The sequence below is a fragment of the Pagrus major genome, chromosome 5 (genome assembly GCF_040436345.1).
Source record: "Pagrus major chromosome 5, Pma_NU_1.0".
Classification (NCBI taxonomy): domain Eukaryota; kingdom Metazoa; phylum Chordata; class Actinopteri; order Spariformes; family Sparidae; genus Pagrus; species Pagrus major.
This window is the reverse complement of record NC_133219.1, coordinates 2,440,837-2,729,194: the sequence shown is the minus strand read 5'-3', so window position 1 is coordinate 2,729,194 and position 288,358 is coordinate 2,440,837. Positions and strand designations below refer to the sequence as shown.

The following is a 288,358-nucleotide window of genomic DNA, read 5'->3' as shown; positions in this document are numbered from 1 at the left end:
GAACATGGCAGCACAGGTCCTCCGGGGGTGAGAGGTCAACTTGGGCCCCAAGGAAAAAAGGTACTGATCCATATATCATCAGTAATCTCCTTTGCTTTAGTATAAAACAACACCTCAACACTGCACTGGCAGTAACTGATGTTTATAAACCTTTGCAACTACATAAATAAATAGCTTATAAAGTATTTTATTGCTCATTAACAATCAAATAACTGTTGACTAAATTTTAACTAACTATAAATGTACCAGTTATTAATGATGGTTATTTTTGAAGTGTCATCAACTAAACTAGCTCTGTCACTTTATTTTTGATTGTGGTTATAATAAGAACACTTATAAGATTTCAACATTGTTGCATTGTATGCATTTGTATATTTATGTTGTGGTTGTATGAGCATGTTCTGTGATAATTCTGTGTTCTGTCTAATTCTAATGAGTTTATGTGTTATGTCTCCTCAGGGTGAAGATGGAGAAGCAGGTCTCCAGGGTGCGGTTGGGAAACAGGGTCCAAAGGTTAGAGGCTTTATTGCTGCTTGGTCAAGGGAAGTTAATAAACCAGAGCCATATGTGTCACAGCTTATTGTCCACATTTATTACGTTGTATTGCACTCAGCAGACTGACAAAGCTTTTGAAAAAGTGTCAGCAGCATGGCTGTACCAGCCTGTCTGCTTCTGTGTCTAAAGTGCTAAAGTCTTACTGTTTGAACACACTGTATTCACTGATTTCACCATTTACACTCAATTTATGAAAGAAGAAACATTTTATTGACCCTAAACATGTCAAATTTTACAAATACACTGAACAGTAATTAATATAGACCTCTTCTTTGACACCTGTTGAGAAAGTCACCAGACTCCCTTAAAACCCTCGTATTGTCTTCCCATTATCTTGTTTGACTGTTTTATAAAGCATAAAGTATAAAATGATAACACAATTCTGTGTTACACCTTTTAGTCAACTTGTTTCCAATACATTACCACACATTTTACATACATTTTTGTAATGTATGGTATAATATACCTAATTTCCATGGAATTATACCTAATTTTTGAGTAAAAAAGCAGGAATTATGAATTATTTTGACTCTAGTTAGGATCAGAGGCACATATGTTGATGCACAGACTGGTTTAAGACAAAGTTTAGTCAGGACATTGTTTTGAAACCATTTAAATTTTTTTTATGACAGCAAATAGTCACACCTGTTGTCCTCCTCTCTCTGTAGGTAGATCAGAAGCTGTGACGAAATTAGGTTTACACATCTGTAGCTTTGAAGCTGTGTGTGTGTGTGTGTGTGTGTGAGTGTGTGTGTGTGTGAGTGTTAGAGGTCATTGTGTGTGTGTGTGAGTGAGTGTTAGAGGTCATTGTGTGCGTGCGTGCGTGTGTGCGTGAGTGTTAGAGGTCATTGTGTGTGTGCATGTGTGTGTGTGTATGTTCATTGTGCTGCAGAGTAAAATGTGAAATGCCCCAAGGATGCTGTAAACTCAGTGTTTTGTTTATTGTTATCTTGTCCCCAATTGGAGGAAGGCATATCAAAGCCCAATGCAATGCCCAGTGTGTGTGTGTGTGTGTGTGTGTGTGCGCGCGCACTTGAGTGTGTGTGCGCATGTGTGCGTGTGTGAGCGTGTGTGTGTAGCCCCATGTAGTTAGATCAGAAGTTGTGATGAAATTAGGTTTACACATCTGTAGCTTTGAAATTGTGTGTGTGTGTGTGTGTGTGTGAGAGAGAGAGAGAGAGAGAGAGAGAGAGTGAGTGTTAGAGGTCATTGTGTGTGTGTGTGTGTGTGTGTGTGTGTGTGTGTGTGTGTGTGTGTGTGTGTGTGTGTGTGTGCATGCATGAGTGTGTGTGTAGCCCCATGTAGGTAGATCAGAAGTTGTGATGACATTAGGTTTACACATCTGTAGCTTTGAAGTTGTGTGTGTGCGTGTGTGTTGTGTGAGTGAATGTTAGAGGTCATTGTGTGTGTGTGTGTGTGTAGCCCCATGTAGGTAGATCAGAAGTTGTGATGAAAGGTTTACACATCTGTAGCTTTGAAGTTGTGTGTGTCTGTGTGTGTGTTTGTGTGTGTGTGAGAGAGAGTGAGAGTGAGTGTTAGAGGTCATTGTGTGTGTGTGTGTGTGTGTGTGTGTGTGTGTGTGTGTGTGTGTGTGTGTGTGTGTGTGTGTGTGTGTTCATTTTGCTGGAAAGCGCAATAGTGTGACCCGAAGACAACAGGAGGGTTAAAGAATGTCTCAATTTAGTGAGTTGTTGAGTTAGAAGAAACTTTATAAACTTTGTGAAACGCTGTCTCTGACTAATTCTTCACTATTTGGGCCTTCTTGTAAATTTGGCTTCTGTTAAACATGAAATTATTTGCTTCTTTGTGTAAAAAACGTTGTGTCCGTCCCACTGATGTGCATGTTTATTTGCATATAGAGTTGGGAAATAAGAGCCAATCACAGGTGGTCACTTTTATATCAGTTTTATTCTAAAGATGAATGTTTTTATTCATATTTAAGGGCAGCAGAGGCCCCCCTGGACAAAATGGGAATTTAGGACTCAAAGGACCAAGGGTAACTATTATCTGCATAGTAAAAACTCTCAATTGCTATTCAATATCAGTTTCTTGCAGATAAATTATGTATTGTTTTCAAAAGTTGTTTTTTTGGTGTTTTTTTTAATTGTCTGTCTGTCTGTCTGTCTGTCTTTCTATCTATGTCTGTATTTCCAGGGTCGGACAGGACTCCCTGGCCTGTTCGGTCTACCTGGCATGCTGGTGAGAACAAACCCAATGAGCTAAAAGCCGGCTCATCAGGTCTGATAGTTACCTGCAGACACTAAACTGTATTTGTGTATTTTTTGTGTGGATTGCTGTAGGGTTTCAAAGGCAGAGCTGGGATTGAGGGACCAGAAGGAAAGCCTGGTACACAGGTTCCCATTTTATAACTTTTCATCTCATATGATTCTGTTTTTGCTACATTCTTTACTTTGAACCAGCTCCATCAAGCCATGTCAACATTTTACCTCTAACATGTGGATACATTTTTAATGTCATCTGTCTTACATGCAGGGTGTCCCTGGTTCTGTTGGCTCTCCTGGCCCTAACGGAGACAGAGTGAGTTGTTTGTTTTTTTTTAATCGAGTGTGGCACAACCAGTAAGGATACAGACACACGGCGTTAAATAGTCTGGCTACAAGAGGATGCTAGTTCACTGACATGTTTGTGATGTCTTCATGACATTTTGCCTGTGAGCATTGGTGGTCTGTATTGTAACACTTGTTACTTTATAAAAGTCTATAAACAGGAAGTCAAGCTGACAGGGCACCAAACCTGGAGGCTGCCTGTCAGCAGTTTTCAATACATTACACTGTTAGTCTGATAAAACCAGCTGATGATTGTGTCCAAATAAGTGTTTTCACCTTGCCTTCATGGACTTCATAGTAATATTGATGCTGTGATGCAACAGTAACCTTTTGTTTGAGCAACATTATGTAGTCACTCGTGTTTTGTCCAATTTGGGACCCCCCATCGTAAATTCAGATACCATTTCTGGTATCAGAAATTTTCTGTAACAATTTGTCAGATGTAAAGAAGCGTTATGTGCTAACTACAAAAACACAACTCAGCATGTCACATCTCAACAATGTTATTTCTTCAAAACTTATGTCAAACTAAACTAGTGCTATTGAAGCTAAACAAGCACGCTCAGGTATTTTAGCGATGTGGCAGTCAAAGTTTGCCCAAGCGTTGTCCACAACTCAGAACAGTAACAGCACACCTACCTGAGCCGGAGACAAGAACACCTGGCTGTAACCTCTCACCGTCTAAACCTCTGTCTAAATGGGCTGACTTGGCTTATGATCAGAAGCTAACAACAAAAATACCAGACTGAGGCTCTTGTTTTCTTGTCTCTCGCTTGTTCATTGTCTCATTTTGTCTTCTTAGTTTTCCTCTGTCAACGTGCTCTTCAGTCTGTTCACCTCTGTCATGATGTCTGTAGACATCTGTCTGACCCCAAACTTGAAAACCTCCTACCTCCTAACCTATCCTATTACAAGTCATGATACCATTCAAATGATTTTGAAGCTGTTTAGGTAAAAAATAATGTTACATAATGGGAACTAATATTCTGTTGTGAGGAGGCTGTGAGAACTGACCACGTGACTTTGTTCAGCACTTTGTATTCAAGCAGGTTTTAGTGTGTACAAGTACAAAACTTTGTTTGGCACTTTGCTAATATTTCTGCATTTTGAAACTGAACATTGAAATGGAGCCAAATCATTCATATTTACAGCAAATTCTCTGATGGCAAAACATATAAGGCTTTTCAAATTTGTATATGATAACATTAAAGTCGCACAACCTTTATAAATCAATTGTTTAAAATAGCTCTATGGTCTCTGAAGGGTTTTGCAGGTGTGGCTGGTGATCCAGGGAAGGCAGGTTCTCCAGGAGCTCTGGTAGGCCAACACTTCTCCCTTTAATCACCATATACATTTCCAAACAACTGAGCAAATTTGAAATTTGTAACATACTGAACGGAGTCATTTCTGACTTCTACAGGGTCCTCTTGGAAGTCCAGGTCAAAATGGGGTCCCTGGACCAGCTGGGGAGAGGGTGAGCAGATCACACTTTATAATTTCATTATATGACATGTTTCTGGTTGTGTGTGAGGAATATTGCTTTCTGGCATTGAGGCCCAGTATGGGCTGTTGTATTTTGAAAAAGATCAAATCTACACAATTAACATATAAGTGATTTTATTGTATTGTCTCTCTTTAGGGCTTCACAGGGACAAAGGGGTTGATGGGCCCTCAGGGGCCAGTGGGCACGTATGTGAGTAACTGTTATGAAGTGTGTACATGACCGTCAAGCTGACTAAATCAAAGTTGAGATGATACTTTTTCCTCTTTGATTTGAACTGTATTTCCTTTTCAAACTTTCCTGTGAAAAACCTTTATCTTTTGGGGATTTACTGAAGTAATTCTTTACTCAGTATCTTTATGTCTCTTTAAAGTTCCAGTGTGTAGGATTAAGTGGCACCTAGATGCAATGTTGCTGATTGCAAAAAACTGAACACCCTGCACCTCACTCTCCCCTTTGTTGGCTGTTAAAACAAGAAAAATGCCCTAAACTTAGCTGTAACTTCTACCAAAAAATGACCAGGACATCACGTTAGAAACCTTTTGTGTTTTACTGAATAACTGAGCATCATTACATTGACAAACACACGCCATTGCACTGTTTTTTACATCTCTATTATGTTAGCAAAACAGTTCTCACTAGATTTACTTCCTGCATTTTTTACGGCACTTCCTTGTGGCACTTGTAACACACACTGGTAAACTCAAAACATTACTGCCACCCAGTGGTCGGTGTTAGTTACTGTTCACAAATTATAATTCTTCATATAACAAATAAAATGATTCCACATTTATAATGTGTAACCTTTATAACTGGAAAGTTTTAACTATTTGAATTACTGTATCAGTGAACTAAAGATACAACATCCTCCCCCCATGAAGACTATTCATGCCATTAAGTCTCTAGAGGACATAGTAGCTGAACTGGTCTTTGTCTGATGTGCACACAGCACAGGATCTCACAAGTACATCTCTTCCAGAGAACAGTTCCTTGATCATCCCAGTTTTACAAATCTGCCGTGGTGTCCTGTCATCTCCAATGAGTACCAGATCGCCCTCCTTTAGTGATGTAGAGTGTGGGGTCTAACCCTAAACCTAACCCTCTGGTGTGGGCAGAAAACAGCTCCAATAAATACTCCCTTTTCCAGCAAGTCCAGAACTCGTTGAGAAGGCACTGGCGATATTTTCATCTCCGGGTCAGCTCCTCTCGGCTGGAGTTGGAGGTTTGGCTGGCAGCTTGAAAGGGCTTTGGCAGCAAAGAGGAAAGTCACTTTCCAATCAGAAAGTGAGCTGGTGTCAGAGGCTGAGGTTCTTCCAGTTCATTGTAGACAAAAGTCAGTAGTCTTGAATTGATTGTTGCCTCCGCCTCTGCCAATAGACATGATCACTCCTCAAATCTCAGTAAAGCTCTTCCAATCACCTTTTTCAAACATGTCTTCACTGACCAGACCAATCTCTCTCCCCACCCTCCTTGATCCAAGCTGCGACTCTGAATACAGTCTTCAGTTTACTTTAGTTCTCCAGTGTTAATAATGGATCTGGCAATTTTGTTTCACCAGAGCACCTCTTCTTTCAGGTTTGAGGCTGTCTGACCTCTTGTGGTGAGATCAGCTGGGTTAAGCTTTCCACTGCAATGTGACCAGGTTTCTGGTGCGGTCAGTGACTGTGTCTCCATCACTCTGTAAGCTACAAACTGTTTCCATCTCTGTGCTTAGCTGCAAATCCACTGGATGACTGTCATGGAGTTTGACCACATGCAGATTTGGTTCTGCTACATGTTCATTGCCTTCAGCAGGTTGTTTCCCAGTCTAGCCACAACCAGAGCCCCCATTAACTCAAGACGTGGCAAGGTGAGTTTCTTAATGGGTGCTACTCTTGATTTGGACATGACTAGTCTGGTCACAGTTTTTCCCTCAGTTGTCTGTCCTTGGAGATACACTAGGCTTTCTCACTTGCATCGCTGAACACATGAAGAATGTGGCCTTGTCCATTTTGCACCTTGTCTGTTCCATACTACCTGGGAATGACTATCTGATGCAGCTGAAGTTACTCCGTGCACCATTGCTGCTACTTTTGAGGGAGATCGTCTGACAGTTTCTCATCCCAGCTGATGCCTCTTTGCCACATATCCTGAAAGAGACATTTCACTCTTATTGTGCATGGTTTCAGAAATCTCATGGGGTCAAATATTTTAGCTGATGACCACAGGACACTCCTCTTTGTGTTCTCCTTTGCTCTAAAAATGTCCAATAGATATTTGCGTTTGAAAACAAAGTCGTCTGTCTCTGGCCTCCATACTAGACCGAGCACCTTTAACACATAGCCATGTGCTTCAGGTTCCAGAGTGAAGTCAAAATCCCCTTGAAGCTGCTTGGCCTTCAATTCAGAGGAATTTGTGGTCCACTTACAGAGGTTCATGCTAGCAGTGGACAAGATCTCCCTCACACTTGTGGTTAGTGCATAAGAATCTTTAACATCACTTGAGCTGACAATAAAGATATCAACATACAGAGAGTCTTTCATAGCGTTAACGACCTGTGGATGATTTGTTTGGTATTTTTCCATGAGATTCCTGATTGTAGCTGCAAGCAGGAATGGACTTGAAGACACCACGCACGCCATTCTCTGTGTGCATGAGTTGGTGTCCTCAGCATCAGGGGATCCTGGGAGCCACATGAACCTCAAGGCATCCCTGTCCTTATCAGCAATAGATATCTGTAGGAAAGCCTTTGTGATGTCTGCCATGAATGCAATTGGATGCAGCCTGAATTTCACTAACATGTTAAGGAAGTCTGGGTTTAGGTTCGGTCTGGTGATTAGACAGTCGTTGAGAGAAGACAGCTGTCCTCGTGTGAGGAAGACAAAGACTGGCAACTTGGTTGTTGCCTTGTCCTCCCTAATCACAGCATGATGAGCAGGTACTACTTGACATTACTGTTCTCAGTTTCTACTGTGTGCTTAGCCTCTGGGATATCTTCAAATATCCCTTGCTGAAGATAGTCCTCCATCACATCATTGTATCTCTTGGACAGTGTCACATCAGTTCTTAGTTTTCTTTTCAGCACCTTGAATCTTATCTGGGCAAATCTCAGATTGTTTGGGAGTTCTGATGCATCCTGTTTCCACGGTAACTCCACTTCATATCGCCCTCTCTATTTCCCAGAATGGACATAACTGGTCTGAAACCTGTGTGGCTTCCTCATTGCCAATCTACATGCATGAAGCTTCACTCATGCTTGACATGGATAGTGGTCCCTGCACTGTCCAGCCGAAAATGGTTTCTATGGCAACCAGGGACTCTGATAGTCTTTCTACTTTCTACATACCAAAATCATGTTTAAACCTTTTACCTTTTACTTTTACTTCCTTGTGACACTTGTAACTCACTCAAAACATTACTGCCACCTTGTGGTTGGTGTTAAATTATAATTCTTCATACAACAAATTAAATGATTCCACATATATACTATGTTACCTTTATAACTGTATGTTTTAACTATATGAATTATTGTATCAATGAACTAAAGATACAACATCCTCTCAAGAGCCAGAGTTTGGTTTGTCTGTTCTGGGCTACTGGAGAAACATAACAGTGCAACATGGTGGACTCTGCTCCAAGGACATTTTATTACTGGACACAGCCTTGGAGGCAGAGCCCCGTTCATTCCTATGAAAGCTGCTCGACTTCCCGAATATGAAAATACCTGAATCTTCCATGTTGTGCAGCCCATAGAGCGTGTGCACTAGAGACTTCTGCAGAACGAGCCGGCTAACTTGAATGGGGATAAAATAATTTAATCATCGCTTTGTAGTTAAAACGTGGGGTATGTACGTATTATGTCAAATACATTTTATTATTTTATGTCCACAGGGTTACCCTGGAGCAGTAGGTCTGAGTGGGAGACCAGGTCACATGGGGCTGAGGGTAAGGCTAATTCATGCCACAATGTTATAGAACAAACTAATGTAATAATGTAGTAATGACTTCTGATTATTCATGGGCCGGAATGTAACATGTACATTCACTTAGTACTCAGTCACTATATTGTTTCCCCTCAATAAAATGCACTGAAAACTAGTTTTTGCACATTTCTGCCAATGTTCTTAGAAAAAACAAGTGCTATCTCTTGCTAAAAAAATAATGTTTACATCTGTGCATTACTTATAGCAATACGAATAATAATCATCAACCTCTTCCTTGGTAAAGAAAGAAATTATGACAGGTGTATTGTAATAAAAAAAAATGATTGGTGTCCACTGATAAAATGCAATCTTATCTTAAGAGGGATGACCCAGATATTCATAAAGTTTGTGATGAAGGTTGTTTCTTCATGCAAAATACACCTTTGGTTTAAAATTCAATCAGGCTGCTTCATTTTAGGGGTTTAAGGTGGGCCATTTTTGACCCATAGGACAAGGGGAGTAAACAGAATACAAAGACTTCATGAGGGTTAAATACTGGACAACCAATGATGTAACATACTTGTAAGGCCTGTGGTGTATAAACTATAATCTCATCAAAATCGCATATACAGTATAAATAACTTAGACCAGCAGCAAACCCCAAACTAAATTGAATTAGATATTTTTCCTGACAGCTACTGAATATTTGCTGCTGTATGAGTTCGGTTTGGTCAAGCTATCAGCCGTGCAGTGATTAAGTTCATGTGTAAAGTCATTTGTTGAGTTGTGATTTTTAGTGTTTCTGTGACTGTTGTGCAGGGAGATGCTGGTGTCAGAGGGCCTCTTGGCTTCCCAGGAAAGACTGGACCTCCAGTGAGTATTTGGTCAAATTGAATGCATAGAATGCCCATTGTTCACTTTCAACTGAATACGCTGTGGAGGTGGTCAGAAATGACTACGTATTGATTAACGTTTGCATTGAAACATGGTCTTCTCAGGGTCTGCAGGGCCCTCCTGGTGAGAGGGGGCCTGTGGGACCACAGGTGAGAACATTAGTTTTCTGGACCCTAAAAAACTTACTGATCAGCATCACCATCCAGGATAATATAAGTTTATAACCTGACATTATTGCTGTTTGCTTAATCTTTCCTTCAGGGTCGGCAAGGAGAGGTGGGACCCAAAGGCATTCTGGGACTGCCAGTAAGTAGGTCTTTCACATAAGGTTCTTTCAGGCTCAGTATAACCATCCTATCAGTACAGTAGCATGCTGAGTCCATTTATTTTCTCTCTGTTTGAATCCAACATTTATTTTTCTCTCCCAGTGCATCTGTCTTTTTCCACTATTCCACAGTTGACACAGTAGCACTTCCAGTAAATCTGAATGAAAGTATGAATACAGATATTTTTAGTGAAATAAGGAGATATAGACACAGACACAGATGGTAGTTAGTGTTACAGTCCTGGTTAATTCCTCTCCTTTGGGAGGAGATCATGAACTAAGGTAGAATAAGATGGCTTCTATTAGAAATTGAGGTTTAGGGAGTTTGATTAAGTTTTGGTTTGGGTGCACTAAAAAAGTAAAACCCAACACTTAACACAACAATGAAACCTGAAACGCATTAAACATCATATCGTGAGTTATGTACAGTAAAGTGCATTCTGAGATTTTTACACTATTTATTAATTTTTTTGTTTTGTTTTAAATGGCTTCAGGGCCCTCTAGGCCAGCCAGGACCAGCGGGTGGCATGGGGATCCCTGGTCCTTCAGGGAGCAAGGGGCCTCTGGGAACATCAGGGTCAGACGGACCTAGAGGGTTTCCAGTAAGTGGGTACTTCTCACCCTCCTCTCCATTGTGATGCTGCCCTCAGTAAAGAATGTACTGTATGCTGATCATGAAATGTATCTTTGGCGTGAAATCACTTTTTTTTCTGATCAGGGAACAGCAGGAATTATTGGACTAGCAGGTCAGGCTGGAGAGAAAGGAGAGCAGGTAACTGGTTTTGGCATGGTCTTCAAGCTTGAAGACATTGAATATTGGAATAAAATACTGTCTAACAAGAACTTCACTTGCAGAAATACTCTTTTATCAGCCTTCAAAAACTGAAATGAGTCCAGGCATAGAGCAGTTAAAGTAATGTTAATGTCTTCAGGGAGCAGTGGGTCCTGTTGGTGATACTGGTCCTCCAGGTCTGAATGGGCAGCAGGTCAGTTATCTTACTGATGACATTTCACCAATCAGAGGACCATATAATGCATTCAGGCAGATATTAAATGTCATATACTCATACTAAAATATTGCAAACTATTTTCACCTCATTATCTTCCATATTTAAGAAATGCAATTCATAGTATATAATACTAAAGGACCTTGCTATAAAGTCCACTAATTTATTGATAAGTATGACTGTGCTTGTCATGTCAGGGTCCTCCAGGGCCAGCTGGTGAAGAAGGATCTCCTGGATCAAAAGGTGACCAGGTCTGTGACATCATTACTGAATTGTATTTAAAACAAACAAACACATAAAAGAACCCAAGCATAACATACTAATGTTTTATCAAAGAGTACATGAATGAAAGGCTGAAATGTAGTGTTTCACTGCCCTCTTTAATTGAAAGTTTCTCCTGGACATTGGTCTGTATTTTCAGTTCCATTATATTTGTGTTGGAGGCTCACCTGCAGACTCAGCACTAGCAGCCACAGCTCAACCATCACTGTCAGAAACACAACTGAAATGGCATACATATGTATGCACAAGCATATGAGTAGAAGAGATGCAACAGAGAGAACAGCGTTTGTTTATATGGGGTCACATTTTGGCCAATAAAGTAATTGTCATGAGAAGCAGAGAACAATCAGGAAGCCCAAACCTGGACTGCAGCCAGCATCACTGACAGGTGTGGTCTGAAGTGTGCTCTGCTGCAACTTTAACTACACCCAACGGTGATGTCATGGTGATGTCATGGTGTACTTACACACCAGAGTCTCATACATCACTGCAGACAGGTTAAGTTATCCCTCTGCAGGTCATTGGTTAGTGTCAACTGTTGTTCAGCTACTCCGTCGATGTGTGATGAAGCTATTGGCCTAAGGCCACGTTCAGACCAGCAAAAACCTTGAACCAGGCTCAACATTTTCTGTAACACAAGACATCATCAGATGATATAGTTGCCTCCATGATAACTTTCCTGAGTTGTAAAATCCTGTCTACGACTATTACAAATTGTCGTGTCGTGTTTTTGTCAGATAAGCCTTTAAATGCATTAATGTGTTTTCATCAGTACCTTAAACAACTAACTGTACCAACACAGCCCCCTGCTTTGTTTTATTGCAGGGCTGTGTTCAGTCTAAGGGCATGGAAGTCTTTTCTGGCTGAAAGAGAATAAACTAGAGACAGTCTGGTGATGGCCATGACCCTCATTAACATATTGACGTTCCATCCCATGAGTACTTCGTCATTACTGTATTATTTCATGAGAACTCATGGGTCAGTCCACACCCATCTTCAAACTCACCCTTGATTTTGATCTCAACTAAATACCTGTGAAGAATGTCCAGCAGATCATGTAACTCAGACAAAGTTGCAGACAATGTCAGACAACTGTCAAACACTGTGTTATCCTGAAACAGGGAGCGCTGGGCCCCCAGGGACAATCAGGGCACAAGGGACCAAAGGGAGAGCCAGGACCTCAGGGCTCCCACGGGCTGCAGGGTGAGCCTGGGCTGAAGGGCAAAGAGGTTAGATGTATTGTCATTCTATGCAACGAATTGATCTAGGGCTGCAACTTATGATTATTTTTGTTATCGATTAATCTGCCTGTTATTTTCTGATTATTCATTTGGATCTATAATTAGGGCTGGGCGATATGGCCAAAACTGTTATCACGATATGTTTTTTAATATTGATCGATGTCGATAATTATACGAGTATATTTAACAATAATAATGTTGAATTGACAGTTTTAAGAGTATTCTCCTTAGGACAGAACCCCAAACAAACCAGAAGGTTAATTATGGTTTATAAAATACAATTATTTATTGTCAGAATGAATAGGTGACAAACATTCAACAGAACCAACCAACCAAATGGCTTTATGTTAAACACTGGATAAATAAAATGATAAATATGTTCAACAAATTGCTTGTTTCAAACGTGTCTCAAACATTTTAGAGGTAGTATATTGAACTGAACATTGATTAAAGAAAATAAAATCAAAAGGTAAATGTTGAGGATGATTATGCTGCTGTATTCTTTGAATATTGCACATTGTTGAGCTTGCAGGTAGTTGTTCAGTTCAGCTTTAATGCCTCCTGTTCTGTAAGACCTGATGTGGCTCGGCCGTGTGACCAGACCACATATCAGCGGTGACATCTCTGAGCTGCTCCTCCAACTTTACCCTACACTCTGCGTAGAGTGCGTTTTCGCCCAGGCAGCGTGTACTTAGCACCCATGACAGTCATTAGCTTCTTGAAGCCCTGTTTTTCAACTGTGCTTATAGGCATTATATCTTTAGTGATACAGTACGGAATTGCGCTGGTTATGTCTTTGTGTCACTTCGGTTTCTTTTCATATGGGGTAATAGCGAACTGAAGTTTGACTAGTAGAAGCAGTGGGGCTGGGCTGTTCGCTACTTGAGGGGAGGTGGACGCTAGCATGATAGCGCTAACTCATACTTTCGGAGTACTCTTTGGGACGGTACCTTTTGAGATGATGGAAGAAGTTGGTGGTGTTCAGTTCTGCTGAGGACTGGTCGCTGACACATTTTGCACCTAATGGTGGTCTGTGCTTTGTCAGACTTCAGGTAGACGAACTATTTCCAAATAACCAAAGTGTAGACCTTTCTTCAGTACAATTTCTTCGTTTTTGTCAGTTTCCTCGCACTCGGTTTCGCTAGTCGGACCGCTCATTTTCTTGTGTCGGCTACACACACAGGTGGTCACCATCATTCTGAGTTGTTGTGAGTGGGAGGGGCCGGAAACATGCATCAACTACATGCATTTGTTTCTCTGCTGTGCGATTGGCTGTTGATGTAGTGTTTTCTAGGTAGAGGAAAACGGACTCAAAAAATAACTGTATCAAAAATGAATGTATCACCGTTATTGTGGAAAAATGTTATCATGAAAATGATCAAGATCGTTTTATCGCCCAGCCCTATCTATAATGCATTTGAAAACTGTGAAAAATGCCAATAACAACAATGTCTGGCTCCATGAAATGTCATGTTTTGTCCAACCAACCACAAATATATTAAATCTACTATTATGTAAGAAGAAAAGCAGCAAATCCTGGAACTATTACATTTTTGGCATTTTTGCATGAAAATGACTTAAATGTTTAATCAATTATCAAATTCTTTGCTAATTCATTTTCTATCAATCCACTAATTGATTAATCGTTGTAGCTCAAATTTTATTCAGCCACTGGTTGTTGTGCTGCTGGTTCTTCCTTCATTTTCTTTCTTTTGCAGGGTGATGATGGAGAGCCTGGTGTTCCTGGGGATCCCGGTGCTAAAGGAACAAAGGTCATCTCAATTTTGTATTGTTAGCTGATGTAGCATTTTAGAATCAGATGCTCCACCTACAACTCTTTGTCATTTCAACCAGTGAAAGCGAAAGTCAGTGCTAAAGTAGTCACTAAAATGACATGTTTTCACAGGGAGATATGGGTAATCGTGGCCTATTGGGGTCAGATGGGCCTCCAGGAGTCCCAGGCACACAAGGACCAAGAGTGTCAAAAGGAGAAAAAGGTTATGCAGGTTTAATGGTAAATGAGCCTTAATACCTTTTTATCCATTAGTCTATCTGCCTGTATCATCATCTGTTTATCTACTGTACAATACTTGTCTGCCTCACTATGTATTTGTATTTTCAGGGTCAAGGAGGTCTGATGGGGAAGGTTGGACCATTAGGCTTATTGGGACTACAGGTAAGTAATGCAATTATTTTATTAAGCTTGACCCTGTAATTTTCATTGAGTGGTGTCAATTTTCATACTGGCATTTATCTCATTTTAAAATTAAAGTCCAACTGAAATTAAATCATTTTTTTTGTCTACTACAAAGTTCCTGTAAATGACTTATTATGTGTTCTGTCAGAAAAAAAACACAAACAAAAGAAGAGAAATGTATAAGTATTTGTGTCATGATGCACCCTACATGCAAATGTCACATGGGAACCGCTAGATGCTGGTGTAGTCCTTACTCTAAATAGGAGAATAATAATGAAAATGTTGCAGTGGGGTTTTGTCTAGACCCAAAATGCAGAGACCAGAGGCTGGAAATCAGGTGAAAGGTATTTATTTCAGGACAGAGTTCTTGTGGGAGTAGCGGACGAGGAGGGCAGGCAGGCAGGCTAGGTTGTCTGGTGGCAGGGAAAAACACAAAACAAAACAAAAAACAACTGCCACAGCAGCACTGTGACATAAAAAAGTATTAATGCATTTAAAAACATTATTTTTGACTATAAAAAGGGAAGAGTAAATAACATTTCAGTTGAACTAAAAATCATTTATTGTGGTAGCTGCTGTTAAATGGTGACCGCTCTGACTGTGCATCTTTTTTCAGGGTTTTCCAGGTATTTTTGGGACTCCAGGACCTGATGGGCTACAAGGACAGAAGGTTCACAGTCTCACACTTTCAAGTTCAAGTTCAACTATATTTGTCCCCAAAGTGCAATTGCTTTTGCAGCAAAGAGTACGACATAAAAAGAAACAAAAAACATGACATTAGAAATGCTTAACAGGACTACATCAATACAAGCATAATCATCAGGACAGCAATAAAAAGGAACACAATGATGACTATCCTGCCATCCCTCTCAGTCAGGTTTGACCAGCATAACACTTAATTAACAGTACATCGACATAATCAGCTCAATCTTCAAGCGACAGCAAAGCTCTATTGTTCAAAAAGCACGCTCAAGATCAATTTGGATTTTTTCAAGTCTATCTTGTTTACAGTTGAGAGAGTTTATGCATAAACACCACCTTATACACTATCATTATGTAACAGAGATATATTAATTGCTCATTTACCTGAAACAAACACTGATGATATTCATATTCCCCCTCAGATGAGATTTGCATTCAAACATGTGCAGGTATGAAGTTTTCGGTTAGAAGTGATTATTGTGGTAATATGCATGGGCGAACCTGAAAATGAGCATAATATGTCACCTCTAAACCCAAGGGAAATGTGCACTCTCACAGTATGCAGTGAATCCAATAAAGTTCACAGTTTTAAAGAAACCAAATCACTCTCAGTAGAGTAGTAAAATGGATTAATGAGATGTATGTGGTGAATGGTATTTATTATACATTTTGATAAACTGGAATTGTCCTCTCTACAGGGAGACAGAGGTCCTGCTGGTTTGACTGGTGAGCCAGGGGCTCCAGGTTCTAAGGTACAGAGCACTTCTGACAAATAATCATAGCTGTAATGTAAAGCAGCAGTCCACTTACTGCAAGTATTGGCTTCATTACTTTCACTCTGTACACTGTCTAACTGCAGGGCATGGCAGGAAGCCAAGGTGTGAAAGGTGACCTAGGAAAGCTTGGACCAGTGGTAAGTGAAGTACAGTATAGTATGACAAAGCCAATTGCCCAATGTCCCTTTGTGTTTTTATGTAAGCACAAATAAACAGAAACTAAAAAAAGAATTGCTTACATAAATATGCTACATAATTTTACCTAAACTCCACTAGCATGTCCTCACCCCACCAAGAGAAGCAATACCTCAGATCCTGGCAAATACAAAGCCCTCCCCCATCCCTACTTTGGTCAATCAGACCAGATTTCTCCAACTTATTCCCAGCTGATTAAAAGGGAAAACCCATCAGTGTGGACAGATGAAGCCACAGCACCTCTACAGTACGATTTTGAGTGCACAGACTGGCATGTTAGAGATGACACCACCCAGCAATGTACAAAAACAAGGGGGGAAAAAAAGCCGCTGAAAAGGACAAAGAAACTGCAAACTGATAGCATAACTATGGCCGAGATTAGCATGCTACTTGAGGACCACAGAGCGGCTCTGGCGGCTAATTTTCAAGTCATCATTTGAGTCGCTGACATCCACACTGGATAGCATACACTCGACTGTTAAAGACCACGAACAGCGTATCAGTTCTCTGGAGGGTAATGCCACTGACAGTGCCGGCCCAAGCCTTTTGGGGGCCCTAAGCAGAATTTGATTTGGGGCCCCCCTCCCACCACCACGGAGTCACCTGTGCTTGACAATTATTGACACAAATGTCACACTATAATGTTACATTATATATTGTATTAATACAGTGACGGATTATGAACTACTGTCCTCCTGGGCACAGATGCATAAGGACCCCCCCCTACCTTATTTGTATGAAAGTGGGTGCAAATGGGGAAGGGGGGTCTGGGGGCCCTCCCCCAGAAAATTCTGAATTTGGTAGATGTGATTTCCTGTGTTCTGGTACATTTTTGGGATGGCCAGCTGGAGAAGGGCAATACCTAAATTCTTTCAGGTTCATAGCCTTTTGCTTTTTGACTTATTGAGGTAGTGACTTCACGCAACGACTTGGGCTTCAGGGCCCCTTGACCTCTTGGGCCCAGTAGGCTCATTCAGTAATCCATCCTTGCTCACATGCCACAAATGTTTTGGGGCTCCTGACCCCTCTAGACCTCTGGCCCCCTGGGCTTGGTAGACCCCTGTATTAATATAGTTGTCATTTACACCAAATCAGTCACCTTTTAACCTTAGAGGGTACTAAAATCACAAATGAAAAAGTGTGGTTTACTGAACTTGAATTGAAAAATAACAAAATACAACAGCAGAGATTGCATTTGTTGTAAATAAGTGTGGTCAGGTCATAAATGAGGAGACCGGACACAGTAGAATAATTATTGTGGGTCTTTTATTCTCCGACTGCAATTTATAAAAGAAACAGCATTAACACTGCAATTTTGAGGATTTGAGTTAATCAGTGTCAAACAAACAAAATATTTTTCCTCACTGTACAATGAACAAAATACATTTTCAAGTAAACATTCTTGCATGAGCTTAAAACACATTTTGTGAATAGTCTTAAACTCACTGGCACTCCTGTGTGCAGCTCATGCGCCAAATCACACACCTTGACCTCAATGCGCTCTATCTCCCCTCTAAATTCATCAAACACATAAAGATGGACACAGTTTATGCAAACAGTTATTCTTGTGCTTTATCTATGGGGATATTTTTCACACGCAACATCAAAATACACTCCTCAGCAGTCCGTCTTTCACTCCCACTACTGCTACTTCCGTGTAACTAACTCTGCACGGGAACGCCGTGATTTCCCATGATCTCCCGCGATCTCGCGCAACCTACTGCTGCGCCGCTCTTAAAGTGACAGTGTCACCTAAACAAAAAGAAACTGCTAACACAGTAATAATTCCCTACAGAATAATAAAACACTGTCTTAACAGTCTGAAAACAGTCTTGGTCTCTTGTTCACCTGGCTACACAAGCAAAAAAAATAAATAAATAAATAAATGTTTTCTTGATTGGGGGCCCCCTGGTGGCCAGGGGGCCCCAAGCAGCCGCTTAGTTCGCTTATGCCTTGGGCCAGCTCTGGCCACTGAGGTTGAGAGACTCCTTCAACAACTTGAAAATGCTTACTCCACTCTACAGGGAGACAACAAGTCACTCAGAGTCAAAGTGGTGGACCTGGAGGGGTCTTTTTCAAGAGTTTTTTCAAAAACTTCTTTTTCTCTCTCTCTGACTTACATTCCTGCCAGCTTATCCTCTTAACCCCATAGTAATTTCAGACCATGCAACGGTCAAAGTTGACAGCCTTCCTGGTAGATCCTTGTCGCGGTCCCCCTGCCGCTTTAATTCGCTATTACTGCGTGAACCCGATTTTGTTAACACTATCAGCAGTCGTATAGACCTCTTCATTTCCACTAATGTCGACCCAGCTGTGTCTGTGGCAACAGTTTGGGAGACATGCAAACCCTATCTGTTAAATATGTTCAATGAATTATTACAATCTGGTCTTCTCCCCACCACATTACACCAGCCCACTATTTCTCTTATATTAAAAAAGGACAAAGATCCCCTTTACTGTAGCAATTTTCACCCCAACCTCTTTGCTTTGCACAAATTTTCAGAAAAGTGAGCTCATGCCCATTAACACTGCAGCTACAGTCTACCCCCTCTTGAACTAACCATTTAAAACATCTCTGAGTAATTTTAAATATTTAGGCATCTGTATAACCAGGAACTTTTCAGATTTGTTCAAGTGTAATTTCTCCTCTCTGTTTGCTCAACTGACTGAAGATCTCCACCCCTAGGGGGCGCGCCCCCCAGTTTGAAAACCACTGCTCTACAGAAACCCAAAGAAATGGGTGGGCTATCACTACCAAACTTTTTATGTTATTACTGGGCTGCCAATGTTTGGTCCAGTTTGCACTGGTGTCACATGTAAAAACTGACTCAGATGCCTGAAGATGTCGTTACAGTTTTTGGCTTCGGTTGCAAGCACCTGAATTGTCTTCACTTCAGGGTTACCAATGAGTAATTCTGTTGGAGCGCTGGGTGTTAGATGTTATTCACGCTCCCAGAGAAACTTCGGTCCTCGCAGCCAGTTTGTTGAATGAATGTCTGAAGCACGTAGACCTTGGGATGTGTGATCGGCGGGTTTTCTGCGGTATCCACAGTGCCACTGGCTGGGATCACTGTTATCCCTTATCAACTGAACACGGTTTGCAACAAATATGTGGAACTTACGGGCATCATTGTTCATGTACCCAAGCACAACTTGTGAATCTGTCCAGAAAACCTCTTCATCAATCTTCAATCTTTGTCAAGTTCACCTTTTAACATGACACTGACTTTTGTAGAAACCACAGCTGCCGCAAGTTCTAGTCTTGGGATACTTGTGACCTTTGAGGGTGCAACCCTTGCTTTCGCCAATACGAGACTGCAATGGACCTCATCCTTGTCATTTTTGTACCTGAGGTAAGAACATGAACCGTATCCCACTCAGCTGGCATCCGAAAAATGGTGCAACTCTACTCTGACAATGTTATGGAAGTCATATGGGTGGTAACATCTCAGAATTGAAACCTCTTTCAACTTGTGAAGACCATTTATCCACTCCTCCCACCATGGCCGCATATCTTCTGGAAGTGGATCATCCCATCCGATGCCTCTGTGACACAGCTCTTGAAGGATACGCTTTCCAGTTAGGCTGAATGGAGCGATGAATCCAAGTGGGTCATAAAGAGAGGCAATGACAGACAAGCAACCACGCCGGGTTGAAGGCTGATCTTTCAAGCTGATGTTAAAGCTGAAAGTGTCAATTTTAATCGACCATTGAATGGCGAGTGCATGCTCTGATCGGGTTGGATCCAGTCCCAGAGGTTCGATGGTTGCTGTTTTTTCTGAGGGATCTAAGCAGGTGAGGGCTGCTTCCTCATTCAAGTTGAATTTATGAAGGCGTAGGCCTCCTCTTTTGCACAACTCCTGTGACTCAGTGATCAGTTTCTTGGCTTCCTCGACCGATGGGACGCTGACTAGCCCGTCATCAGCATAAAAGTTTTTCTCCACAAATGTTGATGCCAGTGGATAGGTAGCTTTGTGTTGCCGTGCCAGATGTTTCAAGCCAAAATTGTCACATCCTGGAGACGAGGCGGCTCCGAAGAGATGAACCGCCACCCTGTACTCCTGTGGTTCCTTCTCCAAATCTCCACCTTTCCACCAGAGGAATGTCAGATAATTCCGGGAATCAGGAGTGACGGAGAAATGATAAAACATTCTTTCGATATCACAGATAATCGCTACGGCCTCCTTCCTGAAGCGGCAAAAAACTCCTACCAGAGGATTGATTAGGTCAGGCCCAGTTAGTAGAGTGTCATTTAGAGAAACACCATGGAATTTGGCCGAGCAGTCGAATACAACTCTCAGTTTGTCCGGTTTTCTGGGGTGATAGATGCCGTGATGCGGAAGGTACCACTCCGTCTCTCCCTCAGATGTTGTAGGGGCAGGCTCTGCATCACCCTTGTTAATTGTTTCTTCCATGAATGTTTTGTATTGATCATAATATTTTTTATTGGTCTTTAATTTCTTCTTAAGACACTGCAGGCGAACTGTGGCTAGCCTCTTGTTGTTTGGTAGGTTGGGTGGACTGTTGCCCTTGAAAGGCAGGGGCATCTCATAATGTCCGTCTTTCTTCTGCGTGATGTGGTCACTGAGGAACTGTATGAAATGAACATCATCCTGGGACACATATTTATCTTCATAAGTTCTCTCGATGAAGTCTGATTCTAGGGCTTTTAGAACATCTGTCACCGATGGAATTGGCAGTTCTTTTACTGTGAGCCGATGCACAAAGCTCAGACTTCCTTGTGTGTCTAGGTGGGGGTTTGATGAGCCTACGATACTCCATCCTAGTTCTGATCTCTGTGCAAACGGTTGATTTTTGTCACCAATGATAACCTCAAGAGGAGCTAGTGCTGATGGACAGTCATATCCAATTAGGAGCTCTACATCACAGTCTTGAAGGGGTGGTAGCTTTTCTGCCAAGTGTCTGAGATGAGGCCACAGTAATGCTGTTTCCTTCGTTGGGACGTAAGACTTGTCCACTGGGACAAAGTCACAGCTGTAGGCCTGCTGTAGTTGGATGTGGTTTTTAGAGTGCAGTCCTCGAACTTGTAGACCATGGATGTTCTTGCTAGATATGATTGTGTCAATAGCCGTCATAGTACTAAGTTTCAGTTTTACTGGTTGGGCATCAACATTCAGTTTGTCAAGTACATCTTCTAAGACAAACGTTGAGTCACTCTGTGTATCCAGTATTGCATATGTAAGTACTTCTCTGTGTGGCTCTTGTACTGAAGACACAAGGACTGGGACGATACTTGAGGTAGCAGAAGCACGTTGTGTTGATGTATGGGATACGACCTTGTGCATTTCCTGGCTTGCATGTTCTTCTGTGGAAGTGGAGCTATTCATTGTTGCTTCCACAGGTCTTTGTTCCCTGTCTTCGTGCAAGCAGGTTGGGTGACGACGGCTGCATATGTTGCATGTGTGACGCCTTTTACAATCTTTGGTCATGTGACCCTTTCTCAGGCACCCAAAGCAAAGCCAATTTTCATGGATGAATGCCTTTTTGTCTTCACCACTCTTCGCTGCGAAGGTGGGACACTTGGTGATGCTATGAGCTTCACTTTTAAAGACGGAGCAAGGTGATTTTGGTTTACTGCTGTCTGTTTCTTGTAGGCTTGTACGGTATACCGGTACTAAATTGGTACCGCGGGTACCGACGCATTTAAAAAGGTACTATACTGCGCTTGGATGAGACCGGTATTTTTTTCATTTCATTTTATATAGCGCCGCGCTGCCGCGTAACGGCGCCGCGTGACGTCACCGCATTGTAATTTGAGCCGAGGCGAGGAAGTCAGAGCAAGCGAGGGAGCGAGCGAGTTACTGGAGCAACAGACGGAGCAGGAGGAAAGCTTGGACACAGGGAGAGATATAGGAGAGAAAGAGAGAGAGGGACAGGAGCAGGGAGAGAATGGCAGCTGCTGCAACCGTCACCACTCCGCAACTTACGGACAAATCAGGTGCGCGAAGTGCATGGCGAAGTCATAAACACCGAAGCACCACTGTGCAAACGGTGTTATAAAACATGTCTGGCAAAGGGTGGAAACACATCCAACCTGGCCAAACATTTGAAGGACAAGCACCCAGACCTGCACAAGGAGTTCAGAGAACGACAGGTAATAACTTAGATACCCTACCCATGAAAAAAAAAAGCCACATTCAGTGTTAAAAGCAAGCAACGCCAGCCCCCTTCACTCTCCACAAAAGTAGCTCTGGAAAAAAATTAAAGCTGCTTTTCAATTACCACTTTCTCTGGTTTAAATAGCCTATTTATATTATTATATATTATATCATTATATTATATTATATTTATATTCTCAGTCAGTGATTTTTAAACTTTTTAGACATGCTGATTTATAATAAATGAATGGTGGTCCCTTCATTTTTTTTCCAGAGCTGTAAATGCACACATGCATGGTCTTTATGAAGTAATAAACTTTTACATACACATTTAGCCATTTAATATGTTATAAAGAGTACAGCATAGTAATGTAACGTATCATTTAAAGACATTGGTCCTACATAAGACAGGCTATATTTAATGAAAATATTTTTTAGGTTATGTATCTCAACGTAATTAAGGCCTCAGCTTGTATGACAAATGTATCACCTTCATTTTATCTTTTCACTACAGAGTCTTTATGGTATTTTATTTTATTTACTGATGTATAGTTCTAAGATTTTAAAGATTTTCTATGAAAATAAAGCCATTAATGACATTTTTTGTGTTCTCTTTTTATTTGGAAAAGTATCGAAAAGTATCGAAAAGTATCGAAATACATGTTGGTACCGGTATCGATACCAAAATGTTGGTATCGTGACAACACTAGTTTCTTGTTTCTCCTGAGCGAAACTCTTTGTGTATTTGTGTTGAGAGCTTTGGCTCTCTTTGGTGATCTTTCATCTGTGGCTTTGAAATTTATCAACAATGGAGAAGCAATAGGGTTACAAGCTATCTGTGTCTCTTCTATTCCTCTAATCTGTAAACCTTAAAGGGTCACCACTGAACGTAGTTGGTTCAGGGACCGGCAAGCAGTTCATGCTTAATGACCTGGCGATTGCTTGAGCTAGACTGACAGACTCCTGGGTCATTGTCACTTCAGGAGCTGCTTGGTGAGGTTGGAATGATGCAGCATCTGGATTCAATCGAGGTTTAGTTTCCATTCTGTAGCAAGCAGAGTTAGTTTTGTCATTAATCTCCTCATCATGGTTTTCGAAACCTTCAAAATCGTCATATGCTCTCACATGAGCTGCTGCTGTAGCAACGTCTTTTGCTGCTTGTAACTGCTGCAATTTTGCTCTCTCTTGTTCCAACTGTTGTTGCATTTCCACCTCTTTTTGTTTCATTTCTGACAACAGAAGTTGGTCATTATAATCTTGATTAATAGTCTCTGGACGGTTACTTATGAGGTCACGAATTTCCTTTGTTAGCGTAACACAGGCGTCCATTTTTTTGACAATCTCTGGCGTGGTGTTACTGTTACATAGGATAGGTTCATACTGCTGGCCTACGTCATCATGCTTTGCTTGAATGTCTTGCTGTAATTTATTAAGGTCTTCTACTGAGCAGAGGGTTTTTAGTTTTGTCCTAGTCTCTCTTGCTACCAGCTTCCAAGAGTCATAGGTCTTGTTAAATGCTTTCTCACGTTTTTTGGTGTCTTGGTCATGCATCTCTTGGCCTTTCTCTGTTAGCTTTCTTTCGCGTGAGCTGGACCTGAATGGTGTGTCTTTAGGATTGTCTGTCTTCTCTGTCGGGAGTGACATCTTGTTTGTTTGTGCCGCTGCTTTAAGTCGAGTGTAGCCTTTGATTGTCCTATGCCTGAATTTACACTTGTAAGCTGTAGTTATCTTTTACCACAGAGTAATATTTATGTCAAGCATTAACAGATTATGGACATCCAAAAGGATTTTTAGCATAAAACAGTAACAACAAAATGTCATAAATAAGCGCTGCAAGCATTAATAGCTAAAGCACTTCACCCTTCAAACCTTTTCATAAATAGACATGTTATCAATTATTATTCCACAAGCACATGGGCCAGTTTTCTTGAAATATTCACCGATTTTATAAGTGTTAGGAACTGGGAATTAGCTTGCAAGTTATTTTGACCTCACAATACCATGTTATTATTTGACTCACTTCAGTTATGCTGTAAGCTTAAAAAAAAAAAAAAAAAAAATTGTCCTTTTTCAGCCTTTTGGCTCCTTGGCATCCAGTGTCTGTTTTTGCATCTGTAGTTGTACCTTAAGCATGCTGTCCATTTTAAGTCTTGCCTGGGTGCAGGAGTTGGATGCAAGCAAAGTAAACTGGCTGGTATCAGGTTGGTAGTTTGACCTCGGATGTGATGGCGTCAGCTTCTCACCAGGGATGGCAGGGCTGGTGCAGCGATGAGTTTTCACTGTAGTGGCTCCTCGGATTTATTGATCAAGACGCAGAGAGTTTTAAACGGGTGTCGATTTATTTCTTCCTCTCAACAAGCACCATGCACCATAGGCATCGTGAAAACTACAGAAGAAAACAGAAGAAATACAAAATGCTTCTCTGTAGTTTCACAGATAATTCACACATAAATCATGTTCACACATTAATCATGTTTACACCCAATACAAATCATTTTAACCAACTAATAACGATGAAATATGAATTGAAATATGTTTTTTAAGCTATTATGATAAGTGTATCACATGCTTCTTTTAAATGAAATACAATATATTGTAATTGTTCACAGAAAGAATATATTGCTTTTATCCTGATGACGTGCAATTAACTCATAAACAAATGAAGTAATGACATTCTCTTTTTTCTTAAACAGAATAGCATCTGATAATAATACACACTCCACATTTTTCATACCTCATTCCGCTCTCCAAGGGCGCTAATTAAATTGTTTCCGCCATCAGCTAGCATGCTTTCTAGCTCGACACACACCTCACAGTTCGGAGCTCGTTCCTCCGACGATGCGTGAGCACAACATTGTGCCATTGACATTTACATCACATTAGCAATCAACCTCCACCGTGGCTGCATATTGAGGATGCCTCATGTGGCTCTTCCTCTCTGTTTTCCCTTTTGTGCCTCCCCCTGACATTATCACCATTACCAGATATGGACTCAATTGAAAGGCCATTTTGGGCTCCAGACGATTCCTCTTTCATCCCCTGTGTACTCTAACCCTGGGATCAAGTCTGTCAGGCATCTTTATATAGAGGGAATATTTGCATCTTTTGATCAGTTGGTTGGTGTATTGAAATTACAGAGAACCTAAACTTTATTCGCGGTTGCTTCCTGGTTTCCCTGCTATTCCTCCTTCTACCTTGATTGACGCCATTTTATTTTCAACATTAGGTGAAATTATCCTCCATAAATGGCACTGACCCTGAAAGACCAACTTAGCTGACTTCTTCCTTGTTAATACTGATTTTGCGCTCATGCTACAGAATCATGACTCAAGACAACTGGTGATATTTTTGTGCATCAGGGGTCTGCAGGAGTCAGAGGGCTAGCAGGTAATCCTGGTCCAAAGGGTTTTTCTGGACCTGAGGGCCTGAGAGGAGAGTCTGGACAGAAAGGGGAGCCTGGAGAGGAGGTGAGAATCCTGACTATTCCAACTGCTTCGTCTGAAAGGGACTCCCATTAATAAGAACCTGAGATTGTAGCTCCATGCACAGAAGCACGATGATGTCTTATGAATGACTGATGGTAAATGTCTACGTGTTTGTTTGCAGGGTCCTGATGGCCTGCCAGGAAATAGAGGACCTCCAGGACTACCGGGACCAGAGGTAAGACCAGGACCCACTGCTGAAGGGGCACAGATTTGGAGCTTCCAGAGGACGTCGCACTAATATAGCATGTATATTTAGGGACTAAAGGGATGATTTACAATTGATAATGTAAAAAATGAGCAGCTGTGTGATGCCAGTGTCATCCAAAGATACACTTGGTGGATAAACCTTTATTAACAGAATGCTTGATGTGGTCGATCTGGTCCATGATATTTTTCCATTCCATGGTGAATATTTAGTTAACTCTTAAGAAGGTTTTGTGAAACACTTACAGCTACATGCATTTTGATATGGAACTCAGAATGTAGAGTGAATCTGTTTAATGATATGGTTCGCCTTTTTTTCTCTGTACAGTACTTTACACAGGGATGCTAAAAGGGACTAACATTTAATACCGATGCAAAAAATACTCAATTTCTGGCAGTAATCAAATGCACTCTTTGGACGTTTTGGCAGCTGAATATGAAACAGTGTACCCTGAAATTTCTGTAAAATCATCAAGATTGCACTATTACTACCAATACTACAAGTACAACATTGATTACAAGCTGCTTTCATGCAGACTGCTGTTTCTCTATCAATTCTTGGTGCTGCATCTGAGTCTGTTTTGGAGTGGGTGTTTGCGGAAGTAATACCACAAATACCCACTCTAAAGCAGAGCTGATAAAATGTTGATATCTTTTATTCATATGAGAATTCACATGTGAAGGGATCTTGCTCAAGTGTCTATGAGAGGCTTGTAAATAATATGAATACATGGATCTACCACAACATTAAAAGGACTAACAGACAGGTAAATAACATTGATTATCTCATTACAATGCAATATTCTTCTGGGAAACCTTGGGTCCTGACATTCATGTGGATGCCACTTGACACACACTACCCACCCAAACACTGCCGCAGACTAAGGCTGTGTTCAGACTGGCAGCCCAAATTTATTTTTGTCATATCCAGATTGTATCCAGATAGATTTTAGGAAGTGTGGACCGCAAAAAAACACATGAAACAATGTCAAATCCAGAGAGATGGAAGTGCATCAGAGCTGCTGAGCAGAATCCATACTGCACCAGCAGAGGTGTATGAAGACAACACGGTCTGTCAACAACAGTCTGCAGGCAGTTGCATTCCTCAAATTAACAGCATACATCGTTACCACAGTAACACATGCAGATGGGTTGGTCATGTAGGAGATACACTACTTATAAACTTAATTTATTAATCACTTGAGATTAATAAAGCACTCATAAATAGGGGCACCACCTCCGTTCTTTTATCTCTTTGACTAATCCGGAGGAAATTAATCAAATTTGACAAGGTTAACTTGAATCAATATCAATCAATTCTAATCAGTTTCAGATCAATTTAGTCAGTCTCATAACTGAAGTAATTTCTTCTACACACAGTTACCATTGGTTCTCCACATTAAAACAAACCCCTACAGACAATGGCATACAGTTAAATATATTTATTTAACTGTATGCCATTAAATATATTTATTTGGCTAAATAGCTCAGAGTAAATAAATGAAAAGGCAAATTAAACAAATGACAAGATTAACAGGTAACAGAAGGATGCTGAGTCTGTAATGACTAATGTAATGAGTTTATGAATGAAATATCTGCGGATGGTGAAATTGCAGGTTGGGTGAAAGCATTTAAATATTAAGAGAATAATTTAATGCTAACAGAGCCCTTAACCAAATTTCTCTGAAGCTCAAAAAATCTAATTCAGAGCCAAAGGGACACCAACTCATATTTCATAAGTGGGAATCCTGTAGGATGAAGGAATGGATACTTGTCTGAGCGTCGTTTGGAGAGTCAGCAAGCTGTGGTTGGTCGTCCTCCAGCGGCCTTGGCTGTCCTTTAACTGCAGGGTGGCAGTCTCGATCCAATACCAGCAGGTGGCACTGCTCAGGTTCATTGGGGGTAAAAGCAGAGCCGGTTCGGCCTGGCAAAAGAGTCTTTCTTTCGTTGGAAACCTCTCACACAGTTTCTTAAACAGCCGGTCGCTGTAACGTCTTTGTTAATGATGATGGTCTTGATGAAGAGAATGACGGTGATGATGATCTTCTTCAGTCACCTTGAGTGGTGGTTCTTAGGCTCCGACTGATAAACTAATTTAACTTCTTCGCTAAAATAACTGAAGGATGCTTTGTCGGCCGATCCAGTTATCCTTAGTTAACTTAGTTTGAGAGGATTTCAAATTAAAGTTAACTTTTCTTAAGTCAGGTCACGATACTTAACTTGATAAAACAAATTAAAACAGATTAAACCTTCATTCTGGAAGAAACTTGAAGGTAAATTATTTCAGTCAATTTTCATCAAAAAGAAATGAAATTAATATAAATTTTTTGAACTTTGTTTCCTGATTAATATGTTAATTTCCAGAAGATTAGGTTCTGGCCTAATAGTTATTCTTACTTTGTTAAAATATGGAAGGGAGTAGAAGACTCTACCCCAGGAATGTAAAAGGAGAGTCGGGTCATAAATCACCATGCTGTGTGTTTTCTTATCAGGCGAGGATGAGAGGATTTTAACGGGGAGAATTTCACTCGGTATGTGTGTGTGTGTTAGCTAAACAGGAGAGATGAGGGAGTAAAAGGAAGAATTAAATGATATCAGTTTTTAGTCTCATTTACAGATACAAAAGACATTCAATTATAACATATAATTTTCAAAAGAAAGTTCTTCAGTCTCTGATGTTTTGCATCCGTGGATTCAATTGTGATCAATTGAACCTAGCTTGACCCTTAAAGGAAAGGGTGCGAGTGTCTCCGACACCTTTAGATGGGTGTGATAGAGGAAATAGCAGGTCTGTGAAGTGTCCAAAGTGAAGTCTTTATTCTTAAGAAAATAAAGTGTGTTTACCTCCCAGAGAAACAAGGCCTCAGTTCATAGTTCATAGAAGGGGCATGAACACGTCATGTGTTCCTACAGTGTTGTCTGGACACAAAATTCAGTCTGATAATTTACATTTATAGAGTGCACATACTCCTTTCAGATCTGATTTGAGGAAGAGATCAGATTAGCCTGCACCTGAACATACACTGTAGTACACTCTGTCATGGTACCAGCACTCTCAGATGGCTGTGGTCCCCCAGCAGGATAATGTGCCCTGCCCCACTGCAAAAAAAACTGTTCAGGAATTGCCAGAGGAACATGACAAAGAGCTGAAGGCACCAACCTGGCCTCAAATTTTGTCAGATTCCAATCTGATCGAAGAACTGTATGTGGTGGTGATTACCTTCATCAGGTTATCAAGATAACTCCTCATCAGGTTATTAAGATACCTGATGAAGATCTGAGTACTGAAAAGTTGTTATTAAAATTTATTGCAATTCTAATTATTAAAACACTATATTTTACAGCGTATACAGTTTACTATGAAATCCCTATAACAATGACACAAAGGTCATGAAGCTCGACAGCCTCCAGCAAACCCCACACTGTATTTGACACTGTGCTCCACTGGGTTGGATTCGGCACAAAACCAGTCCTTCACTGAATATGCCAGTAACTCACTGGCACTAGCACAAACATGCTAACATAACTTTAATACCAGTGTTGTGCAGCCCGAACAAACACCCTGCTGTGTTTCTGTTCTCCAGGGTCTCATGGGTGAGATGGGACTTCAGGGTCCTGGTGGCCCTCCGGGACCTCAGGTCAGCACTGCCTCTTACTCCACACACACACACACACACACACACACACACACACACACACACACACACACACACACACACACACACATACACACACACACACGTCACACAAGCATGTTTAGTATTACAATAAGATTCAACATTTTCATCTCTTTTGCCTTCAGGGACCAAAAGGTAGACCTGGGCTGGAGGGAAGAAAAGGACAAAAAGGTCAAAAGGTCAGCTCACACATCTCTGTCTATACATATACCTATATTGATTGACTCAACATCATACAGCTTGCTTCTTGAACATAAATCATTGCATCTTAAACAAAAAAACATCTTCAGTAAATCAAGAATAATATAACATCAAAGATAACATAATACGATGAAATGACATTGGTGATATTCTATACTACTCTTCTTGTCTATATTATTCTTATCATCAAGGGGGGGTGGGCTGCGTGTCTTCGTTCCCCCGCACCTTGGCACAAACACTGTGTAAGGCTGTGTGCTTTTGGTGTCCACTTTAATGTTGGACCACTTCTTTTTTATTCACCATGTCTGTCAGTTGCTACTCAATGCCTCTTTTTGCATTTGTAATGCCCACACTGTATCCATCAAACATTATTTTTGTATCAATAACTTGTCAAGTTAGTTTTTTTAGCCTTTATCTGATCATGATCATCTTTATGCAGTCAGTATGAATGAATATTAAGTAGGGGAGTTCACTCACTCTTTAGAGGCAGCTATGGGTGTTACATGAAGCTTGCAAAAGCTGTTTCACATTTCAAGTTTGTGTTATGATTAAAAACATTTTTGTCTAACATGTCTGTGTTTCGTCTGAACATGAATCCAACGCACGCTATTTTTATTTATAAGAAAAGGCAGGCAGAGGGCAGGGTCTTAGTGATTATCGAGATAATTATTTTTCTAAATGCATTGTTTTTTTTAGAAAAATGCTGCATAGTGTACCTTTAAGTGACATGTTGCTTACGCTTAAAATATTTCTAGAATCTGACATTAAATGAATCTCCATTGATTGAATTTCAGGGAGACAATGGCAAAAGTGGACATCCAGGGAAGGATGGACGCACTGGGATGCGGGTAGGATGACACACCTGTCATCTATCATGAATATGAAATTTAATACTGCATTTTAAATGTCATGTTATTCCTACCTTTCCTTTGAAGGGGAAAAGAGGGAAAGCTGGAAATAGAGGCGTAAGAGGAAGGCGAGGAGAAAAGGTCAGTTGTGGCTGTTTATTCTGACAATCTGTGTCAGCTGTGCTACAAATCTTAACTTTAATTAATGCTTTTTTTTTCAACTCTAAAAATGACTCAAGGTTAATCAGAGTACTGAATTGAATCTAATCTTGATGTTCTCTGGTCCTACAGGGGAAGATGGGAGATTTGGGTGCATTTGGTCCTCCAGGGAGACGCGGGACATATGTAAGTTTTTAGCATCATTAGATTACTTTGAACTAGTGTGCTGTTAATCTGATATTTAATTTGATCATAAGTGTTGCTTGCAATCTCTTCTTCACACATTCTGGTTGGACAGCCTCAGTGTGAATGTTGTCACCTTGTATTTTTCATCCTGCTTCTTCCTTTTATTAAAATGAACTGCTGAATACAACCATAATGAATAACATTCATCTCTACTCTTACAATCTTTTCTTGCAAAAGGGTGAAGCTGGTTCACGTGGAGAACAAGGTGGAATAGGTAGACCAGGCTTTAAGGTAGGCCTTTAGACTTCATTTTTTTTTTTATCACCACTTAAAGTTTGCTGGAAGAGGTAGAAAATATGTATTTTTTACTTAAGAATGTGGTCTCGTTGGATGGATCTGATCGCAGTGTGAAAATGACCACCTCACATGATTGCCTTCTGATCACAATGCACTCTGTGTGCATTTACACATGGAAAAGGGAATTCCAGTATTTTCAAACATGGGTGATGTCCAAAGTGCTTGTTTTTGCCAGAGTCAGAGAGAGGAGTTTGGATTTTACCTCGAGGAACTACCAGCAAGAATTTATTTCCATTCATTTAACCGATTTTGAGCTAGACTACAACTGTAACTGTATTTTTAAACTCAGCATTAAGAATACCAGAATTTGCCTTTAACATGCATTTCCTTATCCAGACCTTGACATATAAATGTAAATGTGTATATCTTCTTCGTCTTTTCTTATTGTAACCTGGTATGGTAACCTGAATAGAAATACTTGATGATGAATATTTAAAGTGGAGTTGGAAAGACGAAACAGAAATTGATCAGTTGTCCCAGCTGAGGAGTTTCAATTTGTTTGTTTGTTTGTTTGTTTTATTGTGACCACAATGGAATTGTTTTGGTTACTGTATGTTTATGTAAAGTTTGAAATGGTCAGACAGGATATGAAATATGTGATTATCCAAGCATTGATATATAACGTAGCTGTTTCAGTGGTGATTAAGTTCCTGATGAAGGCAAAATTAGGCAAATCATTATTATTATTTTCTTGTCTGGGGATCATACTATACATTGCACTCACTGCACATTACAGAACTTACAGTTCAGCTGAGTGCACAATTAATTCCCACAATTCAGTAGTCATATGGCGTTCTGCATTAGAAAATCAAAAGGCTGCCAGCTGTTCGTGCAACCATGGTCATAAAACAGTATATCATCAGCATACAGCTGGATGTCTACATCAGGACAGAAGGCTGATCGTTACTGCAAAGACTGAATAAAAGTGGACTGATTGTAGTCTCCACCTGTGTGGGCTGTTGTACACATTATGATTTTAAGAAAGTACACCGTGCATCTCTCCCTATGCAGGGAGAACCTGGGGCCATGGGACCACCTGGCCCTCCTGGTGGAGAAGGCTTAAAGGTGAGCTCTGGTATCAGTATAGTGTGTGGATTGCCGCTGCTTTATCTTGCAGTGCACATATATGCAGTTTATCTGTAGCAAGGTACAACAATGCATTAGCTTTCTGTGGAGACTAAGGTTATTTGGAAAGAACAAACAGATCCTGTTAACGTCTTCGGTCTATAATACTGACGGCGTTCTGCAGTATGGAATCATTGCATGGTACAGTTGTCTCTCTATTCAGCTAAAAGCTTGATTATCTTGACTGTAATAGATTGTGGGTCAAATGCCTGAGTAAAATTTTTACCCAGCATATACTGAAGACATTTTGTCTATGGCAGGTACCATAACATCGAGCCTTCTCATATTTTATGCGAAGAATATCAGCTTTTTTGCCATCAAACAGAAGATTTTGGGGTCCCACAGGCTCAACTGTTCCTCCGTCTATCAATGTGGTTAATCAGAGCTTCTCAGTAGGCCTCAGTGTTCCTGTTTAGCCTAAGCACTGACTTTTAAAGGAAGTGATTACATTGACTGTGTGATGTACTATATGCAAGTATTTGTTTTGTTGTTTGGTTTAACGTAAAATAAAATAAAATATTGATGTTTCAGGGAATGCAAGGCTCTATTGGAGAGGCAGGGCGAGCTGGTCAAAAAGGAGAGCAGGTAGAGTAACCTAACATTATGCTCACATCATATACATCACATCAAACACAACCCTATTAGACCTCTTCACTGTGCTCACATCAGAATACACAATCCACTGTAAGAAATGACATTTTAATGTATTCATTAGATCATTGCATTTATAATCATACTGCAGTATTGGCTGTTTCCTAGGGGGATATAGGTCCACAAGGTAGACAAGGTGCTCCTGGCCTGCCTGGGCTGCCTGTAAGTCATCTCTGATAACTGAAATAATGACTGCTGTGATGTTGGAAAGAATTAACTTCATTCTTAACATTTGCCTGTCTGCTTATCTGTTTTCTAGGGTTTGTTTGGACACAAGGTGGGTAAATCCGAAAGATTTGGTTGTTTCCTGAGAAATATGAAGAAAAACACGACAAGAGAAACAAACACATAACATTTGTAATCAGATGCTATTGGTGATCAACAGGGCATGAAAGGATTTACTGGAATACCAGGGTCTATTGGAGGGAGAGGCTTACCTGTGAGTATATGTACAAACAATGGACAAGGGAATAATGCAGTTTAGTGTAATTTAATATGTTTCTAGTACAGATTGATCCAAGTTTTATGTCACTGAATAACAGAAATGTGTTACACCTCACAGGTCATCTATATTTACAGTTCACATTCTGTTTGATAGGGTCCACCTGGCCCACCTGGACCCCCAGGAACCTCCCTGAATGTCACAGTGACTCAACTGAAAGTAAGAGTGACTGGTAACTGCATGTCTCAGAGACATTGTCCATTTGTGTGCACATGATTGCTGTCTCGCCTATTCTGCAGATTGTTGGTTGTGCAGGTCCTCAGATTATCCCTACATGACGCAAAATGCAATTAAGCTGGTGAGCAGTGGGGGCAGTAAATTAAGGATGTGAAGAAAGTGAGCAGCAGACTTAAAAAAGACCCATCAAGAAAAAAAAACTTCTCAAGAGAAACTATTAGAACTTGTCCACAATTCATTGCACTAGTGCGGTGCCCTTTCAAAACATGCTGTTCAGCACAGATTATCCGTCTGATGTTTACACCCAACCAATGAGAGAGGCATCCCGAAGCAGCTACCAAACAACAATAAACATTCTAGCCCTTGAGGTTAATGTTAACAAGCATGCTACTGTTGACAGAAACGTAAAATGTCACCTCCAGTTCTTGCCGAACAGAAAACCTGTGTTGACCTTGTGGGATTACGTGTGAGCCCAGCTTCATTGTGCTGAAGCCAGAGCACTGAAGCCACTTTCCCACTGCTGCACAGAGCAGTGTTTGCTGTTTATTCAAGATTAATTGATATTGAATGTGTCAAGTGTCCAAATTGTACCAAATTCAATACTGCTCTTCCTTAAGTGTGAAGTCGATCGGATGGAGGAGTGCTCACTCAAAACGTGCATGTTCATTAGGAGTTGAGTGCTTGGACTCCTTTATTGATGCTTGCAGCTTTCTCAATAGAACCAATTACAATGTTTGTTTACAATGACGTCCGGGTAGAAAACCCTGAATCACACACTACCTTACATACAATTGCATTTTCTTCTTCAGCTCCATGTTGCTTGATTTCCAGTGCATATCAACTTTAGTTGTTTCTGGTGCTGGTTTGTTCATTGTATTTATTTTAATATCTTTAACCTGTTTCTGGATTGATTAGCAGGTCTTAAAGGTGTACTCCAACAATTTAGAATTGCACTTTCATAAAGCTGGGGGACAGAGACAATATAAAACAAATTCTATACATAACACTCTGAGTAGTATTCCAAGTAACAAATCAACACATCTTGATCTATAAAATGTGCTCCTTGTAGTTTCTCAATTCATGTGACCTTATTCATGCATATTCTATATCCCTCTTTATTTTGCAATTAATATTTCAGGAGCTCATATACATGTCAGACAAGCCCAACTTCATCCTGGTCCGGACTCTGTTGGACTCCCTTCAGAGAGATCTGCACTGGTTCATAAACCCACCAGATGGCAGCAAACAACACCCAGCTACTACATGTCTGGAGCTGTGGCTCGCTCACCCCAGCTCCACTAATGGTGAGACTGCTCTGAAGAATTACAAGGATAAGGTCTCTCAAGGGAAAAAAATATAAACTGCTGCTGTCTTATGGAAATAGCCATACATGTTATATCATCAGAGTGTACCATGATCTGTAGGTATGAAATTCCTTCAGCAGGTCATGCTAATGTATTGTGAATATGCACAGGAGTACAGTATGTTGACAGCATGTTTTTAAGTTGCATCTTCTTTTAGGGATGTATTACATTGATCCTAACCAGGGTAGCCCAGCTGATGCTTTTCAAGTGTACTGTGACTTCACAGCAGAGCCAAAGACGTGTCTGTCTCCACTGCAGCCTCAGGTATCAACTATACAACTCTACAACCGATACACATTCATTCATTCATTCATTCATTCATTCAAGTGTAACTTATAGCATTAAAAGCAAAGTATCATTTAGATTTTTACTAATTGTTACACTCACTTCTAAGAAAATCTGCTGCTTACCTGTTATCTGTCACTTCCACTTTGCCAGTTCCTCAGAAATACTCTATTTTGGGAAATACACTTGTTTGCTGTCTTCCCAGGAGTTTAGCAGGAAGATAGAGAAATAAATACTGATTAAATGCGTGTGGATGGATTATGTATGTTATATGCATGTACACATGTCTATATACATTATATACAGACATCATATACGTAACACTTCATAATAACCATTATGAATAAATGGTGAATGTATAGTTAATTAAACTTAAGTCAATGGTTATTTCACTGTTAACAAACAATGAAATGCTTTATAAACCATTTATTAAGACATTGTTTATTGTTGAGGTGCAACTTATTTTTAGAAAACTTTTACAATTGCTTAATAAATAAAGCATTTTATTGTTAACAGTCAAATAACTGTTACCTAAAATTTGCTAGGACTATAAATTCAACATTTATTAATGATGGTTATAATAAAGTATTGTCCAGTAAATGACTACCTTAAAACTATAAAAACCTGTTCACACATATTTCCAAAATAATTTTTCGTCTTCCGATTTTAAAAATGGTTCTCAGAGATCTTTGAACCAAAGATATAATTTATTTTGTGTTCTCAGTTTAGAAATGTGTGCACACAGATTTATAAAACAATACGAGCCCTAGCTGGATCCATACCAACACATCTAGTAATCAATTTTTTTGCCAAAAACTTAAGGTACACAATATAACATTTAAAAGTCCTGTGCGTAGGATTTAGGAGGATTTAAGGGAAGAAATTGAATATATGTTCGTAATTATGTTTTCAGTTTCAGTTTTTAGTGTATAATCACCTGAAACTAAGAATTGTTGTGTTTCGTTACCTTAGAATGTCTGTCATGAACCTGCCATGTTGCACTGTCATGTTACTACAGTAGCCAAGAACGGCCAAAACAAACACTGACTCTAGAGAGAGCCTTTTCGTGTTTTTAAGTGGCTCCCAGAGGAGAGGGTGAGACAAGGGGTGTTCAGTTGGCCGTAATCTGCGACACATCTTGATCTGCAACCATGCCACTAAATCCTACACACTGGCCCTTTAATAATATCTATTATGAAGTGTAGGGACTACCAGTCTTCACTGCAGTGGCATTGTTTGTTAAGTCTGTGTCACACAGTAGTGTGAGGTTCTTTATAATACCAGCAAAATAACTTCACTGTTAAGAAAGAGGCACCGAGAAAGTTTAAATAATTTATTAAAACTATTAAAACACCAATTAAAATGTAAAAAAAAAAAAAACAACACTTAAAATGATGCATAAAATGAAGGTCCTATAGTCCAATATTCAAGGGCAGTGTTCAGTTCAACAAGAAAAATGGGGATTGGAGGTACTCAAGTCTTAAGGGGGAAGGGGAGGATGTAGAGACTCCAAACAAAAAACACAACACACATGCAAAAAGATAAAAACATCAAATGAGTATAAAAAAAACATGCAACATAAAAAAAGGACCAAGTGATCAAAGCTTACAATAAAAGATCTCACTCTGACATATGCTCAAAATCAAGGCCATGTTTGGTGATAATAGTTCAAACTGCTGATAACAGTTTGTAACTTAAGCTGAATGCACCTTCATTATTTGCAATTACACATCATATTAATGTGATACCACAGGTTCCAGTGAAAGCTTGGCTGAAGGATTCTGGCACAGACATGTCATTTCACTGGTTGAGCACAGTTGAAGACGGCTTCCAGGTGAGTGTCTGATCCAGATATTACTTTATTAGTCTGAAATGGACTGCAGTTATTTCTTTTTCTTTCTCTAAATCACATCTCCTGTGCAAACCCCATACCTCCAGTTTGAGTATCCAGGAGCAGATGTGGTGCAGTGGAGGTTTCTGCGACTGAACAGCAGATTCTCCACTCAGAACATCACTTACTTCTGTCAGCCAGGAAACACACAGATCCGCACAGAGAGGGAAGTCAAGTTCCTGGCTGACACTCGGAGGCAGAGTTACCTGGGGTCACTGCAAGACTGTGTGGTAAGTGATGATGATGGAGGTTTTATTTAAACAGCCCAAAATCACAATCACATCACCTTGGTGGGCTTTAAAGTCTGTACAGTGAATGACAACCTCTGTCCTCAGACCCTCGATTTGAGTGAGGAAAAACTTGGCATATTGAGAAAAAATAAAGGTGGTAGAAACCTCCGGAACAGCCACAGAGCAGGGATCCCTCTCCCAGGACGTGCAATACATGTTGCCAGTACAGAACAGAACCAAAAAATCACAGTTTACAAATTTCATATGATATAAGGAAATTATATAAAATACATGTAAAGTGTGTGGATCCAGGAGGACGACTGAGGCATCGCCAAGTGGCGCCCGAGCCACACGACCTCCTCTCCACCGTGGTGACCTGGAAGAGGACAGGCCATACAAAAAAATTAGCAGTAAAAAGAAAACATCAGAATGAAGAGGCATCAAATTTGACAGAAGTACAGATATGAGGAGATAATAAAACAGAGGAGAGCAATGATCCAGCGGAGCCCAGGGTATGATGATCCAGATCTGTCAATATGTGAGGCAGCAGGAGCCAGAAGAGAGGGATGTTCCCAGGGGCCCATGGTCCATCAGAAGGGGAGGAGATGGAGGAGGAGGAGGAGAAGGAGAAGGCTATAGAGAGAGGACAGTGAGAAAGCGACACAGCTTGCAGCTTGAGGGAACAATTACAGTCCTTTAAATGGCACCTAAAGCTGCTCAGCAGTGTGGTGGTCCTGCAGTGGATACTTCTGTATCTTTTGCCAGATGTTTCCTACTCACTGTATGTGCACTGGAGGCTTCAAGTTTTTACACCACACTTGTGTATGCTGAATATTGGATCAAGATTGGCTTCCAAACTGTTTGTGATGTCACAAATCATACTCATAGGCCCATCTCTTCGAAACAGTTCACCCAAAAGTTAAAAACCCAGTCATTATCTCGTCCTCCCATGCTGATGGAAAGTCAGGTAAAGTTTCGTAGTCCACAAAACATTTCTGGAGCTTCACAGCAAAACAGCGTTGCAGGATTCTCCTAAACAACTGGGGTAGCTGGAGACTTGAAGGGAAAAAAACAAAAACAAACTCCACAAAGCTCATCCAGCCAAATTTAAGTCTCCGGAACCCCTGAAATCCCAAATTGATTTGAAAAGACGTTACCTACAGCCTTTTTTTAAGCCAAAATCATATTTTAGCTGCTAAGCTAAAAGAGTGAAGCATGCACAAGATCGACTACCTGTCAAGGGTGTAAATGAAGTCTTTTTAAATCAATTTTGCTTGGAAAAGACTTTATATCATGTGTTTTTTAGGTATTACTCAAATACTATAGTATTGGACCAATTAAGATGTTGATATGATGATGACAGATGAAAAGTTAAAGGATCAGCAAAGTTATTACAATTTGATATGATGGGGGTCATGAATGTGTGTTTCCTGATATTTCACTAAAAACTACCCTCTAGTGGCATTAGAGAACAGATCAGTGATCACCAAAGTCAGTAGGACCATGAAGGTCTGTGCAAAATGATATCCTAATCCAGTCAATAGACTGACATAGCCATCTGTAGAGCCTCACTGCTAGAGTGGCTAAAACAAACACAAAGACCAAGAAGCAGGAATGATATTCACTTGTTATCTGAGTACTTTCAAATCCTCTCTCTTTTCCACAGCTGGAGTCAGGAGCCCACGAGTCAATATTTCAGTTTGAAAGTGAAGATCTCCTACTGCTGCCTCTCAGGGACCTGGCAGTATTTGGAAACAAAGAAGTAACCCAGAAGTTTGGCTTCACCATCGGACCAGCGTGCTTCAGCTAGGGACGCCGCCTGTCTCTGAGCATGATTGCATCTCTGGACAGGGACATCATGTATTTCTGGCACTTATGGACTGTCTTTATAGCGTGACATAATTTTTGAGTTGCCATTGCTTTCTAGTTCACTGTTGTCCAACTTTTTTGCCAGCGTGCTGGCCAGCCAATCTATTGTGGATGTCTTTCAGCAATTTTGCTGCTCACAGTGGGAATTCTTGGTCAAAACTGACCAATCACAACCATTTTTCAAAACGACAAAACAATGAAGACAGAAGACACAAAGTAAAGTGACGATCCAGCAGGAGAAAGAGTTTCTCTCCCGTTATCACAGACTGTTGGCTTGCCCACATTTTAGACCAGGGATATTATAAACCTGACATTCTTGACATTAACCATATTTTGTACATTTTGTTTGTGTGTTTTGGGAACTTTCCTATTTATGTACATGCTTAACATTAACTTAGTCATTTTAATTTTGATTCAGGTACATTTTGGCTTGATCATTGTGCTCAAGTGACAACATAGGTGGTGCTGGAAGCTGGGTGATGTAGTGACAACTCAGTGGTCATGTAACAAAGCAAATATGATTGTTTCCTCTCCTGACTCTCCAGTTCTCTCTGTTACTATATAGGTGAGCAATGTTGAGCTGGTTTCCACTTGGTCAAATTCACATGTCAGAGTTTGCCAAAGTTAAACTCTATGTATAAAGACCACATAATTTAACTTGTGGTGTTTGTTTTTTAATCATTTAACTGCATTTGGAAGAGAGCCTATTAAATAGATCAGCTGGGCCAATGCATCTGCCAATGTTAGCAGTTTACATCCAAAATTAACAGCTGGGCACTGCAGCTTTTAGCAACACCTGAAAAACCAGAAGGAGCACATTGCAATGATTTCAGAATCTTTGATACACACTTGTAACACCACACCTCACTGCTACAGCAGAGCTGCTGACAACTGTTGTTGCAAAACTCCTGCAACATATCTCAGAAAACAGCTGCCTTGTATTTACATTTGTTTTGTTCAGTAGGAATTTTTTGTCAATCCTGAGGTTAACTGTACAATATACACCACATTACCTCATATTGAGATATTTCCAATACAGAGGAGATTGACAGAAAATATTTCAATCTTTCATTCAGTTTATATTTATTTTCTGTCCCTGTCACTCTTTTTATTGAATAAAGTGACTACAGCGGTCTGACTTTGTACGCAATTCATTAATGATGTTTTGGTCGCTGGACCATCAGGTACACTTTTTTTTGTCAAACTGTAGCTTCCATTTTATAAATGTGTCATCAGGAAGAGTCTACCAATCAGACTGTGGACTCTTCCCATGTGACGATGTGCTCGATTCTTTGGCTTCTTTTCTGTCAAGAGATTTGGATCCTCAGTATCTCAATCAAAGTCAATGAGACTTACTGGGGTGTAAGACCTGTGTCCAAAATGTCACCTATTCGAACCTACACGTTCAATGTAACTATTGTAAATACACTGTGTGGCTGTTGTAGATATTTTTTAACCTAGTTTATTTGTCATTGCCTGTATTATTACTTCTGTCTTGTAATAATTCTGTTGGTTTACCAGTGTTAACAACATGTATTTATTCATTGTTGATATAAAAAATATCAGTTAGTGCAACTTTAACCAATAAATGAAGGGATTTTGCTGTTTAGTTGTATATGTACCTGTATGGCTCTCTAGGTACCCTCTAAGGTTGAAGGGTGTATTCTGCCTGAGCTGTCCATGCTAAAACTCTGTTACTACAAGTTACCTTTGATACTTTATGGTGCTTAACCATAAATTAAACTGATTGAAATGGATTTTGTTGCATATTGTTTCACCCACACAGTGTGAAGAAAAAACAGTGTTGATATTCTGTCAAATCCGATTATGTGCTGTGAGATGTCTTCGGAAGTTAACATGCTAACTAGCTAGCCCCAGCCTGTCCTCTCTTGTAATACCATTTTGTACTGGCAAGAGGCGATCTGGCTTCTTTAGCCTGGTGTCCTTACTAAACAGAAAACACAACCGTACACATTCTGAATTCAAGTTCTTCTCTTTTACTCAACTAAGATGAGCTTAATTGCCTCGTTAACTCAAGCACTTTATTTAAACTGGACATAAACTAAACAAAAGCCTCCAACACAGTCTTGGTTTATCTTTCCAAAATCACCTCTGGTTTGGTCCAACTTAATCCTCAATTCACAAAGTAAGATGTGAAAATATTCCGGCTCTACATGCAGTTTTCATCCGCTGCTGATGTCCGACTCTCTCTCTCTCCTCTGCCGCTTCATGTCTCTCCTGTCCCTGCCTGCTGTGTCTTATCGTCCCCGGAGTCATATTCCTGGTCAGAGCTGCTGTAAATCACCTCTGTACTGTATCCCCTGTCTTCAAACTGATCTCTGTCGATCTTTGAGACTGTGTTCAATCTCCAGACATGTTCACTCTCAGACAGACACATCCAGTTGAGGTGAGCCCCGTTGCCTGCAGTGCCTGCAACTGACTGAGCCATAAGCTAATTATCTAACGGTAACTAGCTAGAGCCAAGGATAGCTAGCAAAAAGCAGCAGTTGTCGGTTACTTTGGTGATATGCTGCACCCTATGTTTTTGGAGCTACCTTTTAATCCTGGACAAATTTCACAAATTTCTGACCACATACATCCTTTGCTCTGCACTTGGCTAGAGTCATAACCTCATCCTCAGCATGCTAATAAGTTGCACACATAGTTAAAAACGGATATCATGCCACTTGCGGAGACAGTGACAGCACTTTGTCACAGTCTTGTTCTAGTTCACAGTACAACTAACATCACTGCTGTATGAGAGCTGTTTTTTATGACCTGTTTATTATTTTCCTCACTGGGGGCTTCTGTGACTTCAATCACTGTGCAAGTATGGTAGTTGAACTCCCAGCAAGCTACTGAGCAGGTGAACAATTTCTCAGTTCCTGGGAAACAACATCACAAAGAACAATAGATAGCAATAGGCACCATCCTGAATGGAGTCTTCACCAATTGGCCTATAATGTCCCACAACAGGAGGGCTCATTAACAGGTGATTAAAACTGCCCAGAACATGACTGGTACCCGTCTACAGAGCATCAGTGAGGTCAGGTAAAGCGAGGTGCCTGTGCAAGGCCCAGAGTCAAGTTATCAGATTTGTTCAACTCAAGCACAAGTTGAAAATGGCTTGGTACTGAAATCCTCAAAGGATGGAAAAAGAAAAAAAAAAAAATTATATGCACTTGTATGTTCTTACCCTTAGCACTTACATCATAGCACTTTTGTAATTTATGGTATCCTTGATAAATACCAGCTACTTTGCTCAGATGAGGGCTTGAAAATTGTTTCTATCTTTTCTTTTCTACTTTATCGACGGTGATATGTTGTGGTTTCTTTCTTGTGACAAATGTACTTATTGTAAGTTGCTTTGGACAAAAGCGTCTGCTAAATTCCCTAAATGTAAATGTCTAAATGTAGGATGTACAGGACATCTCATTCCAACCTTCGTCATTCCAACATTTTATTTTTCTCAGCAGTTGGTTGGTTGATCATCAGGTTGAAAACCTTCAAAAGAGCAAAGGACAAATTATACAAAGTATGATTTTCAAACCAACAAACTCTTTAAACATTTCCACTGTTATATGTTTAACACATTTTATAGTGTACTCTTAATCAAAAGTGAATGAAGAATTTGTAAACTTCTATCAGCAGCATTTGTGCTTAATTAACACACATCAATGATCAAATCATTTTTTCAATTTAACATTCAGTCTCCTCCAAAACTCTTGGAACAGTGAGGCCAATTCCTTTATTTTGGCTGTACACTGAAAACATTTGGGTTTGACACCAAAAGATGAATATGAGACAAGAGATCAGCATTTCAGCTTTCATTCCCAGGAATTTACATCTAGATCTGTTACAAAACTTAGAAGATAGCATCATTTGTAATGGAACACCAAATTTGTAGGTGAGCAAAAGTATAGGAACAGGTAGACTTAAAATAGATTAGAGTGAATAATACTTATCTTACTACTAAGATTACTACTTATTACTAATCTTTGCTAGCAATAACTGCATCAAGCCTGCAACCCACTGACTTCACCAAACCTTTGCATTCTTCTTTTGTGATGCTTTTCCAGGCTTTCACCGCAGCCTTTTTCAGTTGTTGTTTTTTTCCAGGGGGAGTTTCTCCCTTCAGTCTCCTCTTTAGCAGGTAAAATGCATGCTCAATAGGGTTTAAGTCGGAGATTGACTCGGCCAGTCTGAAACCTCCCACTTCTTTCCCCTGATGACCTCCGTGGTTGTTTTGGTAGTGTGTTTTGGGTCGTTGTCTTGCTGCATGATGAAGGATATCCCGATCAGTTTGGTTCCATCTCTCTTTAAATTGGCAGACAAAATGTTTCTGTAGACTTCTGAGCTCATTTTGCTGCTGCCATCATGTGTAACATCATCAATGAAGATCAATGAGCCCTTCCCAGAAAAAGCCATGTAAGCTCAAGCCATGATATTACCTCCACCGTGTTTCACAGATGAGCTTGTGTGTTTGGGATCATGAGCAGATCTTTCTTTCTCCACACATTAGCCTTTCCATCCCCTTTGTAAAGGTTAATCTTAATGTCTCATCAGTCAGAGTGGTTTGCATCTTCTGGTGTAGCCTCTGTACTTCTTGTCTTCTGCAAACGGTGGATTGTGATACCTTCACTCTTGCCCTCTGGAGGTTGTTGGTGATTGTCTACCAGTTCGACATCTGTTGCTGAGTACACCAGTGGTGTCTTTCTTCTTCAGGACATTCAAAATGGTTGTACTGGCTATGGCCAATGGTTGTGTAATAGCTCTGATTGATTTTCCATCTTCTCTCAGCTTCAAAATGGCTTGCTTTTCTCCCATAGACAGCTCTCTGGTCTTCATGCTGGTTACACCTTGTTAACTTTGCAAAGGCAAAACCCAAAGCTGAAACTGAGAGTAGACATTCAGCGCTATTTATTGTTTGAATAATAAATATGATAAAAAATACCAATAATTTTGCTCTCTTGAAAAATGGGTGGGTTCAAACAAAAGGTGCTATCTTCTAAGTGTTTTAACTGCTCTAGATGTAAATACCTGGAAATGGATGCCGACATACAGAGCTCTAGTCTCATATTCATCTTTTGGTGTCAAACCCAAATGTTTTCAGTGTACAGCAAAAATAATGAAATTGGCCTTGCTGTTCCAATAGTTTTGGAGCTAATAGAGCTGTAGCTGCAAATTACACACATGACAGAACCCAAACTGATATGCTGCTTGAGATCATCAATTACACTTTACTATAAATGACTACCAGCAGCACAATCCAGCTTAAATGTCAAGATTAAAAGTCTTTGTCACCAGTGGTGTCTTTGAGCAGAACCAAGAGCTGAACCCCTCTCCTCTGTCTCCCTGCTGAGATGAATGCAGTGCTGAGTTTTCTCTCGCATTGCTTTTCCTCCAGGTGCTCCCATTTCAGTGGTAATGAGCAGCCTGCTTATCATGGGAACTGTAGTTTTGTTTTCGGTTTCCACTGTTTTTTCACCTCAACACCCAGAATATGAAAGGAAAACCCCAACCCCAGCCACATTCTGTTCACCCAGCTGCCCTCGGCCCAAAAATAGAAGTAGGCCTATCTGCTGTCATACCTTGGTCACTGACCCCTCTGTCACAATATGGAACTGAATAATTTGGTATTCTACAATAATTTAACATAATGTAATACAAATGATGGAGAAATAAATGACAGTTTCAAAATGACTCCAATATACGGAAGCCCTAAAGGGCCATGCATTCATACATTTTATATCCTCAGTTTTCCCGTGATAACGAGTTATTTCATGTGTTTTCTCGAGATCTCGAGTTATTATCTCGAAATAATAACTGCTGTTTCAATAACAACTTTTCTCGAGATCCGTTTTCCCGAGATAATGGGATAATTTTCTCGAGATAACGAAACTTTGTTTTCCCGAGATAACAATATAATTAATTCGAGATCTCGAGATAATGACTGTGACATGATAGGCCTGAGATTATGGAGACGCCCAGGACCTCGTAGCTGGTCAGCTATGTAGTTAAGGATGACATCAGGCTCACTTAGATTGCGCCGCCGATATAGCTGAAGCCTTGCTAACCGTCTTTTTAGATTATGCACACTAATGTGTATATTATCTGTAATAGCAAGGCATAATACTATTTCAGCCTGTGTCAGGCCTTGGGCCTTGATTGAAAAGATATGTGAGGCAGTGATCGATATGCTCCTGCTCCTGTGACATTGCTACACTGAATGATGTTTCCTGCAATGATTTAATATACTACACTATCATTTTGTTTTCTCAAGATCTCGAATTAATTATATCATTATCCTGGGAAAACAAAGTTTCTTATCTCAAGATCTCGAGAAAATTATCCCGTTATCTCGGAAAACGGATCTCGAGAAAAGTTGTTATTTCGAGATAATATCTCGAGATTTCGAGAAAAGAATTTAATAAACTCGTTATCACGGGAAAACGGAGGAAATAAAATGTATGAATGCATGGCCCTTTAGGGCTTCCGTACCAATAGAAGCATTTAAAATGTCATTTAATTTGAAGCATCATTCAGAAAACCGTATACTAGCTGTGCTTGATATTTACGATAATTCGAGGAAGTCACTGAAGGCAGCATAGGTGCATCTGAGTCACAGTTGCTGTTGACAGTGAGCATCATGATACCCTGAGCTACAAGTGGATGACATTTTGTAGTTTTTATCGTCTCTGTGATAGTTCTAAGATAAGAACTACCGGCTCCGCGGCTTTCGGTACTGATGAAGTGTTTTTAAACATGAAGAGACCCCCGAGGCGGTCTCATTGACGCTGAGCTCACCACTCTGGAAACACTGCACACCGCACGTCAACGTCAACGTTGGATACGTAAAGGTAAAGTCAGTTACATATTTCAATTTTCTGGGCGCCAATTAAATCCTCATTTGAACAACTTTTGTCGTTTTACAAGGATTTGTTTGGCTGTACGTTACTTATACTAAGCTCGAATGTTTACCCATGGTGTCTTAGGCCCCGTGCCATGCCTCGGTCCACAGTTGAGCTGTGAATCCGCCATAACGTCACATCGAGGCAAGGACACGGAGGCGAAGTCACTGTAGCATTCACAGCCGGGTTTACCTCTTGTGTGAAGGGTAAGTTAACGGTAGTCTGTAATAACTGTACATTATAATGTATGTCATACCTAGTGTTATATAAAGCTATTGGGACTGGATAAGTTAACGTTATGTATATTGATATTTCGTACACATCTAACGCTAGTCAACAATATTAATGACATTAGCCTGTTGATTAACTCTTGGCGGTGCATGGTGGCGTATGCAGATGTGATGTCAGCTGTATAGCTAGCTGTGCTGTGATATGCTGTGCTGCTAACCAGCAACATTTCTGCTAACACTGCCCCTGAAATGAAACAACACAAGGATTAGTTATGTTGGATTTATCTTCCTTGATATTGGGTGTGCTATGCATTTAGGTGACAGCAAGTTACATCGGCGTGAGAACTAAGAAGTAAGGTTTCTCCTGCAAAGCCAAATGTGTGTTAAGTGGAGCTGAACTCTCGTCTACATATCTGATATCTGTTCATTTATAATCACACTCCATCCACATGCAGCCAGCCTCACATGCTCAGTGTATCTTGTCCCTCTAGCTTCCTTGGAGCTGGGTTAATATCACCACACATGCCACCCACATCCAGCTCTCCTCTTGCTCACAACACTGTTCAATGTGTCTCTTCCTCCAGGGCTGTGTTACAGACATGCATCCACCATCTCGACAGGACTATGTATCTATAAGCTTTGCTGGACAAGGAAGTGGAGGATACAATAACAGTAAGCAATGGAGAAGGCAGTCCTGCTGGAGGGTAAGTAACTGAGTTGCTTGTAAAGGTTTTTTCCTTTCTCCTGTGCTCTGGATTATCTCCTTGTGCTGACTTTAGCTGCTGATACTTGCCAACATAACTGTGGAAAAATGTATTGCGGAGAGGTATACATGGTCCTCTTCTTTCCTTTGCGGTAATGTAGAGCCGGATGTTGGACCCATGATGACATTTTGCAAGGTGCACTGTGTAACTTTGGACAAGAAATGTTAATTAGAGGAAGAAGACCTTCATTGACTGATTTTTTTTTTGTTTTAAATAAACAAACTGACCCTAAAGGACAATACAATTTCATACTGTTTTACTTTGTCTATCTGTGGTGGACCCTGCCACCTTTCTAGCTTCAGACAGTGTTCTGTGACCTTATTTTCCTCTGAGAACAGCTTGTTTATTCATTTATGGAGAAAATACATATATTGTGAGTTTGTATTATAACCTCATTAATATTGTAAAAATTATAATTCCAAGTTTTAATTCCTTCTCCAAAACTACATAGTGCCCCTTTAAGAGTTAACTATCAACATAAGGGCTGTGTCAGACCGGAAAAGGAGTGACATTACATACTGCTCACCAAATATCATTGTTAAGCGTTCAAGCTAATATTAATTTGTCATACCATCTATTAAACAAATAGGTGGAATGAGATATTTCATACTTGAGAAATTCCCTTTTTTATTCTTTGACCTAAAGTTGTAGAGTGGCATAGCATAGCTGTCTTTGAACTTCTGTTGGTTTGGTGTTGGCGGTGCCGCTCCAGATTCCTCTGTTAAACAGTGCTATACATACATATACATACCCGTCTTTCACCATTGTTAGAAGAAATTCCTCTACCCATTTTGAATGACAATTGTATGTTTTTGCCTTCTCCTGTGGAGCCTCTGCCATGCTAGCTACCTTGCAGACTGTCACCATGCAGTGCCATATATTGACAATGTCAATATGTCAATTTAATGTTTGCGACAGCCAACATACTCTTCTCTTAACTCATTGGTCACTTTAATGCAGCACTTGCTATGCTGAAAAAATACATCTGAAACGAGAGAGAGAGGCTCTTGCAAAACTGAACATAAATCAGGCATTATTCATTTGTGTATTTATGTTTCCATTATTTATGTGAGCTACTGTGGCTTTGATTTAAAAAAACATTTTAAAAAAATTAAAGAAGCTGCTGCCTTCATTGGAGGTGATCTGGTACTTTATTTCATTAATGTTACCAGCACTGCTTTTCAGACAGAAAGTGGGCATGAGTAGCAATGCGATGTATAATAACCTAGTCCTAGTACACAGTGTGGTATCAGCAGAACATAGCTGTCACTGGTTTCAAGTAGAAGAGGTCTCTGTTAGAAACTAGACCTCACCTGATCAGTGCACCACAGCAGCACTAAATATACTGCTCCTCTGCTTTGTAGCAGCACTAGACTTGAGTGATGAGACTGGCCAGTTGCTTGTTGATCCAGATAAAGCCCTGCACAGTTGGAACCATAGAAATTATTCAGGAACTCGATGGAAGCTGATGTAATTTTCAATCTCTCTCCCCTGTGCCTACAGAAATGGAAACAGCTGTCCAGGCTGCAGCGAAGCCTCATCCTCTTCATCCTCGTCCTCCTGTTTATTTGTGGAATTGCTTCTTATCCTTCTATTACTGAACACCTCAGCGGTAAAGCTCTTACACATTAAACATCTACTATGATATCCCATCAGTCTGAGCCACTAGCATGCTATAAGAACCTCTTCGGAGCCGGAGTTGTTTCAGTTTGTAATTTTGTTAAAGATGCAGTAAAACTTGTAACAATATTAATAATTAAGTAACCCTAGCCTACCACCCTTGAGCTGTGTTATTACATTAATTTATACTTTCATACAAAATCTGTTCGTATGTGCCTTCAGGCCTTACAGAAGGAGAGCAAGATACAGAGAGTAACAGCGACCTGAGGCCCGTCATCCCACATGTGCTGCCTGAGCCTGTGAAACAGGTCCAACCACCACTGCCCGAACAAACCTCACAGGTTCTTATATCTCTGCTTCTGTCCTTTGAGGGGTAGCTCAGGGTTTCCAAAGAGACTGGAGTGATTACATTTTAATGCTTCTGTCCCGGCGACAGCGGTGGATGGAGGCATTATGTTGTTGGGTTGTCTGTCTGTCCGTCCCATTCTTGCGAACACCACATCACAGAAACACCCTGAGGGAACTTCTTCAAATTTGCTACAAATGTTCACTACGACTAAAGCATGAACTGATTAGAATCTGGTGGCCAGAGGACAGTAGTCAAGGTTGCTGTTACCCCACAAAAAATGTAACTTAATTATAACTCAAGAATTCACATGATGCGGTTATTCTAGTTTGTCAGTTAGTGTTTTTACATTCAGTGTCAATGTTTATCAGGTGACTTATAGTGATAGTTTGTGTCTTTTGATGTGGGGTTGTGTGAGGTACTTATCCCTGGTAAGTGTGTTACCTGCAGTAGACAACCTTCATCTCGCCATCGGTGTGGAGAAGCAGTGTGCAGATGCAGCTTCCAACTGTGCGTAGGAATACGGACGCTGTATGGTTGAGGGAATATAGTGGCAAAGGAAAAGGCTTTTAACAGCAAAGTAAACGGCAAAAATGTTGAAAAGAAAAAAAATATCTGTATTTTATGTCAGACTTATTTTAGGTGGCTAAAATATGTCTTGTTACAGTTTCAGCTGTACAAAGCCCTCCTTGCCTACCGGCGTTGCACATTGCAGGTCACTAAAAATACAAAAAAAAGTGCAAAATTTCAGGTGATTATTAAAGTATTGAGAAAACTATTTTGCACATATTAGAGTTGTTCAAATGGGTCCAGAATTGGAGTTACGCCATAGGATAACAATGCTGACCATAACCCTTTTGGCATCAAGATAGTTGGGTATCAACACTGGACTATGGAAATAAAGTGTCTTGCTGAGCTGACTTCACCTTCACTGAAGACTACACACTCTGGTATTTCTCATATCCTGATGGCAAATTCCTCAAGCACTCTAACAATAAAATATATTAACACTATAGTAGTTCAATAAACATCAAATACTAGTATATTAATTTTACATGATTCAAAATTTCTCCAACTCTCTACAACCTGAGCAAAGATGAATACTGCAAAGATGAAGACAGCCTAATCGCCACTAAAGATGGATTGCTAACAAAAGAAAGATGCAGTGCACACAGGTGTGAGCAAGATTTGTGATCTAAAATTGTGCTTGTTCCTCTTTTGAAGTAATACATCTGCAGCAAGCTGAACAGCTCAGTATTGTCAGCACTGGCAGGTAGTTGAGGCCCAGTGAATGTTGGAAGATAAACTGAGATTCTCACAGTATTGTCATATATGCAGGCCAGTTCATCCACTTAAAAGCACATAATCTCATTCACTTCCAGTGGCAACTCCCCATACAGGGGATAGGTTTGGTTTCATGTGTCCATGTTTTGAGATATTTGCCTCTTCGATTCGTTTTTGAAACAGTGAAGGTGAATAGAGTTATGTTTGTGGTTTTCATGGCTTTGAAAAAATACTTCACAGGTTAGACGGTTCTGGTAAAATATACAGCATTAGTTCTTTCAGAATTCCAAGCAAAATTGGTGTTGTAGCTGAAGTCTCCTGAGCCAAATTGATATTGAATCAGGTCATCAGCAAGTTAAGAATGTGTGTATTACATCTATATATAATATGGATCTGCATTTCCCTCCTAATGGCATGCTTACATGAACTGAGGATTTTGATGGTTAAGTGTCTTGTTTATGCCACCATTTGCCATAGAGGAAGTTATCCATTAAGAGAGGACCGCCTTTCCTTCAGAATCGTCTTCAGAAGAAAGAAAACGTTTCAAATACGGTGGTTGAGGACAAAGCCGCTGACAATAAGAAAGAAGGGGAGGAGGAGGGGGTCATCAGGTGAGACTTGGAGTGTGATCAAAGTGAAAGTATATTTTTGGTTGTATGAATATTTTTGTATTATTTATTAATTGTCTGGTGACTTTCAGCTGGCGAGGGGCGGTGATCGACACTGACCAGGCCACGGAAGGCACGAAGGATGAGGAAAACAATGAGGATTTACTTGCCAACCAAAAAGCCAAACCATCGAAAGAGTCTGGTATCTGCTGTTTTATTTTCCGGTTCATGTGTGGATTATGAGTTATAATAATAGTAATAGATCTCATTCAACACTTTTGACAAAATAAAAACAACTGTAAGTGTGACCATTAAAGCTCTACTTGAGAGTCTATTTGTAAATTGAATAAGTGGAACATTTCAGTCTCTTGTTTCTGAATCACTTTGAAGACTTAGATGGGATAATTAACTGCCATCTTGTGTGTATTGTGTGTTCCAGCAATTAACTGGCTGGAGGCGGTGCGGGAAGCTTTCAGACATGCATGGAAGGGTTATAAAGACTTTGCTTGGGGCCATGATGAGCTCAGGCCCCTCTCCAAGTCCTACAGCGAGTGGTTTGGCCTAGGTTTGACGCTTATCGATGCCCTGGATACAATGTGGATCATGGGGCTTAAAGAAGGTAGATTGACCTGTGTGCCTTCTAACTTTGAACTTCAACCTCTTAACTAAGTCTTTGATTAAAAAGATTAAAAAGTAGTTAGCTTGCAGCGGATGAAAGCTGTAGTCAGATCTAGTGTTGCAGCAAAAAAAAATTGTCAAAATCCTCAAAAAAAAAAAAAAGCCTCTCAAACCACTCCTAAAACATAAATCACCTCTCCACCATGGATCAGTACGTTTTAGGATGTTCCAAGCACTCATATGCCATTTTTCCACCAGCACTTTTGGCTGCACCGAGTCAAACCAAGCCACGCTGATTTGCTCACCAGAGTAGGGCCAAGTCGCGGTCACCCCGCCTCCAAGCGGGCAGTGGTGACGACTCACGACTGTGACCAACCCATAACAAGCACCCATCTCCCCCTAAAACCAATATTCAACTCATGTCTGTGCAGGAATTCTGAGAGAAAGATATTTTTAAAAGTCAGTGTGTTCAGCTCTGAGTACTTTTGTAGCTTCTAACTGAACTTCTTTAGTTTCTGTCAGCAGAGTGACTTTGTTAGCAGTGATTCTTCGATAGTACTGTGGGGATTGGGACAAGCGTGTCATTGGTTTAAGACACGCCTTCAAGCAGGTAGCCCAGTTGTCATGGAAATGCAAAACTCCAGTCGCGCCGGGCCGCCGTGCCGAGTCAAACCGAGTAGAGCCAGGCCGGCAGATGTAATGGAAAAATGGCAATAGTTTCTCCATAACATTACTAAATAACTCCTGTGTTACACTCTACCATTCACATTGCTCCAGAGTTTGATCAGAAATAGGCTTGCCGAGGTATATCTACCCCATGCAGCAGCGGGGCCAGCAGCAGAGTCGCAGCACAGAACAACACAAGTCCCATTTCAAGTTCAAGCAGCTCCTTATTGTTCCATTACTTCCACAGACTGTATAAAACTACACCCCGTCATATTTAAAATTGATCCACTGTCAGAAAATGCTGAAAATGGTTAGAAAATTACCATTGTTTTGCTCTGCAGACGCATTTTTGATGAAGGGGGTGCAAACTGAATACATTGTATTTCCTGTGACTAGCCTACTTCAAAATAAAAGTCAACTCGTGTTTCACTATTTAAATGCTTCTAATGTCAAGCTGCAGCAGTAAGAAATGTTCTGTTTTCATTAGCAGTAAATTAACACAGCGCTCTACAGATAGTGAGCGACTTTTCTTGTAAAAAGACAGTGTACCTGGGATTACCGATTCACAAGCTTATTAGTCAGTGGGAAAATGTCGCCACTGCAGCAGCCCTAATCAAAAGTAACGTGAAATGAGGATTGGGACAACAGTGAACACAAAAGAGATGGAAAAAACATTTCATCACAATTAGCTCAGTTTACATTTGATCTTATTTTTAACCAGTTACATTTATGAAATCATTTCAGATTATATTGGTTCATTCTTAAATGATCCTATATTTATTCTCAAAAATATTGCGTTGCAGAATTTGAAGAAGCTAAGGCGTGGGTGGCCACAGAACTCACATTCAACAAGAATGTAGATGTCAACCTGTTTGAAAGCACCATCCGCATCCTAGGAGGCCTGCTGAGTACCTACCATCTGACTGGAGACACCCTGTTTCTAGACAAAGCTGTGAGTCAACATACATGGACCCATTTCTTTGCTGTTTGTAAAAACACTATTAGAAGTTGACACCTACTTCCCTCAACCTCAACATGGGAGATTTTGTGTGATTTGAGCTGAATCAACTTCACGTTTCATCCTGTCTGCTGTCTGTGCGTGTAGTTCAGCCATTTACCTGCCAGCTACAGGGGGCGGCTGCATGGGGCAGCTGTAGCTTAGGAGGTGGAGTTCGAATCCCTGGCTCCCCCAGCTGCATGTCGAAGTGTCCTTGAGCAAGATACTGAACCCCAAATTGCTCCTGATGAGCAGTTGGCACCTTGCATGGCAGCCTCTGCCATCAGTGTATGAATGTGTGTGTGAATGGGTGAATGTGACAAGAGTTGTAAAGCACTTTGAGTGGTCCAGTAGACTGGAAAAGCACTATAGAAATGCAAGTCCATTTACCATTTACCATTTACAGACCTGTAGCTCTCAGTAACAGAGGAGAGGCACATTAGGCGGGCCAGGAGTTTTTGTATTTGTAGTAAAGTCATCATACAGAATCTTACATCATGTCACGTTGTTGTGTGCAAGCTTCTGATGCCCACACCCACATTGCTGTGTTACCATGGCCCTAGCCTGACTTACCGGATGTAGACTGCTGGTATAAAGCCTGTCATTGGGCGCCCATTTCCCTCCTTCCTTCCACTATCTGGCTGTTTTCATGACCCCTATCGCTATATGAAACAACAACCACCTGCATGCTAGCAACCTACATGCTGTAAATGGCAAGTTAATGTAACACTAATCTGCTCGCTAATGGCATGAATATCAACAAGCTAGTACCTTTTACCTTCACTTGTCCTGGGATTTAGCCATTTTAATGCCAGGCCCACCTCCCCACGTGCAAATCAAGTTCCTCCCCCCGACACTATTTTAAAGGGGCACCATCGCTACATCCTGGGTTTAGTGCTGCTCAAAATTATTGTGATTGGTTTGAAGACATGCAAACAAGCCAGAATATTTGTGCAAGACTACTACGGCCCCTCTACGCTGCATTTCTTCAGCCGTATGCTCGGATAAATATGGCTGAATATCCAAGTCAGCCAAAACATTGTAAAATGTTTCCTTGTTCGTAACATCCTCTGCCCGCAGGCTACTCTGGCTACCAAGGGGGCGTGCTAGGAATCCAAGTTCAAATAGTCTGTAGTTCTTCCTTTTATTGAATGAAAAGCCCAAGGTGATGTCTTAGAAATTCTTTCAGAATGTTATCCTCTGTTAAATGATTAATAGATTAATCAGTTGTTTCAGCTTTAGAGCTGCTACATACAGTACATTTGCAATAACACCCCAGCAATGTCAAAGCAATATCAGTTCAGTCAGACTGAAAATCTGAAAACAGCAAAAAAAAAAAAAACTCAAGTGGCTGAGTACACAAGGCAAAGCTTTGTACCACCCATGATAATTTAAAAATCAAATTGAAGTCCGTCATGGTTTATGCGGTCACTTGTAGTTTTCATGCCTTTCAGCTGCAGATTCCTGCATGTAATCTGTATTCTTCCTCTGCAGAAAGACATCGGCTCTAGGCTGATGCCAGCCTTCAATACCCCATCCAAGATCCCCTACTCTGATGTGAACATCGGGAAAGGCACAGCTCACCCCCCTCGCTGGACCTCAGACAGCACTGTGGCAGAGGTTACAAGCATCCAGCTGGAATTCAGAGAGCTCACCCGCCTCACCCAGGAACCACAGTACCAGGTAACTGACCAAACGATACAACCTCTCTGATGTCACTAAGGCTCGGCTTTCCTTTTGTAACAGTGCTAACACAGCTTGACGTCATAAGTTTTTTCTAAAATAACATTATGGCACTTCTAAACAGCACTGACGGATACCACTTCCGATCTGCAGGGGCTGTTTTAAAACTGGTATGCAGAATGAGCTTGGCAGTTCCTAAAGATTGGTATTACTCAATTTACTCAAGTAATTATTTCAGTCCTAAGTTTAGTTGAAAGCAAAACCTAGGCTGCTTAAATAACACTGAAACTGACAAAGTACCAATGAGCAAAGTGTGGCTGAACTGAACAAGATAAGTCTTTAGAAAGTTAATACTTTTAATGCAATAAGCTTTCCTCTGGCTACCCTCTAGCTTATGATTGTTTGCTCCCTTTATGGTAAGACTCAAGGAGTAGCTTAATTGTCTCGCCATTGTTTTATCCATCTATTGGTTTTGTTTGAAGTTTCGGTGTGGCAGTAGCATTAAAAACAACCACACTGGGCTGCTTGTCTGGCTATAGATGGTAAAAAAATGGTAGACCTTCTTGTGTAGACAGTGTATGCTAGCTTTTTCTAGTGTGATCCTGAATGCATTGATACTTACTGGATTTGTTATCAGCTGCTGCTTTCGTTGCCTTGCAGTAGCCATTGTCAACTCTTCCATCGGACTGTGGCTAGCTGTCAACTAAAGGATTATAAATTCGTGGGTCACAAGAGATGGGCCACATTCGAAGCCCCAAGAAGTCTTGTTAACATGGTATGTGACTTAGTCCACAGAGCTGGGGCATTATCCTTACAATCAAGTTTAGAAGACCAAAGAGACCAAAAAAAAAAAAAAGATTCTGTTAGCATGAGAATGTATTTGAGATGCTGTATGCCCAGTCTTGGTCTCTAGAACAGTCAAAACCCAATCTTAAATCAGCAGCACCTAGTCATGTTTGGTCTAATAATTGGCTGCAGGAACAGTACTTTTTAAAAAAAACAACAATTTTTTAGAGTAAATTGTAGCATTATTTAAAAATTGCAAGTCAGGGGGAAATTATGAATATCAAAAGAATTCACTGATAAGCATATTATGATTACATAATCATAGTATGTAATTGTAAATAAAGCTGCAGTTGGTAAGATAATTGAAACCAGCAAGATAGATTTGAAAGTATCCAACCGAAAAAAAAAAAATGCAACCTCCTGCCTACGGGCCTCCCTTGAAAACCACTCCCGAAACACATGAACCCAGACTGCCCTGAAGCTGGCAGTTCATGAGAGCTGTCCCCCATAATAGCCTACATCATTGTAAACATATGATTTAACTTAACAATATGCATTGAAAACACTAACTATAGAAAATATTGCGTCTTTGAATTTATAAAGATCTGTTCCCCTCTTCAAATAACTCGCAGTGGTTTGGTCCGATGCCTATCAAACCTGCACCTCAGCATGCATTAGTACTTAGTTTGAGTGTCTGTTGAGCAGTCTCTGGGATAGTGTTGTTGGTGGAGGCTCTAGTAAAGAACTACTTTGCTAAAGTTAACTTAAATCAAAAGATGTGTCTGACATTTGTATTTGCTTCTACCACAGAAAAGAACAAAACGCATTTACAGATTTAGGAAGGCTGCATTTTGTTTTCCATTACCTCACTGTTCTGGCCACAGTATTCTTAGCAGCTGCGTCTTTTAACATGCTGGTACAACCCTGAAGTTATTTACCTTTCAAATATCCAGTATAGTTTAATAGTAGTCTTCAGCATTTTCTCTATATACATTTAATACAATAGTATTTTTGAATTTCAGTGTCCACTCAGGAATTGCTCTTGCTATGATAACTTGTTCTTTGGCTCAGGGGCTGTTTACTGTGAGTGCAACACATGGTTATCAGTGTCAAACATCAAAGCATAATTTGAGACCTTAATGTGAGCAGTGGTTGTATAAAAAACAGAAACTCAGTATAGGCCTAGTTCACATCCATTCCTTAGCTGCTTCTTGTCACCTTTTAGCTAGAAGCTTCTCTACACTGGTTTAATACACACAGGATTGCACCCCCAATTGTAAACCCCGATGTTACACCCCTATCCATGCAGGCACATTAATCGCTAGGAGATGTTGGTGAAACAAGGAGACAATCTCTCACTGGCTTCACAAACACTGTTAATTTTTTGGTTGGGTTATACATCCTGTTGGTGTTGCTGCCAGGATTTGTTTTTGCTTGCTAATTTGACTTTTCCAGAAAAGTCTTCTGCATGTGTGGCCAGAAACATGAGAAATCTTTCCCAAGACCTAGCAAAGGTGCATCACTTGTGTATAGGTGGAGAAATGGCCAGACGGATATTTTCAGTCATTATTAGAAGTAAAATTGTATTTATTTTTTCACTCTGTTTTTTGTTTTGAAGCTGGTCCGGCCTGTCTGTGTGTGTGTGTGTGTGTGTGTGTGTGTGTGTGTGTGTGTGTGTGTGTGTGTGTGTGTGTGTGTGTGTGTGTGTGTGTGTGTGTGTGTGTGTGTGTGTGTGTGTGTGTGTGTGTGTGTGTGCCAATTTTGGGGACAAACACCAGAGTCAAGACTGCATTTGCATAAAAAAGGTTGGATCCACTGGTCTAGAGTGTAGAGAATACTGTATGCGGAATGTAAGAGCAGTATTAAGAGGACAGTGTGATGATGAATGAACAATTTAATTACCCTGTATGCACAATAAGTAGTTCAAATTCAGGGACAAGAGTTGCTCCTCAGACTGGCTGTTTTTGCTGGCTAATACTATTGTTGTTCTGGAAGATGCACAATACTTGGTATTGATCTTTTTGAACAAACTATATGCACTAAGGTAGAAACATATTTCTGTTCTCCATTAACTATCACAAAATTGATTCAAGCATGTTTCCTGATGGTAGGGTCATACTATAGCTTTCTTGACTTTTCATAAGCTTCCTAAACTAAGGTTTCCCTTGAGAAAAAGTGTTTTATGTATATTATTTTGTGTTGATTGTTGACCGAATTGTGTTTCAGTGCAAATTGGTTCCAAACCAATTTGTTAATTGTCAGGTACATGTTCTAACAATATTTAGATATTTAAATACTTAGAACACAAGAAATTATTTTTCTATTTCTTGGTGTTGTATGACTGAATGAATTAAGGTGTAGTGAGATGATTTGCGTTGGAATTCTTGATTTGATATTGAAAGTTGAATATATATTGGCAGGGTATTTTTTTTATTTTTTTTATTACATTTTTTAATACAAAAATATATATTTTTTTTTTGTTATGGTCATATCCTTTGAGTCAGTAACTAAATGTCATGAAATTCCCCACAGCTTAAGTCATCTGATCTCTCACCTTTGTGTTCCAGGCTGCGGTGGCTGAGGTTGTGAAACAGGTCCACAAACTGGACGGGAAGCTGGATGGTCTTGTGCCCATGTTCATCAACACAAACAATGGACAATTCACCCATCAAGGCATCTACACACTGGGAGCCAGAGCAGACAGCTACTATGAATACCTGCTGAAGCAGTGGATCCAGGGAGGCAAGAAGGAGAACCAGTAAGTCACACTAAAGCTAACCAGCATTCACTTTGACATGACCTTAAAGCACATATAGAGAATATAATTTCTTCCAAACTTAGATAGGCATCAAGCCAATTATCAGAGACAGGGTCAACAATCAGGGCTTCAAGTTGTGTCAGATGAAGATTTACGACCCTATTTAGACAGTCTATGGAGAATGGTTTAAAGGGCAAGGGCACTCGTATGTTTAGTGCACAAGTCCATTTTGCTAGTTAAACGTTGGATAATCTGGGTGCAAAGTGCAGCGCATGGCGCAAAGAGGTTGTATTTAGGCTGAATTAGTCATGGGTGTGTTTTGGCCAGAGCATAAATCAAACCCATCTCCCATTCCCTATATGAGCCAGGTGCACCAGGACCTGGAGCGTATTAAACCGTGGCACTTGTCTTCGTTGAGGGAAAGGGATGTGATCCTCGTTGCTGGACCCTCTGCCCTGCCGTTCACAATCATCTGTCCCATTAACAACTCTGTTTGACTGCATATGAAAAAATACACTGATATTTAACTGAGGAGGAGCGCTGCTGCGTCCCTCTGTGTGTCCACGGATCTCAGTCCGTGGATCAACTGGCACGGGTCTTAAAAAATATCATCCTGATCAATAATGGGTGGGGTGAGAGGGGTGAAATGCGTCCTTAATGAGGAAAATGGGTGGAAATGAAAACTGGACTGTTCATAACTTTTAAAATTCCAGCTTAAAGCAACATTATGTAGAAATTGGCATTTTGTGTGACTTGGCGCCCCCCACAGTTTCTGAGTGCAACACCAGTGTGGTAAATACTCATGACGTCAGAACAATGTGATGTGGTGAAAACTGGTATGTTTCAGTGAACATGTATGTAACGCTGTGATCCTACCCTCTCACTGAAGTTACATAGAGCAGAAACAAGAGGCAGAGACACCATTCACCCTGTTACAAGACACTGTACTAGGACTGGGCAAAATATACAATATATATATCGTCATTATATCCACATTACTGATGATTATTTATTAGAGGTGTTCCGATACCATTTTTTCCTTTTCGATTCCGATACCTGGACTTTGGGTATCAGCTGATACCAAGTATCCAAAGTGAGCAACACACCGAGCTGCCCAACTACGCGTGGCGGTGCGGCTACTATAGCTAGCAAACTTGCTAAGATGGTGGCAGCGAGCTCTGACGCTAACAACACACCTGGTCTCGTCAATGAATCCCCGGACACTCTATCAAGGAGCCAGCTGGTTTCGGAACTGGAGAATCAACGAGCCTCGCTTTGGAAAGACATGTCTGCATTAATCCAGGAGGTGGTTAAACCATTACAGACCTCGGTGGACGCACTCCACGAAACTGTGAATAACTTTAACGGCCGCCTCGCTGCTGCAGAGTCCCTGGCTGGGGAAAACTTTGAACGCCTAACAAGCACCGAGAAAACAGTGAAGTTGCTGCAGGCCCAGAACAACTCCCTCTAAGACTGCCTCGAAGACCTTGAAAACAGGTCCCGTAGAGTCAACCTCCAGATAATAAACATCCCAGAGGGCAGTGAAAAAGGCCAGGACCCGATCTGGTTCATATGTGGTCTGCTGATGGAAAACCTTGGGCCCGGCATCCTCTCCAAATCCCCGGAGCTTGAGAGAGCACATCGTTCCTTGCCCCGAAACTTGGACCAGGAGGTAACCCCAGGCCTTTTGTGTGTGTTTTCACCGTTTTCAAGAGAGGTAGAAGGTGCTCCGTTGGGCCAGGCAACATGAGCTTAAATACCGCGGAGCATTGATCTGAGTGTACCCGGACGTCAGCGCAGGCACTGCAAAGAAATGAGCCGCTTTCAACAAAATCAAGCAAGCCCGCTACCAGAAAGGTGTCAAGTTTAGGCTTCTGTTTCCTGCACGCCTGCAAGTTTCATATGGAGATGAAACTTTCACTTTTGAGACACCAGTGTGATGAACAAAGAGTAAGGCGCAGTATGGTGTTCCCGGCTGCCACCCAAGCCTGGGGTTTTCTTCCCCGTTTAATCAGATGAGGCCGTCTGCTCCTGCTACTGTACGCTACCCTATGGTCTTATTGTTCTGCGGACATCTTTAATGAGTGTTACGGTAACCATGGAAACGGGTAAGCGCATGATCTGTGTTTACTCTTATCATGCTTCAGGAGAAATGTACATGGACTTTTTGTGTTTTGCTTTGTTACTTTGGGGACTTGTTTACCCCAAACTGTACAGTGCTGATGCCATAAGTTATGTTATTAACATCTTTTCTGTTTGGATTATGACGGGACACATGTTAAGTTGGTATCAATGAGACTGTGGTTTGACTGATATACCTCTGGTGCACTCATATCTATCTCATATCAGGCGTTGCTTTATTAGGCACAAAAATTGAGGCAAACTTATTGACGGCCTGTATACCTTAGTTAAATGTGAAAACTGATATTGCTTTTCTGTAATCAGATGTCGTTTTTGAAGGAGTGTTGTATGTTTTCATATTGTTGAACTGAATGACCTCTTGAACAAGAGAAGGTAATGGAAGCAGAAAGTGTTATCCTGTTGGGATTGAAGATGTGGATGTGTCGATTTGTAATTATTTCTGGTAGACTACGTGGCATGCCTGTGGTATTGGCCTGTGTTTATGCACCTACATGGGATGACGATAAATTCATTTCAAGCTTTTTCTCCTCTCTTACTAAAGTTGACGACCACTACTTAATTATTGGCAGCGTTTTCAATTTAATTCAAAACCCCTCCCTAGACAGGTCTTCATCTAATCCTCAGGCGTTATCCAAGTCAACTAAAGTCCTCGATGCATATAAAATCAGTTTAGGTCTATTTGATCCGTGGAGAGTTAAATCCCATTCAGACAAAGCTTTTTCCTTTTTTTCACACGTCCACCACTCATACTCTTGGATAGATTTTTTTCTCCTGGATAATTATTTTTTATCAGGGGTTTACTCATGCGAGTACCATAGCATTGTTATCTCGGACCACGGCCCTGTATCTGTTGATATAAATTTTCCTAGTTGTATCCCACCCTCCAGACAATGGAGACTTAACTCCTCTTTGCTAGCCCAACCTTCTTTTAAAGAATTCCTTCATGCGCAGATCTCTTTGTTCTTTGATACTAATGATTCTCCAGAGACCTCTAGACGCACTCTATGGGAAGCTTTTAAGGCATTTATGCGCGGGCAAATGATATCATACGTCTCAACCTTAAGGAAGGCAGAAAAGGCAGAGTCGGAGGCAATCACTAAGGAGATACTTAGAGTTGACAATTTGTACGCTTTAACCCCTACCTCTTTATAAAGAATACCTTCAGCCTCAGTCCAAATTTGATTTTCTATCCACAAGTAAAACACAGAAGCAGTTATTGCTGGCTAAACAACGTTTTTTTGAGACTGGGGATAAGGCGGCAAGGCTACTAGCACATCAGGCGCGTGCAGCTACACTATCCAGAATGATCCCCAGGATCAAATCCGCAACCGGGGAGGTTACCTCAGATCTTACAGAGATTAATAAGATATTTTGTACTTTTTACTCTGACCTCTACTCCTCACAATGCCCCTCAGATGTTTGGGATGGAGATAACCCTCTCGATAGGATTGTTTTCCCTAAAATAAATGAGGATTTGTGTAGAGAGCTGGGCAGTCCAATCGCTATCAAGGAGGTACAGGAGGCAATTATGTCACTTCAGAATGGTAAAACTCCAGGCCCTGATGGGTTCACTGTTGAGTTTTTTAAGCTATTTTCTGCCACCACTGCGCCAGCCCCTCAAAGAATGTACAATGAGTCCTTTGCTGAGGGTCGCCTGCCCCCCACCCTGTCGGAGGCCTCGATTTCTCTTCTGCTTAAGAGTGATAAAGACCCTCTTCTTTGTGGCAGCTATAGGCCCATTTCCCTGTTAAATGTTGACCTAAAGATCCTAGCCCAGTGTCTACAACGGGTCCTATCAAGTATAATATCAACTGATCAAACGGGATTCATGCTTGGAAGGCACTCATTTCATAACACGAGGAGGCTCTTAAATATATCATTAACTCTCCTAGTTCAAGCTCTCCTGAGGTGATTATCTCACTAGATGCGGATGAGGCCTTCGACAGGGTGGAGTGGAGCTATCTTTTTTTTGTTTTGCAGAAATTTGGTTTCAATTCAGAATTTATATATAATTTATATTATGTTAGCCCAGTCGCCTCATTCCCCCCAAATGGACTCCAGTCTGCCCCATTTCCCCTTTTATCGAGGAACTAGACAGGGCTGCGCCAGGAGGCTGGGTTTGAGGGCATCACCCGAGCAGGGAAAGTTCATAAATTATCGTTGTATGCTGACGACCTCCTTTTATACATGTCCAACCTGGCTGCCTCTCTCCCTGTGGTTCTCAGCATTTTAGACATATTTAGATTCTATTCAGGCTATAAACTGAACCTCCACAAGAGCGAACTTCTTCCCATCAGCACTCCGGCCAAAAATATACCCCAGACCTTTTTCCCTTTCAAATATGCTACAGACGGTTTTAAATATTTGGGGGTGTTTATTACTAATTCAATTAATCGACTTTTCTCCAAAAAATTCTCTCTTCTCTTTGAGAGGTGTAAACTAGACTTTGATAGGTGGGGTAGTCTCCCATTATCCCTAGTAGGTCGAGTTAGCTTGGTTAAAATGGTTGTTTTACCCAAGTTTTTATATCTCTTTTCGCATATCCCCATCCTCATTAAGAAGTCATTTTTTAGATCACTTGATCAATTAATAAGTTCTTTCCTCTGGGGCAACAAAAATCCACACATCAGGAGATCAGTGCTACAGCTCAAAGCTCTCGGTGGCTTAGCATTGCCCAATTTCTTACACTATCACTGGTCCTGTAATATTCATAAACTCTTATACTGGATTAACAACACAGCAGACGACATGCGCCTCGCATGGGTGGATATGGAACTTGCATCCTCTAAACTCTCTCTTCATTCCCTGGTTTGTTCTCAACTCCCTTTGACTGCCTCTAACTTTACCTAAAACCCAGTGGTAATTAACTCTGTTAGAATCTGGATTCAAATTAGGAAAAGTCTAGGCCTTCATAGGGCCTCGGACCTCTCCCCCACTGTAAACAATCACCTGTTTCCGCCCTCTTGCTCTGATTCAACCTTTCGGACCTGGTTTTAAAAAGGGATAACTAAATTTAAGGATCTTTACAACCAAGGGATTTTTATGTCCTTTTCTGAGCTCTCAAAGAAATTCAACTTACCTAATTCCCACCTATTTGGTTTTTTTCAGATAAGGCATTTTATTCGGAATCAGAACCCCAAATTCCCTAGTCGTCCCCCAGAAACTCTGGTAGACTCTATACTGGCTCTTGATCCTGAACAAAGGCGGCTAATTTCTAGCAAGGGAAGGAAGGAATAGGAAAAGGTGGGATAGTGAGGGAGCGAAAGAGAGATAGGGGGAAAAACTGTTGATTTTGCTAATACAGTATGTGATAAAGCTTGAATAAAAGAAATATGGTAAAATAGCTCACGATAATACCAATAGCACAATTTATACCTTGACCTGTACCATAGCAAAACCCAATATTATTTTTATTCTCTGACCTCCTGGCCCACTAAGCTTTTAATCTGTTGCCTTGTTTATGCAATAACTATAAAACTTGTCCCTTGTTGTTTAAGTGTTGTTATTGGTATGTTTCTCGTTGTGTTTTTACTTTTTAATTTATATTTTATTGTTCTTTTGTATAGCACTTTGGTCAGCTTATGCTGTATTTAAATGTACTCTAGTGCAACTTCTCACTGAGGTAACCAGTACCATCCATTTTATCATCAGGTTTGAATCCGAAATAGCACTAAATAGACTTGCTTTTCACTTTGACAACAAATCCTCTGCCATTATCTTATCAGTCAACTCTCCTTACTCATTTCACATGACAAGTAAAATCTGATCAGGCTTTAAAAAGAATGTTGAGCAATGTTAAACAATGTAAGGGACAGTTTTTCTTGGAAAATACTAAAACTAAACTTATAATTAAATATAAATAATAAATCCTTTATTATTTATAGCAAATTTATTTTATGTCATTTTATTGATCTAGTGAGTGTTACAGCTGTAGTTTTATCCCTACCACATACTGTATATTGATTTAAAATGGACCAGTATTGACTTTATATTAAAACATTTTAATTTCAGCTGATGTCAAATGTAGAGATGGAAGTGATTATGCTGTTCTGTCAGCACTGGCAGCATTCTGTTGCTTTGGCTGTGTCAGTGGGACTGATTAAAGATTAATAAAGTGGAACAATCCCCTCCAGACACTCAGCACCGCTTGAGTGCATAGGCTTAGATTAAGCAGCTTTTAGTGTCTGAATTATTTGTTGGAAGTGTGTTTTTGTGTCACTTTAGGGTTTTGGCCTACATTAGCTGGCATGTACATTAGGTTCAAAGGGGAATATATTTGATGTCTTAGCTTCAGGCTCTGAATTAATTGCAGAAATCATCTGCTGCATGTCTGCTCTGAAAAAAGTCGTAGTCTATATATTACATAGGAGAGTGTCATCCTCATTGATGGCATGCAAGTCTCCAAAGACTTATTTCTTCACTCTACCAGCTATACTCACTATGGACTACCATATTTCCTCTAATACCGACTGGGTATCTATATTACGCTTGGCGCAAGGTGGCACACAGTGCAGCACAAGTGTCATTGCTAGTTTCAGACCGACACAGTTGTCATTTTCACGCCCAGTGCCCATGTTGTGTAAATAGCAAATGTACTTGTGCCATGCTGTGCTCCCCTGAGCGTGTTGGTCTTAAAATGAGGTGTGGTCAGGTGCACTTATGGTGGATTGCTATCTTGAGGCAGCAGAAAGCGACGGCGACATGGACCAACCACAAGCTAGTCTGAAGTCAAAGTCAAAGTCGCAGTCTGTTTCCTTCAAGCAAAGCAGTTTATCATCTGTTCCTCGTGTGCAAATGTGATGTTAATGTAGTGATACCCATATTGTTCCTGCTGCTGGAGGATCTCTGCAGGTAATGTCATTCATATTTTCCTCATTGAGGATGTATTTCTCCCTTCTCATCCCACCCGTTATTGATCAGGATGATATTTTTTATGACCCATCCTGGTTGATCCACGGACTGAGATCCATGCACACACAGGGGGACGCAGCAGCACTCCTCCTCCTCAGTTAAATATCAATGTATTTTTTCATATGCAGTCAAACAGAGTTGTTGATGGGACAGATGATTGTGAAACGGCAGGGCAGAGGGTCCAGCAGCTGAGGAGTATATCCCTTCCCTAAGCGAAGACGAGTGCTACTGTTTAATATGCTCCAGGTCCTGGCACACCTGGCTCTTAAAGGGAATGGGAGACAACACTCGGATTGGTTTGATTTATGTTCCGGCCAGAACACACCCATGACCAATTCAGAGTCTAAATACTACCACTTTGCACTGTGGGCCACACTTGGCGCCCAGATTATCCACCGTTTAAATAGCAAAATGGACTGGCACATGCCCTAAACACACTAGCACCTTGCGCTTTACACTAAGCGCCATAGGCCGTTTATATAGGGCCCAATATCTCTTAACAGGGCTTTAATTGTTCAATATCTGCAGGCATATCGTATGCAACAACAGCCGGATGGGATTAAAGAACGACAAAGCAAAGTGGATCAGAATGAATGAATCAAATGTCACCATTGTGTCAGTTTGAATCCAGTAGAATATACCGGGTACATTTATTTGTATGTAGTATGACGCAACATAAAAACAAAACACAATCTGCTAAATCCAAAATAAAAAAATAGGTCATGCCTAAATATTAACATTATGGCCACTACCTTGATAAATGATGAAGATGATAATGAGGTCATCTTTGCTCCCGTCAGTTTTCACAGATAGTCCCAGGGGTGAAAGTAAGCCGGTACGGTCCGGTACTGCGTACCACTAAAAGATTCAGTGGCGGTACGCAGTACCAGGAAGAGGGGGGAGAGCGGCTGCCTGCTGAAGCCCTCATTCAGAACCAGTCACGGCCACACTTTGGGTCAGAAAATAGATCCGCTAGCAATATGCAGTCTTGAACACTACTATGTCTGTTTATAAATTGCTTTTAACTCATTCCGAATTGTTTCTGAACTATCCGTGCTGAGTTTTGGTCCATGCTGGACGGAGCCTTGGCCGGACATCTCCCTCTCTTCCTCACGGCTCTTGCCCTGCTTCTCTCCCCCTCCCCTCGGAGAGAGCCCGGTGCCTTCGAAACGTGCACAACGTTTAATGTCTTTCCGTTCGTTGTAAAATGTCCCAATTAAAATCAGTAGGAGAGTAAACAGTTGTGTTTCATGTTATTATATTCAATTTCAACGACACAGAACAACTCGAAAAAAAATTGCTTATGAGCGAACGACCAGATTTCGCTCAGCAGTACGTGAATGCTACTTCCGAAACAGAGCGGTTGCTATGGGGATGGCCTCTGTGGAAAATCTTTTAGGTGATGTATTTTGATGAGGGGTAGATCCACTTTGAGTTTTTGCTCATGACCATCTGTTCTTAATCATTTATGTGATACTTAGTATGTCAGAAAGTCCAAAGACAGAGACTTGTTAACTGTTCAGGTATGAAATGAGGATGTTGAAAATGTTTCAAGTTATGAAATTTTCACATAAGCCTGTTAAAAGAGACACTTTAAAATGTTCCAATTTTTATGTTTATTGAATATCAGTCGTGTTCACGGCAGAAAGTATTCTGGATGTTTATCAATGTTTCATACATGCCAGCACCTTAATAATTAAAATAAATATTTTATCATATTGTCAAGTGTTTCTAATGTCTGCCTACTCCACACAGGTAGCCTACAGTAAAATATTGAAATGTTTTTATTTGTTTGGGTTTTGACTTTGCTGTTTTTAAAATGCATGAAGCGAGAGAGAGAACAATATGAGGCAATGAAGGTTTTGGTAATAGTACCGGCAAGAATTTAAATCTACTTTCACCCCTGGATAGTCCACAAACTCTGAAAGACTCTCTGATGTTCAGTTCCAGTTTGTCCCAGGCAGCAATAAACTAGCGTCTTTTCCATCGCAATAATGTCCTTGTCTAATGTCTAGATAGGATCAGAATCCTTATAGAGCTGACAGCCTTGCCACCATAATAAACTAATGAAACAACTTTGTAGATCTGGGTCTTTCTGGGCCATTGTGGTTTGACGTTGAAGTGAGAGTTTTTCTGGCCAAGCCCTGCTAGCCACAATCGTCTTGTCTCTGTCACTCACTAGATAGTAGATCTCCAGTGCTTTATTTTTTTTAGAATTTTTCTTGATATTAAGTTATGTTTGTTCCACACTGAGTACCGAATAATCCACTCTGGAAGCCTTGTCTCTGCGTCTAAGATAACTTTCTTCACCACCCCTGTAAGCCCTACTTCACTCTTCAGCTAACAGCAAGTCACTCTTCTCTCAGGATAGAAAGCTGCACATCACATTGACCTGGGGTTTCCTCTATAACTATACTTCAAAACTCTGTCTTTGAATTTGAAATCAAATCTCCGTCTGAGTGCCATGCTCAAGTTTATTCTCCTCTTTGTCGGTCAAATGCAGCTACTGCTATCTATTGGCACTATTATGTTATGTATGTTAATAACTACAGTTGAGACAAACACACACATAGACCTGTGGTGACTGAAACAGGACGATAATATTTTAGATGTAGTCCAGCACAACAAAGTGTTGAAAATAGCATGATTATATGTTGAATTTATTATACATATATTATATCATTATAATATGTACATTATACTTAATTGACATATGCATTTTATGAAATGCACCAGGAGTTTATCCACCCTTGTTTTTTTCACAGCCTGTATTTGGGGGCTAGCCTTTATTTGTTCAAGTCAATCGCACCCTTGACCATTATCGGAGGCCCAGCTTTTTATTGACTACTGGTTTTTATTTGAGGTAATATGGTATGTCAGTGTGTGTTTGATTCATTTCCCCATTGATTGTTAAATATATCTCTCTTTCTCTGTGATTTTAGGCTTTTGGAGGACTATCTGCAGGCAATAGAGGGTGTAAAGAAGAACCTGTTGCAGAAGTCTTCACCTAATGGCCTCACCTTTGTTGGAGAGATCTCACATGGACAGTTTAGCCCTAAAATGGTCAGTAAAGCTGTGTTTCCACAGCAGTACTTGGGTTAACTCCTCTAATTTGGACTGGTCTTAACTCTTCACATTACTGCCTGACTGACAACATAAACTAACTGCTAACTTTTTTCCGCTGCTCCGCTTGCATTCACTGTCACTCCTTACACTCGCCACTCTCTCTCTTTTGCTCGACCACACATTCTCCACAGACAGCACACATTTGTTGTTGTTTATATATTACAACAAGGAAATGAGCTTCACTTGAGAAAATGAAGACTGGGTCAGTTGCTGTTGACACTCAGCAAATTATTAATGTCTGTGGTGCTTAGTTTAGTGTTTGTCTATTGTTTTTTTCCAACCTACTGCAAAATATGACAACTACAGTAACTTAGAAATGCTAAATCACTAAAAACTGCAATGGACCTTGATGAGCACTTTAAATTTAAAGCAAAGACAAAAGGCAAACATTTCTGAAAACTAGTTTGAAGTTCTTGGCTTTTGTGCTTATATGGATAACAAACTATAATCCATTTAAAGATACATTACTCAAAATCAGTTAGGGATATTGGGATATTTTAGTGTGTCACTTGATTGTTTATTCTGTGATAAATCTGAATTTTTTTGTGTTTTGTGAATATTTTTGGTAGCTTAAAATAATGCAACATATTTAATTTGACTTTCATTGCATATCCATGCACATGCATATAAACACCCAGTTAAAACAACAAAATATTGACAAACCTCCTGAGCTGAGTGTAATTTGGTGAAAGTGATGATTGATAATATAGATTTTGGCATTCATCAAAGATGTTAAGATAACTGAAGCTGCAGAGATGAAACTATATTCAAACCAATTCATCATTAATTCATAAACTAATAACTGAGGTCAGTTTGGGGCACCAGAATGTATTTGTTAACATGGCTGGTTGTTTAATGTCTGGTCTTGTGGGCTTTTTAGGACCATCTAGTGTGTTTCCTGCCGGGCACTCTGGCTCTCGGTGCTCACAATGGCCTGCCTGCTGATCACATGGATCTGGCCAAACAGCTGATGGAGACCTGCTACCAGATGTACGTCCAGATGGAGACTGGCCTCAGTCCAGAGATCGTCCACTTTAACATGCATCAAGGAAGCACCAGAGACATCGATGTAAAGGTAGGTAGAGACAGTGCTATAAAAGGGTGAACAGAGAGTGTCCCTACCTAATTATGCAGTCTTGTCTTTTACCATCTTCAACTCTGATACAGTAGCTACAAAGTACTTTTGTGTCATTCTTGATAAGGGCATTACCTACATTTCTGGGGGGGGGAGTACATGTGACCCAAACATCCCACTGATCACATACTTAATTGTCTGAGGCTGTTATGGAAAATGTTCTATATTAGAAATGCAGGAAACCAGCAAATGTTACAGAAAACCATCCTGTAAATGTTTAGGAAGAGAGTGTGACTTAGGCAGATTTTTTTAACAATCAGATTTGGCTCATTATTTACTGTTTATGTCTCCGTTGTATTCTCTGTGATAGCTTGCTGACCGACACAACCTCCTGCGACCAGAGATGGTGGAGAGTCTCTTCTACCTGTACAGGTTCACCAAGGAGCACAAATACCAGGAGTGGGGCTATGAGATTCTCCAAAACTTTAACAAGTACACTAAGGTCAGTAAAATGGAGGCCGTTATGTATTCCTGTTTGTAATTTTACTATGTGGATTTAAGCTGCCTTTCCCCAACAAGTTTCATAACAAACAGTAAATGTGTTTCACCTGAGGCTTGGAAAAGAGACAGCTTGCCAATCTATAGTAAAGTGCTAGCTTGACTATTGTAGGTATAATAAAACAGTTTGACATTTGACTAAAGGCAGTTTATTCAAAACACTTCAGCTGTGACTGTGCTCATTTACATCGTCAGTGTTAGGAAATATTACATTTTTGCACCCCTATTGTTAATTAGGGTTAGGTTTACTAAATGACCCCTTTTTTTGTTCTAAATTCTAGTGAAAGGATTGTGTGACGTTGGACAAATTCTGTGTGTTTCCTTCAGGTTTCCTCTGGTGGCTACACCTCCATCAATAATGTGCGTGACCCGGACTACCCGAGCCCGCGAGACAAGATGGAGAGCTTCTTCCTGGGAGAGACCCTGAAGTATTTGTACCTGCTCTTCTCAAATGACTCCAACCTCATCAGCCTGGACCAGTATGTCTTCAACACAGAAGCTCATCCCCTGCCTATATGGCCTTCCACTGCGTGACACACACACACACACGCATGCGCACGCGCGCGCACACACACACACACATACACACAAATACACATAGGAATTCATATGGCAGATAGAATTGCATGTATAAACACAACAAACATCTCAGGGTTGGTCTAATACCAAGATAATTCCTTCATCTCGTGTTTCAGTGAGTGAATGTTGTCCAAACAACAATCCTGAACACAGACCACTGATGGAAAAAGCCTACTTTTTACTGTTGGAATCAATTGTTTGCTATGTGCTGATAGCCATGGGAAAATGACAGGAGCTTAGTTCAGTTTGTGGCTGAGCTTTGTTTATTTATTTGACTGGTCATTTGAAAGAGTTAATGCTGGAGAAGCAGAGGAAGGTTTCTGTCCTCATCACCACCCAGCATTAAGGAAAAACCTGATTGTGACTTGAATCAAAGATGTCTTAATAACGCATTATGTGGATGAAGAGGAGTGTCTGGTTGGACTGATACAAGTGTTTGAAAGCTGATACTGATATTTTCAGTTAAAAGCTGCTCATAGCATATATTTGGTTACAGTTCTGCACATTCTATTTCTAACATAAAATACCATTTTTATGTCAAAAACAAAAATCCCTCCAAAACTTTGAAGACTTACTTTTTCACCCCTGCATTGTATTTTTATTACAGTGGAAAGGTTTGTGACACAGTATTTAGCCCATTATGAAACAAAGCCTGTGTCTGCTCTGGACGTCTGACCTTACTGCTGGGAGTGACAGCAGGCTGGTTGCCTTTGTAGCAAAACGTTCCCTGACAGCAGCCAACAGCTGTCTGAGCTGATACCAACTCCTGCCTACTGCACCTACAACCTGACTGCTGTGCTGACACATCTGAACATGGGTGTGACTCTTGCAGGGATATAAGATAAAGCTAATTCCTCATCACACTGTGTAATATATTCATTATGTACTCTAGCTAGAGCTATTCTCAGATGCCCTCCCTTTTGTGACTGTAAACAGGAAATAAAGCTGAGGCTTCCTGACAGGGCATGTTCGTGCCCTCAGTTCATGTATTTGCTGTCTCATGCTGCGTTCATGTCACACAGGAAATGTGACTTCACTACATGAAAACCCCACGTCAGGTCAGGATGAAACACGGCTTGGAGTGTTCACACTGGAACATCATTAATGAATGAAACTGAGCAGTCGTGCAGTGCAGTAAAGGACCAGTACATGTGGAAGCAGTTGTTACCCAACTCTGTAATAACCAAAATGTTTATTACAGAGTTGGGTGATATTTGATATGACTGGATCGTAATTGACTGTGAAGGTATAGAATATGAACAGATAGTAAGGGTTGAAATATGCTTCATGAGAGGTTCTTTGTAAAGTGATACCCAGTATTTTAATGTTGCAGCTGGTGGAGCTGGTGCCCCATTGAACTACTGAAAATAGTGATGGGCAGTTTTTGTAGCCCCACATCATATTTTACAAACAATGTTTTACATGTCAAAGTAACTATAACTCCAACTGAGAGAGAAATGCAACAAATAAGTAGAAAAAGTAGAGGCAAGAAATAACATGGAATAGCATAAAATTAAAATACTGAATTACCCTAAAATTGTACGTTGAGTCATGTACTCAGACTTTCTACTATTGGCCTTTATCTAGCTATGACTGATATCTGTTGGTAGCGCAAATCAAGGAGCAGGACTAATTTATGTCCGTATGAGATTTTTGCTTTAACAAAGGCAGGACCTTGACTTATCAGGTGTTTTAATATGTAGCTGGAAAAGACAAACCTGGATAGCCCTGTTTGGTAGTTCTATCTATAAACTGTCAATTCATTATCCAGAATGTTTATATCATGTTAAATGTAGATATCTCAATTTAATGTGACCTACACTGTGATTTGGTCCATGTTGCCCTCTAAGTTATATATTATTTCTGCTTCACTTTTGCCTATCTTGTTTCATTGCTTTGATTCAAAACATAAAAATGCATAAATAAATCTTTATCTAATGGGAGTCTGGGAGGCGTTAATGAAGGCAAACCCTGAATCTGGAATCAACTTCTCCATTTTACACTCACTGGGCTGAGGTGTTGTTCAACACAGTGTGGTGGTGACTGGTTGGTCATGTTGCCCACAGTGTGAACATTTGACACATGGCTTGGTGATAAACTCTGATCTGTGAGGAATGATGGGTAACTGATAAACTCATACAATCCCACACAACACTAAAGTCTGGCATGTATGGCTGGCTTAGAACTAATTAAAATGCAGTTGCTTCTTCCAACTTTTCCTGTTTAGTCCTGTGTGACACGAATGCAGCATCCGTCTATACTCTGGACCCAGATGACCTTAGTCTGATTTATCAGATTTATTTATTAACTGTGAAGTTTTTGTTTTATGAGAACAGCAACGGGTTCTTTGCATCATTGATTTTTGTTGTGAGCAGCTGCTCGTTTCACACAATGTTCATTTCTTTCTTCCCCTGTAGGGTGTCCAGTACATCGTTTTTTCTTTCAAGCGAGAGACTGGAGTTGTGAGATCATAAATCTAAATTTAACATAATATATTGATTTGTAGTGTATTTTTAAAGGTATACTAACAGTTATCCTGATACAGTGAGCTCTCCTTGTGTTTAGTTTTTGTAGCTTCAGAGTAGCTTGCAGTCATTCCTGTTAATATTACTAGTTTACATCATAGCTCTACTTGTAGTTGTTGATTTTAAAAAATTGTATTGAGACCAAACTCCTGTATATTCACTTTTATTTTTGTCCTTGGTGTTGTCTCACTAGTGCCTTTAATGTTGCTTCAGACAACATTCAAATGACAGCTGTTAACTGTCTGTAAAGGTCCATTTCTATCCATTCAAGCTCTTTTTACATGTGCATACGTTGCTGATTTTCCGCAGCATACGGTCATTGTGATAACTGCAGATATGTCTATTTTTACAGTAGGACAATGATGGATTGATGTATTTGCAGCAGTCCCTCAAAACAATCATTAACCCTTTCATGCATGGTGTCCACTACAGTGGACAGATATTTGAAAGCCATTTTTAACCATTAAAGTTGGAGTACGATGTCCCAATCAAGCCTCGTCCGCAGTACCTTTAAATATTATCTCTGTTTCTCTTTGATATATGGCATCATAAATTCAAAGAACTCTGAGGGAAGACCAGATGAACCACGTCCCTCTGGAATAACTGATGAATCCTCCAGTTGTCAGAAAACCAGACAGGTTAGAACATATTTTTTCAACTTAATAAGGTTTTAGAAATACTTGTATCCAGATTGTACTAGTCCATGGATGTTATGCACCAAAAGGTATGCTCTTATTCTTCTTCTTTCTTTTTTTTTTTTAAGATCAGTTTTTCTTTATTCAAAATGGTAAGGGACAGCTTTTCAGCTTGCCCCCCTCCTAGTGTTTTCCTGTGGTATTACTGTTGGTGGTGCTGTCGCAAACACAGAGTAAGCAACATGGCTACTGCTAGCAGTCTGGCTACTGTCCAAAGCAAAAGCAAGCATAACAATCCCAGTTTGAGCTAGAAACCCTGATCTCAGTGGTGTGAAAAGGCAGAGTAAAACGCGTTTCAAGACCCAGTGGTAAGAGGAAACCCTGTATCAACAGGGGGACAGACTTTGACATAACACCAGAGTGCTCTCCATCGAGTGCTCTTGTTTTAACTAGGTTTCTGTCAGGCTCCTTCACCTTCTTTGCCTCCTCCATCAGCAGGGTTCTTGTTCTTTTGCAGTGTAGAGTTTACAGTTATCAGAATTAGCTTTATTGGCCAAGTATGTGTGGTGGTTTACATTACACATATATAGACATACAGTTAGAAACGAGGACAACAAGTTCTTCCAGTTGGGGATACTGACAGCGGAAAGCAATGCTTCTTCCTGTTTTGGTTGTGCAGTGGCAGCCTCACCTCCTTTGTGTTGTAATTCTTCCTTAGTTTTTGCTGGAGAAATCCAGCCTGATGGCAGACCAAAGAGCATAGTGAAAGCAAGGTTTGTAGGGATCTATATAAGCATAAAAGTTGTCTATTGCCAGTTTAATAAATCTGTTTAAGTTTAAATAGTAACATAATTTTAAATAATCTTCAGATTTTATCTAAATAAAGATTCAGTAGGCAGAATATACCCTTTGGATGATCACATCCACTGGAATGGAAAGATGTGTTTTCAGTCACAAAAAAGATGTGCCAGAAAAATGTTATTAAAATCTGGTTTGAAGTATTTCTAACCTCTCTGTTTAGTTAAAAAAATAAAAGGATTCAAGAGTTATTCTCTTTTTATACCATTGGTGCATAGTGTCCACTGCAGTGGACACTTGTGTTATTCTTTCAAAATCACATTTGTTGAAAAAAAGTTATTGCCATGATTTAAGAGAATAAACAAAACATATTAAAACATATTACTTTGTGCTTTAATAACTGATGCATGAAAGGGTTAAAGGGTTAAAACTTACATAATGCTAATCTCTAGCAGTGTTTAAACTTAAATCCTGCCTATAAGGGCTCTGTGTGATTCCTCCCTGGATGTATTTCAGCATAATGCCTGAGCCAAAGATGTCCTGAAGATCTAATCAACCCTGGTGTTTGAATTTGTTTAGGGTTTGAATGATGAAAAGCCATTTTCTCCAAAGCCACCTCTTTCAGGAAAAACTAACAAAGGAGATATTTTCAGTGCTTTTGATAACAATTCCATCAGTGTGCTGATGCTTATATTTGCATATTATAGCTGCAGCCACCAAGCAGACTGCTTTAAAAGGAGGCTGCACACAGATGCACTCAGCTGTGAAGATACAGAAATAGAGAGAATTAATTTTGTTGTCATGACTTTTGCAGTGACATCACCACAATTGACATTAAAGTGTTCTTCAGCCAGAGTGGAACGATTCAAACCTCATTTAGACCTCATTTAGTGCAAGAAAAATCCAGATGGGATGCAGGTTTTACATCTCATCACATATTTGAACAGTTAAGCTTTGGGTCCATCTTGGAGCAGCTGGAGGCCCCATTAAATATCCATTCACAGGGCCCCTAAGGAATTATGGGTATTGAATTAGATTTTTTTTTTCCAGGGCTTTAGAAGTGAACATGCACTGCCATTTTCTAGAATACTCTGGGTCAGGTGATCTTTGGTTACAGAGTGATGCACTGTCAAGGATCAACATGTTAAAACATACTTTTGGGAATTGCACACAAGTACATTTGCAGATACTGTTGCAGGGACACATGAACTCTGATTGTAGACCCCCATGTCCACGTTCTGTTGTAAAATGATTGTAAATAGAAGATTGCTGTACAAAGTTGAAGAATGATCTCTTTAATTTCTTGAATTTACAGAAATGGTGCATTTGTTTATTTTTTCAAATTTGTCTTTGTCAAACACAAAATGTTTTGTTGATGTCACCTGGTGTAAAATAAATGCTGGATCGGCTTTAATTTTGAAAAGAAAATATAGAAATTAAAGAGATTTCTTTAAACCGAAACAGAACATTTGTGTCCATTACTGACTAAAAACAAAGCAGCTCTACAGAGCTGCGCTTATAGTCTGGTTTAAGTGTTTGTTTTTATGGTGAAAGATGGAACAGAACACAGCGAGATCAGTACTGAGTACCATCCATTTTCTGTAAGAGGTAGTGACAGACAGATGAGGCCAATAGTTAAGCAATAGTAAACAGGACTCTGATTGACTCCATGGATCCTCTAAGTGTGGGAGGTGTTTGTGTCTGGAGCTCTCACTAATGTGTGTTTGTACATGGTGATGATGATGATGACACATTGTCTTGTGTTCACTCTGACTCAATTATACCTTTTAGCCAAATTCACATGATGATCACTGAGGTCAACATTTAATGGCTTCATATCTTTAGGTTTCAAACTGTTAATTAGACTAAAAAGCTTTCTGAATACATCAACATCGACTTTAGAACATTGTTACAGGTGTTTCAGCTGTTTTCTTATGCATGCAGAATAGAGCTGTAACTGAATTATTTTCATTATCTATCAATCTGCCTGTTATGTTCACAATAAATGGATTAATTGGTTAGTCTATAAAATGTCTAAAAACATTGTGAAAAGTCCAATGTGAAGTTAAATTGCTTCTTTTGGCCAGTCCAAAACCCAAACATGCTCCTTAATGACCAACACAAATCCTCACATTTCAGAAGCTGAAGCCAGAAAATATTTGACATTTTTGTTTGAAAAATGACTGAAACAATTAATTTATTATGAAAATAGTTGGCAATACATTTTAACATTGCTAATCTTTGCCAAAAAAGAAAAAAAAAGCAGCGCAAGCAAAATGTCACTTTATTTTGATGCTTCAAGATTTTCCTGGAGCTCTCTCCTCTGTCCACTGAGAGCAGCTCCTCCATTCCTGCTGTGGATTTTATTGTGGGACGTTACTGCACATTGACAAAACTCAGATCAGGCAAATTCACTCAATTTTGGCTCTCCAAGCTGAACACATCTATACCCACTAACTACAGTTAGTGTGCAGAATGGAACTGGGACACCCAGGTGGACTCAATATTTTCTGTACAACTTCTCCGGAATTCTACTACAGTGATCTTAGAATGATTTGTGATTTGACAGGAAATGATAACAGCTGGTCTTTTGCAGTTCCAGTCTTGAACCAAACTGGACCTGTGCTTTAAGGTGTTGATCTGGTCCTCTCCATCTTCACCCACTGTGCAATGAGGTCTGCTTCGGTCTTCCTGGCACTGATTACTGACACTGGATCAGCATCATTAGATCCTCTGCATATAAACACAGTAATGTCAGGTTAGATTTTCACAACAAAGACAACAACAACATGCAAGTCTCTCCAGGGACCAGCAGGCTTCCGTACCTCAGATCCAGATGATGGGCTCCTCCAGAAATATTGACAGCTATGAGTGATGAGCTCAACGACTTGCGCACCTAAAGAGCAGAGAGCTGATTAAGTGAATGCAGCGACCTCACAGTTTACTGAGGTGTACTCAGCTGGTTTAATGTCTTACCCCTCCGTTTGCCCACGGGTCCAGATCTCCATTGGAGAAGATTATGTTGCTGGCTGTGGAGAGGGCTGAACACAAGGGCACAGCTCATTAGAAACAAGAACACAAGTCCAGATACATACAGCTTATGGGAATACTCAGGAACTAAGTGGACTTGAATAAACATAACATAAAATGTTTATGAGGCTGCAGCTGCAGACCTGGGTGAGCAGATGTGGTAGTTAGCAGAAAATCATCACAAGGAGTCACTTGGTGACTTCGATCTCATGTTTCAAATCCCATTACCAGTGGCGGGCAACTGGTGATATGATTGACTTTAGCCTACTAGCTGCATTAGATGTGCACTATTAGATGAATCCCCCCCCCCCCCCCCCCCCGCAGCAGACACTTCTTTAGAAAACAGAGGGCACTCCCCACACGGCAACATGACATCATTGACTTGACGTGTAAATGAGCAATACAAGAACCGGATGAAATGAATGCAAACAAATTTAAGGCAGCCGGTACGGGTCGGCACCGGGGTCGATCCACCGAGATGACGAGATAAGCCCAGAGGTGGCTGCTACAGAGCCGGTTACTGTAGGCGACTGTCCGCTCCCTTTTTTTGTTTTTTTTAGTTTTTTGCGGGCACTCATGCCGCCCCTCCACAAATGCCGCCCTGGGCAGCTGCCCATATCGCCCATAAGAGGAACCGCCCCTGCCCATTACCTTTAATTTCTAGCTTAGACTTTGAGATCTGTCAGGGCAGTGTGGGGGCCCATTAGTATTGAGTACTCACTGTCACCCCAGAATTGGGTTTTGAGCCAGTCTGGTCGTGGAACCACAGCCCAGCGTTTGGAGCAGTACAGCTCACGGTCTTTCTCAGTGAAGGCCAAGGGAGGAAACATGTCCGTTACATTGTTGCTCTCGTAGCACAGATCGATCTCTGTGCATGCCTGCAACCACAACAGAGGCAGGGGAAGTGTCAGCGTGATGGACAGTTTGAGGATTAAGCACCATAGCTGAATGGGCTATATTTCTTTTGTCAGATTGAAATTCTGTTCGTCAAAAAAGGAAAAACAAACAATCGGTGATAGTAAAACTTTGAAAGGATGCACTTTCCCCACTATTGCTCACAAAGTTGCTCAATTTAACCCATTTTTTCTCACCGTGTCAACAAACATGCTCATGCTTCAGCCACGTGGCCTTCATTAGAACAGGGAGTAAAATAGAAGTTGTGTCAATTATATTCAGGGGTTTGCAGGTGATTGGCTTAAACTGATTAACTTCCTAATCTTTTCTTGACTATGTGACAATGACTGAAATAGGTGAAATGCTGTACACGATCTCAATTTAACAGTTCCAGCCGAGGTTACAGGTTCTGTGATACACATTCTGTTATTTAACATGTGACCCTTTAAACCAATTGTGTACCGATTCCTGTATATAGACTACTTGACCTCCATTTCCCTCCATGCTCTGATGAAGGCCATGAGGCTGAAATGTTGGCCAGAATAAATTGGTGAAAATGAGATAAGCCAGCTGTGACGATTTGTGTGTGCTAACCCTAAACCTTTGGGTATTCAGCAGCTGAAACAATCTGTTGTAACATTTTTTTTAATACTGTATACTGACACTTTCATTCTAATGGATATTCTTTTATAATTTGTCATTTTCCAGCTGTATTTCAAGTGAGAACTTTCCATTACGAATGTGTGTCGATTCAGCTGATACATCCAGGAAGAGCATTATGAAGTCAAAATGAAACTATTCCTGTACTGAAGTTACAGGTTTCCTGTTCAGACGGTTATTGTTAAACCGTTAAATATCCTTCCTCCGTTACATATCTTTGTTTGTCACATTTGAGGAAGCACTGCTGACTATGTGTATATATTGGCTGATATATTGATATCAGAATTTTTTATCTCTTCGTACTGGTATCGTTATCGGACCCAAAAATCAAGCATCGGTGGGGCTCTAGTAGAGATAGGAAGGAAAGGAGGCATCTTGTAGAATAGTGATGTGGGGCTTATTACTGTGAGATTACTCTCACACACTTTTAAATGACAAAGTACACCGAGTATAACACAAGCACAGTCGTTTTGCAGCTTTTGTCCAGTTGATCTGTGAAAATACTCATGCTGACGTGCACACATACCATGATGATTAACAGATGATTTGCATAAAAATACATAAGATCAATTATAAGATCCTTCCTGAACAGAGCTCATAATCAGCAGATGCATGTATTAGTAGCTCAGCTTTTGAAATCATGCTAAAGAGTCCATCCGAAAGCAGACCGAGATCGATTGCTTTGTCCTGCATCTCAGTGCGACTGCTGTGTTCACACCTGTCCAAGCAAACTGATCATCTGAAAGGGAAGTGCTCCCAATTTTGAAACACGTGCATCCAACAAGTCAGGCATGAATACACCCTTAGAGTTTACTGATACAACCCTGAAAAGATTATATGCTGACATTTTGATCAGATTACATACAAGTACTACAGTGATGTGCAGTGTGTATGTGGGTGCTGGAATACCTGGTAGTCCCAGGCCAGGCTGTCAGAGCCCAGTCCACAGCCGGTGGGATCAGCACACTCCAGATACAGACTGTACAGGTCAAAACAGGTCAGCACCCCAGTGGAGTTGTACACAATCCCTGCAGGATACATCAAGAGAGGTTATTTAGGTTCCTTGGAGATCAGGTAGATCCTGCTCAGCATCAGGTTTACAATATAAATAAAAGCCTCATTTCCATTCACTTTCCGTTGATCTTAGGAGCTCACAGACTTTTACTTTTCCACACAGTCACAAGTCCAGCATGAAGAAGCCAGGAGAACATAGGCAGAGCAGTGAGGTTACTAACACCAACAGAGGAACAGTTTCTACTGACTGTATACTCAAAGAACACAGGCACCTGGAACTGAGTGTATTTAATAAGGAATGTGAAGCTGGCCACTGCCCTCTAGTGTCTGCTGACATGAAATACACCCAAAATTGACTCACTTTTCATTTGCCAGCATCTCAAATATACACAATCCAGTCTGAAACAAAGTGGCAGCTTTCAATAAGATCCAGTGTTTATTGTTTTACCTGCAGTGTTCCTCAGGTTAGTGAGCAGGTTGGGTCCACTCAGCATGGTTTCACAGGCCACCTGAAAAACACTCACATCACACTTCTCTTGTTAACATCTCACTCATGTCACTCTTGTCATATCCACTTATTTATGATTGTGTTATATATATATTAATGGTACAGCTATTCGTGTTTTATTTCTATCTATGTAATATATGATTTTATTTTGTGTACCCTGCAGACTTGTTGTTATTTGTTTGTGTCATTTCTACTGTAACTGTAGAACTGTATGCACCTTCATGTAAAACATCAGTGTGTGCTGCAGCTACTGTACAAGGACCCATTTTCCCAGCCTAGATAATATCAATAACTTTGAAGAGTACCATTTACTAAAACCTGACTGATGCTAAATTATTCATTTTCATCATATGAATCAGAGACTCAGACTCAACGTTGGGAAATGTTGGGAAGGGGGTGTGGCGATGACTAACACTAAAACCTGGCAGTCAGTCACACTAGCAATATTTGACAGTTTCAGAAAGACAACAATATACATTATTCTTTGATTAACTTGTTTAACAAACTATATGTACTTGTTAATGAAACAGTTATTTAATGCCTGTCACTGAATGGCACTAAAACTAAGCTTACTTTGTTTCACCATCATCATATTATTCATCTTATCCATACATTCACTCAAAAATGTATCACATACACTAATGGCCATGTATTGTGTTATAAAATGTATTCCCTCTTTCTTCAGGTGCTTTCAGAACAAATGCACATGCAGCGGGATCAACATAATAACCAACAAGAATCTCAGGTCCTTGTAGCTGCTTTTAGCACATAACTTCACTAAGGATCCTTTATATTTGGTTCCTCTTGTTACTGTGTGTGCTCTCTGAAAAAGCTTTGCAACGGTGACACCATTTCTCAAAAAATATCTCTCTGTACTGGCATTTCTTGTTACTAATGGACCATCATATAAACCTCACCAACATCTGCAATAAGCTCATCAATATTTATATACATCTGGGCAATTTATCCTCTGAGCTCTAATACTTGGTTTGTAAGTCGAACTGCAAATGGCAGCCCTACTAGAGGTCCACAGCTGTTGTTTAAACCGCTGGTTTTATTTGGTCATTACAGCCTGGGAAAGCTGAACATAGAAAGTGTGGGCTCGGTAAGTTTCTTTTCTGCTTTTCAGAATAGTTTCAGCATATGTGATGTTGCATTTTAAACCAGTGATTTTGCAGTTTTAAAAGAAAGGCTGTGTGTACCTTGACAGGGTTGGCAGGCATGTTGCCCATGAAGTGAGTGCTGTAGGGGTAATCCAGCATGGCCATCAGAGTGAAGGCGTTCCTCAGCAGGCCGTTCAGCTGGTGGATGTCCTGAGCAGATGATGGAGGCTTACACAGGGAGAACTCGGACTGGATACGAATATAATCTGGAGAAAGCATCAGAGTTACTACATCTCCATGACAACGTTTTCCTTTCAGACCAGAGAGCAATGCCTCCGAGGTCAGGAGAAGTTCTTGACAAACAATCACTGAACACATGTAGTTTTTTAAGGTTGACTTGAGACAAATCCAAGTGCCATTGCTGCGAAGCAACATAATGTAGTCAAACATGTATTTTCATTGTCACAGATTTACCTTGGTGCTCAGCTAACTCTTTCAGCTGATGGAAAGCTCCTCTTACAGCATCTGTGCATTCAGGGGCTACACTCTCAAAATCCTTTGAAAGAGAAACAAAGATCATTATCCAACCTGCACGTGTGAGGAAATTCCCTAATTATTTTATAAAGTGAACAAATTAAATACACTGTTTCCAAAACAGCTCTAACAGTTTCAGGGACAGACAATTCTCTGAAGATAGAAGAACAGATTCAGGACACTTGTCTTTCTGAATAAAAAAGCAGGCTGAATACAAAAAGAAGAGCATAGATGCACTTACAGCTGTGACATCTCTGAAAAACTGCCTGGAGTCTCCCAGCCCAGCAGTGGACAGTATGGGGGCACTGGCAGCCAGAGCTCCAGCCACGATGTTGGGATACTTGAGCCTCATATAGACTGACAGCATTCCCCCATAACTGCAGGAAGAGATGAGACAGCTGAACAGGAGGTACTCCAAGATGAGCAAATAAGAATAAATAAAGAATTTCTAACTTTTATTTTAGAAGAAATCTTGTGTCATGTCTGTCTTAAGCTGACTTGAGGAATAACTGGGTTACTGCCAATTTGGAAAATTATAATCAAATAACTGAAAGAAAGGAGACGTTTATCACTGAGTCATTCAGGACTTCATAAGATTGAAAGAACAGGGAGAGAAGGGCTCAGATCACCCTCTGAAACCTGACACTGGAGCTCCTGTTAGATCTGGTATCTGATTCCAACCACAGTTAAACCTGGAAGTGTGAAGTATATTCAAAGTGTCAGAATAGCTGCAGTTTCAAGTTTGGCTTGATGGATTTGTTTGCAAAATGGCACAGGAGCGCAACTGGCCTGTTACACATCTTCAGGTGGTAAAGGCAAGTTCATAGAAACCACAGCTGAAATGATTAGTATATTTTGAAAGGCATCTAGTAGAACCTTCTTTCAGACAATAGTTACCTGCACAACAGAGTAGGCTCTATTGACATTGACATTACATTCTAAATGTACATCAGCAAGCTGAGACACTGTCCCTTTTTTGGGAGGGGCAATGAAACAAACATTTATTCAGAACCACGCAATAGAAACACCAATATTCTAAACAACTTTTAATCTAACAGCAAACTATAAAGTCTGTGTCACTACCACTCCACGTGATAGCAACTGACTGTCACTTTGTGCATCATACTGATTGGTTTGACTTATGCCATTTGTATATGATACTGTTAGGTGCTCATATTTGTTGCATAATGGGCTTTATCTGTTTAAAAAGTTCGTCTAAAAAATTCTCGAGTAACAACAATTTAATGTAATTCAACTCAAAATTACCCTAAAGTTTGATCAACACCTCTCTGAAACAGTTTACACAAAAACTCAACATGAAGGTGGGATTTGTTCCAGGTTGAGCTGCAACAATGAATTGATGTCCGCTTGTTAAATGTGAATATGTTCTGCTTTCTTTCCTCCTCTTTGACTGTAAACTGACTGTTTTTGGGTTATGGACAAAACAAGACATTTGAGGACGATGGGTTTTGAGAAACACTGATCAACATTTTTCAGAACTTTCTGACATTTTATAAACCAAACAACTATTTGATTATTTGTTAAAAATAATCAAGAGATTATATAGAAAAGGTAAAATCATGGCTAGCTGCAGTCCTAATGGCAGGACTGTTGTTCAGTGACTGGACTGCATTGGTTCCTCACATAAATACTGGACACTGACTGTATATTAAGTATCCAGAGATTATGCCTCACTTCCTGTTTGTGCATCTTCTCTATAAAATTCATTTGTGCACGATGGCCAAAATATATCAAATGGAAGAAACCAGCAGGTTTAATGATTTCAGTCAAAGAATCAGAGGGTGGAGTGTTGCTGCTCACTACAACCATTTATTTTGGTTTATGTGTGAAACTTAGTGAGGTTTGAAACCTGCTCACTAAAATCAACTCTAGTCTGTTTTGATCACATATGAAGAGGTTACTTCTTCAAGGGGACAAAAAAAGAAAGCCACATATTTAAGCTCAATGTCAACAGCCAGTATTGGACTGATTATTCATATAAGAAATGAAAACTTGTGAGATGCTTGACAACAAGTCACACAAGTGACAAACTGTAAGAGCAGTGTCGGGCGAACGGATCCTACCTGCCTCCAAACACGATAACAGGGCAGTGTGTGGCTGCCAGCTGTTGTTTCAGCTCAGTGATCATGACAGCGTAGTCAGCGAGGGCCTGCTCCACTGTCAACAGGCTGATCTCAGGGATGTTGAAGGATTCTTTGCCAAACGGCAGAGATTTGCCATAGTACCTCTGGAAGAGGGAGAGGGAGACAAAGGTGTTCAAGGTTAAGTACATTTTTCAAAACAAAAAAGCAGGCAGAGTCAAAGCTGCAGTGTAGCCCTGCTCCAGTGAAGGACATTGTGCATCTGTACTGAAGTGAAGTGATCCAAATTCTTCCAAAATCATCTGTATTATGTGACTCTCTGACTTTCTGCCACATAAGCTGGTAGGTATCTGAATGTAGGAAGATTTTGTTGCCCAGTCCGGGCATTTATGAAGTGCTTTAGGAGATTTAAAAAAATATATGTGTAGTGTATCATGATATAGTTTAAAAATACTGCAATTTTATTTTAAGGCCATATGACTCAGCCACATATTTAAGATACAGTGGAAACCGCTCATAGAAAAGCTAGGGACAGAATCATTCCAAATGCTGTTTAAATAATTAGCTTATAGTAATTAAGTTGTCTGATTACAGTGTTCATTTTGGGTCTTTTCATACATGACAACATACAGGAAAATGTTTTTAAACTACGATAATTACATTTTTCTTTACTCCCATGATACTTTGCCTGGTAGTAAATCAGTCAGTAGGTCAGTCAGTTTCTACTATACTTTGTATTCATGTAGAAGATGGTAATCAATATGAAAAATATAGAAAAAGAAGAAAAAGGGTAATAATGATCGTCTATTAGTGATTCATTTGACGCGGACGGATGTGATCACTATAAGCGGTTTTCACTCATTTTAAAATCAGAAGGCCCCATCCTGTTGAAGATCCTCTTTTTCCCTCTAAATTACATTTAATAATGAAACTGCCTGCACTGTATTCTCTCCTTTATTGTTTCATAGTCCTGCAGTGTTTGTTTTTTTATTTTGGTCTTGCAAGGTGTCCTTGGTGCTCTGAAAGGCCTGCAGTTACACCAGCTGATTAGAGTTTGTAAAGGTGGCTGGTTTTCTTGTTCAAGTGTCTGGTAGTGGAAACCACACTACCTTGTAAAAAAAACAATGCAATAATTCTTCTTGGAGGGTTGTGGGGAGTGAAAATCAGCTGATAGTATGAGTCAAACTTCATCCATCCATTTCCTATTTTCCTTTGTCACATGACCTGTAAACTCTACTCATAGATGATGACAGTACTGTGTCGTGATGTGCACCAGTGTTTTCTTACATGTTCAGCAAATACGACCAATGCTTCCTGCTGAGCAGCTAACTCTGTGATGAATCCAGAGTTGAGTGCAAACTCCCAGATGTCTCCCTCATTGCCAGTGTAGAAGAAAATAGGACCGTGGCCTTTGTGCCAGTACTCATCTTAAAGAAGAGGGAAAACAGAGCACAATGAGTCATTTGCTCATATCTTCGTTAGGTCTAAAATGGGACACAGGGCTCACCTGTGATCAGGTAACGCTGACTGAATGTCCAGTTCCCCATGCTGTTAAAGTTGAAGTGGTCCATTGTCTGACTGAAATACTTCTCTGTGAACTGGGGTCCTCTCTTGATTCCATCATGTTTTCGCCACTTTAAAAATAAATGTACAGCGCATATTATACTAATGTATTCAGTAATTAATAATAGGCTTCACACACCAGGCGTTTAAAAGGAGAATATAACAGGAACGACACTACAAGTTCAGGGACCTGTCATAAGTAACGTCACACCAACCAAACTCCATTCAAGAAACTGGAGATGTATTAGAGCCTTACAAGCATGCGGACAATGAGAACATGTAGTGCTATCCTCAGACCTGGGGTTAAAACCCAGTCTTCTGCCCTCTGCTCGGCTTACAGCTGACTCAGCAGTTAGCAGTGTTCACATTACTTTGGCGACACATATTTCATCCAGCACTACACATATTTAACTAAAAGTATGGCTTCGTTAGTGATTTATATATTACCAATTATTATTAACATTATCAATAATATTTTAAGTCCATTTTAGTGTCAGCAGTGGACACTGACCGACGAGAAGTAGAGCTTTGAATGGACTTTTCTCCAAAGCGGAACTGAGATCTCACAAAAACAGTCACAAACATCACAAAGTGACTCGTTACCTGAGAATAAGTGAGGCCCCGCAGCGCCTGGACCGGACACAGGCTCACTGTCACCGTCAGAAACACTAAGATGCTCCTCATGTTTCACTCAGAGCGCTCGAAATACTACCTCACTTCACTTTAAAATCTTCACCGCGCCTGCGCACATCGCGCGTGTCACATGACTTGTGTTATGATCTATGCTGCGTTCAGTGCGTCTCGTAAATTCTGACATTCTATTTTTATGCCTCCAATCACCTGAAACAATAGAACAGAGGAGAGAAATGAGACAAGCAAAGAGTGTTTTGATTTGATGTTTTGTCTTGGGGAGTACTATGTGAAAATTACCCACATTGCAATTTAGCCACTGAGAGACATCACTAGAGGCAATTTACATTTATCACATGCAGCTTCCTCTGGAGCCACAAAAGGTTTTCCATTATGTTTTTCACATATGCAGTCGTACTCCCCAACACCTGTTAAAGTATTTTAATGTGTTAAATTGGTGTTTACCCTTTCATTAAGAGATATTGGCACTTGTACTTGAGCCCTTTCATTTCATGCTATGTAAACTGATATTTCATTACATTTCAGAGGCCTTTTTAGAACATAATTCATCCTGAAGTTCATGTGCTAAAAGTGCTCCATATAGATCATTTGTATACATAGACATAGTAAATATGTATGTATATATGTGGTGGTGGGGCTTTATTCTGAATCTCACTGTTGGGACAAGTCTAGCCAGGGAAAGCAGTGGAGAATGTTTACCTATTGCAGATGAGTACATCTATCATGTTAGTGAAAGCTGCTCCAGGCCTGACTCCTCCTCTATTCAATACCCAATCAGGGCCAGATTAGAGATTATATATGTCACCTGTGGGCCTATGCTAACTCTTTTCGCTCCTATGCTTTGTCTGTGTTATGGCAGGTCAAGTTTGGTATCACGTGTACGTAGTTAAAATGATCACTTACCATGCACTAGTCAGCCTTTTTACATAGCATATAGCTGACCACACTATGTTGTAGCTGTGATCTGATGTGTTGGCTCAGTTATTGTGTTTTAGAACCCCATTATTGTCCTGTCCACCTTTTTGAGTGATCCATTGTGTTTATGTCCCATACCATAGATGGTATCATTTTATTATGCAGCATGGTGAGTCATGTTAAAGCCTTTTTAGCTGTATTAAAGCAATATTGTTCCCCTTAATGGTCTTTGTAACTTCCAGTTGGCTATTCAAATTCTTTCCTGCCCACCAGCTTCAGTCACTCCCGATTTTATTATTTTGATGAATTCATTCAACATTTGGCTTATTGTGAAAACACATCTGATAAACCTAATAATCATAATACAAAAAGCAAGACTGCAATGAATTAGAAGCTGCTGGGAGACAGGTGTCAGTGTCCACAGTCAAGTTTGTTTTACATCAACATGAGCTGAGAGGCTGCTGTGTTAGAAAGAAGTTCTTGATCCAGACGCAGCAACTTAAAGCTCGACTGAAGTTTGCAGCTGATCACATGGACAAAGAACATGGAACTGGGGAACCGGGGAACTTGGAGCATTATACAATCACTAGAGTGTGTTGAATGGTGCCTCTATGACAAGTTTAATAAAGAGCTTGTCATGAGTCAGTGTCTTGTTCTTGTGTTTCCTGTATTATTTTGTCATGTGTCACTTCTTGCTTTTCAGTTCCTCCTGTGTGTTTTTCCCTCCCAGTGTTTTTCCACTCGTTCCCTCACCTGTTCCTCTTCCCTCCTCACTCCACCTGTTCCTGATCCCCTCATTAGTGTGTCTGTGTATAAAGTCTTTGTTCTCCCTCATGTATTTGTCAGTTCGTTCCGTGTTGTTCCCTGTTACCCCATCTTGGTCTGCCTTCCCCCGTGTTGCCACCTGGCATTCTGCCCCAGTGTTTCCTCGTGCCTCCTGTTTGGTATGTTTCTGATATTGGTTTCTTGTTTGATTTGAACTTTGCTTTTCTGTTGCACTTTGTTTAAGCTTTTTAGTTGCTACTTTGTTTTTTGTCCTTGTATATGGATTCCTTGGTTTTTGTATATTCAGCGATTGTGTAATAAAGCTTGCTTTCTTGTTCCCCCAATCCTGCCTCCCATGTGTGTCTGTATTTGGGTCCTCACCTCGTCTAACATAGTTTAAAAGAATGAACTGACCATAATTATGGACCCAGCAGACATTTGCACACTTGTGGGCATTCAAGACACATGGTTTGCTTGTCTGGGTGGCAGGATAAAACTGGTGGATGCGCTTCAGGCCTTCTTAGATTTTGAGAAGGAACTGTTTGATAGGCTCTCATTGAGGAAGGTTCAGGGTACCGCGGGAATTGTGTCAGAGGCAAAGAGACTGAAGGGGCTTATGGATGAGTTGCAGGGCACTGCTTCCCATTTAGCTGCCCCCGAAGGTCTCTCCGAAGGATCGCCTTCGAAGGCCTCAAAGGCCGGGTCCTTCGAAGGATGCAGCCCCTGAATTGGGACACAGCCTTGGTCTGCCTTCCCCCGTGTTGCCACCTAGCATTCTGCCCCAGTGTTTCCTCGTGCCTCCCGTTTGGCATGTTTCTGATTTTGGTTTCTTGTTTGATTTGAACTTTACTTTTCTGTTGCACTTTTTTTAAGCTTTTAGTTTCTAATTTGTTGTTTGTCCTAGTATCTGGATTCCTTGTTTTTTTTTGTATATTCAGCGATTGTGTAATAAAGCTTGCTTTTTTTTTTTTTTTTTGTTCCCCTGATCCTGCCTCCCATGTGTGTCTGCATTTGGGTCCTCACCTCGTCTAACATAGTGTAACACTGCTGATGTATGATGGCATGTTGCCCTTCAAGGCTTTAAAAAGAAACAGAAACCAATGGCTGTCACGTCTTACTGTTTAAGGTGCCCATCCAACTTTTTCATATAGAATACAATGATGAGTGGAATAACAGTCACCAGTAATGAATCTGTACTCGAGTAAAGAATTTGAACTGGTAATCTGTTACTTCTGTAGAGGTTTATAGGGGGTTAGGCCACCAGGTGGCTGTACTACTTACCAGCAAAGCACAACCTGTACAGCAGGTTGACCAAATAGTTTTCCAACATTTGCGTCAATCTCTCAGGGAATAATGCATGGATCTTGATGAGAAAAATCATGTATTTGGGTGGTTCTGAGTACAATTTTCATGTAGATCCAAATAAAAGTCCAGATCTAGTGGATTTAAATATGCACGTTTTATTTGATATTGGATTAGGCCCAATTGACTTAAAGGGGGACTGTTTGGCCTAGCTGAGGTATGCGCTCTAAGTGCCATAAACATTATGGCTATTTCCTGTATATGCCTGAGTAAATGTATCTCTTATTGTCTAAATCCTGTGACTTCTGGAAAGTTCTGGAGTCATTTTCCTCTTGACTTCCTTCTCTGAAACATCCGTGTAAAGTGAGGTCAAAGGTCACTCTGAGAAGATGTCATTTAAATCATCACAGTAATTGTATTATGAGTTAAACTTCGGAGCAACTAGAGCTCACTACAGTATGTTGACATGATTTGATGACTCAGAGTTAGATCATAGAGTTTCTTAAGGACAGTTTCTGGGTCAAGTGTTGGCATATTTTTAGTTCCACCTGTCTGTACAGTCATGTAGTTGGGGTTCGACCACACAGGTCAACGGTGTGCCAGAATTTAAGACATTTACAAAATGTAATCAATTGTCTACATTATTCTGTGATTTAACTTTGACTTGACACTTGCAGTAAATCCTCAAACAATGCATCTCCTGTAAGAAATGTACTAGTTTGAACACAATACAAAATCTATCCTCATGGGGTTATCGGGTCCAACAGGTTTGACTGAATGCTGTGTGACTGGAAGTTGTAATTGTCATGCGTATGTGCCACACTGCCAGGTGAATTCTTGAGTGTATCTGTGTGGCTCATTTTCCAGGAATGTGGATGGAGGACTTCCTTGTAGCAGCAGGGTGGAGACTCCTGAGGAGGCAGGTTTAACTCACTCTCTCTTCCCTGTTGGCACAGTGTGGAAGGCAGCAGGCACAGCTGGACACTGACTGAACTCTCAGCAGCCTCTCATTCAGGAGCACAAGGTGAGCATTGTGAATGAGTGGACAGGATTTATCAGGTTTCTCTGCTAAACTGTCATTAAACTATTAACCTGTATGAACTGACCTGACTGACATGTGCACAGGGTAAGGTACAAGGAAGTATTCCAGTTAAATTGTGCAGAACGTTACTGATTAACATCTGTGCAGTTTCTCTGTAGGTTTCTCTTTCCTTTTACAGTTATTGTATTGTTAAGAAATAATAAATACAATTTAACAATTTGGTCATTAACTTTAGATTAAGGCTTGGTGTAAGAATTTGTATGAATTAGTTGTTGATCCAGTCTACCCCCATGTCCCTCGCCCCTCCCTCTCACCGTTTTTCTTTTTCCTCCTTTGTCAAACTGTTTTATTTAAACTAACACTTAATCTATTGCCCTTTGCAGCAAAATATTGAGGTCAACTTTATTTTTCAGTCCATTTATTTTCTGCTCTTTTGGAAAGTTACAAATTACATTTACTGTACTTGACTACAATTTTGAGCTACATTTGTGAGTATTTTCTTTTGGTGTTACACATCTCAGAAGGAAATACTCCACATTCACTAGATGGCAGTCATTAAAAGTTACTTTGCAAATGAAATGTTACATCCAAAACATCTCCTTATTATGAAATATGACAGATTCCAACTACAACAGTACAGAGACTTGATATGACTCCATCAGCTGTAATGTTAAAATATGGTAATACACCAGTTATGCTAATCCAGTTTGATGTTTAGTTTTTTTACATTCTGGTACTTTTACTTTAGTAGCGCATGCTGAATACCTCCTCCAACATGTGATTTCTGAGCAATTTTATCAGCTACACACAAACTAATAGACATTTATTGCTACATACAGCCATCAGTCAAAAACATAGCCTCGCCTTTCCAGGATTTCGATAGTCCAGTTTTCTATTTCAGATATAAATGTATATGAAACATCTATTTTTCATTTTTCTTAAAGTGTCTGTCAGCCTGATTCGGTACCTTTTTTTTACTAAAATGTTCAGACAAATTCATCAATCCATACATGTAACAACTGGGTCCATATTTATCAACTGTCTACGAATTACACCAAAGACAATGGAAAGAATCTTAACGTATGTCATTTTTACAAATGCAAAAAAGATTATAGTTGCAAAAACATGTTATTTACATGTGAGTTTTATTTATAGAACATCGTTCAGATCTCATTATCTGATCAAACGTGTCAAATGCAGACAATAAAGATGCATGGATGCATTATTAACCCCTTTATTGTGTAAAAAGATTCTGTCAAATGTTCATATCAAATGCAAGAAATAGGCAAAAAATTATGATACTTTTTCTTAAGCTAAGTTATTTTCCACAATGACAATACTTTGTTCTCCAAAACATATTGTCAGAAGGTGTGTGCTCATTGGTCTAGGATCTACTCTGAAACAACGTCAGACCTTTGGAGCTCTCTTCAGTTCAAGAGCATTTTTAAGTTAAGAAATTTGATGAATAGCTTTTGTTCATGTTTTTGAGTAGAGTGAATGATTTTTAATTTTATCTTTTCTAGTCCAAAAAACAAGTTTGTTAGCAGTTCGATAAACACATTTAGAGCACCTCCTTTAAAAAAAGCAGAAGCAAAGAACAACCTCCTATGTTTATTTATGTCTGTTATCCTTTGCTCTCCTCCTGTCGCCACTGTCCAGAATGCTTTACACTGAGTTACTGCAGTTGTGGAATGAGGCAGTGCAGGCGGTGGACGCCAAGGACTGGCAAGGAGCTCTGGCCATACTGGAGCAGATCAGTGAACCCACCTCTCGCACTCTGTTCAATGCTGCCTCAGCTCACCTGGCTCTGGGACAGCTGGAGCTGGCCCTGAGGGTCAGTGTGGTGGGGGGATGAAGGATGGATGGATGGATGGATGTAGTGAACTGTCCATTAAGATTTATAGCTTCAGACTTGACGCATTACTGTAAGAGCAGTTGTTTTTCAGAGAGTAACTGGTCAAACAGTCCATAGTAGTGGTCATGCTGACGAATCAAAAAGTATAAAAGAGAAATCAAGTGTCAGCAAAAAGTAAACCAAACCCCAAGCAGCTCCTTTTTAAACAAGACAGTAAATCTATGAGCTATGATCCACTGTACACCAGTCTGAATATCACCATGGTTAAAAACGTACACGATTACATATTGTAATACGTCCATCTGTTTGTGTCCATCCTACCTTGTCTCTCCCCCACTGTTATTTCCAGGCTTTAGATCTCACCCTTGCCAAGGATGAACGTCTTGCTGTTGGTTTCTTCCAGAGAGGAGCAGTGATGATGCAGATTGACAGGTAGGGAGCGACACCCTGTGCCCCTGTATAGTCTGTGCTTTAGTAACTTTTGAAACAGTCACAGATAATGAGGCACAATTATGGAAAACAGTGCACTATCATCCTGTAATTACCACTATTGCTCTAAATGTCACATACAATGCTATTGTTGCTTCCTTAAAGCTAGGGTCGGGAAGTTTTTCTAGAATCATTTTTTGTTATATTTGTAGAAAATCATCCTGACGGCAATGAATAAATCAAATGCTCTGTCTAAGGCTACCTGTCTGTCTACCTACATACCAGCCTGCCTGCACTCATTGCACATGATCAGTCTTACCGCAAGTGATGTATTGTTAAAGCTATCAGCGAGCTAGTGGCACTAGAATGGCAGAGAAAGTGGAGCCAAATACTAACAAGCTAGCTTGATGGTGGTGAGAACTAACAATAACCATCAATATGCTGAGCCCCAAGTACACAGCTTCTGACCCTGTTGTTGAGTAGCTTGCTAACTCTGTAGCACAAAGCACACAGCCCTGAACGCAGTAACACTGCTGTACACTCCTGTAGCGGCTATAATCAGCAAGTCTAAGTCTAGTCTAAAAAGCTAAAAGAGCTTGTATGTGTCATTAACGTAGACGTAGCAAACAAGCTGTTAAAACATCTCCCAGCTGGCCAACGAGAGCTGCAGGGCAGTCTGTAGTCAGGCAGTGTGTGTTCATATGCTTTGGAGGAGTGGGTGTGAAGGGGGGAGGTGGGGTTTTTCTATTGGATACTTTCAAAATTTGGCTTGCTTTTGCTGGTTTCTAGGGTCTTACCGACCCCAGCTGCAAAGGAGCTTTTTTTTTTTTTTTTTTTTTTTTGTTGATTCGGCAGGCCGGGCAGCGGTCTTTCTTTGCCAGCACTAAGTTTTATAAAGCTAACCAAAAAACACACCTTGCATTTAGGATAAATATAATGGGCAGGAGTGAATATATCTGGGCAGACTGTCCATGTAACGCCTATGTGTGGGAAATAATGGGTAATGTATCTATTTGTGACTATGTAAGATTAATAACTGCAATATGATGATGGTAAAATAAAGTAAACATTGTTTTACTGCCGTACAACCGGACTACAGAGCAGCTTCTCTCCTCAGGCTTTAAGACTCAATTCACCTTCAGCACTCCACCATAAAAAATAGTTTTAATTTTCAGAATCCAACCCGGTGACGGACAGTAAGAATAACTATGATAATTATATAGAAGTTGCCATCTTCTCGCTGAAGGTCTTGTTTGATTATGATTTGAATTTATTTATGATTTTAAATCCACAGGCTCGGTAGATGTGAGGTTTTATTCTCAGGTTGACTTTATTAGTTGGACTTGGAAGTTAGACCATGGATGTATTAAGAAATGGTTTCACATTTTGGGAAATGCACTAAGGCTTATTTTAAATCCTGGTAACACTTTGATGAGAAGATCGATACCACTCATTAGTACTGTGAATGTAAATGTGTTATGTGTGGACTATTTCTAAACTGGCCACAGCCACTTCCTGCATACCTTTCATCACTGTTAGGTTGCCAGGCAACCAGTAGAGACTCAAGGAAGTTACTGCGCCTGACGAAGAAAGTCAGACACATAACCTGTAAAACAACATTTGTTTTTCATTTAGTACTGTACATCTCTGTCTGTCTGTCCAGGTTGGAAGAGGCTCTGTCAGACTGTATCTGGGCACAGAAGCACATGAGAGGAAACGTGGTCATTGATTACAAACAGCTGGGACTGCGATTCAAACTGTACAGCTGGCAGGTCAGACATTCAGCCTCACACACTACACCACACACCTGCACTCACACAGGGTAATACCACCCTTCAGCACGCTTCTTCTCACACATTAAAAGGAGATCTATTCCCATGAGCTCAGAAACTACTGAGGAATGAAAACAGAGCAAAATGTGCGGTGTCATCTCCTGCATTGTGTAGTTCCAATGTCACACACACCCAGGAGGAACAAAGCTTCATTGATGAAGGCTGAGGAGGTTGCACAACACTGCATATTTCTCAAAGTACAGATAAGACATTCTCAGTGTGCCAGTGCAACAGCTACACTACGGCTGAGTGCAGCTAACATGCTTACAGCCTTACAGTGTTTAAATGGGTGATATGACCACCAGCCTGAAAAATCACATCACAACATCAGACACAATCAGCGTCACACCTTTTGATACGATGAAAATGATGCAGTTTTGTTATGTAAATTACATGACAACCACAGTGGTTGTCAGGGGAACCCAATTCAATAGGACTCCACACACGCATGATGATGATGATGATGATGATGACAAAAGAGCTCAAAGGTATTGAATTGGTGTTCAATTGAGATTGGTGGTAAAGGACATCACTCTGCATACATTTCCCACAGCGACAGCTTCAAGTTCCCTTGAAATGGATACTTGAATCCACCTAAAAAATATCTACTTCCTGGAAACAGTGCATCTTCAGTGATGACCTCATCCTGCGTGTGAGAGCCCATACAGGTTGTGGCAAAAACGCACGTCCTCAATTTTAGCAGAAATTTTTGCTCCATTTCATATTTGAAGAGGCAAAAACGATACAGCAGAGGGATTAGAGGAAAATAAGACAAGAACTGGATTCCCTGGTGACTTTTAGCATCTGTCAGAAAAGAGCTGGGACAGACATTTACTTGGTGTCTACATTGCTTTGTTAGTTTGCACATTGACTGTTTGGGGAGATTTATTAGACAATGATACTACAATTTCATTGGTCACTTGGTCAAAATGTGCAAATTCACTGCAAACACAATTTGAATACATCTAAAACTTAATATTATTTTGTAAAATACTAGATATCTGTGTTCAGGAATCATCACTTGTATGATCAGTGGATGCTTTTTGAGGCACATTTTTCTCTGACTGACAGACAAGCTGCCCCTTCGTCTTCAGCTTGTAGTGGTTGGAATGTCTCCATCAGTGAGGGAAGCAGCTCAACAGAACAGTATTTAGGAATTATACAACAATTGAAACTGAACTGGAGCACTTACCCAAACATCACACAATAAAAAATGGATCAATAATGCACCCCACTACATCTCTCTGACAATGTTATTCTTCAAGGTGGGAGAACTTGAGAAAGTGGCACAGGTCTCTGGTTATTTAAATCACACACGTCTCATCACCCTGATGAATACTTGAATAAGAATGCTGCTTTTCAGCCTCAGTAGCAGGAAGCTGTTTGCTGATAGCTCCATCTTCCAGTGTCTTAAAACTACACTGCATGGAATTTTTTTAATCCAAAAAGGAAGTAACTTTGTAAAAGATTTTGGTTGAGTAATCATTAAATGATTGGTGTTGGCCTGCATACAGGCAGTTTATGGTCCTCAATGATTCAGTGAAATCTCTTTTAAGCAGGTTTTTACGCAGCAGTAAAGAAAACATCAATATTTATAGGATGTAATGTCTAACATTGATGTGTCCCCTAGGTGTTACATAATGCAGCAGCTGTGTACTGTCGGATGGGCCAGTGGGAGCGGGCCAGGGAGGTCCTGCAGTCAGCTTCCCAGGAGAGAGGAGGAGGTCGAGGGGGAAACATAGAGGTGGCTTTGGACAGCATCCTGGTGAGTGTCACAACTTTGAGAACAGACTGGGAGGGACACAACATAAACCTTGGTGACAAATTTCCAAAGTCAATTGCGATTGCACTGTTTATGTTGTGTCTGTTTGTTGTCGCCATACTTGAAGTCTAAAGGATAGGACGATGAGGATGGTCCTCCAAAGTAAGAACAGTTTTTCTGTCCTTACTTGTTTAGAGATACAATGAAATGGAAATGTCTGGTAAACAATGAATCATTGGCTGTGCTCCATTTGACTCTACTGGTGTGTTGTCTCACCTCCTGCTGCATATAGCACCAGATACATGGGCCAGAAGAGGCCATTGAACAGGAAAGGGGGGTTTGTCACTGTGTAGTTCCTAGAGCGCCTCCTCTTTTGCCTTCTTCATATAGATGTGAGCAACCCATCCAGGTACTTTGCCCTTGCCTCATGCCTCACTCTCTTTTGGGTGAAAACAGCCCTGCTAATTTGAGTGACAGTGAATGAAAATTCTGGGGTCTCTACCAAGCTGTTAGGAGCCCGAATCTGATGGCCAGACAGGCAAACAATCATATTATGTTGTAGTCAATGTAATCTGATGTTCAGCGTTATTATAGAGAAAGAAATGAAAGAAATTGTGGATGAGTGACCTTTCAGTCCCAGTCTCCATCAAAGTGGATAGACCTGACACACAACTAGGGGTGGCTAAAAAAAGTTTCTTATCTCCCACAATTCACAATCTATTCACAAATGTCAAAAATTGATTTTTCTGATTGTTAATTAGTAGCTCGATGCTGACAGCTCATTGGTTAATGGCAGGTGGTATGAACCCTGGCTCCTCCTGCCCAAAGTGTCCTTAAGCAAAACATTGAACCCCTGGCTGCTCCTGATGAGCATGCCAGCACACTTGCTGGTTTGTATGAATGTGTAAGTGAGTGAAGCACTTTGTCTGTTAAGGTAGAAAAGCACTAAGTGCAATCCATTGGAATCCAAGATGTGGCTGATAACTCTGGAAGAAATCCAGTAAGTAGGCCTGCAGTTAAGGTTTTTATTCAATGCTGTGTATGAACCTTCAAGTTCAATATAAAAAAATATTTTGAAACTTAAGGGCACTGGAAATCTGGTTCTGACTCAGCATCTCTGAGTAACAAGGTGTCACAGTAATGCAGCACTTTCTGCCAAAGTTAGGGTTAGAGGTAGCTTTTGTTAGCAGCCTTGAGAGATTTCTCTTTGTGCTTTGTCTGTTTTCTTCCTACTGGTTTGAGGTGGGCAAAGCTCAATTAGTAGCTCCATACACTTGGAACATTTACAACGTACACTTAAACTTGTTACAGTTATACCTATAGGTCAGTTTAAGACTTTGTTTTCAAACTACTCAGCATTTGAATGTAACTGTTTTTAACTACGTGCTGTCCTGTATGGTTGTCTGCCATTTATCTTTCATGCACGTCAGTTTTATTGCTATTCTGTCATATTGCTTCTTATCTGTTATCATTTTATGTACCCATTCTGTTTAATTGCTCTGTGATTTGTTGTTTTTATCACATTTCTGCACCTATTCTGTTTTTATTTGTGCTCTTGACATCATTGAAAATGAGGGCTTGCCCTCAATGATTTTTTGAGATTCAAATAAAGGTTGAATGAATGATTTTTAAAGCACTTCCACCAACCAGGAATTAGAACTATTGGAATCAAAATCTAATGAAATCTTCAGGGTCAGATGAGCAGAGTATATAAGCGTTAAATTCAAATGATAACTAAGGATGTTTTTTTTTTTTTTTTTGGACTGTAGCTTATTCAGTCATGATTAATGTTTTAGGAATATTTGAAAAAACACTTCAAAAAACATTTGAGTTATTCAGTGACGACAAGCGGCCTGAAACTGTCACTAGTCTCTATTATTTACCATTGCTGCATTAACGGATGATTTAGGGGCCCATTTCATCAAATTCCCAACATGCTCATCAAATAAAAGAGAAATGTACCACACTTCAACCTACAAAGCAACATTACAGGACCAAACAACAGTAATGTGGTAACTGGTAGTGTCTTTGGCAACTTACATGAGGAAAGAAATACTGCATCCATACATGGAAAAATGTCTGCCATCCTGTCTGTCCTACCAACTCTGCGTCACATTTCTGCCTGAAAAACAGCGTCTGTCCAGAGCCAGGCAGCTCCTGCAGATGAATGCCGGTGATTATGTGACGCAATTCAGAGCAAAAAACTTTAACTCACCATGTCTCTGCCTCCTTCCACTATTGTGGTGTTGTACTTGCTGTCTCTGGAATCTTGTATTGAAAAAAAATTCACCGACTGTGAGCCCTTCCGACCGAGACTTCAATGAACTTTCTCCCAAGTGTCAGACAGGGTCGGCTGTTTACTGATGGGGATTATATAATTATGTAATTTAGAGCAAGCTTTATGGTGCTGCTTGGTTCAGTGTGAACAAAGGCGGCGTAAAGGCAGGCCTTCGCTGTGGCGATAATGTCTCTGTGTGCTAGAACAGATTCAGGTCAGCACAGGCTCCACAAGCACAGTACTGAAAGTTACTTTTATTGCTCCTTGTGAATTTTCTTTTATCATATTTTGGCCACATATTCTGGCTTAAAATTGTGATTTTATTCATCTAAAACAGCCATTTGGAGAAGTCAGTGCATATGTAATTGTGATTTGCAATGAAAAGGAACACTTTACTCTGACTTTCATAACAGAGGGGGGAAGTCCCAGCTCCTCTCCTGGTGCCTGAGGGTTTGGTTTTTCGTCCCAGGAAACAGGATGTGGAGCAGCTGCCGCAAAGAGACTTCCTGGGCAAGGCAAAGGTAGAGTATCCCTGTGGTGAATGTTGTGTCATGGCTGAATGACTAGTAACTATTTGTAAGACTAGTGGGGCGAGACAGGCAGGGATGGCAGCTGGACAACTGAACGGGGCCATGACATTTAAAGCTTGGAAGGGCCAGTCGATGTGGGTTAGTCTGAGCAGATAGGATGTAAATATAAGATCGGGTAAAACAGCTGAGTAACTGATTTTTACTTGGGTGAGCATAGAGTATAAGGGTAGTTAAGGGTACGTTAGTTTAGGGTTGGAGAGTGCTGTCATCTGTCAGAGGACTCGGTAGATTTATGACAGCACAGCCTAACTACGGGTCAAAACCTCATTTAATGAGTACTGGGCTTCCATAGCAATGCTCACCAAACTTTTGACACATTTCACTGTGTATAGATAGCTAGCTTTACTATGCCATGATATAAAATTGTGTGTATCATGTGTACATTTTTGAAAATGCTGTTTTGTAATATAATAATTTTTATCAAGATTAAATTTGATTAAAACTCTTTTGAAATTGAATCCAAATGATTTGATTCCATCCAGAACAATATGTGCCATTCAAACTCCTCATTCAACAATCTGCAACCTGACATAAGACACAATAATAAGACCGAATTCAGTAATGTATGATGTTCTCTTCTAGGTGATTTCCTCCATTATTCCTAATGATGATTTTGGAGGCTTTGAACCTCTGAGGCTGCAGGTGAGAATGACCAGTGTCAGTATGAATAACTATGTGGTTGTCACTCACTTCCTTTGCTAACTGTCACTGTCTTCTCCACAGAAACCTGGTTTCTACGAGCCCAAGATGGATGGAGCGGAGTGAGTATTATCACCAGTCATATAGAAATATTAGTAACCTGAGCTGATGAGACACTAATCCTCCTAGTGAATAACACATTATAGTAAAACAATGATTGTAGATGTATGACAGATTTTGTGTTTTCACTATCTGTTAGGGATTCTCGATACATGCGCATGCGGACTCCTTACATGGCCCGGGGCCTGGGACAGCTGACTGTGCCAGGAGGGGCCATGGTGTTTTTATTCGGTGAGGAGGACAGGGATGGGATGGCAACTGTCATATATGATGGAGAGGTGAGGAGAGAGAACCTGAGCCAATGATACAGTGTAAATGTTAAGTGGGTGTCCTGAGAAAAGTCCTTGTTTTTTCTCCTTGAGCTTTAAAACACCTTAGATACAATTACATTTTGGATTAGAAGAGTAAAGCTGTATTGAAGTTACTTTGTGGCCCTATGGGGGCAGAACAAGCTGGAAACACAACATTTACATGTTATGCCCTTATAAAGTGAACATGACGTATGGTGTATGCTGTATACACCCAGCAGACATGGAGCAATGTTATCATTTATGTGGCATAAACAGAAACAGATAGCAGCTTTGTGTTACACTCCTACTACCTGCTCAACAGTAAATGGCAAACAGTCAGTCAGAGGCTAGCTGGTTAACGCAGTGGAGCATGTAGCAGCTACAGAGCCAGAGATCTCTCTAGAGTCAGTGGAGACCAAAACAGAGCTAAAAAAGAGAGAATATTGGACTTTCGTCAAGTGGACACAAGCATACTCCGAATGAATGATCATGTTGCGCTGTGTGCTTTCAAATGAGTTCACCACAGGAACGTAAAAGGTGTCAGTGTTTTGTTCACAACGACTTTCTGCGGCCCCAATGCAGCCAAGGAAGTCAGTTATTGCAGTTTAATCAAATGGAATAATAATTAAATCTGCAAGCAGAGATGATCGGGCCCTCGACCCACGTATGTCGGGCTGCGGTTCCGTCGGAGGGCGCGTGCCTAGACGTCTGCTTGCCCATTGCCTGTCAAAAGGTTCCTACCGAAATGGGATATGTGTCACCCAAAACACAAAAGTAACATCTTCAGTGACTTCCTGTGTCCAGTGGGTGGTGCTATGGATATGACACATTATTGATGCATAGACGTATTCAGGGAGAACCCCTCTACATGTGTGACCAATTTGGTGTAGATGGGAAATCTCAACTTTGAATAAAAATGGCTGACTTCCTGTTGGACTGAGGGTATGGGTCCGGGGGGGGGGTTTTGTGCGTCTGGTCATGATACATATGCGTACCGAATTCCGTTCATGTATGTGCATGTAGGAGGAGGGGCTTCAAGTTTGAAATTTTCCAGGGGGTGCTATAGAGCCCCCAGGCCACACCCACACCCAATCAAGTTGAATTATAACATTTTTCACCAGATGTAACGTGTATTCCAAGTTTGGTGAGTTTTGGGGTATGTTCAGGCCTCCAAAAAGCTGCTTAATGTGCAGAATAATAAGAATCCTTACAGATTCAATTGGTCCTTGCGTTGACAAGTGCTCGGGCCCTAATTAATTCTTGAAAAGTGTCCATGTGTAATTTATATGCAGTTATTCCTCCTCAGGTTTTTGAGGATTTGGTGTCTACAGCCTGGTGCCCCTGGTGGCACTTGACATAAGTCTGTAAGTCTGTCTGATTTTGAGGTCTTTATCTTTCAGAGAGGACTTCTGCCAGTGTCCCTGCTCGAACCTGCTGATGTCAAGATTTCCAAAGGCAAAAAGGAGAATGTAATGTTTGTACATGTAACAGTCACTCAAACACTCAGTTTAACTGGCCAAATATGTGTACACATACGAGGAATTTGACTTTGTTTTTAAGTTGTTGTTGTTAATGTTACTAGTGATGGAATGCAACCAGTACATTTACTCAAGTGCTGTATTAAGTACAATTTTGAGGTACTTTATACTTCTACCCCACTGCATTTTGAAGACAAATATTGTACTTTTTACTCCATAACATTTATTTGATAACTTTAGTTAGTTACTTTTTAGATCACATGCTGCATCAGAGCCAGATACATGCATGTTTGAATTAACGTATTTGATCAAAAACCAGATTTGAAAAAAAAAACAGTATACAGTATATGCATACGTGTATGTATTGTACGTACATATGTATAATTGACTTTGATACTTCTGTACATTTAATATTGGATACTTTAAGACTTTTACTCAAGTACTATTTGTAGGAGTCACTTTTACCAAAGTAATATTTTAACACCATATCTTTACTTTTACTTAAGTATGAGTTTTGGTTACTTTATACATCTCTGACTGTTCCAATAGAAATAGACATACAGCTGAACAAGGTAAACAAGACTGAGCAAAGGCAGGTATATTATGTACAGAACTAGTGTATACTGTCCATGCAAGTAGGTGAAACAACGGGTATGAATATATAAATGTGTAAAATAAGAAAATAACATGCACAGAGAACAGACTGGATTATTGTAGTGTAAAACTGGATTGGCAGCTCCGGCAGGTTGGACTTTCTGAGCTAGAAGAGGAAGTACATCCTCTGCTGGGCCTTTTTGATGATGAGGTTGATGTTGGATGCCCCCATTATAGTCCTGGGAAACTATGATGCTGTTGCAACAGCAGACAGTGTTGTTGATGACAGGGGGCAGTGTTGCAGGGCTCGTCCACAGCGTGTTTGTCTTAACACACTGGAGAGCCTTCCAATAATAGCTACACATTGTCATAAACAACTGAATAGGTTGATTGCCAATGATTCCCAAAACAACGTATATCACTGGCATATCGCCAAAACAACATGACCATTGCGGCGTAGCAACAACAGTTGTACCCTTTTGGCTTCACAAGGGACAAGAACAGTGTTCTCTGGGATTAAAGTCCCCTGCTTATACATTTTGCCCATCCACCTCCCTATGCAGACTTTGTCGCTCATTTTACTACTTCACCTGACTTCCACTAGAGGTCACTAGAGGTCGCCACCTAACAGGATGCATAAATATGGGTCGTAATAAGCTGCTTTCACAGTTGACCTATATAGTCACTTTAGTCAGTGTATTTCTGAGAGGAAACACTGACCGTTAGAGCTTTAATGGTGGCACTTGAGATTGCTCAAAATTATACTCATACTGAGCAGAGCTTGAGCTCTGCTTCACTCCAGAGACCAGGCAGCAAAACTGTGTCAGGGAAAATACAAGAAAATATTCTAACAAATTGTGCTATACAGCAGTTCAGCCATAGAATTTAGAAGATTACTCAGTGGGGAGTTTCACTGACCTTTCTGTCTTGTCTTCATTCACAGAGAGTTCCCAGAGGGATCCCTCTTCCACCAGGACTCAAGCCACCCACTCGCCCACAGGCCCAGCCCAGCTCTGTAGCTCCTCCTCGTGGTAAGAGTCAATCACACTCCTCCTGGTCCTCCTACTCTACTTTCTCTCAGATCCTCCTGTTTCACATTCTTTCCTCTGATCTGCTCCAGTAAGCTCCTCTCTATTTTAACAGATCATTTCAGGGCCAGAGCAGTATTCTTTGTGTCTACTGTCTGGCACTGTGGCTGTACCAGAATGTTGCCTATGATTTGGGTGCTGCTGGAATTTCAGTTATTGTTGTTGAATTTGCTTTGAAAAGAAAAGCTGTTGAAGTAAAGGGCTGATACTGCCTTTAGTTTTGCAAAGGGCACAAAGACAGACACATCAGATTGTAGGTCTGTAAGTGTGTCCACCCAACATTTTGTTTCACAGAAAGGCGTATACATTACGTGTGGTAAAGCTTTATTTGACGAGGCCCTTATCTGTCAGTGATTTCTTCGTAAGTACTCAGGGAAGAGCTTTGTAATTTAGTACTAACTAAAGCAAGCAAGCAAATCAAAGTTCTTAGACAGCTGATGAAGTCTCAATGTTATGCTCACTGTAGAGTAACTGACCAGGTGTGAATGACTCATTGATTTGAGACACAGCCTGGAAGTGAGTGCACCAAAAATGTTACCTAAAATAATTCCTCATCAGCAGATTGTTGGCTTTAACAAAAAACTGACCCTGATGACGGCCACAAGCCATAACCTGTTGGTGTAATAATGAAGTGTTGCTGGAGTTTTGACCTCTTTAGACTTTCTTTCCTTCTCTGTGCACCTTGGAAGTATACTGTAGGGGAAGTCGTGCCTGAAACTCCTCTGCTTAAAAAGAAATAGAGATAGTTCATCTTACCTGTACGTTTGTTTACAAGCTGTCTGATTACAATATCATTACTAGTAGAAATAATGTCCCAAACTGAATATAAGACTCAAGATGTAATAGTATGATTGGTTCTAATTATTTTCAGTCGGTCTTAAAACAGTCAGGTGCCCATATGAACACTGAAACATGTTGTAGGCTACCTGCTGTGATGTCCTGTTCATAATTTGATTTCAATGTAAGTGTTTTGTACCAAAAAAGCAAAGCCAAAGTACATACCATTTTAGTTTGACTAAAGTTGATAAGAGGCTCCAGCTGTCTGTGGTAGACAAATCAAGTGGTTATCTTCTGAAGAAACTCTGTCCAGGTACCCAGAAGGGGGGATGTTCTAGTCTTTCAATGGTTGGTATGAATAGGGGAAATGATTACAGCAAACAATAGCAGTTCCAATGTATATATGTTCTTGTGAGTATTGTTTGAAGACGGACTTGAAAAAATGTGAACCTTTCCTTTAAGTACTGCTCCTGTTAAAGCTGCTGAGGGTGTAAAGAAAACAGCAACTTCTTTAGAATCACTAGCCCCTTTTAGTTAGAAAATGCGCCACATTTGCAGCCAGGTAAAGGCTGCAATCTGCCGCCTTGCCTATGTGAAACGGAGGTGTAATATTCCTCCTTTGCAAAAAAGCCGCCGCTGGGGTAGGTGTAAACATGTGACATGACATGAAGCACGAAGTTGGGCGTGAACAGTGATGTAAAACAACTGCTTTTTCTCCCGGCAAAAGCCACGTCGGCTAAGCTCCTCGGAGAACTTTTCGTACAAAATACCATCTTTCACAGTCCCCGTGATCTGGTTGTTAATGATTCTCTCGGCTGTGATGGTTAGCATCTCCTGGATCTCAGCGGCTTTTCAGTTGCTCATCTTGACGTCCGCGGATGAAGTGATAAACTGACTGCTGTGATCAGCTGTTTCCTGCTTTTAAAACTCCCGGCTGTGGGTCGCACAACATTGCACTACATCGACACCTCCGCCCATGTCACGCAATTGCTGGCACATCGACGCCTTGGATTTACATAGCAATGGAGGTGGCAAAAAGTGTACCCTCCGAGGCGTCATATTGGCGGACCAAAACAGACCCCCAATATGCCGCGCTCTGTCTAAATTTGCGGACCTAGCCGCAAAAAGGACAGCCAAATTGGCGGGTTGCTGTCCAGTATGAAAACGGCTATTGTTGTGTTTGTCTTCTGTTTTCACAGTGGATCAGACTCAGAGAACATCTACAAGTCTAACCTTCCATTAGAATTGTACTGTATGTGCTCACACTGTACCTGTGCTGTTTTCCCTGCAGTATGTATTACCTCAGACACTCCACCTCCATCCTACACTACTGCCACCCACGCACTGCTGCCAGCCTCAGAGCCTCCGAGGTACACAGCCAACACAGCCAGCGACCAGGTAGTATCTCCCTCTCGCCACATGGATCTTTTGTAAGCTGAAAGGTTTACATTACAATTACATCAAAGATCTTTTTCACACATTCAGCTCATGATACACACCCACCCTGATCTAAATATAGAAGGATTGTGTGGACTTGAAGAAACTGCTTTGTAAGGTTGAACTTAGCAGAGGAAATGCTGATGTGTCCCGATTAAGTCACTTTGACACTCAGGGGAGGCAGAGGTAGTCAGCGTTTGGATATAAATATTCTTTTGTGTCTCTGCATGCCACTGTGACCTGAAACGATTCATTCTTATGTGAAATAACTAATGGACTTCCTGTTCCACATTTGCCATGAAATAAAAGCTTGTCTCTGTCGAGGTTATACAGGGAGCCTTATCCTCAAATTGATGAGGATGACACGATAATATCTTCCTGTCAGTCATTGATTTGTTCATTTCTAATGGGGTGGTGACCCAATGGGAGCCCCCGACTGCACCCACACAACTAACCAACACACTCGTGCACACCACCCAAAGGAGTTGTAGGATGTCTAAACCATGACCATTTCTAATTTGACAATTTCATTATAGGAATACCACAGGCAGCAGTTTGTCTCCAAAATCCTCTCACAACTATATTTGTCACTTTGATCATAAAGGTGACACTACTTTTTAGAGCAGGGAAGCCCAAAGTGGGGCTCATGGGCCAAAGCTGGCCTGCCATAAGGTTTGATTCGTTGGGAGGTGAAAACACTCTTCAAAGATGTTTGATGCCTAATGATTAATTATTTTTTACAGTGTGAGCATGGCGTGCAGCGTGACAAGTCAGTCAAGTCAGGGTCACACCTGAGAGGCAAGTGGAAAAAAAGCAACCAGCATAAAAGTTATAAACACGAGAGAGAAGAATTTAGGCAATGGATCAGCAGAATGTTTTTCTCACTTGCCTCTCAGGGATTCTGTATACACATTAGGTGCCTCTTTAGGACCAGGTTCCACCAGTAAGTTTTAGTTTAGTTTTCCCTTCCAAGGGAAAACGTTTGGGTCACCCTGCTACAGTAAAGGTATATGTTCACAATATAGTTTAGAGCTGACCATATAGTGTATATAAATTAGAGAATATTACAGATCCAATACAAACTGACAGAAGGGCTTGAGAGAAAATGGAGCAATTACAAATCTGTGTGATACTTCAGCACCACAGATTAATCAATACAGAGCACAGTTAGGCTGCTGGTCTTTCAGAGCCATAGTAGAGGCCATCGATTCTAACTTGTTTTAAGGTCGCAAGCTGGGCTTGAACTTGGGACATTGCAGTTGCATGGTGTGCATCCTGTTATTTATATTTGCATTCTACAAGAGAAGAAAACTATGGTAGTTATAAGTTTTTTATTAATCTGGAAATGTAGCCAGAACAAAAAACATTAAAGTGGTTACCTTGCCCTTTACATTATGCTGCTGTATATTGGGGTTGGGTAAGGCCCAAAAACATTTGGGCAGGCCCTGTCCCAGTAAAATCTGTGAAGTAACTTCTACCACTAAAAATCTGACTACTGTTGCTTCTAGCACTGAAATTCCTCTTGGTACTAGCATTACAAGTACTTATCAATCGTAGGGGCAGGAGTAATGATAGCACTAGTAAACTAAAATAAGAACTATCTGAAAAGTGTTTGTACTGACTGGACAAGATCTGTATTTTAAATAAAAGCTGTATTCCTGTTCTTTCTTCCCAGAATGCTGGTGAATCTCAGGGAGCAGAGACGGGCTCTGTGGTAGTGAAGGTCCACTACATATACACTGTGGCTCTGTCTGTCCCTCTGGACACACCGTACGATAAACTGAAGGAACAAATTGCACAGAAATTGGGCCAGCCAGTGTCTCAGCTGCGCCTCAGGTAACCACAGGCCTGCCAACCCACTTCTGTCTCCTTGAATTTCAACAAGTGATGCTTCATTTCTAAAAATATGCTTTTCTTTGTCCACTCCACCCTGTGGGTCCAGTGTCTGTTGAGAGACAAAGGACACTGAGACTGCAGATATGCACACAGATATGAGTGCACTCCATGACAGCAGTGATAAACAATAGCACAAGCATCGTCGTGGGAAAAAACACAAAAGCATTACATGACATCTAAAGCTTGATAACAAGACCAGTTCACTTTTCTGGCTGCCAGAATAAGAATCGGAGCTGACAACCAATAACGAGCTTCAAAGCCTTGCTCTGGTGATTGTAATCATCTGTGCTCTCAAGATAAATTATTTTTTTCTATCCTGTGCCAACCCATGTTCGCCCCCATGATGCTTTCAGTTCCCCATCTATTCCCCTGCTACTACTCCCCCTCACCACACCCCTCCATGTCTTCCTTTCATCAGGCATAAGCAGCATGGCTCCAGGGTGCTGATGCCTCTGGCTGGGGAGGACGAGCCAGGCTACACCGTGCAAGAGGTGGCTGAGGCTGGTAGAGCCACCCTGTGGTGCCAGGTGAGGATTTTATTTCACACCTGCACATGCCTCATTGATTCAAACTTGACGTAATGCCTGGGGAGGTTGCATTTGTCCTCACACCAGATTTTCCCCCTTCAACAAAAAGGTTTGATATAGAAATCCTTTCCATAGTGTTGTCAGACACTTTAATAACAACCACAGTGGCAAAAACCAGTTCACCTTTAGTAGATGGAACTTTGATGGTCAGTTGCCCCAAAAGATTGCATTACAGCTTGAGTTGTGGCTGCAGGCTGAGACGATCTGGCGGAGTCATTTAAAAAATTGTTGGACCTATTCGTCATTTTCAAAACAAAATATGCAAACATAGGCCCAGGTTTACAGTCAGTCACCCCCCTATAAGGTTCCAACGATGAACTTTAGCTGCTAAAGGAGCAGGTACGTAAGAACATGTATCCCAATCAGAACGGGTCTTATTTGAAGTTAAGGCAACACTGCAATGATCACTGGCTCTCCATAAGCCCACATATGGCCCACCCATTACAAACTGAGAAATGCCCATGCATGGCAGGATCAGATTAAAAGGAACATATGTTGAATATGAGATTCAGCTGCCTCCCTCCTCTTGGACGTTTGGTTGGTTGTATCCAGTGATGCTCCTCATGCCTCTCCAAACCTCCTTAGTATTATTCTGCTGCAGTTTGGCCTCCATATTTACGTTATATGCTGAAAGAAACTTGCCCTCATTGTGCTATCATGCTTCAGGCTGAGGACCCCCTGGCCAACCGTACCATCCTTTACCAGATGGTGGCACTGTATGACTACACTGCCCAGGGCCCAGAGGACCTGGAGTTCAGTGAAGGAGACACCATCGACATCCTGGGTGAAGGTGAGGCCTTGGGTTAACTTCATACTGAATGACTTGTCAGTGGTGGCCACTTTCATTTAAGATGTTTTCACACGGCTTCGTCCTCTGTTCAGATGGGAGTCTCACTGCCTCGTAATGTTTCTCTCTTTCACCCTCTGACAGTTAATGACGAGTGGCTGGAGGGACACTGTGCAGGAAGTATCGGCATCTTTCCCAGCTGCTTTTCCTACAGGGAGAACATGGACATCACCCAGAGCCTCGAGTTATAAAGGCAGGCGTGTTCCTGTGCAGTCATCTCTAATAAGCCTACGAACCTGTGAATGGCTGCTGTTTACAGCCTCAGAGCAACCGAACAGCACCCATATAGGGACAAACGGTGCACTCACTAATGACTGTCATGCTTTCAAATGTTTCTTTCTTTCTTTCTTTCTTCTAATATGGTATCATTGTAGTGCTGTTGTCGTGGCTCAGAGTATGTTTATATTAAACCTGCTGTACTTTTTCTGTCCTGTGGTATAACTCTGATAATCCTGTTGAATGCACCAGGGTTTCAATGATGCTGGTCTGGCAACCTTAAACTGTATTAAGGTTGTTCGGTACCAGAGGGTCTAATATTGTATCCTGATACATTTTCTTAATGAAGATGTTGAAACTTTTAAATCAATATGTACATAATGATTAAATTAAAAAAATATTGTGAATTTACCAGCGATGTATCAATTGTAGTAAATTATTAGGAAACATGTTATTTACAGTAGTAAATACAGTCATTTACACACTGAATATAAAAGTGTTTATCTGATGGTTTTACAACATGGAATGAAAATTTAAAGGTCTGTGCTATTTATACACATTGGTTAAATCTAACATTACAGATCGTATAAATAGGTTATTAGTATGACACAGATCACTGAGGTCTGTCATGATGCAATACTGATGCACTGTGAGCATGGCTGTGACCAGAATTTTAGGAATACTGAGGTTGAGTTCAAATTCCCAAAGGTACCCCTTACCTAACTCAGAACATGTAGAACTGACACCAAAAAGCTTTTTTTGTTCTTCGTTATAATTTAGATTTTTCATATTTAATGATTCAGTGAACTGTTACATATTCTGGACACTTCGTTTAATTAAGCTGTAAATGCGGTCATGAATATTCTGGTGGACGAGTGCTGAATCCTTTAATGGCCTAAACGTAGTCAAATGTTATTCTGAGTCTAAAAATAGTGGAATCAGCACGTAAAATACCCATCATGTGTTGCTTTTAAAGATATATGTAAGATTGCTGCATTGAAATGTCAAAAAACAACTCGACCTTTGTTCTACATGTTGTTCAGTTGTGTTCTTACATTATCCCAAATGTTTACAACAATGTTCAAACCAGAAAAAAGTTTACTCAAGTTAACAGTGCATTTCATTTGGTCGTATGTTGCTGTAACTTCCAGGAGAGGGTCAGAGAGTGAGGAAGGAAGTCAGCAAACGACACTCAAAGTAACTTAGGGTTAGTAACAAAACATTTGTGCCTGAGTCACATCAGATGGATTTTCACCAGCAATGAGGGTAATTTGATGTTGTGTTCACCATCAGTGAAGCACATTTTTCACAAGTGTTTGTTCACCTCATACAGCCAGATGACTGTACTGTACAGCCTTAAGCTAGCAAGCCACAGCACACTGAGGGTGTCTGTGTGTTTGTATTTAGGTCAAGCTCTTAAACTTTCTTCTTTTCCCCTCTCCTCCCTGTAATGTTACGTTCATGAAGTAACGTACATTTCCCCTCCAGCTCCAGTCAGCAGTCTCCAGTCTTCTTTTGTTCTGTTTTGATCAAGACCCCTAGTGGCAGAAATGGCATTGTGCTTTTAAATGTGCAATGTAAAACAACCCTGAGGTTGCCAAATTCCCATTAAAATGATGTGAAGTCATGACCTGAGTGTACCTACAACCCTGATTGAAAGAGTTAGGGAAAAATCACCACAAAGTTTTCAAGAGTAAAGTATAGTTTAAGAGTTTTTAATTGTCAGGTAATTTATAAAATGATTAGCTGTGTACAGCTAAGGTGTGAAAAAGCATTTCAAATAGATTGAAAAAGATAAGGATTATTGGGAGACACAACTGATACAGTATAGGAACATTTTCTGGACTTAAGACTTTTATGAAGCGCTACAGGGAATATTGTTAATCTTCCTGTCACACGCTCTCTGCAAAAACTATCCTGGAGAGGAGGGCTACAGTGAGGGAGGCCAATAAGATGCCCACAGCAGCTTTGAATTAACTGTAACTTCTGAGACTGAGCTGGGATAAACTGTGCATACTGGAACAGTGGGCCATAATCTTCACTTCTTCAATAATTCATAAGAGAGTCAAAAACAGAGGTATTCAAAGAAACTCACCATGTCTTTGCTAGAGTTTGCCACCAGGCGTGAGGCAGAGTGAGATGTCTGAGTGGAGGAAGGCTTTATGGTCTCAACAGAATAAATCTGAGCTTTTTAGACTTTTGAGGCAAACAGGTCTGAAGGTGGTCATGTGGCAGGTATACTGGTGCATGTAGGTTAGGTCAGATGTTAGTTACCTATATTCTCTCTCGTGAACTGTTTTGTTATTGTACACATCTATGCTGGATGCATGTATATTTTATCTTGTTGCTGTAAAGGAGGAAAAATGAGTTTGCAGCCATTTTTTCATTTAGGGGATATCTGTGTCCAGACATTAAATGTCTCTTCAGAATCCTGTGTGGGGGGGCCCTGATGCTAGGTCCATGATTTTTCAAACTTTTATGGCATCAATCTTTGGTCACTATGGACACAGCTTCCTCATGAGTATGCAAGTTGGTGGCAGCATCATACTGCAGCGCCTACCAGACTTCAGAAGATAAAGTGTAAAGTGAATGAAGCCGAGCACAGGGGAATTTAGCAGATAAAACTTGTTCTGTGCTTCCTTCATATTAAAGTGCATGGGAAATTAATACAGTTGAATCAAGCAGCTGTTTTGAAACCAAAGCACTGATGATGGCTTTGTGTCTGCCACTAAAATAAAACCTCAAAACAAATCATCTTCAGGCAGTGCCAATTCACAGTTATGGAAAAATTAAAAAAAATCTAAAATCACTTGCCACTAAATCCTGAGAAAAGATAAAGTGGAGCAGTGACTGACTTCATTTATTCAGAGTTATAAATTAGACAAAGACCAAGGTCAGCAGATATTCTCTAATGTGTCTGTATGTAAACACATCACTTTCACACTTTAATATCTGGCACATTATAATCACTTTTAAAATAAGAACAGCTACTGAATCAATGTGGCACTTCCTCAGACTAAAGTATATTTAGTATTATACCTTGCCAATACAGCATGAATTCAGACACCTTTAATATTCTACTTACCCTAACCCTACCCTGGGTGGTAGACTAAAGATAGCAGTCCAAGTCTCTGTATATTAAGCCGAGACCTTGACTCCCTCAGAACTGTGGGAAGTTCACTGGCTTGGCCATTAATTGCCAGCAAGGGAAATGTCAGGTGCTTTTAACTGTTGTCACAAATGGTAGATGTAAAAAGCAGCAAGGTGGGGGCACCTGAGCCACTGACAGCTTCATTCAAATGGCTTATGAAACAGTGGCCTCTAATTACTGCTCTACTCTCCCAATGCACAGAATCAACACCCACCTTCCCTGCCTCAGAGCCTACCAGTGAGGACTATGCTAGCTATACATACAGAGTGAGAGTAGTCAGTCTTCAAATGACTGCTCTGAACAGAGAGGCAACATACCTGAGTGCTTTCTCTTTGGTTTGCTCTGGGAACATACAGCAGTGTGGGGTTGCAATGCCATTATAATCTACCACCTCAGTAAAACGTTGGTTCAAAAGGAAAAACCTAAAGTAATGTTAAACCAAATGTTGTCACTGAGCTTTGTCATGGCATCGCTCTAAAAGCCTATGTTTTGGTGTTTTAAGTCCAGCCTGTCTGCTTCTGTGTCTAAAGTGCGTCTTACCTGCCAACATTTAGCAGCTGTTTGAACACACTGTTTCAACTGATTTCACCATTTACACCACAATTATTAAAGAATATAACAAAGTCACCAGATTCCCTTACAAAAAAGCTAAATTTTGAGACTTTGCGTGAGGAGAAACTGTATGAACTTTGTAAAATGCTGAATACGACACATTCTTAACTATTTGGGCATACTTGTTCATTCAGCAAACATTAAACATGAATATATTCCTTTCTTTGTGTAATAAATGTATCTGTTTCTTCCAGTGATGTAGGTGAATATTTGTATATAGAGCAGGGAAGTGAGATCTGATCTAAAGTGTTCACTCATGACGCGTGTCAAGACGCGTTTAAGATGGTGTGAATTGACAGGCTTGAAACTGTCCACTTATGGATCACTGAGGACCAGGGTTCGAGTTACATGGGAGCCAATGGGAGCTGAGCTCCCATAAGGTGGGTTCTGAGCACCCATATACGAGCTGTTGAAATAGCAAAGCAAAAATAACAGGAAGTGCTTCCAAAGAAAGTTGCCGACCTCAGCTCCAGTATGTTGAAGGAGACAGCCTGTTCGTTCAGGGCAGCCTATACTGTTGCTAAAAAAAAGGTTGCCTTATACAAAACTGAATCCTGTTATGAAACTTAATGAGATGAGTGGGGCGACAGTCGGCCCTGCTCATCGATCTGAACATTCATATGCTCAGATTGTAGAGGACATTGCACAAGAAATATGAAAGAAATGTATTTCTAATGTCAAATCACTTGATTCCCGTATTAGCATAACACTAGATGAAAGCCCATTTCATGGACACCCATACAGTACGTGATTATTTATGTCAGGTGTGATGTCACAGGGAATGGAGATGTGGACAATGTGTTTTTTGACATTGTTGAACTGCACCATGGCACAGGTTCAGAGTTGCTGTGTGATGCACTGAAAAATAGTCTGCAGGCTGCGTGAATGGATGAACATTTTCTCTGAAGAAAAACTAATCAGCATAGCCACAGACAGGGCTGCTGCTCTCACCGGGAGACAGGCTGGAACAGGATCTCGCTCAACTTCAGGCAGTTTAGTTTAGTTTAGTTTAGAATTAGCAGTGAATGTCTTATAAAAGGCGGTTGCAGGCCGTTGTCAGTTAGAGTTTTCCCTCTCAACACTCTATTCTCAGTCGTCGAAAAACACAAGGGAGTTTGAGAAAACTGCTGCGGAACTGAACATACAGATGAATAGTTTACAATAAGATGGGTGTCCAGCAGTTTCAACACTGTCAAAGCTGTGCTGAAGGATTTCCCAGCACAACACTTTAAATCCACAAGTGAAGATGGCTCACATCCTGGTGTAGAGAAGGCTGAGTACAGCAGTTTACGTAAGCATCTGACATCTACAGTATTCCTTGGTGATTTAGCAACAATAAAAGACGTGTTACATGAACTGCAAAGTCTCTCCCAGAAATTGCAGAAACATGACATGTCCCTGGTTGATGCAAGCCGCCACATCCACCAAACGATTGAGGTGCTCTCTGCCATGAACGAGTAAGGGGGAAAACAGAATTGAAAGTCAATGAAGGCATAACCAGCGGCAGCTTAAAAGGGGTTGAACTCACTGAAACTCTTCTGGCCGAAAAAAACGGACAGAACTTGTTCTGTTCGGAGAGCGTTAGTTGGGGAAGTTTTCTAAACTTCTTGGAGTCGGCAAGTGAAGCTGTCAGTGAGTTCAGAGAATGGAAATTACAAGGCAAGAAACATCAAGATAAAACCCTGTAAAGACTTATAGTGGCCAGCAGTGCCTTTCTTCCGACTTCTGCAGAGTGCGAGAGAGGCTTTTCTGCATGTAGTGACACTGACTGTAAGACCAGGAACTGGCTGTGAGCCAGGAGCCATAATGCATAGTTGTTATGAACCTAAACGGACCTCCTATCGACAGATTTGACCCTCTCCCATTCGTCCTGTCTTGGATAAAGAAAGGACACCAGACCTCAACATCATGGGTTCCAGGACCGCAGTCTGCTGAAAACAGACCACTTTGGCCTTTTACTTTTATTTGGGCTCTTGTGTTCACTGTTGTTGCAGTTTCCTTGATACAATTGTTTAAAGTAGTTGGTTTCTGTGTGTGTGTGTGTGTGTGTGTGTGTGTGTGTGTGTGTGTGTGTGTGTTAAAGTGTTGTACTTCGACACTTTGACCATGTAATAAGCAGTTAAGTCTCTTTTTTTGACTCGCTCACTCTCTTTGAAAGCACATCCATTAAGTTATTAATAATCTATCAATCTCCACCCCTAATGTTACTTAGGTTAGAGACCCCCACAAAGCTCAGATTATAACTTGACAAGGATCAGGAAGGATGGTAAAACCAAACGTGACAGTCTCTCTCTCTTTCTCTATGAGAATGCACCTGTTAGCCCATAAATCTATCTCCGCCCCAACGTTATTTTTGGTAAGGTTAGTTAATTTAGAGACCCCCACAAAGCTCACATTATCACTCGAACCCTGCCAGCAAGAACTTATTTCTAAACTCATGACTGAATATTTAACTTCTGACATCTGACAATCTAGATGAGGCAACAAATATAACTGATCACCATGCAAGATTTTAAAGTAAGACTTCTTGTGCTCTGGTTACAAAATGGATCTTAATATGATCCAAACAGGTCTCTCTTTGTATGAGAGAACAACAGCCTCAGCCTGTCAGTGGTAAAAACAAATACTTTTAGTGGATGTAACTTTGATGGTCCCACTACATTAGGTTGCAGTCATTGCAGCCATGTTGTGGCTGCCAGCTGAAGAGATCTACTGGGCCGATTACCGATTCCAACACTTTTGATAAGTGTGAATCATTTACACCCCAAACATGTTAATATAGGGGTCCACGTTAAAAATACCAGAATTCCCCTTTAACCATGTGGTGGTGCTAGAGAGAAAGTCAGGGAATCACCAAAATCAGTAGAATTCATCATCTGGGGACCATGAATCTCTGTATAAAATTTCATGTTCATGTTTCATTTCATGTTCATGTATAATATTTCAGTGTAGACCAAACTGGTGGACTGACCATCATAATTGTAACCATAGAACCCATGGCTAATGACATTATGGACATCCGTTATTAATGACAAAAATCTGATTCAGTGTGTTTTCTCTCTTTACAACTGCAGTCACTTTATTACACATTGTCATTTGATTGTTTATTACAAAAAGATTGGCGCTGCTTTAAAAGGCAAGAATGAGTCACATATCTGCTGTGATGAGTGACTCAGTTTGGTCTGATCAAAGTCTACAATCCAATTCAACTTCCACTAAGTGTGCTGTTATAGTGAATCAAAAACAGTATTGTTGCAATAATGCAGTGTTGTAATGCAGAGTTTTGCACAAAACACAATATTGATGAGGTAATGTGTGCTCTGAAGAGACTGTCCTCCCTTTTATCATAAGGCAATGTTCTCTCACACTTGCCATCTCTCGCAGGAGACAGCCCCATGTCTCCTGGACTGGACTGTTTTGTTAATCGTTGTGTTTTTTTCATCGAGTTACGTAAACTGTTGGCTAAGGAAAGTGTAATGTGAGAGTTTGTGTCTAAAAATGTCACACAGAAAGTACACTTCTGCCATGAACTGTTCATCCAGCATGCGCTCCAGGAGGTTTGCTGCCCGTTTGTGTTTACACACACGAAGGAAAGATACAATCTCCTGGTGGAGCTCACAGAAACGCTCCAGAACATTTCCCTTGCTTAGCCACCTGACATCGTTATGAACAAGCAAGTCCGTGTTTTCTGCAAACATGTCGGCAAGCATCACATGGAAAAGGCGGTGTTGTAGGCTGGAGGTTGAGCGGATGAAATTCGTGTTTTTCAGATCACCGCTCAGCTTTGCACACAACACAGACTGATGAATGATGCAGTGTAAAAACTGCATATGTGGGGCTACAGTTGATAGCCTCGCCACCAGCCCTTGTAATCTACCGATCATGGCTGGAGCGCCATCGGTAACCAAAAGGCAAACTTTCTGTAAATCCAGCTCATGCTCGTTAAAAAATGTGACAATCTTTTGAAACATCACCTCACCTGTGGTGTGTCCCTCCAACGGAATAAGCCCCAAAAGTTCTTCTCTAAAGCGCACTCCGTCGTGAAATCGGACATAGATGCATAGCTGAGCCATGTCAGAACAGTCAGTTGATTCATCCACAGCGATAGACATAACATCAGCTTTTTTGAGGTTTTCCAAAAGCTTCCTTGAGACATTGTGATGGCCTCAGGGTTGGTCCTGTTCTGTCCTCTGTTGGCTGTGTATTTCCTTTGTTTCAGGAAGTTGATGGGTGGAGCTGAGTCGTCAGTGATGCAACACACCTGAGCAGGCTGGGCTCAGGTGGCTATAAATCAGACCTGCAGGATCCTCTCTCTCTCTTGCCCTGACCTGCTGACTGACATTATTATTTGTTTCTATATTGTGTTCCACATCCATACACCCACACAGACATTGCATACATACTGATTGACTGATGGACATAATTATATTGCTTATTTCATTTAGTTAATTAAAACCTATGTTAAAGACTATGTGTGGTCTCCCTCTTTTGTCACCTACTGTTGAGCCAGGTTGTGACAACATCCTTTGCGAGTAATTCCACTCTGCGAAGAGTTGATGTCTCCCAGAGAGGCACTTTTTTAATGGATGAGGTGATGCTTTCCTTTACTTTTTCATCAACAACCACTTCATCAATGACAGCAAGCATACGGTCTTTAACCGTCTCCGCCTTGGTAAAAGGCCTCTTCTGTCTGGTGAGTGTCCAGGCTACATGAAGGGATGCTATCATAGCCCTCTCTTGTTCCATGCAAAAGCGACCGAGGGCAACTTGACACTGTTGAAAAGACGCTAGCAGATGCTGTACTTTGCCTCTCCGTTCCTCCGAGCCCTCTGGAAAACTGGCAGAAAACGAGCCGTGATTTGACTTGTAGTGCCTCTTCACGTTGTATTCTTTCATGACAGATATGCATTCGTTGCACAGTAAACAGACCAGTTTATTACTCATCACGGCAGGCAAAACAAATAAATATTTGCCTATCCATTCGCTCTGGAAATGGCGGTGGTGTTAGCTTAGCTGACTCTGACCTCTTCACCTCTCACCCGCGAGCTGAGTGCAAGTGCAGAGCGAGTGTAGCAACCAATCACAGCGCATGCCTGTCCGGCACGTAGGTGCGTAGTATAACATGACATAGATATTTTTGAGTCAGATCGGAACCGTTGTTGAAGTAGCTCAGAGCTACCGGTATACCATAATTTTATTATAGCTATCACACGAATCACACACTGTGATTTACTGGCAGTCTTGCGGGCCATAAAAAATTTCAAAAGGGCCGTATCTGGCCCGTGGGCCGCTAGTCGAATAGGCCTGGTGTAGAGGGAGAATGGTAATGGGAAATCGGGGAATGAAACCACTGGAGGGTTTGAGAGTGCATGTTTCAGGTAAGTGAATGCATCCTGACATTGAGAAGTCCAGCAGAAAGGTGCAGTCTTCCCAGTGAGTGCATGCAGTGAGACACTGTGATGTGCAAAGTTCCTGATAAACTTGCTGTAATATGAACAAAGTCCCACAAATGCTCTTACTTCTGTTGCTGAGCGTGGAGTAGGCCAGTCTTGAACACTTTTCACATTTTTGGGGTCTGGCTGAATGCCGTTTTTGGATACAACATGGCCCAAAAATTGTACCTGATCTCTGGCAAAACAGCATTTTGATGGATTTAGTTTCAAGCCACTTGACTTGAATCTGGAGAGGATTTCTTCCAGGTGCTGGAGATGTTCACTGAAAGAGCGGCTGTAAATGAGGACATCATCCAAATACACTAGGCACGTTTTCCATGGAAGGCCACGCAGTACCATTTCCATTAAGCGTTGGCATGTGGCTGGAGTGTTAGTGAGTCCCATTGGCATAACTTTGAAATGATAAAGTCCTCTGCCTGTTGTGAATGTCGTCTTTTCATGGTCTTTCTCCTCCAGCTCAACTTGCCAGTAGCCATGTTGAAGGTCCATTGTGGAGAACCAAGCAGAGCCCGACAAAGCATCAAGTGTGTCGTCGACTCTGGGAAAAGGGTGGGAATCTTTGATTGTCACCACACTGAGTTTTCTGTATTCTAGGCAGAAACGCCATGTGCCATTTTTCTTGTGCACCAAAACAACTGGCGCAGCCCAGGGACTAAAGCTTTCTTCAATGACATCTGCTTTCAGCAGGTTTTCCACTTGAGTCTGTATTTCAGCTCTCTGTTCTGGTGTTACTCTATAAGCTCTCTGTTTTATTGGTGTGGCATTCCCAGTGCGAATATGATGCTTGATTATGCCTGTGCTACCATAGTCCTCTGAGTTTTTACTGAATACTTATGAGGAAAGAATGCTGGGATGAAGGGATGTATGTGCGAGGGATGATTGTGCAGCCTGCAGGGAAGAGAGGAAGGAACAGGTGAGACAGGTGAGACGTGGGGAGCAGGCATGAGGGGAGGTACGACCCGGCCCTCTGCTGGGGCTGGAGGAGATTGCAGACCTGCTGCTGCAGGCTGCGCTGTGACGTCATCGGCGCGACCACCAGCATCGTCAAACTTGAGACAAATGGGAGAGAAATGGTTAGGCTTGCATATATAGATTTCGCAGATGATTGAATCAGGGTGACATAGGTGATTGAGTTAATGCGGCACAGGTTGTTAGGTTGACGAGATGAAGGTGGTTGGATTGATGAGATGCAGGTTGTTTGATTGGCTGGGCCTGGGTGGCAGATCAGTGAGGAGGAGTAGTGTGGTCCAGTTCCTGAACCTTAGTTATAATAACTCCATATATTTAAATTCTGAGTTTGAATTTCTTTTCCAAAGCTGCATAGTGCCCCTTTAAGTTAGCTGACAGACATTGTGTCACAGCTGCTGGTGCTTACTAAACTTGGGTAATAGGCAAGCCCTCGTGACGCTGCTGTAGAAAGAAGTGTGGGGGCTCTGCTGAAGAGATTCCAGGAGAGGAGCTCAAAGAGCCCTAGTGAGAGATGAGGAGAAAAGTGGGAGAACAAAGAAGGAGTTGGGGTTTTGTAATACTGGTCAGGGATGTCAGACACACAGACCAATGATAGCTCAAAGCTGGGTTAGGCTGAAAACTTGGAGGATTGTGGGGGAGTCCATGGCTGTCATTGTAACATCACATTCCCATTAGTTCATTTTCTGAATGTAAACTAAAAACTAAAACTTGTACAAAAAACTAAAATTCTGCTCATATCTTACAAATTAGCCCATTACAGGGAGAGCCATCTTTGTGTACAGTCTGACAACAGACACATTTACATTGTGTTACCTTAAATGACACCATATTTCTCAACTGTATTGGGAGCTAATCACTATAGAAACTGTAGGGATGTTATATCGGTGAGCTCACTGATGACTAGAACTCACAAGTCATCAAGCCTCAGAATATGACTGTATGGTTTCTACCTTCAGTGCAAGACACAAAGGCAGTAGACTGCATGCCTCTCCCTCTCTTTTTATTATGATCAAACAAATACAACAGTGGTTGTTGATGTGATCAGGAACTCTGGATTAATTCGGTCCCAAATTATACCAATATGTAACACATTATTAAAAATCTGGAGCAAAATGCATTAACTAACACTATAAATAACAACATTAATCTTCTTAATCTTTTATTTAATCAACAAGGCATTGTTACATAAGATAACAGGAAAGAGCCAGTTATGTGATTGACTGTCTCAACTTCCAGACCAAAGAAGTCCACATTGTGATTACTTTAAAAAAGTAATTTAAATATATTTAAGTATTTTCTTTTTTAAATAAAAACTTGATTGAAATTAAAACGGCTGTAGTTTAATGCAAATGACCTGCAATAAACTGAATAATCTTTCAGAATAATCAGATGAGTTTTAATAAATGTTTTATTTCAAAATTTTGTGATTGTATTACATATCTGTAATCTGTGTATTAAATATCTCGTAATATCTGTCTGTATATGTCTGTCATGTGAATAAACATGATTATTTATTTCATAAACAACACACAACAATACAATCTTTGGGATGAAATGGACTGCCAACTGTAAGCTCGACTTTACATGACTCAACATACTGCTGGACCTCTGATGATCTTTTGGCTGAATGGAAGATGATCTCTGCAGCAAGATTCAAACATCTGGTGGCAACTGACACCAGATGAGTTGAGGCTGTCAAAGCAGTCCAGGACATTTTCAATTATTATTATGTTCAGGTGTCCACATACTTTTGACTATGTGTACATGCATGTTTGTGAATATGTTAGTTTTGAATTATAACAAATCTCCAGTTTCATGATGACATCTACAAATACAGGCTTGGACATCATTGCCGAACTTGCTACTGTTAGGAGGCTGGCAAACCCTCCTGTATCAGTAGCCCTTGGACGTCTTCCCACCACGCAATGTATTTTGTTACAATTAGGAGGTGGTTGGTAAGTTGACCCAAAAGCAGACACCAAGACAGGGAAAAGGTAGGCAGGATAAGGAACTAAGAGTGAGCTTTATTCAACAAAAGCTGAGAATCCAAAAATCAAGAATCCAAAACCAAGAATTGCAAACACCAAAAAATTAAGTAGCAGCACAAAAGCAAAGTTCAAATCAGACTAATTAAGAATAATCTATACAAGTGAACAATGATGGGCCCAAATATCATTTTAAACTAACAGCGTCAGAGTCATGTTGATGGTACAGTGTCTTGTAACAGGGTGAATGGTGTCTCTGTCCCTTGTTCCTGCTCTATGTAACTTCAGTGAGAGGGTAGGATCACAGCGTTACATACATGTTCACTGAAACATACAAGTTTTCACCACATCACATTGTTCTGATGTCATGAGTTTTGTTTGTAGTTAGCACCTACATTACATCTGACAAACTGTTACACACCTGGGATTTGTATTTACCACAGTGGTGTCGCACTCAGAAACTGTGCGGGGCGCCAAGTCACACAAAATGACAATTTCTACATAATGTTGCTTTAAAGTAAAATCAGTGAAAGGGCAGATTTTCAACAGCTCAACACCCTCTTGGCCTTAAACAATTGTTTTGATGTTTTCCAGTCAGGATGTCGACCACACCACAGCACTGAGACTGCCCCTGTTAAGGTCTTGAATGACATCCAATATAGAGGTCCAGTGTGTAGGATAAGTGACATCTAGCAGTGTGGTTGCAGATAGTGTAGAAGCATGGCGTTGCAACATGGCAGACTCTGTGGAAGAGGACTAGCTCCCTCTTTAGATAAAATGGCTAACTCTAAGGCAACATAAACACAATCACTTGTAGCTTTGGGTGATGGACACTGAAAAAAATCATGAATGTTATATTCAATTCTTGCCCCCTTTAAAACATAGACAGTGGAAAAGTTTCAGTCTTTGTACTATCAGATCTCAGTGGTCCATTCGATTTGATCAGCCACAACATATTACCTTCATGTAACAGTGTTAAACTGGTTGGAATCCTTTTTGAAGGATAATTCTTAATTTGTGTCGACTAGTCATAAACATCTTCCGTTCAAGCTCTACATGCTCCCAACAGCTCAGATCTTAGAAGACAACAAAATATCTTACCATAATAAAGCAGCGGGATTTAGAAAAAAATCTCTATGCCAATTCTCTTTGGTTTTCCCAGAAAACTATTCTGTTTGCAACTACCTTTTTTATTGTCCTTTCACAAGGAAATTTGTTGCCATAGTCTCTACAGAGCCTCTATATGTAGATACATAAAAATACAGTAAACGTCCATGGCACATATCATGAAAGACATCCATACAGGACAGATCTACCCACAAGTCCCACATATACAGCACCTACACACAACAGCTACCAGGGTGTTCTGTTTAGAAGTGCTATGGCAGAGGTGACAAAGCTCCTTCTGAAACTTCTTTCTTAATGTCTTTTATCTCAATCAGGAGAGAGCAGTAAATTAAGTAAAGAAAATGTTTATTATAGCAGATGATATGTGATAATGAGTTTTGTCTGAAAGTCTTTGGTGCTTAGACTCTACGGGAGATTTTTATGATGGAGGGGTGTCTGCCCTGAGCAGCAGCAAGAGGAACCACCCACCCATGCCCAGAGTCCAGATACTGGTGGTGGCTGATGACTCTTCTGAGACAGATAGGCTGATGAAATGATAAAGCTGGTGAATCTGTGAAGACTGGGCAGTGATGGGGAGGTGGAGGGCATGCGCAAAACAGCCGCATGAATGCCTCAAGGCAGGACGCAAATGTATTTAAAAAGACAGCAGCAAGATGATAGGTTAAAAGTGAAGGATTGGATGGATGTGCCCGGCTGATGCGAGCAGTTGGAATGAATTGACGGCCCCAGATAATGACATACAATTATGAGTGCGCATGAGTGAGAGGAGTGAATGATAGGATGGTGTGAGAAAGGACTGAGCATGTGAAAGAGTTGTCTTCCTTCGCTAAAGCTTCATGTCTTATGTAAAGCACTCAATTTCCTTGTTCATGAAAGGCGCTGTACAAATACACGTACCTTCCCTAATGTACTGTACATGTACTGTATCTCAATAATGTGCTGATCATAACAACAAATACAAACAAATGAAAAAATCTGAACGTACAGAGACCGCTCTAAGAAATAATCCTTATGCAATGTTTGTGAAAAGTCAGTCTTTGTGTGTGGATGAGAGAAAAAAGCAAAGTGAGGACGAAACAAATAGAGAGGGAGAGAGAGAGAGATGATTCATGTAATCTTTAAGACTGTAACCACCCTCTGTTATTTAATAGGCATTAATGTATTTCCCCGCCCCACTGACAGCTCTGGAATTTATAAAGTAATATCTGCACACTTTGTGTAACACCTCACAGAAATAATACGCTCCCACTGCTTATTTAACAAGCAGATATGGGACAGTGCTTGTGTTCGAGGGAGGGGTGCACATTCCATACTAAAAATAAATTTAAATTCTGTCTCATAAAAACAAAAATGAGGCTTGGAAGCAATAAATTGAATGTACCACACCCCCTAACATCTGCTCCCAATGGTCAGGCCAGCACCTTGTGTATTACCTCTCTGTTGTGCTTTGTGAATGAGAGGCAAATTGAAAAGCATTTTCGCTACATCAATGCAACCATTTTTACCTTTTAATTGCCTCTATGTGCTGTTGGGGAACAAACCTAGGGCAGGTGTGGTTATTAGCAATTAATGATTACCAATAGTAATTATTAAAATTAATAATCAAAATTATTTATCAAATCAATAATACGGAGCACCACCCTGGAATCAGGGACCAATAACCAGACCAAAAACAGTGTCAAAAGAAGGGTTCACTTTAAAAAAATATTATGTCAGATATTTAAAATTAAAGGAACAGTGAAGGAAATGAATCCAAGCACTGACCATCACAAACAGCAGTTACCACAAAGCATATGCATGAATAATGACAGAAAACTGCTTTGTACAATATAATAGAATTTATGAATGTTAGCAAATTGATCAATAATCAGCAATACTTCAATCAACAAACATCTATCATTCAACCACAGCAGCTTAACTATGAAACTAAAACACTAAGACAAACCCAAGCAACAAACAACCAACAAGCATGCAGTGTGTGTGTGTGTGTGTGTGTGTGTGTGTATGAGAGAGAGTCAGAGAGACAAAGAGGGAGAGAGAGCCAAGGTGGCTGAAGCAATCTCTTGAAAGATGACTTCATGGAGTGTTCAAGATGGCGGATGTGGCCACGTCACACCAGCTCTGTCCAAACCACAGCACATCTGAGCCAAGCCTGCCCAGCCCACCTGCAGTAAGCCTTCCCAGCACACCAGCTCTGACGTCAGGGGTCCCAGCCTTCGCCACTACAGTTCCGGTGTTGGGGGTCCCAGCCTTCACCACTACAGTTCCGGCGTCAGGGGTCCCGGCCAACATCCTCCAGTGTTTATCCATCAGTGGCCCAGCCAACATCCTCCTGCTCGTCCTCCAGAGGGCTTCCGCCTTCGCCTCAGCTCAGCTTCCATAGGGCCTCTACCCTTGGTCACAAACTCCTGGTCAACCCCTGGACTAGATCTGTCCCTTGTCCCGACCTCCTGGTCGGCCCTCGGACTGACTCTTTGTTTCTTATCCCGTCTGCCTCCTGAGTGTTTTGCATTTCGGTTCTCACCTTTTTGCCACAATGTAAAGTGATATTGAACGTCCAATCTTCTCTTCTCATCTTGTAGGTGATCTGAAATGTTGTGTTTTCTTAAATGTGTTTGTATTTTCTGAAATGTCTGTGTATTTTGACCCTCTAGGCCACCGTACATTTCCTATTTAGCATTTGTTTGCATTAAAAATAACAGATTTTAAAAAATTCCACACAGTCAGTCAGTGAATGGAAGACTGGCTGCACTTTATCAGAGCCTCAAGGGGACCATGTTGATGCAATGGTGAAAAGTGTCATTCATGTGTCTTTGGTCTCCTCAGTAGCACCCTGGTGCGGCAGGAATTTTTTCCTGGGACTCTCATTATGTGAATGGGCCAGATGGGGAAATCGTTACTGTCATGAGGAGGTAGACAACTCTTGGCGCCTAAAAATAGATGTAGATAAATATAGCCTTAGGCTCTAGTTATGACAAGGAGTCTCAGGGAGGCATTTGCTATAATGCAGCATGATCAGCTTAAAGGCTGACAGGCAGACACCTACTGACATCTGCATGAACCAACACACACACAAACACACGCACACGCACACACATCCACCAACCCACACACACACACACAAAGCAATCATATGCTTTGAAATTGTTCATATAATGACAGGTATCCCACGCAGGTTTTCGCTTGCTTCTGTGCCAGAAACTGTAATAAAACCTGTAAATTCTGACATTTCACCGCTTTGTTTTCACTTTACGCTCCTGCTATTCCTGCTTCCACTCAACAATGTATGACATCAACTAATGCCCTGCCAAAAATAACCATTTAAATAAGGGTTAGAAGTGTTGTCAGTTTCTAAGCAACACATACACACAAGGCGCGCACACACACCTGCGTCATTTCCTTTACGCGGAGGGTTTGAGAGCATCCAGTTGAGCTCTGCCTGCCAGTTGCGCGCAGAGAAGGCTCTGACACACTCTGGAGTTTGTTCTGTGGACGGAATAAACATGGAGGAGGCTGTGTATTATTTTTAAGGTACCGTTTTATTATTTACAGTGATAAAGAGAGCGTGCCACAGATTTAAATCCGCGAGCTTTCCGACATTACACCGGACACTGAATAGCTGAGGTTCGTCCCGCTGAAGGCAGCCTCTGTTGTACTTGGCATAAAAAAAGACAGCGAGACGCAAAGAACATTTATGCTTTGTTCAGTGCAAGAAGAACGCAGGCACCGGGTGAGAAATGGTTTATTTCGGGCTGACACAACGTGTGCGGCACACCTCAGCGCCGTTACGCGCGTAGATCAGCGGTTACTTGTTGAAGTTGCCCGATGCGCGATGAGCTTTGTCACGTTTTGCTTTCAAACGGGAGGATCGAGATGAAGATCGCTTTAACAAATGCCCGATCCGTCCTCCGGTCTGTATGATGCTCTGGTTCCTCGTTATGTTGTAGGATGAGCGCTGATCTGGAGCGCGTTTCGCTCAACACATCGGTGAACTCGACCGGCTCGGGCGGCCGTGCGCTCTCGGCAAACGTCAGGCGGCTTCACAACGCTCTCAACCTGCTGCTCAGCGACCTGGAGAGAGAGCAGTTCATCCACTGTCTCAATGTGTACCACGCTAAGCGCAACGTCTACGACCTGGTCCAAACTCTCAAAGTGATTCTCAACACGCCCGGTAAACGACAGCTGCTGCCCATGCTGCGCCTGGTCATCCCGAGGTCCGACCAGCTGCTGTTCGACCAGTACACGTCCGAGGGACTCTACCTAAAGACAGACCTGCTCCCCAGCAACGGCAGCGCGGAGGGCTTTGGAGACGACGGCGACTCAACTCTGCAGAAATATGTCAGCTCCGTCCACGAGCAGCCCCTCGCCTCGGGCTGTCCGGACGGGTTCTCCGCCGCCGCGGAGCTGTCGGCCTCCATGGCCCAGCCGTTCTTTGAGAGCCCTTTTGGAGAAGTGCGCCAAGTCACCCTGACGCGCTCCAGGAGCCACGAGGGTCTGGGTTTCAGCATCCGTGGGGGATCGGAGCACGGCGTGGGCATCTATGTGTCCCTGGTGGAGCCGGGCTCGTCGGCCGAGAGAGAAGGACTGAGGGTCGGGGACCAGATCGTGGCCGTGAACGAGTTCATGTTTGAAAATGTCACTCACATAGAGGCGGTGAAGGTAGGTCTTATGCATGATTGCGCGTGCATGACTTTGAGTGCTCGTCTAATAGTTTCTTCTAAAACAACCTCAGGGTAACAAGAGGAATAGTCCACTGACGCTATCTGTGTGTGTGTGTGTGTGTGTGTGTGTGTGTGTGTGTGTGTGTGTGTGTGTGTGTGTGTGTGTGTGTGGAGGCTACATGTGTGCAGATGTAAACACTGTATGCTCCAGGCACAGAGAACATGCATCAGAAGCACTGGGCCATGCAGTGCTGCCCTACAAAACAAGTGTAGTTTGTGACAGCGCTGCCTCCTCCGTGGCCCTCAGGTCCGTTGGAAGCTGCCTCCAGTCCGGCCTCTGCCTTTTTATGAATTCTTCTACACCACTTGACTGGAGCTTAAAGCACTGTGCACAACGAACCAAGATGAACTCAAATGTTCAGAAACAGATGGAATGAAGAACACTGTGATGTTAAAAAGAGGACAACATCAGCAATGGTGTACAACAGCTTCCGTCATGTTTTCATGTCACACAGGTCATAATTGTTGATGAATTGACATTATACTGCACTTGCAGACAGTAGAGGTCACAGTCAGTATTCTGCTTCCTGTATTAAGTGAATCACTTGTTAGAGGGTCAAACATGGAATTAGTTCACCGAAACATATGTTTACACTTAAAGGAAGAGTTCACCCAAAAATGAAAATCCAGTCATCATCTCGTCCCCCCATGCTGATAGAAAGTGAGGTGATGTTTCGTAGTCCACAAAACATTTCTGGAGCTTCACAGTTAAACAGCATTGCAGCATTCTCCTAAACAACTTAAGTAGCTGGGGACTTGTTTTAAAACGGAAAAAACAACCAAGAAAACATCAGCTGGCTCCGTACTCTGTTGTAATGCAAGTCTGCAGAAGCCCCGAGATCACAAGCCCAAGTTTGAATAGCTGAGACTATACAGACTAAATGATTAATCAAATGATTGCAAGAATAAGCAACAGATTAGTACTGGCCCTGCTGTAGAAAGCCTCTCAAAACAAATGACACATAAAGCCATAAGAGGTGAGATAAGAGAATAGATTTATATTGTTAAGATTCCACAGTTTGAATTGTGTCTGAACTTGTGCTGCTCCCCCTGTAAGCAAACATGATGATGGCCTGTACTGCAGACACAGCTATGGCTTCATGGAGATGTGTTGGAGACATTCAGCTAAACAGCAGTAACACCTGTCACCTGCAGCCCTTCACTCAGCCCACTCACTGTGACCACACCTCCTTTTACTCTTCCTCCATGGAAGCTGGAGCTGATCTACTGACCAAGAACTGATGTCGTATAACATCTATCAAACTAAATGGACTTGCTTTTATATAGTGGTTTTCTAGCCTACAGACTACTCAAAGTACTTGTCACATTCATCCATACATTTCAGGGCTAGCAGGCTAACAACAGCATTCCACAAGATGAGACTTATACATACATCTTTCAGTAGCACTTTGCCTCACTGCAAGAAGGTCCTAAATTTGATCCGGGCTGGGGCAGGGCCTTTCTGTGACGAGGTTGCATGTTCTCTACATGCTCACGTATGTTTCCCCCATCATCAAAAACACCTAAATAGGTTCATTCTCAGGTCAGTCCCATTGACCACGGGTCATGTACGGGTTTTGTTTCTACAACATTTCACTATGTTGAAGAGGTCGACCAATTAATCAGTTTGGCTGATTAATCAGCGCCGATAGGACCTTTTACAAACTATTGTTATGGGCTGAAATTGGCTCCAATAATTGCCGATGGCTGCGCAGCCTCCACCGACCACACCACCATCGTAGCACCATTTTACATGGAGGATACTCTGAGTCAATCATCATCATTTTAGGCCACTCCATTAGATATGCAGCAGCTATAGACAGACTTTTATTAATTATCATGTTTTTCAATGTAGAGAGACTAATGTCACATCAGAGATATTTTTTTCATAAAGTAATTTCTCCACTCCATGAAATAACTTCCAAGCATTACTCTGGCCATAGGGTTTGAAAATATGGGCTAACATTAAATCTTCGCATTACCGTCGCAACATTAAACATTGGAACAGGTGATTTTACTGGAGGCTGACAAGTGTGGCATTCAAGTCATATCTAGTCACCTATAGCCAGACCTCTCTCATCTGACCTGTTTTTAGTTTATCGAGTCTTGATTATATAACGTGACACCATCACCTTGTCCAAGATAGGGACTGGGCACTGAGAGCAGCCAGGCAGGCAGGAACAGAAAGCATTCTGTTAACGTTACTTCATACTGAACTTATCAATGTGGTGTTCTTTCTTCCAAAAAATATACCCCGGGAATATGCACGAACATTAATGGTTTGTAAGAGTGGCATTTAACAATGTAACGGGACGAGCAACAGAAGTAATCCTGGCCAGATCAGCCACAGTCAGCTCATCGTCCGTTGTAAAGAGAACAGATTCCAACAATGTAGACCACTAAATCACACGTTTCCAAAGATTGTTCAATTTCGACAATGTTACATTTAAAATATGAATATTGATTACCATGTTGTACCTGTCCAGCTTTCACCAACAAAAGATAATTGCCATTTTAATTATATATATATATATATATATATATATATATATATATATATATATATATTTAAATATAATATTTATTAATTGGCTACTGGCTTTTTCCTTTTTTCCAACTATCGTTATTATAACGGCCTTTAAAAATCCACTATTGGTTGACCTCTACTATGTTGTACATTGTATGTGATAAAGTAAAGATTCTTCTTCTTCTAAATACTTTAATTTCATCACCCTCTGTCATTTTGCTTGCACTCACAATGATGTTTATTTCATAAAACTGCACCCAGCAGATCAGGGATATTTTTAGGAGCTATCTTGTGTTTGTGTGCATGTAGAAAACTGTATGCATTCTGTTATCGTGTCATCAAATTTAGTTTTAACTTCATATTTTGAATGTGTATAAAAATAATGTCTCAATTTGCTGAAATGTGGGGATGTGAGGACCCACTAATGGCATAACTGTCTTCTCAGGAACTGGCCTGTTCATGATGAAACCTGAGAGTTGCATTATCTGATGCATCATCAGTGTTTGTTAGCATGTTAGATTGGTTTGGCTGGATGTGAAGTTTTATATTTTTTTGCTGGGCAGTTAAAGTTGCCTTTGTGGACTTCTGGCTCTCAACACATTTCAAAACGAAAATGAACAGAAGCAGTATACTGTGTCATAAGTAAGTAAGTAAATAATAATAATATAATAAGTAAATAAGTAATGTTTATGCTGCTCCCAAGAATGTGAGTTTGAAGGATAGCATATCTATCTATATCTAGATAGCAAATCTAGATATTTTGCAAGTGCACTACATTTGGATACCAGGCCTGGGGAAACGAGACACAAATCTCATAAACAGGAAAGGGGTAGGTAAAAGATACAGGCAGACGAGCAGGTACAGATCAGGGAGAATCGGACCAGGAGCGGGTGGAGATGGGCTGGTAAAAATACTGAATGGGACACAGGTGAGCAGATGGATGTGGGAGTCAGGTGACTGGGAGAGGTGGAAAAGTGTGAGGGTATCTGGTGGACAGGCAGAGACCGTTGTGACAGTAAAAGCTTTGGTTTGTCTGACGTGGTCTGGCTGTGATTGGCAGATACTGTAATTTACAGAGAGTGTCTTCTATTGTCATCTCCTCTTGTTGTGCTGTTTGCCTGAATGTCCATGTTGATATGACTTTGATTGTTGTGCTTGTGCAAATATGACGTGAGAGAGGGAAAAACATGTGGGAGGACAGACACTTAACAGAATAGATGAGGCAAAGGTTTCATGGCAGCAAACTCAATGTGTTCCTCAGCTGTTGCTGCGTTTAAAAATATCCCCCATGATGTGTTGTTTTATTATCCTGGACATTAATGTTTTATTTGCAGCATGTTTGTCTGATGGCGTGAACAAATTAAGATGCAAGTGTGTCTGAATTTTTTTAATGACCTTGCAAACTCTCTTCACTGAGTCAGACTCTAATATACGCCAGCAATTTCCAAAGAGAAACAACACCTTTTTTTGAGGCTGAATGGCTCAGGCCTTGGGCGACGTCTTATTTAAGAGCAAATAAAGAGGCTTTTTCACCTGCCGATACGAGGCTTTATTGAATCAGGCCAGCATGAGGAGAAAAACAAGCTGAACAGCTCCTTTTCCCTGACAGCACACTTGCATCTTATTTTGTTCACGCCATCAGACAAAAAGGCAGCCCCAGATATTTGTCACATATAGAGAGAGTTGCTGTTTGGTTTAGCTGTCAGCATTCTTTTGAGTTTTGTATTTACGTTATCCCAAATGTCTCTGACAATGTTCAAACTCAGAGAAAGCCACAAGTTTACACAAAGTAACGGTGTGTTTCATTTGGGCGCCTGTCACTAAATAAGACTAAATGTAACGTGAATAAAACTTTATAACATTACCTCTTCCGTGACATTTTCTATTTTTTCCAGCAGCAATAGTGGTTATTTAATGGTGTGTTCAACACCAGCAAAGGGAATTTTCACTTTGCGGGATCGTTTGTGTTAATTTGCATTAGGCTGATTTATGGTTGCACGTAGGCTCTACATGCATGTCTGCGTTGCTAGCAGAGGTGAGTGGATTGCCAGCTGTGCGTTCCCTATTTTAACACACTAACTCATTCGGCTCACCGCTGTGTCTCTGGGCTAGAGAGAGCAGACAGGCAGAGTGTCAGCAGGGAGGGCTGCCTCTCCATACAGACATGTTTTAAACAACTTGGTTTTGGCAAGCCAGTGTTTGCCACCGGGCTCCTCGTTGAGGGACAGCCTGCCTTTCAGTCATCCAGCTTTTCTGCTGTCTCTCACCCAGAGACTCTCTGGCAATGAGAAGGGGCTCCGGAGGAGAAGCAGCCTATAACCCAAAAAGATCAGCAGCAGAGCAAGAAGAGGGTGATGTGTTTATTGGGGAAACTACAGGACACGAGGAACGTTATAAACACCACCAACAAACACCAGGGGAGAAGCCGGATAATGCGATGCTCCCAAGCAGACCAATCACAGTTGTTGCAGTCTGCGTTGCTGCGACGTGCAGTTACATCCTGGGGAGGTACACGTCAGGTTACAGCGCAGGCTAGATTATAGGTACAGCGTAGGTACGCGATCAATTCAACGCAGATGCATAAGTCAAGCTTTACTCGCCCCAAATAGGGGCAAGTAAATGGCTCTGGATAAGAACAGAATCAAAAGTGACTCAGGGTGTTTATTCCTCCAGAAGGTCTTCCTATGCACCAGACTCTCGCATCCAGAGCTGACTGGTATCCAGCAGCTGAGCAGAAGCTCTGTCTCCCTGCTCCATCCAGGTCTCTCCACAGGTTACTCAGGAGACGTCTTTTGTTTTCCTCACCATAGACTACTTCTGGGTGAAAATATAGAAGCCTCCCTTATTGGCTTCTTGCCTGTTCACTTTGCAATAAGTCTATGATTTATTTCTCCTCTTTATGCACTTTTGTACAGCTTTTGTGAAGAAACATGTCCAAGAGGTCCTGCAGAAAACTTGCATCAGCCAGACATCTGAAAACAGCTGCTCCAACTTTACCTCTGGAAAAATAAAGTTAAACAATATCCATAAGCTCCTCAAAAATCATTTTAATGTTAATTAATCTTCAGAAGTCTTCCAGCTCCATCTTAAACCATACCCTCTCCATGGTTAACAATATGATGATGTAGTCAATTATACTTAATTTGTTTACAGTACAAGAAAGCATGCAATGAAAGTTTGTTGATTAATTATAAGAAGCTTGCAAGTGAAGACAAGTAATGTGGGTTATAGGGCTTAATTACTGCACAGCACTTTCATATCCACTCCGTGGAGGATGGAGAAACTGTGCTACAATGATGCTATTGTTTTCAGCCTTATGATAACCAATTTCACATATGATATGAGTTTATATGGTAACTGCCATATACATCACATCTATAAATATCTACTGTTTGTATGAGACATACTGTATACAATTCGGCATAGAGCTAATTTGATCCAACCCCAGTATAGTGCGAGGCAATGTGTTAATATTTTATTGATATCATGAAACTATATATTTTTAGTTATCAATACATGATGATATGTAATCAGTGTTTTCTTTTCCTGGTTTTAAAGGCTGCATTACAGTGAATTGATGCCATTTTTAGACTAACAAGACTGATCTACTTGTTCTAATACTTGTCTTTACCCACTCAGTCTTTATATCCACATTACAGATGATTATTGATCAGAAATCTCACTGTGGTGATATTTTGTCAAGTTCCAAGAGTCATCCCTTTTTAATCATCCCTAAAAAAAAATACTGTGACATTTGATTTTGTCACCCAGTGTGAACATTTATTAAGCACTTTTGAGGAGATTCCAGAATCTGTACTTAATACAGAAAGAATGCAAATACTAATTTTTCAAAATGTGGAACTATTCCTTTAAGGTAACGGGACATCTTTACGATGTCACTTTATCTGAAATGGCCCCAGACAGACAGTTAAACACTCTTTTTCTTCTTCTGTGTTAACAAATGAATACAATATTGCCCAGCTTTGTTGCGACTAAGAGAGTATGTGCTTACAGCTTATCCATAATTACAGTTCTCTTGGGAAGTGAGCTGTTCATTGTTAGACTCCATTAAAATTCAGAGGGATGTGAATGCAGCTGATACTCTCAGCTCCTGTTAAAGACGGGGGCTCTCCCCTAATTGCATGTCCACATCCCTGCTCTCATCGAGCTGAGTAATTCATAAAAGCGTTTAATGAAGCTGCTAATGTTTATGGCATGACATATACTACATTAAGAAAGGCCTACTACTTGGCCCCCTTCTGAAACTATACTACAACAAAACTAACCATACCATACTAACAAAAAATTCATTTCCATCCAGCTGTTTTTATTTCCAGTTCACACATAACAAAGCTGGGTGGGAAAAGGCAAAACAAAAGAAGTTTCTGCTTGGTTGCAACATGTTCTCACTCCCAACTCCTCGTAACAGAAGTTACATAAGTTACAACGTAAATAACAAATCACTGTTGATTCTTGGTCACAAACAGGACATGAAACACGGTCTTCATAAGGAAAGTCCAGTGTATGACCCGTCCAACCCCCCCGACCTCCGCTCACTCTGACTTTTCTTGCTCTTTATACCACTGCACTCAAGGTGGAGAGTATGGTGGTGCCATTACAACTGGGCCAGAAGGCTGCAAAGCCAGTGGCTGCAGTTTGAGACTACATCTCAACATTTGCAAGCGTTAGTTCAAGTTCAGGTACAGGTGGCAGGAAAGCAAAGATGTGGGAGTCAGGTGGAAAAGTGTGAGGGTATCTGGTGGACAGGCAGAGACCGTTGTGACAGTAAAAGCTTTGGTTTGTCTGACGTGGTCTGGCTGTGATTGACAGATACTGTAATTTACAGAGAGTGCCTGCTATTGTCATCTCCTCTTGTTGCTGTTTGCCTGAATGTCCACATTGATATGACTTTGATTGTTGTGCTTGTGTAACAGAAATATGACGTGAGAGAGGGAAAAACATGTGGGAGGACAGATACTTGTACTTGAAAGATAGCTGAAAGATATTTGCAGTCCTCAGTTGTTGCTGTGTTTAAAAATATCCCCCAATGATGTGTTGTTTTATTATCCGAGACATCAATGTTTTATTTGCAGCATGTATCAGGGCTGTCTAAGGAACTATTTTTTATGACCTTGCAAGCTCCAGGACCACATCCCTGTTCTCATCAAGAGCTGAGTAATTCATTACAGCTTTTAATAAGGCTGCTAACATTTAAGGCCTGCTCCACCAAGGCACTTCCCCTCGTATGAAGCGTGACTTCAAAGCTGTTTACCAGCAGGGTGGTAGAGGCCATGGTAGGTAGCTGCATACACAGAGGACCTCATTTGTGAAGATAAGTGTATTTAATCTAGATTTAGTCCGGCAGTTCTGTAAGAACAGTGTTGTGGAGAATTACTTGTGGGAAATTTAATGAGTTGACTTGCCCTGAACACAGTAGGAACAAGCTAGGCTTTATTAAAAGTTAGCTAATAGAATACTTTCAAGTTATTGTGGGTGAAGGAAATTGTTTTATTTTATTTTATTTTATATTTGGGTTTCTACTCATATGATCTGGGTATAGTGACATCACAGTTGTACAGATAATAAGAGTCCTGATGTGAGATTTACATTATGACTGCCATTTGTTCCTGCAGTAAAAGTCCTATTCATTTTTCCCATAGACAACTGGCCTCATTCACATATAGTTTGTGTGCACACATTTGTGTGTTGAGGACCAGTGTGTAGGATTTAGTTGCATCTAGTGGTGAGGTGAGGTTGAGGTGAACCAACTGAATACACCTCGTATGTCCTGCTGTATAGGAGTACAGTGACTAATCCGGAGGAAATTAATCAAATTTGACAAGGTTAACTTGAATCAATATCAATCAATTCTAATCAGTTTCAGATCAATTTAGTCAATCTCATAACTGAAGTAATTTCTTCTACACACAGTCACCATTGGTTCTCCACATTAAAACAAACCCCCACAGACAATGGCATACAGTTAAATATATTTATTTGGCTAAATAGCTCAGAGTAAATAAATGAAAAGGCAAATTAAACAAATGACAAGATTAACAGGTAACAGAAGGATGCTGAGTCTGTAATGACTAATGTAATGAGTTTATGAATGAAATATCTGCAGATGGTGAAATTGCGGGTTGGGTGAAAGCATTTAAATATTAAGAGAATAATGCTAACAGAGCCCTAACCAAATTTCTCTGAAGCTCAAAGAATCTAATTCAGAGCCAAAGGGACACCAACTCATATTTCATAAGTGGGAATCCTGTAGGATGAAGGAATGGACCAGCAAGCTGTGGTTGGTCGTCCTCCAGCGGCCTTGGCTGTCCTTTAACTGCAGGGTGGCAGTCTCGATCCAATACCAGCAGGTGGCACTGCTCAGGTTCATTGGGGGTAAAAGCAGAGCCGGTTCGGCCTGGCAAAAAAAACATTTTTTAATGGAAAATGGAAGGCAAAATTACCAACTAGCAGTGTTTGAAGGTGGCCAGCTATCCCTGATATGCAGTACTGACGCTTTTGCATTGTACTCTTTTGGTGAACTGAGTTCTTCTGATGCACCAGAACTTCTCATAAGCTGCCTTAACTCTTTTCTCCATGTCAGGTTCTCCGGGTGATTCACAATGGCCCTAAATAATCAGCTTTACCAGGGGGCACTATGTGACACTTGCCCTTTTCACACAGAGACTCTGCATTATCTTCGCACCGAAGGCTCGCCAACTCTCCACATTTGTTTGTTCACACAAAACCAAGCAGCTCCAGTGTAAAGCCGCACCAGTGTGTCAATTCATACAGCACGCCGGCGCTGCGGATCCAAAAGAGGTGTGACGGTACACATCATGATGTTGACATCTGTGTGGTTTTGTGAACACGTTTCCCCCGGTGTCCACCTGTTAATCTAAACATGTACCTGCTGACTGTTTATAATCATATGGATGCTGTTATAATGTGTTGTGATTGAGATCCTGACCCACCATGCATCCCGGAAAGTGACAAAGTGAAGTTTTCTGCTCTAAATTACATAATTACATAATTGGCATCAATGAACAGGACGCTGTCTGACTCTCTCACTCGTGGGGAGGGAGGCTGTTTTCTGGGGGAAAGTTCACTGAAGTCTCGGTTGGGAGGGCTGATTTTTTTCAAAACAGTAACTACAACAACACAATAGTGGAAGGAGACAAACACATAGTGAGTTAAAGTTTTTTGCCGGGGACAGGCGCTGTTTTTCTGGCAGAAATGTGAAGAAGTTGGTAGGACAGACAGGATGATTGTCCTCATAAAAGTTGCCAAAGACACTACCAGTTACCACGTTACTGTTGCTTGGTCCTGTAACGTTGCTTTATGGGTCATTTCTCTTGCATTTGATAAGTGAAGGATCTGTTTACCTGTCAGACTGTGAACACCATCAGACCGACACGCCCCCGCTCCAGGCCTGCAGCTTATCCATTCACACAGACGCTGGCTCTCCTCTGCTGCGGCTCTGATACTACCTCCGCATCAGAGCTGCAGCGAAATTTCCTCCCCTTTCCGAATCTGAAACTTTCACACAGAGGACGATGCAATAAGAGAATAATTCCTGCACTCAAAGGGCAATGTGAATGGGTCTACTGAGACAGGCAGAAGCTCAAAAAGCAGGCTGGAATCAGAGAGGCACTGATGATGGCTGGACCGCTGAGCTGGAAGCACATAAGATGATCTTGTGTAGAATTACTTATATTATACATTATTTTATTTATTACTGATTATTATTAATTTATAATATTATTTATAATTGGTTCATTAATTATTCTAAATTATACATATATTATGAATTATGAGACAAAGAGTCAGAATTATGAGATAAATGTTGACTTTTTATCTTATAATTCCAACTTTTTTATATTTTTATTATTTTGTTACTTTTCATGTGAACAACTGAGTGCCAAATAAAAAATGTTAACCTCATTTATATGATTCGTGGCTGTGTTGGAACTGTTTGTATTTGCATGTGCAGTAGCATTGTCAGGCCTCTAGAGGGCATAGTTTGTTTATTCATATGTTTTCCCCATAGTCTGTATCAGCCAATACCTAGTTACTGGAAGTGAGGTAACAGGAAGTTGCTCTTTTTCTGCTCCGTACTGAGAGAAATGTTTTTAGCACTCAGATGCTAACTCTTCCTCCAACTGTTTGTTTGCAGCCCTCGTAGTGGCAATATAAGTGAGTGAACTATTATTTATCATTGTTAGAGTGCAAACTGTTCGTAGCATTTGGCACAATCTGTGTAATTCTGTTAGTACAACGATCGAGATGCGATCGCGGACTCTGCTCTGCCGTAGATCTGTAAATACTAGATCCGCCATCTCCATCATTACACGTCAACTCGTTTAAATGACAAAGTATTTTGTACCGATTGTTAATCAATGCTTTTCTGTACTTTGTCTATTTTCACTTACACACTTTTTGGTATTAAATCTTGTCCAACCACAACTCTTGCCTGTTCCTTGGAGGATGCAATGTCAGAGAGAGTTTAGCTGGCTATGAATCCCAGTATAGGACAGGAGTCACACTGGGTGTAGCAGTACAGTAAAATTATAGCACTCGGCGAGGGATGTCAACAAACTGTTGGATACTGACTAGAGAGCCAGTAACAGACACACACTGACCTTCACCAGCCCTTCTCAGCCAAGCATAATGGAGACATCGAAGGCTCAAGGTCAAGATTGCGAGGAGACCAAATCACTCTCCGCACACTCTTTAAAGTCCTCAAAATCTTCAGCAAAGCTGACTGTTAGATCATCAGCAGGCGCTTCGAGAAGGTTATCTACATCAAGCAGAGCAAGTATGGCAGCAGCACAAGCGCAGGCGGAAGCACAGGCTGCTATAGCCAGATTAGCCTACGCTGAGAAAGAAATGAGCATCAAGGTAGAAAAGGCTCGCTTAGAAGCAACTCTTGATGTACTTGAGCTCCAGAAAGAGCAGAGCAAAGTGGTGAGTTTGAGTTCTTGCCTACCCAGGCAACCCCAGAGCAGAAAGTGACTGATTACATAAATAAACACGACCACACTGAACTTTCTCAAAGTCAGAGAGACATGTTTATGCAGCATGACACCACCTATCAGCAGAAACAAGTGAAACCTTCGCCAACATTCACACCTTTTCAACAAGAACCAAATCGCTACCACTTCTCACCACTAGATGGCGATAAACCAACACTGCAAAGAGATGTAGTTCAACAAACTAGTTTAGCGCAAACCACACAGCTACTGACAATGCTGCCAGTGACAGCACAAGGTTTTAAGGAGAGTCAACTCGCGACTAGAGGATTGACTAAGTTTGATGACCAACCAGAAAGCTATCTGAGCTGGAAGACCACATTTCAGAGTACCATTGCAGATCTTGGTCTCACTGCCAGTGAAGAAATAAACCTGCTCATCAAGTGGCTGGGCCCTGAGTCCTCTGAACATGCTAAAAGGATGAAAGCAGTCAATATACGTCACCCATCTGCTGGTCTAAGTATGATCTGGACAAGACTGGAAGAATGCTATGGTTCGTTAGAAGCAATAGAAAGAGCTTTGTTTTCCGGGATAGAAAACTTTCCAAAGCTCTCCAGCAAAGAACCTTGCAAGCTCCATGAGCTATCCGACCTGCTCTGTGAACTGGAAGCTGCAAAGTTAGATGGATACTTACCTGGTTTAAGTTACTTCGACAAAGCCAGGGGAGTGAGTCCAATTGTGGAAAAGATGGACAGCAGTTGGATCAAGGTTTAAAGAAGACTATAATGTTGCCTTCCCACCTTTCTCTTTCTTTTCTGAGTTTGTGAGGAAAGAGGCTAGAGCAAGGAATGACCCAAGCTTCACCACAGCTCATCTCTCCTCTGTCAGTTCCAAGAAAGAGAGGCTCCCAGGTAATTACAACACAAGGCCATCAGTAACAGTGCACAAGACAGACGTGCCAACAAATGTAACCAAAGCAGTTAAAAACGCGGCTGAAGATATAAGCAGGCAATGTCCTATACATCACAAACCACACCCACTGAAAAGATGCAGAGGTTTCAGAACTATGCTATTTGAAGACAGAAAGAAATTTATCAAAGACAATAACATCTGCTATCATTGCCTTGCATCCACCAGTCACCAGGCAAAAGATTGTAATGTCACCATTAAGTGTGTGTGTTGGTCAGCATGTCCAAACAAGGAGCATGGACCAGGTGGGAGCATGCAGATCCCCGCAAGATCACCTGGGCAGAGCTCTGGAAAGCAGAACCATCTCGCATCAAGTTTCTCGTCCAATCAGTTTATGACGTCCTCCCAAGCCCGGCCAACCTGCACACCTGGGGCCTAGTAGACACTCCCGAGTGCAAGCTGTGTCAGAAGAGGGGCACCCTGGAGCACATCCTAAGCAGTTGCTTGAAAGCCCTAGGGGAGGGGCGGTACCGCTGGCGCCACGACCAAGTGCTAAGAGCTTTGGCGGACTCCATCTGCACAGCAATCCAGCACAGCAAGACCCAGGCAGCCCCCAAACAGTCAATCACCTTCATTAGAGCGGGGCAAAAGGCACAACATCACCAGCCTAGCTCTACAGGGGGGCTCCTCTCCACCGCTCGTGACTGGCAGCTTCAAGTTGACCTTGGAAGACAGCTCAAGTTCCCAGATAACATCACAACCACTGCTCTCCGCCCAGACATGGTACTAACATCAGAGTCCACCAAGCAAGTGGTCATCCTGGAACTGACTGTCCCCTGGGAAGACCGGATTGAAGAGGCCAACGAGCGGAAGAGGGCCAAGTACGCAGAGCTCAGCACAGAGTGCCGGTACAACGGCTGGAAAACCCACTGCCAGCCAGTCGAGGTCGGGTGCCGAGGCTTCGCTGGCCACTCACTTCTGCAAACCCTCAAACTCCTTGGAGTGAAAGGACTGCAATCCAAGAGAGCCATCAGGAACATCCTAGAGGCCGCAGAGAGGGCCTCGAGGTGGCTGTGGATCTGTAGGGGGATCCGTGGAGCAACACGCCACTTGGGGACTGATCACCCCCGGCTGGGTCGCCCGGGCGAGGGTGTATGAAGAAGGTGTATTCAAACTCAAACTCTGTGGAGTGTGACAGTGAGAGGCACCTGGCAGCTCTCCACCCTGGCCTACTAACACAGGCACCCAAGCCTCTCTCTTCCTCTAAAGAGCATGGTGGGGAGAGCGCAAGCTCATCAACCCGGATGTTACAGCCACCTGCACAAAGGTATGTGGAAATGGAATCTCAGGGAAATCCTGCTCCAAGATTTGCCTGGTACATGTCTTTCCTGAAGGTCAGCGACACAACATCAAGAGGATGTACGCAATCATAGCCGATCAAAGTAATCTGTCTCTTGCAAAGACTGAGTTTTTTGATATGTTTGACATCCAGGGCACAGTAGAACCATACACCCTGAAGACTTGTGCGGGCATAACAGAAACATCAGGTAGAAGAGCATGTGGTTATACAGTGGAGTCAGCAGACGGGAAAATGAGCTTTCCTCTCTCTGTACTCATCGAATGCAATGCCATCCCTAATAACAGGGAAGAAATACCTACCCCTGAGACTGCACATTACCACCACCATCTGAGGTCAATCGCTGCTGAGATACTGCCCCTCGACCCAGATGTTGACATCCTCCTGCTCATTGGACGGAACCTTCTGAGAGCTCACAAGGTGAGAAAACAATTGAATGGCAGACACAATGACCCATATGCACAGAAGCTTGACCTGGGCTGGGTTATCATCGGTGATGTGTGCCTCGGCAGCGCTCACAAGCCAACCAAAGTGAGTGCTCTAAAAACACGTGTTCGATAACGGACACCCCAGCTTTCTCATCCCCTGTGACAACCATTTCAGTGTGAAAGAGAATTTCAGCCTGATGGGTCACACAAAAGCCACTCCTCAACAGCCGCAACCTCCAAACCCACATTCCAAGCCCACTGCACAGAATCTAGGAGAGACTGTCTTTTGCCGCACTGTTACCGACAACCAGCTCGCACCTTCTGTTGAAGACACAATCTTTCTAAAGAAGATGGAAGGGGTCTTCAAAGATGAAACTAACAGCTGAGTTGCACCATTACCATTTAGGAGCCCCAGGCGTCAGCTCCCAGACAACAGACCCTATGCTTACAAGCGGCTTATGTCTCTTCGCCACACGCTTGACAAGAAGGAAGACATGAGAGCACACTTTGTTGAGTTCATGCAGAAAATGATTGATAACAATCATGCAGAGCTTGCACCACCTTGTGATAAAGATAAAGAGAGATGGTATCTTCCCACTTTTGGCGTCTACCACCCACAGAAGCCTGGGAAGATTCGGGTGGTGTTTGACTCAAGTGCACAGTTTGATGGAGTGTCCCTCAACGACGTGCTGCTTAAGGGGCCCGACTTGAACAACACCCTTTTCGGCGTGCTCCTCCGGTTTCGAAAGGAACCGGTTGCCATAACAGCTGACATAGAACACATGTTTTACTGTTTTGTTGTTCGTGAAGACCACAGAGATTTCCTTCGTTTTCACTGGTATGAAGACAACGATTTCAGCAAGGATGTGGTAGACTACCGCATGAGTCCATGTCTTTGGAAATAGTCCCTCTCCAGCAGTGGCAATCTTCAGGCTGAGAATGGCAGCAAGGGAGGCAGAAGGGGTATACGGCAGTGATGCACGACACTTCATAGAACAGGACTTTTACGTTGATGATGCCCTGAAATCCTTTCCAACTGAAGCTGAGGATGTCGATGTCCTGCAGAGAGCTCAAAAGATGCTTGCTCTCTCTAATCTGTGTCTCCATAAGATCGCCTCCAGTAGAGTGGAGGTGATGAACACCTTTTCCCCAGACATGTCTCCATCTCCATTTCACAAGCCAAGTGTGTTGAGCTTTGTATGTTCTCAGATGCTTCAGTCAGAGCTATAGCTGCAGCAGCCTATCTGAAAGTGACACATGGAGATGGACACAGTGAAGTCGGCTTCATCATGGGTAAGGCCAAGCTGGCTCCAGTACCAGAGCTCACCATTCCCAGACTGGAGCTCTGCACCGCAGTGCTTGCTGTGGTGTTGTCAGAGCTCCTCACAGAAGAACTTGACATGAAAATAGACTTTACACTGACAGTAAAGTGGTGTTAGGATACATAAACAATCAGCACAGAAGATTCCACGTATATGTAAACAATTGTGTACAGAGAATCAAGCAATCTTCCCTACCAGACCAGTGGAGATATGTCTCAACAGAGCACAACCCAGCCTATCATGGCTCTCGGTCTGTAGCAGCAGGGAAGCTCACCAGCACCACGTGGTTATGTGGTCCAGCGTTTCTTTCGCAGCCTGAGAGCACAACACCTGAGAAAGGCCCATTTGACCTCATCGACCCAGAGTCAAATGTTGAAATTTACTCTAATGTGACAGTGCTTGCGACCACAGTGTCTACAAATCATTTGGGTTCAGCACGCTTTAAGCGCTTCTCTAAGTGGACATCCCTCGTCAAAGCAGTAGCTCACCTTCGTCACATCTCTCACAGCTTCATCAAATCTAGAGAAGACAGCAGTTGTGCAGGCTGGCACCTCTGTAAGACAAGTCTCACAGATGAAGCTTTAAGCAGAACACACAGTGATCAGATGTGTCCAGCACAAAGTGTATTCAGAAGAAATGAAATGCATAATGACAAAACGAGATTTGTCCTCCAACAGTTCTCTTCACAAGTTTTATCCAGTGATTGATGATAATGGCCTACTGCGGGTTGGAGGACGCCTTGCAGAGTCAAAGTTGTCAAGTCATGAAGCCAACCCTCTTCTGATCCCAGGCAAGCATTACATTGCTACACTGCTCATCCGTCATCATCATGTGGCTGTAAAGCATCAAGGAAGGCACTTTACTGAGGGAGCTGTCAGAACAAGTGGCTTGTGGATAGTAGGAGCCAAGAGATGTATTAGCAGCATTATCTATAGATGTGTGACTTGCAAGAAGCTATGAGGCAGAGAGGAGCAGCAAATCATGGCAAACTTGCCAGCCGAACGTTTATAGACTGACCCCCCATTTTCTTATGTTGGCCTTGATGTATTTGGACCATGGGAGGTCATTGCACGCCGCACTAAAGGAGGACAAGCCAACAGTAAGAGATGGGCGGTTTTGTTTACATGCATGTCCACTAGAGCTGTCGAGCACATCGAAGTGATTGAAATTACGAGCTCTTCCAGCTTCATCAATGCACTTTGCAGATTCTTTGCGATCAGAGGTACTGCTAAGCAGTTGAGGTCAGACTGTGGGACCAACTTCGTTGGTGCATCCAGGGAGCTGAAGCTGGATCCTCCAAAGCCTGGTGAGATGAGTGTAGACAATTACCTCCTCAATCAGAGATGTTCATGGGTGTTCAATCCTCCCCACTCATCCCACATGGGTGGCACGTAGCAGCGCATGATAGGAATTGCACGACGCATCCTGGATTCAATGCTCTTATAAGCAAGCCACTCCAAGCTGACTCATGAGGTTCTGATAACACTGATGGCTGAAGTTACAGCTATTATTAATGCAAGACCTTTAGTGCCTGTCTCCTCTGACCCAGAAGCTCCTCTGATCCTAACCCCCTCAACTCTACTCACCCAGAAGTTTGGTGCAATCTCACCTCTCCCTGGAGACTTCACCAAAGCTGACATGTTTAAACATCAGTGAAAGAGAGTTCAAGTTCTTGCTGACACTTTCTGGGTTCGATGGCAGAAGGAATACCTCAACATGCTCCAGAGTCGTCAAAAGTGGCAGCTCAGCTGGCCAAACATGAAGGAAGGAGACATTGTTCTTTTAAAGGACAAGCAACTGAAAAGAAATGAATAGCCAACAGGAGTCATAGTGAAGGCTCTCCTGAGTAAAGATGGAGTTGTCAGGAAGGTGGAGGTCAAGATTACCCACAACAAGACTAAAAAGACCTTCCTCAGATCCATTTCAGAGTGTATCCTTCTCTTATCTCCAGGAGATTAGATTATGTAAATTTGTTATTGTGGCATTTTTAAAATAATGCCAGGCAGGGAGTGTGTTGGAACTGTTTGTATTTGCATTTGCAGTAGCATTGTTCTAGTTCATTTATGTGTTTTCCCCATAGTCTGTATCAGCCAATACCTAGTTACAGGAAGTGAGGTAACAGAAAGTTGCTCTTCTTCTGCTCCGTACTGAGAGAAATGTTTTTAGCGCTCAGATGCTAACTCTTCCTCCAGCTGTTTGTTTGCAGCCTTCATAGTGGCAATATAAGTGAGTGAACTATTATTTATCATTGTTAGAGTGCAAACTGTTCGTAGCATTTGGCACAATCTGTAATTCTGTTAGCACAACGATCGAGATGCGATCGCGGACTCTGCTCTGCCGTAGATCTGTAAATACTAGATCGGCCATCTCAATCATTACACGGCAACTCATTTAAATGACAAAGTATTTTGTATCGATTGTTAATCAATGCTTTTCTGTACTTTATGTCTATTTTCACTTACACACTTTTTGGTATTAAATCCTGTCCAACCACAACTCTTGCCTGTGCCTTGGAGGATGCAATGTCAGAGAGAGTTTAGCTGGCTATGAATCCCAGTATAGGACAGGAGTCACACTGGGTGTAGCAGTACAGTGGCGTTAAAACCATGAAGACACAGAATTTTTAGGGAGAAGGTGGAAGCTGTGGGGTGCAGTCAGGGGGAAGTAAGTACAGCAGGCTTTGAGTGTAGCCATTCACAGCAAACACTTTTGTCTTTTTTGATAAGTCACATGTTACAACCTAGTTCATTTGAGGTCTTTAGTCTACAGTGTATTTTCTGCTGGAGTATCCTGTTTTACCCCAGTGCTGCTCTCACCATGGTCCCTGTGCTCATAGATCTGTCTGAGGCTTCGTTACAGATCCGTCACTGTCCTATCTGTTTCCCTTTGTCTCAGCTGTCACCTTGACTTGACCTGCCACACTCGTGTAAACTCCTCTTGTTCTCCTCTCAGACCTCTTCCTGTCTCTTTCCTCCAGCCTTCTCTCTTACCCTTGTGAGAGTTGTGTATCCTTTTGAGAAACTCTGACAGAATATTAATCCTGCAAACTCTCTGCAGAGGAATGTGTACCAACAAACACTGCATAGCCACATGATACTTAAAATGGGAGTAGATATTTGTGGGGGATTTCAGTGGTGTTTGCTCTGCAGAGAGAGCATTGATCTAGCATTGTTTGTACTTGCATAAGCCTGTAAGTAAAACATACAGTCTGAGGTATATTTACACCCAGCTCGAAGGTGGTGTGGAGATCGCTGTTAATTAGCCGTGGCAGAGTGTAACTTTAACCAGTGGTGCAGGTATACGGTATATAACTACATATTTTTCAGTCGTCATTGCGTATACCCACTTATAAATCCCTGCTGATGCGCATCTTCATTACATTGTTTGAGGGAACTGTAGGTAACTGCATACTTGTGGACGCAACTGTCACTCATGCTAATGTAGCTCCTCAGGGATTTAAGCTGTTATTTATAATAATTTGACATAATATAATTTTGACAATCTAATCTGTGACATCACATTAGTTAAGGTTGTAAGGACTATGGCTGGTGGTAGCTGTTGTTGATTTTGTTCAAATATGCCACAGTGTAATTTCATGGGTTATTGTTATTCAGACGATGGGGCTAAACTAGCTAATATATGCTCACGGCAGTTGTCACTTGTTGCCATAGCAACGCTAAACATCACGTAACGCTATGGGCTGATGGGATGTGAATACTGTAGAGTGCAGAATCAGACTACATTGTCAATACAGATAAGATCCCTTGTATTCAGCACAGTATGCATGATTTTAGTAGTTAGCAAACCTATAAAAAATAATACATTTTGACATATTAGAATGAATAATTTTTTGGGATGATTTAGGATACTGTGATTTTGTTAATATGTTGTGATTGTTGTCATTTGAATGTCTATAAGTAGGCCCTACATGCCATTTTAAGGTCATACGAATCCATTTTATCCATCAATATTGAGTTTCCTAAGCTGTTGACACAGTTGTGCAGCACATATCTGTAGTGTTACTGTACAAAGTTATTTCTTCCTTTGTATAAATCACACACTCCAGGAAATAAACAACACCGTGGTTCTTGAGTTACTTATGGATTTATTCATCATCAAATAAAACGTAAAACAAAGCAGTGTAGTAGGGCTAAATACAGGAATAAAACTATGAAGGCCTATACAAATAAATACAGTGGAATAATTAGCCAGTGTTACCGCTTTTGAACAGGTCTACAGATCCTCCCGATCCGGGGAAAGGGCCACGGTCAGGTCAAAGCTTCTGTCCTATGCCTGATAGTGATGAGTCCCATCCCAAACTGACATGGTGTTTGCTGCACCTCGTTGATGCGGTTGACTAGCATTGGTTCATTATTTACCGCATTTATTTTGTGTAATTGCGCATTGATTTTGAGCCTTTTTTATTGTCTGTTGCTGTTTGCATTTGACATAAGATGAAAATAGTCATACTGTAAGTGTTTAACAATAATTGTTCTACCTGAACATGACGGGCGAGCTCTCAGAGACCGGTGCATGCCCGCTGGGCTGGACAGCAGCTGCAGCTGGCAGCTGGCAGCTCTGATGGTCGCACTGTTAAGCTTTACTAGGCTACATTATAATTGCTTATTCGTTATTAGTGACAATAATTTTAGATGCTGCTTACTGTTTATAGCCTATACTATTTACAACACCAAGATCTAGTTTGTAGGCTTTCAAAATAAAGGTTTGTTCAGCGGCAACTTGGTATGCAGCCGATGCATGATTACACATTATGTGCAATACACTAACCCTAACTTTAGAGTAACAAACTAATATCCAACCAGGACACACAGTAAACTGATAATTAATACGCTTTGATACGGACTGAGTCAATGAGGAAATAAAATAGTGTGTCTGGTTCCAGTGGGAGGAGAGAGAAGCTCTGGACCCTGATGTTTTCACTGTAGTCCGGACTGCTCACATGTGCCACCTGGTGGATGTCGGTGTGCACTGCAGCTAATGCAAAGTCAGCTGGATAAAATAAAAGTCCCCCCTCCTTTTCTCCTTTAACACCTTGGCAATGGCATCCGAGAGAGAGAGAGAGAGAGAGAGAGAGAGAGCCCCGTCAATTCACACCTGGCATAAATGCACCTGGAGTGACCAGATCTCACTTCCTGGCTGTATATGTAAATATTTTTACACAAAGAAAGAGATTTCTTTCTTTTTTTTAAGGATTCTGATGACCTTTTCCTCTTTGTTCTCCAAAGAAGTAACCAATATTGGTAAGTGTTTACTGAATTTGTAAAATTTATATTTTTACCCTCAATAACTTAATATATTTGGTGTAAATGGTGAAACAGTGTTCAAACAGCTGCTGGGATGTACCACGTGTAATACATCTTAATGTATTGAATTTAATGCCGACTTTTACAAGAAGGCACCAATTATTGAAACGTTGCCGTAGCCATTTCACAAAGTTTGTTTGAAGTTTCTCCTCATGAGGCGACAACTCATGGGACTTGTAAGGGAGTCTGGGATATTGCTGTTACTAATGAATACACTTCACCACTTAGTCATGTCAATGCATCACTCACACACACAGCAGCCCACTTCTTGTAACAATTAGAATATGGTGTGCAGAAAATATGTTTCTTTTACCTATTTTATTATTAAAGTAAAAAAATACTCATTACATTGAGAAATCCTTTATTCATGATGAAATAGTGGTTGTTGGCAATATATTAGTGACCCCCACGTAACTCAGACAGACTGGTGGGTCCATTGCACAGTTTGGTGTGAAACATAAAAAAATGAAATAAAAAAAACTTTGATTAAACATTTGACCAATGACATGACTTGCCAAAGCATACATTTCTAAAGCCTACAAATGAATTGACATGAATTTGCCAGTAGTGGTGAGCATATTTAGCAGCCTACTGGGTTAGGGTCAGTGACATGCGGTCAGGAGAGGCAGGGGAGGCAGAGCCTCACCTGTCATCATGGAAAAAATAAAATATATCATAAACAAATAAATTAAATGGTTATATTTATCAAATGGTTTGAACTATAAACTAATTTTCCATTTAACTTAAACAATTTGGATTGTTTTTTATTAAAAATCGCTGAATTTTCGCATTTCCGTTCAAATACGGGGAAGAGACGCACGGTGAGGCAGCAGCAAGCTGAGCCTCACCTTGGATTGCGCAATCTCTGCCATGCAATGAGAGCGTGTCACTGTCTCTCTGTATGTCACCAATCAAATGTTTCAAACACTTTTAATATATGCCCCCCCTGACTTCCCATAGTTTAGCTGATGTATATAATATATGTGTATAACCTGTTTTGTGTGCTCAGCGATCTTACAACGGCAGTGAAGAGGCACTGGGTGAGGCAGGCAGTTCTCTTGCCTCAAGGTAGGGGGCACTCGTGAGCCCAGAAATTCTAAATGCTACTCCGCAGCTGCAGAGTAAGTGACAGCGAGCTAGCAACAATCTTAGAGTCCATGGTTACGAGCGAGTCAACGTGCAGGGATATTTTTTTCCCCCTCTCGCCCCGCCTGGATTTACAATGGAGGATTTTATATCCAAGCTCAAACAATTTTCTAAACTGGACTTTCAATCGAAACAGGAGGTAATAAATAAAGGAAGACCAACACCGGAGCTGAAAGGTTTGCTTGTGTGTGTGTGTGTGTGTGTGTGTGTGTGTGTGTGTGTGTGTGTGTGTGTGTGTGTGTCCGAATTAAGAAAACCAAATGAATGCAGAAATCACGTAATGGAAATGCTACTGCCAGCGAGTCTAATGCAACACTGACGACTGTTTTATAAAATAAAAATAAAAACAAATGCCCATAACAGCAGCAGTTGCCGTAGCAGGGCAGTGACTGCCTCAGACACCGGCAACTGGAGTGAAAGGCAGGAAGTGCCACTACTAGCTGCCGCTGCCACGGATTGAGCCAGCCCTTGCTGTCAAATGGTGAATAATCTACTCTGTTGGGTTCATATATTTGTACATCTGATTCTGATGGAGTTAGTGCCTCACCAGCCATGAACCTCACCGCATGTCACTGGTTAGGGTTAACCCTGCTGCAGCATAGGGGAAGGCATCTTTATTTAAAACATATGGGTTTAAAGGATTTCAATGTGCTTTATATATACAATATAAAGGCATCTTAAATACATTAGAATAGAATTTAAGAAGAATAAGGAATGAAATCCTAAATAAAATCAATTATGATAGAATGAGATTTGTTTAGATATATTATTATAAATAGCTAAAGTGAAATAAAAACAAATGACACTTCCAGTGCAGTGATAAGTTGTAAGTTTCCCCAAAGCCAACAAAGGAAATTTAAGTGCAGTGGAGACGATAATGGATTAAAGGCACAGGAGAACAACAGAGTTTTAATTTAGATTCTCAGGCTTGAGGCACATTTGAGATCACCAGATAACAAAACTCTTACCTTTTTGTTAATGATAAACAAGTATTGGTAGGAATATTATTCCTACTGATTCCTTCTGATTCTGATTAGTAATTGTACCATCGTGTTATTGAGTATCGGATCAGAATCGCCCATCCCTCGTTGCCAGGTTTAGTTAATGAAATCCTGATTAAATGGATACAAGTGTTTCTATCCCTTACATGGCCAACTCTGCACATCTGACAAACTGTCTGATGCACATCTGACACACCTGTATTTACTACAGTGGTGGCGCACTCAGAAACTGTGGGGGGCACCTAATTGCGCAAATGACAATTTCTACATAATGTTGCTTTAAACAGTCGTAAAGATGAACCTAATATTTTTGTGTTCAGTACATTCAATGGATTGATACTGATTGAGCAGAGCAACTTAGTTACTGTAGAGTACATAACATCTGGCCAGTGATGCATTATGTTAACCAGTCTGTACATACATGATTCTTGCTGGGCAGTCTGCAGGGAATCTTTCCTCCAATGCTCTGTTGACTGCATCACTCCATCTTGATAGCATATGCACTGTCTGGTGGGATTTGTTGTCATCACTTTGAATAATCGTTTGCTTAATGGCATGCTAACCCTTTGTGGTAATCAGGTTGTCTGTCAGATGTACAGTGGTATAGATGTTCCTGGGATTTCATCCTAATTAAATGTCTCCCCAAAGCTTTCACAACTAGGCAGGTGAATGCTGTCCTTGAGACGTAGAGACGTGGGGACATTTTGTAAGAAATACTGGGGGAGGAGGAACAGGGGAATTACAGTTTTTCATGAAATAACAAGCATCATCCAGTCTGTATGATACATGAATAATGATGAAGGTCTCTCTCTGCCCGAGCCTAGCGGCAGAGGAAGTACAGACAACCTGACCTGAAATTGTATTTTCTTTAATGTAACTATAATTGAAAATGTAACAATATGAAAGGGGTCGCTTTTTATGACGAACCCACGAAGAATATCACCTGAATCTGCAGTAGCCCTGAGCGTTATGGAGCTTTCTAGTGAGTTCTAGCACATTGTTTAGCTGTCAGGCTGCAAATGTAGTGCTGTTTTTATCTGCAGCAGGCAGCTATTTTCAGAGAAAAAGCTCTAATTCACAGTCTGCTCAGCACCAAACATGAGACAGACAAATGCAGTGAGAGACTAGCTGGTGAACATACAGGTGGATGTTGCCCACAAGGAGACCAAAAACAGAGCTTAAAGGAGAGTGAATTTTGGACATTCATCAGGTGGACACAAACACAACTCCAAATGAATGATGTTGCTAAGTAACTGCTGGATGTATTAACAAGCAACTGTTTGCTAACAAGTCTGCGTATTAACTTGAAGGGTTACGCCACCAATTTTACACAGTAACATGTGTTTATAGGTGTTGGGGAGTACGACTGCATATGTGAAAAAAGTAGAATGAAGTCTTTTGTGACTCCAGAGGAAGCTGCATGTAATCTGATAAATTGCCCCCAGTGATGTCACTCAAGTGGCTTAGTTGCATTGTGGGTAATATAGGCACTAGGTCAGTCTGGTGCAATTTTCTAGTGAGTCAGTCTACCACTATGGCCCAGCCAGAAATATCAAAAGAAGTCTCTATCCTCAATGGGAAAAGTAACTCTTAAAGTAACTGTTTAAAGAATTGTCTGCATAAGCCATCAGAAACCTTAATGAGTCAAATCTTAATCAGACTGTACTTTTATAAAAAAAACAAAAAACACACATGGTCAGCTTGTAGAATCAAGCATATCTGAATTTGATATTGACAGCAGTGTGCTGTATGTCTAACTTTGGCCACTGTTTGAATTTATTTTTAAACAATGACTGCTTCATTCTACCTGTGTGTGGAGAAATAACATTACATAATCACGACCAAATGACTATACCAGCACATCAGACCCTCAGCAAGCTCCAAAAAAAGCAACTCTCCCTCAGATTTTTCCATACCGGATGGAAGAGGCAGAGGAAGTATTTCAGTCAGTGAAGTTATCCTTTGCAGTCAGTTTGATAAGGCCAACATAATGTGACCGCTTGTTATTAGAACAAACCTCGTTGGCTGCTCGGCTCCCTTGGCGCCATATCAAAACTCCACTGCTGGATGCTGCTGTTGTTAAGTGTCCTTCTGCGCAGCTCTCCATTTTTCAAAGCGCATATTCTAGATAACAGGCATCAGTGTGTGGGAGAGGCCGATGGGAATCAGCTCCCTGATGTGGAGGAGCAGCCTGACACACACTGTAGCTACAGTAGATCAGAGAGCAGAACGGCTGTCATAGTATAATGTGTCTGTGCCATCGAGAGAGACACTTTACAGGTGTGTACAGTATATGCATGTGTATATGCTATGTGCCATGTTGTGTGTGTGTGAGCTGAAGTGTGTGCATATGCATGAAAATAGAAACCAGTCTGTGTGTGTGTTCTCAAATTAGGGCTGAGCCTTAAAACACTTCTTTGATAGTTTTAAGCTATAATGCGATAGACATTAAATATCTCAATATTTTGAAAACTCCTTAAAAACAGTTCATAAATGTTCGGACTGATCAACAAAATCAAATATCACAGTATTTTGACTAAGTACTCCTTTTAATAATGTGATGATGCTGTAGGGATAGTACTTTGAGAAAATATTAACATAATTACATTTTTGATCAATAATCAAGTGGGTAAAGGCAAGTATTAGAACGAGTAGAACAGTCTGCACTGAATTACTGCACCGGTTCCAGTGCTCATCCTTTTTTTCTGTATCTTCAACTGCGATCATCCATGAAAGCATACAGAGTGCCATGGAACACCACTCATCCCCTGCACTCCATTCTGAAAAATACATGTCAAAGAAGAGGTTTAGTTTCTCAACTATATTCACTCTGTTCTGTAATATTCCTCTTAGGCTCTGTGCATTATACTTGGGTGGACTAAGGAGCTGCGGCACCATTTTGGATCTGCTGGACTGAGACAAGGAAGGGTGTTTGATCATTGCTTCTCAAAACCCAGATCATCAGCAGATTCATTTTAACTCTAAGTGTTATCTCATGAAACAGTTATCATCTACAGACTGCACTTTGTGCTTAGATGTACTTGAAGGGGCTTATAAGGGATAGCACGTGTGTGAGTTGTGAGCTACTCTATCTGATGTACTGGATGTGGCTGTGCCATGCTATCCCACTGTGCTCCTCATTAAAATGAACATGTTCGAATAGGCATATTATCCTACTTGGCATCACTGCTGCCAAAAACATGCTGGCCTTATGCTGGAAACCTCCACATACAATTACAAAACCTCAATGGATTACTTCATAAATTGATAGAAGTTATCAGTGGCATGAATGCATGGGGCTGGAGCTGGTACTATCTCAGCATGGCAAGCGATGGCAAATCAAATCAAGGAATTGCTGCAAAGATCAATTCTATATATTGCTACATTTTGGATGCCTGTGTCCTGCAAAGGTTGCGCGGTGATCCGTGGGTATGAGACAGGGTCTGGGGTTGCCACTATAAGTTTTTGTATGTTTTGGTTTGTTTTGTTTATGGTATATGTATCTGAAAGAAGTGTCAATAAAAAAAATGTATATGTTCATTCTGATGATGTCACCTTAGTGTTCCAGGACTTCTACCTGTATTATTTGTGCATGTAATCATTATATTGAAGATCAGAGAATAACTTACACCTTAAAGGTTATTGCTAACTCTGTGGCTAACCCCCTTCACTTTAATCAGTAGGTTGCAAACAAGACACGGTTCTTAGTTTAGGTCTTGAGGAGTTGTAGCATTTATTCACTGACAGACAGCCTAAACTGTCCACACACTGCACTGCCTTGTTCACTGCTACAACATTACACAGCGATTGAATGCTACCTGTTGCGTTCAGGTTTTCTGCGGACCCAAATGCAGAGATCGGAGACAGTACCTTTCAGGAAGCAAAAGATTTATTTTGCAATGGTGAGTTCAGGTGGTAATGTGAGTGAGGTGACCAGGCTGGCAGGTAGGCAGGCAGGCAGGTAGGAAGACAGGCGGGCAGGAACAGAGCAGAGAGGCGCTGAAGGTTTCTGCAGGGCGAGCCAACACACAGGAGCATTAACACAAGCGCAAACACGAGAACAAGAAATACTAAGTGTACGAGAACTTAATACTGAGGCCGGAATAATCTGGCGCTGAAGCAGTGAAGAGACCAGGGTAATATAGGCAGAGGTTGATGGGCTGATGAGAATCAGGTGCGCCACTTCGCTGCTGCTGCTGCCACGCCCACAGACACACACACACTGGAGCAGGTGAGGGAGAAAAAGGAGGGGGAGAAGGTAGACGGGGGGAAAAACACAGAAACAGGACAAGGCAACCCGGCTGCCACGGTGGCACTGTGACACTACCGTATCCCCCACCATGTCAGAGGGATGATCACCAGCTTCAGAGGATTCAAGTTGGGATTTAAGACTGCCCTTTTCAGCACTCAGTGGCAATATCTGGAAAAGGGAATTGTAACGGCCTGCACCATCTCGCTCTCCCCGTTCATCATAGGAATGAATCTGCTCATAATAGCAGCAGGGAAAGAAACCAAGGGCCAATAATGGACTTTGGCCAACCTCCAATAAGATTCTTTATGGATGACCTAACCATAACGACTTCATCTCATGTACAAGCAAGGTTGAATTTGAAGGCACTTGATGATGTGCCAACATGGGCAGAAATGAAATTCCAACACAGAAGCATTGTCATCAGAAATGTGAAGGTGACCAGTAGGTTCCAGCTCTGAGTCCAGGAGGAGGCTATACCATCTGTTGAGGAAAGCCCAATAAATTGCCTCAGGAAGTAGTATGATGCTTCGCTCTCTGACGAAAGTAATGTTTCCCAGACAGAGAAGTGGGCAGATGAGTGGCTAAGAAAGATTGAGGGATCTGGTCTACCAGGAAGTTTTCCAGCATGGTCTCCTACCAAGACTCAAGTGGCTACTGACAATCTTTGAAGTACGGATAACATCAGTGGAAGGAGTTGAGGGGTGAGAGAACAGACACCTCTGCAAGTGGCTCGGCATTCCACCAAGCTAGCTCATCAGTTGCGGAAGAGTTCAAGGTCGCAAAGTGTAGGGCTGTGGTGATCCATGATTCCAGCGATGCAAAAGTCAGGGGTGCTGGAGTCAGAACAAGATCAGGCCGTGAGTGAGCAGCTGACACTGCAGTGGCACAGGCAGAGAGCGTGCTGAAGTTGAAGAATGTCATCGGAAACCCGTGCATAGGCAGGCAAGGACTTGACACCACGCATTTCCAGCAATGGAGTAAGGCAGACCAGAGGCAGAGGAGAGAAATGATCCAAGTGGAGGTCCAACATCTGGAGGAGCAGAGGCGAAGGGCAAGGGCTGCAGAACTTGAACCACAAGGAGCCTGGATGAAGTGAGACCTGCCGCAGTGGAAGATCACATGGATCAAACTATCGATACTGGAGCCTTTCCGCATCTCTTTCCTGCTCCAATCAGCGTATGACACCCTACCACCTCTGACAAACATACACAGATAGGGAATGAGAGAGGGCTGTGTATGTTATGTATAGAGAGAGGCGTGTTGGTGCACATACTGGTGGGGTTCAAGACTGCCCTTGGCCAGCCAAAATACAGATGGCACCACGACAAAGTCCTCAGAAGGTCCTGGTTGGCTGCTGGTCTTACACTGGTGGAAGCACTGATGTGTGTGCATGTGTGTTAACTGGCTGTCTGAGAGATGAGAATGTGTATCAGTTCTATATACAATGCGTGCTGCAACCATTTCAAATACTCAGAATCATATGTAGTGAAAAATCTGTATTTTTGACAGCACTAGTCGGGATCGAAACCAGGTTAAGACCTGAAAACAGAATTGTAGTGCACATCTAACTCTTATGGAGGCTGTATTAGAGAACACGTTTAGGATGATTCTATTAAATCACAGCGTTACCATAATCAATAGAAATGATTATGGTAATGGCCACAACAGTCAGACCCATGATGCAATAAAACAGAATGTTTATTAGAATGTTCACATTTTATATGCAGGTGGCTGCATATGTGCAGACATCTTAGTTTGTGTACATATGTGTATGTTTGCACACATGCACACGTATGTACACAGGTTTGAAAGATAGAACGACAGAGAGACAGAGAGAGCGACAGAGACAGAATGAGACAGAGAGAGAGACAGAAAGAGACAGAGAGAGAGAGACAGACAGAGGAATCAGGTGCAGTAACTATGATAGATGAACAAGTAAATGAAGGCTGCTGGCACAGGAGATTTGAGGTGACAGTCAATTTAAGTCAATATACTGGCTACACACATACACACACAGAGAGAGACACACGCATACACACACACACACACAAACAAAGTCAGCAGAAAATAAAAATAAAACAGTTACATGGTAAACCATTACAGCGTCGGATATCACAGGAAGAAATACACACACAGACACACACACATGCATCATCACATAACCTTTGTTTACCTCTTTATGTAAAAGTCAACATGTTTGCAATCAGTCAGTATACAGCTTTCAGAAGATCTGTGTTACTGTTCACCTCTCTGTGTGCTCCTGTACTGTAATGTACAATGTGTGCATCTCTACACAGACACGCACATACACTACCTTATTATGTGAAGCTAATGCACCATGGGATACATCACTGCATGAGTCACATAGAGAGAGAGAGAGAGAGAGAGCATCTGTGTGACCACTAGGAGCTTGCAGTTAAAAAGCGTAATGCATATGTATATTACATTTACAGTGTGTTTGCTTTTATTAACAAATTAATCCAACACATTTGACTTGATTCTAAAAACAATAACAGCCCCAAAAGCACTACCACAATATGTCTGTCCTTTGAAAAAATAGCAGATGTTGGGTAAAGAAATAAAAAGTGAGAAGTTTAAGGCCAATACACTTTGTGCATTGTCACAATACAGCAATGAAACACTAGTTAATGCAGGTATACTACCTCTTGGAGGAATGGATGTCTTTGCTGTCTTTTTAATGGCTGGATTCACGAGTTGAGGGGTTCATGACCACTGTTGACTATCAGTGTTGGGCACCTTACTTGAAAAACACATTCAATTATTTGTTTCTTGATAATAAATAATAAACAGAAACAGTTGTACATTACTAGAATATTTTCTGTTTCTCAACTCAGACCAGAGGTGCTTTTACACAACTTTGAATCAGCTACACCCACACACAACATCGTCTCTATTTAATATAGACTAAATTAAGAAATAAAAAAGCATATACAAGGTACAAGATGAGGTATTTGTCATTATACAACACAGAACGAAATGAGAGTTTGGAAGCTCCTTCATGCTACACAAATTACAGAACATATATACAGTGCCTATAAAAGTATTCACCCCCTTGACTGTTTTCCCCTTTTATTGTTTTTATAAATGGAATCATGGTCAACATATAAAAAATATACAAAACGAAAAATGTACAAAAAAATCGCTTTAATGTCAAAGTGAAAACAGATTTCTGCAAAGTAATGTCAATTAATTAGAAATACATAATGTAAAATAAGTGATCGCATAAGTATTCAGCCCCTTCAAGTCAGTATTTAGTAGGTGCACCGTGGGGCCTCAATGACAGCACTGAGTCAGTGTGGATAGGTCTCAATCAGGCCTGCACATCTGGACACTGCAATTTTACTCCATTCTTCTTTGCAAAACTTCTCAAGCTCTGTCAGGTTGCACAGGGATCGAGCGTGAACAGCCCTTTTTAAGCCCAGCCACAAATTCTCTATCGGATTGAGGTCTGGTTTTTGACTCAGCTACTCCAGAACATTCACCTTGTTGTCTTTATACCATTTCTGTGAAGCTTTCACTGTATGCTTCGGGTCAGTGACCTCTGTTGAATTTAGTCACTCACTTTAAAGGGGGTGAATGCTTATGCAATCACTTATTTTATATATTTTTAATTCATTGACATTACTTTGTAGAAATGTGTTTCCACTTTGACATTAAAGAGTCTCCTTTTATAACTTTTTTGTTTTTGTAATTTTTTTGTATATTGACCATGATTCCATTTATAAAAGCAATAAACAGTTACAAATATACAAATATACATAAACATGTAGTGCTTCTTCTGAATCTGTGTCAGGGTGAATGTAAGCAGCAGCAACAATATAGTGATGATAATGTGGTTGGCATCTTCATATCAAAAGTTCAACATCAGGTAAACACTATCCATCAACTCTCCTCTCGACTTTATTCACCTCTCCTCTCCCATTACAACAGCTTGATCCGAGATGTTGTGGTGGAGACAGGTCGCTGCGGGCACAGTCTCTGATTTAATGTTGATTTGTCAGCCTGAGCCCTATTTCGTCCATTTCCTTTCCTGTGACTAGACATTAGCCAGGTGCGGCCTTAAACCAAGCTGGATTAGCATGGCTCTACGACTCAAGGTCTGCTGCTCTTGATCCATTTAATTGGAGAAGCTACTGGCCTACCTCTTCATGCGCCGCCATTGCCATAGCAAATAAGGAAAAGGACACCTATGCTTTCTCAATGTTTTCCTTTTCTTCAGTGTTTTATTTACTGTATGGTCTTGTGCATGCAAGAGGTCTTGAAAGTTAAAAAGGTCAAAGTCTGCACCAATGGGAGCTTCTCTCTCCCACAGAAAACTGTCACCATGTCACACATTTGAATAATTTCTGTTTAGCCGTTAGTTTGGCGCGTAAGGATTAATTCAGCACAGCTGCTCTGTTGATGTTAGCAGTGCTGGCTCAGGTGTGTGTGAGCTGACCAGAGCAGACTGGGTATTTGGGCAGAGAGCCTTAAAGAGACAGGAGCTAAAACAGAGTGTTTCAGACAGAGGGAGAATACCGAGCTGAAGAACTGGACAGCTTAAACTTCAACCTTCAACTTTATTTATATCTCAAGTTTTAGGTGGGAAAGTAACATAAGACAGAAATATATTGTTCAGTAACATGTTCATTACATTGTCAATTAACCCTTTAATTAACCCTTTTACATTTTGTTGCTTTGTACTGTAGCTACTGCAACAGCTGAGTAGAAACTGACAAAATACTTCTACATGTTCCTGTTACATATATGACTATATTGTCATGTATATATGAAAACCTTTTTGCTGACTGTGTTGTCACACTTCCAGAACTCATGATGCTAAGTGGGAGATCAAAAAGTTTAAAGGAACTTCTGCGACATGTCTCTATTATGATATGACATACAGTATATATTTCCAGTAAGTCTGATATGACATGAATGCAACATTAGTCAGAGGAGCTGTTTTAAATATGGCTGTTATTTTCCTCCAGGTTCTCCAGTCAGGCAAAGATTAGCATTGTAACCTGGAGAAACAAGTGACACTTCAGATGATTTGGACTATTTTGGACCATACGTTCATCTCCAGACAAGCAGAGAATAAACTGACAGTGACTTCAGCACAAGCGATGCTCAGAAGCTGAAGTAGCGATGCAGTCGCACTAAAGGGCCCTCAGAGAGGCCCCTGTAGACTGAGTGACCAGCACTGACGTCTGTACTAGCCACTAGTCCTGCTCATCACCTCTCCTCCAGCATAAAAATAAACCCATCCACCACCTTTATCATAGCAACAATTGCCTCCCTCCCTCTCTTCATCCACCCACCCATCCTGCTCCACACAAGACTGCTGAGAGCTCCTCTCCCACCCACTCCATCCCAGCTCGAGCACCGTGGGGATGGATATATAGCCCAAATCACACTTGAATGTCACTCGTCTCTGCCGGTTATGGTGTTGATCTTTGGCTCTCTCTAGCTCTGGATGACTCTGAGCCTGCAGAAACATTGGGCCCAGAATAGAAAGCAGCTACTTCTGCCTTAACCTCCAATTCACTATGTGATACAAAGCTGAATAAAGTCAATGGACCCGCCTGCGGAGACTTTCTTTGTCATGCAGCATTTCCTGTCTGTCATTTGTTAGTGAAGCTCTAGTTGCAGACTACCATTGCTCTGTCTAGTTCATCTGGGTCGCTCTTTTTCTCTGAGTACGCTGAATAGCCCGATACTTAAAATTTTTATCAGGACTGTAATTGGGCCATGTGCTGTCAGAGGTAATGAATGGGAAACCAGATTTAATTGGTGGTATGAGGTCCACGTCTTTGAGGACTCAGGGCTTAGGGATGAGCTGAAGTAAACACTTTGTTTCTTGTGGGCTGATAATGGGTTGTAATAATGGTTGATAATGAGTCCACACATAATTAGAACCACCATGTTTTTCTCTTAATTTCTGTGTTGCCTCTGCATTGTAAAATCACATAAGTGGTGAGAAAGCAGGTATGTAGAAGTTACATGAGGGTCTTCAGAACATACAATCTTTAAAGTAATAATCCATGAATAATCATAGTGTAACTCTTCTTTTATTGGCTCAGTCTCAGCCAACTGAAAAGGCCACGTGACAACTTCTCTCAGATTCACAGCGTTTATATCTCTGCACAGCGCAGCTGGTAGTATAACTCACAAATGTGGTTGGTGGTGACAGTGAAATATACAGGACAGTTCCTGCACAACAGTTGAGATTGTCAGGCCAAAGGGCATCTGATATAGTTTACAACTCTTTTGCAATGTGGTCATATAGTTTTGTAGAACAAAGTAAATCCTACTACGACCGGGGGTTTATTTGCCCCAAACTGCCAGAACACCTTACTGTATATTAGCCACAAGATAGCAAACAACAACCGGCACTGAGGGTGTGTGTTTTTGTTCACTTTTGTGTCTTTTCTTTTTTCCATCTTTTCTCTGTACATTCATGAAGCACATTTCCCTCCATTCAACAGTCAAACAAGACATTTTGGCACCTCCTGATTTACTGTATTTAAAAATCCTCTGAACAATAGTGCATTAAGCACAGCAGCTAACTGCTACATCAGCTAACAGACATAGAGATTAAACTTCACTCAATAGAACATAAGGAATGACAACCTTACCGACAGTCACCACCAGATTCCACTGGGCCCGTCTGTGCAGCAATACGTATGTTCTAGACATTGGGCCTCATGCAGCAACATTCTCTTAAATGTCTCTTATATTTTTTATTACTTTTTGTCAAGAAAAAAAATAAGAGAAATCAACTCCAGATGCACCAAACCTTCTTACCATCTAAAACTGCTCTAACCCAGGTGTGCTGAATGATGAATCCCACTTGATTGTAAATTGGAGGCCAATTGTAATTAGCATAGGTAATGTCCACTGAAGACCATATAAGGGCAGGTGTTGTGCTGTGTGCAAATAGCCGACACTGGCACAGTGATTGGAGAGATGCCACCAGAAAAGGGTAGAAGAAGAAGAGGAAGAATTTCAGCAGCAGTGAACTTGAGGTTTTGTTAAATCAAATAAAACAACCTAAACATGTGATTTTCCACAGCGTCAGCACTAGCATTACAGGAACGTCAAAAACACAGTATCAAGTATCTTCAGCACTCCAATTGTGTGCTCTACCACAGAGCAGGTGCGCGCATGCTGGTGGTTTTATGAGCGTCCTGTCTGGTTTGGGGATTTGCCAGGGGGGCCATCAGCCATGGAGTGAGGGCATAACCTCGGTCACCTATGTTACATTTTTAAAGGAAAGTTCAACTGGATGGTGGTTTTTAGAATTACAAATCATTTACCAATCAGCCACCCATTTCCACCAGCTCCTGGAGCCAGACGCATCCCCACGGAATTATTCTGCAGCACAAAGGAGGTGTGTGCTCCTCTTAGCCAACGGGCCACGATATTCAGAAGGTGGCAGTTTTCATCCTATGTTATTTGGACGTTAATAGAGTGATACAGCTTTCAGTTGAGGAATTGGAGAGGGTGCTTTGATCCGTATACACGTGCAATCTACAGGACCAATGATATTTGGCACTACAGCAAAAAAGCGCTCTTAATCTCTACTTGCTGAGAAGCAGTGTACAGTAATGATATGTACTGGGGCATGAGTGATATCATCGCTCTCAATACTCTCGGAAGAACATGGCTCAAAGAGGACTGTAAAATGCCTGACTTGTCTCCTATCTCTCCCTGGAATGATCCTGTGGCCAAAACTCCGAGTGCACTGAGTACTTGGAGGTGTGGAGGCATGGGATTTGACTGGCACAAATCCATAAGCAGTGCTCGTGGCTATCTGAAACGAGTCAGCAGTCATTCATGTGTCTCATCAAACAGATCTGTGCAATCTCTGCATAAGGCCTGGTTTGCCAAAGCATCTAGTAGCAGTAGGTAAGCCATGATTCAGCTGCTGAGCACAGTCTTAATTAGGATCAGTTGACCAATAGTATTTTTAACCACGAATTCAACAATCCAGTCATTAAAATTCCGCTGAAACATATAGGCTGATAATCTAAATTTGATTATATGAAGCGTTTTTTTTTTTTTTTTTTAAATGTTATGTTCCTATAATTTAAAACGTGTTGCCGTGCATTGGACAAACAAATTGTGGACTGTGTAAACGGGATGTTTTTCTCTTTTCTTGGTAAGTGCTCTCGACCACTCTTACAATTTTCTCCCAATTTTCCAAAGGGAAGAGCAAAAATAAGAAAATATTGGTGAATCCCAGAAATCAATGGGTACTAACAAAATGAGAGAAAAACATGGATACAGACAAAAATAAGAGAAATTTGTTTATATATTGCTTCTTGCAAGAGGCCCAATGCTCATCTTTCCACCACTACACATTTCAGAAATGTCTCTCTGCTCTGCTCTGCTCTGCTCTGCTCTGCTCTGCGGAGAATACGTGTCAAGTCTATTTTTGACAGAAGCGGACAGGCTGCACTGAGCAGATCGAGCCAGACAGGAAGTCAGACAGCTGAACAGCATATTGCATTTGGTCAATTTTCAAAATAAAACATCCCGTGCAGACTCGGGATCTACAGCACAACAAAGTCAGAAATATTAACAATAAACACACATTGACTACAAGGAACTTTTCAGTGTTTATGAAACAGTCTCTTCCTCTGATGATTAAAGATAAAGATGTTCCTTTATTGATCCTCTTTGGGAGAAATTTGCAGGTAACACAGCAGTGCAGAGGGAAATAAGTAGCAGCACAAGAGTAAGTCTTAAAAAAATAGAGACAATAAATGGAGAGATATTTGAAAGAATAAAATAACAATTTGAATAAAAAATATAATAAATAAACTATTAGAATAAAGATAAACATACTATATACAGTAACTGTCCTTGTGTGTACATGACGTGTGCAATATATAATAAATGTGCCTGTCCAAATGTGCTCTGTGCAGGGTTCCTAAAATAATAAATAAAAACAATAACAAAAAACAATCAGTCTTCGGCTGTGTCTCAATTCAGGGGCTGCATCCTTCGAAGGACGCATTTGAAGGCCAATTACGTCACAACGCTGGGCAAAGGCTGTCCCAATTCGAAGGCTCCTCCAAATGCACCCCACAAATGCAGCCTTCTTTTCCCTCTTTTTGGAGGACGCACCGCTACTATCCTTCGCGGCCTCCCATATCCCAAGATTCTTTGCACGCCCGAAAAAGAAGAAAGAAAATGGCGACATCAAGTAGTGTAGATCGTCACTTTCGCGGGCCTGGGCGGCAGAAATCGTGATGTAAGGGTAAGGGGCAGGAACATCTGGTGACGCAACCAGGAAATGATTCGAAGGCTAGACCGTCCCATTTAACAACGGTGGACGCGGCTTTCGAAGGTACCTCCGAAGGACTCGCCTTCTGAGACCTCAAAGGCTGCGTCCTTCGAAGGATGCAGCCCCTGAATTGGGACACAGCTTATGTGACATGAAGTGTATGGTTGAGTCCTTAATCAGTGGAGAAAGGAGGTGTTGGGAGCTGTGGTGGTGGTGTTGTGTAGTCTGATCGCTGTTGGTATGAAAGAGCCCCCCACTCTGTCACTGCCCCCACACTGTCCAGTTTCATCCCCACCACAGAGCTGGCTTTCCTCACCAGTTTGTTCAGCTTGATGGCCCCACCACTCCCGATGCCACCTCCCCACCACACTGCTGCAAAGAATATGACACTGGTTACCACAGACTGGTAGAATATTCGTAGCAGCCTAGTGCACACATTGGAAGACCTGAGCCTCCTCAGAAAGAAATTACTTGTAACAGCAAATGAGACCATCAGCAAAAAGACTGCTATTTTTATATAGTTATTATTATTGCCTGTGCTCGGGTCCGATCATATATATCACATATAAAATCACATATAAATACATTATATAAAATTCATCCTGCTGTCTCTCTGTCACTTGCTTCCAAAAAAAATGCACATGCTGCCGGCACACGCTAGCAAAGATCTTACAACAGATCGTACTGCTTTTGTTCAAAGGGGCGCTAAAATCAATAAAAACTGAAAGTTCCTCATTGTCACTTTAAAACAGACAAATAACCTGTGTTGGGCACGTTACTTTTAAAAAGTAATTAGTTATAGTTACTAGTTACTTCTCCCAAAAAGTAACTGAGTTAGTAACTTAATTACTCCACTATAAAAGTAACTAGTTACCAGGGAAAGTAACTATTGCGTTACTTTTTTTTTTTTTAAGTTTAAATATGTCTAAGAATTTGGATTCTTTTCTAAGCGGGTTTCACAAGCCGGTTGCATAGAGTAGAACTGCATAGACACCTACACAGAACCTTTAATATTTATTGCACCTCAACAGACCACAGCTGGTAGACATACTGTACTTGAAGTATTTTCTTCATCACAAAAATACACAGTGTAACAATATGAAGTGCTTTTAACTCTCTGTACATACTGTACTGTTCAAATATTTTCGTAAAAATAAAAGTAAACAGTTTAAATATGAAGTGCTTTAATTCTCTGTAGTATAAATTAAATAAATCAAACCTTCACACAAGTTACTGTACTGACATACTGTACTTCAAGTATTTTCTTAAAAATGAAAGAAACAGTTAAAAAATATGAAGTACTTTTGGACAAATCCAACTTCAGCTGCTTGGACGGCGTGGCTCCATGTCCTTCTTTGTTAGCCGTTGAGAGATGCTTCATTAGATTAGAGTTGCTTACAATGGACGTGGACAAACACTTTGCTCTGGGACATAATGTACACTTCACATGTACGTTCTTGCCTTTTACCTCAAGGAGATTAAAGTAGTGTCTGTACTTCCACTTTGAAAACGCCAACTTTCCCTCCGGACTCGCCATTGCTGCAGCTTACCTCTGCTAGTTTGTGTGTGTGTGAGGCTGCTGTGTGCGTGTGTGGTTTGTGTGTAAACTGAGCACTGCCTCTGATTGGCTTACGAACTCTTACTCTACCTTAGCCAATCATCATCACTTATGCGGTTGTCTCGCCCCTCCCTACTCAGCTTTGCAGCTCCTGTGGCTGAGAGCCAAGTCGGATGACAACAGCTTCAGTTTATAACGCGAAACATTTAATTGTGGGCAACGGTAACGGCGTTGTAACGATGGAAATAGTAATTAGTTAGATTACCCGTTACTGAAAAAAATAACGCCGTTAGTAATGCCGTTTATTTTAACGCCGTTATTCCCATCCCTGCAAATAATAAACAGTTTAATGAAGTAGGCTACTCAACCACATTAGAAGCACAAGGAGAAATGATGAAAGAAAGACAGTCTCAGTAAGCAGTTGCGGTTTGCAAGGAAAAGGGGTGAGCTGACAACCACCAGTCACCACTCACGGCATGTGGGCCCTCCAATAAAACAAGTAAAGGAGCCTTTAATCAATATTAAACTATCTCACAAAGAAAAACAACCATATAGTAGGTCAACTGTGAAAGCAGCCTATTACAACCTTTTCTTTTGTTTTGTTTTTTGCTAGGCGACGACCTCCAGTGGTTAAAGTCATTATTACAACAGTAAAAGAGGAAGTCAGGCGAAGTAGTATAAAGAGTGAGAAAGTCGCCTCAGGGATGAGGCTGGGGATGGATGGTCGGGTTAAACAAGCACAGGACTTGTATCCAGGAGAACACAGTTTGTGTTCCAATATGAAACCAGAAGACAACAGTGAACTATTTGAACTAACTAATGTAGTGAAGTTGCATCACGTACATGAGGTAATTGCAGTGATGTACAGAATGTATTATTTAACATAATTTCAACTCACACCACAATGTTTTCCTAAACCTAACCAAACAGCCAGCTTACAACGAAGGTCAGGTACGCCTGTCGCTGGTGCGCTGCAACAGTCTGTTGTTCTGGGACTTACTTATTCAGTTGTTTATGTATGCGGATGTGTTGAAATATAAATAACAAGACAACTTGCTTCAAAAATCAATAAAAACCTTGTAACATTAATATAGCATGTCTTAGTTTATCAACGCTTGATTGACTAAATCAAACTGTTAGTTTTACTAATCACCTGACAAACAGCTGAGAAGAGTATGTCTCAGTCAGTACTTCAAGTCACGACAATAATTCATGGTGGTTGAGGGTAAAGCTCATGTGATTTGTGCTAATTAATGAGTAATTTTCCTTTAGTGTTTGCTCATTTCACAGTCCATGGTGCCTGAGCACTGTATGAGGGAATGGAAGTGTAATTTGTCTTCCATAACGACATAGTCTCAGCTGGTTTTGCGGTTTTCAAACATTCATAACACTCCATTCACCTACTCTACCACTGAGCCCATTTATATTGATAAGCGGCCTTCTGTTGGGGTGCTTAGACAGACCTGTGAACACTCAGAGAAGAATATATGGGTCCTGCAGATTCTTCTATATTTCACACCCTGCTCTCAGATGATAAAGCAAATAAACTATCTATAATTACTTCCTCTTTGAGACTGATCATCTTTCAGAGCAGCTCTCCATCATCCCGTCTCATACCTCTCCAAACAGAACCGACTGAGCTGTCTGGCAAAATGGAGAACTTTTCATGTCCCACTAAAAAGCTGTTGTGCCACTGTAATGGTGACATATCTGGAAAGAGCTGCAGGACGACGATCATCTATCACACATGAAGTCAGGGCAGAGGCGTAGACCAGCAGAAAGGTGAACAGCACCCATATACAGTGATGTTGCTGTGCCAAAAATGTGTAGAAATTTTGTATTTCTCAAAAATCAACTACAAACATTTCATTCATAGATATAAGTCAAAGTTTCTGAGGCACATGTTTTCCATGCAATGGAGAATACCCAGTACATAAATCATACTTGGGTAAAGTGTAAAGCACTCAGAGTAAATCTATGGTTAATTACAACTTGTTTTTCATATTGAAATAGAGGTAGATGGTAACCTCATGCTCTCCAAAATAGGAGATTGTGGCAAGACTACGAGCAGTCCAATGATCAGGCAGGTGGAAATCTTCAGTATCTTGGCCCTTAATCTGAACGTGAGCACATATGAAATGTCGTTAATAATTCCTCATTGTGCAGAGAAACTGTGAGCATGCTGGGCTAATACACAAACACAGTGAGTCAAAGTTGAGGCAGGAAGTGAGTCTGTAAACTATGAAAGATTTTTACATCAGACAATAATATCCAAGTAAATGTGTTTAATTTGGAAGTTTGGTTCCACTGTAACAGCAAAATAATGCAACAACACAGCATAGAAAAATAACATTGCTGGCTGTAATTATACCAACTTCTACCGACACTGCAGTTACCTGTCATGCGCAGTAACAACTGGGCTACTAAGGCACTGCCAATGTTTTTTCTTTTCTAAGTCACTAAGAAAAGCAACATTGGCAAGACTGTGAAGTTCAGCACCAGAGGAAAGGTCACGAGCTCATTAAAAAAGTGTTTATCTCCTTGGCAGCATGAATGTGCTCAGGACATTTTAAGTGTATTATTAATTTACATGAAATTATTGGACAGACTGATGGACTGACTGCATGGATTTGCCTGAAGACTGTAGACCCTTTTCCTGCCTTGAAAAGAGTCTATTGGCGCATCATCGGTCCCACCCTTTCTACTGTTTCTTCGTATAAAGTGCCTTCATGAAATGTATGTACAGACATTGGTCCATTTTTTTGTCCCTTTGACTCCCTGTTTTAATGGTGTTTGTGGGACTGCAGTGTCTTTAGGCTGGAGGCAATGAGCATGCCAACAGTCTACTTAGTGTACTAGAACCATCTGCTGGGATTGCATTGTTTCTCCCTGTGGATAGGAGGGGCTGAGAGCTGAGTGAAGCGACTGCAGTAAGAGGCCTGGTAGAGTCAGCGCCAGCAGCTCATCAGCTGAGTCAGCTAACGTTTGAGGTCAGACATATTGTTAGAATCATTCACTCACCAGTCCACCTGCCATGTTTCTTTTTCATTTTCAAAATGCAGGTAATTGATTGTCCACTTAATGCTGTGGCTTGTGCCAAATATCAGAACTCTTAATATACCATGTTGGAGTCTGAAATGGAGTCTATAATTATGGAATTATTTTAAACATGTACGTAATGATGCATGCAGGTGTGACTGTGGTGTTGACTCGTGGTGTAAAAAGCCCTGCTGCATTCTGTCAGCCTGGAGCTGAGCCACTGCCTAATGGTTTCAGGGAGTAAATAAGGCTTAGCAATCAAAATGAGAGGACATAAAAGCAAGCATGAATCTCTCTGTGTCACATAGAGTCAGGGACAATCTCATCTCTGCACTGTGTTTTAATTTGAGAAAACAGGACTCAATTAAAACTTTATTTCTTTGGCCAATTACTCTCCTGGCAGCTGACCAGTGTGACCACAATCAGGGACTGTGAGCCTCTAAGTAGGCACAGTCATCTGCTGATATTTACTGAGTAGCTCCGTGGTGCTCAAGGGCCCCTCGGCAGTGGTAGTTTTGGGACTTGAAAAGTTTTAACCACTAAAAGGGACACTCTGCAGAGAGACATCTAGCTCTGCTCTCAGAACTTTTTCTTCCCTCTGCAGCTAAAGTACAATACAATATTTGGACAGAAAGCCATTCCCTTACTCCCAACTATCATCAGTTTTACATAAATATAAAGAATAATAACTGCAACTTCTGCGATGTTGTCAACCAAAAATAATTGGCCAACTCTCCTTTTCAAAAGGACAATCAATATACATTTTGTCTTATTTTTGATTATTTTGTAAAGTAGGTGGTCCATCTTCACAAGATGAAGATTTTAATTCAAAGCAAATATTTTCAGTTTGTTAGACACCATCTTCTTTAAAGTTGTTTAATAAGCCAGGCCCAGCCTGCTCAGACAGACTGAGATGAAAACTGTTTTCTGGGAGTGTGTGTTGAAATACAGTTTGTGTTATTGAAAAGGCTGGCAGAGTGAATTATACCCTGTCAAAGCTTGCACAAACTTCAGCCTTGGGCTCAGCCTACAATATAGTAAGCCAATTCATCATGTCTATAAAGGGGACAGTGCAGGGCAGGTTATTGTAGCTGGAGTGGGGTTAATGAACAGTGCGCAGCCTCACACCTGACAAGGACACAAATGATGGAGCTGTTAAAAGACTGCTGCATAAATAGCTGTATTTAGCTTTCCATCCCTGTCATTTTCTTCTCTGCTGTCACCTTATTGCACCATGAGCAGGCAGCTTCATCTGTGCGTCTGTTATATATGTTTATGTTTATATGTAATATGTGCACCATTCGGTGTCCAAGCCAGTTGCCAGAATACATTTTGGCAATATACTTTTCGGTTAACTGCAGATTTTTAATGTTTTATGTTGAAGCTTTATGTTTCTTAAGGCCAATTTTCTTTTTCAATTTTATGTTGTGACAATACTGTGCTTATGCTCTGGTGAGGTTTAGACACAAAAAACACTTGGTTAGGGTGAGGGAAACACTGTTATAATGTGTTGTGATTGAGATCCTGACCCACCATACATCCTGGAAAGTGACAAAGTTATGTTTTTTGCTCAGTCAAAGTTCACTGAAGTCTCGGTCGGGATGGCTCACCGTCACCAGTAATTTTTTTTTTCAATCCAAGTTTCCAGAGACAGTAACTACAACAACACAATAGTAGAAGGAGACAAAGACATGGTGAGTTCAAGTTTTTTGCTCTTAATCACATCACATAATCACCGCCATTCAACTGCGGGCCACTGCTTACCGTGTCTCCAGATGGCTCTGTCGTGTTTTCATCCTCCAGTTAGCTTCAGTTCAACCGTTAATAAAAACATCAAATATTCAAATGTGTGACATGGTGACGTAGTGATGTCACAAAGAATTAGAGGCAGGACTACTGACGAGGCATTTTAGGAGCAGTGTTTTCTTCCACTTGCACGAATGTTGGGTTTTTAACTTTCAGGACCTTTCACATACACAAGAACTGAACACACTGAAGTAAAAAAGAAAAAAAAATTGAACGTAAAGTCTTCTCCTTTAATACTTTCAAAGTCTGCATGTAGCTGCCCCACCACCTCACAATTTATTTTCCTGATTTGCCCCTCCAATTTCTTTTGGCAATGCATTGTGCGATAACATAACAATGTTAACAATGCATAAGCACATACACAGAGTTTTTGGATCAAATCAAAGTTCACTAGTGTGATGTTTAACATGGTCCATAACAAGCGCAGAGAAGCACTTCAAGAAATAACCACTTTGAGAATAGCTACAAAAAAAACTTTCAAAGTGAAGAAGGAGGAGGAGCTTTAGCTAAACCATCTAAATATAACTCACAGGAGTGCAGGTGAAGACCTCCCGTCTGTCTTCAGACTTCTTTGTGGTTGTTTTCATGGTGACAGGAGGTGATGTTGACTAATTGAATTTAGAGGAAATTCTCACTTCACTCATCATCAGCCATTTATCATCTGTACAGCTCTGAGAGCTCTGATGTCAGCTGCCTCTTAGAGCAGTACAGAGCATTAAAAATGCATTCAGTCATGGTGTTCATGAGTAGGAACGTGTGTGCTGGAGCGTTTCGACCCGTTGACTCAGCACACACAGTCCTTGTGCACGTCTGCTACTTTTGTCAGTGATAAAGAATCTCAGTAGGTGCTGATTTATGGCAGTGGCACCGCTGGAATGACATATTGCAGTCACAGTGCTGAGACACACACTGAACATCCACCAACACTACAGGGATGGCCATCCATAAACCTCACATCACCAATTCTTTGGGAGGGTGACGAGCAGAGCAGAGGACGGGTTTTACACATAAAATACTCAGTAATTGGAAATTGTGGTGAACGGGAGGGAAAAAATATTGTTAATAATTCTTCATTGATTCCCTGATCTTCTGCAATGTGGAGGCCAATTTATAGTAAGGTAGGATTTATAAGACTAGTCCAGTGCCTGTGAAAACATGCTGTTCAGCACAGATGATCTGGTAATGTGAGGGGTTCACAGATCCAGTCTGACGCCTCCTGAACTGCTCACAGACTCATCAGGGCCACCCTGATAATGTCAAACCTGTTTGTATTTACAATTCAAAGTCTGGATGATTACATCAGCACTTTCTGAATCAGACCACAACAACCAATGAGAGAGGCCTCCTGGAGCAGCTGACTGCGCAGCCGAGCAACGATAAACATTCCAACCCCTCCCCTCTCATCCACACTTGTTTAACCTTCTGCTTCTGTTTTTTTTCTCACTGCAGTGCATTAACAACAGTGGGTTGTTGAATTACGCTAATCTCCATTTTGTTTACGTCTGCTTCCCCATGAGATCATATGTGAGGAATCGTGTGTGAGTCCAGCTTCAGTCTGCAGAGCCATGAAGCCAGCGCACTGAAGCCGCACCCCCGCTGCTGCACAGAGTGGTGTTTGCCATTTATTTAAAATGTATTAATATTAAATGTGTTGCATGTCCAAATTCCACCAAATCCCACACTGCACTTCCTCCGGTCATCAGCAACAAACCTGCCAAGTGTGAAGTAGATCAGATGAACGGTTCCCAAGATCTATGAGTAACACACAAACAGATAGCCAGACACAGACAGACAGACAGATAGGGATTTTCTTGTACAGAGGCAATGAAATGCAGTTAGCGTCTAACCAGAAGTGCAAAAAGCAGTAAAGTGCAAAGTATGTACAGTATAAATAGTGCAGCAAAGACAGATATTACAGTGTGTACAGTATATAAATAGAGTGTAGTTGGTCTAGGTACAGTATGTATAGTATATAAATATTATTGGCAGTACTAAAGGAAGATACAGTTTGTACAGTATATAAGTGTAATTAGCAGTACTAAATGGGGGGTGAAGATGAAGTGTAAAATAGTCAAGAGTAGTGTAGTAGTGGGGTGGGGGGGTCAGTCACTGGGGGAAGGAGTGTGTGGGGGTGGGGTGCAGTTGGTCGGTCGATTGGTTGTCACCGGGGTGTGGAGTTCAGTAGGGTGACAGACGCAGGGAAAAAGCTTCCCCTGAACCTACTGGTCCAGGTGTGGAGAGACCTGTAGCGCCTCCCGGAGGGGAGGAGGGTGAACAGTCTGTGGTTGGGGTGAGAACAGTCCTTGACGATGCTGCGCGCCTTTCGCAGACATCGCTTGCTCTGGAAAGTCTTGATGGAGGGGAGTGAGGAACCGGTGATGTGTTGGGCAGTTTTTACCACCCTCTGCAGTGCTTTCCGGTCAGAGACAGAGCAGTTGCCATACCAAACTGTGACAAAGTTGGTAAGGATGCTCTCGATGGCACAGCTGTAGAAGTTCACCAGAATCTGAGGAGACAGATGGACCTTCTTTAGTCTCCTCAGGAAGAAGAGACGCTGGTGAGCCTTCTTGATCAGGGTGGAGGTGTTGAGGGTCCAAGAGAAGTCCTCGGAGATGTGGACACCCAGAAACTTGAAGCTGGTGACACGCCCAACCTCCGTCCCGTTGATACAGATGGGGGTGTGGGTGCCATCATTTGACTTTCTGTAGTCCACAATGAGCTCTTTGGTCTTCTTGGTGTTGAGAGCCAAGTTGTTGTTTGCGCACCACATTGTTAGGTGCTGGACCTCCTCCCTGTAGGCCGACTCATTGTTGTTGCTGATGAGACCAATCACCGTTGTGTCGTCTGCAAACTTAACAATGGTGTTTGAACCATGTGCAGGTGTGCAGTCGTAGGTGAAGAGGGAGTAAAGGAGGGGGCTCAGCACGCATCCTTGTGGAACGCCAGTGCTCAGGGTGAGGGTTGAGGAGGTGTGGTTATCTAACCTAACAGACTGTGGTCTGTTGGTTAGGAAGTCCAGAATCCAGTTGCAGAGGGAGGTATTGATGCCCATGCCACAGAGTTTAGTGATCAGTTTGGAGGGGATGATGGTGTTTAATGCTGAACTGAAGTCGATGAACAGCATTCTCACAAAGGTGTTACAGTTGTCAAGGTGGGAGAGGGTGGAGTGAAGCGTCATGGAGATGGCATCTTCGGTACTCCTGTTCTGGTGGTAGGCGAATTGGAAGGGTCCAGTGTGTGTTGTAAACTGGTTTTGAGGTGAGCCAGGACCAGCCTCTCAAAGCACTTTGTGATGATGGGGGTGAGTGCAACTGGGCGGAAGTCATTAAGGCTCACTGCAGTGGAGTGTTTTGGCACTGGCACGACAGAGGTAGTTTTGAAGCATGCTGCTTGGGCTAGTGACAGGTTGAACGTCAGTCCAGACCTCAGTCAGCTGCACAGCACAGGCCCTGAGGACGCGTCCGGGGACACACATGATGAATGTGTTAGCAGGCCTGCCTATTCACATTTCCAGTAGTCACAAAGCAACTGAAGGATTCATTTGGGAGTTTTGTTTGTGTCCATCTGATGAATGTACTGTAAGTCCAATCTTTACTCCCCTTTTAGTTCTGTTTTGGTCTCCACCATCTCCTGATAAACAAATCTTAATAATACATTTGCAAACTTTGTGTGCCTGCTGTTTGGTGCTGGACAGATAGTATGTAGTAGTTTTATCAGAGCTTTTACAGTGCCTGCTGCTGGAAACAAGGTTGATGAGAGCACCAACACTGAACTAAAGCAGTGAAGTGGCTGTTATACCAACACAACAAGCAAAAAGATGCTAAACGCTTAAAGGTAATGAGGAAAACTGCAGAGTCCGGTGATAATTCTCTGTGGGTTTGTCATTAAGCACTATGTTCTCAGTCCCATCTTGTCAAATACAGCGGCTCGGTCAGTGGCTTTCAAACCATGACTCTCTACCTACCCCTCTAGCTTCAGTTTTGGTCAAGTGCAGTTAAGTTGGCAATATTAAATATGCAAGTAAGAATAGAGCCTGCTTACAAAAAGTTCACATGACATAACTTTTGGACTGTTATTAATGTTGTCAAACAGTCCAACTTGGTTAGGTTTAGGAAAAGATGATACTACGTCACTCGCAAATCTTACGTTGCAGGGACATGAAGCCCGGTCTCCAGAGGTATAGTCCAGTGTATGACCCATCCAACCACCCTGACCTCCCCCTGACTTAGACTTTTCTCACTCTTTATACTGCTACACTGTCAAGTCCTCCTCCAGTTCAATTTCCAAAGGACACAGGGACAACTCAAATTTCTGACTCAATCTTTTATTTTCCTTTTGGCTTTGTCAGTTGATTGGTCTTTTCAGTTAATTAGGTTGTAAACCTTTAAAGACAGAGAAACAAAAGTTAACATTTTAATTAAACATTTTTAATGAATTTTAGATTAATTCAAACAATTAAATATTTTAAATGAATTCAAACATTTTAAATGAATTCAAACATTTAATTAAACATTTTAAATGAATCCAAACATTTAACTAGACATTTCAAATGAACTTAAATATTCAATTAAGCATTTTAAATGAATTTCCCAAATTTTTAGTAAAGTTTTAACATTTAACAGAATTTTAAAATTTTTAACTTTGTATTATCCTTTTGTATCTTACACTAATTTTCCAAACTCAAAATGATATATTGTTTTAGCACAAACTCATTTACCACAAAATCAATGAAGTCACTGCTGCAATGTGTTCCTTAACCAATCTACATGCAGTTAACATAAACTTGAACATATTGAGCAGCATTTCAAACACCATGAAAGTAAATAAAACATTTCACCAACCATTGGCGTCTTTAGACTGAACCTTTGAGTGAACTTGGCGCTTCTTCTCTCTGAAGTTTGTTTCTCTGAATGACTGAGATCCTCCATGTCATCACAGGTGCTCCAAATCAGTCACAATGACTGATCAAGTAACCAGCAGCCAGTTTGCTGCTGCTGGTGCACTCTGGGAAGTGTAGTTGACCCATTCCTGAGATTCAGCTCAGTGGGGCGCTTCAAGAAGTGACGCTAAGGGCCCCAGTCCACATGGCATTTTTTTCACAGTACCAGCGTCTGCCCAGGGAAAAGATGCAGCACTCCAAGTGCTTTGAGTTGAAAGCTCTCTTTTTCCTGGTCTATCCATTAATATTCACCATATTCTTGTCTCCTATGGATCATGTCAGGCACCCACATCCTCCTCTGATGTCCCGATGTCAAATAAAAAAACAAACGGATAGTAAACAACATAAGGGCGGTGTTGACCATACAGCGGCAGTTGTCAAGATATTGTTGAGTAAATCTCAGCGCTCCTGAGCGCACAGCCAGCACTTTTCTGCCCAAAAAAAAAAAACTGTCAACATGGACCCTAACAGTGAACATGATGACGGACAACAGTTTCTTCTATTGTATAGTCACATGTGGAAAAAAACCCAAACAGTTGGAACTCTGTGGAAACTTAATTAAAACATAATGCAACCAGTTGCAAAGAACTGTATTTACTAACACTTTTATTGAGTGTTGCTGGTGTCAAATTCAGAATGAACATGTATTTACAAAAAAACTATGAAGTTGAAGAGGTCAAACATTAAGTATTTTGTCTGTGTACTGTTTTAAATTGAATATATGTCAAAAAAGATTAGCAAATGATAACATTCTGTTTTATGTTTTACACAGCATCTCAATGTTTTTTAATCTGAGTTGTAAGCTTAGTAAGCATAATCTGATCCCCTTCAGGCTCCTGGCATCATGTTGACCAGACCTCAGTCTGTCAAACTGGTGATGTTCACCCATGATGGTCTTGAGATTGTGGGAAATGGTTTGGCTGGTTAAAATAGAAATATTACATGAGTAGTACAACAAATGGAGCGAACCACTCTACATGTCATAGTAATTTGTGTTATTACAAGGGTCAATATGATCTTTCTCACCTGTGTAACAGAACCCAGAAGTTCAGTTTCACTTGGGCTCTGTATATGGACATGATATTGATGTGTCAGGGTTGCTGGAAAGACGCGTTGTGGTTTGAAGTCTCATCTGGCTTTCAGGATCAGTGAACAGGGCAGTGCTAAAGCCCATCTCTGACATTGTGACAGTGATTAGTCAAAGCAGTGATCAGAGAGACATCATAAATCACATGAAACACTAAATGACAGTTGCAGTCTCCAGACTCTTTTTAATTCTGGCCTTTATTATGCGAGTTGTCCAAAATTATTTTCTTGGTTTCTGGGACAATGAAACCCCTACGGCAGACAGTTGCAGAGAATAAGAAAGAAAATCTAAAAACAGGGTGGCACGTTGCCCTAATGTCTATAGGGACCATCCTGCAGCAGAACCATCTCAACTCTGACCCTGCTACAGCAGCAGTGTTTCATATTGAAGTGTGCCTCAGCAAGTTACTATGCCCTAACATGATCACTCATTGTAGGCTCCTGTGGACCAGAGTGTCATGGAAGAGCAGGAATTAACAGAAGCAAAAGGGACAAGAAAGAAATGGGGACAGGACAATGGCATAAAGTAAGCAGCTTTCATGTCTCAGAAACTGCTGAATGTGTTCATCGATGAGGATGGGCCGAAGCTTCAGTGCTTGTTTTTAGATAAATATCACACTGACTAAAAATAGATTCAAACCTTTGTGAAAACCTTTGCTTTAAACTTCTTAACGGACAGGACACAGCAGGTTTTAGTCAATGGTGTCTTGTCTAAAACCCTGGTTTCGAACACAGGTTCTCCACAAGGGTGTGTTCTTTCTCCATTGCTTTTTATTTTATACACCGATAGCTGTAGGTCTCTTAAAGAGGACAGTTACTTTGTTAAATTTTCAGACGACACAGCTTTGCTCTCACTCCTTCAGGGCACAGAGTCAGACCATGGACGGGCACTCCCTGACTTTGTCAAGTGGTGTGACGATAGCTTCCTGGACCTAAACGTCTCTAAAACGAAGCAACTCGTCATAGATTTTAGGAAAAACAAGGCAAACACCACAGTCAGTAGGATTCATGATGAGGATGTTGAGATTGTGAACTCTTATAAATACCTGGGTACCGTGTTTGATTCTCAGCTTAAGTTTGACTACAATACTGAGTCAGAAGTCAGACGGTCCCAACAGAGAATCCACTTGTTGCGGAGGATCAGCTCCTTTGGCGTCTCAATACCCATTCTGTGTTCTGTGTATCTGTCCTACATTGAGAGCCTCCCTACTTTTTCCTTCATCTGCTGGTTTAACAGCCTGGCAGTGAAGGACAGGAACTGTCTAAATAAAATTGTAAATGTCTGCTCTAAAATTATAGGTACACAAATGACAGATCTAAACTCTCTCTGGGAGAGATGTGTCCGTAAAAAGGCAAAAGGCATCATTAATCAGGAACACGCTCTTCAAAAACAATTTGCGTTGATGCCATCAGGATGGCGATATAAGCAGGGAAGACCTGTCGGTATTCCAAGTCATTTGTTCCTTCATCTATTCGGCTGCTAAATGCAGAGAACTGAGCCGGGAATTTGGGCAATGAAATAGTGTTCTGTTTTATTTATTATAATATGTCTATGTATGTATGATTTATGTCGTATGAATGTTTTTTATGACGGTGTCAACCACTGTAGAAACTGAATTGCCCTTTGGGGATAAATAAAGTTTTCTTCCTTCCTTCCTTCCTACATTGTTCAGAAACATGTGGGAGACAATGAAAAGTATATATGATGTGTAACCATTGGATTAGACAGGTTTAAAAGAAAAAAGGAAAACAAAAAGGCAATGAAAACATCCTCTATTAATAATGAAATCCCCCCATCCTGATGGGAGTACTGTTTAATCAGAAACCTGATTTTGATTAATTTTAGTATTTTTATGAAGTAGTTAAAGTAATTTTTTTGGTCATTTAGTTATTATTAATTTTAGTATAGTCTTAAAAATAAAAAACTAATTATTAAAGACACTTCACTCCCCTGAATAACTCCAGCTGTCATTCCCAACCCTGCTTGGTAAAATGAGCTTTCACACATTATTGCTGCATAACAGTTACCTTGCCAGGCAGCTGGATTTGAGATCACAGGATCACACAAACGATCCTGCCAGGCTGCAAGTTATGCGCTTGTGGCCGAACCACATTTGTTCAGACCATTCAGCATCCCATGAGGAAGTACAGGCAGCTAAGGCTGTGGTTTAGGTGTGACAACCAGGAGAGAAGCGACTGTTCATTTAAGAACAACAATGGTGGCTCCTCAAGAGGTTAGTGTAGCTGCTGCTATAGCATCAGAGAGTATTTCTTCATTGGAAGAAGGGCAAGGAATGGCAATGAAGCCTGATTTAACAATGGGCTCCAATGGTGGTAGTGCTCTCCTACTGTTGATCTGATTGGCTGAACTTAGCCCATCATCGACTGTGATAGACAGATTGTTTGTTCAATCATCTGAAAAGTACTTTTTGAAAGTGTCTGCCCTTCTCCAAACAGTTCCCCAGGACGACTTCCCAGATGGTTCTGTGCAAAAGGATCATTTATGCCGCCTTCATCTCAAACAACGTTACTATAACTGCCCACATGCTTCCAAGCATCTCTGGGTCCTTTCAGCAGAGCTGAAAGTATGAAATCACTGAAGGACAAACAATGAAAGGTTCCGGTGATTCAAAACCAGGCAAAGGTTCAAAACAATATCTGTGCACTAAGAGACTGGAGGGCATTGTTCTCACAGTCACTATTCGGTAAAATAATCCTCTATCAAACAAGAACAACAGTCAAAACAGCGGGAAAGAGGCAAAGGGATGTTGGTGCAGATATTGTTTGTGTGCTAGTGTGGACCAGTCCACTATCCTTAAAATAACATTCATATTGGAAGATTCTGCACTTCAGCATTTACGTCCAAAGATAATGTTCAGTGGCAACCAGTGGTGGATGGGCATGTGGCGTGTCTGACTGTCATGCTGTAACCCTGATCTCTCCTGAAGATTAACCAAGTGTTTCAGTTGCCTAACCATAACCATACATCACCATGGTTTATTTCCCAAACTGTTTTCTTTGCCTAACTTAACCACACTGGGATTATATGCACCCACATTGCAGAACATGTCACGGTACACTGAATGGGACCCAAATGGAAGACGCGGCCAGACAAGAACTGAACAAGAGCAAGCTTTAAATAACGAAAGCTGTAAAACCAAGAACTGAAAAAATACAAAATACAAAGATGAAACACAAAAAGCAAAACAAAGTTTTGCTTCCACTCTTGTTCCCATTCCCTTTAAGAGCCAGGTGCGCCAGGACCTGGTGCATATTAAATAGTGGCACTCGTCTTCCTGGGGGAAGGGGATGTGATTCTCGGCTGCTTGACCCTCTGCCCCGCTGTTTCACAATCATCTGTCCCATCAACAACTCTGCTTGACTGCATATGAAAAATATACTTTAAATTTTAAAAAGTTAACAGCAATAATTAGTTAATTAATTAATTTGAAAGCATGCATGTGTGTATGTGGATAACAAAATAAGCAGTTGTGCTCCAGCAGTGAAAAAAGCCTCTCTGCTGCACTGTTAGCTTCAGGGTTCCTTGGACAAGATGCTGAACAGAAGCAGAGTTTTTGAGCAGAGTTATTTTCTTCACCACAGAGTTTGTTGAAGGTGTTGAATGCTGCAGAGTGTGTTTGTTTGCTTGTTAGTGGTTGTCAGCTGGTCTTGTTTCTTACTGCTGACTGCTGCTCTGCTCCGTTAACATTACGTCATGATGTCGCATGATGGCATAAGATGTCATCACAAGCATGTGGCCTGCTTAATGTTCATCTTGCAAAGGTGATTATCCAGTCTTTAAATAAAATACATTTTTGACATTTGTAAATAGATTTTTTATTCCACCCTTACACTGTGTCGTGGCAACTGAAAATCAGTCACTTGTCAAGTGCAGATGAGAGTTGATCAAAACACCAAGTTTGACACAATATTTCTTTTCTAGAAGTTCTTTATTACTTGCAAGCAAGAGTCACACATCAGCAGAGCATAGATGATGACTGAAGAGAGGCAGTCTCTTTTCAGTTCTTTATACTAGCAGAAAAACAATACTCATTATATCAGTTAAAAGATTACATGTGAGCTCACTCAAAACAACATTCCCAGCATCTACACATCACCTCAGGATAAACATAAAACTTCCTATACACCTTAACCATTGTTGTGTGTCATATATCAACCTATGTTGTGCGTCACACATCAACCCATTCTCAGAACACATATACACAGAAGAGGCTTCACAAACCCCCTTCAGGATGAACTCCTTAACTGAGTTCCTGTTATGTTAGTTTTCACAGCACACTATACCATATACTCTTTACATGAATACATCCATTCATACTATGCAACCAGATGATTATTATAAGACAGAGCTCATGTCTGAAGCCAACAGACACAAGATTTCACTTTACATAAATAATAATGTTGTATCTACAGTATATTAAGTTTCATAGAACAACATATAAAAATAATAAGGGACATTTGAGAATTTCTCTCACAACTGACATGTATTTAATATTAATTAAAGCTCTGTGCTCTTCTACATATCAATAGGTCACACACACAGTCCAGATTCATACAGTAAAATAGTGTGTTTTACAGTGAAGAAGCTGTCCTGATAAATCCTGAGATGCTTTCTCAAAATATTTATGTCAGTAGATAAAAGTAGCTCTCGTTGGCTTACATTACGATCAGAGACTCAACATCGAAGGAAGGTTTATTAATTTATAACAGTAATTAATTAAAATGTCCATTTGTCCATCTTCAACCTATTGTTTGGCTTTTATGTTAATGAAAATATCCTCATAATTTTAGCCTCATTCTTGCTGTGAGAAAAGGCCACCAATTCTATTTTATTGTAGCTTTCACTGAAGAAATAAGCACTGGAGGGGAATCTCTTTACATCTCTTAAATTACATCTATGACCCGACTCCAACTCTCTTTCTCTTTGTTTCCTGGTGTCTTTGCTGTGTCTCGGCTGTCGTCTGTGTGAGTCACAGTGATAGTCAGCGCCATGGCCTCAAAGCCTCCGCTAATTCTGTCCCTCTCTCACAAAACAACTAAATGATGTGACAGCATATGCACAAGGCGAGGGAGCTTTGGTGGTTTAAATAGCAGAGCTGAAAGTATGAAATCACTCAAGGACAAACAATGAAAGGTTCCGGTGATTCAACACCAGGCAAAGGTTCAAAACAATGTCTGTGCACTAAGAGACTGGAGGGCATTGTTCTCACAGTCACTATTCAGTAAAATAATCCTCTATCAAACAAGAACAACAGTCAAAACAGCGGGAAAGAGGCAAAGGGATGTTGGTGCAGATATTGTTTGTGTGCTAGCGTAGACCAGTCCACTATCCTTAAAATAACATTCATATTGGAAGATTCTGCACTTCAGCATTTACGTCCAAAGATAATGTTCAGTGGCAACCAGGTTTATTTCCCAAAACTGTTTTCTTTGCCTAACTTAACCACACTGGGATTACATGCACCCACATTGCAGAACATGTCACGGTACACTGAATGGGACCCAAATGCAAGACGCGGCCAGACAAGAACTGAACAAGAGCAAGCTTTAAATAACGAAAGCTGTAAAACCAAGAACTGAAAAAATACAAAATACAAAGATGAAACACAAAAAGCAAAACAAAGTTCAAACCAAGAAAAGCAAAGCCAAAATCAAAAGGCAAAGCCCAAACCAGGAAAAACACAAGGAATAAAAACCAGAAATAAACCATGGGAGCAGGGACACGAAGACACAGGAACAGTTTCAGAACAAAACAGACAAACTGACCGAGACAGCAGGGAGCACACAGACAAGGGCTGATTAACTATCAGGACACAGGTGAACACAAAAAAAGGAAATCACACAAAGGGAGGAAATGAAAAGGAAAACATGACACAGATCTTCAAAATAAAACAGGAAATAACAGAACCACAAACTCAAACTATGAAAGAGCAGGGGATAATTTTAATAAGTTTGGACTGGATGTTATCCAGCCTCACCAGAATGACCAGTTATCAGCTCTTTATTAGTGTCAAGGTCACAGTCACTCTCTAACATAAAGCATATGTGTGGGTGTGAAAAGACATAATAAAAACAAAGAAAGTAAAATGGAGCTTGCCCTGGAGTCCACATCAGCAGTAAGTCCAAGTAAAAGCCCCACCATGCATTGTGGTTGGAAACAGCAGAAGTCTTCAGAAAAAGACCAGCAGTAAAACAGGTGTAGGCTCTCTTTCAGTTCAACCATAGCCCATCAAAGTCAACCATCTCCCAGGAAAGTGGAGGGGCGTTCATCATCAGACTTTCATGAGTGAGCTTCAACAGTTCATGTTTCTGTCTTTTAACTGTAATCTTAATGCACAGTCATTGTAGGAAGAAAGAATTTTAAAAACATTGTCACTGAATATAATTTGAGGTTTTGAAGAATTCATTTTTTCCACCTGTCAGTGCTCTGCCACAATTCCTACTAGGCTCAGGTTCATTCAGTCTTTATTGACATGAATGGAAAAGGCCAAGAGAAGAGATGAGAAGCCTTGATATTTTTTCGCTAAAGATAATTCCTAAAATTCTTAAAAATATGTCAGCAACCATAGAAATAAAGAAGAAGCAAACCTGGCTGATGTTGGTGCACTTACATTAGTCCAGCTCCCCTTGATGTACTGTAAGTTAGCTAGTTAGGTAGTGTTTTGCTTACATTAGCTAAACTAAGATGTGACCATATATAATGTGATGTGTCCATGAAGATTGTGGCATCTATATTCTGTTAATTTACTTGGTAATGTTACTTTTGAGAAAACATATGTGTCTTTGGTGATGGTGATGATGTTCAGCTGATGGTGAGGACGACCACACAGTCTCATCCACTTTTTACATTTGAAAACACAAAATTTGTCTCCAGTTTTAGGGACAGACTGAACAAAAAGCTGTCCACATGGTCAGTGTATCAAGGTACAGGTACAGGTATTTAACTTTTTTCAACATAGATGAGCCCTACACATAGCACATACTGTATATGTTTAACAGGAAACAGGAAAGTTGACCGAGGTTGATCCAGGTACCAAAATTGATCGACTCTTATTGGACCACAGAGCAAAAATGGGAGGGATTTAGGACAATAGCGTAATAATGTCAGTCAGTGTACTGACACGTCCAGGTGTACACTTGTTCGTCACTGCAGAAAGGGAGATGTTAAACCACTCGAGGTCAACAGAAACAACATGGCTGTTAAGTTGCTCTTTAAGGACATACTTAAGCCTGTATCCTTCTTTTGCAGATCATTTATGGGCAAAACATGACTTATGTTGAATTTAGAAGAAATCGAAATAGAATGACAGGTAAAGAACAAAAAGCTTAAATATTCACACTTAATTATTAAAACAGCTGAAAATGTTTCCAAAGGGGGAAACATTTCTTGACCAGATCTATGAAATTTAAATGTTCTCTGCATTTTTGGCAACTAAAATGTCAAGAACTTCCAGCATACAGAGAGCGATTATTTATATCCATGTGTACAATGCCATAAAAGACTATATTTATTGGTTCTGGCCTTAAAGGTTCTCTGTGGAACTTGTGTGTTGTGATGGCAGCCTGTCAATAGTTCATGCTGCTGGACTCCATTTCTAAGCCAACGTTAGCTACTGTTGCTCTCTGTTAGCATAGCAGAGAGAGGCTCTGAGACGAGGCACTCAAGAACATAAAGTCACATCCTTTGGACCGTCACAGTCCAAAGGATGTCCTTCATGTTCTTCAAGTCCTTCACATAGAAATCCAGAACCCAGCAGCATTAAACTATGCACACATCGTCCACAGGCTTAGACAACAGAGAGAGATGAGGAAGGTCTTATTTTTCACATCACCTTATAATCTGCTCAAATATGCCCAATAAAAAATACATGTAAAATTCTATAAATTGTAACATAGAGCCCCTTGCTGTGTGTCGTCATGAGTCGTGCTGTATGTGGCTCTTTCACAGCTTCACCTTCCTCTGCTGATACAGGTGCTGAAGGGATGCAAGAAGCTAGCCATGTCAGTGTGCTCTATGGGTCGGATTCCTGGAGGCTACATCACCAACCACGTATACAGCTGGGTGGACCCTCAGGGCCGGAGTGTCTCCCCACCGCCAGACAGCCATGAGGCAAACCAGAAGCAAGGGCACAGCATGGAGGAGAGGACGGTAAGAACCATGTGTGTATGTGTGTGATGGCAGTCCAATTCAAATGAATAAAACATCTGTTGAACAGACACATAAGAGTAGAGCAGACTTTAAAATGGAGAACTCTGAAATGTTAAAGATACTGTTGCAGGTTTTTGAAATAGTATCTGTCAGATTCAGAGCCGAGGTGTTTGTAAGTATCCTCCCGCTCATGTCAGTTCAGAGCAGTCAGTTCAGGGTTGGAATGTGGCTCTCAGAGGACAGTTGGTGTTGTGACATTTTGGAAGACAGACTCATCCCACAACCGTCACCCACCACAATCCTGTGACTGTAGCTGCTTCCCAGAAACACATTTACTCTGATTGAGTCATCTGAAAAATACACCTGTTACTATGGTTACCATGGTAAATTCTTGATAAAAAAGAAAACAAAAAAATCAAGACTCATAACCCTGATTCCAAAAGAGTTGGGGTTAGGGTTAGGGTTAGGGTGCTGTGCAAATAAAAAATAATGAGGTCATTTTCAAATGAACTGTATTTACTGACAGCAGTTTTACAAAGTGTTCCTGAGCCCATGTAGTGATCTCCTTTACATAATCATGTGTTTGACAAAGTGTTGAAATCCGCCCCATCCCTGCTAAAAGGTGAACGACTGAGCCTTTTCGAGGATGCCCCTTTTCATACCCAATCATGATCCTATCAGCTGTTACCAATGAACCTGTTTACCTGTGGGATGTTCCAAACGAGCGTTCCACACCTTTCCTTGTTCATTGTTGTTGCTGTCACAACTTGTTGGAAACGTATTCCTGCCTTCAAGTTCACAATAAGCAGATATTTACAAAAATCAATGAAGCTGATGAGGTCAAACATAAAACATATTGTCTTTGTACTGTTTTAATTTTGAGTAAAATTAAGTCAAAGACCTTGTAGCTGACCACGCCATCATGACATTAAGCATTCCATTCAAAAAAGGCTAAGTATAAATCTAAATACATTTTTGCTTTTGTAAGAGCCAGTACATAATTACTGTCCTTGTCTGGCAAAATGGTCCTCATATTAGATTTAATTTTATTATTTAGAACAATAAGAATAATGATGATTGATTTAAAATGGCTACATAGCATTATGGCAATTAACTTTCTGTTTCATCCGGTATGAAAGTACTGTATATGTAATTGTATTATTAGTAACTTCTTAGAGCTTTGTTTCTGAAGTGTAATTAAGGACCAACATTAATCAAGAGTCTCTTTGTGATGACTCCAAAGTGTTTTGATGTACTTGGTTTGAAAAGGGCGATAGTGAAAGTGTAATATTTGGGTCAGAAAAGTTTCAGAACTCAGCAGGCCTCAAAATGTATATCAAAAAGGTTTAGCACTGTTCATGCAGAGCTCCATTTATGAACTGGGGCTCATTTGGTGGGTGGTCCTTCCAAAAGCTGCTCAGGAGCAGAAAACTGCTTCTATTTGCTTCCATTGAAATGAGCTTGGATTACCTGGAGGAGAACTCATTCAAAGATGAGGAGTTTCTGGACAGAGGCCTGAGAAGCTGTGACTGTGCAGAGTAAAAATGGCCTCCCTACAGCAGGAGAACACAGATCTTTGTCAGTTAATGTGGCAGATATATTCCAGTTGTTAAACAATATCCATCACTCCTCACTTTGTGGTGGTTTCATTTAACTTTCAACAGTGACTTTAAAAGTTAGATGATTTGTTTGATTAGAGCCTCATTTGTGAAAACATGTTTTGAATTGAATATGACAAATGCACTGATCAAAATATTCTATATTGCCAATGGATCAGATGACTGTGTATTGTGAAGAAAATTATGGCAGCAGCGGACAGCTAATAAACCCACTCAACACTTCTGGTCCATCACTGAACAGCATAAAGATAAAGCAAGCGACTAACTGGTCAACATAGTGGAGTCAGATATTTCTCTTAGAAGACCAAACAAGGGTTTAAAAGAAGAGTGAATCTTGGATTTACATTCATAATGAGAACAAATAAATGCTAATGTTGCTGTGTACCAGTTGCACGTGTACAAAGCTTTTTAAAGAGATAATATGCCAGATGTTTTCAGCTTCAGCTGTTCATAAGTGGCACCATTTATATGGGATATGAACCGCTGGTGCTTTGGAAGTGTTTAAAACCTTTTAAAGTCGACAAACAACCATTTTTTAGTGAGAATATCCTCTAACTGTCATTTCTCGTCTGTCTTCAGGCCATGCTTTTGTTTTTACTTGTCTTTTAGTTCTGTTTCCTGTGTTAAATCGGTGTCTAAGGCTGTGTCCCAATTCAGGGGCTGCAGCCCACGAAGGGCGCATTTGAAGGCCAATTACGTCACAACGCCGCGCGAAGGCTGTCCCAATTGGAAGGCTCCTCCAAATGCAGCCCACAAATGCAGTCTGCCCTTCCCTCTTTTCGGAGGACGCACTGCAACTATCCTTCGCGGCCTCACATATCCCAAGATCCTTTGCGCACTGCTGCTCAGTCCCGAAACAGAAGAGGAAGCAAGAGAAAATGGCGACATCAAGTGGCGCAGACATGACATTCAAATTTAAGTAATGGGTTTATACTCGGTTTTTACTCATTTGAACATCCAACGCCAGATATGTTAAACTTCAAGAGACTATAAAACCTCCAAATTTTAACTTTCAGTTAAAATACATGACGCTGGTAATGCTATGGTAAACATAGTTGTTATTCACCAATGGGTTAATGTTTATTTTGTAATGTTGATAATTCAATTTAGATTTTGTCGTTAATTTTTGTACACACACAAATAAATGTACACGTTTGATAGATTTGAACCAAAATAGACTTTAATGCATCTCTTCATTCATAATCGTGATGTAAGGGTAAGGGCAGGAACATCTGGTGGCCAACCAGGAAATACTCCGAAGGCTAGACCGTCCCATTTAACAACGGTGGACGCGGCCTTCAAGGTCTCTCCGAAGGACCCGGCCTTCGTGAGCTGCAAAGGCTGCGTCCTTGAAGGCTGCAGCCCCTGAATTGAGACACAGCCTAAGTCTTCTCTCGTTTCAGATCCCTTCCTATGCCCCTATGTGTTTTCCCGCCCCTCTCTGATGTGTTACACCTGTGCCTTGTTATCCCCTCCTTCTTGTGTATATAGTCTGCGTGCTCCTTGTCTTCTTCGCCAGTTCGTCTTTGTCTCCCCATAGCAAGCGTTCCAGCATTTCTCCTAGTGATAGCCTTTCTAGTGTTTGACCATGTTTTTGATCCTGACTTTTTGCCTCTGCCTCATCCTTTTGTCTATGTTTGCTCCACTGACCGATCTCCTGTGTACCAAACCTGATTCCTGATGTTATCAGACACATTGATCAGTCTGTACAGTTTTCAGTTGTTGTTCATTATGACACCACAGACTATTAAAACTCTACACAGGCCATCTGTGATTTCTGTTCATGAATCAACCTCCATTTTACATCAGTTCTCACGTAAACCAGCTTCATATCAGTTTGCTGCTGTCAGAAACACAAGTTTTTGTTATGAAATATATTACAGGCCGATTTAAATTAGTCAAATGTTTATATAGACAACAATTATTTATTGTGTGCTGTTTATAATATGAATGTGGGCTATTTAGTCTCCACACCTGCCACACAGCATGTCTTCTGTTAACAGAATAAACCTTCAAAGATCAAAATCTCTCCATTTCAGCTAAAATAAAAAGTTTCTCTAAAACATCATAAAGTTGGGTCAACATCTAAGCCAATCAGCTGTTAGATCAGGCATTTGCAGTTGGTGGAGAGCGCCTGGCTCCAGAAACTGCAGCCGCCTCGAACCCGTGAGATTACCCACGTGTACATGACGTCAGAGCAAGTTCAGGATCAAGTCAGACATAAATCTAACCGACATGCATTGTGCTGCGATCTGCGCAGGACTGGCTGATCTCAAATGAGCCTAATATGTCATGGTCACATGGATTTCCAAGCTATATATTGTGAAGTTCTTGTTTGCTGACATTTAAAAAATTACAAGAACATTATCACAACATTTCATTCAGGAATGCCATCTGGCTTTCACATTATGACCTGCTGTATCCCTCTGAATTCATGTCTTTCTTTAATGTACAGTAAGGTGCTGCGTCTACTGTTCATTTGGTGCTTTTACTGCGTTTGTATTTATGAGTATTTTGTTTTTATAAGTACATGTTGTCTTTTTTATTTTTAAATGAGATGGGTAGGACAGAAAGTACTGAATAAACGTCCCAATTAAATGTTAAAAGTATTGTACATTCTGTGTCCTTATGATGGAATAGTACGCCTGTCCACACATTAATTGTCTTAAGTAAATGATCTTCTTGCATGAAATTACACACATTTGTTTGTGTCTACTTAATTTACATGACATATTGGAAACAGCATTTTCCTAAAGGCATTCAGTGAATAGTAATTGGTTGCTTATGGTCAAAGGTCAATATATTCTATGGTATATTCACATGGTTTTGGTTATTCCAGCAGAAGTAAGCGGTGCTCCTGTGATGTAGTTTGAAAACAGTGTTGGAGTATGAGGTGAGATGGTCCTTACTTCAATCATCACCAGTCCAATCACTTCTTCTCCGACCCATTAAAGGCAGTGAACTTTGAACTGCATCACTCTGACAATTTGGTGGCAGCAGACAACACTCTCTGCTCTGCTATAAAAGCTTCTCCCAGGTGGAAACTAACCTCCTCATGTATCATGAGGTATATGTAGCACACAATGTGTAGAGTAATTACATCAACTAATTATCAATTGTATATCCCGATATAATTCACTATAATTTCACTATCCATCCTTTAATCCTCTATCCTGTACTCACCTATACAGGTACAGGTTATAGTGGCAATTATAGTGGTATTCCAACTCCTTTTCCCTCATTACCCAACAGGTGTGAACATAGATCAACTGGAGCTTGACTTCCTACCTAGAATATGGTACTATATCAGTTCTATAAAGTAACATGTATTTTTTTTTATATGAGGTGCCTCACCTCACTGTGTTGAGGTCCGGTTCGTGTATTTGCAGAGATTAAATATTTTATTATGGAGGTGATGTGTCATGTCCCACTTTTGTTTGAACACCTTTACGTAGACCCAGTCCCCTGGTTCGATTCTCTGCTGTGCGTCTGGGATGTCTGCGTCTCTGTCCTTTGTTGCACCTTTTACCTGTTGGAATATAACTTTGTGTATTTGCGTTTGGTGTTGTAGGTAATTTGTTAGTTCTCGTTCACACTGTTCAAGCGATAGTCCGTCATAAGGACCTCTTAAATAGGGGACAGGCATTGGTCTCCCTATTATCATTTCATGCTGTGTTAGGTGTGTTAGTGCACAAACATCACATTCTGCTAATGTTCTGTCTACTGTACCTGCCAAAAATGGTGCCTACCAGACAGCTTGAAGTCATCTTATCACCTCCCCCCTTGCGCAGTGGTGGGAGCCATTGCATCACAAATAGCAAGTTTCAATAGCGCAGTAGGCAGTCATGAGCACTTCTGTGGTCCATCCTGAGTGATTTTAATAGCACCTCTTTTATAATTCTCCCACGTCATTCTGTCCTCATACAATAGGAGGTCATACGTATCCTGTACAGACGTTAAAGTCTGGATAAGGATAGTGAAGACTGCTCTATGAGGTCATATCTCATGGTCTCTGCAACCTAGTTATTCAAAACTACTGTAGATATGTCTACAGAACAGATGTCTGACAAACCAAGGCAAAGCTGACTGCGTAAAACTCGTAAGGAGGCTTTTGATCAATCTATGTTAGCAGACTTAGTGTCTGTGACCTATTTACCTCCTACTCCTCTGGCTAGAGGTGGGAAAACTCTGCATTTACCTCCCTTGCTATGTTGTTAAACAGATAACCATGTATGGGAGGGATGCTTCCTGAAGCTGTAGATATAATTTGAGCATTTGGGAAGATTTGTTAGGATTATCATGGCATAACTCTGTGCAGACAGCCGTGCTGTTATTTCTTGTCCTCCAAGATCTTGTTTTATAAACTATTTCAACGTAAGTCATCAGTGTCTTCTTCATCTCTCCTGAATGGTCAAGCGAGCCGAAGTTCCACAACACATATATGCCTGCTTTGTCCTGGGCTGTTATTAAAGACGCTAAAGTGGTGAGAGGTTCACAGTCTTCAGCTACCAGCAGCGGTCGTATACCTGTGCTGGTTGCAGCTTGTTTGGCAGCCTCATCTGCTTGATTGTTACCTTTGGCTATTAGGTAATTTACTTTTTGGTGTGCTGCGCACTTGATAATAGCTAGTGCAGTTGGAAGATGAATGGCTTCCAACAGTAGTGATGGTATCCTCGATTCCTTTTACTGACTCGAGTTTGTATGAGTCACTCACTAAAGTGAATTGGGTTTTCGAGTCACTTGAGTCAGTCACCCAGAGTGTGCGCCACGGAATGTTTGTTTCTCAGGTAAGGGAGGGGCTCTACGAGCTGGGAGGGAGAGCGAGTGAGCTGTGAGCTGCCTGTGAACTGCGAGTCTGAGATGCTGAGTCCTGAACGGTGCGCAGCAACGAGTTTCTTGGGTAAGGGAGGGGCTCTACGAGCTGGGAGGGAGAGCGAGTGAGCTGTGAGCTACGAGTTGCAGCTACCGAGTCCTGAACGGTGCGGAGCAATGAGTTTCACGGGTAAGGGAGGGGCTCTACGAGCTAGGAGGGAGAGCGAGTTAGCTGTGAGCTGGAGCTACTGGGTCAGTCAATCGTTCTTTTTTCTGTATCAGCCTGTGATACAGCTCAGCTCGGGGCAGAAAGGAGAGGAGACGGGAGTTGAGTTAAAATAATGACCAGAGCCGATGCTTCAGCCACGGAGCTAATACAGCAATTAGCTTGATACATTCACGCAATTGCAGTTAGAATAACAGTTGTGCGGCATGTCTTCTCTTTGCAGTTAGCTGGCGGGAGCAGCGGTGAGTCAGTGAACGAGTTAATGCAGACAATGACTTGTAACTCCCGAGTTAGTAAAAAGAATCTTGAGTTTTGAACGTTTCGTTCATGACTCGCACATCACTATCCAACAGTGCTGTGATGGCTTCCCTATGTGTCACAGGTGTGCCATCCTCTCTAAGAAAACCTCTTTGTTTCCAGATATTGTTGTGTACATGGTAGACTGAGTACGCCTACTGTGAGTCTGTGTACACATTTAGATGCTTACCTTCTGCCAGTTTACATGCTGGAGTTAAAGCTTTAATTTCTGCAAGCTGTGCCGAGCATAGCTGGGCGAGTTTGATAGTTTGGACTAGTGTAAAAGTGTCAACAGGCAATAGCGGTATGATTGCATAACTGCCGTGGTTACCTCTTGTGTCTTTAAAGCAGGAACCATCTACAAATAGTGTCAGATCTGCTGTTATTGGCTGATTATGCATATCTTTACGTGGTTTCAGAAACACATCGTGGCTTGAAGAGGTGGTAATCCATCTACAGGTGTCCACCAATGCTGAATTTTCAGTTCTGGTAGTGATGTGCGAGTCATGAACGAATCGTTCAAAACTCGAGATTCTTTTTACTGACTCGGGAGGCAGACTTGCCTCAATGTTGTCTAATTTAGTGCAGTAGTATGCCAGTGGTTGCTTACCAGTTGGAGTCATCAACAATGCACAGGCACAACCAGCCCTTTCTGCAACATACAAATGAAATGGTTTAGCATAGTCAGGGTTTCCCAGTGCTGGAGCGGCCTGCATGTCTGTTTTTAGGGCATGAAAGGCCCCTTCAGCTTCCGCTGTCCACTGTCTTTCAGTGGAGGCCTTTGTTTGACCTGCTGCTTGGATTAGACCTCGCAGAGGGGCTGCATTAATTGTGTAATCACAAATCCATGGACGACTATACCCCGCCATCCCCAGGAAAGACAACATTTGTCCAACTGTTTGTGGTTTAGGAGCTTTGATTATAGCCTCAACTTGTGAGGGAGCTATGCTCATTTTATTTCCACACAGCTTTCTGCCTAGATACTCAACCTGTAGTTTGATTTTACTTACTTTGTGTCCCCCCTTTGCTAATGCAGTCAACACTGCAATTGAGTCTTTCTCACATTGTTCTTTTGCTGGGACTACATATCAGGAGATCGTTTACGTACTAAATCACTGTACTTGCTTCTTCTAGGTGTTGTAAATCATTAGCTAATACTTTGTTAAAATGGAGGGGCTGTCAGCATAGCCTTGTGCTAGCCATGTATACGTGTATTATTGACCTTGATAAGTGAATGCAATCAGATATTGTGACTCCGGATGCAACAGTACACTGAAAAATGCGGAACACAAATCAATTATTGTGTACCATTGAGCTGATGGTGGGATGTTTGATAGTAGCGTATGGGAGTCTGGGACAATGGGTGTTTCAACATCCACAATAGCATTGATAGCTGGCAGATCATGTACCAATCGATAATGATCTGAGTGTGGCTTCTTAATTGGAAAGATTGGCGTATTGCAGGGACTACGAGTCTTAATAAGTACACCTGCCTTTATAAGGCCTTCAATTGTCGGCCTGATGCCGTCTACAGCTTGTTGTCTTAGAGGATATTGTCTCTTATATGGCAACACTATCCCACTTTTTGGCTTGATCTGGACAGGTTGAGGTGAGGTTGATTTGTTTGAGCAGAACATCCTGTTCTATTGATGCCATTGTCTGCGTGGGAGGTCTATTACTCACTAACACTTTTCTGCTGTCCCTTCATCACATGCCCTCAATGATATTCTCATATATTGTTTACTTGCGGTGGTGAAAACATCCTTATTTTGTGTTGGTAGCCATTGCTGCATCTGTAATTCATCATGAGTCCGAGGACATGTGATTTGTGTCCATCTGCTATCATGAGAGTGACATGTAGGGCGGAGCCTGGGACCTGGAACCATAGTTGTTCAGTTGGAAGGGTCACTGCTGCCGCTGCTCCTTGCGGTCCTAAGTATATGTTCAAGCTGACCATGTAGAATGGCTTTTCTGTTGATCAGTTCTTCCTTGCACTCTTTATAGTCTGTGAGTGTCTGGGCCTCATCATTCATCATGGTGCAATACAGTGGCATTTGTGTTTCGTATGCAGCTCCCAATTGTCTCACCATACAGTTTTCCAAGGCTCTCATTACTGCCTTAATTCTGATGCTGAGGGACCCAATATACAGCCGGTCGGACTTGGGTGACAGGCTCTTTTGTTACTTATACCGTCATCAACCTGTGAGTGGGGTCGTTGAAGAAATCCACTCTCAGCCCGTCCTGTGGGCATAGCATGTCTCTTCCTTCGAGCTATTTGCCCACCTGTGTCTTTGCTTCTTTGGCTCCCTCTGGTGCTGGCTTTGCTTCTTCCTGATATTCTGCCACCAGTGCATATGCTAGAGCCATCTTCTTCTTCGCCTTCCATTCTGCTCTGGGCTCCCTGGACTGGGAATTGTCCTGATGGAGCTTCAGTTGTGTTACACCCTTCAATTGTGTTCGGTGCGTATGGGGCTGGGGCTGGGGCTGGCCAATGTGGGGCAGTGGGTGCGGCTTGTTGATTTTGGTTATCCACTTGGCCCTTGTTGCTCTGCAGTGCTGGCATTTTTTTTGATGTTCAACACGTTTTTGTGCAGCCTGTCTGAACAATCTCAGCACTTCTCTTTCCCTGGTTCGTTTTCCCTCTCTTATACTGCTTGTGTCTTCAGCTTTGTAGTGTTTGATGTTTGCTTCTACCTCGTTACAACAAGCCACAAATGATTTCTGACACCTTGTGTTTCCCTGTCTCCGTCTCTGGTATAATAATTATCGGTTATAATTTCATCTTCACTGCTATCTCCTTCATCCATATGTATTAACACTTATATCTGTATTATCATCCACCTATTTTATTATCATCCACTTATTTTACTATCATAAATTTTATTTTATTCTATTTATAATTATTATTTCATTATTATGTTTATTATATTCTTTTTACATTTATTGTTTTATTCTGCAGTTATTTCTCTAAACAACATTAGTTTAGTACTTATATTTTAAACATGCAACGTACTTATATTTTAAGCACAAAACGTACTTATATTTTAAACATGCAACGTACTTATATTTTAAGCACACAACGTACTTATATTTTAAGCACACAACGTACTTATATTTTAAGCACACAACGTACTTATATTTTAAGCACACAACGTACTTATATTTTAAACACAACGTACTTATATTTTAAACACAACGTACTTATATTTTAAGCACACAACGTACTTATATTTTAAGCACAACGTACTTATATTTTAAACACAACGTACTTATATTTTAAGCACACAACGTACTTATATTTTAAACACACAACGTACTTATATTTTAAGCACACAACGTACTTATATTTTAAACACACAACGTACTTATATTTTAAGCACACAACGTACTTATATTTTAAACACAACGTACTTATATTTTAAGCACACAACGTACTTATATTTTAAGCACACAACGTACTTATATTTTAAAATATAACGTTGTGTGTTTGATGTGGATTTGATGTGTGACATGACTAGTCGTTCAAAGCACTTCATAATGATGGGGGTCAGTGCCACAGGGCGATAGTCATTGAAGCAGGATGGAGCAGGTTTCTTTGGCACAGGTATGATGATGGTGGCCTTGAAGCATGATGGAACAACAGCCTGTCTCAGAGAAGTGTTGAAGACATCCGTGAAGACATCTTTAAGCTCCTCTGCGCAGTCCCTCAGCACACGACCAGGGATGTTGTCTGGACCTGTTGCCTTGCGGGTGTTAATAGTGGAGAGTGTCCTCTTCACGCTGGCAGCAGACAGGCACAGACTGGCCACACCCGTACCTGCTTCCGAACTGGTCTGGAGACTTTCACTCTCGGTCTGTATGCTGGCATTAGCATAACAGTGATGTGATCAGAGTCCGATGTGGGGGAGGGGGGAGGCCTTGTATGCTCCTTTGTGAGCAGTGAAAACCAGGTCCAAAATGTTATCCCCTCTTGTCGGGAAATCAACATGCTGGTGAAGTTTTGGAAGGACAGTCTTAAGATCAGCATGATTAAAATCTCCAGCGAAGATGGTGAATCCATCTGGGTGGGCTGTCTGTTGTTCACTGATGGCCTGATACAGTTCACAAAGTGCTGCATTTCTGTCACTGCTGTTGGGGGTGGGAGGGATGTACACAGTGACTAGCAAAATTGCTGTAAATTCCCTCGGCAGATAGAAAGGACGGCACCTTATGATCATAAACTCCGCCAGTGGTGAACAGTGTTTGCATACCACCACAGCGTCCCGGCACCACGCATCACGGATGTAAACACAGACCCCGCCGCCGCGAGTCTTTCCTCCGTTTACGAGGGCTCTGTCTGCTCGATAGCATGTTAGCTGCTCCAGTTGTACAGCGGAGTCAGGGATGTTGTCATTTAGCCATGTTTCAGTGAGGAGAAACACACAGCAGTCACTCACGTCACGCTGCGCTGATCTCAGCAGTCGTATGTGATCCATTTTGTTGTCCAAAGATCGTACATTAGCCAGGAGGATGGATGGTATGGATGGGCGAGTTGGGCTAGCCGCTAGCCTAGCCCGGATACCTCCGCGCTTGCCCCTCTTCTGCTCCCTCTCGCACCGCTTGCGGTGCCTCCTTTCTGGGGGGGGAGTAGCAGTCGGTGTGTCCGGTGAGGTCGCAGGCTGGCGGAGTAAACCGAGCTCCTTTATTGTCTCTGTTTGTGCATTATCCAAAGTGTTGCAAAGCTTGCTCCTGCCGATGTCTAGCAGGGCCAGTAGACTGTACTTGTTCTTCGGTGTAGACAGACGAGACGGACACGAAACATTTTCATACAAACACTTACTAACAGAACAAAACACCGCACGGTCGGGACAGAGAGGGGTCGCTGCGTCTACACGCGCCGCCATCTTGGATATAGAATAATACATATTTCAACCATCCATTGTAATTTCATCACACTTGATTCTTCTTTTTAATAGCACAGCAATTATTATCAACCCATAACTACTTACTATGGTTATATTCTACTCAAAGCCTGCAGCATCAACCACAACATTCACCAGTGTCAGTGTCAGGTAGCACAGATACAGTCTGCTGCTACTCAAGTATGTTAACTCGGATATTAATATGTGTTTAATATTTTCTGCACGCACTAATAAGCTGTTGACAAAATGTGGAAGCCATTTGGACAAGTCAGTGGCTGTTAGTGTGTGTTGAGGGCATTTTATCAGAGAAAAAATAAGTGATCTGCTACAACCACAGCTAGGTGTTGTTACCAGTCAGTTAGATTAGCAGGATACCTAACACCTAGTGAGCTACTACCACTACAGTTTGGGGGGAGTTTCACTGCAGGATCATTTGTGTTTAATTGTCTTATTCAACCCAGACAGTCAGATTACGAGTTAAGTGACGAGTTATGGCACGCACCAAGGATGTTTGTGTGTCTGTGTGTTTGAATTCAGGACAGCCTCTCACTAGGGTTGCTGAGGTGTCGAAATTTTTCCACCAACTAATAAGCTTGCGACAACACCGGTGGTACTCAGTTAAAAGTCATCTCTGAGCTGTCCTCCTGGCAGTAAACAGCTCTGGATCAGAGCAGAATCTGCCTCCAGAAGGTCTGGCTCTGTACCCGACTCTCTCCTCCAGAGCCAGAGGCTCTGAGGAGCTGAGCAGCTGAGCTCTGCCCCCAGCTGCAGCCAGTCCTCGCCACACAGACGTCAACACTCTGCAAACATTTTTTGTTTTGTTTTTAAAGAGGCCTAGCTGTGCATTTAAGGATTTTACATGATGCATCACGACAGTTTATTTTAAAGTCGTTTTTGCTCAAGACATTTATAACAAAGTGAAATGACCATCTATCTTTAAAAACTTTGAATAATGTTTTGATATACATACTTTTCCATACCAAACCTCATTGATTATTACTGAAACACCCCGCTGCATCTTTCTCCCTTCTTGAATCAAGTCCACAGGTGGACACTAAAATCTGACCCCTTCACGTTGCACCATTTTTTCACCTGATAGTTTGGTCTCCAACCACTCTTTTCTGTTTTCTATGCAGGTAAACCTGAATATGGACGATGGTCGCTCTCTGGGCCTAATGATCAGGGGTGGTGCTGAGTATGGACTGGGGATCTACATCACTGGAGTGGACCCTGGATCCGCTGCAGATGCCTGTGCACTAAAGGTAACACAACTGTCTTGATAGCATTGTTACAGAGTATGTCACCATAAAACCTGTTAAACTTGAGAAAATGAATGAGATCTTTGAGATGGTTGCAGAGGATCATTACCTTAAGTTATCTATAAAATAAATGATTCTAGATTTCACTCATGCCGTTATTATGTTCACCACTATGTTTGGCTGTACATTCCTACATTAACTAAAACTGTCCCATTCCCAGTACGTGGGATTAACTCTGATCAGTGCTTGTAACACTGTAGAACAAGCTACAGTCTGAATGGGAAATATGTTTTTCAGACTTACTAATTTTTATCAGGCCTGAACCCAAATCAAAGTTATATTAAACCTTAAAAGACACACAGGACAGGGAGTAGCTGGCTGGAACAGCGATGGTGCGACAAACTGATAAATGCAACAACTTATTGTATCATATTTCATGCTGAATTTGCAAGAAGGCATGAATGATGGAGAATTTGCGCTAGCCATTTTGCAACGTTTAAGTTGCTCTTCATGCAACAACTCTCAAAACTGTGCAGCTTTGTCTGGGGACATTTCAGTTACAAGTTCAATGGTGAAATCAGTTGAAACAGACTGTTTGACACACAGACATCAGCTGCTTAGCATGGCAGGTAAAAGAGCCCAAAAACATAATGTGCATTTCAGTGAACCAAGTGGAAGTCCAAAGGCATGTTTCGTGTGTGTACTCCACCCACAAGAATCCATTCTGCCTGTTGCTGTGGCCCCTTCTGGTTGTTTCGCAGAGGACGGAAGGTCAGTTGAATGAGCAGTCCTTCACTGTGGCCAAGACCACCACCGAGTGTGATCTAAGGGATCAGATCCCAATGTGTAAAGTGTATACCACATGTAGGATATTAGCATGTTCGCATGCATATTTTTAATATCTTAAAACTAAACATAAAGTACAGTCCAGGTGATTAGATTAGATGGTAGTTAGAGATAATCCAGTTATCGGAGAACTGGATGAAAAATCACGAGATCAACAACTTAATTCATACATTTGTTGTTGAGATATTTACCCAGGAATTCCACTGGTTGCATGTACGTTGCAGAACGGCTTTGTTACGATTTTATATTGTATTAATATTTTTTGTATATCAGCTGCTTTGTACAAAATAAGTGACAGTCTGGCACCTGGCACTCAGAAGCTTTAGTTTTAGGGGTAACCCCTAAATTCCACCAGATCCATGTTTGGTCCATCTCCGATCCGCCACGGCAGTCTATGTGTGTACTTCCACTGGCTCTGCTGCGTTGCGTATCTACTCCGTTACAGCTCTGGCAGTCTGGACCCTTCCGCAGCAGATACGCAAGGCTTCTATTTCTGCCAGATACTGGAGCATGGCACATCAATTTAGCCGAATTCAGCACAGAGCAGACAGGAAGTTAGGCACCAAATCAACAACATAACATCCGGTTCATTTTCATAATAAAACAGCACAAAAATCTCAAAAAAGAAACATCTAATCTAATCCATCCAATCTAATCCTTCGGTTGGGAACACTAACCCTTTGTCTGTTTGTTGTTGTGTTTATAACACATACGTACAACTGCAGTCGCGCGTGATTCTGTAATTATCGCGGGAACGCTTCGGTCTCGCATACCCCAGCTGTCCGGCAGTGCTGCGCCGTGTTGCACTCATAACGCAGCCAGTGGGGGTTGACAGATGATGGAGCACGGAGCAAAACCGTAACAGAGCTGTTCCGCAGCGTACATGCAACCAGTGGAATTCCCGGGTCAGTCTGACTCACAGGCAGTCTACCTGATACATTATAGCCGAGCATGGCTAAAATCTAAAGCTTTTGAGTGCCAGGTGCCAGACTTTCATTTACTTTGTACAAGCAGCTGATATACAAAAAAAAGTCCATCATACTGTTTCAATTTTCGAAAGAAAAATCTTGAAGCATACCAGTATTCATGAAAGCTGTAAACTACAATCTGCTTTCCAGACAATGACAATTCTAAGCTTGCAGGGATTGAAACAAGCTTGAAATACAGTCATCTATCAAAATGAACATCACGTCTGCTGTTTTTGTTGTCAAAGTCACATTACTGCTGTGTAGTATTGTCACTGTAAGTGCAGACTGATTGGAAGCTTTGCACTGCATCACTACAGAATTTGATCAGATTAAAAGCAGACATGACTTTCACTGTGATAGATTAAGTTTTAGATTGATTTTCTGATGAAGTGGAAATGAAATCTAAAAAATGTTTTAAAAAAATGTAAAACATCTAAAAGGCCTGCAGCAATATACAGTACATTTGATTTATGGTAGAACACCCTGAGACACTTACAAAGTCTGAGACGGCGCTTTAAGTCTTAGTCATGGATTAAATAAGTTGTTGACATGAAGATCTTGGGCGCTGTGCCAGCTGTCATCGCTAACACCTGCTACCTGATTCTGATGAACCTGTTAGCATTCATGCCACCTGCTCCCTATTAGTCTGCTAAACCTGTTAGCATTGCAAACATCTGCTACCTGCCTTACAGCCTCACTCAGAGAGCTGACTTCAGTGCCATGACAGGCCTGCAGAAATGCTTTATTAGCCATGCTAAATCTCTGCTGTGTGCTTTCAGGTCAGCTTTCTGCCTCAACAAGCAGGTCACTCTAATTCTGTGCTATTTTTCAACCTGCCTGAGGCAATAAGAACAGACGCCAGTGTTTCATACCTGTAAACAATATGGCTGAAAGCTCAATGTGGCTTTTATGATAATATCACACTGTGTCCTACTTGGGGATAAAAATAAAACATCAACTTTTATTTATTTATTTTAGTTTGATTCCTTGCTCGTCCACACCAATTGGGATACCTTGGAAAAGCAGACTAACGCAGAGAGAAGGGAGATGAAAGAAGCAGAGCTTGGAAGGCACTCTAAAAATTCAAACGTGGTCCCCTGAAAGATGCAGTGTGACACTTGTCAGGTTCTTTGACAGGGGGAGATGAAGAGGTACTTTCTCTAATCATGGAGGATTGGCTGGTCAAGCTGCAGAACTGGAGCTTATGACTTCCTCTGACAGGAATGGGAATGCAGGAAGAAGGAGAGAGGGCGAAAGAGAGGAGGCACATCTAAAAAGAAATGGATGTTTTCTCTGTGTGTGTGTGTGTGTGTGTGTGTGTGTGTGTGTGTGTGTGTGTGTGTGTGTGTGAAGGTAGTGGTCTGGGTTAATCAGATTGAGTGATCCTGCCTACTATTGAGTGTAGTATCAATTCATGTCCTAAGGAGTGATAGAAGTGAAGCAAAGGACATTTATTTTTGAACTAAAGTTCTTATGCCGCTCTTCACCCATTTACTATCAATAGTTTCATTTTTAGAATTGGATCATCTCACAGCGTCTGAAAACCCCTTTACTTAGGCACAATGTGTATCCTTGTGAAACAGACAGCCTAAGAGATCGACCAAGTTTGGGGAGGTGTCAAATTAAGCAGGCTTCGAACTTCAAGATCTCCAGAGATCTCTTTTTCATTATTTACACGTCACTTTTCATGGGTACAAGTGAATGCAACCACCATGTATTTCTTTGAGGAGAGACTGTTCAAAGTTTCAACACTTCCATCTCTAGATTATTTCTATGTCCTCCCTTGATGTAGTGAGACCTTTAGGAAGGTGATATTAGTTGGACAGTGTGGGTCCGTGTCCACATAGTGTTTTTTTCGGGCAGAAAACCACTGGCTATGTGTTCAGAATGAGCTGAAGTGTTTGTGCTCTGAGAGAAAAAAACGCTACTTGCGTCTTGTCTCTATGACAACAATATCTCGACAACCGCCACTGTATAATATTATTGCCGAGGCCAGGAAAAAGAAAAGGAGCGACGGTGACGTCTCCAGTACCTTTCTTAAAAGCTGAGAGATTTTAAACTTGAAATGCTCGGAGCAGCCGCACAAAAGAGCACTCTGAAAAGACGCTGCGCCTTTCTCTATGTGGACACAGGCCCAAAGTCAAACAGCTGATGCTACACTGACCAGACATAGAGTCCTGCCCCTTCTGGTGTGCCCCATGGGACCTCATTTCAAAAAATAAATTGTATAGTATTCAATGGCAAGTTTGTTGAAAAAGGTAGCAAATGCTGTTCAGTTTTGTGAGAAACTGCTCAGTGAACTACACAATCTCACACAATATACATCACCACTAACATGGCCTTCAGCCCAGCACAGAAAAAGTATGAAAAAGGTGAAAATCGAAGTCTGGACACATTGACAGCAGCAGTTATGTTACAGGACAGTTGGTCAGTTCTGTGAGCTGCTAATATACAGGAGCAGCTCTACAATGTTTCAGTCATGGGTTTTGATGAGTGTTTAACAAACAGATGTCACTTGTATGACTGTTGGCTGTGTAGTCTTTCTAATTGCGTATTTTCGGTCTTATGCTTTATCCATTTTTTGACAAACTGGGAGGTTTTCTCGAGTTGAAAAAATATCTTTTAAACTAACATTGTACTGCCCTCACAGTGCGTGTGCTTATGCAGAGCTAGACAGTCAGATAACGGATAGAAGTCCTTCAAAAACCACAAGGCTTGACTTTTCTTGTCCTTTAATGAAGTCTTCTATTTTTCCAACTTCTCCGTAAATTACAGAGATAGAAACACAATTTACTTAAACACTGTACAAGTAGCATTGTATGAGTACATTTCAATTAGCATCCATCAATCCACAAAATGAAAAGAGTTAGCATCTATTGAAAGCTAGCAGAGTATATTCACCGAAAACATAACTAATTAGGTCTTCACCACAAAAATACACAATCATGTAACACTGTTCACATATAATACTTACAGATAAATATTCTCCAAGGCAAAGCGTAGAAAAACTCCAACAATATGATTTCAGCAGACTGTTTAGCTGTCTGTGCTCACTTTTCTCACCTGAGCATGAGTACTGAGCATGCAACGAAAAACACAGCATAGCTGGACTTGACGAACCGAGCGCTCACTCTGACATGGTTTCTCTGAACCAAAGAAAAGACCACTCACTCTGACGTGGTTTCTCTGAACCAAAGAACATATACTTTTTAGACCTGCTTAACTATTAACTTATGAACTTTAACATTTTAACCCTTAAGGACAGTACAAACATCATATGTGTGATTCATGACACCATACTATTTTTTTCTGAAATAAGGTCCTGTGATGAACCAGAAGGGGAGCGACTTCATCTCTCCATAGAAAATGTGCTCCTGTCTTTTTGTATAGTTGTATAGCACTGTCGGGCTAAATTTGTGCTTACACGGGAAATGCTCTATCACAATCTAATGTCATGAATTCTTTCATTTGTGGCATCCCATGTCATCCACATATAGGCCAAAAAGACTTTAGCCGGACTGGTTTTGTTTTAAGGAAGGTCTTGAAACAGATTAAAAATAGCATTGCAAATACAATATAACTTCAGCATATTGGAAATAGTTCTTTACTCGGTTCAGTTTAGGAGAGAATGCCAAACAAAAGGACTTAAGATTTATAGTTCTGCTGTTATGAAGCTGGAAGCAGCAGTGTACCCTTGTACACAGTTTAATATTGTGATGTAAAATTTTCCTGAAGTCAGCATTGCTGGGAAAGTAGAAGATCCATCATTGCAGCTCTATATGAATAGGCCCGGGTGAAAGTCATATTACTCATTTATATTTGTGCAACTCAGTGACACTTGGTGTTGCCCATTCATTACTTTAAGAGAGTGAAACACTCAGCCATATCCATTAGAAAACGATATAAATCTGCTCTAAATCCATTCAATTAGAGGCTTTTCTCTGACCTTGGAGAGGTTGCTTTGACACCAGATTAGAAATATGAAGACCAGCATATTCAATTTGGTGTCTGAATTGTTGAATACTATTTCACAAGCTGGTTTAGATAAGACATATTTTCTTACTCTGAATAATACATTTCAATATTCTTTGAATTTCTCATGACCTAACACTTTTTTCACTGTGTGTGTGTGCGTGTGTGTGTGTACTCAGTCCAAGTATCTAGAGGTCGCGTCATGTCCACTGTACTGGAAAGTATCTTTGACAGGCATCAGAGCAGAGAGGCTTCTTTTCTTCATATAAAGAGTGTAAGAGTAGGAAGAAGTCACACTGCTGCTGTGATATGAGTCAATATGGGCCCTTTATTCAGTAGTGGATTACAGCCTGTCAGTATATCTAACTTTAATAAGCTGCAGCTAACACATGTCCCATGATGCTTCTTCCCATGGACAACGATACATGCTGATAACCAGTGATCTGAGGGGGACACTGGTTGAATGGGGTTGTATTTGTGGATATAAAAAGACTGATAACTGGGAGTTGGGTGGGTGTAACGACAACAATACAGGCCAGAGGCAGCAAAGCCACTGCTTTTAGCCTCTCAAACATCAAACAAGCAGATTTACTAATGTATGCAGCTTTGGGTTCTGGTTGCTGCTTTTGGATTTTTACATATTTAGCTATGTTGATGAAGGTTCTCGGTCATCCAGGTCATGGTAATTCTAAGTGCTGTATTGTAGGCAACTGGACATGTTTCAGTTTCTTGAAGATGTTTCACCTCTTATCCAAGAGGCTTCCTCAGTTCTAACTAACTGGAAGGGAGAACTTTGTTACATTCCACCACTGAGTAGTCATATTTTTGCTTGACCTATTTGCCCAATAGGGTCAATGGCAACAAACGTAATTGTTGGACTGAATGTGTGAAAGCATTTGGATTCAATACCAGAGATGGATTGTGTTCAAAGGTAAGACTGTTAATAGAACTATTACAATAACAACAATATGAAGCCAGCCGTTAGCTTCAGTGAAGCAGTGGAGGAACCCCAAATCAAAAGATTTGGGGTTCACATCAACTTTACAACACAACATTAGTTTATGATTAGGCTGGGTGTTAATGCATGTGTCTTACATTTTCATTTCAATATTTCCTTACATTTATATAGTTGAGACTAGGGGTTGACGATATGCTTTTTTTCAGGGCAGCTACTGATTATTAGAAAACAAGGAGACTGATAACAGGTTTTTGGAACCCATATTCATTTGCAGTTAAAATTTAAATCTTAGTGATGAAATTTAGAACAACCAGTGATAAGTACAATTTACTCAAGTAGCTACTGTTCTTAAGTACAATTTTAAGGTACTTTATTTATTTCCTTTTTCTGCTACTTTATGCCTCTCCACTACATTTATTTGATACATTTAGTTATTAGTTACTTTGCATTATGTTATTGTTCATATAGGGTATTAATTGTGACATGAAGCAGATTTTTAAATTAGTTTATTTTATCTGCGATCTGACAGACAAATTACAGAATATGATAATCAGAGAAGTGCTGAATATTGGCCAGATAATCGTTCTACCCCAAGTTTAGACAGTCTGCTTTACTGTGTGCTCTCTGCACTAGTATCTCATTTGGGCTCCTGCTTTAAGTCTAACTAGAGCTCCCCAAACTATAAGAAATAACAACACCCCTCTGCAAATGACAGGTTTGCTGTGTAGACAATTAAGTCATAAGTAGCTGAAGTGACTGACAGGCTTCACAGCATCTGAGCAAACAACATGTTCACTGACATCCTGGAAATCTCAGCTCAACTCCCATCTCTTAACACAGTGACACTCATAACAGTTAAACCCGTGACCTAGTCTGTTATATCAATAGAAAATGGAAATGATTAGTATATCAATACTTTGGTCACGTACCTGATTTGTGCCTCAAATGAACTCATCACACTGACTGACTCAAGTGCCAATGCATGTGTATACGTGCAATTTTGTGTGCATGTGGATTTTCACCACAGAGAGCCTATAAATGCCCCCAAAATGATCCTGTCACAGATTCATACTGACCTTATCCCTTTCACAGCTCTACCATGTTGGAAGGTCCCTGTGTCATTAAAAGCCTTTTTTTTTTCTCTGTAACCACCTGGAGGCCACTGCAGGCCAGCAAACTGCTCCTGCTGCTGAAAATAGCAGTTTGCCCTCTCTCTGTGAAAAGGACTACATTGCACTAGCTGCATACACACATCCACACATGCACACACACACACACACACACACACACACACACACACTTTATTTCACACTTCATGAACGATCAATGAAACTCATCTTGTAAATCATTACAGCAGGGAGAGTGGAGGGGATAATATATCGCCCCGATCAGTTGAGAGTGGTAGGGAGTGGCACTTACTATTTCTTAGCATATGTCTGTTGATTGTGATACATTTGTTTTGTATTGTTTGTACAGAAGCTGGTTTCTGCCACAGAGGGTAAAGGGACAATGTCTTGAGCCCCTATAGCCAGCAATGTATATGCATGCTCCTGTTTGTGAACAAAATATGTAAATCAAGGTTTCTCTCATCCTTAGAGTGCTCAGTATGAAGCTGCATCTGCTTCACATAATCATGTTGGTTCAGTGAGGTGAGAAGGAAAGAAGTCAGTAACTAATTTCTGCCTCTTACTGTCCTGCTGTGATACAGTTGAAGCTGTTTTTTTGCTGCTTCAAGCTACATCCTTCTCTATCCCAGTCTGAAATAAACATGCCCAATTACATTTACTATGACATGACCACTAGCTGATACAAGACAACTCTCTATTGCTTAATCAAATGTTCTCTCATTTGGCTAAATTGCTTCAGGGAGATAGAATTATTGTATCCTGAAATAATTGTCTTAACGAACGAACATAGAGATCATCATTAGTGATGTTTGCAGCAAAATATGTTCCCCGATGCATCCAGTCACTATTAAATGGAGCAGTTCGCTGGTCATGATAAAGTTTAAAGTCTGTGAAAACAGTAAAAATGCCTTTTGTGACTCTGGAGGAGCTTTATTGAGTCTGTGATGTGGTGTGAGGTATGAAATGTTGCTATTCCAGCAGCAAGTATCTTTTGATGGGGGCCTGGTGCGGGCTTAACAAATAGATGCCACTGGTGAGCCTTCCCATCATTTATCTGTTTCCAACCACTGTTACTGTGGTTTTAAAAAAAAACATCTTGAAAATTAGCTTCAAGATGATAAAAACTCATTCGACTACTATCAATTCAGTATCTCGATTCAGAACCTGTTCTCAATTGAATATATAAAAAAGGGGGCACTATTATAAGTATTTTGCTGCGGTATGCTGCGTAAGATAAATGGTTCACCGCCTTTTTACTTTAGTTAACTTCCACCTCTTTAAGAATACCAAAATGAGGGGAAGTGGAGTGCTCCGCTGCGTTGTTATTAACATCATGTTTCCAGCAGTGGAGAGCAGGCTCTCTGCTGCAGGCTCTGTGCTGCACCGTGAGCTCCGGGGAAAGTCGTCATTGTCCAGAATGCTGAATGGGCCCAGGGTTTTGGGATGAACAGACTGAGCAGTGAGCTGTTTGCTGCTAATTATCTGAGTGACGGCATAGAAAGTCCACAATACACTTCACGCTTCACACAAATGTAATTGTTGCATCATTAAATCATAGCAGCTTACCATCTTTTTCCTTTTTGATGTTAGCCCCGGTGGGTTGTCGGGCTTACAATACACTGGTGGAAACCCTGTATGGTGTTTTAAAGACCTTGGTGGTTACCAGGCATGGTGCATTTGACAAAATCATAGTATTAAAAGGAAATGTGGGATTAGATGTTTTTTTAGCTTGACAAAATCAAGAGACTTAAACTCAGGATATACTGTATCAGCCTCTGCAGATTTGATTTTGACCATTTGTTTTTAATCTGTTTCGTGTCATTCCCCCAACTTTGTAGAAGTTGAATACAAAGTTGTTTGAGTCTTCCTTTAACCAGAATTATGGTATGTGTAAGAATTTCCCTGCCAAAAAGGTGCTAACCTCTCTTTCAAAATGATCAAAATTAGAAACCAATTGCTCATACCTCCTATAAGCTAGCATTTTTCTTCCAGTCAAAAATACAAAAGTGGTGAACACATCACACAACATAATGATGGGTTAGGGTTAGGGTTTCCATGCTGCCAGTCACTGGGCTGGTTTCAGAAGGTGTTTGACAAGTGGACAAGCTCTTAGTTTGAAGCATACTGACTCTTTCGGTTTGTCCTGGCGATGCTATGTGCCGTGGGTCTTTAAATTCAAAAGGGCTCTTCCCTTTGCAAACATCCATGTGCTCAGCCAAGTCCATGGCAAACTGGCCATTAGATCAGGAGATATTCATTTTCAAATCTGACCCTTTGTCCTGAGCATGGTACGAGAGAAAAGCTGATGAGTTGTTCACATAGGAAAGACAATATCCTCTGAGAAGCATGAATGTACATTTTAATGGAATTACCCCCACTCCACCATCTTTATCAATCATAAACGCTGACAGGGGAATCTCCTACTGGTAATGAAGAAGGATCCATGTTGTATTTCAGGGAAATAAAGGTCAGCACAACTGCAGACTGCTTATTTTCCCTACACAAGTCATATTCATTAAACTTTATTTCACTCCATGCTTTCCCCCTTTACCACTGATGTGCATGTTAACACAGGGAAATTAGCATTCAGCTCACAGCTCACTGCTGTGTCTAAATACAGCCTCAGAGAGCAGAGAATGTGGGCGGCTGTGGCTCAGGGTAGAGCCAGCGTCTTGTTATCGGAAGGTTGCTGGTTCGATTCTCCTGGTCTGCATGTTGAAGTGTCCTTTGGCAAGATACTGAACCCCAAGCTGCTCCTGATGTGCTGGTCGGCACCTTGCATGGCAGCTACTGCCATCAGTGTATGAATGTATGAATTACTGTAAGTCGCTTTGGACAAAAGTGTCTGCTAAATGCCGTAAATGTAAATGTAGAATGTATCGTGAAGATTCATCTTCTGGGGACCATGACTACCCATACTACTACATACTTTAATGTCAGTCTATCCAGTGGTTGATAGTACTTGCTCCTGACCCAAGTATTGATTACACTAACAGAAGGACTAGCTGACACTGCCATGTATTTGGTTCGGTTTTAGCCTATATGTTTTTAGAAACACAAGTCAGCCTTGAACCGCCCTCTTCTTAAACTCAACCAAAAAAAAAATCATCTATCAGAGGAAGACTCACAAATCATAGATTAAGAAATGGAAGAGGGACACTGATTATGAAAGAGACATGAGTGTTTAGTCTTAGACCACAGAACAGTGACCGCTGAGTGGTCTTCCTCTCTTGCAGTCTGTCGATGAATAACTTTCACAGCATTGTCTCATCTGTGATATTCTCCTTGACACACTGTATTGAGAATGTGTCAGGACTTCACCTATTGTCTGGCAGTCTAAAGGAAGATAATTTGCTTCAGTGCAGCGTTCATGTTCATGTTTATTGGTGTCTGTATGTGGCAGACGACTCAACGAGTTGGGAAAGTTGCAACGACCTTGGATTTCAGCTCCTGTTTGGTTTTAAATCTGTGGCCTGAGGTTGTTACAATGAGAAAAATCTGAATCAGGGATTGGGATGCAGGGCACGCATAGTGTCGGTCGTCTCAGAGATTTCAGTGAGTTTATTTGTGTTTATCTCTGACTTGTGTTGCTGTGATAGTGGTGCACTTAGATATACTTTTTCCATGATTTTTGGACACTTGACAACAAAGGAAACCAGTTTCAAGTTGCAAGTACCTATGAGGAGGGATTGATAAGTTCATGGCCAAAAGTTGAAGATGAGTTACACAGCTCTCATATCATGTACGTGTACTTCAACTCTATGAGTGATTATGCAGAAAGTTTTAGGATAATAACTTTTGTGGTATTTCTGTTTTGAGTAATTGAAAATTGCAAGTCAGCATGTCTGAGCCCACAGGTCCACAGTAGCGATGGCTGCCATCCAGAAATGCAGATTTGAACTCGTCCAACACCCTACCAGCTCTTCCTCAAGATGAAGAAGGAGCTCAGTGGTCTGATTGATGGTTTGACAGTGGTGATGACATTATTGCTGTTGTGGACCACTTACTGAAGGAAAGACACCGACTCCTCCAAAAAAGGGATCTGTGTGCTTCACAGCCACTGGACTAAGTGTGTAAATGTCAGAGGGGACTAGGTGCTTCTCATTTCTTTTCTTTGTTGTTTCCGGAAGTTCCTGTCCACCATCTTGCAGGCCATCCCAATTCTCTTATTTGTGCTCCAAGGAGCGAGGAGCGAGGATCGATCTCTGAGGAGCGAGGACACAGGGAAGTTGCCTTCACAGAAGTCTTATACCGGCCGACACGCCCCCTCAGTCATTGATGGACGCTGCAGCGGATCAGACTGATCTGATACATCACAACATGACTGGAGTTTCATTCAGAGTGAAGACAGATAACAGATTAGACTCAAGCGTGTCACCATCAAGTTTTATATCTAGCTTTTTTTTTCTGATGCAGCAGCGAGTTAAAATGTGTCAGCCTGTAGGAGAACTAAAGGACCACAAACAACTTTCTACATTTCTTACAAACATTTTTGCTTTTCATGGTCTGTTTTAAACACGTCAGGCTGATCATTCCTGAGCGTCAGGTTTCATATGTTACATCATTTCAATTTTCCCTGAAACCTTTAGTCTAAAAATAGTTTCCAGTGTCCAGAAGACACCATAATCACATTCTGGGTTATAAGATGAAGATTTCACGATCAGAATATCACTGAATACAGAGGCAGATAATGAATAAATAGATAAAACACACTGTGCAAGTTGCAATGGTTCCTGTGCCTCTGAGCAGACACAGTACACAGTATAAATACACAAAACACAATATAGATACACAGTATAAATACACAGTAGACACTATAGATACACAGTACACAGTATAAATACACAAAACACAATATAGATACACAGTATAAATACACAAAACACAATATAGATACACAGTATAAATACACAGTAGACAATATAGATACACAGTACACAGTATAAATACACAAAACACAATATAGATATAAAGTATAAATACACAAAACACAATATAGATACACAGTATAAATACACAGTAGACAATATAGATACACAGTACACAGTATAAATACACAAAACACAATATAGATACACAGTATAAATACACAAAACACAATATAGATACACAGTATAAATACACAGTAGACACTATAGATACACAGTACACAGTATAAATACACAAAACACAATATAGATACACAGTATAAATACACAGTAGACAATATAGATACACAGTACACAGTATAAATACACAAAACGCAATATAGATACACAGTATAAATACACAGTAGACAATATAGATACACAGTACACAGTATAAATACGCAGTACACAGTATAAATACACAGTACACAATATAGATACACATTTCACAGTATAAATACACAGTTCACAATATAAATCCACAGTACACAGTATAAATACACAGTTCACAGTATAAATACACAGTTCACAGTATAAATACACAGTACACAGTATAAATACTACGGAGCCCCTAAAGGGACATGGGAAAAATAAGAAAAACTTAAAGGTATCTCATGAGCACGAGGAAGTTTTTGGAAGATTGAAAATGGAAGTTTAATACGTGAACACTATTTATTCATTGAAGTGTAGTTACGGTGAACTTGGCCTGCATCATGATCAGGACTCACAATGAGGATATGGAGTGTAACTATTGTGTGAGAGCTGTCACTGACTTCATTTAAAGGCATTCATAAATCATACAATCCATATTAGCAGGTGGTGAAGATGATCCAGATGAGCTGACTGGAGAAGGCAGAGTGTGCGGCGGAGACTGCGCTGTCTCCAGTGTGCTTTGTGCGGCAGAGCGCACCGAGTGCACCTGATAGTCCTGTCCACTACAGCGATTTCACACACTACATGAAAACTAAAATCGTATTTGGTGAAACATTAACAGTAGGCTATTCATTCTTTAATGCTTTTTGATTTAATCTTGGATTTCTACCATCGATTATAATTACTGGATCAGTTAGTTACCAAAGAGTCCGGCCCTCTCCGCTGCGCTCCAGGACAGGGAATGTGATGATGGCACAGCGCTCAATGGGGAAATATTGATTTAAGATTTGTGTTGGCTGATATTTTTACAACTGAAAGGTGTTTATGGAATAATTATTACACTTCACTATAAGCTCAAATACAGAAGTGCAACGATGCGTGTAACTCTTTGGTAACTAACTTGACCAGCCCAGTTGCCAGGATACAGTTACGTTTCTGCAAACCTCAGCTACGTTCAAATTTGTACGCTTGTATTGATTGTCTACTGTAATGACATTACCAAAAAATGTGCCATATCACATTCACAGTACATGTTTATTCCCTTACTTTAGTATCGGAAGGTTGAGGTGGCGGTGGTGGAGTTACAGGCGACAAGGCTGGCAAGTCAGTTATTACAGTTTGAGTAGTGTCAAACCACTGGATAATTTTAAGGAGACCTTAGAGCAGTTTCCAGACGTGTTTGTGGCAACAAAAAAGGATAGTCAGGCCATCTGTAGCAGTGTTTGTGGTGGCCAAAACAGGTATTTTATGCCAAAACATGCTTGGTTAGGGTCACAAAAACATCCTAAGCACAGCGTGACAATAGAAAAACTGAAAATTGTACTTAAAAAAATGTGAAGTTGCAACATAAAGTTACACCAGCATTTATTCTGGCAATTTGGTTGATTAGACACGTGAAGTTTTTCATTCAGCACAAAACTTCCAAACAATAATAAGAACTCATTTTCATGAGGTAACGGTGGATACAGGACATGTTTCATGTTCTCCTTCCAGCCTCAGACAACAGTCATGCTGACTGCTGCGCCACAAGGCCTCTTCAAATGTGGACAAGCAGCCTGACTGAAGACCCAACAAGATAAACTCGAGAGGATCAGGACATCAGTGGTGGAGCGGAGTCCACCAGTAAATGAGAAACACCATCTTCTGCATGCGATCAAGCGTTTTGGCAATAACACGTCCTGCAGTAGGAAGATAAAGCATTTTATTCTTCAGTCAAAGAGTGCATCTAAATTTTTTCCATACAAACTGAACCACCAGGGGAGGAGGGACTCCCACATCATACTTAACAATGAGTCCGGGGGGTTTCCGGTTTGCTTTGGCATGGAGTAGACGTGTTTGCAGGGAGCTCCACCTCGACTTCACATTTTACCTTACCCTGAGACATTTAATTTTTGTTTTTACATATTTGAAGTGAGCTATAACGTACCAAATAAAATGAAAAAGGCAGGTAAAGGAAAGAGATGTGAAAAGGGCTCCGGAGAAGAAGATATTGGTGAGAGCCAAGGAGATGCTAATGCTATTGCTAGCGATTATGCTAGCCCCAACTCTGCTAATGGGGAAGTTCTGGCAGCCATAAACACGCTGAGTAACACAGTTGACAAGAGGTTCGACGAGCTCAACGACACTCTCTCGAGCCTTAAGTTGTCTCTATCTGATGTCAACAAACGAGAGTCTTCAACCGAGGCTGCCACCGAATCACATGAGAAATGAATTGAGGAGCTAGAGAGGCGGCATGACAGCCTAGCATCTCAATGCATTCAACAACAAGCTAAACTCGAAGATTTGGAGGCTCGCTCAGGCTGGCAAAACATTTGTATAGTTGAGATTAAGGAGAAAGCTGGAGGTGGGCGGCCAACGGAATTCGTGACTATGCTACTTCTGAAGCTGTTGGGAGATGAACACTTTGATAAACCAATAGAAGTGGACCGTGTCCACCGGAGCCTTGCACCGGCTAAAGATGGTAAATCGAGGGCTATTATAGCCAAACTGCATTACTTCCAGGTTAAAGAGCTGGTGCTGAGGCTCTCTCGGGAGAAGGCTCCGCTACAATATGAGGGGCGCCCGGTGTTTATTTTTCCCCAACCTCACGTCTGCTACCATGAAGAAACACCAGGCTTGTCAAGACATTAAAGAGAAGTGCAGAGCCAGAAAAATCCGATTTGGCTTCTGACACCCAGCGTGATTCGTGGTTACAGTTAACAACAACACCAGCTCATTTGACACTCCAGCTGAAGCAGAAAAGTTCCTGCGCCGAGAGGCTGGGGACTGGGACTGTTGCTGCATCTGACCGTTAAAGAAACTATGTTCCTGGTTTTGACATGTGTCAACAGCGGCATCATCAAGAGACATGTAAGCTATGTTCAACAACTGAGATGCTGGAAAATATGTTCACATTAAGATTTGGGTGAGGACTGAATGTTATTTTTTCTATTCTTAATTCACGTCTGGCTTTAACTGAAGGTGTGGGGTATGGAAGCGCTGCTCCTGGGTTTGTTCTGTCCTTTGGGAGGGTTTTATTGTTCTTTTGGTGGTTTTCTCAGCACATCTATTTGTTCAGATTATTACTTTATGTTCTGCCACAGTCATATTACAGATTCCTCTAAGCAGTAGATATTATGTTAACTGATTCACATAGGCACGGTAACGGCGACATTAAAATAATCAGCTGGAACGTACGCAGGATTAAGGCAAGGCAAGTTTATTTGTATAGCACAATTCAGACACAAGGCAACTCAAAGTGCTTTATAGGCGCATACAATTACAGTAAAAGCATTTAAAATACATTAAAACAAAGCATTAAAACAAGTTAAGAAATAGGAAAGTAGGCTAAAATAAAATAAAAGCTACAGTGCAGTTCAAAACCTTAAAAGCAATTAAAATACATTAAAACAAAACATTAAAACAGTTAAGAAATAGGAAAGTAGGCTAAAATAGAATAGGTTTCCTACGCCAGCTTCCTGGTTTTTGCTGGATTTACCTCCCATTGTTCTACTTGTCACTCGTCCCAGTCTCACGGCAAGAGATTTTTCATATTTCTCTACGGTGTACAAATCCTACTCAAGAACTGATTATTTCTTATTGGACTCAAAGTTGATGACTTCAGTAGCTGATTGCACTTACCATATTATACTTATATCAGATCATGCGACTGTCTCTTTAAGCCTTAAATTGAACCACAAAAATCGTGAATACAGCTGGCGCTTAAATAATACCTTGTTGAAGGATAAGGAATTTTGCTCATATCTCTCTGATAAAATAGATCTATACCTAAATACCAACGATACAGGCGATGTTGATGTCTCCACTTTATGGGAGGCCATGAAGGCTGTTATTAGAGGCCACATAACATCTTATGAGGCAGCAGAAAAGAAGAAATCAAAGAAAAGGTTGAGTGAAATAGATAATCAGTTAACTAATCTAGAAGCTTCTTACAAAACAGAGCATAAACCAGAATTACTTAATAAGATTACTACTTTACAGTACGAGTATAATGTTATTATGTCCAAAAATGCTTCGAAGCTACCAGTACAAGTCAGACAGAGATACTTTGAGCTTGGCAAAAAAACCCACAGGCTGCTAGCTAAGACAATCGCAGGCCTCTAGAGCTATACATTGTATTAATTCAAAAGATGGTACTCTACTGACGGACCCTGTAAAAATTAATAAATGTTTTGCAGAATTTTACACAAGTGTTTACCAATCTCAGGGCGAACCAGATCATGAAACTATAGATATGTTTTTTGAAAATCTAAATTTACCCAAATTGTCAAAGGATTCAATTAATGCACTAGATGCTGATATTAATCTAGATGAGATTAATACAGTTATCTCCTCCTTCCCAGATAACAAGGCAGCAGGTCCAGATGGCTTTAGTGTAGAATTCTTTAAAGTATTTGGTTGTAGAATATCACCCCTGCTTTTATGCATGCTGAAGCATTCTAGGATGACCTTAAGTCTGCCGCCCACACTATATAAAGCCAATATCTCTTTGATTCCTAAACCTGGCCGTGACCCCAAAGTGGTTTCATCACATCGTCCCATTTCACTGTTGCCCATTGAAACTAAAATTATTGATAAAATTCTGGCCAATAGGCTAAAAGAATGCATAGGTCTTATCATTCATTCTGACCAAACCAGCTTTATGACAGGTAGACATATGTATTACAATTTGCAACACCTTTTCAATATTTTGTACATAAAACATACAGAAGAGGTTGCTGTCATTTCCTTAGACGCACAACGTGCGTTCGATCAAGTGGAGTGGCCTTATATGATGTTTACACTCAAGAAATTTGGATTTGGACCTTCCTTCATGAAATGGATTGACATCATTTAATTGCACCCAACTGCCTCAATAATCACTAACCAAAATATATCTCCTCCCTTTGCAATCCATCGAGGGACACGTCAAGGTTGTCCTCTCTCCCCCTTTTTGTTTGCAATTATCATTGAGCCGCTGGCCGCTAGCATCAGACAAAGCCCTCTAATACCTCCCATCGACATGTATGGGCATAAACATCACCTCTCGTTATATGCTGATGACATCCTTTTGTACATCTCCAACCTACAAACATCAATACTCTTCCTTCTGACTTTAATTAATAACTTTGGCAGCGTGTCAGGATTTTCTATTAACTGGGACAAAAGCGATTTGATGCCAGTTCCTACAATGATTAATAAGACCTACTTGCAGTCCATTCCTTTTAAGAAAGCCTATGAAACATTTTCATATCTTGGTATAATTGTAACAAAAAATCCAGATGATCTTCTAAGAGTAAATTGGCAAAACACAATCGAGCAAATTAAAAGTAGTATTGATTTTTGGAGAACCCTCCCAATCTCTTTGGTTGGGAGGATTAATGCAATCAAGATGATTGTACTACCACGCTTTCTCCATCTCTTTCAGTCAATTCCTTGTTTTATCGCTCAATCTTACTTTAAAAAGCTAGATTCAATTATTATACCCTTCATATGGAACTATAAAGCCATCAGAATTTCTAAAAAAACACTTATCAAAGTCAAAGGCTGCAAGTGGCTTCACCCTACCAGGCTTTAAATTGTATTATTGGGCGGCTCATTTATCCATTCTTGCATGGTGGAAACTACGCAAGAATGTCCGGCATGGTTACTCATTGAACGTTCTCTTTGCAAAAAATCTTCCTTGCCTGCTCTCCTCAACAGCCCCACTACAGTTGATAAGTCATATTTTAGTAAAAGCTTTGTAGTTGGCAGTACTTTAAAAATCTGGAAGCAAATAAAACTATTCATTAAGGCTCCAAAAATCTATGTGGATACTCCTATTTGTGAAAATCATTCCTTTACACCCGGCCTGAATGATTTTGTTTTTTCCACTTGGAAGCGGAGAGGTATCTGTAATGTAGGGGACCTATATATTAAAGGGAACTTTGCCTCATTTGCACAGTTGAGAGAGGTCTACAATATCCCTATATCAAGTTTATTCAGGTATCTACAAATCCGAGACTATGTCAGGAATCACATGCCCAACTTTGACAAATTGGATGAGCATGAGTCACCAGAGGCAATGAATAGATTTGATCCCAATACTCGCGGGGCGGTCTCCTTTTTCTATCGGATCCTGCATGACAGTTCTCTGATAAACACAGCAAAAGTTAAACAGGCATGGGCGGACGAGTTAAATGTAGAATTAGAGGATGAGGTCTGGGACGAATGTTTAGGGATTATACATGATTGTTCTGTTAATGTCATACACAACCTTATACAGTTTAAGACGTTGCACAGACTCTATTATTCCAGGGAAAAATTGCACAGTTTTTATTCTGATTCTAAATCCACAATCAGTAATTTGACACATGCTTTCTGGTTATGCAGTAAACTTCACACATATTGGAAAAACAACTTTCATTGCTTCTCGGAGGCTTTTGGGAAGCGTTTGGAACCAGATCCACTCGTAGCCATTCTTGGAGTAACAAGCTCCTTAACTTCTGCCAATAAATATGAAAAAATGGCTGTCTTGTTTGGGATGGTGATTGCAAAAAAGTTAATACTGCAAGTGTGGAAAATGGACTCTGTACCTACGTATGATATGTGGATGAGTGAAATAGCAAACATGATGAATCTTGAGAGACTGAGATTTTATAATGAGAGAGGAGATGTGTTTGATAAGATCTGGGATCCTTTACTGAAATATTTTCCGTGTGTAAATTAGTGTGTTGTTTCTAAGGTGCCTTACTGTGTATACTGTCTTTATTTATTTATTTATTGATTTATTTATTTTCTCTCTATTTGTCTCTTTGCAGTTTATGTGTGTATCTAGTCTTTATATGTGTATATTTATATGTATATATGTATGTTTATATATATAGAGAGAGATATATTTTCTGTACTGCCAACTATATTTTCAACTGCTTTGCTTTGTATTTAGTTTTAATATGACTGTTGTTATTGGTATCACCATGGATGTGCTATGTCTGTTTTGTTTTTATTTCTGTGTTCTTGTGAAACTTTAAATAAGTAATAAACACATATTTAAAAAAACAAAAAAACAATGAGTCCGGGCTATTTATACCAATACACTGGTAACACCGTCCATAATTCTGGGCTACATGTGACTTAGATCTTTGGACATTAAAAAACGATGGATAACATTAAACTCACCAACCACAACTTGACTTGTCATTAAGAATTCTCAGAAAAAAAGCAGATCTCCCATGCCTGATCCTAATGTGTGTACTGTCTACAGTTGAGTCTGCAAAGATGATATGAGCAAGTGATTTTTTTATATATATATTATTTTTTTTAATTAAACCGGTCTGTTACAGGTGGGTGACCAGATCCTGGAAGTGAACGGCCAGAGCTTTGCCACCATCTCCCATGATGAGGCAGTACACATCCTCAAAACAGGGCGCCACCTGCTGATGAAGGTGAGGGATGTGGGCCGTCTGCCTCATGCACGCACAGTGGTGGATGAGACCAAATGGATCTGCAGTCAGACCATAGCTGAGACCAATGCTACAGCTAACCCAAGTTCTGTCACCAACCCTAATGTCAATGTTGCCATCCACGCTGGTGTCAGTGCCAGTGCCTGCAGCTCAAGGTGAGTGCATTATGCGTAGGTAGAATGACCTCTTTGCTGAATAAAATCAATACTACAACTGTCACTGGCATTAGAGCAAAGGCATCATTGTAACTGATCACAGACCTGGTTCACACACTATTTTTCCACAGGTCTACAACTTAACTGTTAAGATAGTTGGGGAAAACACCAAACATTAATTAAAGGTTGTGTCCCTAAAAAACTATAGCTTGCACTATAGTCAAGGTGGTCAGTATATGAACAAGCTTAACTTGAAAGTCTCCATATGAACTGAGTGTACTGGATCATCAGTGTTACTGACAGGATCAGTAGCTTTGAAGAGTTTTGAAGTGTGAAGAAACTACAGTGATGACATTCTGTCAGAGACATCTATGTTCTGTGTCACAGAGATGTCTACTGAAGTTAGCATGCTAACCAGCTAGCCCCGGCCCCTCCTGTCTCATAATACCACTTTGTACCTCAAGAGGTGATAGTCTGATAGCTCCACAGATTCAGCTGCGAGACATAAAAGTTTGCTACTTGGTCTGAGTAAACAAAACAAACTCACAAAATGTCAACAAAGTAAACACTCATACACCTACTGTATTTTCCTTACTTAACAGAAACAATAGTCTGAATTTGAGTTTTTCTCGCTCGCTCCTCGGTTGCTTCATCCCTCTCCTGTCCCCTGTCTATACCTTTGAATTCTGCAAATTACACCTTTAAAGCAAACAAGAAATGGTATTAGTCCATTTTGGTTGATTTGTAGTTAGAAGTTACAGTATTTACAGTCAGCAGTAGGCTACACTATAGCTCTCGCACACCTCTTCAATAATGTGACCACACAGCAGGGCTACGGCGGCTACAAAGACATCACGTGTGGACTCTGAACTGCAGTGAATTTTAAGAAATAATCAGATTCATAACGTCCATCTCTGTGCGGTAAACTGACCTGACTGATGCTGGCAGCAACTGCTAGGAACAACCTTTTATTTTAATTAGACTGGTCTGAAGGCCTGCCGAAAATGTATTATCACACCATGAATATTCTGGTTCTGAAATTATATGATATGTAAAGGTGGAAAGAAACATCATTCATTAAGCTCATTTAAAACAAAATCAGTCACAACAGAAACGCTGCCATATGGTAGTCCTGTGAACAAATTCTCAAGTATTAGCAGCTCCGTTACTGACAAAGGGTGTATTTGGGAGGTCGAGGACATGAAATCCTTTCCCTGCAGAGGAGCATTGTCATTCTCACCCATCTGTCTCCCAGTCCTAATGGATCTGGCCCTGATTGAGAATTCTGGGAGGTCTACATTTCTCTGCCTGCTGCTGCCTTGGAAATCATACAAGGTGGCTCTCACCCAGTGAGCAAAAAGTGGTCTAGATCACGTCTTTTAGACGTCATTTATGGACATCCAAAGACGTCTAAAAGACGTCCTCTGGGGAGCCAGAATGAAAGTTTTTTATACGTCTTTTCTGGATGTTGTATAGACGTTTATATGGCCATGGGAAGATGCATACACTGTCTCATAGCCATGCTGTCTCTCCACCCCAACTGGCATCTTTTTTCTTTGGTCTTTTTTCAGTGTTTTTTATCAACTGATTATGGGCTGGCCAGACGTCTTTTGTCAATGTCGTTTATCGACTAATTCTGGCTGTCAGTGGACGTCCAGATCATAGCCAGTATGAACGTCTGTTCTCAACTAATTCTGGATGTCAGTGGATGTCTAGATTATGGCCTGACTGGCCGTCTTTTCTCAACGTCATTTATCGACTAATTCTGGCTGTCAATGGACGTCCAGATCATGGCCTGGCCTGACGGACATGATATCAACCTGTTTGGACGTCCACAGACGTTGCCTGCTCAGTGGGCAGCTCCACACTTCATTACACTCAAGTGTCCTCAGTGCTGCCTCAGGCTGGGTAGGCTGTGGTGTTGTTGTTGTGTTGCTCATGTTCAACATGTGTACAAACTGAAGTACTTTTATGTGTTGCTCTCAGTTTGTTTCCTAAATATGTTGTCTTCTTTGTTGCAGACCATCCTCCGCCCGAGCTACACCTGTATTAGGACAGGTAAGAATGGCAGCCATGCATTACCAGCCTCCGTATCCATGTATGTTTCTGAGCTGACTGACAGATTGTCCAACTTGGTGAATCTCCATCTGAGCGTGTCATGTTTAGTCTGGCAGGTGTGCTTTGGGTGAAACCATAGGTACATTTTATTTACTATGTATTATTGTACACAAGGTATTATGGTTTATATGTAGTATGTACGATATACCGTACAATGTTATGCACCAAAAAAACAAGGCAACTTCCTTGTGAAATGTGAAAACCTACTTGCAATATGATTCTGGCCCCGGTTTCAGTTGTTATAATATATATGTAATGAATTTTCATTCATAAAAAATTTACATAAATAATATCAGTTCATCAAGTTAAGCTGTACTTATGCTTCTCCATGCATGGAGTCAGTTGCCAATAACACCCATCTCTGCTTACTGTCAATGGCTTTGTCCTTTTCCAGTTTTTGCAGATATTCTATAACCTTCTTTTTGTAGCTAATGGTAGGATCTCGCCTACCATTAGCTCTCAAGTCTCAAAGGTGTTAGTATCACGTAGCAGATCAGTGACTTTGGTGTGGTTGTCCGCTGTGCTTAGCACTGCAGTGCATCTCACCTTTGTCTGCAAGCAACTAAAGTAAGTACCCTCCAGTTGTTATTCCACCTGTATACAGGTTCTGTAACAGATAAGTATTGAAATATGTAATCAATAATTAATATATTCTGCACCGCATATCATGTTTAGATTGTAGCAACAAATTGTGAACAATCATTGGGCTGACACTCAAAACTGCTTCTGCATTCTTTCACTTTGTTTTTGTTTGATTGTTTTTTTGTTTGTTTGAACTTTTAAATGTACAAATGTTAAAGCTAAATCCAAATAAATACAATAAGTGCTATTAAACCAACGACCTTAGCTAGCTGCTAGCTGTTTAGTCAGATACATTTGAAGGCTTTTATTGTTGCAGGGTGTTCCAACCAGATCTGCCTGTGGTTCTGCTGCCAAGTGCTGTGCTGTCAGTCCACCCACGTGTAGATATTATTTGTTGTCAATTAATTTCATGAGATTAACTGAGCTCATTCTGCAATAGTTGTTTATTGTTGGATTTATGAGATACAATGCCTTTGGTATTGGCCTTGGGTCTATTTGTTCACTGTGAAACTCTGGTATGTAGTAGAAAATAATATTTATGTTGTATGAAGATGCTTTTTATTGTGGGGGTAATATTGTTTTATTCAGTATTTTTTGCTGAGAATCTAGAGGACGGAACCAGACTCTGTAGTCTGGCCTTGTCTCATGAGTTGACCTGTCATCAATGTTTGTACTGGCCTTGATTCATGCAGGCAATGATCTTTCAACCTGCTTAACATCAAAACACTGGCAGCTGCAGAGTCCATCAGTCTTTCACGCTGAACAGCTCCACTGGAATCACTTAGGGTGAAGCTCAAGCACACACTGAATGCTGAGGCAGGGAAAAGCATTTTCTCACCTGGACTAATTGATTGAGTTAAGAGAAGGCAAACAGTCAGCAACCACCATGGCTGTCTGTCTTTAAAACTAGCTTTAACCAAGTAAGTCCTGTAGATCACATTTTATGACTTTTTTGACTATTTTTTTTTCTAACCATGACCAAAGTGCTTTTGTTGCCTAACCCAAACCACAGACTGGATTGTGGTGTTGTACAGCTGATCTCCACCCTGACCACCTTCCTCCGACTCCTGAATGTAGTGTTTCAATGAGTCATAGACAAGTGGTGCAGGCACCGAAGACAGTCATGCTAAAAGCCATGAACAAAATTAAAAGTGTGTCCATATGCACTAATGCTGTAGATTATATTTCATGACAATTTCACAAATTATCTTGGTACTGTGTGTCATCTTCTCTTGTGTCACAAAGAGCTCAGCCAGAGACAACGGATTATGAGCATTATTAACAGAGACTGAGACTGGACCTGGATCATACTGTAACCACACTCTCTCACCAGAACTGTTCAACTGATGAATGCGGCACATAAACAACGTCATTCTGGCCCTGTGATCATTTGGCTAGTAGCCCAGTAGTTCGCCCATTCATTAATTATGTCTGTGGCGCAGCACAAAAATACTCTGATTACATAACCCAGGCTGTTTAAAGGAGCACTCTGTAGTTTTGTTGAAGAAATGTTAATGAGCAGAGAAAGATCTTCATTGGCTGATTATTTTCTGCCTAGACAAACTGAATAAAGAAACTCTCTTTGTTTTCATGACTGAATAAACAAACTGACCTTAAAGGACAAAACAATTTATACTGTTTAACTTTGTTTATATGTGGCAGACTCTGCCACCTTTCTAGCTTCAAACAGTGTTCTGGGACCTTATTTACCTCTGAGAACAGCTTGTTTATTCACTTTGTATTATTACCTCATTAATATTGTAAATATTAATATTCTGACTTTGAATTCCTTCTCCAAAGCTACAGGGTGTTCCTTTAAGCAGAGAAATTTATGAGAATCAAACTGACAACCTGTTTCCAAGATTAAAAAGGTGCATTGTTTCTCTGCCGTTGTTTCGTATATACAATGTTTTTTCTTCAAATATAAAAACTAGTAAACAAAGTGGAGACAAATAATAATAAGGGCTTTGTTTTAACACGTTTAAATTCAAAGCTTTACAGGTCAAACACAGGATTTTTTTTTTTTTTTCAAACTGGTCCCTTTAGTCTAAAAACTAGTTGAACAGGCCTGCACTACACAAATGAAGTGGAAATTAAACAAAACATACTTAAAATGTGTTCCAGTATGAAACACTTAAAGCTAGGGTTGGTAATTCTGTTCAGAAACATTTTTTTATTGTATTTGTACACAATCTCTTAACATCCAGACAGCAATCAAAATATAAAATAATTTGGAAAAGAAAGGAAAACAATCCATCTTCTGGCAGCGACAGGGCTGTAAAAACTTCAATCCAATCAATTTTAGCGGCCCTAAGATATTGTATGGACAGCCTACCTGTCTATCAACCTGTCCTTACAAGCCCACCCTGCGCTGACTCCGCCCATCACTCATTGCATGTGACCGGAGTCTATTCATAGTTTTCACGTGACGTCACGCTCCCAGGGGAACGCCCCCTTGGAGGGCAAAAGATCATTTCCCGCTGCCCACCAACACAGGAAGCAAGTGATAAATTTCATTCGGAACCAGTTTTGTTTTGCCAAAATGCCGGATAGTTGTTGTGCTATCGGATGCAATAACAGACGAGGAGACAAGCCTGGGCTATGCTTCCACTGAATTCTGTCCGAAAAAGATTGTGGATTTGTGCCATAAGACGTACTTCTGTCCCCAAGGAGGGCAAACAATGGCAGCTGTCCAAATACACACGCATTTGCAGCGAACACTTCATCAAAGTTAAGCTCAAGCAAACACAAGTAGATACTTTTATTAATTAATTATCCTTTTTTTAGCCATAAGTCACATCTGTTTGTAATCATTTTGACATGGTTTGTTGTTGTGTATCGAGGTGACCAACTGCAGTGGTCTTAATGAATTAAAGTTAGCCAGTTAGCTGAATAGTTGAGATGCTGCGTTAGCCGCAAATAAACTCAAAATGCAATGATTTGGAAATCCCATTAAACCTTCAAGCTTGTGTTTAGACTGATAAACTTTGTTGGTGATTTTTTTTTGGTGATGTCCAGGGTACATATACAATAATAATATTAATACGATAATGTTTAATATCTAGTGTTAGTTACTCACCTTTGCTTTTACAATGAAGAACCAAACGGCGGCATTATTTACCCATCCAGATCAAAAATACATATAACTGTCCATACTTTTATAAGCTTTCATCCTGGCAGCAGTATAAGGTGAGGGATTCTCCACAAGGTACACGTCACCTAAGTCGAGCTCTGGCAGGGACCTGGCGGTTTTTAATAGCTGAGATACCCGCAGATTCCACCGGATACGTTACGGCTGCGTTACGGCTGCGTTACAGCTCCGCCACAGCAGCGGAGCTGATCGGTTGCACTCTAGTCTATGTGTTAACTTCCACCAGGTCCGCTGCGCTGCGTGTCTGCTGCGTCCCAGCTCCGGCAGTCCGCAGCCCTGCGGAGCAGATACGCAGGACTTCTATTCTGGCGGATGCCGCAGCACAACGCAGCAATTCAGCCGAATTTAGCACAGAGCAGACAGGAAGTCAGACACGAAACAACAAGAAGACGTCTGGTTAATTTTCAAAATAAAATACTCCGTGTTGATACAAGCACAAAAACCTCAAAAAGAGACAAATACGAGCTCTTCTCCTAATCCTTCGGTCAGGAACACTTTGTGTTGTTGTGTTTATAACACATACATATAACTGCGGTCGTGCGTGATTATGTAATTATCACGGGAATTCCTTGGCTTTGTAACTACAGCTGTTCGGCGGAGCTGCACCGTGGCGGACTCAAAACGCAGCTGGTGGGGGTTGCCAGACGAGGACGACGGAGCAAAATTGTACCGGAGCCGTAACGCAGTGGACACGTATCCAGTGGAATTTTGGGGATACCCTAGCGGGTGCTGTATATGGATCGCAAGTGCCCAACACTTGCAGTGTATGTCCATATCGTTCCTTTTCTATGATTGACAGGTGATCTAAATAACTGTGCGAGGGGAAATTTACCGGCTTTTGCCATGTCTCTACGGGAAGTCCGGTATGAGCCGCCATCTTGGTTTACTGTTTTGCCCTCCAGGTCAGCATGCGTGACTGAAAACTATGAAATGCACTGCTGGAGTTGTTTATGGATAAGAATGGCAGAGAAAGTACAGCCACACTTTTCATTAGCTGTACCTATAGCAGATAGCACTGCCAAACAGAGCAAGAAAAGAAAGACGGACCTCGAAAAGGCTACAAACAAAAAGAAGTTGGAGAGCTCAAGAGGTGAAACGAGAGTCAACATTGGAGTGGCCGTTCAACGATGGAGACAACTGATGGAGTCAAAGGCCTGAAAACGAATGGTAGCTGTGTCTCTGGACAGGTAATGAGCTGGTTTGGTTTGGTTGGGGAAATGTGTTATTACTCTGCATTATGTAGTCAACGTAGCTAACTTTAGCTCCTTATGTTGCTGTCGTATGTATTTGCCCATCATTAGCATCATCAGCTTGTAGCTAATGTTAGCTAGCTAGCTATGATAGACTTCTGCCGTATGAAAAATATTTACATGTAATGTCACCGTTTACACGCAGGCAAACGTTTACACGTACTGTGAATCTAATCCATATAGCAGTGTTCACACATGCACTGCTACCCTGGGCTGTTTGGACGGGAGCGTACCTATGTTCCCCGGGTCCTATGTTCCCCGTTTTTCCCAAAAAAGGTCTTATGTTTCCCGGTTTGTTCATCGTCCGGCAACAGCGGGGAACATAGGACCCTTTTTTAAAAAAAAGGGTCCTAACTAACTAACCCTAACCCTTTTGGGGGAAAGCGGGGAACATAGGACCCGGGGAACATAGGGATGATCCCGTTTGGACATTAGCCAGACGAGCTGTATGTGAGAGGCGGACTAATTCTTGTGTGCTATGTGAAAGGCTAAGTCCACTGTTCGGAGGTCATGGGAAGATTGCATATACTGTAGTACAATACAGTTTGCATTATAGTTGTAAGCAGATGTCATTAGATAGTATTTATGTGACATTCATTCATATAGACTTTGAACTGGACGTTTTACAAATGTGCTGACGTTGCCTATTTCTGTGTCCTATAGTTATGAGAGGGACGCATCAGCTTCCAGCCTTGAAGCGTCAGTTCACAGCAGAACCATGTCCTGATGTTTCCACTATTTTTGCAGAGTCTCTCTGACAGGCAAGTGTAACTTGATGCTGATAGCAACATGGATCAGACCACTGTTATTCATGTAATATGTATTTTTGATGGATACATTTCATATATGCATGTGTCCTTCTTTCATATCAAGTTGGTTTGCTTTATGTGCATGAATGTGCTCCTTAGAAGGGATACAATACAAAAAGGAATGGCATCATTTCATTAGCTGCACCAAGAAAATGCTTCAAGTACTGGTCCTAACAGTCACATGTTAGCCTAAACGCCACCCATCACATAAGCTTCCCATCACTCACCTAACCCCAGACTTCATTTTTTACTCTTTTTTTTAACATAGCAACAGTCCTGTGTTGTCTTTGAGAGAATCAATAAACATTTGTATGCCCCAAAAACATATTCAGATGTAACGTTATGTCCTGTAAACACATTTAGTTCTCCATCCTTATCCAGTTTTCTGTAAGTATTATAATTTTTGCAGAGATGATGGAACTCCTTTCTCTTAGGCCAGGTACTCCAAATGACTGTAAATGGCAAAATTCTGATGTAACAGAGGCTATTTCTGGTTGTTTTCAGGAATATTTGTCACTGAATAAAATGCAACCAACGTTGTGGCGTTATAATAAATTGAAAGTAATTTCAAGGTCCTTGAAAAGCTGTATTTACTGTCAGATAAGTAACTGTGCTATTTTTTTCTACAGGAAAATCACTGCCAAAACAGTAGAGGATTGTGACATCAGCAGCCTAACCTGTTGGCCAACACTGATCTGTGTTTATAACCAGTCAAGAAACCTCTGGATGTCCTTCCTGTATATAGTTGTTTATGCCAATTGTACTGTATATTGTCTAAATGACAAAAGGTATAGCCTACTATTTTTGTAGTGTTATATTATTTACATGTTTTCCAAAAAATGTAATAAACAAGAGTCTAACCTAATTCAGTTGTAAAGTGTAAGAACTGTAATAGGTTGGTTGTTTATGCTGGAAGTGTAAAGAAAAGGCATTTATCATTTTCAAGACTTTATTCAAACAATTTAGAGATAATGCAAAACAAGGAGTAAATACAGAACGAGAAATAAATAGTGTCAGGCAGAGTTCAGCACTTGATGTGATTGCTCCAAACGTAGTCCTTGAATTCTGGCCTGTAAAGCAACAGATGATACTGTGAACATATACAATGGTGAATACTTTAGACATTCCCGGACAAAACTGTACAGATGGCCCAGTTTATATAACATTTTTTTTGAAGTACCACCTCTTTATCTTGTGTTTATTGTTATGCACCAAAACACAAATTCAAATTGTGGAAAACTACTTGGCAAAAAATGAGATTCTGATTAGGGTGCTTGTGTGTCCAAGTTACATGCCTGGTCAATATACTGTACAAACACAAATATTGGTAGGTGGTGTTTATCAGAAAAAAGTACCAGTAATGTTCTACTTTTGATGCTGACATGCTCATGTGCAAACCTTTGAGTTTGAAGATCTTCTACTCAGTGTATGGTCTTCGTCATCAGAGTCAACAATGCTCTTCGTGGAAGCTCTAACATGCAAAACATCGTATCATCATGAGTCCAATACAATATTCACGTTTGTCTGTGAATCACTGAGGGAAACAGAAAAAACATGTAGCAGGCCCACCACTAATCTTGATGTTTTAGCTTTGCCCTATCTAACGTTACCATAGCCAGCTGCTGCTAGCTAACGGCATTAAGTTACAACATCAAAATACACTTTCAAAACACTTTCTGAATGCTAACAAAGCTAGCTTGACAGCTATCAGTACTAGCAATGCCTATGTTGGTTGTTTACGTTTAATATGATATTAGGTGTTTACTTACAGGTGAATGAGATTTGAGGTGGTTACTTGTAGTTAGATGTTGTGATGAAAATGGTGCACCGATACACTCTTCTCTCACCGCTCTTGAGGACTCGGACCTCGCCAGCGGTATTTGGCAGTTGTTGGATGGTGCACGTTCATGGTTTGGGGGGAGTGGCTTTGGGGAGAGGCCAATTTGTAGTGATTTACATGTCCTACTCACTTTTTATTGTCCATATGTGAGCAGATTGTAAAGTAACGTGACAAGAAAAATGATACCTTCCCCGTCTCTCTGTTTCCCCCCAGCCTGTACACAATTTGTTTGTATAACATGCCATTTTTATTTATTTTTTAAAATTAATTTCTACTGCGACACACCAGTTCAGGAGTTCCACTCATTCGGTGAGCAGGGTGTCTCTCGCACACATCTATGGAGCTTACGACAAAGTGTTCACACTCCTTTAACTGGCCAATAGAAGGTCCTTCCCCCACAGTGTCACCCAGCGTCTGATCAGTGTATGCCATCTAACAGTGATGTCAGTGGGTTCGTGTAAGCTTACTTGAAAATATCAAAGGTTCAGGCAGGTGGGTCAAGTCAGGGTTAATGCCTGACGAGGTGTCCATTATCACGAATGAATGGGTGGCGTGCCAAAAATGTTTTTTCACCAAATGCAAACCTGCATTCTGATTGGCCATGACTCTTCTGTATTATTAACCATTCGTGGCCTGGGTTACATAATGACCCCATGTCAGTGGATATAGAACATTCTGATGTAACAGTTATGGTAATGATCAAGACTATCTATTATACACTGTTGCTCTTTCTGCCACCTCCCTCCCATTGTCCCTCTTATAAAATGGTCTCCATTGACACTGTAAACAGTTGAGCTACATGCTAATATGTGCAGAAAACCAACACATTCTGCATCAAAGGCTCTGCTATTATTAAGCAGCTATTCTTCAATTTCTATGCCCCAAGCAGTTGAGACCTAATGAGTTTTGTAATCGGATGGGTGGCCTTGTTGATTTAATGCACGTCCAACAAGCATTTCACAGCCGCAGGGTAACCATTAATGAATCAAGGGCAGGGTATAAAGCATGCTGCTCTGAAAGCTGAATGGCTTCTGAGGGACAGGACATGTGGTAGTCAGTGCTTGTATCAGAGTGACTCAAATGGGGACAAGTTATCAAAAAGCAGCATATTAGTGTATGCAGTGTGCTGGATAATAATTAGGGCCCCAACTCTGACACGCACACGCTTACAGTACACACACTAACCCTATTGCCTAAAAATGATAAACATTTACAACTAACATACTAATCACAACAACAAGGAAACATTGATAATGAATGTGCAAACTGTTATTAACAACACAAAATGTTCATGCTGAACACATCCTGCGAAATGGCCACTGTCCACAATTTAATGGCCTAGATTAATATTAGAATGGCCTCAGTGCAAAATTTTGGGTTAACCTGGGTTATGATGGCAACAGTGGCACATGCGGATCAAGTAGCTCCTTCAAATTTCGCTACATTTTTGTTTTTTTTTCAGCTTTATTACCGAAACAAGTTTTATGACAGAAATACTGTATATACATCAGCATTAGAGAAGAAAGCGTGGGTTTTAGATTAAGAGCAGCAGACTTTGAAACCACAACTGCCCGCCACATCTTTTAACTATCCAACCCCAAGGAGGAGAGGGGAGAGATCCAGGATGGCAGAAATGCTAATCCAGCTGGAATTTAGGTCTGCGCCTGGCTATTGTCCGGTTGCCGGAAGATGAACAAGACAAATGAGACTCAGGCTGGCCAGCAACAGAAATCTAAGCCACCCACATCTTTACAGAGACTTGTCTCCACCACCACATCTCAGATTAAGCTGCTGCAATCGACGGGCAGACCCTGTCCTGAGCCAACATAGAGCAGGACTACAGCAGGACGAGGAGAAAAGGACTCTGTGTTGATGCTCACAAAGTTGATGGCCAGTAAATGAAAGTTTGTGTTTATTACTCAGTAAAGTCTCCTCTATAACATGTAAAATATCCTAAAAGAGCCAAGTGGTTGAAAATATTTCCTGGCACTTTCCTGCTTCCTAAAAAACATTTCATATCAATATAATTAAATATAAAATGTAGAATGTTGGATAGTTAACATACATTTTAAACATTAGTAATTTATACATTATTAGTAGTATTTTTATTTTATTTTAACTTACCTATGCTGTAACTGGTGGCACTGGTGAATATAAACTTAGACATGTTAACTTTTAAGTAAAACTCAAACATTGTTGGCCATCATCATTGTAAGTTGTCTGGCACATCTTCATATCGTCATCATCATCACATGCAGCCTGAGATGCATTTGTACACCCTGATCCTTTGCCGTTGCTACATGGAACAGAACACTTAATGTCATGGCATCCAGCATGTGCCCGTCAGGCTGCCGCAGTCTGTCCTGTCAGTCAGTCAGTCAGTTCGGACGGCGACAAGCCCCCATCACTCCATCCCCATTCTTGTTGCAGGAGTTCATCTATGGTTGTCTTCCACTGCTCCACCTTGTACAAATGAAGACTGTGGTAGTTCGCTGCTGTGTAGGTGGCAAAGCCTACACTTTAGTCTAAATGGGTCAATGTTTAATTTTTGGGTCCACACAAGAATTATTTCATGTTTGAAATATGTGTATTTTCACTTTTAACATTATTATTAACATTAACATTAACATTTTACATTATTATTAACCACTCAACTATCGTAACAATCCTATGCAGATATGAGTATTTATACTATATAACAGATATCTGCTAATATTAAATTGAAAGAAGTCTAAACTACAATAACTCTTTTTAGGATTACTTAAGATTAATTATACATAAATATGCTGGCGTCTTAAATAGGTGACGATTCAAATAGCTGGCTAATATGGTAAATTGGTGTATTTTGAGAGAAGCAGTTTTACAAACAGACCATATGCCCGCCCCTACGGAGGGCTCAAAAAAAGTGCGAAGGAACGCACCCAAGGCGGCATCCGTCATCTGATTGGTCCACACTCTAGCTGTCCCCTATTGGCTGGTGAAACACAATATTTTGAGCGCAGGGAGGGACAGCCTTGAGTCTGAGCAGACTCCTCAACTGGAGAGGAGGTGCTCGTTCTGAGTGCGTGCACATTAGATCTGAGCGCGCAGACTTTAGATCTGAGCGAGCACAGGACATATTTGAATGCAAGCGAAATTTTTGTGTGCAAGAAGATGTGTGAGCACAAGCATGTGATTTTTGAGTTCAAGCACACATTTTGAAAAAAAGCAAACATCTCAGTGCGAGCACAAAATGTGAGCATGAGGAAATCATGAATCAAAGCTTCCAATGAGATATCCACGAACACAATGTTGTGCGGCAACGCATTAAAAAAGCATGTTCACTGAACAAGCTCATGTTTTTGGTAACCAGTACTGAATACTGAACGTATCTGTTTGCAACTAATGAACGTGAAGTCACAAACTCCTGCGAGTAAACTCCGCTTATGCACTGTTTTATGACACCTGGCTTTAAGTGGAACAGGGTTATGTTTCCTAGCAGCGTTATTATAGATCCCACTGCTTCTCCTTGTGAAAAGACCCACACTCTGCCATGACAAGTCATGAACACAGCCTCTGTTTGGCTAACAGACTCCCCAAGGCATCAGTGGACTGCCAGTGGATGGCTAACAATCATGCTAACAACAAAAATATCTGTTTTCAACACAAACAATGTATAAATTATCACAGAAGACATTCCGTATTGGATTATCATTATGGATTTATTTTGCAATGTCTCCAAAAATATGCTGCAGTTCAGGGCTGGATTATAAAGCAGCTGATAGAGAAGAAATGAATGTGAACTAATTCATTTTAATCTGTGTGAAGTGAACTTTGACCTAGCTCTTGTTATATGTGAGCTTGCACAACACTGCACAAAACTGCAATATCTTAAAAAGTATAAAAGATACATTTAAAATGTAAAAAAAAGTTTTTTGAGGAATACCTGGAATATGACATTATTAAAAACCCTGTTATGCATCCACAGGTCAGGAATTTCTGTACTGCTTCAGTTTCTGGTTAATTGTTCATAGAAATGAACCCTTTGTTGAACATCAGACAAGATGAAGTGCACAAATCAAATTTTGACAATAGAATGTCAGTATTTTTTAGTACCTTCCACCACTTGGATTTCTTTGGACTTTTGATATGCTATAAATGACATATTTGCGAGAGTAGAACAGATTGAAGAGTTTCTGTGTGAGGTTCTGACCAGTCATGAAAAAGCAAGAACATGGACCTGATAAGCTTTTCTAATGTCAAGAATGTAGTTTCAAGCTCACCTCTTCATCGTCTGTTCTATGCTGTTGTGAAAAGACGACCTGTTCTAAAATAATAATACACAGTCTTTATATTCTTGTGATTGCAGGTTAAGAAAAAATGCAGAGAGAGAATGTAAAACAGACAACAAGAAAATCACAATTTGGTTTTTAAAGATCTCTATGAATGTAAAATATCACCTAACTGCGTGTTCAGTACAACAAGAACAACAAACCACAACCTGAGAAAATTTCACTTTTTCAGTGTCACTGCTAGTGCTATCAATCCTGGTTTGGGGGGCAAGTCTTGTTTTTGTTTTTTCTTTTCAGGCTGGATTCTCATGAGACAGACAAATTTCAATGACCCATGTCGGCTCATCTGCTGATAATACAGATGTGGGGACTGATGTCCTTTATGCTTTATTGCTGCTTAAAATACACACAGAAATCATGTTCGGCTGTCGTCTGCTCTTGTCAAAGGGAACATAAAACAATACTATGTTTCCATGGTTACCTATCTTACCACTTTAAAATGTTTTGTATTCACATTGTGTCAGGATAGGTTTTAGATTAATTTAACATAAACTTGTGTAAATGTAAAAAGTGTTTTCTTTTTCTCACAAAAACTGATTTTCATGTAAGCCAGCTCCTCTAGGGAGTCATTGGTTTCATCCTTCTGCCGGCCCTCTGGTTGTATTGTCTCTGTTTCCTTAGAGAATCTCCGTGTTTAAATCAATTGTTTCAGCTTCATGTAGAGTGGCAGTAGCCTGACGTGCCACATGGTTTGTTACACAGAAACATATGGGAAGGCACTGCTAGACACAGTTTGGAAAAGGGCAGGCACTTTCATAGAGTACTTGGCATGTGATTAAACAAAGCATCTCTCTATCATTGCTATGATGGGCTAACTTCAAGTCAAGAGAAAAGGCTCCAGTGCTGTTCTTTGTTCCTCCCTCAATGAAATATACTCTCCAGTTCTGATGGAGCTGATGCTACAGCAGCGTCTACGCTGACCTTTTGAGGAGCCGCCATTGTTGTTTTTAAACGAACAGTCGCTTTTCTCACTGGTCATCACAACCTAAACCACACCTGTAGCTGCCATTACTTCCTCGTAGGACACTGATTGGTTCAACAACTGTGTTCAGCCAGAAGTTTATAGCTTGAAGCCTGGCAAGATGGATTTGTGAGATCAGGCTATCATGTGGATCCAGCTGCCTTGCAGGGAAAGACGGAAGGTGCAGTGCATTAACAATCTGTTGTGCCTCTTTCTAACTAATGAACCTAATGCTTCATCAAGCACTATTTACACAGATTAAAGTGCCTACTGACTCACAGCATGCTAGTCAGGTTAACCAAAACTCACCATCAGTAAGAAACACAACAAAAAGTTGTATTTGAATTCATAATAATAAATCAGCTTCTAGACCTGCAAAGTGAAAATCAGCAGGTGTAGTTCGTTAGATTGTTTGTAGTAAGTGCAAATTGTGTTAATTACTTCATTGACAATAAGATGCATCGTCATACTAGTTAAGTCAGTGCTTGGGATGGGAGGAGATTTTATCGCAATAGAAACACAATAATCTGAAATATCCTCACCAGTGTATAGACACTAAAACTACTTGGTTAGGTGTAGGTAAACATCAAAGTTGGTTTAAATCCCTAAGTTACCTTGGTAATTTATTAGCTTATGTACGTGATGTAACGTCCCTCCATTAGTTGGTTAAAATAACTCACCATAGAATTCTGGTTTCATGCCGGACACAAACAGCATTCTCCTGAATGGTCCATCCATCCCTGACCTCCTACCTATACAGACCATTCACTATTTATACTACTCCTCCTCGCTTCCCCCTTTTCTGCTGTAATAATTACTTAAGCCGCCCTACAACAAACGTACATATGGGTCGTAATAAGCTGCCTTTATTTTCGACTGTTGTTTCTGATCAGGGCAGGCTCTTTTCATCTGATATTTGTGGACGTCTGGACCCAGCTTTGAGAAATTGTGCAGGCTGTGTTCCTTTGGTTTACTATAGCCAGCATTAGCAACAGAAGACTAAACAGGAAATAGAACAAATCAAAAAATGTGCAGGCTTCATGAGGTCCTGAGGTGACATGACCTAAAAATTACATATTTATTTAAACTATCAGAAACATTTGTGATAATGTAGATACACAACTAAACAAAATATATATAAGAAATGTTACATAATATATATTTAAGCAACACTGTCAATGCAAGACTTTTACTTAAATAAAGGATCTGAGTATATATCATGATCGATATCATGGGTCAGAGGTTTGGGTTGATATCAGTTACGAAACAGTGTAGATTGGAAAAGCATGTGGTTGAGGTCTAATATATGAATTCCTTCTCCTTGTGACAGCGCAGGTGAGGGAGGCGTGGGTGGAGGCCAACAGTCCTGTAAAGCTCTGCATTGCTCTGCATTGCTCTGCATTCCAGAGACTCACAGTTTGCTGGCTAAGCCTCTGTCATTTTGTTTTATAACCAAATAAATCAAACCCCTAAAAGATTTGATCAAATCCCTCTTGAAGTGACACCTTTCCTGCATATTCAAGTTTACACTGACATACTGTATGTTACAGTATAGAACATGCATCCTCAGTGATCCAATCACAAGTGGACAGCTCTAAGTACAGGTGTGAACGCCCTCAAAATGCAGTGAGATCACATCACTCAGACCACATTCAGAGGTGGTCTGGCCTGCATGTGACTGCAATCTTTTAGCAGTGTGTAGGCACATGTGTCCTGGGCCGCATTAAAGGACCGTCTGCGCATAAACTGCCAAACACTACAGCATTTATAGCCAAAGCTGATTTGCAATGCCTGTGCTTAGGCAGGCCTTTAACCCTTGTTCGGGTCCGTGGGATCCGTTTTCATTTTTTATCAAAAGAAAAATGATACGATTAATTATTTTTTCAAACTCAGACTCATTGGCCTTGGCTCATTTTCTGTGAAGAACATATATCAGAACACATTTTCAATGACCACACACTGTACACCCCCCCTACACATTTACATTACATACAGGATGTTGATGGTCCACTGGACCCAGGACGCGCACGCGCTTGTGTGTGTGTGTGTGTGTTGTGTTTCTGCCCCTGCCGTTCCTGCACAAGGTTGCAACATTGTTGCAAAATTCAAGCACCAACACTGTCTGCTCTCACATTCCCGCACATTTTACCGTCTGTCTTGCGGGAACCAATCTTTATTCAAAACGAGTAGCACTTCATAAATGTGATCTAACAAAGGTAAAGGGCAAATATTAGCCATATATGCTGTTTATATTGCTTGTAAATGGGATGAAGTAAACATCTGTGAGTATTTTAACATAAAATTGTTTGATTGTGTTGAATTAAAAACCCAAAAATGCAGCGGGTCCACCCACGAACACTGGCTGCATAACAAAAATATGAACACCACACAAGGGTTAAAATAAATGAAACTCAACAAATACATAAAGTACAGTACAAATACACTCAGGAAATACAGATCAAGATAGTACAGACAGTACAATATAAAACACAAAGTGCAATACAAAACAATAAAACACCAAAAAACATGAAGCACAAGATCATTCATGAGTACATACTGTTCCCCCTTCAGAAACTGTTTCAGGCTGAGTTTAAAATGATCCCAGTCAGTTCAGGAGGGGAGGAATTACACATTGTGAGGGGGTGAGTTAGGAGAAACTTGATCTAGAAACGGTATCTATGAGAAATTAAACAGTTTGGGCCTTCTTTATAATTCAGCAAATGTTATTCATGTAGATACGTCTTACTTTGTGTAAAAAACATCATGCGTTTGATAAATGACCAGCAGGAGTCACCAAAAAACACTGAATAACTGGCAGAGCCAGGACACTGAGGGTGTCATTGTGTACCAGTGATGCACGTGTTTATTTGCATACAGAAGTGGGAAGTGGGATCAGCTCACAAGTGGTCACTCGAGGGCGTAAAGCTGTCACTTGTGATTGGATCACTGAGGATGGATGTCGATACAGTCTGAACCCCCATGAACTGTCATTTCAATGAGATTTAAAGGCAATCACAAATAACGTATTGTGTCCTGTAGTTTGTGTTTCTGTCCTTTAGGACTTGCGGCCAGTTGTCTTTGCCTATCCCTGTGTCTATTGATTAGTATCAAGGCTGGGAAGCTTTGAATGTAAGATCAAGTAGACTTACTTGATACAGTTGATTAGGTTGCACACATAGGTCACTGACATCAAACAGAATGAAGACAGGCTGCAAATATTTGGACCAGAGCCTCCCCAGATTATCTTCCTCCTAGCTGTTTGTTTATTTATCTGTAGAGAAGTCCTGTACTGTTTTAACACAAGCTATATGCTTCTTATACCCATGGATTTTTGCAGTAAATGGCAACACAATGGCCTTCGTAAAGGATTTGGATAAACTGTGTCCTTGTTGCCTCGAACAATCACATTTCATTCGACTGACTTGATTTGGTTCAGTTTGGGCCCCAGCTTCAGGCCCCTCACATCAGATACAATCATATCTGGGAGAGGGTCGCTGTCCGGGACGTCAAAGTGGTCATTGACCCTAACCCTGAGCTTTAAATTGGTCTGTTTCCTTCTTCATCATGTCAGTACACATAAAGACAATCCTGTAACTTGAGAGAGGGAGGCTCAAGGTCTAGTTCGATCTACAAACTCTTATGAAGTATTGATTTTCCAATTCAACAAATTACAATAAGAGCTTCATCCTTGTGTTGTTTTCCATCTCTCAGGATACCTCTAAGCATAACAGCCTTCAGTTATGCATATTTTTTAACATTATACACAGAAACTAGCTTTCTCATTAAGGGCCTTTTGCAGTCTCATTTATTATGTTGTGTTTTACTTGAGCTCCTTTATCACAGAGCTGTGTAAGTTAAAGCGTCTCATGCAGAGGCTTTTAAACATTCCATTTCCACCATGTAATGAACTATTTATTTTTCTGCCCCGTTCACAGCTAAAGATTTGTGGGAGGGAAAATCTCTCCCAGCAGCTTTCTCCCTGCTTGTAGGGTCTTATTTATTCTCTTTATTCCTTATAAAGGTTTTCACAGTCGGCACAAAGCCACAGGACCTAGCTGAGACTCACTCAATCTACCAACAGTGAGGAGAGCTGTTTCCAAGTCGAGCTGCTTATGAAGATAATGATGAAGTCTTAAAAGGCAAACAAGTTTGACTGACTCGCCCCTGCAGCTTTGAGGTGGTGCCTTTTCCCTGAGTCAGATAAGCTCAGCCACTGCCATGTGTGTACAGGATGTCGCACAGCTGAAGACTTTCTATCTGCATGCTGCTGGGCTTGTAGAGTTTGATAACTCTTCTTATCCTATCCATGTGTGACCCTCATTTTTTATCTCTTTTTTTTTTCCATTTCTCTTTCCTCATGAATCAACATATCTGTCCGTCCAGCCAGCAGTATACCGAGGTGTGGGCCCGCCAGGTGCTCAGGTGTCTCTGGAGCAGCAGGCCTTCATGCTGTTGACAGAGCCAGAGAGGCAGACCATGGCCTACTACCTCCAGGAGTACCAGGAGGGACACATAGGAGTGGAGCCACTGGCCATGGCTCTGTTTGAGCTCTTCAACACACATGCAAAGGTACAACAGGATGACTGTACAGCTGGTCTCTGTGAGGTCAAAAAGAGAGAGAGGTGTTTAGAGCCTGTGATTCAGAGGTACCTCATGAAAAAAACCCACCTATTCAGACATGTCTGGAACCATGCTAGGGAATTTTGTACACAAAGGTTTTGGTACCACTTCTTAGTAAGGCGCCCTTTTATAAAGATCCCGAGATCACCAATCAATAAATCATATGCTCTGACAAACTAAAAGAAAAGAAAAACATCCAGGATCTGTGGCTGTTGCAGGCCTCTAATGAGCCCATCCAATCATCTTGTTTGGCTTGTATGAAATGATTGGACAGGCAACCTGTCTGTCTACCTACATACCAGCCGGCCTCAATCATTGCACATGACCAGTCTTCCGCTGGTGATGTATTGTTAAAGCGATCAGCGAGCTAGTGACACAAGAGTTGTTTACATTCGGTATGATAATGCAAGGTGTTTCCTACATGTGAATGAGACATGAGGTAGTTGGAATAGTGATGACATTGATGTGATGTATTGCAGTAGGCTACACAACCTCTGAGCCTGTTGTTCAGCAGCTTGATAACTCAGTAGCACAAAGCACACAGCCACTGAGCTAAAGAGCGAGTGAGTAGCAGCAGCAGCGACTCCTTTAGCAGCTAACGTTAGCTTAAAGCACACAGCTTCAGCAGTATCTGTTGTGCTACGTAGCTGGGAAGACTGAGGTGCTTGTTTTGTTTTTTTTTGCTTGTCTTGACATGATTGTTGCATTTAGGTTATTTGTGCATTTGTTAGTCTAAAAAGCTAAATGAGCTTGATGAACATAGCGAACAAGCTGTTAAAATATCTCCCACCAAGCCAACGAGAGCTACAGGGCAGCCTGAAGTCAGGCAGTGTGTGTTCATGTGTTTTGGAGGACTGGCTCTGAAGGCAGGCCTGGAGGGAGCAGGTAAGACTTTCAAAATGTAGCTTGCTAGGTGCTACATTCTTACCAAGCCCAGCTTTAAAACTAAGTGACAATCTGCAACATTTGAATAATTTAAAACATATACATTATATATATATATACACCGATCAGGCATAACATTATGACCACCTGCCTAATATTGTGAAGGTTCCCCTTGTGCAGCCAAAACAGCTCTGACCTGTCAAGACATGGACTTAAGACCTCTGAGGGTGTCCTGTGGTGTCTGGCACCAGGACGTTTTATAGTGGGTCCTCTGGGTCCTGTATGTTGGGGGTGGGGCCTCCATGGATCAGACCTGCTCCAGCACGTCTTACAGATGCTCGATCAGATTTGGATCTGGGGAATTGAACCCTGGGCCCTTTATTGTGTTCCTCGAGCTGTTCCTGAGCAGTGTTTGCGGTGTGTCAGTGCACATTGTCCTGCTGGGGGGCCACTGCAATCGGGTAGTGTTTAGGTGATGAGGGGGTGTACTTGGTCCACAACAGTGTTTGGATGGGTGGTGAGTGTCAAGTGGCATTCACATGAATGCCAGCACCCAAGGTTTCCCAGCAGAACATCGCATTGTGATGAGATGATCAATGTTATTCACGTCACCTGTCAGTGGTTTTAATGTTGTGGCTGATCGGTGTATATATGCAGTTTTCTGCTTTTTTCCCTTATGTATGCTCTTATCCCAGTTTTGTTTTCTATTCTCCTTTCCCCCCAGTTGTCCATGTTGTCTGAGGTGAGGAGTCTGGTGGCTACCCAGGATCTGGAGTTGTACGACAGGCTGGTGGTGCACCATGAGAGGGAGGCCCACCAAGCCTGGCATGGAGGCCTGGGAGTGCTGCATCCACAGGGCCTCTGCAACCATGCAGCCCCTGTGATCCATGATGCAGGACACACAGTCCCTGCTATGGTACATCCCTTATTTTCTATGCCTGAAAATGTACATCCATTTTAATAATGTGAGCTTTGATCCTTCTATTTTCTTGTCTCATATCACTTTGCCATTATTGGAAGATGCATATAAACAATTCATAATAGAGCAGGTTAGGCACTGACAGGAAAACGCTCATGCTGGAATTTATCAGAGTTATTTTGTCCTAATGACCACCACTCTGCACCCTCTTGCTACATGGCTGCTTACCAAATCATCTGACAACAAATATTGATTTAAAATGATTTACTACAAGCAAAATGTAATTCGCAATCTATGCCGGCTGGCTGGGATCAAAGTGCTGCTTGTTAATTTGATTAGTAATTAACAAAATAGACTGCACCTCTTGATTGTGGACTGAAAGCAGTCTGTTGTTCATTTGAAACAGACCTCTTTGGATACTAATCAAAACTCAACAAAGCTGTTGAGGCTTTTCTTAATTTAATGCAAATACCTGGAAGGTTTCTTGCCCCACTGTTTTACTGAGGGTATTTTATGAGCTGACTTGTGAGTTTGGGGTAAATAAGTATCCCAGCAGGCGTTTTGCAACTAATTATTTTCATCCTATAACTATTACAGTGTCACCAAATAATGTTTTGACATTTTTTCATGCAAGAAATTAATTGTTTAGATCTCCAATATTTTATCAAGATATCAAAATAACAAATGTGAGCATGGGTGAGACTGGCTCCAGCCGGCTCTGGAGATGACTGGCCAATCGGCGTCAAATGTCAACCTCAGTGGGAACAGTGTTCTCTCTGCATGCCTGTAGTAGTCACAGTTATTATTTACCTGGCACCCATTTGTCTGGTATACGGAAGCCCTGAGTGAAAGATTTTTATTTTTTTTCTGTGTGAAACCCATTGAAAAAAAGTGTTTTCAAGAAACTAAGGCTCGATTGTTTCTTTCTGTAATACTCATTTTGACCACAAGAGGCAGAAGTGCACCACTACTCATGTCCTAAATAAGATGAAAAGCATCCATGTTCGTCCAGGGGAGTTTTCATTTCTCTCTGCACTCCAAACACAACATGCATCTATCATATGTGAACAGGTTATGTGACATGACTATCATGTTTCTTTTGGTGAGAAATGTGTCATACTTCGCGCTAAGCTGCACTAAGTGTCACAGGTGGCATACTGTGTATTGTCAGCCTTCTCATCAATGGGTGTTTACAGTGATTAGTGAATCACGGCCACAACCGACAGGAAGATGAAGAAAGTGCATATTTCTGGCAAGAAATTACATAAAACAAGTTGTATTTGTCTGAGATGGAGGTTGGAAAACATTCTTTATTAATTCTGCAATTCACATCAGTATCAGTGCAGTATTTATTTGTAAACAGCGATCAGACTGACTGCTTCACGTACCCAAATTATGCGCGACAATCAGTGGTATCCCTCAGCCTGCGATATCATTTGAAAATGGAAGTTTGATAGGTGAACAATATTTATTCATTGAAGTCTAGTTACGGTGAACTCATCACAATTAGGACTCACAATGAGGATATGGAGTGCAACGATTCTGTGAGAGCTGTCATTGACTTTATTTACAGGCTTTCATAATACACATAAACAAACTTTTTTTTTTCTGTTTCACACATGAAAAAAAAAATGTTGAACTTGGAAAATGGAGCACCAGAAAAAAAAAAAATCTCACTTGCCCCTCAGGGCTTCCATACTGGTAAGCACCAGAATATTGGAGAGTGACTCTGGTCAGCCAAAATAGTATACAAGCTAAGTGTGACTGAATCCATCTAAAACATATAGATATACGTGTTACATATGTTTGGTATTCAGGTAAACCAAAAGTAATGGAGAGTAATCAAGTTACATTACTGTAATATATTGACACTTGGAATAGGTTACTGCCTACATTCTATAAACATTTATTCACAGTTCCTCAACGGTAACCCTCCAAACCCTGCATATAATGCTTCTGACTCTGTCTTAGCCTAGGTCTTATTTTTACACTGCATTATTTTGTATCTATCAGAGGATCCAGATCACTGACAGTATGGGCAAATGTGTGTGTGTGTGTGTGTGTGTGTGTGTGTGTGTGTGTGTGTGTGTGTGTGTGTGTGTGTGTGTGTCTCACTACACATATCATCTTTTCCTTTCCCACAGTCTCAGCCTCCTAGCATCAGTCTATGACATAGAGCAGCTCGTCTCTGTGGCAGGTCAGCGACTATGTAGTATTGATGTTTTACTGTGGCCCACATCAATCCACAAATACCTCATTCTGCCAGGTTACAGTCTGCTTCTGATCCACTTTGTCCAGCAGTCTGGCTCCTAAAAGACTCACCAGATCAACTTGATCTGACAGAACTGTTAGGTTTTAGCTTGAACAAAGTGTGGGTTATTTTCCTCTGCTTCACCATGCTGGCCTGAACAAACTCTTTGTGCCTACGGGTTCTTTGGGTGCATTTATCTTGTCCTGGTTAGCTGTTTGGTGCTGCTATTAAAAGCTGGTGATGGTGTTTGTGCGCAGCACACCATGTATCTGTGTAATTGCCCGTGCTGTGACACTCATTATTGTGGTTGTGAAATTACAACCTCTCGATAAAAAAGCTAATTACATTTAATTGACAGTCACTTAGTTACTCAGCTAGAAACAGTAAGATTCATTGTGGCAACCGTGTTATTCACAGCATTGTCTCATTAGATAGATTTTTCTATGCAGGTTGGCTGTAAGATAGTCATTTAGAATAGCTGTAACTAACAGCTAGAAATGTGAGGAGAGGAGGTGGGGGTATTTGGAGATGTGCATGAAGAGCTAGAGCCCTTTATACTGAAGCTTGAAACATATTATGTCAATGACAATATTGACATTTCATAGATTGATTTACATTTTAAATTGACTAGGAATGCACGATATATATCAGACAAATTATCGGCCCAATAATGGAAAGTGTATATTATTGCTTATCGGCAGATAATGAAATTATAGCCAATAAATAGAACTGATAATACAAAGCCAAACTTCTTTAGTTGACTTAACAAGTGCAGTATTTACACACAGTATGTGGCGGTATGCACCTTTGGAGTTGGTTTGCCAGCCGCCAATAAACATAGAGAAGAAGAAGATGCTGTTGTTGCCTTCATGACGTAGAGCTGCTGCACCTGTGTAGAGCCACGCAATGTAGACAAGAGCCACACATGTCGTCCAGGGGCGGAACTAGACTTTTATACAAGGGGTGGCCAGAGGGTGGGCAAGGCTTTATCAGGGGGTCAATATACTAATAAAGGAAAATATTGTGTTACTCAAACCGGGTACCTAAGGAACATGCCTTCTTTACAATTTTCATAACTCAGATGCATCTCTCTCTCTCTCTCTCTCTCTCTCACTCTCTCTCTCTCTCTCTCTCTCTCTCTCTCTCTCACACACACACACACACACACACACACACACTATTGTGATCACTGTAGTCATCAGCAAGACATGGGTCCCCCCATGGACCCAGTACCGGGTCCGGAATAACGGTGACATAATTAAACTGCCTGTACAAAGTTAATAAAACGCTGTGATGGTCCATTTTTTCAAATGTTTCTAAAAGACAAGTCCCTAACAGTACCAAAATAACAGTCCAAGTGTATTTTGTCCAAAAACATTTGTTTGGCAACAACTTTAATAGTTTAGTCATAACTCATAAATCATATTATGATAACGCAACAGTCAGCATGTAACAGGATCGTACACGGTGCCCGGTCTCTAAACACCGATCATGTTTGGTCTCCTCTGAAACCAGAGACGCTACCCTCTCCATTGATACCAAGCATAGTTTAGCCTGAGCTAATCAGCTCACGTTAGCCCTCAAACAAACACGCAGACAAACTTCACATGTTGTAATCAACGTGTCAAATTGTGTCTTTGTGTCTCAATATTCCGTCAAATCCCAAATGTATTGCAATCAAACGCAACTTATATTGTTTCCTTACCTTTTCATGGTCATTTGGAGCCCTTGCATGCATTGCTATGAGCTCCCTTTGTTTACATCAACGCCATGTTGTCACATGACAGGCAATGTAAACAGAGAGAGGAGCCTACTCGCACAGTTGAACTATTGGGGACAAAATCTCTTCTCTAAATGTGCAGTCAACTTGTCAATATTTTAAAACAGTTACTCATCAGGAAACCACTTTAAAACTTACTTCAGAATGATGTATTTACTGAAAGTAGGTCCTCTCGATCCATTCCAGTGACTTGAAAGAAGTTTATTCTGCCTCCCGCGTTTGCCTTTCCATAATCGCGCTTCTTTCAACGAGACGTGCAGTGACCTGTCAGTCAACTGGAGTGGCACCTGAGGCGTCCAATCAGGTTCCAGAGGTGGCCAGTGCTACCCCGGCCGCCCCTCTAGCTCCGCCCCTGATGATGTTGCTGGAATGGCAGTTGTTTTTCAGGTTCAGATAAGACAACACAATTGTAACTTGCAATACGTATTCCACAAGTGTTAGTGTTTTGGAGAAGATGGAGAAAGTCTATGAGTTTAACACAATAAATCGAGAGCTATATAATAATAAATCATCCATCTTTGCCCACTATATCTTAGCCTTTTCACCCTTAGGGGTGCATAAACTACAGGTTATGAACATATTTTTTTAAAAACAACAAATGAAATTATTATTGGTTATCGGTAATTGAATCAGTTATGAGAAGCAGGTAATTATCAGTTTTCAGTATCTACTGAAAAAATCCATATCTTGCACCCCTAATATTGACATTTTATAGTCTAGCAGAGTAGATAATAAATATTGTAGTAGGAAAAGCACAGGTGTTACCAACAACAGTAACGATGGCCCTGTTCTATTCAAGTGTCAGTAAGTCATGACAACACATCATCCTACCTACAGTACACAACTGAATAGGCTGATTTCCAGTGATTACCAAAATGACATATCACTGTTCCCAACACAAGAGCAACAGATGCACCGGACCTTCGTCATACAGTCACAATTTAGTATGGTTTAGGAAAACATTGTGGTTTAGGTTGAAACAAGTATATAAGTCAGTTAACTTCAGTTTCATATGTACATACATTACGTACATAACTTTAGTTATGTTAAATGTGACATAACTACATTCGTAAGTTAAAATAACCCACAGCTGACTTCTTGTCTCACACTGGACATGAACAGCGTTCTCCTGAACGAAAGTCCTGTGCTTGTTTGACCCAGCTGTCTGCCTTGGCCTCCTCGCTATGCAGACTCGCTCTTTATACTAAGTCACCTGACGTCCACCTTTGCTGCCATAGTAATTACTACAGCCACTAGAGGTTGCAGCCTCAATAATGTCAATAACAATAAACGTCATTATGGGTCGCAATAAGCTGCTTGTACAGTCGATCATATGGTTGTTTTTCCGATGAGGGTGGGTTGGTGATGAGTGTGACAATGAGCCGGCATGAAGCTGCTAAATATAATTCAGCTGACATTCAGTTTAGTGATCATCCTACTGTTACATGAAAAATGGCTTCTGTGGAAGAATGTGTATTATCAATATGGCAGTAAAGGGATTATTACTGCTTGGTGGAATAACCCTTGCAGGGGTCTGCAGGTCTGAGGTGTAGACAAAGTTTTCTTCGCAAAGGAGTTACAAAGAAATCATGGCACATGACTCACTGCTAACTAGCAGATATGACAGACAGTATCTGACTATTCAGTTATTTCATTTGGTCTGAGACACAGAAAAACAGAAAACTGAATGTGTTTTCCTGTTTTCATCTTTCATTGATTTGTATGGATCATCATATTTTACTTGTTTCCCACTACTTAATGACTTAATAGCCATGCTTATAACACGTGATCACACATTCCTTGCCCGGGCTAATTTGTATCGACTGAAATAGCTAAATAAAAAGGTACTCTCGGCCTGGATTTCCTGCCGCTCCCTGATGCCCACTTTGAAAACCACTGCTCTGTAGCAATGAAATGATAAAGCCTCCAGCTGTTACAGAAAAAACACTTTGTTCTAACTGTCTAAACTTTCTTGCACTCATTATGTTGTCCTGTGGGGCAAATCCCATCCATCTGGCATCTGCATCAAGTAGGCTAATGCAAACCATACAGGGTTTTTATTGCAGATTGAGCCCTGCAGTACTACAATGCTTCATACTGTTTCTTTCAGACTGATGGCTCCGTTGGTGTTTGGACAGAAAAAGAGCAGGAGGAGAACACTAATGCCTTACAAAACATTGCACTGGTATGTGTCACTCTTTGTTTATCAACCATAAAAAAGATGCAGTCAAGAATAACTGTTTTGTCTGTGAACGGCTTTCCTTGTTTGTCCATTGTTAACACCCCATACCTCAGGCATCAGATTTGGTTTAGAAATGAGACAAAATGAATCAAACCACGGTGCTCCCATATGTAGAGGGTAGATTAGATTAACATAACAAGACTTGAAGTTGAAAGCCCCATCAGGAGTTCCTCCGAAACTCTAATGTTCATTACATTCTGTTACAACCCCGAAAGAAAACTTGTGGCCCAAAGAGGTCCAACATAATTACACGAGTCAAGAGGTCAAAAATTAATTTTATTACCACAGACAGAACATGATCAATCAAAAGTTAAACTTAACTAACCCCAACAAACTACAAACTGATGGGCCGGCAAAAAAGAACAAAAGGGAAGCCACCTCAGTCCAACCCTTACAGGGCCGTCGAAACTGGGCTCTTCCCTCTACGCGTGCCGGTGGTTGTAAGAGCGCCTGGATTTACCAGGGGGGGTTCATCAGCCATGGAATAATGGCATAACCTCGGTCACCTATGTTATATTTTTATAAAATTGAGTTTTATAAAAGTTGAACTTTTACAAATCATTTACCAATCAGCCACCCATCTCCACCAGCTCCTTGAGCCGGACGCATCCCAACCGATTTATTCTGTAGCACAAAGAAGTCATTTGCTCTCCCTGGCCAACAGGCCATGACATTCAGAAGATGGCAAGTTGCATCTGATATTATTTGGACATTAATAGTGATACAGCTTTAGGTTGAGGAATGGGAATGGATCTTGAGAGGGTGCTTTGATCCGTAGCAATCTACAGTACCAATGATATTTGGCGCTACAGAAAAAAAAGCAATTGTGATTGGTTTAAAGAAATACAAACAAGTCAGAGTGCTTTTCCCCCTATATCAGAATGATAATAGGTGCAGTCAGACCTATTTCTCCAGGGCTGACACAGCCCTCTGGAAATAGGTCTGGCTTTGCAAGACTAACACTGAAAGGTAGATTTTCTGATATTATTCTCAGAAAGCAAAGAAAATTACGTTAGTAACCACAGATAATAACGAATCAACCAGGACTGAAATCTTAAGTATCATAACATGGCTTTTTTCCATTTAATTTCTTGTTAGACTCCGAGAGAGTAGCTGATTGATGTGGGATTCACGTATACTGTTGCCTTTTTCTCATTGGCAGGACAAGTTGCAGGCTTCAGCTGAATCTCCTCCACCCTTCAGAGCTGCTCCTCTGCAGGCTCAGAGCAGGCTGTCCAGAGAGAAGGAGCTCAACCGGAAGCCTGCAGCACGACTGGTGCAGCCTGGCTCCAGCCTGCTCTTCACTGGCCCCACTCGGATGCTCCACGACTGCCTCCACAAGTCGCTCAAATCCCTTCCCACCATCCACCAGCCCTCACCAGCCTCTGTTCACCACACTTGCACTGGTGCCACCCTCCATACTTCCCTCAACACGCTCCATCACACCTGCCAGAGTTCCCTCCAGCTCTCCGACTCTGAACAGCACAACCACCCCCATTATGCTCATCACTTCCACCACCAGGCTGCTCACCACAGCAGGCCCAGTTCCGGACACCACACCTGCCCTGGCTTCCTGCACCACCGGGACTCGTCCAGCTCTGCTAAGCCAGAGGCATCTGTCAAGCTCTCTTCCAGATCCAGCTCCTATGAGAAATCCTCCATCTTGTCCAAGTCTGCGTGCTCTTCCAAAGCAGCATCTCCCATGCCATCCCCTTATCCTTCACCCCGTCCCTCACCATGTGCCTCCCCCTGCCCCTCTCTCATCACACCTGCTGCTCCACCCTGTAGTCCTGACCACCCCTGCTCACCTGCTCTCACCCAGAAAATCATCATAACAGACATGAACCGGCTGTCTGCAGACTCCAGACCACAGCAACGAGGTACACAATGTGTGGCTGTGTGAATACATTTTTTTTTAATTATATTATAATTTGTCACCAGTACCCACAACAACATTGCCAACAGGAAATAAATGTGCTTTTTAGTCGCTGAGTTATTGATTTACTTCTGGTATGAATTCTCGAATAAAAGCTCATATTTTCAGTCTCAAACTATCAAATAATAATAGCCCCTATGGTCCCAAAAAATATGTGTTCTTATCTATGCCTGATAACTCACATGACAAATTCTGCATAATGTGCATTACAACAGCATTAACTCCAGAGTTTATCTTTGTAATCAGTATCATGTTTTTTTATTAACTAATTGATTCCAAACACCTAATTTGCCTTCTTTAAATACATTTTTAGCTACTTTTAGCTCCAGTTAATAGTGTAAGGGTTAACCCTTCCAATCAAAGGGCCAGCTGGACGAGGATCTGTTGTGATCAAAGTTGACTGATACAGTTTTGAATGAAACATGTAAAAATAACTAACTAATTAATTAATAGAAAATTTTAAGAAATCTAGAAGTCCGGTAATGTGTGACTACTTGTACTGTATGTTGCACAGCAGTGAGTAGGGATGTATCGATATATCAAATTTCACGACATTGCGATAAAGAAATGCTGCGATACCGTCATGGAACTGTGGCGACGTCTACCAACCTATCACGTGGTTATTTTGCTCGTAAAGTTCTTTGATCTTACAAGGGAAAGCCGTATGAATGCATTCTACTATCTCTCCTTGTCATTGTATTGTTCTGTTTGAACAGCAGAAGGCGCAGTCATGCTGCTCAAGAAGACAGACTTGTTCTTGTAAGAGCCGCCCTACTCCGCCTCTGATTGGTTGGTTTTGTTGGTTTTGTTCTCAACAGCCCCATTCACAATGCCTTTTCAAGGCAGGAATCTTGCGCTGATATTCCGCGTCGCCGTCTGTGTGAAAGTTAGAGGCGGAATGGGGGATAGTGTCATGATCCTGGTTTTGTGATTCTGTTATTTCTTGTTTTATTTTGATATTGTGCCCTCGTGTCGTGTGTTACTTTTCAGTTCCTCCCATTGTGTGATTTCTCACCCTTTTTTGTGTTCACCTGTGTCTTGTTCGTCAATCAGCCCTGTGTGTATTTAGTCTGTGTGCTCCCTGATGTCTTTGTCAGTTCGTCCCTGTGTTCCACTGTGTTCTCCTGTGTCCCCATGTGTTCCTCTGTGTTTTACCCCGTGGTATGTTTCTGGTTTTTTGTTCCTCTTGTTTTTATTCAGTTGTACTTTGTTCTTCTTAGTTGGTACTTTGTCTTAGCTTTTGTTTGCTACTTTGTATTTTTTGGTTTTCTACCCCACCTGGTTTTGGATTATATATTTGTGTTTTTTTGGCTTTTCATTAAAGGCTCGTTTTCAGTTCTTAATCCTGCCTGCCTCCTGTGTGTTTCTGCGTTTGGGTCCTCACCTTTTCATAAACTGTGACAGACAGTTTCGTTCTGCTTCTGATCCATCACCAGAGGTAGTAACAGAGCCGCAATAGAGGCAAGATGATGTCTGTGTGAATGGAAAAGCTGGCAGCGCGGGACAGGAATGTGTCAGTCTGATGGCTTTCAGTCTGACAGCTAAACAGATTCTTCACTCATCAAATAAAAGAGAAATGTCCCACACAACCTACAAAGCAACGTTACAGGACCAAACAACAGTAATGTGGTAGCAGGAAGTGTCTTCAGCATCTTACATGAGGAAAATAATTCTGCATTTATACGTGGAAAAGCATCTGTCATCCTGTCTGTCCTACTGACTCTGTCACATTTCTGCGCAAAAAACAGCATCTGTCCCCGGCAGCAGAGCCAGGCAGCTCCCACAGTTGAATGGCGGTGATTAAGTGATGTGATTTAGTCTCCCTCCACTATTGTGTTGTCTCTGGCAACTCCTGACTGAGACTTCAGTAACCTTCCCCCGGAAAAAAACAGCATCCCCCCTCGCAAAAACGTAACTTTGTCACTTTCCAGGATGCATGGTCGGTCAGGATCTCAACCACAACACATTATAACAGCATCCATATGATTATAAACAGTCGGCGGATACATTTTGTTTCACCCGCTTTCCCCCTGTTAATCTAAACAACAACAAAAAAAACACACAGATCTCAACATTATGATGTGTACTGTCATGCCTCTTTTATGAAATGACCCACTGGAGCAGCTTTATGCCAGCGCTGCTTGGTTCAGTGTGAACAAACAAAGACGGCATAAAGACGGGCCTTCTGCAGGGCGGGCTGCCATGCCGCTGCTCTTCCACCTGTCCTGTCTGCTTCACCCAACAAGCCCAAAGACACTGCAGCTGAGCTGTGACAGCCAGGTGGTGTGTTTACAGGCAGGGAAACTATGGCTCACAACCTGCTGCATCAGCGCCGCCGCTGGCTGTTTGTTTTTACAACATTAACACCCGACTGCCACTGGACATACAGTTAGAAAATAATAATGTGTCAGTGATGCTGACAGAGATTTTCGTGGCCCTGGTCATCTGGTGGACGACAAGATGGAGGAATATTGGTGTGAACCGCGGCCGAGTGCCTGTTTTCGGCTGTCCTCCCATGTCACACCCCTCTGGGTGCCCTGGTAGTCCTGCTTTACAACCAGAGGGAGGGAGGGATTGCAACTGGCTTCTGTATTGTTTTGCAATTGTTCATAGTCCAATGGCTACTTTTTACACATGCTTCGGTTATGGCCGGCTACTTTTATTTTTCTAAAGAAGGAAAGCAGAAATGCCTCAAGTAAAAAGTAAAAAACAAATTGTATATGAATAATAAATGCTGTGCACATTACATTTATTATGAAAGCATATAGCTCAAGTCATTTTTTCTTCTTTTTTTTAATATAGTGATGAATATCGTACCATGAGTTTTTGGTATTGTTACATCCCTAGCAGTGAGTGTGCTGTATATTGGAATGTATTGTGAAAATGAACATAATCCTTAGAGGTTAAAACAGAGGTCCATAGAGTTCATACTAAAATATGATGAAATCATAACTGGTTGCTTTATGTAACATAATGTAGTTAAAAAATTGTTTTGGCTGCTCTTCTGAAATAGGAAACATTGTGTTATTCTTGGAGTGCCTGTCTGGATTGTTTATGATGAAATAATAATTAAATGTGATCAAATGTTTGTTCAGAATAGATTTTAGATTTTATAAAGCCTGTCTGGAATGAAGGTTCGCTCTGCAGCTGAGGTAAATGTAGGCCACTCTCCAAGAACAGACAACAACCCTGGTGCTGCATGTGTTGCCTCTTGATACTCTGACATTATAATGTCCCATCCAGGGGCCACCCTTTCCCAGCTGTCAGACAGTGGCCAGACCCTGAGTGAGGACAGCGGGGTGGACATAGCCGAGGCAGGAGGCCTCAGTAAGGACGGCAGCCCTCGACCCAGCAAGAACCAGCAGAGCCATCTGGAACAGCCAGGGGCCCACGCACCTTCTCCAGCGGCCACCAGACAGGTGAAGGCTTCATGCTGTCATGAATACACAGTGATTATATTCTCTGTGGTGCTGTCCTGTCCCGAGGTGGCTAACTGTGTGTAAACCTAACTACTCATCAGTGTATAGTTTCAGCTCTTTGGATCACTGCTTCTGTTTCTCTCATCACCTTTATGGAATTAAATGTCTCAGAGCCAATCGAAAGCACTGCAGATACAACAATGTGATGAATTATACACTGTGCTGTCTCATAGTGATGACGTGATTGAGCACATCACTGTATGACAGCAGACCAGTCAAACCAACAGATGAATAAACAAACAAGAGAAAAATGAAGCACACTCTGTCTCTCATTTGCATACAAGGAGAAGATTGTGTCATAGATAAAACATTTACATGCAGATCATTTTTTAATATTACAAACTCTATTCCTGTCATTATGAAACTTTAATAAGATATTTCATGGAGTATGATCTGTGGATTGAATTCAGACATCTAAATTGTCTTGTTGGCCACCAAACACCTGGGTGAAAACCTTCTTTGTCTTTCATGCAGAGAAAAGGAAATGGAAATGTATCAAATAAATTGAACTGAAGAAAATGAAATTTGAGTAAAATTAGCTTCCAGTGCACATCAGTTTGCGTGAGTCACTTGGAATAATCTTGTCCCTTTCAATTAGAGCATGCAAGGAAAGAAGTAGGAAATAAAGGAGAAATTAAATTCAAAAATACTGTAGTAGATTCTAAAAGAGATGCATGGCACAGATTGTTTAAGGACCAAGGCTCTAATACTCGGAACATATTTCATCCACAAACAATAGCATTATATAACTGAGTTCAAAACATAAAGAGTAAGAAGCAGGTAAGAAGCCTCGTACACTATTAATACGTATGTTGTGACATCCATAACACGCTGCAGGCTACAATGCCTTCAGGATAGAGTAGCTTGTGTTCCATGGTAAATGAATAGTGGCAGACTTTGCCTCACACATTGAGTCTGTCCCAAGTTATCTCACTTCAACATTCAATTCATTCAGACAAAGTAACCTTAAATAACATTTCAATAAACAGGAGCAGCGGAACACAAAAAGGCTTACATCAGTATGCATTACTAGCCAAGAATCCAAATTAGTGGATAAACACAACTCTGCATCGCAATTGGAGTTCACAGATGGCCAAATTAAGTTTGGGATTAGCTTGGTTCAAACAGGTTTGTACAAAGTTTTATTCAAGCAAGGAAAAGTGTTTCTACAAGTTCTGAATGGCAACATGCAAAGGCAGGCTGACAAGCTGCAGTAATAGAGAGGGTGAATGAATTTTAACTTTTGGACAGTTTGTACTCAGAGGCATCAAAGGTGGTGCAGCTAGCTGTACACATTCAGGGTGAAAGAAGTAGTTCAGTGGTGGGTACAGAAAGTTAGATCAATTCCTGGAGATGGTTTGTGGATATCCACAAAATGTTGCAATGGTAACAATATAAAGTTCAGCCCCACTCTGACTGCTGATCCCTTTTCACTTTGTGTCCCAGCAGACAGGCTCACCGGTCCCAGTTCCCAGTGCTACCCTGGTACGAGTGGTGAAAAATGCCAACACCCTAGGCATTGCTATCGAGGGGGGAGCCAACACACGGCAGCCTTTACCACGAATAGTCACCATTCAGGTGAGACCGCGGTACAGTAGGGCTTGGCTGATTCATGGTTCAAAGCTATTGTCTTGTGCTAATGTTCAGTGTCTTTTCTTTTGAAATTGACTGTACATGACTTGAATTGAAAATGATGCAGAGGAGACGTTCACTCTGGTGCAGTTACATTTCCTTCTTTGCATTAATAGAATAGAATCTTCCTTCATCCTATTATTTGCATTCATTTGTTTTGCTCAGACAGCAATCTGCAAATACAAGTCCTCCTGTTGCTATGTCTCTCTGACTACTTTCACACTTTGTTAAGTCCAACAAAGTGCAGAGAAAGCAAAGCAGCACATTTCCATAACAGAGGTGCTGGGCTGAGGGTGAGAGGTGATAACATCAGCTAATCACTGAACGAGCTGTGTCCTCAGTCACCTCAGCAGTACCCAGCCACGCCTCTCAGTCTCTTTTATGAGCAGGCCATCATTGAGGAGTTTTTGTGATTGTGCAGCATAACAATGACTCCTTTTACAGGCCTATGTGAATCTCAGGACAGTGGATGACATTGAATGCCAGTCAGTATGCTGATGACCCTCAAATTCATTTAGCGGCTCGTCAAACACGTCCCCTATAATCAGTGTGACATTGCACATGAATGCAAGCGCATTTAGACAATTATATTCCTATCGCATCAAGGGGCTATAATCTAATAAATTTCACTTTGCTCACTTCAAACCTACCAACACGCTGAAACAGAAACTTGTCCATCTTAAGGACAAAGCACCCAGGCATAAACAGAGTAATGTAGTTTATGCTGTTCAGTGCAGCCAGGACTGCACAGATTTGTACAATGGGGAAACAAAACAACCATAAACAAATGGCACAACACAGGAGGGCCAACTCCTTTGAGGACAACAATGTAAACATCTTGGCCAGAGAAGAAGTTTGAAAGAGGAGTAAAGGAATCCATCCATGTCAAACTGGAACGACCGTCTTTGAACAGAGGAGGTGGCCCAAGACATTACTTATCACCCTGCTGTACTGAGTTCTCTCCCCAGACAGCTTAACATCCATTCACACCTGGGCTCACCTAGACCTGGCAACCCACATGAAGGCCGGTTGGGTCAATGGCCCACAAGTGGCCCTAACGACTCTGAAACTCAGAGGTCACACATGTCCTTAATGACTCTGTCAGGACACTCCCACACAGAGCTTAAAAGCCTGCAACTCCCCTCCAGTTAGTTAGAACTGAAGAAGCCTCTTGGATGAGAGGTGAAACGTCTTCAAGAAACTGAAACAAGTCCAGTTGCCTTCGATACAGCACTTAGATTTACCATCACCTGGATGACCTTCATCAACCTATATATTTTATAATAAATATATAAAACATATATATGTATATTAGTGCTGTCAAGGTTATTGCAATAATAATGCGTTAATGCAAATTCCTCTTAACGCAATACATTTTTTGATGCACGATTAACGCACGCACATTATGACCCTTGGCCTTCCCCGTACTTGCAAGCAATGCAGCAGTACTGTTGTGGATGGAAAGCAAAAACAATCCTCCTTGAGCAGAAATGGCTAAACAAAACGTCTTTTCATTTTCAATTCTATATGGACTCGACCCAATATATCTTCCATACAGAGGATTCTCCGAGCACTCTGAAACTGGAACTATGAATTTCTGAACAACCATTTCTGACTGAATTTAGGAAAACACCAATATTTATAGCTAAACAATCAGTGGGCTAATGATTAGATTTTTATCATTAACTCATGTTTGTGGAGTTAACTCTGTGATATGTGTGTTCCATCCGTGTGAAGACCTGAGGTGGATGGAGAAACGAGTGATGAACTAAGAGCTTGTCAGTCTGTGCATCCTTCTGCCTCACTAGTTGTTTGGAAAGACTGCTCAGGTTTCAGCCTACTCTTGCAAAAGACTGGCGCCCTTGTGTCAATGAGCATTGTCCGCATTGACTCTAGTAAAGTTTAATCAGACTTTTTGGTGCATTGTCATCAGAGCAGGTCCATGTGTGTGTTTGTGTGCAGGCTGAGAGAGCTGCCCCTCCCCCTCACAGCGCTCTGATGACAGGCATGAGAGGAAGAGACATCTCTCTTCTGGGTTGGGAGTAGCGAAAACACAGCAGTGCTCTACAAAAACAAAATACTGAATATATTATGCTTGTGGAACGGCGTCTCCTCACATTCCCCACTCATTTCCACTGGTAATCATCAGCATTTCCTCTATATACATTTAATACAACAGTACTTTTGGTGGCACCTTCAGGGGACAATAAATAGTGATATGAATACCCACCCTTGGTTAGAAGCTTGCTGAAGTACTGACTCTTTTCAGGGCTCGTTTGTAACCTACTGTAGCTGGCAAGCTACTATCTTCTATCTACCCCACCTCAAGGTCTGATTCATATAGATATTACGCTAATGATATTACAACACAAACAGACCCATAATCTTTTCATGGCTGCATACAATTTCTCTTTGTTCTGCGTCTGATTCTAACACCCATGCTTATAGTAAATGACTGCTGACAGCAACAGAGAGGAGAACAGATAAGACTGGCTGATACAAATTGAGGTAGAAGAGTATACGCCCCTTATCAGCTGATACAAGGAAGCAGAAGAAGATGGAGAGAAGAATGAGAATGGATGAGTAACATCGGGAAAGTGACAGAATAGGATAGAATTTAGCTAGGCTTCATCTCAATCAGGAGAGACTACATAAGAGTACAGTTATTTTAGGAAAAGTCTTTGGTGATTAGACACCCCATATAAATGTACTTCAGTTGCCACAAACTCTCTGAAGATTCTGTAACTGTGAGTTGCCATTGATGCTGGTGTTGGTGAACTCGACTCTTTTTGCAAGAGGGCTCTACTGCATAGAAAGTGGGCAATCTTGTGCTGCATATATGCATAGTGCGTCATTTAAATACATGCAAACAGCACTAGAGAACCACAAAGTTATTTACTTGATGTTGCAGTTAGGAGTGCTGGTCACCCTGCGTGGAAAATCACAAAGTTTCTTTTTGTCTTATTTGTGCAAGTTTCATGGCAGCAAACGCAGTGCAGTGCTTTTGTGACTTGAGTGTTTATCCATCACACACATATGCCCACCCACTCAGAGGTTTCAACCCCCCGGTGTGGAAGCCACTTAAAGTTCTAAACTGATTCTGTCTGTTTATCTGTTTTGAATGAAGATAAGCAGAATAAATATAATGCAGAAAATATGCATGCTACTTAACAACCTCGTTTATGATGTGTGTGATTCGGCCTGGCTTTGCCTGGCTGGAACAGCTGGTCAATCCTGTCCGCCTCTTGGCAGCTTCGGAAACATCCTGAACGGTGACAGGTGGTCTGATGCTTGACCAAATACTGTCAGTGTGTAGCTGTCAGGAGAAAACGGTGGCTATGTTAAATACAGTGTGTTCAGCCTCAAATAGTTCTTTAATCTCAATGACTCATTTTAGTCATCAAATCTAAGACCCTCGGTTTTCTTTAGGAGCTGACCAACTTTTTGTTTCCTTTCATCGCTTTAAATATGTGTAATATTTCAAGTATTAATATTTCTGAACTAAATGAAAACACTGATGGTGCCTGCTGGAGTGCTCTAAAACCTTTGATGCATTACAGCCTTTACAAGAGGGAACTGCCTATTCTGACTTCAGCCTTGTCTTCTGGCCACTAGGAGCTGCTGCATTAGAGTTAATGCCTTGCTCATAGGCACATTAGTGATGGTTGTAGAAGCAGCCGAGAGTGTGTCTGATTCATTATCCTACTCAGAGTTTCTTGGCCAGTCTGCAGAATCAAATTCACTATTATTGGCCTGAATGCCCCACAGTGAGGTTTTCAGCTGCTACTTTGCAATTGAATGTCACAGCAAATAAACGTATTTACCTCTGAGGATTAAATTGGACACGTTCCTAAGTGGAGGAAGGATCAGTGAATGGATGAATATGGATGGATTTATCCTGTGGCCTCTGTTAGACTGCCTCTAGGGCAAGAGCAAAAGGTCATGTAACATGATTCTACTAATGAGACTCTACTGATAATGACTTATCTCAGTTATCTAGACATCTCAGATCATCCTTCACCTCCTTCAACAGCTGACGAAGCTTTCTAAATTCTAAATGTCAAGTATGAAAGCAGCTCACTGGTTCAACTAGATGACTTCCTAAATTCAGCTAAAGCACAGGAATGTAAGAAAACATCCTTTCAACCAGGAGGGACAATGACTTGTGATTTGTGCTGATGATTCTAGTGTTTTAAAGCTGCCTAGTGTTCTAGTGTTCATTGCCATTGCTGCATCGTTCATGCCAGAGTTGTTAAACATAAAAAGCACTTTTTGAAAAGATTTGCCCAATCCCACAAGACAGTACTATAAGAGATATACTGTATCAGTCAGCATATGTTCAGTGTACCTTACATTCTTGACACTGTGAGTTATTCTAGACAGTACCAGCTATTGTATTTGTAGTTGTAGAGCTGAAATTATAAACAAAATCTACCAAATTGTCCCTTGGAAAAATACCTGTAAGCAGTACAGGATTTCCAGCACGCAGGCTTGTGTGGTCATGCATCAAAGGTCCCACATTATGTTCAGTTTCAGGTTCATGCTTTTATTTTGGTGGTCTACTAGAAAATATTCACGTTGCTTTGATTTTCAAAAACACATTATTTTTTTCATACCGTTCATTGCTGCAGCACTTCTATTCAGTCTACGTCAGTCTGAACAGTTTTAGTCCTGTCTCTTTAAGACCAAGTCTTTTTGATTGGCCACCTCTCACAGGCCTCAAGAGATACCATGTACCATGTTTCCACATCAGCTCTGCAGGTGTTTTTGTAACTTTGGCTGTACTGGGGGCGTGGCTGGGGGTGATGACTGTATAGTAGTGATATCACAACAATCACTGGTGGAAGTCCTGACAGCTCATTTAAAAAGGCACAGGTTCTGAATACAGGCTGTGTGCATATCTCCATGGAGTGAGCATTTTGATAGTTTCACAATATGTTAATATAGCATCCAGACTGCTTTATAATTAAAAAAATATTGAAATCTTAGCTACTACAATATGGGACTTTTAAAGACTATATGTATTGAAATAATGTTATCTTAAAACCTATTTAACATTACAAAGCAAGTGTTGCAACTAAAGTCTATACAAATCTATACAAACCAAAAATTTGTCACTAGGACCAACAACAAAGTAGCAACTAAAAAGCTTTAAAAAAGTGCAACAGAAAAACAAAGTTCAAATCAAACGTGAAACAAGAAACCAAACTCAGAGACATACCAAACGGAAGGCACGAGGAAACACTGGGAAGAAATGCTGGGAGGCAACACGGGAAGACTGACCAAGACAGAGTAACATTAAACAACACGGAACTCACAGATTTACACAGGACACAGAACACGGAGGAATGACGGAGTAACAGGGAACATCACGGAACAAATACAACAAATACATGAGGGAGAACAAAGACTTTATACACAGACACTAACGAGGGGATCAGGAACAGGTGGAGTGAGGAGGGAAGAGGAACAGGTGAGGAAATGAGCAGAAAAACACTGGGAGGGAAAAAACACACAGGAGAATCTGAAAAGCAAGAAGTGACACATGAGGGCATAATAACAAAATAAAACAGGAAAAACAAGACACTGAATCATGAGAGTGGGCATAATATCAAAATAAAAGAAAACAAGAACAAGACACTGAATCATGACACTTATTATGGATCCCACACATGTTCTCACAAGACCCTACTTCACCTCTGATTGATTGGCTTTGTTGGTTGTGTTCTCTAAGCTTGACTCAGACTGTAAACTCACACAGCAGCTCTGGTGATGTCTGTTTTCTGTAGTTTTGCGGATAAACACACCAACCTCATCGGCCTCTCTCTTCTGCTGCTCCTGTCCGGGTCACTCATCCTCCTGTGCATCCTTTGCTGCAAGATTGTCTCTGGGCTCCACCACCTGGTCTGTCCGCTCTACCTAATGAGACACTGCAGCTGAGACAGCCAGTCACAACAGTGGTGGTGTGTTTACTGGGGCAACTCTGGCTCACAATCTGCTGCATTAGCTCCACCGCTGGCTGTTTGTTTTAAACAACTGCAAGAACAACAATGACAATGAAGTACAGCCCATTCACACCAGACAGCCACACTCAGTGTGATGCAGTGTGTACAGTTTATAAACAGACATTACCAGAGCTACTGTCTGTGTTTCTGAATGCTAGATGCTAAGTTGCTTTCCTGGGAATTTCGACAGTGGAATATTCCACTTGTTAATTTGTAAGCACGGCAATACCACAGCACTCAGTGTATCACAGAGAAAAATTGCATGCTTTCAAGAGGAAGAAATTATTTATTTACGAAGGAAGAGTTGACACAATAAAGGCCATCTTGGTGTAATTTTATAGATCATACTCTCAGGGCTGTAGCCAGGGTTTAGAAATTAGTGAGGTCCAGATTTTTTTCTTTTTTAAATGGAGTTGTTTTTTTAATGGAGGTATTATCTGTTAATACCTGTTAATATCAAGTTCAATTCAAGTTTTCCTCATCTCTGTTACATACAGAGACATACATACATTCAGTCTCTCCTGCACAGTTAACTGTCTTATTGAGAGCTGTCAGTTTGATATCTAGAGACAGTGGAGTAGAGTAGCAAAAAACTGTACTCAAGTATTAGTACTGTTACTTTACAAAAACAAGCAGGCCTGCTCAAGTAGAAATAAAGGTGGTGATCAAAATACTTCAAATAAAGTACGAAAGTGCTAAAAATGACTTGAGTCAGAGTCATTTCAAAAATCCGGTGGTGTGACCTGCACAAGTGGTCTTTCCAATCACATGAAGACACTAAGATTAGAGATGTGGCCACAGAGTAGAGGGGAGGCTCCGTGGAACAGGTAGAGGCTATGTTTGGATCGGAGCGCTGAGTGGCGTGTGAGCCGGCATGGTGGAGTGTAGTGGGTGAGTCCGTGGGCTGGTGAGTGGCTCAGAATGATTCAAGGCAGCTGAGGCTGGGAGGCGGCTGAAGTTGGTGTTAGAGGCTCACGCCAACACTGGAGATAACGAGGAGAATCTGGGTTAGAGTTGAGCGGCGCAAAATACAAACAGGCAAAATCTGTGATGCAGGTGTGTGTGAAGTGGAAGCTCCAGCCTTCTAGGAAAACACACCCAGCCTCGGAAACATACCTGAAAAACACACAGGCAGAAAAGACATCAAGCACGGAAGAAAACCCACACAATAACTCCAAATCATGACACTGTTATCTTTCTGAAAATGTCTCATATCTGATGACATAACTGACTTCATGTCTTCAAGACCCTCTGTGGTACAAACATTACATCAGTACTTTGTCTTTGTTTCATGTGCATAAAATCAGATCAATTTCATTTAAACAGCCCAAAATCACAATCACATTGCCTCTGTGGGCTTTCAAGTCTGTACAGTGAACGACATCGTCTGTCTTCAGACCCTCGATTCGAGTGAGAAAAAACTTGCCATATTGAGAATAAAACCCTTTTAACAGGAGAAAAAAAGATGGAAGAAACCTCAGGAAGAGCCACAGAGGAGGGATCCCTGTTCCAGGACGGACAGACATGCAATAGATGTCACCAATACAGAACAGAACAGTTTACAAATTTAATTGACAGAAAATATGATACAAGGAAATTATATAAAATATGTAATATGCAAAGTGTGTGGATCCAGGAGGACGACTGAGCTGGCTGAGGGATCGCCAAGTGGTGCCCGAGCCACACGACCTCCTCTCCACCGTGGTGACCTGGAAGAGGACAAGCCACACAAGATAATTAGCAGTAAAAAGAAAACATCAGAATGAAGAGGCATCAAATTTGACAGAAGTACAGATATGAGGAGATAATAAAACAGAGGAGAGCAGTGATCCAGCGGAGCCCAGGGTATGATGATCCAGATCTGTCAATATGTGAGGCAGCAGGAGTCAGGAGAAAAAGATGTTCCCAGGGGCCCGTGGTCCATCAGAAGGGGAGGAGGTGGAGGAGGAGGAGGAGGAGGAGGAGAAGGAGAAGGCTATAGAGAGAGGACAGTGAGAAAGCGACACAGCTTGCAGCTTGAGGGGACAGAAAACAAAAAACAAAAGTTAGAAAAATGCCAAGAATAAACAGATTGTTTTCATCAGCAGGACAATGTGAATTCTAATACTTCAGGTAAGAGACTCATTGAGATTGAGACTGGCCCACTAAAGAAGCTACATCACGACTGAAAGCAAGAGTAATAGTAGTTTTGAAGCCCCTAAACTGTGTATACATAAAACGTATATGTTTTAACACAACAGACACACTTACTGCTCTGTGTCAGCCCGGTGCTCTGATGACTTCACAGCTGCAGCCTGCTGCACTGTGCGCTGGCAACTCATCTGTAAATATTAGCGGTCAGCTCAATTTGAAAGCCATCCTCCTGCTGCAGCTTCTGTCATTTTGCTACTTTGAACAGTCATGAGGAGGCATGGCTGTGGTAGAATAACTGAGCTGCATCAGACATGGACCAGCTGACCAACTCTTAACATATTGTGCATGAATTTATAAAATAATAGATTTATAAAAGTAGAACTGGCATACAGACACTTAAAGGACTGACCAGATGTTTCCACTACTGGTTATACAGTTATATTGCGCTGCTTTTTTTATTTTAATATTTAGGAAATATTTACCAAGGTCTGGACCTCATAGCTGGCTATGGCCATGGATACTCTGATGTTCCGCTCCTGTGGAGGCCACATAAAGCTGTGCTGCAGACAGCTGACAGAAACACTGAAGTAAAGGGTCATTTTGCTATTAAACGATGCACCGTCTCATTTCATTGTGTTGGTGTAAACAGGTATACTTTATGAATGTTGCACACCACATTCTTGCAAGTAGATGCATGTTTCAGCATGTCTTGTTGTAAATTTCTGGTGTAAATGCAAACGCCCCCCAAATTCACCTCAACGTCACCCTTTTAAAATAATTGCTTTGAGGGCCTCCACCGTTCTCCGACTGCCCCTCCGAACTGCTTTACAGAGAGGAGAGGGGAACAAGAAGAGAGAAAACAGGACTCTTTGGTGAGTGCTGAGTTTAGTGAGAGATTGACCTGAATTCAAACACACAGACACACAATGGCGGTGGGTGCCATTGCTTGCAGCTTACAGCTAATGTACAGTAAATTAATCTGGCTGTTTGGCCAAGTAAACACAAATGATCCCGCTGTCACACTCATGTGAGTAACACAAGGCTAAATTCACTTTGTGTTGGGTTTGAATACAACATAATACTTGCCTTGAACGTCATGTAATGTAATTTAAGTATAACAGCAGCACCCTAAAAAAAAATCTTTCTAAAAATGTCAAATGCCTTCCTACCTTCCCCTCATATCCCTGTTGACAGAAAGGAGGATCGGCTCACAACTGCGGCCAGCTGAAGGTGGGTCATGTCATCCTGGAGGTCAACGGCATTTCCCTGAGAGGTCGGGAGCACAAGGATGCTGCTCGGATCATTGCTGAGGCCTTCAAGACCAAAGAGAAGGACCACATTGACTTCCTGGTGGTTGATCCAGGACTCTAGTATGAGGACTTTGCACTTTACGCAGCTTAGTATGAGAAGACACAGTTTTACTGCTTTGAGGGAATCATATGAACTGAACCACACAATATTGTCCTATAATTATGGCCCTCATTTTAATTTCAGGAAAAGGATTTATGGAAATGTGTCAGGTATTTGTCGATTGCACTCTACAGAGATTTGCACAAGTGAAATTTAAAAAAGGATATTGATATTGATGTTTGCCATAAATGTCATACCTGGGTCAAATACTATTTGCAATTGTTTTATTAATGTTAATTATGTTTCCTTTGATTTCAAACTCTAAAGTCAGTACTGTATATCATACTGTGATCGTTGGACAAAAAGTCAGATAGGGCAAGAAACATGACCAGACAACAAACAAGCACTTCAGCCAGATTAGCTGAAGGTAAAACCAAAAGTGAACACTAACGAGACAACATTAAAAGTCCCTTAATGCGCTGTCATGCACACAACTATGATATGACGATCACTATGATGGTAACTTTCGAACTCAAACAAAAGTGCAACTAAACAATATTTTCGCACTGCTTGAACAGAGATGAATGGAAAAGTTTTAACAAGCCGATGCCCTTAACCTTGGTGCACGTCACAACATTGCACTTGACAAGGGGAGAAAATTAGCGTGTCCACCCAGGGGTCTATTAAAACTGTGGTATTTCACCTGGATGGGGGTTTGCAGGATATAGCAGTGCACTATTTGAGTCTGTGACTGTCCCAGCCCGTGGTTTTGAGTGTATGACCAGAGTTTGTGTCTCCTCTGTGGTTAGTAGAAGTGTGGAAAAATCTCGATTATAAGATGCATCGTGAAAAGGATATTGAAGATTCTGCATCAATGCAGAGACAGAGCATAATCAAGAGTCTGCAGCTCATGGTGATTGTTGATTGTCCAGCCTCTGCTGGACAATAAAATTACATTGCAACGTTGCTTGCATGCTTTGAACTATGGGCGAACATTAGGCTAACGTTACTTATGTAAGAGGGATGTCAGGGGAGGCAGAGATCATCTGAGAGTGATTAAAAAAGACTCACCTAGTATTTTTTTTTAAACGGAATGCAGGGAAGCACAAACTGGACAAGACTCATGATGAGTGTGACTTCTGCCTCACAACAATTACTAATCACATCAGCCATTTTCACCTGAAGCTAACGTCTGCAACCATAAATAATAAGTGTTACAGCAGCCCAGCTAATCAGCCATGATCTGAGGAGGCACTGTCAACTTTGCTGTCCAACTTTGCTGTCCAAGGGGGTCAATAAATGCCTTATCTTAAAGCTGCCATGTGAGAACAATATTATTGTAGATTACAACAAACGTGAAAGGCACTGCAGATGGATCAGTGTTTTGTTTTTGTAAAGTTTATGTATAGAAAAGATGCAGCTTTTATTTTGTAGACTGCTAGTCTGATTGTTGGAAGGACTTACTGAATAAAAGGGGAATTTAAACGATGAAAAGTAGCCATGTGCAGTAGTATAGACCATTGAGGATGACATACACTGAGATGCATTGTGAATTGTTTTTCTTTCGAATCGTTGACAGCTGAATCGCAATCAAATCTAATCGTGAGGCCAGTGAAGCCAAAAATATTAACTGAGTGACTGTGGATGTTCCCCAAGTTGGATGAATGGCTGATAAAAGCTTAAAACATTAGCCAGACTCATAAACTAGCCGAGATGAAAGTGTGCCTACTGTATGTAATTGTTCAGTGACAATGATGATGATGGTAGCTTCCCTCTGTCCCTGCTCAATTTTCAACTTGAGTCAATTAAACTACAGTCTAATTCTAAAAGATTTAGATTAGGCTGTTTGGCTCGGCCCAGCAGAGGTTTCATTAACACACAAAATTGTGAAATTTGGGCACCTGACTGACCACAAGTTAAATTCTCTGAGACAACTTTAAACAAACATTCTTGCAAATATTGTTTGACTCATGGTTGGCATCATTAATCCCCTGATATATTGTGAATGAAAACCTGTAATTCCAATATCTCAACCAGCATATCATGGCAAAACCAACTGACAGAATTACAGTATGTCCCATTAGTCTGCCTGAGAAGACAATTTATTAAGAGGATTTAAGATTCTTAAATGTACTTGACATTAATCAACTAATCACATATGGAAATCGAACCTCATCAAACTCAGTCCCCACAGATTTACACATTAGCAGCGTGTTCACAATGACCAAATTGGTGCTTTTCTTTTCAAAGCGTATATATGTTTAACCCACTACAATCATTTTATATATGTCCGTTTTGTATCATCTCTTCAGTATTTTAGCCATATGTAATTCAATAGCTATAACACAGACATTATCGATATGATAGTTTGTATATAATGTAGATTGCTTATAGTCCCTACATGAATATAACTTTTTATAATATTAAATAGTTTACAGTAGTGTTTAATATTTTCCAAGACTACAATACTACTTCACTTCACTTACATTTTCTTTCACGTCCTCTGGGTGCAGGATGTGCCATGCTCCATGTGAAACCACATCCTAACACCTACACAGGAGAGATCAATGAAGGTCCTATATGTATTAGCATATCCATATCCTGCACTCTGTGGGATGCTGATGAGGACTGAGACTCAGTAATGAATCAGTGGGCTGCTAATGCACTGCACAGGAAACGCTGATCAGATTGGAGTATCCTATTATAATTAATAAGGTGTGCACACACTGTGCGGAACAGAAGCAGGAAGACCAACCCTCATTCAGGTTTGTACAGAAGACACGATGACCAAGTGAGAAAGCCATACTACTCGCTGACTGTGGGAGGAAGCAATTTGTCTCACTAGCTCTAGTCAAAAAAAACACAGCTGCTGTGTGTCCATTGGTCATATAAAAATGACAGTGACTTGCCAGTTTATTAGGTCAAGCCAGCTAAAACTAATGCAGCCTACTGTAATGTAACAGCCCTTCTGTCAATTCATGAAGGTAGGATTTATTGAAGGTCAGTTATTGAAGTTCTATCAGACTGCTGTTATAATAGTTTTCACGTAGTAAACTAGACAGTGCATGTATATTTTCATGATTTTGCCCACCAAATATGCATCTGTGTCTGAGGCCCTTCAGAGATACTTCAGAGGATACTCAGTACTGCCTTCACTAACACAGTAACAACTCTCTCAAACTGTATGATGATGTTGTTGCTGTTATTAGATCATCTCCACAGTGATGTGAAAAAACTCTTTACATGGCAGTGTTTCTTTGTAGATTTGCTTTTGAGTTGAAGCTACAGTATTTGCTCTTGAATGGAAATGTATCTAAATATTAAATTCAGTTGCCTAATACAGATACAGTGGTCTACAAATACATCCTACCCCCTCCGCATGGGTGATGCCATTGTTATTAGACATCAGAGATCTGCTCTCTCATGAAGTTGGGGTGTATGGACATGCCCCCAGTTTACATGTAGAAATTCCCACTTTGAGCGATTTTTCTAGTAGATCAGAAATTTTGGGGTTCCGAGTTGCCTGGAAAACAGCGTAAGGGAGAGTTCCTGATGGCTCTGTGTAACACACTATCTTAAGCGTTAGGTTAGTAAATGACCACTTCTAACAAAAAGATGTTGATATCAGTTGCATAATGGTAAATGTAGGATCTAGTGTTTTCTTTATTCACATTTCACTCTGTCTCATCTACTCCAATTTTGACTCTTGTGAGTCACCAACCAGTTAATTTATTTTTGATTTACTTTACAAGACCCCTATTTCAACCAATGTTTTCCCAATTGGTTCTGTTTATTATGGTTTATGGAATTAAAGTATTTACTGATTAATTTTCATCCTGGGCCATGAACACCTCAGTAAATGCAGTATAGCTGATTTAATAGATGCACATTGTTGCCTGCAGCACACAGTGGTTGTAAACCTCTGCAGTAGGAAAGAGCAGAACAGTCAGTCGTCTATGTGGCTTTAATTTGGTCTGTGCCTTCAGAAAGGTTTGCTTGGTTCCATAGGGCTGAGACATATTTTGGTATCTGTTCTTTTCAAGACTGTAACCATGATCCAAAGTAATACAGTGGAGTCAAGTAATCCAGATTGAGAAAACAGTAGTATACTTTCAAAAATGTATTTTGGTCTGATTCTCTTTATGATAGTTATATTATATTTTTGTAATCTAATGACATAATCCCTCTACAGTGAGATAATACCGATTAGTAGAGAAATGTAGGAGTTTAGTGATAAGATGTATGAGTAATGCAACGCTGAAGTGTCTGGATTCAAGGATGAAGTGTCGGTGACAATACTGTGCTATTTAAATGCTGTCTAAATCAGACTATGTTTTGTTTTTTTGTGAATGCAAACTGGTCGAATATTATATATCTTGTACAGAAAAGGCTGCACATAGATTTATAGATGTGTATATACAGTAAATGGTGAAAAGTTAGAGAATTTTGTTGAACACAATTATGTAACCCCTTTGTGGCTGATGTAACTGAAAACATCTCTTATGTGTTTCCCTTCCCATGTCCTATCACAGCTGTCTCAGCACAAAAATATCCTTCAGAACAAGTCACTTATTCCTGCATTGGTTCTTGCGATCCTTTCTTTTTTTAAAAGGCAAAACGAGTGAAATACTTCCAGATATCCCCCAAACAGATTTCCTGACGACATAATAAACAAGTCTGATAAAACTAAACCATACATGTTGTGTTGTATTATTTGGTTAAAATATGCAATGTGTAGATCTGGCCAAATTTTGGTTTAAAACATTCTAAAAAGTTAACTTATATCATCAACAGAGTGAGAAAAAACAGCAGTGTTGACATCATTTCAAAGATGTGCTGTGTTGTAGAGATATCTACTGAAGTTAGTATGCTAACCATCTAGCCCTGTCCAGCTAGCTTTCTCTTTTCAGTGTTTCAAAAATCACCTGTTATCTGGTTAAATAGAGCAATTGAGCAAGGCCCTTAACTGTAAATGCTTCAGTGGAGCTGCTCAAACGCCAACAGTCTGTGGCTGTATTGAGCAGCTTCCAGGTGTGAATGTGTAACTGGGTGAAGGTGATCAGGGTGTTCCTGAAAAAGAGAGCATCATTTTAAGTGAACCCTCGCTGAATAAATCAAGGTTAACAAAAACCTAATCCTCCTGCTGTCTTTAACACGGCCAGAGTAGTAGTTCTGGTCAGATCTGCTGTAAATCACCTCCATACTGTATCCCCTGTCTGTAAATTGACCTCCATCAGTCGGAGGCTGAATTCGGTCCTAGACGTGTTGACTGGGAGGCTGCTGAGCCTGGTAGAGCTGAGCCCTGTTGCAGTCCCTGCAGACTCCAGTCAGCTAGTAGAGCCACTAGCTGCGTGGCTAACTGTTCTAACTACCTAGCAGCAGCTAGTTGCTACAGCCAGCAATATCTACAGCAAACAGTTTAGTGAGCAGCAGTTGGTAGATACATTGGTGATATGAGGTTCCTATTCATTTGGAGCAACCTTTGACAGGTGGCCAATCTTTACACATCACACCTTTAAAGAAATGAGCTGACAAGGAGTTTAAGGAGTTGTTGCGAGGGTTTATTTTCCCTGTATAAATACTTTATCAGGTGTGTAGGTTCATATGACTCCTGTAGCAACAAGAGAAAAGCCTAGACACCAATGTTTTTAAAGTATGAAAAGGCCCAAAAATGAAATAAAGACCTTGAATTTCATGAAAAGTAATGTTCAAAAGTGATAATGTGCCAAGGAGCCTCAACAGTGAGCCACACTGTTGCATTGGGTGACATGTTCTTCTATTACCATGAACACACACTCCTCTCTACGTCACCACACTGCTCTCTTTCTCTTTCTTTTCTTCAAGCGTTTTCTTCACTTTGCCTGTTTGGTAGTATAAGCTGTCACCTGGAATTGGTAGCTTTCCCTTTTTCTTAATTGCCAGTGTAGGTACCAGAAGAGGACGATCCTGCTCTCTGCCTGTGTCCTGAGCAGACAGGACTGCCTCTCTATGGAGTTTTCTGTCCTGATTGGTGGGGGGCAGGGATACCAGAAAATGTCTTTTCTCCTTTAGTTTAGCTTGTTTTGTAATTGCTGTTTGGTACTGTGTTTTTACAGTGTGTTGTTGCATACTGTATGTTGTATGTACTTTCTGTCTTATGGGTACGATGCTGTGAAAATGAATTTCCTCTTGGGATAATGAAGTCTAATTCTTTACTGCATGAGCAGGAGGAAGAGACATGGGTTACTCACTAAACACTCTATAACAGTGATGACTGTTGGAATACAGATGTTTAACACTTATTTTAATAAGCAAGCAGCTTACAGCAACTTTAAGGGCTGACCAGGTTTTAAGAAAAGAAAATGAAAAGAAAAAAAAAAACAGAATCAAGTACAACTTTAAAAAGCACTGCTCACTTCGGTACTTACCAGCATGTTTTGGTACAGGTTAACATCATGGGTGCAGCTTTTACCCCCGGATTCCACCGGGACCATCATGGCTGTGTCACGGCCACAATACAGTTGTAATTCTATACAATGCTCATCTTTCCATCGACTGCGCCACGGCACGTTTTAGCAGTGTCCCAGAAGCAGCTCTCCGCTCTGTGCCATGGAGAATACGCGCAGTCTATTTTTTGATGGAAGCACACTGCAGCCGCATCAATCAGCACAGAGCAGACCAAGCCAGACAGGTCAGTCAGGCAGTGGAAAGGCATAGTGTATCCGTCAATTTTCAAAATAAAACACTGTGTGCATAACGAAGTCGGACATATTAACAATGAACACACTTAAAACAGACAAATAACAAAACGATTTAACTACGCAGCCTACTCAACAACAGTAGAGCCACAAAAATCAAGGAGAAATGATGACATAATCACAATCTGAGCAAGTCAACAACATCAGGCAGGAATGGCGCTCCACTTCTGAAACATTCCCCGTGGGGTATGAAGTCATGTGGAGGATGGAACAAAACAGCGGCGCACACACCAGATAACAGAGATGTGCCCAGTGGAATCACAGGGTTACAGCAGCTCATATTTGACTGGCGGTACATGCAAGTTAGCATAAAATAAGAAAACCAAATTGCTTTTTAGCTAGAAGGGGCCCCAATCCTATAGCCAGGAAGGCAACTTATTATGTTGTTGCCAATAAACGATCAGTGTTGTTATATGATTTTTTTTTTTTTTTTCAAGTAATAGGGTTTGATGCATGTGGACGAGCCTGACATGTACAGCTATCTAATCTACAGATAATGCATTTCTGACATATGTACCTTTTCATTGTTTGGTCACTTGATTAGGCTGTTTTGGTTGTCTGTCCGATGTGACTCCACTGTAAATTAATTATAGCTTTGGTGAAGCCTTATATGAGCTTACTATGCAACCTTTTACTATGATCTAAGGTTGCCATCGCTGTACAGTACCTGTAAGCCACAAACAAATTCTGCTAGCCAACTTAAGAACCATCAAACAGCATCTGGCTTCCATAACACAACCATAATGTAAATATCAGCTTTTATTTCAGAGAGGTTTTTGTATTTTAGAAGCAGAGTGAAAAGCTGAAAAGTGCAGTGTCTGGATGAGGTTGTAAAGTGCAGGCATACAGCTCAAAGAAGCTCCAGCCTCCAGCTCGCCTAAAGCAGAGAAGCCATAGAAACCCCTAATGATTCATATGTCACAGTTCACAAAGAGAAGCTGCTGCACAGTGAAAAATATACAGAGCACTCTAGTGTTCAACCATGAAGCCCTTGGCATTACCATGAATTCAACATAATGACACATGAAACAGAACATTGTCTGCTAGATCTATGGCAAAGATATACAGCTGCATAACCAGCTCCTTCTCTCATATGATTGTCATTTTGTGGTCCACAAAATGTAAAATATTATTCAGGCAGATGGCATATGGATCTCTATAGTAAGTTATGGAGAATACACCAATCTGCAGATTTATACACACCAAACTCTTTGCAGAAAACTGATCAAATATGTTGAGGGACTTGGATTAGAGTCAGTGTCAGGGTTGTCCTCAGGTGACAGAAGATCTATATTTTGTTTGCACAATTTCTTGCGTCAGTAAAGGGTAGGAGTAAAATTGAAGTCAATTAGACACCTCCTCACAGGAAGTCATAGTGTCTGTCTCTTTATTGACTGATGGTCCTTCTTATTTTGATTATAGGATTTTGTGAATTGAATAGCTGAATATATATTCAGGTTTTGGACTGTTGGTCAGCCTCTGGGAAAGTGTGATGGGCGTTTATCACTTTTTTCTGGCATTTTAAAGATGATTTATAAACGATTAATTGATTATTAGGGAGAATATTCAAGATTAATTGATAATCAAAACAGTTGTGAGCCACATCCCTGGTTCTTATTGAACTGAAAGGGAAAAAGTAGTCCCAATAATGTGAGCTATGACAGTAGCTAATGTGAAGAGCTTACATATGGTGCAGCAGTGATGAGAAATGTTGATCACTTTCTCTTAACCAAGGCTCTATTTTCCACATGGCAATGTGAGCATCTGGCTCAGGACTCCCAGAGGCCCAGGAAGCCTCGGGCTGACTGTCAGTTGGTTTGTGAAAATTTGTTAGATGGAAAATTGTATAAAAACATTCAAAACTAAATTATAGTTTCAATTTAGCTCAAGCTATGTTATCTCTTAGTCTTTAGGCTCTGTCTTGTTGAGGGATTGTGTGTGAAAATTTAGTTTTACATATTAAAGGTAAACAAAACTATTGTAGCAGACTTAGGTTACTTGTTGCAAGAAATCCAGCAGAGAGATGAACTCGCAGGAAATGCTCTTTAATTTGCAGCCTTTAAACTAGACAAATTGCATCCACATAGGCGGGAAGTCACTAATCGTGTGAGTCAATTCACTCATGATGCAAAACCGTCATTACCCAACAGCAACCATAATCTATTAGAAACATTTGATGGAGTAGGGAAGAGGTCTAGGAAGCATCTGCAGCTCTCCAATGTTGCAGGGGAGAGGCCAGTCCCTAACTACTGCCATCTTCACTGGTTGGTGGACACCCCTGCTGCACTGACAACAAGACGGGGTGAAGACACAGACCAGCCTGGTGGCTAGCGTGGAAAACATCCCCTCAGGTTGGACAGCGCACTGTCAAAGGCTGCAACGTGGGCTAGGAGATCATCCAGGTAGACAACACAGCAGCTCTGGCAAATGTCAGCCAAGACCCTCTCCATGAGACACTTGAAGGTGGCTGGGGCATTGCAAAGGCCAAAGGGCATCACCTTAAACTACTACATCCCTTGGCCAATGGAAAAGGCAGTCTTGTGTTGTACCTTCAGTGGCAACTCCACCTGCCAGTCGCTGCTCGCAGCTCCTGTGGCACGGGTCAACCTTTTGCTGCCGGCAGCTGGGCGGAGGACCCCCAGTTGGTGGCTCCAACACAGTGGACCCTCAAAGTGGTGGTTATGATCTTGTGTAACCACTGTCTTTGGCTGGTGGCATTGAGGTGAAAAGCCCCTAGGCTGGTGGCAGCAACACCATGGACACACAGGTTCTGGCTGATGGTGACAGTGTGGAGGAGTCTCCTGCTGGTGGCAGGCCATGGTTGGCCCCTCGGCTGTTGGTGAATGAGTGGGGGACTCTTGGGCTGTCAATAACGTGGAAGCATGTTGCGGTCCTTCTTCACTAGTGATGTGGATTATTATGATTTTAGAACCTAGGTAGAATGTAGCTCTGAGTATATCCACCACGGCCACGACCACAGAAGATGCACTTCCTCAACTACAGCACTGTTTCCAGCACACTGAATGGAGTGTCTTTGAACACCAGGACCTGACCGTACATACAGAGGCTGTACTATCCTACATCAAGTTCTGTATGGGGAACGTAACAGTGGATAAACGCATCCATGTGTTCCCCAATCAGAAGCCCTGGATGAACAGCCAGGTCAAGGCACTCCTCAGAGACCGCAACACCGCCTTCAGGTCTGGAAACAGAGAACTATACAGTGCTGCCAGAGCCAACCTGAAGAGAGGAATCAGGAAAGCAAAAGCAGAGCACAGACAGAGGATTGAAAACCACCTCTCCAACAACAACCCAAGGCAGGTGTGGCAGGGAATCCAGCAGATCACCAACTTCAGGGGACAGACCAACACAGGTGTGGACTCGAGCATCGCACTAGCAGAAGAGCTGAACTCCTTCTTTGCACGCTTCGAGACCCCTGCCCAACAGTCTGCAGCCACACCACCCCAGCCCCATCCAGCTTCCAGCTCCCAACCACTGACTGTGCAGGCACAAGAGGTGGAACGGATGCTAAGCAGGGTGAACCCCAGGAGAGCTTCTGGACCTGACGGTGTTCCGGGAAGGTGCCTAGGGCCTGCGCTACACAACTCTCGCAGGTCTTCACCAAAATCTTCAACCTCTCCCTGACACAGTCCACCATCCCAGCTTGCCTGAAGTCTGCCACCATCATCCCAGTACCAAAGAAATCAACCACTGTCAGCCACAAGGACTACCGCCCAGTTGCACTCACACCCATCATCACCAAGTGCCTGGAACGGCTGGTCCTAAACCACATCAGGACCTGCCTCCCTCCCTCCTTCGACCCTCACCAGTTCGCTTACAGAGCAAACAGGTCGACAGAGGACGCAATAGCCATCACACTCCACACCGCGCTGAGCCACCTGGAACACCGGGAGAGCTACGTCAGGATGCTCTTCATTGACTACAGCTCAGCTTTCAACACTATCATCCCTGACATCCTGGTCAGCAAACTGTTGGACCTGGGACTCCCCCCACTCACCTGCTCCTGGATTAAGGACTTCCTCACAAACTGACCCCAGACAGTCAAACTGGAACACCACCTTTCCTCCACCCGGACACTGAGCACAGGCTCCCCACAAGGGTGTGTGTTGAGCCTGCTGCTCTACACCCTCTACACCACAGACTGTAGACCTGCCCACTCCAGTAACACCATTGTTAAGTTCGCAGATGACACGACGGTGGTGGGACTGATCACGGGGGGAGATGAGTCTGCCTACAGGGACGAGGTCCTGAAATTGTCTGAGTGGTGCTCAGCCAACAACCTGTCTCTGAACACCACAAAGACCAAATAAATCATCCTGGACTTCAGGAAACACAGGACAGATCCATCTCCCCTCTACATACACGCGACTGCGTGGAGAGGGCCCACACCTTCACCTTCCTGGGCACCGTGATCTCTGCTAAACTTTCCTGGTCTGCAAACACCTCAGCTGTCGCATCTGTGAGAAGCTGCTGGTGACTTTCTACCGCTCTACCATTGAGAGCATCCTAACCTACTGCATCTCGGTGTGGTTCTCCCACTGCACCGAGGCAGATAGGAAGAGGCTCCAGAGAGTGGTCAAGACAGCAGAGAAGATCATCGGTTGCCCCCTCCCTTCCCTCAAAGACATTTACACATCCCGCTGCCTCAGCAGAGCTGAGGCAATCACAAGAGACAGTACCCATCCAGCACATTACCTGTTCGACCTGTTACCCTCTGGCAGGCACTACAGGTCCATCAAAACAAGGACAAACAGACTCAGAAACAGCTTCTTTCCACAGGCCATCACTGCACTGAACACAAACGGACACTGACACACACACTACCCAAGAACAATGTGCAATAAGTCGATTTACATCCTGCACCTCTGCACATATTTATTTTTTATTTATATTTTATACATTGCAGTATTTGCCATACTTTTTTACTTACTTACCTTGTACTTTTACTTTAATTTATGTGTGTGAAATACTCGGATGCTGCTAAAATGTCGTTGTACACTTGTGCAATGATAATAAAAGGATTCTGATTCTGATTCTGGCCTCCCACTTGACCGGCAGATCCAGTCCAATGATATGGGTATTTTGTATGTTGGCTAACCAGAATTGGTCACGGATGTGATGTGGCCTAGCTCTCCACACCAATAACATCCATTTGTAGACCGCCAGTCATTCCACCTCCCTGTCGTAGTCGTTGTGGAGGTGCACTGGTGACATGGTAGGCAGCTTCTTCGTCGTCGCTGCATCCTGGTCTGCCTGGCGCACTCGATGTTCCATGCTGCATTCCAGAGTGAGGGCAATTGTACTGTAGTACACCCTCCACTGTGAGTAATCCCACTGCTACAAACTCTGCCCGACCTCATTCCCCCTCAGCCAGAGAACCTTTTGTTCCACCCCCGGAACATTATTCTGGCGACTAAGGTGCGTGCGGCAGTTTTTTGTTACAGTTTTCCCACGTATTTAATTAACAGCCCTCCAGTTATGCCTCTGATAGGTCCAGAATAGCCTATACTATGAACCTACTGATGGGAAAGGCAGCTCAGTGGGGAACTGCATTATAGGAGGGGGGTTCAGCAGCCCTTGAATCACACACTTTATTTATTAGTGAGACTCGGAGTGTCTTTGATCACCCCCTACCGGGGTCTGAGGCGGCGTGTAGGCTAATTTCTTTACGCCAGGGATTTCAGTTAGTAGCAGAATATTCAATAGATTTCCATATCTTGGCAGCTGAGAGTGGGTGGAATGAGCCAGTGCTTGTAAGCTTTTTTAGGATAGGGTTGTCTGAGAGTCTACAAGACAAATTAGCTTCCCGGGAGGAGCCAGCTTCCTTGGAGGAACTCATCTCTCTAGTTATTCGCCTGGATAACAGTCTTAGGGAGCGAAAGAAAGAGGGGGCTTCTACCAGCCGTAGATCTGCTAGCTCCACTCCCAGCCAGATATCCCACTCTCAGCCAGCTCCCCAGAACTTCTCACATTCTCCCAGGATCCCCAGAACTCCCCCTACTGCCCTGGAGGAGCCCATGCAAGTGTCAAGAACCCGTTTATCTCCTGAGGAACGTCAATGCCGTATTTCGAGCCAGCTGTGCCTCTACTGTGGTCAGCTCGGACACTACCTCGCTTCCTGCCCAGCTTTCCTAGCCCTCTTATTCGCCTCAATCTACCTGCATCCCAGTGGCCATGTGATTCAATTCCCATTCATGTGTAGTTCCTTTGGTCCTGACTTTTAGGTTAAGGAGACATCAAATCGCTCTAGGTCCAGTAGGAGTTGCACCAGGAAGTTACTCACAAAAAGGAGTGGGTGTGGTTTATCAATGCACAGCAAATAATAACATTGACAGCTTAGCTGTACTTTTATTTACCAAAATAAGGCACCACAAAATAAAAAAAACAAAATAAGAGTCCATTGAAGTCAAGCTCTCCAACTCAATGAAGTTCAGTTCTGAAAAGGGATCCCAATGTGTGTGTGTTCTGTATCAATGTCCACTCAATTACTTCATCCTCAATCTCTACAACCCGGGTAGGCGAAGAGTGTGTGTGTCTTATCTGTTCTCAGAATGTGCGATTCAGATGATCTGGAGTCTTCAAAGTAGGTTCTGCGGCTGGCCACACCACATCTCCAACTCTCTTTCTCTCTCAGAATTGCTGGGCTGGGCTCGCCATCTTAATCGTCTCTCTCTATTTCTCTGACAGTTGATCAGACTAGCAAAAGAAAACCAACCTACACAGAAAGTGCAAAGTTGTAAGGATCTTCATCTGATTCTGTCTCAGTTCCTTATGAGATCTCAACATTTTCTCAGTTCTAGGCATGAAATATATTACCAAGCATCAAGGAAATACATACACACACTAAAATGAATTATTATGAATTAGTTTTAACCATAAATGTAACCAATTATTCATGAATTACCATACGCAACAGTACTATTTTTCTACAGACACATGATTTATGCATCCTTTTTAACCTCTATTTGACTTATATCATCAATTTTTAGCTATTTTAATGCACCTTTTTAATATTTAACTCTTTAACATCAAATGAATTACAATTTTTATACACAATAGTGCAATTTCTCAATCAAACATGAAATATACCACACCTTAATGGCACTGTTACACATTGCAGTGGCTAATAACACAAAATGAGTAATTCGAATGGCATAAAAAATAAATGAAATGCATCTTCTAGTTGCAAAACATGTAAACTTAGCTTTAACTTAGCGATTAGCATGAGCTAAGCACAACAAACAATAAAGCAATTTGCAACTCGGGCTAGCGATTAGCATATCGTGGTTGCGATTAGCATTAACATAAAAGCTGCCGATCTTTTCTCAAGCAATAAACTACAATATAAAGTGTATACAGATGTGTATACATATATTATACATATATACACACTCCTTGGAGAGGGAGATAGGGCATACCTTGCTGCCCAATATGTGTCAACATGCCACAACCTGAGGGACAGTGAGTGACCAACACACACACACACACACACACACACACACGCACGCACGCACACTGTATATACTGTATAAATAATTAATGTAAATCAATCTTGGTGTTGTGTTTGTGTTGTTATTTGTTGTGTTCTGTCCAAATGTTTGGACATATGCTTTGGCAAAATTGTTGTTGAACTTTCATGCCAATAAAGCCCCTTTTGAATTTGAATTTGAATTTGAAAAGTGCACGAAAGTCGTGGGAAAACATTGGAAAACATCTTATGACATCTATTAAGTAACGTAGACCAACTTAAACCAAGTTAATAGCATATATTAATTTTTTTTCCTCCAGTCAGCTAGGGAACAGCCAGCTAACAGTCTGCTAACTCATGAGAGGGTCATCAAGCATAAATTCTCATAAAGGGGGTTATCCTCCTCGGCTCACAGCTTATCGGGACGAAACCTGGATCTGTCTGTGACTACCGGGTCTGCCTGCGGACGTCTGTTTCCATTTATCCGTGGCTGTCTGCTACTGTTTGCTTCGTGTTTTTTAGAGGAAAATTGGGTCGCACACAGGTGCAGACTTCTTCACACGATACCTGACTTAGGCTGACGGGGAACACTGCCCCCTACAGGAGATGCACTGAGAGTGTCTAAATGACAGGGTTAGTGACCTGATTTTTTATGCAGGTTACACATGTTTTTGTGGACTGTTTGTGGCGCTGACGATAACTTCATTGACGCCGCCTTGACACGCCTTCCCATTGAAGCCCTCGACACCCCCAAGACGGTAAATGCCCTCGATGGGTGGCGACTAGCCACCACAACCCATCGCACCATACCCATCACATTGACAACATCAGAAAATCATCGAGAGTGTTTACAGCTGTACCTCATCTAGTGGAGCACATTAATGAAAAATCGTTCACTTTGTGGTACAAGCGCCAAATTTGGTACACAAGTGCTTTTGGACCTACTATCTCATAAAAGTACGTTGCCCACTTGAACAAACAAAGTGGCCACCATTTTTCAAGATGGCCGCCATTCGAAGTGGTTTGAAACAGCGTTTGAACTATATTTTGATTGAATAGTCCTATTCTGATGGTTTATACATTGAAATATGTGTTTTCGCACATGAGAAATACAACTCTGCATTTAGAAAATCAAAATTATTGAATATTATGATGATACAATGCGAATTAAATGAAAAAAATTGCCATTGCCAGATCATTTGTAGTCGCTCCAAATTTCAGCTGAGATTTTATATCTGCCCCATGTTCAATCATACAGACAAACTGAAGTAGAGCTGGAGGAAAGGAATCGTGCACTGAACTCTCATAGAGATTGCCCTCAAACTTAGACTTGTGATTCACCATGTGCCTGCGCAATATCTGGGCAGCTTTGGCGAGAATAATGGCATCAGCATCGGATGACACTTCTGACAAGACTGGACCAACATCTTTTTCAAATGCCAGAAGTATATCTCGCCCTTTCTTGTAGGCTACAAGTCCAGGTATCTCTGCCAAAAGCCTTTCTTTCAGTCGGGTCGCATTCACATCAGGTAGGTCTGTCCCAAACTGCTTAAGTCTCTCCCTGTAAAGACTAACCAATTCAGCAAGTCGGAACACAGAAGGCCCATCACTGTTTGTTTTTTTTGCCTCAATGACATAGGTCAGAAGTTCAGAGAACACCAAATTAAAGGCTTCCTTTTCTTGAGACGACTGGATTTTTTCTTGTTTTTCCGCTTTAATGTGTGCCCTCTCTCTGTGATACAGGTCCGTTAAGCAAGACCAGTGGTATTTAAGTTCTAGGGCCACCACATCTCCGCCACTCAATAATGCCAGAAGCTTTCCGTCATTAAGGTTACGAGCACATTCATTGAGCCTCTCATTCAGCTGCATGGTCATGGCTTGTCGCATCTCTGATGTTGGTTCCATCTTTTCGCATAAGAAACACTGCTGTACTTCAGTGCTAGCCCTTCGAATTTTTTGATGTCCTTCACCAGGATCATTTTGAGTTTCAGCTGCTCTTTTAGTGGCACGCTTGAGTTTGTAGTTGCTAAACATTTTGCGACAATTTTGGTGATACATTGCACCGTTTCGCCTCAATGTATCCTCAATGCCACCTCCATCATCCAATCTGGATGTGTCTAACCTGATGGGCAACAGGTTGATTGCCTGAAATAGAGGTATGTTTTTGGCTATCATGGAATAGCCGTCAGAACTACACTCATAACGGGTAGGGGGAGACTTCAACGCTGCTTTTGTATCTGTCTGACAGAGGCAACACTTGCTCCAGTCAGTTTTAGTAGCACAACTCAATGGATTATCGGCAGACATCTTATACAGTTGAAGGTCGAGGGATTATCCTTTTACCACCCAAACATACAAAATATCATAGCACATTGGAATATGGGATGCAACTAGGTTCAAGTATCTGGTGCCCTACACCTAGCCCGATCGTTCATCCAGTGCCATAAATCCCGTGCGATCTGTACACCATCCAGGTAACTAAAGCCCCGTTACCCTTGGCTCGGCTATCCCGCGCTGGCACATCCTGTCAATTCAGGTGCGGCTATCTAACTACAATACTACAACTAACTAAACTTCTAGTTGAGTCTATACAGGGGCTTATTAGATAGCATTTGGGACACTAAAGTATACTACAACTACAGTGAGTACACCACTACAACAGTTAGTAAACTACAACTACAGTTAGTACACTACAAGCTGACACTGAACCCCATGCTGAGTCTCACAGCAGTGATGTCACCAGTGTGCCGTGGTTGTGCTTTGACATCACTCTTATAAAAAATTACTAACCAATAAATGTTGACCACAGAATTTTAATGAATTATCATTTATATTGCTAAATTAGTACTTTTATTTCAGTAAAGAACGCTTGTGTTGCTGTATGTGTGTGTGTGTGCGTGTGTGTGTGTGTGTGGTGAGTGACAGTCAAAAGTTTGGACACATTTTCACAAATGATTCACACAAAAAACACATCCCTCAGAATTCTGCAGATTTTCACTTAAGATCATTGCAGAAAACTGAAGAAAAAACGCAAAAACGCTACTTTTTAGTCATTTAATAGCCATTATCTTGAAAATTGGTGGCCATATTGGAATTCAATTGACACCATCGAGTTATTCCAGTCATAATACATTCATTTTGATGCTTGGATCATTAACATTCTTCTGTTAATTCAAGTTCTACCTCGAAAACCTTTTTTTGGCGTTTGACGAGGCGGCCATCTTGAAAACTGGCGGCCCTCTTGGATTTTCAGCTGGGCAACGTACTTTTATTAGAAGGTATGTCCTGGACATCATTTGTACCAAATTTGGTGCTTGTACCATGAAGTGAACGATTCGGCTCAAAAATGGACTTAAGCAGCCCCACTAATCCCTCCACCCTCTTTCCCGGTTGTCCTGGGTCTCCCCTGGCTCATGCTTCACAACCCCCACATAGATTGGTCTGCTGCCTCCATTTCCAACTGGAGCACATTCTACCACACCCACTGTCTTCACTCTGCCACTACAGCCGTAAAGGTATCTACACCCCTTTCCTCATCTCCTGACTTATCCCAAGTGCCACCAACATACATGACCTGGAAAAAGTGTTCAGCAAGGAGCTAGCCCTGTCTTTGCCACCTCACCACCTGTATGACTGTGCTATCGATCTGCTACCTGGAGCGCCACTCCACTCCAGCCGTCTGTATAACCTGTCATGCCAGGAGAGAGAGTCGATGGAGGAATATATCAATAACTCCCTGGCTACGGGTTTAATCAGGTCCTCCTCGTCTCCCCTCGGAGCAATATTTTTCTTTGTTTGCAAAAAGGATGGGACCCTCTGCCCCTGTATCGATTATCGGGGCGTGAATGACATCACAGTAAAAAAGAAAAATCCATTTCCCCTTATTGATCCCTCCTTCGAGCCTTTATGCCATGCAATGATATTCAACAAGCTGGATCTTTGCAATGCTTACCACCTTATTCGCATTCGGGAGGGCGACGAATGGAAGACCGTATTTAAGACACCACTTTGATATTTTGAGTATCTGGTGATGCCTTTCGGCCTTACCAATGCCCCAGCTATGTTTCAAGCCTTGATAAATGACATTCTCCGTGATATGCTGAATCGCTTTGTATTTGTTTATTTAGATGATATACTGATCTTCTCCCATAATCTAGATGAACAGGTGAGGCTCCTGGAGAACAAACTGTTTGTGAAACCTGAGAAAAGAGAATTCCACTCCACTGAGGTCAGCTTCCTGGGTTTCGTTATAGCCCAGGGGAGACTCCAAGCGGACCCTGCTAAGATCCAGGCAGCTGAGGATTCAACTCCCGCTAGGTCCGCTGTTCCCTGTTCCTCAGCCGGTTCAACTACACACTCGTGACCAACCCGGCTCCCGGAATGGGAAACCAGATGCTCTCTCTCGCCTCACCTCAGACATACTTCCAGCTGACCCCGAGCCTATTGTGCCCTCTCCCTGGATCATTGGAGCCACTACTTGGGAGATAGAGACTATAGTGCGGGAGGCTCAGCGCAGACACCCTGACCGTAGTACAGATCCACCGAACCACCTGTTCGTTCCGGAGGAGGTTCGGCCCCAGGTATTGCAGTGAGCGCACTCTTCAAGATTCCCCTGTCATCCCGGAGCTCAGCGAACTCTTCAGGCCTTGTATCAGTGAATTTTGTGTCTTCTCATAGAAAACTAATTGTCTTTTTTTTCACCGCCAGTGTTCATCTGCGATCTCAACCAGTGGCTCCGCGCCCCACAACCCAGCTCTCAGCACCTCTGCAGCCAGCATCCTCACCACAAGCTCACCTGAGCCTCGACATGCCACCAGGTCCACCAACGCCACAGTGAGCAACCTCTCCTCCAAACACCTCTCTCCTCTCCAACGGATTCTCCAGCTGGAGTTTGGCTAAAACTTGCCCTGCATATTTCATTGTGAAGAATCAATAAATCTTCCTGCACTCTACTCCTGCCTCGTTGTCTGCTTTTGGGTTCTGCCCCGCACCACGCAGCATAACAGTTTCTCCTGCTACAACTCTGCAAGGTCTACGGTAATCATAACATAATGCTAATGAGGCACGTGGGCCTGGCTGTGTGAGGCAGCTTACATTCATAATGTCAAAATGTTTGTTCATACAAGAAGTCTATTCTTCTCTGTGTCTACTGCAAAAAGTCAGAAACACAATCATGATTGGCAACAGCCAGTGAGTAGAAGACAATACTGATGTGGACATTAGTGACATCAGTGCAACCAGTCATCACTCTCATTGCTGCCCTCAGTGTGGTTTCAAAATTATATTTGTCTTCTATTGTTTCCCCATGCCATAAAGTAACAAAAATACTTGGGTTCCCTGAATGATGGAAAATGAATGACTATCAATCAATCAATCAATCAATCTGTAGGTGCCGTGTTACTGATAAAGCAGTTAATAATAATTTCAGTACATTATGGAGTATAAGCGTTGTATTTCAAAATTGTTAAATAATTAATTGCATTTAAGAAAATAGTTAATTGAGAATATCATTATTAGTTAAATATTATTTGCACAAACACAGATAATTCATTTCTTGATGTTTACAATAACTGTGGTGATACAGATGAAAATAGGCGCCTGTGTCTTTAAGAAAGTAGCTGCAGCACGGTGTTTAGGAAGTGAAGCAGTGTGTGTGTGAAGCCATGGAGACCTGAGGAGTGCACGGTTTTTCTGACCGTGTTGATAACGTGGAGCCTGAGTTGAGATCGTATTGGAGACGTGTTTGAAGTGTGAGTGGACAGGTAGCCTATCGTTAAGTGCACGTGGAAATTTGTGCTTTATTTTTGTATTTTTTGGCGAATAAACCTGTGAAACCAACAGTCGTGGAGGACACACTTTTTTCTCTGTTTGGACAACACGCGTCAGCCATAAGCTCCTGTGGAACTTCGTTAGAAAACCTACACAATCAATCATTCTTTATTTGTATAGCGCTAAATTCACAACAAAAGTTACTCCTTTAATTAATTAATTTATTTAGTGACCCAACGTTTCTCCCATGAGCAAGCACTACTTATGTCTTCATGACTACATTAAACAAATGTTAAGAACTTTATTGGATTGCATTGTGTTGTATTGATTCACACAGAATCATACCGAGTCATCCTGTATTTAAAATGTACCATCCCTGAATTGTATTGGAGCAACTGTGTCTAGATGCGTATCAAATCGTCTTATAAGATGATAGAAGAGGGGGGCGATAGCTCCTAGACAGATTCATCCAGCCCCGCTCTTTACTGTTTCCTAGTAACTGAAACTGTTGTGACTTTTCAGGACTACAGCTACAGCAGGTGTTACTTACCCAGTGTGGGAGAAAAATCTACGGCCCAGAACTCTCTGGCCCCACAGGATGAGATTTCATACGTACCCTGTATAAAGGTTAGGCCCAATAAGGTATGGATGAGGGCATAGTGACATCTGATCTATGAGTTTATATCTCTCATGGTCTTTGCAAACTTAGCAGTTCGAAGCTGCTGTAGATATGTCTACAAAACAGATCTCTGACACACCAAGGCTGTTGTTTATGTAAACTCATAGGATTGCCTTCGACCTATCTGCTGTAGCAGACTCCCTGTCTCCCATGTTCCTGAGCTTAGAGGATATAACCTGAAACTAGAGAAGGGATTGACTTGACAATGCACTGTGCATACAGTAGTGCTGTTATTTTGTTCCTCCTTGATCTTTGATCACCTCCTTGTATAAACTACTTCAACGTAAGTCATCGATGTCTCCGAGTCTTCTTCATCTCTCCTGAATGGTCAAGCAAGCCGAAATTCCACAACACCCGGCTAAGCTGTTCCTTCTCTGTGGATTTGTTTTGCTCTATCCAATCAATGTGTGGGTTTCTCTGAGAAACAGTTGGTCAACATGAATAATATTTTAATATGCCAAATGTGACTTTCATTTCTGCAGTGCAGGCAGTACAGGCTGATCACTCCAATCAGTATCAAAATCATTTCACTTGACCCAATAAAACGTTAAAAATTTAATTCTCCTTGGAAATGCATTTGGAAAAGAGTAATAGTAAGTTAATACTCCTGCATTTCTTCAGCAGTAGCAGTGGTGCTTCTGCATCTGATACTCTGGACTATTCCTCTTTTTTTAAATCAGGAAGAAAATTCCATTTATTTCAATTACATTCCTCTCTCCCTTAGCAGCATGACTCCAATGCTGCAGAGTTTCTACTGTTTTTCATCAAAGATGGAGGAAGATAAGAGGAACATGTTTTGGATTCTGAATTTGGATCGCAATTATAAAATAAACTTTATACTTTATCAAATTTGCATTATCTAACCACACAAGATAATTCCTTGATCTCGTCAACAAGACTTTGGGTTTGTGAAATAATGCTCAGAAATCATTTCTAACCCTGGGGTAAAAGATAAAATATTTAAAATATTGAATGTTTAAATTTTTCAAACATTGACAAAGGGCTCAGCATTGGAAAATATTGAATCCCCAGTGAGCTGGTAATTATATGAAAGGCAGCCAGACGCCAGCTGTCAGATTTCTGCTTTATTTCTGTTTTTCCGGGTCCCATTTTTAAGGTCCCCTGTTGGACTTTCCTTAAATCATGCTAGAATCATGTCTAAAGCCTTCTGGTTATTTATTTATTTTTTTTCATTTTTGCCAAGAGAGGACTTGGCGTGTGTGAGTGTTTAAATTCATACTGCGCAGTCTCCTGGCAGGCTGGAGCAGGAATTCTAAGGATCCGTTCACATACGTTGGTTTTAACACTTCTGCATAATGAGTGGCCTGCAGCCCCAGGAAGTGTTTCAGATTGCAGAGAGGCCATTGAACAGGCTACTGACTGAAAATAGAGAGAGCCAAACTTGGATGTTTCAAGCTCTACACTGTATCAAAATAAAAGGCTACCCAGAGAGCAGGATAATAATGATTTTCTAGAAAACTGGAAAAAACAAGATAAAATCACAAAAAGAAATCAGCTGAAACATAATTTCATTTCAGTTTGAATGAATTGCTAAAAACTGATTTGACAACACTTGGCATCAAGTGCCAATTATTATGAGGATAAATGATTTTAAAGTTCTAGTCAATCAAATTTTCAAACTACTTTTGTGCTCAGTCTTTACTTATAGGAATGTAATTAAATGTTGATGTACAATACAGAAAGAAGGTCCACATCGCAAGTAAATAGTCTCTTTAAAAATGATCTGTTATTATGCAGAATAGTATATTAAAAGTAAAAATAAGTATATTAAAACTAAAAATGAGAGCAAAAATAAAAACAACCAGGATAAAGTTGAAATATGAATAGATGGATTCATGGATGAATAGAAGACAACAGCAACATTAATAATACTTAGGAGGAATCCCCTGTTAGCTAGTTTTTTATGGCACACATTCCCTCTTGGATAGCATGGAGTGATACTCACACTCCAACATGGATGAAGAATAAAATGATCAGTGGTGAGATCATTGTGTTCACTTACATGAGACTTTTGCTTGACCTTTAAACTGTTTGGACCTAACAAAAAAAAAAAAAACTCTCCTAAAGAGGATTTCAGAGGAGCAGCAAGTAATCTCAACTAAATAATTCCATAAATATTCTTCAAGCCTGATTTGTCATTCTGTTATTATAACGAAATAAAAAGGCTTAGGTTTGGTGGATGGTTTAACCATTTAAAAGCTTGTCACAGTATTAAAATGAGGTGTATTTTGAAAACACAGTGACAACCCATTATTATACCTGTATGCCCAGCATACTGTTTCATTAAGGACCTTTTTGGATATTGACGGCAATGTACTGCCAGAGAACAACAACTTAACATCGAATGGGGAAAAAAACTGGTGGTACTGGGAGACATCACTTTGTCTAAAATACAACATATAAGTCAGCTGGTGGAGAGATTATTCTCACAATGCTCACTGCAACTAAATTTCTATAATCCATAAGATTTTAATGTACAGGATTTGATTCACTCTTTGCCTGCATCGTTTTTTTGATGATTACAACCTGTGGCACATGAAGTTATACATTTATTGGCATTTACTGGCATATTTGAGTGTTAAATTTAGCAGCATCATAACAATGGGACATGCAGTAGGAAATAGACAGAATAAAGCAGAGACGGGAGGAGACCAATTCCACACCAACTCTTCCCCAGCAGACCAGCTATCCAGATCCTGCAGCTTTATCAGACAGGTCAGATGCTAGTCTGGATCTCTCTGCTCTCTTGTGGTTCATACTCTAATTTAATTGTTGTGCACATGATAGAAGTTCTTTTGTTGTCTTTTGTCCACCCTGTATCAAGAAGTCTCATTCTGAGATGTGGAATTGTTGCCTATCTAGCTATCTAGTACAACTTCTGTAGGAAAAGTGACTGGGGAGCTTTTCAAAGATTACAATCATGTAAAACTACCAGCATATTTATGGAATGAAATTGATCGCTAAAGGAAGCTGACTAATAATTGTATGTTTATCTGATTAATTGGTTGTTCATCTCTCTGTTGGCCAGACACATTAACCACTGCAACAAAAAGTATAATAATTGCAATTACTACAATGTGAATTGATTACTAGGTCTACTGATCTGATCCACAGTCAAGTTGTTAAGCAGTCCAACACTCTAGCCTGTGCAGGTCTTATGGCGCTTTCAGACCAAATGCGATAAAAGACAACCGCGCAGCACATCGGTATGAACCCAAACCGAAGAGATTTCTCTGTGATTTGACTCAATAAATAAATCAGAAGGACGCTGAAATAACAACATCATAATGCCGTCTTGTAAAAAGCCTGAATTCATGCTTCATCAGGTCTGTTGGCCAGATGACAAGCAAAAAACTTTTAAAATTATTGTTCCCTGAAGTGAGTTTGGATCGATCAGAGCTATGCTGTGCTGACATGACTTACCAGGTAGCCTGACCTTCTCGCTCACTTCTCCCCACGACAGCTCCTTTTTTGTCCTGTCTCAGTACGAGTAGATATGTTATCGTACAGCTCTGGGTGTCCACAAACGACCGTGATTAGTGATTATTATCCTCTCCTCCACTGCTGTTCATGAATGTCTGGACATCAGCAGCGTGAACATCATGACGTCAGTGTGAATGTCAATGGCGATAGGATTTCGTGACACAGTGTCACATGAAAATTTCACTTGAGTTCAATATTTTCAACTCACGTGATTGCCACGATTTTTCACGTCCTCTTTGTGTCATTGAATTTATAAGTAATCTAGTCGCACAAATAATTTGCATCGCATTTGGTCTGAACACGGCTTTACATTGTGAGACAGTAGCCCTTTTCACACAGAGACTCCGCATTATCTCCGCAGCGAAGGCTCGCCAATTCTCTGCATGTGTTTGTTAATACTGAACAGCTCTGGCATAAAGCTGCACCAGTGTGTCAATTCATACAGCCACCGGCGCTGCGGATCCAAAAGAGGCGTGACGGTACACATCATGACGTTGAGATCTGTCATTTTTTCAACGTGTTTCCCCAGTGTCCACCTGTTAATGTGCTGTTTACAATCATATAAATGCAGTGTTAATGTGTTGTGATTGAGATCCTGACCCACCATGCATCCTGGAAAGTGACAAAGTTACTTATTTTGCTCACTGAAAGTTCACTGAAGTCTTGGTCGGGAGGGCTGACCACTGCAGTGATTTTTTTTCAATACAAGTTTCCAGAGACAGTAACTACAACAATATAATAGTAGAAGGAGACAAAGACATGGGTTTTTGCTCTAAATCGCGTCACATAATCACTGCCATTCAACTGCAGGAGCCACCTGGCTCTGCTGCCTGGGACAGATGCTGTTTTTCAGGCAGAAATGTGACAAAGAGTCAGTAGGACAGACAGGATGACTATTTTTATATTTTTGTCCTCATATAAGTTGCCAAAGACACTACCAGTTACCACATTACTGTTGTTTGGTCCTGTAACGTTGCTTTGTGGGTTGAAGTGTGGGACATCAGACTGACACACTCCTGATCTACGC

General features: G+C 41.2%; 4 protein-coding genes and 1 pseudogene across 6 annotated transcripts; 4 read left to right on the top strand and 1 right to left on the bottom strand.

Annotated features, from left to right (window-relative positions):
- Window positions 1-46,073: 46,073 nt before the first annotated feature.
- man1b1b (mannosidase, alpha, class 1B, member 1b) lies at window positions 46,074-74,153 on the top strand. The gene is made up of 15 exons (XM_073465552.1): window positions 46,074-46,334; window positions 46,470-46,591; window positions 47,200-47,319; window positions 48,883-48,991; window positions 49,222-49,340; window positions 51,107-51,240; window positions 51,330-51,439; window positions 51,677-51,856; window positions 53,325-53,473; window positions 55,013-55,201; window positions 58,555-58,745; window positions 68,741-68,861; window positions 69,805-69,999; window positions 70,370-70,501; window positions 70,885-74,153. The coding sequence occupies exons 3-15, from the start codon at window positions 47,215-47,217 to the stop codon at window positions 71,089-71,091; spliced, it is 1,941 nt and encodes a 646-aa protein (XP_073321653.1). The 5' UTR covers window positions 46,074-46,334; window positions 46,470-46,591; window positions 47,200-47,214; the 3' UTR covers window positions 71,092-74,153.
- A 3,206-nt stretch (window positions 74,154-77,359) lies between these two features.
- On the bottom strand, window positions 77,360-87,263 carry dpp7 (dipeptidyl-peptidase 7). Its single transcript, XM_073465553.1, has 13 exons — window positions 87,106-87,263; window positions 86,447-86,573; window positions 86,227-86,366; window positions 84,922-85,085; window positions 83,079-83,214; window positions 82,778-82,859; window positions 82,403-82,569; window positions 81,141-81,201; window positions 80,588-80,706; window positions 78,846-79,002; window positions 78,071-78,135; window positions 77,920-77,990; window positions 77,360-77,827 (listed from the first exon to the last, which is right to left on the bottom strand). Exons 1-13 carry the CDS (start codon window positions 87,184-87,186, stop codon window positions 77,722-77,724), a joined length of 1,476 nt encoding a protein of 491 aa, XP_073321654.1. The 5' UTR covers window positions 87,187-87,263; the 3' UTR covers window positions 77,360-77,721.
- Window positions 87,264-88,928: 1,665 nt separating this feature from the next.
- Window positions 88,929-110,102, top strand: noxa1 (NADPH oxidase activator 1). 3 transcript variants are annotated; one of them, XM_073466527.1, is made up of 17 exons: window positions 88,929-89,012; window positions 91,092-91,159; window positions 92,837-93,011; window positions 93,382-93,464; window positions 95,125-95,233; window positions 96,924-97,058; window positions 99,747-99,854; window positions 100,506-100,565; window positions 100,647-100,684; window positions 100,822-100,960; window positions 102,373-102,441; window positions 103,988-104,075; window positions 106,201-106,307; window positions 108,022-108,182; window positions 108,661-108,769; window positions 109,496-109,619; window positions 109,761-110,102. In XM_073466527.1, exons 3-17 carry the CDS (start codon window positions 92,838-92,840, stop codon window positions 109,865-109,867), a joined length of 1,611 nt encoding a protein of 536 aa, XP_073322628.1. In that variant the 5' UTR covers window positions 88,929-89,012; window positions 91,092-91,159; window position 92,837; the 3' UTR covers window positions 109,868-110,102. The 3 variants fall into 3 exon arrangements, with proteins under 3 accessions (XP_073322628.1, XP_073322629.1, XP_073322630.1); XM_073466528.1 differs by lacking the exon at window positions 92,837-93,011 and having other exon boundaries at window positions 109,761-109,951; XM_073466529.1 differs by lacking the exons at window positions 88,929-89,012; window positions 92,837-93,011 and having other exon boundaries at window positions 91,070-91,159; window positions 109,761-109,951.
- A 1,886-nt stretch (window positions 110,103-111,988) lies between these two features.
- On the top strand, window positions 111,989-114,658 carry LOC140995341 (uncharacterized; annotated as a pseudogene).
- Window positions 114,659-127,138: 12,480 nt separating this feature from the next.
- whrnb (whirlin b) lies at window positions 127,139-263,174 on the top strand. The gene is made up of 12 exons (XM_073465300.1): window positions 127,139-127,849; window positions 184,863-185,039; window positions 198,031-198,156; window positions 218,605-218,879; window positions 220,901-220,937; window positions 238,305-238,490; window positions 240,151-240,342; window positions 246,487-246,561; window positions 247,781-248,498; window positions 251,798-251,973; window positions 253,480-253,611; window positions 262,998-263,174. The coding sequence occupies exons 1-12, from the start codon at window positions 127,139-127,141 to the stop codon at window positions 263,172-263,174; spliced, it is 2,982 nt and encodes a 993-aa protein (XP_073321401.1).
- The last annotated feature ends 25,184 nt before the right edge of the window (window positions 263,175-288,358 follow it).

What these genes read in the sequence shown, in the direction of transcription:
- noxa1 (XM_073466527.1), top strand. Translation starts at nt 92,838, where the DNA reads ATGCTTTACACTGAGTTACTGCAGTTGTGGAATGAGGCAGTGCAGGCG. An exon ending in AGCTGGAGCTGGCCCTGAGG is followed by an intron (nt 93,012 to 93,381) that starts GTCAGTGTGGTG and finishes TGTTATTTCCAG; the next exon opens with GCTTTAGATCTCACCCTTGC. An exon ending in CTCTGTAGCTCCTCCTCGTG is followed by an intron (nt 104,076 to 106,200) that starts GTAAGAGTCAAT and finishes TTTTCCCTGCAG; the next exon opens with TATGTATTACCTCAGACACT.
- man1b1b (XM_073465552.1), top strand. Translation starts at nt 47,215, where the DNA reads ATGCATCCACCATCTCGACAGGACTATGTATCTATAAGCTTTGCTGGA. An exon ending in GAGGAGGAGGGGGTCATCAG is followed by an intron (nt 51,241 to 51,329) that starts GTGAGACTTGGA and finishes GGTGACTTTCAG; the next exon opens with CTGGCGAGGGGCGGTGATCG. An exon ending in CCCAGGAACCACAGTACCAG is followed by an intron (nt 55,202 to 58,554) that starts GTAACTGACCAA and finishes TTTGTGTTCCAG; the next exon opens with GCTGCGGTGGCTGAGGTTGT.
- whrnb (XM_073465300.1), top strand. Translation starts at nt 127,139, where the DNA reads ATGAGCGCTGATCTGGAGCGCGTTTCGCTCAACACATCGGTGAACTCG. An exon ending in CTACACCTGTATTAGGACAG is followed by an intron (nt 220,938 to 238,304) that starts GTAAGAATGGCA and finishes CTGTCCGTCCAG; the next exon opens with CCAGCAGTATACCGAGGTGT. An exon ending in TCTTCAACACACATGCAAAG is followed by an intron (nt 238,491 to 240,150) that starts GTACAACAGGAT and finishes CTTTCCCCCCAG; the next exon opens with TTGTCCATGTTGTCTGAGGT.
- dpp7 (XM_073465553.1), bottom strand. Translation starts at nt 87,186, where the DNA reads ATGAGGAGCATCTTAGTGTTTCTGACGGTGACAGTGAGCCTGTGTCCG. An exon ending in TGGTCGTATTTGCTGAACAT is followed by an intron (nt 85,086 to 86,226) that starts GTAAGAAAACAC and finishes TCCCTCTTCCAG; the next exon opens with AGGTACTATGGCAAATCTCT. An exon ending in TTTTCAGAGATGTCACAGCT is followed by an intron (nt 82,860 to 83,078) that starts GTAAGTGCATCT and finishes TCTCTTTCAAAG; the next exon opens with GATTTTGAGAGTGTAGCCCC.